The sequence below is a fragment of the Cervus elaphus genome, chromosome 16 (genome assembly GCF_910594005.1).
Source record: "Cervus elaphus chromosome 16, mCerEla1.1, whole genome shotgun sequence".
Lineage (NCBI taxonomy): Eukaryota > Metazoa > Chordata > Mammalia > Artiodactyla > Cervidae > Cervus > Cervus elaphus.
This window is the reverse complement of record NC_057830.1, coordinates 8,763,151-8,970,435: the sequence shown is the minus strand read 5'-3', so window position 1 is coordinate 8,970,435 and position 207,285 is coordinate 8,763,151. Positions and strand designations below refer to the sequence as shown.

At 49.6% G+C, this 207,285-nt stretch overlaps 3 protein-coding genes across 8 annotated transcripts; 1 reads left to right on the top strand and 2 right to left on the bottom strand.

The window, feature by feature from the left end:
• The first annotated feature begins 11,171 nt into the window (after positions 1-11,171).
• Positions 11,172-14,717, top strand: ORM1 (orosomucoid 1). The gene is made up of 6 exons (XM_043870633.1): positions 11,172-11,469; positions 11,856-11,998; positions 12,237-12,307; positions 13,063-13,170; positions 13,314-13,417; positions 14,547-14,717. The coding sequence occupies exons 1-6, from the start codon at positions 11,353-11,355 to the stop codon at positions 14,610-14,612; spliced, it is 609 nt and encodes a 202-aa protein (XP_043726568.1). The 5' UTR covers positions 11,172-11,352; the 3' UTR covers positions 14,613-14,717.
• Positions 14,718-16,846: 2,129 nt separating this feature from the next.
• AKNA (AT-hook transcription factor) lies at positions 16,847-74,195 on the bottom strand. Of its 5 annotated transcripts, none has more exons than XM_043870595.1 (22): positions 74,158-74,195; positions 57,522-57,907; positions 53,248-54,290; positions 51,203-51,277; positions 45,144-45,300; positions 44,261-44,418; positions 41,661-41,720; positions 38,948-39,075; positions 38,282-38,489; positions 36,448-36,593; positions 36,169-36,357; positions 35,101-35,347; positions 33,879-33,985; positions 33,073-33,284; positions 30,957-31,119; positions 27,647-27,823; positions 26,882-26,997; positions 26,100-26,246; positions 23,724-23,819; positions 21,992-22,108; positions 21,537-21,729; positions 16,847-18,017 (listed from the first exon to the last, which is right to left on the bottom strand). In XM_043870595.1, exons 2-22 carry the CDS (start codon positions 57,793-57,795, stop codon positions 17,756-17,758), a joined length of 4,275 nt encoding a protein of 1,424 aa, XP_043726530.1. In that variant the 5' UTR covers positions 57,796-57,907; positions 74,158-74,195; the 3' UTR covers positions 16,847-17,755. The 5 variants fall into 5 exon arrangements, with proteins under 5 accessions (XP_043726530.1, XP_043726529.1, XP_043726528.1 ...); XM_043870594.1 differs by lacking the exon at positions 74,158-74,195 and adding an exon at positions 73,599-73,684; XM_043870593.1 differs by lacking the exon at positions 74,158-74,195 and adding an exon at positions 73,468-73,566.
• A 4,811-nt stretch (positions 74,196-79,006) lies between these two features.
• Positions 79,007-168,036, bottom strand: WHRN (whirlin). Of its 2 annotated transcripts, XM_043870617.1 has the most exons (13): positions 166,540-168,036; positions 140,652-140,870; positions 133,043-133,168; positions 103,277-103,479; positions 102,126-102,162; positions 100,792-101,004; positions 99,571-99,780; positions 96,043-96,075; positions 84,599-84,670; positions 82,779-83,316; positions 80,768-80,949; positions 80,131-80,253; positions 79,013-79,883 (listed from the first exon to the last, which is right to left on the bottom strand). In XM_043870617.1, the coding sequence occupies exons 1-13, from the start codon at positions 167,155-167,157 to the stop codon at positions 79,701-79,703; spliced, it is 2,757 nt and encodes a 918-aa protein (XP_043726552.1). In that variant the 5' UTR covers positions 167,158-168,036; the 3' UTR covers positions 79,013-79,700. The 2 variants fall into 2 exon arrangements, with proteins under 2 accessions (XP_043726554.1, XP_043726552.1); XM_043870619.1 differs by lacking the exon at positions 96,043-96,075 and having other exon boundaries at positions 79,007-79,883.
• Between the last annotated feature and the right edge of the window lie 39,249 nt (positions 168,037-207,285).

The window sequence follows — 207,285 nt, the reverse complement described above, 5'->3', positions numbered from 1 at the left end:
GTCCCATCAGGACTTCCCAGGTGGCTCTAGTGGTGAAGAATCCTCCTGCCAATGCAGGAGACACAAGAGATAAGGGTTCAACCCCTGGGTCAGGAAGATCCCTTGGAGTTGTAAATGGCAAACTGTTCCAGTATTCTTTCTGGGAAAATTCTATGAACAGAGGAGCTTGCCGGGCTATAGTCCATGGGGTCCCAAAGAGTCGGACCTGACTAAGCAACTGAGCACACACACACACACATGCACACATACACACGTCCCATTCAGTATTTGGCATATACTTTTATCTGCCAGACCTGAAATCCATATCTCCTGACTCGGTTCAGAGTACTTTAGCTTGTTCCTCCTTTCCTGGGATGTTGAAGGAATCAGAACATTTCTGCCCTTCTCATTTACAAGAAAGAACAAATCATGAGAAGCTGAGCTCATATCCAGGATTTTATGTTTTAAAGACTAGCTGTAAGGCTCTAGGTCATCAGTCCACAGCTGGGTCTTCTCTACCCTCCCCATCCTGGCATCTACCCCAGACTACGGGCCCCTGGAGCCACTGTCCTGCGGTGACTCTAAGACTTCCATCCATGGAGCCCAGGGTTTGTGGTCTGGAAGGGCTTGGAGATTTTCACATCCTAGATACATTCTCCTGTTTGACAAAGAGGTACCCCCTAGTTCAGTTAAATTGACATAAAATGAATCATCACAAGCTAAGGCTAAGAGAGAATGAATAGAGGTTAGTCAGACAGGGAAAGGCATTGGGAAGAGAGGGAACAGTTAAGGCCTGGAAGTAAAGAAGCACTGCATATCTGGGGAGTAGCAAGGAGTCCCAGGTGGCACTAGTAGTAAAGAACCTGCTTGCCCATGCAGGAGACGTAAAAGACACAGGTTCAATCCCAGGGTCGGGAAGATCCCTTGGAGGAGTGCTTGGCAACCCACTCCAGTATTCTTGCCTGGAGAATCCCGTGAACAGAGGATTCTGAAAGGCTACAGTCCATAGGGTCCCAGAGAATCAGACACGACCGAAGCAACTTAGCACGCTTGCATACAAGTAGTTCAAAGTGGTACCAGAGGGTCAGGGGAAGCCTGGGATATTGGGTTAGGAATAGGACAAGCCACAGGTTTGTAGAGGAGAGCAGGGTTTACACTGGCCAGATGGAGTCTGTGCTGTGATGGGGCACTCGAGCGGAGCTGTCCAGGGGCAACTGACCAAACTGAGAGGACAGGACAGAGGTATGCAACCCAGTCTGTGTTCCGGAGAGTCATCAGCTGTGAAGACGTGAAAGGTGAGAGAGGCAGGAAGAAGGGCCAGAGGGAAAAGAGAAGAGGAGGTATGCTAAAGCTGCGCCGCTCAGCACCCTCGGCACAGGCTCCCTTCCAAGGAGGCCTCTGTGACCTGACCGGGGAAGCCACTGAAATGGGGCCAGCTTGTTCCCAGCAAGGGCAGGTAGAGAGTGTCAGGGACAGAAGACAGCTCTTCCCGACACAGCTAAGGTGGACATCCCCAGGGGAAAGCCCAGGCCTGTGTTCATTCTGTCCCCCGCAAATCAAGCCCTAGCCAAGGACAGCCATATTTCACAATGGCCAGCAGCCTGGTGCTGGGTAAGTGAGAGAGGGACGGGGGAGAAGGGGGGAGGCCGGCAGGTGGATTCCAGTCTCAGCTTCCGACTGTCACGTGGCCCTGGGCAAGTCATTCTCTCTGGGTCTCCACTTTTCCCCAGCAAAATGGGGGTGACATGTCTTTCTCTGGTTGCCAACGACAGACCAGGTGATTGTTCTATTAATACAATAGTTGGATGAACCAAATGGAATGGAATGATATTCAATTTTTTTTTAATCTCTAAAATCCACAGTTTTCATGTGGTTCAATCCCTAATAACACCCTTCAAAATAACAGTGGTTACACTTTCTTGCAAACTTTGTGTGAACCAGGAGGCATGTGGAATGTGACCCATGTTCATCTCATACACAGTCTCAGAGACACATGTTATTGCCCTGGCTCTTCGGATGAGGGAACTAAAGTCCAAAGAGGTTACATAAGTTACACAAGATCACGAAACAGGATCTGGACTTAAGCAAATATTTTGGGGGTATTTCCTCAGTCCAGACACAAAGTTCTTAATGCAGACTGTTTGCTCTGCTGGGGTATTCTTGTGTCCGCTCATGCAGAAGATCACGTATGAGTTGTCAGACAGAGAGCTCAGCCCTGGCTCATATAAAATGGCCAGAAATACGTACAAAGTGGTTTTCTTAGGAAGTGAATCATTTCAGACTGGTGCCTTTCCCTGGTTATCGAAACCTCACCTTTTCACCATGTCACCTTAACCCTCTGTGTGTATGTTAATCACTAGCTCGTGTCCGACTCTTTGCGACCCCATGGACTGTAGCCCTCCAGGCTCCTCTGTCCATGGAAATTTTCAGGCAAGAATACTGGAGTGAGTTGCCAGTTTCTTCTCCAGGGCATCTTCCTGACCCAGGTCACTGGTTTTCTCATATATCTAATGTGGGGTGGGGAGATATTTCCTGAATCTAAAGAGACATATTTTTGCATGTTGGTATCTTGAGAAGTGGGATGTAACTTGCTATCAACTGAAGTGTTTATGTAATGCAGGAGTCTGTCTTTCCTTCCTCACCACCCCACTTCTCATTAAACAGATGGTGATGATTATTATAATAGGAGAACCCTTAGAAGCCGGTTTGTTTCATCTAACATTTAGTTCATCTAAATGTGAACAGATTGAATGCGCATAACAACCCAATGAGTAGAATTTATTACTATTATCCCCACTTTACAGCTAGGGAAATTGAGACAAGAGAAGTTAGATAACTTGCCCAAGGTCACACAGTTAGCAAGTGGTAAAACTAGGACATCTGGTCCCATAACTTCATGGCAAATAGAAGGGGAAAAGTTGGAAGCAGTGACAGATTTCCTCTTCCTGGGCTCTGAAATCACTGTGGTTGGTGACTGCAGCTGTGAAATTAGAAGATGGTTGCTTCTTGTCAGGAAAGCTATGACAAACCTAGACAGTGTGTTAAAAAGCAAAGACATCACTTTGCCAACAAAGGTCCGTATAGTCAAGGCTATGGTCTTTTCAGTAGTCATGTATGGATGTGAGAGTTGGACAATAAAGAAAGCTGAGCTCAGAAGAATTGATGCTTTCAAACTGTGGTGCTGGAGAAGGCTCTTGAGAATCCCTTGGACAGCAAGATCAAACCAGTCAATTCAGGGAAATCAACCCCAAATACTCTTTGGAAGGATTGATGCTGAAGCTGAAGCTCCAGTAGTTTGGCCACCTGATGTGAACAACTGACTCACTGGAAAAGACCCTGAAGCTGGGAAAGATTGAAGGCAGAAGGAGAAGTGGGCGACAGAGGATGAAATGGTTGGATGACATCACCGATTCAGTGGACATGAACTTGGCAAACTCCGGGAGATGGTGAGGGCTGGGAAAGCCTGGCAGCCTGCAGTCCATGGGGTTGCAAAGAGTCGGACATGACTTAGCAATTGAACAACAGCAAAACCAGGACAACTCCTTTACCAGCACCCTACACTGCCCTGATTGCTTTTCTGTCTCTTTCCTGCCAAACTTCTCTTGACATTGTGCCAGGGACAGATGGAAGGGCAGGCTGGGGAGGGCTGCTTAAGACCTCAGTTCATGGAGGTTCCAAACCATCCTTGAAATGTATTAATAAAAAGGTGGAGAAAATTGTGCTATGTGAAGATGAGTGCTGGGTGTGCTTGGAGAAACTACTTGCATGGCCTCTTGGGAGGAGAGTGAGACATACCCCTGCCTGCCACAAGGGGCAGCCTGGGGGTGAGACTGGTGAGGACCACTCACTCCTTCCCAAGGGAGGCACTCCACTTACTCCCTTCCAGGGAAACTTTCATTTCTCTCTCCTCTGCTCGCATACTTATGGCCACAAAGTGTGTGGGTTTTCTCCCACACCAAGCAATTCTCTGACTTTCCAGACACCAACTGCGTGTACGCTCAGTCGCTCAGTTGTATCCGATTCTTTGCAACCCCATGGACTGTAGCCCTCCAGGCTCCTCTGTTCATGGGATTCTCCAGGCAAGAATACTGCAGTGGGTTGCCATTTCCTCCTCCAGGAGATCTTCCTGACCCGGGGATTGAACCCGTGTCCCCTGTGCTTCCTGCACTGGCAGGTGGATTCTTCACCACCGTACACTTGGGAAGCCCAAGACACCAGCTGGGTATCTTACAATTCAGTTCAGTTCTGATACTGTTATAGAACCAAACTTGGGTCTACTTGCCATATACACAGCAAAGCCAATCTACTGGCACTGGGTTGTGGTGAAGCAAAGTCCAGCATTTATTGCAGGCACCAAGCGAGAGGAGTGGGCAACTCATGCTCAAAAGACTAGAACTCCCCAATGGCGTTCAGCAAGGGTTTTAAAAGAAAGTGTTAGGGGAGAGGGTCTTAGGAGGCATGATCAGTTCGTGGAACTTCTTCTGATTTGGTGGTGGTGGGGTAACAGGGAGATGTGTCAGAAATCTTGACCATCAACCTTCTGGTTTCAACTAGTCTAGGATCTACATGCTTGTGGTCAGCATGTTGTCCCCATCCTCCACCTGGGTACAGGTCTTAGTTTCTGCAGAACAACTCAAAGGTAAGCATCAAATTGCTATCTACATCCCTTCCGGAGGGACTGGGAGTCCTGTGTCTATACTGTCCTACTTATTGACTGCTTAAGCCTGCTCTTTGGAACTCGAGGAAAGGCTTAGAAAGGTGCAAAGACCCTGCAGAGTCTTGCTCAGTTTCAATCTCCCCTTTTCTTTGATACCCCTCAATCCTGAGGGAAAGAGGGGTTGAACAAGAAAGGAAATAAAAGTTTGGATAGAGAGATTCGTCATAAACTCAGTAAGGACACTTGGATTTAGGGGAACTCGGTTTCAACACTAATCAGGGTGAACATCAGATCCTGCAGGTTAAGGTCTCAGACCCACAAGACTATCCCCATTGCAATGGCAGTCACAAGTCCAGGTTGTCCCCTGTGCTTCCAACCCACCAGCTATAAGTCACAGACTCCCATAACCCCTTCTTTGGGTTTGACCATCTATTAGAACAGCTCACAGAATTCAATAGATCATTTACTTACTAGATTACCAGTTTAGTATAAAAGGATACAATTCAGGAATAGTCAGGTAGCAGTGATGCCCAGGGCAAGATATGTGGGAAACAGCACAGGGCTTCCATGACTTCTTCAGACTGGCCACCTACCCAGCACCTCCACATGTCCTAACTCCATCATTTAGGAGTTCCCTGAAAGCACCCTTACCTGGGCATGGTTGATTAAATCATCCTTCGTCATTAGTGACTAAGTCAATCTCCAGCACCGGTTCTCTTCCCAGAGATGAGGGGGTGGAGCTGAAAATTTCAACCCTCTAATCACAAAGTCAGTCCATTCTGAGGGTATCCAGGAGCCCGCAGCCAAAGGACATCTCATTAGTCTACAAAAGGACAAGTATCACTTTGGAGATCCCAGGAGTTTTATGACCTGTGTTACCAGAAATGGAGGTAGAGATCAAGCATATGTTTCTTATGACAGTCAGTCCCCTACATATGAATGAGGTCTCTTCAGAGAGTGCCTTTGTAAGTCTGGTATATTCGTAAGTCCAACAAAGTGAGCCTAGGTACTCAGCTGCATAGTACGGTACTGTAATAAGTTTATATTACTTTTCACACAAATAATACATAAAAAAACAAACACATAAAGTAAAGAAAACATTTTTAATCTTACAGCACAGTACCTTGAAAAGTAACTAATACAGTACAGCAGCTGGCATACAGGGGCTGGCGTCACATGAACAGCCAAGAGCCAGTGACTGGAGGGGTGAGAAGAGGTGAAGATGGTAGAGCTGAAGGATCTTAGGAGATGGAGGGCAAGCTGCAATTTCATGCCCGATGCTGATGGAACACGCGTTCACAACTTGCAGGTTTGTATGTAGGGCACTTACTGTATATCACAGCCGCTATCTATGGTTTTGCTTCAGGAGGCATGCAGGTCAGGCTGGAGCTGAATTGCTCTGGACAAAAGAAAGACCGAGAACGAGTCCAGCTGTTTACTGGCCCTCCCTGTTCACCCTTTGCCCACACGGGGGGCAACCGTAGCATTTCTGTGCATGAACAAATGAAGGCCCGCAGACCACTGTTCTAGATAACTAAACATCATTCACCAAAAGTTTTTAAATAAAACTGACTGTTTAACATTCTGGAAATTTAACCACTGGATTAAGACTTGTTCAAAAGTTTGTGAAGCTATAAATCATTCACCATGCTAGCATTCAACCTCGAATTGCTGATGCCAAGAATCAGATCCATGCCTAATGGGTGTTACGTCTACCTATACACGAATTTAAGAGGAACATGAATGATGTCACCTTGCAAAACATTTCTTGGCTACCACATGCAACTGCTGCAAATACTGCCTATTTCTAATTCAGGAGGGCCTCTCCAACCACAGGTTGCAAAAAAAAAAAAAAATGGCTTCTCATTACTATTGGGAAGCAAGGGCTAATGTGGTAAGAAAGTATGGCCTTTATGTAGAGAGGGAGGAATGAGAAAGTTAATTAATCTGTTTTTTTCTGTAGTCAGATCAAAGCTCCTACACCCCACACACAGTGAGGTCAAATGGAGACATCAGAGTCTGGAGCAGAGAAAGCTAATTGAGGAGGTGCCAACACGGAAAATGGAGACTTAGACCAGTCTCAAGTCCATCTGGTTAGCTGGCCGGGACACAAAGTTTTTAAAGGCAGGAAGGGTGAAAAGAAGAGAGGTGTAGGATGTGTGATCAGCTCGTCAATCTTCTGATTGGTTGGTGGGGAGATAACAGGGGGTTGTTTCAGAAATTTCCATCATCTTTCTGGTTCCAACTAGTCTGGGGTCTACGTGCTCGTGGTCAGGATGTCATCCCCATCCTCCACCTGGGTACAGGTCTTAGTTTCTGCAAAACAACTCAAAGATAAACATCAAATTGTTATCTACATCCCTTCCGGAGGGAGTGGGAGTCCGGTGTCCGTGTTGTCCTAATCATTAACTGCTTGAGCCTGCTCTTTGGAACTCAGAGAAGGCCTAGGAGACATAAGCCTTCCTACCACACCCCCTTTTTTCTTCCTATCAACCAGAAATGGAGGGGTTTTTATTTCACCTGGGAGGGCCTTGCAGGATCCTGCTAGGTTTCCCTACCTCAAAGTCCACTCAAATCTTCCCTGGACTCTGAAGTGAGTCTGCAGTGATGGAGGCATCAGCCTTCATCACTCTGACCCCATCACATGCTCCAACCACACAGACCGTCCTAATCCTACTGCTATCTCCCATGTCAGCAGTAGCATCACCTTCAGAACCTCAGGATGTTTGGGAAGAGCACCTGGTGTTTCAAGGATAGAGTACAAGATGGGAAGACTTGTTCCCCTGGGCTCTGAACATAGCTGGCTGTGACAAAAAGCACTTAGGGTTATGGGTTACCCTGCGCCAGTGCCAGGCAGCAGATCCCAAGGGACAGAGGTGCTTGTGTGTTGGTGCGTGAACTCGGGTGTGAGTGTGTGCCCATGTGTGTGTGATATGTGGGGGCCTGGAAAGATCTGGGTTCCAGGTGAGAACGTCATTGGCCCAGGTCTAATGGTAGCAGGTGTCCCCACACGGGGCTCAGCATGTCCTTACACAGTGTCTTGAAACTGCCCACTCCCATCATCTCACACCTGGACCACTGCACCTGCCCAGCTGCTCTGCCAACTCCATTCTTGTCCTCCCGGCCCCCTGTTCTTCTCACTGCAGACAGTGGGCTCTCTCTAAAGGGCAAGTCTGATATTACGCCTCCATACACACCTCACTTAAAATCTTTCCCTTTCTCCCCAGTACCCTCAGAGGACACTGCACACTCCTCAGCCTGCTTTCCACGCGCTGCAGCTTGGGTTCCCACCGAGAGCCCCACCCCCAGCATCAGCCTCCATCCCTCTGACCCCGTCACATGCTGCAGTCACGCAGACTGTCTTGATCGTTCTTTTATCGCCTTCTCCCTTACCAGCACTGTTCCCTCTTGAAGAGCTCCACTCGTGTTTGCAAGACTCCAGTTAGAGCAATGCAAGGTCAAGACACTAACTGAGCTGATAAAAAAAGAAAAAGAAGGGAAGCTCTAGTTCTGACAAGGATGTGGAGGGAGAGACTCGTTTCTGCATTGCCATATCGGGACAGCATCAAAGGTTGTTAGTGCGTTTTGATTTGTGATGTTTTTGCTTTCTCTCTTTTGGGGGAGAAGTTTTTTTTTTTTTTTAATCAACTTAATTGAGGTATACTAGGCATACAATAAGGGCTTCCCCAGTGGCTCAGGGCTAAAAGAAACCCCCTGCAATGCAGGAGTCACAGGAGACTCGGGTTCGATCCCTGGGTGGGGAAGATCTCCTGGAGGAGGGCATGGCAACCCACTTCAGCATTCTTGCCTCGAGAATCTCCTAGACAGAGGAACCTGGTGGGCTATGTCCATGGGGTCGCAAAGAATTGAACACAACTGAAATGACTTAGCATGCACAGCATACAATAAAATTCACACGTTTTCAGTTTTCAGTTTCCAGCTCAAAGAGTTTCACAAATGTACATATCAATACGTGAGTAACCACCACCAGAATGAAAATATAGAACATGGTCATCTACTTCAAAAAGTTCTCTCGTGTCCCTGGGCAAATTGTCAAGGCAACCACTGATCTGATTTCTACCATTATAATTAGTTTTGGCTGTTCTCAAACTTCATATAAGTGGAATCACAGAGTCTGTGTGCTGGGTTTTTTTTTTTTTTTTAATGTTTATTTATTTATTTGACTGCACCAAGTGTGAGTTGCGGCAGCTGGGATCTTAATTACAGCATGTGGGATTTTGCGTGGCATATGAACTCTTCGTTGAGGCATGTAGGATCTAGTTTCCTGACCAGGGTGGAATCCAGGCCCCCTCGTCAGGAGCATGGAGTCTCAGCAACGGGAGCACCAGGGAAGTCCAGTCCCTGAGCTGTCCAATCTAGCTCCTTTCTTTTTGGGGGGGGGCGGGGTGGGCTGCACTGGGTCTGCACTGCTGTTCACGGGCTTTCTCTAGTTGCAGTGAGCAGGGCTCCTCTTCCCTGTGGTGTGTGAGCTCCTCACTCTTGCAGAGCACCAGCTCTAGAGCGTGAGCTCGGTAGTTGTGTCACATGGGCTCACTTGTCCCGCTGCTTGTAGGATCTTCCTGGACCGGGGATTGAACCTATGTTCCCTGAATTGGCAGGTGGACTCCCAACCACTGGACCATCAGGGAAGCCTGAGTCTGGTTTCTTTTGTTCAGCTTGTTTTTGAAATTCATTTCCGTTGTTAAATATAGCCGTAGTTCATTCTTTTTTTGTTGCTAAGTATTATTCCATTGTATAAAAATACCACAGTTTGTTTTTCCATTTTCCTTTTGACAGATACCTGAATTGTTTGTAGCTTGGGGGCTACTTATTTTTATTTATAGGGGGGAGCTTTTAAATATCATTAAAATCTTGTATTGTTAAAGACATATGCTTTTCTTTCTCTTGAAAGGAATTTGGATGGTCTCTGACGTATCTTCAGAGGAAAAATTACAATCTAAGATGCTATAGGCAACTGCATCTCAATAAAGTTGGAAGAAAAAAAAAGCAGAATAAAATGCTCTAGGTATAAAGAGGGGACATGTTTAGGGAAGTTAGAATCCAGGAAGTGAATGAAAGGTTATTCATCCATTCAAATTACAACTGCTGGCTACACCGACACAGGAAAAATTATTCAAATGTATGCAATGAATAAGAATACAAAATGGTAAGCCTATCATAATAATATTTTTGGAATCTATTTATACAAATAAAGATTTGATTCCATCACATAGAAATGCAAATGAGCAGTGGAATTATTTATTCCCTGGTTTATACTGAGTGTCTGTCCCTTGCTGGGCACTATTCCAGGACTGAGAACATATTGGGGAAAATAGAGGCAAGCTCGCTGCTCAACCAGCAAGGGGTGGAGAAAACACAGAGACCATTTCCTATTCTAGATGTTGAGAGGTGCTTTAAGTTGTATCAGCTAGGCCAAAATATTCATTCATCTCCTGTAACATCTTATGGAAAAACTCGAGTGAACTTTTTGGCCAGCCCAATACATTTGCTTCCCTGGTGGCTCAGACGGTAAAGAATCTGCCTGCAGTGCAGGAGACCTGGGCTTGATCTGTAGGCTGGGAAGATCCCCAGGAGAAGGGAATGGCTACCCACTCCAGTATTCTGGCCTGGAAAATTCCATGGACTGCATAGTCCATGGGGTCACAAAAAGTCGGATACGACTGAGCGACTTTCTCTCACTCACTCAATACTGGAAATAGACATTCAACTTAGATATCCCTTTCTTTTGGAAATGTCCCTGCCTCCAGGATTGAGTTGGGTCCCCTCTGGATTTTTGTTGTTTCAGGTTTCCCCACACACATTTGGGATTGATCCCATGTTTGCCCACACATCCTACCCCTAAAACCCTCCCCCACTCATTCCCATATACACCACACTCGCCTGGAAACTCTCTGAGTTGCCTTCAGCACTTGATTTACAGTTGGGTCCTTTAAGAGAGTTGGACTATAAAGAAAGCTGAGCACCGAAGAACTGATGCTTTTGAAATGTGGTGTTGGAGAAGACTCTTGAGAGTCCCTTGGACTGCAAGGAGATCCAACCTGTCCATCCTAAAGGAAATCAGTCCTGAATATTCACTGGAAGGACTGATGCTGAAACTGAAACTCCAATTCTTTGGCCACCTGATGCGAAGAACTGACTCATTGGAAAAGACCCTGATGCTGGGAAACATTGAAGGCAGGAGGAGAAGGGGACAACAGAGGATGAGATGGTTGGATGGCATCACCGACTCCGTTGTCATGAGTTTGAGTAAACTCCGGGAACTGGTGATGAACAGGGAGGCCTGGCATGCTGCAGTCCATGGGGTCGCAGAGTCGGATACGACTGAGTGACTGAACTGACTGACTGACCTTTAAGTCTTGGCACTTAATAGAATAGGAATTGAATGAAAACAGGAGACTTTGTTTACAGGCCCCTGGATCATTATCTAAACACATTAACTAGTGCCACTCAGGTCCAAACCTTTGGACCCTGGTAACTCCTCCAGGTTAGGGACCCAAATTAGATCCAGGCTTGTAAGCTTTACCTACAGCTGGCTTTGCAGGACGGATGGAAGGATTTGTGCAAGACATTTCACAACAGTTTGCCAGATTGTGTCACAGCTGGGTCCTAGGGACCCGCCCACAACTCCTTTATAAAAGTCACTGACGTCTTCCAACCACCAGCTTGCTTGGCTGCAGGTGTCTCCTGGTCTCAGCATGGCGCTGCTTTGGGCCCTCACTGTCCTGAGCCTCCTTCCCCTGCTGGATGCCCAGAGCCCCGAGTGTGCCAACCTGATGACTGTGGCCCCCATTACCAATGCCACCCTGGACTGGGTAAGTGCCTGACTCCCTGAGCACCGTGGGCAGCTGCTTCCCTCCCTGGGCTTTCTTTTGCCCACCTGATACCCTCCTTTTCTCTCTTGGGGTCTGGGCTGAAATTCCAACCGGCCTCCAGAGGCATTTCTCTGCCTCCAAATTCAGATGTCTCCTTGCAAGGTCCCCCAGCAGAGAACAATTCTGTCCTAGGCGGGGAGGGGCTGCCCAGGGGTTGGGGGGCATTTGGGGAGACACCTCGTTCCCTGAGTGAGCTCTTGTATGATCGCTCCTCATCTGGGGCCCCAGTCTCCTTGTTTGCAAAAGCAGAGCAGAGATCTGCTAAGTCTTATCCCAGCTGACTGTCAAGGATTTGGCTGCATCATCAATTCCTGGCTTCTCCCCAGCTCACTGGCAAGTGGTTTTATATCGGCTCCGCTTTCCGAAACCCTGAGTACAATGAGTCGGCTAGAATGATCCAGGCGGCTTTCTTTTACTTTGAGCCCAGGCATGCGGAGGACAAGCTGATCGTCAGAGACTACCAGACCATGTGAGGGCCCACACTGCCAGCCCTAGCTTCTGGCTTTCACTCCCAGCTGCAGAAAAACCTTGGGCGAGTCCAACTTTCCTCCTGGCCTCAGCCTCAGCCTCCCCATGGATGGAATTGCAGGGGGCAGGGGATGGGACACTGACTCTAATCGTCATCTGACTCATTGACTGCGATGGGTGATCGTGCACTTCTCTTTGACCGTCTTACTGTTTTTCTCCCTGCTTCTGTCTGGCTGTAGTGCGGACAAGTGCATCTACAACCGCAGCACCATAAACATCTATCGTCAGAATGGGACCATGTCTAAAATTGGTGAGAGCCAGCCTTCAGGTGGAGGGCTGTTGTGTGGAGTGGGGAGATGGTGGGTTGTCCAGCCTCAAGGAGGGGGCCCGGAGGACTTCTTATATCTCTGTGGTCCTAGTACCTACACACAGCAAATGATCAGTAATAACTGCCAGCATTTTCAAGTTCTTGCTGTGTGCCAGGCACTGTTTGAAGAGCTTTACAGTTAATCCCCTTCATACTCATTAACAACCGCAGGAGGACATCATAGTGTTCAGATGGGGAAACAGAGAAATAGAGATGTCAAGGCATTTCCCCGAGGTCACACAGCTTATAATTAGAACTAGGATCTAAACCCCAGGCTGGTTCCAGTCCTACGTCTCAGTCAATTACTCCATATCTTCTGCGAGCTAAAGGTGGGAGCCTGTAAGGGGCAGGCAGTGACTTCACCCATGTCCCACTAACACTGCAGAGGGCACCCAGTAGGAGCCGATGGAATTGAACAGATGTCACTTTGCAGCCCGGAGGCTGCTGTCTGAGTTTGGTTTCCTCATCTGTAAGACGGGGAGATAAAGGCCTTGACAACCACGGTCCATGTGAGGCTCCTAAGATTGTACACATGGAGGGCACTCGGTGCGGAGCCTGGCACACGGCAGGAGCGAGGGACCAGCGGCCCCTGGCCTTCCCGGATCGGCTGTGTGGCCTTGGGCACATCCCCGTTCCTCGCCCATGAGACGGGAACCATTGTGGTTTCCCGTGGTCTCACCAGAGGCTTTCTTTTTCAGAGTCGGACAGAGAACACTTTGCTGACCTGCTGCTCAACAAGCACCTCAGGACCTTCATGCTTGCTGCCTCCTGGAATGGCACAAAGAATGTGGGGGTGTCTTTCTATGGTAGATGTCCCAAACCCCCACTCCTCCCAAGCCTCACCCCAGGACCACCACTCCCTGGGCTAGATCCCCAGAACCCCAGCCCTCCCTGGCCTCCCACTTAGGCCTCCCAGCATCCCCACCTGGCCCCTTGTTCCCTCTTGTAGCTGACAAACCGGAGGTGACCCAGGAGCAGAAGAAAGAGTTCTTAGATGTCATCAAGTGCATAGGCATCCAGGAATCAGAAATCACATACAGTGACGAGAAGAAGGTGAGTGCAAGGAGGATGGGGTAGTGCTCACCCTGAGGGTGGTCCCCCCTTGGGCAGCCTCAGAGGCCTAGAGAGGCAGTCAAGTCTGCCCAGCGAGACAGGACATCCTGTTCAAGCACCGGCTTCCCTGCAGGACCCCCAGGGGATGGATGAGTGTCCAGGAGGGAAAAGTCACTGGGAAATCAGGGAGGATGCCTGGAGCACGTGGGGGCACTGGAAAACCTAGCAGGAGGGGAAGAGCAGAGCCAAGTTGCAGCAAATGGAAAAGAGACACATACAGGAAATGATCATTTACAGCTGCTGCCTGCCACACCCCAGCCCTCTAATGCCCGTGTGACGGGCAATAGGTCTTATGGTTTTGGAGTCACCCAAACTGCAAGTCCAGGACCACTGTCCTGATTTTTGCTATGACTGAGGATTTTCTGTATCCTCTTAATGCTTTCCTTTAAATCTGTGTTAAATGAAAGGCTTTCCTTGGTCTTGTCCTGTGCAATATCTGAAGTCACAGAGCTGATAAGCTGGCTACCCTTTTTTGATATACGTGAAATACTTTCATGATTGTTAAAATGAAAACATCTCCATCTGCCTGCCACTGAAAGTCATTTCCCATGACCACCTGTGGCACAAATCACCCCCCCCCCCATTTTCAGGAACTTCGGAAAAGAGCTTATGAACACAGGCCCCGGAGTTGGTCCCGCGGCCAGCAGCCTACCTCCCCCATCTGCTGGCTGGGGGACAGGCCCCAGGCCATCCTGAACCTCCCTCTCATCATCTGCAAAAAGGTGTGAGGAATCCAGGAGATCAACAGAAGGGCAGACAGGGAATACGTGCTTAGACATGCCAGTTGTTGAGGGTGTGAGCCTCCGTTTCAGTGGTGAATGAGCTGAGACGCAGAGAGAAAATGACCTGCCCAAGGTCACCCAGCGGGAGCCCTGCCTGGGCTGGTGCCACAGTCCAGAGCTCATTCCCCTCCGAAGACCCAGAGTCTCTTTCTGGCCAGCCCCTCCCCTCACCCCCGCTCCGTGCCCACTGCCAGGCCTGGCGCATCGGTTTCCTGGGCTCAGTCGGCCCTGCCTTCTGCCCAGCCCAGCCCAGCCTTCCCTGACCACACACTGTCTTCTCCCACCAGGATGTGTGTGGGCCGCTGGAGAAGCAGCACCAGGAGGAAAGGAAGAAGGAGACAGAAGCGTCCTAGTATTGGGTCAGGATCTGGGGGGCTACGAGGGCCCACCCTCAGCCCCCTGCTCACCCTTTGTACCTCAGTTCCCTCAGCTGCATCAGTAAAGTTTGTTTTGGTGCAGTCAGATTGTCCTTTGCGCGTTCATTCATCCATTCATTCATGTGCCCGCCTGAGTCAACTGAGGTCAGCCCTGGCTGATCAACTGCCCTGAGCTGATCCCTGGTTGGAGAGCCCTTGCTGTAATCCCCAGCACATGTGCCAGAACGGACAGCCATATGCGTTGAGCGCCAAGGGACCCCCGCACGGGGGAGGTTCCTTCTGGTGGGGAGTCTGGGAAGGCTACCCGGAAGGGGCACCTGAACCCCTCTAGAGAGATGAGAGCTTGATAGCACCTGCTGTTCCCACTGAAGCCAAAGATCTGTTTAAGGAATATCGAGGCAGAGGGCCGTGAGCAGGAGGTCAGGTAGACAGAGGATGGTGAAGACTCAGGAGTGCGGCGCCAGGCACCAGGGTCCTTACTTTATTAATGGATGTCACCCTGGCCATCTGGGGAGGTGAGTGGGAGGGGCAAGGCAGGGGGCAGGGAGACCAGCTCGGAGTCTCCCGTGAGCATCCTGGAAGAGGCAGGTGCCTGGGCCAGGGCAGGGGCCGGATGCAGGAGGCTCAGAGGACTCAGGGCCAGGCCAGAGGGGCTGTGTGTCTCCTTGAGGTGGCCCCTGAGTGCCCGCCTATCACGCAGGAGGAAGAAAGGACACCTGGGGTAAGGAGGGTCTCTCAAATCCAGACAACTGGGTATGTGATTGGAGCGCTCGCTGTGGAGCCATGTCCAAGGCAGACCCACTTAGAGGTGCATAGAGGACTTAGAGTCTGAAGCCAGGAGTTCAGCAAGGAAGGCGGGTGTCTGGGACTTCCCTGGTGGTCCAGCGGCTAAGACTCCATGCTCCCAATGCAGGGGGCCTGGGCTCCAGCCCTAGTCAGGGAACTATCCCACATGCAGCAACAAAGATCCCACGTGTAGCAACTAAGGCCCCGGTGCAGCCAAATAAATAAATAGACAAACATTAAAAAAATAAAAAAAGAAGGCTGTTCTCCTTCCAGACCCAAGGCTTCTGTGATATGTGGTCACGTGAGAGAAGCGGCACGATGCAGGTGGCAGAGAAGTTGCACTGAATAATTCAAGTATTCTGTGTGCACAGGTCCTAAGCCATCTGGAGTGAGAGGACCATAACCCTGGCTCCTGAAACCCCGTCCTGTGGCTCACCCACTTGCATCCTCCAAAGAGCCACACCCCCAAGACTCCAGCCGCCTTTGTCCAAAGCTGCAGCCATGCTGTGCTGGGGCACTGAGGCTGGAGACACTGCCCTGGGTCCCTACCTTGGGCTCCCCGTTCCCATCCACTTCCCACGAGGGTGTGGGCCTGGAGGCTCAGAACCTACAAGAAATCCTTCATCTCAGCAAGATGCCATTGTCAACTCTCCTGAGAAGGATCAGCTGAAAAATGAAATCGAAATGGGTTCTGGAGAAGCAAGTGAGATGAGAGGTGGGGAAGACTGAAGAAAAGGCCAAGGGAAGAGGAAGCGGGAGTCAGGGAGAAAATGTCATGGAGGTTTAGGGAGAGTAAAACAGTCACAAAGAACATGGACTTTGGAGTCAGACCATCACAAGTTCCGGTAGACGGAACCTCGGTCTCCTCATCAGTAAAATGGGGGGCACACTTAGCTCAAGGATTGGCATCTAGGAGATGCTCAGTCAATAGCAGGTGTTGTTTGGTGTCAAAAGGAGCATTGGAAAGAGAGTCCAAGCTCGCGCTCGTCAAGACACCAATTTGCTCACAATGTCTCACAAAAGAGGCTTGGCCAGATGGCCTCTCCTCGCAGACCCCCTCCAGTGGAAAGTTTCATGGTTCTGAGTGGGTAAAGTTGCAGAAGGAAGGCAGGCGGGTAGAGCCTGGAAATGCGCACCCAACCTGTCCTACGGGGGCAGGGCTCCGCTCAGCACCGAACCTTTTGCGCCCTAACGTGACCTTAGAAACCACAATTGGATGACATACACCACAGATGTGGGTGGGTTTGGGAATGTTTGGGGTGTTCTTTGACCTCCATTTCTTAAGATTACCATTTAGGGACTTCCATGATGGGCCAGTGTTAGAACTCCGTGCTGCCACTGCAGGGGGCACGGGTTCAGTCCCCGGTCAGGGAACTAAGATCCCACATGCCACGTGGCATGGCCAAAAAATAAAAACAAAACAATTTTAAAGATCAATATTCACTCTTCTTTATTTGCTCTCATAACGAAAATATATTTTTTTTTTAATGCCCCACATATACAAATATCAGTGATGCACACACATTTCAGAAAAGCTGAGGTCTGAGCTGCTACAGGGTCGGGGAGCAGAAGGCCTGGCCTCAGGGGCACACACCAGGAGCTGGCAGGAAGCTGGCCACTGGCCCAATGCCACAGGGGTCCGAGGGGAGAGCCAGGGGTCTTGGCATGAGGTACTGAGGGGGGACCGTGGTGGACGGTTTTCTGGGGCCCCCTATGGGGTGTCTCCATTGCAGCAAGCCCGTGGGAAAGGCCTCTTGACCATGGGGAAGCTGGGCGCTTCTAAGATATTCCAGTGGCCTCAAAGTACCCCATGGACCGACCACTAGTCACCAGCAGGAAGGTCCACGGCCACATCCTTCCCAGAGACAGCTACTCTGGAGTGGCTGGTCACAGGTGGGGGACAAATTTTCACCAGGGACCCTGGCCCTGTCCCCTCTTATCTGGCCTCCTAAGAAGGATTGAAGGCCAGAAAAAATGCCTCAGTTAAAAAAAAAAAACAACCTGTCCATCGTATATAAAATACATATTATTAGCTGGAGATGGACCCGTGCAAGCCAGGGGCCTCCCAGAGATGCGTCTGGGCAGAGGGTGGCCTCAGTCCAAGCCTCAACCTCCTTCAAGGCTAGGAAGTGACTCCTCTGAGTCACCCGCTGACACTCCTTTCGTTTTGAAACACGGAGGCTGAGAAGGCCGGGCCCGGGGCGCAGGGAGCCTTCCTCGTGAGGGTCTGCGGGGCCTCTGGGAGTGGCTCAGCGCCCTCTGGCCTGGGCCGGGGGGGCGACAGGGGACCGCCAGGCCCCTGCCCGCCGCGTGTCCCTGAGCCTCGAGCGCAGTCAGAAGAGGCAGGAGCCCCGCAGGCCGCGGGCCTGGCGCAGCTCGGCCGACAGCGAGCGGCTCATGTGCTGGGTGGTGGAGCGGACGCTCTCGGCAGCTTCGACCGCCCGACTCAGGGCCTTGTTGAGCTCCTCCAGGTCCTTCAGGTCCAGCTGGACAGAGTGCCGGGGCCCCCGGGCCGGCCGGGAGTGGGCAGCGGGGGGCCACTCAGCGGCTGCTCGGACAGAGGGGGCTGAGGTAGGTGCCGGTGGCGCGTAGTACCTGCGGGGAGAGATGGGTGAGTTCCCCGACCACGGAGACGCCTTGGGGCGTCTCAGGTCCGGCTCGGTCCTTGGTGGCTACATTCTGAGTCTCAGCCTCTTCACCTCCAAAATGGGAAAAATACCCCCCGCCAAGGGATGTGTTGGAGGGATGAAGCCAGAACAGTGCTCGAACGCGGTCACCTATCCATCTATCCATTCATTGAACAAATACGTATTGACCTTATACTAAGTACCAACTGGTGTGCTGCGGCCTGGGGTTACCATAGTGAATAAACAACACTGCCTGCTGCCTTCCTGGAGCTTCGAGTCTGGAAGACTGGTCTCAGGGAGACTGGGACCACCCCAGGTTCTGGAGCAAGACTCCTTCACCATCTAATTCCTATTTGTCAGGTGTGGAGTGATGGAGAAGCATGATGATAATAATTAGGATTCTGCAGGAGTGCGATGGTCTGTCTCCTCTCAACCCAGAGCAGGGGGTGGAAGTGCGTCCTTCCCAGCCTGGTCCTGCAAGAATGTGGGGTGTTGTTTAAAAGTCCTGGGGAAAATGGGCAGAGGAGCCACGAGATGAAGCACAGATTTCTCCAAGAAGTGACTCCTGCATTCATCCAAAGATGCCCAGGTTTAGGGTTCAAGGAGACTAGTGCTGGGCAAGAAGCAGTGGCACCTGTGATGTGGAATACAGTGTCTAGAGAGGGACAAAGTGAAAGATGGGGACAAAGAAGCGTTTTGCATAAATGGAGCAGGAATGGGTTTAAGAAGACTTGGCTGGAGACATTCGCTGGTGTTTTGCTTGGGATGCGGTAAACTCCGGTCTTACTCCTGATCCTTCTTTCTAATTTGCATTATTGCACAGTGTGACAAAAGGACTATGCTAGGATCTGAACAGATGTCTCTCCAAACAAGATAAACAGATGGCCAACAAGCACAGGAAAAGATGCTCAGTATCATCAGCCATCAGGGAAATGCAAATCAAAACTACATGAGATGCCACTTCACACACTCCCCACCCACTGGGTTGGCTAAAAACAAAGACAGATAGCAGTGAGTTTTGTGGGAGGCGGTGGGAGACGGGAACCCTCAATACACTGCTGGTGGGAATGTGAAACGGCGCCGCTAGCTTGGAAGGCAGTTTGACTGCTGCTCAAGCAGTTAAACCCAAGGCCTAGCCCAGGGCTGGAATCTTCATCCTTGGTCCCCGCAGGCCAGGCTCTGACATAAGTGCTTTGCTAGCACTATCTCGTTCATTTCGTAGGTACTTTTATGCTTATTGTACAGATGAGTGAAGTGAAGCTCAGAGAAGCTAAGGGATGCAGAAGACTGCCCCAAACCCTGATCATTCCTCTTGGCCACCCGCACAACCATGAACAAGCTACTTCACTTTCAAGGGCTCCACTTCCCCCAGAAAACAGCCACACTGAGCTACCTCCCAGGGTAGAGCCAATAGGAAAACTCAGGCCAAAAGCTTTGTATGTCTGCCGCTCTGTAAATAACAGCTACTGAGGATTCTCCCAGAATCAGGGGGCTGGGGCAGTATGTGATTTAAACCCACAGCTAATTAGCTCCCAGTAGATCCTGATACATATCATCTGAACCGAATGAATGAATGGGTTTCTTGAACCCAGTTCTCTCCTTTAAGGACAGAGGAGCTGGTGTAACTCCTGGATTCCCACACACCCCTGCCTTCTGATAATTTGATGACCAGATTGACCTGAAAGTTACCCTGAATTCCCCATAGGGCAGATGCTACAAAACAGAACAAACAACAACCAGAAAACCTCACTAAACTGAAACATTTGCTAGAAACTAAAAAGCTGGACTAGAAAGAAAACCATAACCTCTAGTTCAGCGGTTATAAGGCAGCTGGCCAGCAGGTGACAGCACAGGCCCACTTAGCTTTCTAAGGCTTTCATGGCTGCAACCACTGAGCATATTCAGTCCTGCTTGACTGGCCGGTGGAGAAACATAGCCATCAGTCCCAATTTCAGTAGTATTAGCAGCACTATGGTTACTGGCTGCCCTGACCCACTTATTTTACAGCAAAGGAAACTGGTATAGAACTGCTGACAACACTCTGGAGAAGACAAATCTCCTAATTCCAGGGTCTGGGCTTCTTTTTTCCTGCACAAGCCTGTCTTGTTGAAAGTACCTCCCTCATTTTTCTTCTTACTGACAGCAATATTGAACGGTAGCAGCATCCGTGGCGACGACACAGCTGCGGTTTATTCAGCAAAGCGCACGTGCCAGCAGGCACTACACACCCTGCAAACATCTCATGGGGTTCTTGCCCCCTTGCCTCATCTAATCCTCATACAAACTGTATGTGACCGAGACTCTGACCCCATTTAACAGAGGGGGAAACTGAGGCTCAGAGAGGAAGTAGCTTTACCAAGGCCATAGCACTAATAAACGGCAGACAGGATTCCAGCGCCGCTCTGATTCTAAAACCTAAGCCTGGAAATAGCTTTACACAAGGCCACAGATAATAAATGGTAGACAGGATTCCAGCGCCGCTCTGATTCTAAAACCTAAGCCTTTTCCACCTCGACGCCTGTGTCTTTCCTCTTAACTGATGTTACCTCCAAATGTAACATGCAAACAGTGATTGCTCATCCTAACATGGACCAGACTGGTATGCCTCTGAACTGTCAAGACCAATGGGAACAGGGAAAGTCTGAGAAACTGTCTCAGCCAGGAGGAGCCTGGGAGATGTGACAACCAAATGTATGTGGTACCTTGGGGCGGGGGATCCTGGAACAGAAAAAGGACTTCAGGAATAAACTAAAGAGGCCTAAATAAACTGTGGACTATATTTAATAACCATGTATTAATAACGGCTCACTAACTGCACATGGACCATATCAAGGTGTGCGTGTGTGTTAGCTGCCCTGTTGTACCTGACTCTTTGCAACCCCATGGACTGTAGCCCACCAGGCTCCTCTGTCCGTGGAATTTTCCAGGCAAGAATCCTGGAGTGGGTTACCATTTCCTTCTCCAGGGAGTCTTCCTGACCCAGGGATTGATCCAAGTCTCTTGCATCTCCTGCACTGGCAGGCAGATTCTTTATCATTGTGCTCCCTGGGAAGGTTACCACATCAAGGTGAGATGTTAGTATCAGAGGAAACGGTGTTTGGGCTGTATATGAGAACTCTCTGTCTTATCTGTTCCTTTTCTCTATAAATCTAAAACTGTTCTAAAAAGAAAGTCTAATTTTTTTTTTTTTAAGTGAGGGCATTAGTTGCTTGCCGAGAAGACCCACAGGGAAATGGGAGATGATTAGGGTTCTAAGTCCCCATGAGGGCAAGGCCCTCTGCCAGGCTCCTTCACTGTTGGGTCCCCAGGGTCAAGCAGTCTCCCTGGTACCCAAGGAGCATTCCAGGTTTGTTGAGTGACTATACCAGTGTTGGGGGAGAAACACAGGAGTACTCAGTGCTGAGTTCTCAGCTACCCAGCTCAGGGCTGAATGCTAACTATTAAGCAATTCAGACAGGCAAAGAGGGCTGGAAGGGAAGGTTCTTACACAGTGGCTGATGGATAAGGCAGGACGGGAATCGAGGAGATGTAGGCAAAGGCAGGAGGGGCTGGTGCCGAGGGCGCGGCAGCCAGATACCACAGTCCAGGGGGCGGCCGGGACGGCGACCCTGTCCGCTTGCTCCTCTGCTTGGGGCTGGACGTTGAAGGTGCGTTTCTCATGGTGGCGGCCTTTTCTGGAGCTGTCAGGGAGGGACCGCAGAGACACAGTCTCACAACCTGGGAAGATCTGGCAGAGAACAGAGGGCCCCCCAGCCCCGCCCGCCCCACTGGAGCTAGACGGGGGGCTGGCCACGCAGGGAGTGCCTCGCTTTGGGAAGCCAGCTCTCATCCAGTTTGCTCCACCCCAGACTGGGCGAGCTGCCACCCCAGATAAACCCCCTCCCAGGGCCCCAAACCCAAATCCAGGGGAGCAGGGGGGAAGAGACGGAGCGTCGGTCCTACCAGAGGTGGCTGAGTCTGGGCCATCCCCCTCAGAGGGGGACCCAACTCGACTACACAGGGGACATCGCAAGGTCTCACTGCGAGACGGTCCCAGGGGGTCCCTGGTGACAGCATCACCTGGAAGAGGAGGCAGGGAGGTCAGGAGAGGATGGTGTCTAAGTCATCAGCCCCCGCCACAGGCCTCCCAAGGCACTGAGCTCCCCTCAGGGACGACTGCAGAGGAGACAAGCCGCCTCCAGGGGGTGACAACGTTGATGGTAACCAGGACAGTGAGAGGCATCTCATGAGCTGGGCCCGCTGCTCAGGGCCTTCACGCATTAACTGATCGAATCCAACAAGCCACTGGACTAGCTATTATGATCACCTCCCCATCTTACAGATGGAGAAACTAAGGCTCCAATAGGTTGAATAATCTGCTGTCTCGGAGCTAGGAAGCAGCACCTGTATCTGTGGCCGTTCTCCACAGTGACACAGGCCCATTCTCCAGGAGGGACTGGTCCGCAAAGGCCCCTGGGCACCAGGCGGGTCAGTGGAAGCCTAAGTGAGCAGGAGTGTGGGCACCCTGGCTCTCTTCCAGTGCAAATCCTCAACACCCCATCTGGGAGAATTCCAGGGTCCACCTGCCTCTCCTTCAGGCCTCAGCTCCGCATCACTCCCTCTGGGAAGCCCTCCCGCCCCCTGGGCTGAGTTATGGGCTCTCCAGCCCCACCCTGTGCTCTCCCATCCTCGTTCTGACCCTTCAGTTTTGTCTGCTAAGCTGAATTTGTCAGGGACAAGGCCCAGAGCCCAGTAAAAGAGGATAAGGGCTGAATAATGAATGAGTGAGCAGGCCTGCTGGGACTCTAGCAAAGGCACAGAAATATAGTGGTGAAGAGCCAGGGCTTTAGAGTCACAAACATCAGGGTTCATGGTAACCATGACGGTGAGAGGCATCTCATGAACCAGGCCCTCTGCTCAGAGTCTTCATTTATTAATTGATTGAATGCAACAAGCCACTGAACTAGCTGGCTTTACCACTTGTGAGATGTGTGTGCTTCGGCAAGTCACTTGACCTCTCTGAGCCTCAGTTTCACGGGTATGGTAATAAAATGGACAAAACCTACTTCATGGGGTTGTGAGGATAATGCTTGTAAAACCCTTAGCATGTTGCTAAGTAAGGTCTTCATAAATGACAGCGCTATCATTATCATCATCACTGCTTGAAAGGGCCTCAGAGACCATCTCCAGACCTTTTTCATTATAGATGTGGAGTCCAAGGCTCAGAGTAGTTAAGGAACTTGTCTGATGTCACACAGCACGTCAGTGGCAGAAGCGGGACTAGAACTTGGGGTCCACATTCTCAGGCCACTGCTCTCCCCACTACTCACCCCAGAAACCCTTGGGTTTGGGGGAGGGGGTGAGGAGGGTGGAAGGTAGACAGAGGGGAGATAAGGTAATCATCGCTGCCAGCCTGCCTACTGCTCACACCCCTCCCCGCATCAGGAACTTCTGAAATCATGTTCATGGTTTCTCCACGTCAAGGTGAAGGAGAGTGGCTTCAGGCAAAGCACCTGGAGAAACAGGTGTGAGAAGTCCAGAAGCTGAGAAGTCCAGAAAAGTCCTGCTGTCTTCTGTACGTTGACCCAGCACTGAGCTCAGGGCAGTCTATGTCCGGCCCAACTGCACCCCTGCCCCCCAACCAAGAAGCTGAAGCTTTATGGCCCTGGCTGCTTCCCCAGGTACCACCGCCTACCCGGATCCTCTGTCCTAGGGGGTCGGCAGTGGGGACAGCAGACCGGGGCACTGCTTCTTGGGACAGCCTTGGGGGTCAGAACACAGTACTCCTGGCCTGGGGAAGAAAGCAGAACAGCATCAGCTGTGCGTGGATGCAGAACGGGGGATGATTTAGAATACAAATCTCTCTCCTCTTCCTCCAGATGGTTTAACAATCTCCCTCTCATTTTCTCATGCACACACAACATGTGCGTAAATATGTAGATACATAAGTGTGCATGTACATATACACATACAGATAAAACACATTTATCTGTCCGTGTATTGTAAGCTCTTTCCAGACTCCTGTTTCATCTCAGATCCTATTTGGAACCAACTGCCTAGTTCTTGACATACGGGAAAAAAAATCAACAAACCCAAGCTCAGTCAGGACTGGAAAGCAGGCAGGAAGACAGGATAAGCAATGACAAAGCATGATGGTACTCCCCAGACCCCAGCTTGCTGGTTAGGATTAGAATGGCTGGGGCTTGGAGTCAGTGGTGTTTCTTCTGTGCTTCATGTGGCTGGGAAACGGGGAGAGTCATGCTGGGGGTTTCACAGGCTTCTTGGGAGGATTGAGTGGGGCTGTATCCGTGTATTCTGCCCTGCACTCAGCAGATGTCAGGAGCTCAACGTTATCAAAAAATCGGACAGACTCTTGGATCTGCACTCAGTCCCACTATTCCCTGCCTTATCCATCTGAGTCTCACATAAGACCTTTGGGATGATGCCTGATTCATAATTTTTTTCTCTGTCCTCTGCCGTACAGGGTCTCCACTTTATACTCCGTGTGTGTTGCACTGAGGCCCCTGGACATGCTGTTGTTTTCACTTCTAAGCCTCAGTGTCTATTTGCTCCATTGGGAGATGTGTATCTCATTTCTTGCTTTGTCTGCATCGCTCAGCCTTCTGGATCTGAGGTTAACCGCCCTCCTTCCCAGCGATGTATGGGTGAGCGCCAAGTCTGTAATTTACTCACTGTAATTTACATGCTTACTGTAATTGCTTATTTGTTACTGTCTTCTCTGCTGTGCAGTCAGATTCATGAAAGTAGGAACCGTATCCATATTTCATATTTGACATGTGGGCGTGCTCTGTCATGTCCGACTCTTTGTGACCCTAGGGCTTGTAGCCCCTCAGGCTCCTCTGTCCATGGGATTTTTCAGGCAAGAACACTGGAAGGGATTGCCATTTCCTACTTCAGGGGAATAGGTCCCATCACTTCATGGCAAATAGATGGCGAAACAGTAGAAACAGTGACAGGTTTTGGGAGGCTCCAAAATCACTGCAGATGGGGACTGCAGCCATGAAATTAAAAGACACTTGCTCCTTGGAAGGAAAGTTATGACCAACCTAGACAGCATATTAAAAAGCAGAGACATTACTTTGCCAACAAAGGTCTGTCTAGTCAAAGCTGTGGTTTTTCCAGTAGTCATGTACGGATGTGAGAGTTGGACTACAACGAAAGCTGAGCGCCGAAGAATTGATGCTTTTGAACTGTGGTGTTGGAAAAGACTCTTAAGAGTCCCTTGGACAGCAAGGAGATCCAACCAGTCCATCCTAAAAGAAATCAGTCCTGAATGTTCATTGGAAGGACTGATGCTGAAGCTGAAACTCCAATACTTTGGCCACCTGATGCGAAGAACTGACTCATTTGAAAAGATCCTGATGCTGGGAAAGATTGAAAGTGGGAGGAGAAGGGGATGACAGAGGATGAGATGGCTGGATGGCATCACCAACTCAATGGACGTGAGTTTGAGCGAGCTCCGGGAGATGGTGATGGACAGGGAGGCCTGGCGTGCTGCAGTCCATGGGGTTGCAAAGAGTCGGACAGGACTGAGCAACTGAAGTAACTGAACTGAACTCCAGGGGATCTTCCCAACCCAGGGATCAAACCCACATCTCCCATGTCTCCTGAATTGGCAGGCAGAATTGACCACCTGGGAAGCTAGGTTATATTTAACGTAATGCACTTTGAAATCCTGCTATGCGTCACCACAAGCAATGCGCTGATGCCTCCTGGGGAATCACAAGCTTAATGGAAGGCAGGAGGAAGTGATTCTGTGTTCACTGTTACCCAGGTCCTGCAAGCATCAGGCTCTTCCGAAGCCACTTCATGACTGACCAGCCGAGTGGACTTTCTCTGAACCCAGCATAGGCCCCGACAAAGCGGAGGTCTGAGAAACTGTTTGCTGACTGAATCAATGGACAAACACACCCAGATTCACAGAGACAATGCTCCCTGATGTTTTTGTACCACAAAACTCATAGAAAATGACAATATTTCAATGGCCCACTGGCTAAATGGAAGCGACCGCCTGGGGACCGTGCACCTCCAGCGCCCCCTCCTGGCTCACCTGTGTATTGGCCTCGGAAGGTGACCCTGCCGGGCCGTCCGGTGCTACTCACTCCTTTTGTTCCATCCCGAGCGGCCTGCGGACTGTTCTCGGTGGTCCTGCCCCTCTCAGAGAACAGCCTGGGGGAGGCCGGCTCAGATTCGGAACCTGGGATGGAAAGAGGGGCATCAGAGGGGGAGGGGATGGGGGACACGTAGCTAAGGGATGGGGCAGATCACGAGTCCAGGCTCTGGGATTTTAAGCCTACAGCCCCCCTTCCCCCGGCCCCTTAGTAATCACAGCTGACACATCTGGGCCCCTGACCCTGTGCCAAGCGCGTTGCGAGCTCCCTGTCATGCGCCCTCGCAGCAGTCCCCGGAGTGGACATTGTGATCACTGCATTGCTAGCTGCCCCCTTAGCTGCACAGGGCAGGTAAACAGCCTGCTCAAGGCCACACAGCTGGGAAGACGGGAGCTGGGGCCACTGATGTCAGAGCCGTGTTCCTCCAGGCAAGTCCCCCATGCTTTCGGGCTTCGGCGTCCTGATCTGCAGAAGGTGGATGAGGGTGCGACCCACCCTGCAGTGAAGATGAAGCAAGATGACACGGACGCTCACAGCCCTTACAGAAGCTGCGGCTGCCACTGGAGGCACGTGGTATTTCAGAGCGCTAGGACTGCCTAACAAAGACACCCGAAAACCTTCTCTGAGTGTCCTCGAGGGCTGCTGCTGTGGTCCCTGACCCCTGAGCCAACACGCCCAGACGGTGGCCTCCAAAAATCAGTCCTGGCAGGTGGGCACTTACTCAGGGACAATCGAGGCTCCTCCCGAGGCACCGAGGAGGACCTGGCTCGCCGTCTTCCCGTAGGGACAGCTTGCTCTGCACCCCCAGGCTCACCAGACAACCTCTCCGTGGATCTGCTAGCAAAAGAGAGAGAGCCAGGATGTTAGTGGATGCGGTTTTATGCAGCCTTTAAAGATGATCAGTGAGAAGGCCAACCCAGAGAAATGCTTGTAACACAGGAAAGAGGAGAACATGAAAGTCGAAACCAAAGACTCTGGAGTCAGACCCACAGAAGGTGGCTCTGAGCCTCTCCGAACCTCGGTTTCCTCATGTGTCAAATGGGGATACAGGCGTGATTACTTCAAAGTGTTGGAAGAAGTGATGAGACAGTGTCCTTTGAAAACCTTAGCCTAGCGCCCTCCGATAGGACCACTCAGAAGTTAGAAGTTAGAGATGATTTTATAAGTCATCATAGGTGATCAGCTGCGGAGTGAGTGGGTGAGAGGGTGAGTGTCCTGAAAATGTTCTAGCTCTTCACTTGGGTGACGAGTTCGGGGATATTCACTGTATCATGCTTTATTAGTAACACATGTGTTCAATCTATTCTTTTATGCATCAAATATGACATGGCTAAAAAAAATCTAAGCGTGAATGAATGAGTGAGTAAGTGAGAGAGGGGGATGACTGTGCCCAAGTCCACATGTCAGGGGACAGCCAGAGACCAGCTAACTCTGCCTTCTGCAGCTCCCACCAAGGCACAGGGGCAGGAACGTGGGGGTCACCTACCTGCCGTAATGGGAGCTCCAAGCGGCTGAAGAATCCCCTGACCGCTCCCGGGTCCGGGTGGGCCGGTCGCAGCTGGACGCTGAGCGCATGGGGTGGCCCTGGGGGTGCTGGTGGAGGCTGTCCTCCAGCCTCAGACGGAGCCGAGAGACCTCATCCTGTAGCTCCCGGATGGCCTGGCTGGGGTCGGGGTGGAGACAGGAACGAAGAACAGGTGCAAAATGAACAGAGCTGCACCCGCCCCCCCGGGCGCTGGGGCTCTGTCCCGTTCCAGCAAACGCAGCCTAACTCTGCTCTCAGTGGAATCTTGAACTCTCGTGTGTGTCCGCTTTTCTTGCTGCATATCTTAACACCTCTCTGAGTTCATGTCCCTGCACGTTTGGTAAGCAAAGCAGAACTTTCTTTGAGGTTTACCCAACCTAGCATGCAGGGCCTCTGAGTAGCTATTCTGAAATGCCAATGACAAATTTTCAAGATTGAGATGAGGAGGCAGAGTAGAGAGAGTCATTCAGTTGTGTCCGGCTCTTTGTGACCCCACGGACTGCAGCATGCCAGGCCTCCCTGTCCTTCACCATCTCGGAGCTTGCTCAAACTCCTATCCATTGAGTCAGTGATGCCATCCAACCATCTCATCCTCTGATGAGTAGAGAGGGCATTGGCTAAAGTTGCACTTTAAAATTTCAATTCTGGGACTTCCCTGGCAGTCCAGAGGTTAAGATTCCACACTCCCAATGTGGGGGGCAGAGGTTCAGTCCCTGGGCAGGGGCCTAAGATCCCACAGGCCACATAGTGAGGCCTCAGCAAAACAAAAACTTTCAATTTGGATCTGCCTCAGGCCCTGGACTGCCGTCCCCTTCCTCTACGTCTGTCTCTAGAAACCCTGACTGTCTCTCCAGGCCTGCTTCCTTCCCGCCCTTGCTTAGCACCTCCCCTACAGGGTTCCCCTAAACCTTTCCTAAGTTGCTCAAGCCCATCACTCTGCTCCAGGCAGAAAATGCTTATCTGTCTGTCTCCTGACCCAGATGGCGAGCGCCTGGGAGCCAAGGAGCAGACCTCCCCATCTCACAACACCTGAAAGCCTCACACCTAGTTAGATGCTCAGGGACTGTCACTGATCTGGCCTCCAGACTCCAAGAGGGAGCGGAGTAAAGATGTGCGTGTGGAGAGGGGACAAGGAGACACACGTTGTACCCATCACCAACTGGATACGAGCAGACGGTCATCTCAGGGAAGCCCCCAAACACAGCCCAACCTGTGATTGGTAAGGAACCTCATGAGCCCCTAGCATCTCAGGAGTAAATCTTAGTTGTGTTTCTCCTTGATGGGTCCCTGAATCTCTAGGGTCTTGTTTTGAGGGCATCACTGGCACTGAGGCAGCCAATCCCATCCAGACACCCCTGCACACAAACCCCCTACGCCCGGGGCTTTAGAGCCTGGGTTGGGCATGGCGTTCCTCTGGGCTGATACAGGTTCTCTGTCTGCCGTTTGGACCAGCTTCTGGGGTGAGGGCTCCCCTCAGGGTTAGTTCTTGCCTGGTGGTCCCTGGACTCGCGAGGGGGTGGCTCCTGGCGCCACCTGCAGCAGACATCGGCTCTCAGATGGGTGTGCCCAGAGGGAGCGGAGACCTCTCTCTGCCTATGCCCTGGTGCTCTGGGCGTCCAAGGGCAGTTGGTTCCCTTGGCAATCCCCAGGGAAACGCTTGTTGGGGTTTCCAAGGCAAACCATGAGGGTGGCGGCTGCAGGAGAGTGAGAACTCTGGCCACCCGTTAACCCCTGAAAGACAGGATCGCGGTCCCGCAATGGATGCAAGACCAGGATGGCCCTGGTTCCCTGTCCAGGTCAGAGGCCGCTGGACGAGGGCCTGGAATTTGGAATGCACCCTTGGGAGTCGCTTGCCCCTTCCAGCTTGTTTCCATCACGATCTTGGCCTTCCTGACCTAATCTTTCAGTGACTGAGTGCAGCTGGCACCTAAAAGTCAACTTTCCCTGCAATTTCACTCCCCCTCCTAGCTTCCCCATCTCTGCATCGGTATCCAACTGGTTGACCAGCCAGAAATCTGAGTCATTCTAAACCTTTCTTTTTCCCCGAGCACCCTGAAAGTTAACCAACTCCCAAATTCTGTTGGCCCAATGCCTAATTACCCCTTTTCAAATACACTCCCTGCCCTCGCTGATGGCCCCAAAACCTCTCTCCGGGGTGTAGCAACTTTCTCAGCAGTCCCTGGCCTCCACACCCACCATCACGGGGGCCAGAGAATTCTTTCTACAATGTAAATCCAACCCTGCAGCTTCCTTACTTAAAGCCTCCCTCATTATCCTTAGATGAGACTTCCCACATTCATAAATATTCAGTGAGCACCTCCTCTGAGCAAAGACCTCATACAAACTTCTCACCAGCTGTGTCAGAGGTTCTCTAGCTCTCCCCCAGGTCTCCCCATCTTCCTCTCTGCTTTTATTGTTTAACAGCCCACCTTATACTTGAGGATCTGGCTATAATAAACATTAGGTTCCCTCTAGGCCTTTGCACATGCTGTTCCCTATGCTATTCCCTTCCAGCTCTCTGCCTTCTGGTCTCAGTTGAGATGCCACTTCCTCCGGGAAGCCCTCCCTGAAGCTTCTGACTGGGCTACATGCCCCTTCTCTGTGCTCCCACAGTCTTTCAGGCCTGTGCTATCACTGTACTTATCACCCTGGGGGTGCAACCTTGTTCCTTGGTCCATCTTACAGGATGGTGAGCTTTACGAGGTCAAGGACTGTCTTGTCCACTCTTGTATTCCCAGGGGCTGGCATACTGTAGTCAATAAGCCTCTCACTGACTCAATGGACGTGAGTTTGAGCAAACTCTGGGAGACAGTGGAGGCCAGGGAAGCCTGGCGTGCTGCAGTCCATGGGGTCGCAAAGATTCCGACACGACTTAATGACTGAACAACAACAATAGAAAAACTGCACTTGAATTAAAAAGAAAAAATTGAAAAAACATTATCTTTTTGGTTCATATAAAGAACACATAAACACACCCCCGGTAAGTGTAGACCCGTTTTGGAAGGGAAATGCTGGGAGGCAGGGAGAGGGGTCCTAGCACCAGCAAAGGTGAACTTCTAGGCTTTTTCTCTAGCCATTTCCTACGGGCTAGAGAAGTGTCCTCAGGGTCTACACCAAGGAGGACCCACAGGATCAACTGGGAGGCAGGATGCCTGGGTCCCAGCACAGCCACCACTGGATGGAGACCCTAGAGAGCCCCTGCCTCCCTCGGGCATCACCCTCCCGTCTCTCTGATGCACTTGAATCCTCAGCGCCCAAGCATCCGACTTACTCGCGCCCTGTCCTGGTGAGGAGGAAGGTGGAGGTGATCTCTGCGGGTCCACGGGGTGGAGTGGCAGCCACAGGGGCAGGGGTGGGAGGTGGGCTGATTGTCGCGCCGGGGAGGATCTGTTCAGAAATCCGCTTTCGCCGCTTAAACTCTGAGCCCGGGACCGCTAGGGAGGCGGAAGGAGACCAAAGTGAGTTTACTCAGAGAGGACCCTTGAAGTGTGAACTTGTGTGGGTGGAAGCATGGTGGGCGTGGAGAGATGGGCCCGGCTGAGGTCACAGATGAAGCTCCTGTGGAGGCCAGTGACCCTCAAAACAGGAAGATGTGGTTTTCACTGGGAGCTTGAGGTGCAAAGCTGCAGAGCCCTTATGCCTAGATTCCCCCGACCATCCATCATTTTTGCATCAGATCCGAGTCTCCGGGGCTCTCTTCCTGCAAAGAGCTCCCTTCTCCTCCACATGGGCCCTCAGACTCTGCACATCACCAGGTTGCCCTGGGACCAGCCTCAGAGCCTCCACCTCCCTCTGAAATTAGTCACAGTTTGCCAACAAAGGTCTGTCTAGTCAAGGCTATGGTTTTTCCAGTGGTCATGTATGGATGTGAGAATTGGACTGTGAAGAAAGCTGAGCACCGAAAAATTGATGCTTTTGAACTGTGGTGTTGGAGAAGACTCTTGAGAGTCCCTTGGACTGCAAGGAGATCAAACCAGTCCATCCTAAAGGAGATCAGTCCTGGGTGTTCATTGGAAGGACTGATGCTGAAGCTGAAACTCCAATACTTTGGCCACCTTATGTGAAGAGTTGACTCACTGGAAAAGACCCTGATGCTGGGAGGGATTGGGGGCAGGAGGAGAAGGGGACGACAGAGGATGGGATGGGTGGATGGCATCACCGACTCGAATGGACCTGAGTTTGAGTAAACTCCAGGAGTTGGTGATGGACAGGGAGGCCTGGCGTGCTGCAGTCCATGGGGTCGCAAAGAGTCGGACACGACTGAGCGACTGAACTGAACTGAGCTTGCCGGCTTGCATGTTTCTCAGAGCATTCAAAACTTTAGCCTCTCAACGGGGTGGGTGACCAGAGTTCCAAACCACTCATCCGGCATGTACATTAAAAACAATGTGCCCTGGGAAGACTATGCAACAATATAAAAAAGAATAGACTATTGATTTATGATGAATAATCTATGTGAATCTCCAGAAAAGTATGCTGAGTGAAAAATAAGCTGATCCTGAAAGGTTATATATTATACGATTCCATTTCTATGACATTCTGAAATGCCAAAATTACAGAGATGGAGAACAGATTAGTGGTTACCAGGCGTTAAGGCGGGGTTGGATATGTTTATAAAAGGACAACAGAGATGGTGGAAATGTTCTGTGTCTTGACAGAGTCCATGTCAGAATCTGGTTGTGACATTGCTCTAAGGTTTTGCAAGATATTGTTGGGAAAAACTAGGGGAAGGGCTCGTAGGCTCTCAGGGTATTATTTCTTACAACCGCATGTGACTTAATTAAACTTTTAATTAAAGTTTAATTTTAAAAAATTAAATGGGAACCTCAAAAAGAGGCAAAGCTAATCTGAGAACAGTGGTTACCTTTGAGAAGGATGGGAATGTCTAGGAGGGGCTTGGAGGGGGCTGGGGTTCTGATCATGTGGAGTTTCTCTGTCTGTGGTCACCTTGGGAAAATTCATCAGTTTCTGTTCTTTCCTGTATATTTGTTTTATTTCAATAAAAAGGTCACATGCATTTTTTAAAAAGTAAACAAAGAAATCACAGATTTTACAGACACAGAAAGTGTTCATTACACAGCATTTTGTGGGGAAAAAAGGTTATAAAACATTCATGTGTAATATCCCATTTCCATTTTAAGTATTTGCAAATAAACACACACACAATGGCATAGAAAACAGCTCAAAGGTTCTAGACTAAAATGTCATCAATGATGGTTTTTAGCTAATTATTGTTTTTTGTTCCCTTTTCAAATTTTCCTATAATGAACTTGTATGTTATTTTGCATCCCAAAGGGTAACGCAGATTTTCTTATTGGTTTGATGTTCTTTATCCCGTGCGATCCAGCCACCCCTAGGTTCTGGCCAACCCAGATACATCCACTCACCTATCTCAGATGCCAGTGCCCGCTCCACGCAGAAGCTGGGCGTCCTCTGCTGGAGAGGACTGTCCTGGCCAGACGGGGGCCTCTGGGCTTGGCTCCTGGATCTGCTGGGCTCGGAGGTTCTTCTGGGGACTGGAAGACCCCTGGTCTGGCGGTGGGGGGCTGCATCTTGGGGTACAGGCAGAGTGAAGGACTGGGCTGACATCCCTGGGGTGCTGGGGGCCCATGGAGAGAGAGGCGCGTTGAGGTCGCACAGAATGAGGCCGCAGCCTCCGAGCCCCTCCACCTGCTAAACCATCCTATCGTTTGGGACTTGGCATCCCTGGCAGTATAGTATTTCTGAGGCTGCATCTCCATTACACACGCATTTTCTTTATAAACTGCAGAGCTGTATACTTGCCTACTCATATACACAAAGTCATAAAGCTCAACTTAGTTTTTAGATAATATATCCAGCAGTGAAGTTTGTAATCTTCCCTTCCCACGCAGCCCTGGGTAGCCCCAGGGACCTTCCTCCAGCTTTGGAGGTTGTCCCTCAACCTGGCGGCTCTGTCACGCCTCCCTCCCGGCACATCTTATTCATTCACCGTTTCATCACCCATTTGTTCAGCAAATTCCCAGTCTGTCGATATGTGGCGGAGTGACCCTGGGCAAGTCACTTTCCCTCTATCCATAACATGAAGGCAATAACCCGTCCTTGGTGGGGATGCAGTGTGGGGCTCTGAAAACGCCCAGGCCCTGTTCTGAGCTCACAGGCACTTTGACTCTAGGCTATCCCAGGTGGGTAACACTGATGGGGTCCCCATTACCTGATCTGGGAGAGCCGGTGCTCTGGGGTCTGAGTGAGGGGCGACACTCTGCTCGTTTCTGAGCCCACGAAGCCACTGTCTGTCTCTGGGGATGCCATCCAGGGCTCCTGAAAGAGACAGTGTCCCTTTAAATCTGAGGAATGTGTCCAAGGAACACTGGGAAACCCTTCCCCAGTGCTGGCCTGGGCCTCACATTCCAGAGGCTCACAGACAGGGAGGCTGGCCCAGTTCCCAACAGCCAGGCCCTGGGCGTGCGGGGTCCTGGGGTGCTCAGGGCCTGGCATGAGCCCTGGGCCAACAGCAGGGACTCCATGCCCTGAAAGGACCCTGAGCACGCCCCGTGTCCCTGAGGGGTGGGAGCCAGGGCCCTTGGAAGGGAGACTGTCACAGATTTCCTAAGCTGAGAAATAGAAAGGGTAGGAGGAGAAAGCAGTCCCACTGTGAGAATGGGATTCTCGCATCCACACGTCTTCCAGGGTGGGCCTGGAATGCCCTGTCCTAACTGATTGCAGAAATGCCCAGGTCCCATGAATTGGGAAAACCAAACTGATCAGCCACGCACACCTCTAACACACCGCGTCTAATGCAAGGTGCAAAGATCATCAACAGAGAGACACGGGTGTCTGCCCTCAATGAGTTCATGGTTGAGTGCGTATTCCTTACCATGGGCTCATTAGGACTATAGGGGTGTGTGTGTATGTGTGTGTGTACACATGCAAATGTATGTGTTTATTTATTTATTTTGGATTTGGACCATATGGTCTTTATTGAATTTGTTACAATATTGCTTCTCTTTTATTTATTTATTTTTTTACTACAAGGCATGTAGGATCTTAGCTCCACTACCAGGAATCGAACTTGTGCCCCCTGCATTGGAGGACAAAGTCTTAACCCCTGGGATATCCCCATATGTGCTTTTTTAGGGGAGGATCCATCCCATAAGTCATATGTCCACAGTGACTTGTGATTCCTGTCATAGTTTAAAAGGCGCTCTTCTCATGGCACGAACTACCTGGAGTCAAAGACACCACCCCCACCTCCAGCTGTGCTAAGCAGGCTCAGAAAGATACAGGCACTGAGCTACAGGTCTCAGAGGAGAAAGAGGAGGTCCGGGCAGAGGGGTGGGGGTGCGGGGAGCCACGGCAGAGGCGGGAGCAGTAGACACGCTGAGCAAAGGCCTGGAGGCAGGAGGCTCCAGGAGAGGCCCCACACCGACACGTACCTCCAGCGGGGGCCCGCCGGCCTGGCGCAGAGACTTTGGTGGGAGGCGCTCAGAGATGCCACTTCCCTCGAGGCTGGCCAGACTGCTCTGGTGGGATGTTGCGGACTTGGGGCCCCGAGGATCGGGGGGCCTGCTGGGGCGGGGAGGGGCGTCCTCGGCTTCGCCCAGACCCCGCAGGTGCCCATCTCTGGTCATGGATGCACCAACGTCTGCTGGCTTCACAGACGCCATCGGCTCCACGGTCTCCCTGGCAGGGGAAGGAGAGGCATGGTGCACCCGAGCCCTGGCATGGGCTGGGCAGCTCTGTCCTGGGAGCCATGCAACCCAGACACCAGCTCTGCATCCGCACCCTGGGCTGCCACCTCTGGCTGTGTGACCCTGGGCAAGGCACTGCCCCTCTCTGAACCTCACTTACCTCAACTGTAAAATGAGGATGCTGGCAAAACCCACCCCATACACTGGGGCAGAAACCATGTGGAAATAGAGGTGCCAGAGTACCCTTCCCTAGGCTCCTGGAATTTGCCTTCCCTCTTTCCTATTCCAGCCATTTCCATCAACTTCCATCTACTCAAAAAGACCATGTCACTATCATAAACAGAAGACTGGTATTTTGTGTTACAGACAGAAGTGAACTTTGCAAATAAATACAAGAAACATGAAAACAGTATTATCATAGTCAAGATAAATCCTGTTGCCTAGTAAAGGCTCTTGGCCTGAGGCCTGCTGGCTTTCTTTCTCGTTCTCTCTTTTTAAAGGAAGATCAAGAGAGGCCCTGAAGACTTTATAGCCCTGAGACTTTCTCCTTGTTGTACATGGAATCTCTGAGACTGAGACTAAGAGTGATGCTATTTAATGCTGCATCTCTCCTACCAGAGATCTCATCCCACACCTTCCCAAATCATTTCAAGCGCTATCAATGGTGTACATTTCATGGTTTGTAGAGACACTGAGCTACAGGTCAGGAAAGCTGTTTCTAAACTGTAAAGGGCTGTCTAGCTCCTAGGACAGTTACTACCCCTGTGGTTTCTGAGCTGGTGTGGGACCGGCGGGGAAGGTTCAGTGACCTACTCGAGGAGAACCCCGTGACTTCTCTCAGCCTGCACCGGGGGCTGCCTGGTGGGGAGCCTCGAGGCCACTGCTTTTGCTGGAGCTGGAGCCAGCCTGTCAAAACCCAGGGTGTGGTCCTGGCCCTCCGTCTCCTCATCCTCCTCCTCCTCCATCCTCAGGGCTTCTGGAAGGGACTTCACACTGAGGTACCTGCAGAAAAACACAGAGGAGCGTGACTTCAACCCACAAGGCCAGCAAGATCCATCAATCGCCCTGGCCTCGGGCCTGGTGGGCACTCACCGCTCCAGCAGGCCGTGGAAATCTTGCTCCACCCGTAGCTCCTTGTGCCTGAGCGGGGCCGGGAGGCCCAGTGGCCCGTCCTCTGCCTCATTGTTGGGAGCGCTCAGATCCGAGTTCACATGGGGGCCAGTGCTGGTGGCGTCAGGCTGGAGAAAGGAGGAGGGGCGGAGAGTCAGCAGATACCTAAGACCGCTCTTTAAGGACCTACCTTATGCCAGGCTCACGCTGGGTGCTGAAGAGCAAGAAAGAGGTTAGATTCACTGGCCTATTACCCTTTTCCTGTGTGTAAAAGTAGGGACTGGGTCATTGATCTTCAGTACCAGCTGCCATGAATGTGCTATGTGCCAGGCACTGTACAGATATCACTTGAAACAATCCCACCAGTATACAGGCTATTACAGCCCATTTTACAGACAGGTAACCGAGGCTCAAATGATTTGCCGAAAATCATACGGCAGCAAGGGGTGGTGCCAGGACTTGAACCCAGATTTTCATTCCAATATGAACACGCAGCTGCTCAAAACACCTTCACTGTGGGAGCAGGGGAGTCCCTCAAGATAATGCACTAGAGATGGCCATCTCCCACAGGGCTGTGACGTGGCCTGGAGACAATTCTACAAAGCCCCCTTCCATGTATAGTTCTTATCTAGTGTAGCAGTCTCTGTGAATAGTCCCCAGATCCACCCGGGTCTCCAAGCCAGAAGCCTGGAGGTCATCATTCGCTCCTTTCCTCTCAGCATCACTCCAGCCCCAGTCCAACGCCCCTTCTAAGCCTCTCTCAAGTCCAGGCATGTCTCTGCATCTGCCCCACTACCTCCCCAGCTCTGAAAGTGAAAGTCATGTCCAACTCTTTGTGATCCCATGGACTGTAGCCTGCCAGACTCCTCTGTGCATGGGGTTCTCCAGGCAAGAATACTGGAATGGGTGGCCATTCCTTTCTGCAGATTATCTTGCTGACCCAGGGATCAAATTTGTATCTCCTGCAGTGCAGACAGTCTCCTGCATTGCAGGCAGATTCTTTATCATTTGAGCCACCAGGATCCTGCAACCTGCAAATCCTCTTATTATCATCCCCTGCTGAAAAAACAACAGAGTTTAAAACCATCCCCCTGATGTGACCACATACCTAATTCCTGGGGCCCCTACCTGCCTCTCCAGCCACATCTCTTAGACAATGGAACCCTCACTGTCTATGCTCTAACCACAGGGCCTTTGCACAGGCTGTTTTTCCTGCCAGATTTTTTTTTTTCCTTTTCTGCACCTAGTAATTCCTACTCCTTTTCAGATTTCATTTAAACATGACTTCCTCAAGGAAAGTTTTTCTGATTCCTTAATGAACTCAGATATGTTAGCTTGTTATCTACTTGGTGTAGAACTCCATAATTCTCCTTCAGAGCACCGATCAAAATTAAAGTAACAAGTTTAACTCTACAGAAAATTCCATGAGGGTGAAAGTGTTCGTTGCTTAGTCCGACTCTCTGTGTCTGACCCTTTGCTATCCCATGGGCTGTAGCCTGCCAGGCTCCTCTGTCCGTGGAATTCTCTGGGCAAGAACACTGGGGTGGGTGGCCATTCCTTTCTCCGGAGGATCCTCCTGACCCAGGGATTGAACCCGGGTCTCCTGCATTGCAGGCAGACTCGTTATCATCTGAGCCACTAGGGAAGCCCATGTGGGTAGAGGCCACCTATTATTTTGGTTGTTTTCTACTGAATTCCCACCGTATGTCATGAGTTTCGGCATATGGTACAAACTTCTCAAATGTCATGAAGAAGTTAACTAATGGAGAAACCAATGAACGAAGGAACAGTCCAATACGGTTGGGCAAAGGGGTACCTCAGGGCCGAGGGTCTGGATGCCCGACATGCAGGTTTGTTCCAAAGGAGAGGGCAGGTCTGTTGGCTGGTGGGGGGAGGGCGTGGCTGGGGGGCTGTCTGAAGCCAAGTCTGACCCGACTCGCCCAGGCTGCTGCTCGTTGTGGTCCATGAGGTCCTTCAGCTCATCCAGGCGAATTCCCAGCTGGAATATCTCTGCCTCCAGCTCCCTGGAACAAGTAAACGTCAGCGGGTCTCAAAGGCTGTGCTTTAGAGCAGAGACCCCAGAAATGCCCATGGAGGGCCCACCTGACATCATCATTTAGAATAAAAATAAAAAAGATAAAAGTAGACTCCACAGGGAATAAGGAGGCTTAGTTCGAGTTCCCTTCTGCCACCAACTGGGTGTAGGACCTTGAGTAAATCCCTTCCCCCTCTGGCCTCAGTTTCCCCATTCTCCAGTGAGGGGCTTCCACTCTTATCTCCAAGGGTATTTCTCATGGCAGGGAGTCTAAAAGTACACAGATCTCAGCCTTCAAGTACCCCCCATCTGGACATGCTGCTAATTGGGGTGGGATTTCTCCCTGCTCCCCAAGTGTGTGAATTATAAGGATAAAGTGTGCCTCTCCGGGTGGGGACCTGGGGCCTGGCCCATCTGTCCTCCTGGGCCTCCCTCCCCAGCAGGTACCTGTTAGGATCAAATCTCCTGGGTGTCCCCTTGGAGCCAGCAGGCTGCTGGGACAGGTGCCACTCCCTGCAGGCCTTCAGGTACTCCTCCTCCAGGGCCGCGTGGGCAGCCTTTAGCTGCTGGAAGACCTGAAACCAGACGGGCCAGTAAGACTTGAATGCCCAGGCCCTGTGGGCTCCGTCCTTGCAGACACAGTGGATGAGCTGCTCGTGGGTGAGTGGGATGGCTATGGGACTCATCCTGGACTGCAGAGACCTCTGGGCTCCCGAGTGTCTGGAAGGCTGGGGTTGGTACCCTCTGGAACCTGTTTGCCCTGGTTGATCTCCCTGCCCTTAGACTGGTAGGACAGAGGCATGGCTTAGAGCCTTGGCGTGAGCCCCAGAGGGTGCCAGTCTTCCCTGGGTAGACCCATAAGAACCCTGATGTTCCATGATGGTTACAGTGTCAAATATACTATCGCTGTATCGCCATAAAGACCTACTTCTTGAGAGGCCTTAGTTCCTCATACTTGATTCTCAAAACTGTGCGTTTTGGAATATTAGTCACTCTTCTCCTGAATCTTTATTGGTTTCACCTGAATCCAATACATCCTGTTGGATAATACACCCAACAGATGTATTATCATCACCATCATACTATTGATAATGATAACTAACATTTACGGAGCACTGAGGCTTTGTCTCGGAGAAGGCAATGGCACCCCACTCCAGTACTCTTGCCTGGAAAATCCCGTGGATGGAAGAGCCTGGTAGGCTGCAGTCCGTGGGGTAGCTAAGAGTCGGACAAGACTAAGTGACTTCACTTACACTTTTCACTTTCACTTATTGGAGAAGGAAATGGCAACCCACTTCAGTGTTCTTGCCTGGAGAATCCCAGAGACGGGGGAGCCTGGTGGACTGACGTCTGTGGGGTCACACAGAGTCGGACACAATGGAAGTGACTTAGCAGCAGAGGCTTTGTCTAAGGGATGCTGCATTATTCATTTAATCTTCAACATAACCCTAACGAGAGGGGTAGTTTATCACCTTCATCTAAATGGGAAGAAACTGAGGCACAGAGAGGTTACTTAAGTTGGTGAAGGTCACACAGTGAGTGAGCAAGGTGTAGAGTTAGGATTTGAACCCAGACCCTCAAGCTCCAGAACTCATAGTCCCACCATTACACGAGGCTCCCACAGTAAATGTGATAGTAGTTAACTCTTTGCTAGAACTATGGGAGGTAGGATCATTATCCCTGACTTCTTACCATCCTCATCGCACTCATTCTATGCTGACAACAGAGGTTGGCCAGGGACAGCCTAGAGCCTCATCCCCAGCATAGCTTGATCTTCCAACTGCTCTCAACTTCCCTGGATATGGAGGAATTAGAAGGGGGGGGGGGGGGAGAATAATTTTGGTTTTCAAGGTCCTTGACTATCAACTCAATGAGATAATACAATCCATGTGACATATCTTGTAATTGGAGCATGTGTGCAGCATCTATATAACAACATGCATGCCTGTTGAGTCACTTCAGCCGTATCCAACTCTTTGCAACCCTATGGACTGTAACCTGCCGGTCTCCTCTGCCCGTGGGACTGCCCAGGCAAGAATGCTGGAGTGGGTTGCTATGCCCTCCTCTAGGGGATCTTCTCCACCCAGGGATGGACCCATGTCTCTTACGTCTCCTGCGTGGGCAGGTGGGTTCTTTACCACTAGTGTCCCCTGGGAAGTCCATATAACAACACAGTAACTACTAATATAATAAGAGCAAAAACGATCAAACCAGGTATGTTGCATTTGCCCCTCCCAGTCCTCCCTCGGCTCCTCTCCTCACCCTGCTCTATGCCTTGAGCATCAGCTGGGCTCCCGACCTGCTGGCTTCCCCTGGGGTCTTTCTAGGGGAGGCATCTATTGGGAGGGGAGAGACCTGGGAGAGAACAGCTTCAGGCAGGTGTGAGTCCCCGGGCTTCCCTGTCCATTGTCGGACCCCCTGAGGCTGCTGCCCACACCCCTCACCCCTGCTAACAGCCCCTTCGCTGATCCCTACACCTGCAACTTTGAGAGCTCCATCTGCACCTTCCTGGGACCCTTTCTGATGCAGCAGAAATCTAAATTTTATGTGTGACCATAGTTACCTAGAAATACTGGAGTCCAGAAGGAAATAAGCCAATAATGGTTAGATTAGGGGGTTTCTTCGCCTCCCCACCCCCAGTTTTCAAGCTTTAGCAATCACTTTTATAGTAAAGAAGATTTAAAAGGAAAAGGCCTTTTCCTGGTTGCTGACAGGCAGAATACTCGGTGGGAAGCTGGGCAGGGCAGTGGTTACGACCCTAGACTTGGGAATCAGACAGATCTCCGTCTGGGCGGTACCGCCTACTGGCTGTGTGGTGTTCAAGTCACCTCTCTGGGTTTCGGTTCATCCCAGTTATGTGGGATGATGACTGTAACTGCCTTGCCAGGTTTTTATGACAATAAAATGAATTAATGTACATCAAGGGCTTGCCACAGAGCCTGGCACAGCACCACCGCTGCATAGTAAGTGGCGACTATTGTGCTCTAGCGATCATTATCATGGAAAGCTAAGTGGGGGCTGTCTGTTCAAAAGGGAGACACTGTGTCTGGGATTCCCTGGTCTGTCTTGCAGCAAATGAGGCTTTGGAGACTGTGCAGTCATTGGAGACACAGAGCAGTCGCCCAGCAGCTCCGCGGGCATCTTCTGAAGTGGACAGTACCTTGAGTTGGTCCCGGGGTGTCAGCCGTCCTGCGTGTATCAGCTCTATAAAGGACTCCACCTGGGCATTGGAGGGGAAAGAAACACGCTCCGTGAATCCAGGCTCAGGTGAGTTCTGCCGACTCCCACACTTAGCCACAGTCACACTTTGGCATAGGGAGCTGAGTCCCGCCTCGGGACGTGGGTTTTTTGACAAGCACAGAGAAGCAGATGCCAGAAACAGGCTCCAGCACTGGCTCTGGCCATGACAGCCTTGGGAAAAATCTAAGCAGAGCTTCCAGGATTTGATTTTATTTCACTCATGTGCATGAAACCTATGAGGCAGGATATTAGCTGCATCCTGGTGGGGATGGGGCGACAGGAAACAATCCGGATGGAATAGTATGCAGCCATCCAGAGGAGGAAGGCTTGTGTGTGTGTTCTTACATATAAATGCCTCCATGATCCACTTTTCAGCATCAAATCAAGGTACAGGGCAGTATGTGTGGTATGCTACCATCTGTTATAAAATATAGAGAGAAGAAAAAAGGAAAAATGCAAATACAATTGCTTATATATTATAACCTATCTCTAGAAGAGTGAAAGAAACTAAAATATTAACTGCTTCTGGGGAGGAGAACTGGATGGTGTGGGGGGACAGGGAGAGGAGGAAGGTTTGCTACTATATGTATTCTCTGAACTTTGAACAAAGTGAATTCATTGCCTACTCACAAATACACAAATTTGGGATATTAAAAAAAACCCAGGTACAATATAGTGTATATACTTATGTGACCATTTCTATAAACACATGTGTGTTCATTAAACCTTTGGTACAAAGCAGAAGGGCAAGAGTGGGAAAGAAAATTTCACTGAATGTATTCTTTGCCCTGTGTGATGGTCTTTACCATGAGTATCTATTACAGTTACAAAAAAAATTTTAATTAGGGGAAAAAAGGCAAAGACAATTTGTAGATTTCTAGGATTTCTAGGAAAGCTCTAGATCAGTGCCAAAATATACAACTTTTCCTAATATAATTACATTATATTATATAACTTATATAACATATAAAACTGAAACATAATGCAAGCTATATACGTAATTTAAAATGTTCCAGTAACCATACTAAAGATGTGAAAAGACATAGGTGAATTAATTTTAATGAGATATTTTATAAACCTAAAATATTATTTTGACATGTAATCGAGTGTAAAAAAAGTATTGAGATGCTTTACAGCACACAGGACAAGGAGAAATGTCTCTCCAGTTACAGGACCCAGAATGGCGGTGATAAAGAGGAATAAAGTTCATGTTGCTACAACATGGGTGAGCCTTGAAAAGACGGTGCTAAGTGAAAGAAGCCAGACACAAAAGGACAAATAGTACACGAATCCTTTATATGAAATGTCCAAAACAGGCAAACTCAAAGAGACAGAAGGGAAGCCCAGATGGTGCTCCTGGTAAAGAAACTGTCTGCCAATTCAGGAGATGCTGGAGACAAAGGTTCGATCCCTGAGAGGAGACGATCCCCTGGAGAAGGGCATGGCAACCCACTCCAGGGTTCTTGCCTGGAGAATCCCATGGAGGGAAGAGCCTGGCAAGCCAGAAAAGAGTCAGACACGACTGAAGCGACTTAGCACTCATTCAAAGAGACAGAAAGTAGATGAGCAGCTGACTGGGGCTGGGGGGAAGGGGAACAGGAAGTGACTGCTTAATGGATATGGAGTTTCTTAGTGGGTGATGAAGATGTTCTAAAATCGATCGTGTTGATGGCAGCACAACTATGAAATGCTAAAAGTCATGAAGCATTAACTTTAAATGACTGAACTGCATGTTATGTGAATTATATTTCAGTAAAGTTGTTACCAGGAAAGAAAGAAAGAAAAGAGAATGGTAGTGTTTCTTTGAAAGAATTTGTTTTATGGACATGGTGATATAACTGTTGCATTTCCCCTTTTGCATTGACTGCTAGGAAGTTCAAAGCCAAACGTGAATCTGATAAAGTGTTCAGGGTCTTTGTTTATTCATGTCTCCCTAAGTTCATTTTATTTTTTTTCCTACACGTACTTCCCCTTTACCCCAGTTTTCTCACTTCTGTTTTCAGAATGTGGTTATAATGCGTGTATTTTCTAAGCCGCTTTAAAGTACTTTTGGAAATAGGCCAAGCATATAGTTATAAACAATAACAAATTCATAGTTATTTCGATGAAAATGAAAAGGCCTTTTGAGAAGTAACTGAGAACTGATTCCATAATGAAAGGAACTAGAGAAGTCGGGTGATCCAAAGAGGAAAAGGGAGAGTAAAGGTTCCATAACCCTTCCAGAATCCTGAAAAGGCTGAAAGTCTCCTCCAGGAGTGAACCAGGAGATACTTTCAAGCACAGTTAGAGAGAGTTTGATGAGACACAGTGCCAAAAAGGGAGTTATTAAACCTAGCACTGGGTAACAAGGAGGCCAGAGCTTCACGGCCTCTAAAACCAGCAGGAAAGTCCCAACTTAACTCTTGCAGGGGCGTGATGAGTGAGCCTGGCACACAGACAGCCCCTCACCCGAGCGGGTGGAGGCTCTGCTTTCTCCGAGTGAAGTTTGTCTCCCATGGGCAAAGCTGGGGTTCCACTCACCCTGGTCAGGAACCAGCTGGCCTGAGAAGCCAGCTCCCGGGCCCGCTCCGCTGAGGGCTGGTCCTGGGCAATGCCCCCTGCGTCCTCCTGAAGCCACCCTAGGGTGGGCATACTGGGGGGTGAGGAAGGGCTCAGGTCTCCTCCAGCTGATGGCGACCCTGGAATACACAGTCACTACACGTTGGGGCCAAGAACAGTCCTTCCTGGGGCTGAGAGACTGGTGGTCAACTTCAAAACCACCACCTCCATCCTCCAGCAACAGCTCAGCCTTCTCACAATCTCCCCATCTTTCTGCCACCCCAGGAAGTGACCTGGGCAATGTTGTCCCCATTTATAGGCAAGGACAAGGTGCAAATTTGCCCTGGATCACACAGCTAGGGCCAAGCCAGACCTCTGGGCTCCCAGTCAATAGTGTGGGCTTCAACTCAGAAAGATGGAGATTCAAATCCCAACCCTCCTCTGGAGGGGTGTGACCTTCTACATGTCGTCACCTCTCCAAGCCTTGGTCGCCTTAACTGCCAGTGCGGTACCACCAGCGGGGGCCTCACCAGGCTGATGTGATTAACTGAGACGGTGCCTGGCAAGGCTTGGTGCAGGGTCTAGCCCGATATGGGCTCTGCTGTGATGATATGCTTTGTCATACAAATTGTCCAGGACCATCCAGCTGCTAAGTAGAGAGAGCGAGGGCTTCACCCATGCTGCTCTGGTTCAAAGCAGACTTTTCCACATCTCCGTCCGACCTCTTCAAGTCACAGGGCCCAGAGCGGGGCCTCACCTCCCTCCCTCCCCAGCCAGAAGCTAATGCCACCCTGGGGTGGACCACGCGTCCCCAGAGCAGCCACGACAGAGGAGCCTCCAGACGCATCTCGTCTCCCAGACTCACCTGGAGCCTCAGAGGCCTGCGGGCCCTCGGCGGGGCCCACATACCGCTTCACAGAGTGGGGCTGTGGGATGGTGAAGGACAAGACCTTGGTCCCCTGGGGCATCGTCCCCACGTGGATGCTGTGGCTGGGCCGGGGCGGGTCCGAGTAGAGGTTCACCTGTCGGCGAGGGGAGGCCCAGTCAGGGGCGGGGCAAACCCACCCAGGAGGCCTCACCTTCATTCCTGCCGCCACTCAGGTGCTCAGCAAAGGTGGATAATAAATGTAAATCAATAAACATAAATAAATAAAAATGGACAATAAATACTGCCTTTCAGTGGAACCTATGGGTGGGGGCCAAACACAGGCCAAGGGCTTGTACACCCTTTCCTTCTCTCTCTGTGGCAGTCCTGAGAGGTGGGGGAACCACAGGCCTATTTTACAAAAGAGGGAACTGAGACTCAGAGAGGCTGAGTTACTTATTCAACACCTCCAACTGAAAAATCCCTGGGCTGGGATTATAACCCTGCTCTGACCCCAAAGTCTATGGCTTTCCATATTAATAACCTTATTAATTTTTGTTATGATTTATAATCTAATCTAATCATATTGCAATCAATATAGCATTTAACAGAGAGCAAGTATAATCATTTTACAATAATATAATCATTATTATTTTTATTAATAAAATCATTTCTAAGAATTACCATTGCATTGATAATAAAGGCAATTAATAGCTGTTTCAATGAATGCATAAACCAACAAGTGAAGGAGTTGTTTCTCAGTTGTAGCAGATCTCCATCATTTGAGGGTGGATTTCCTACGGTAATCGTCCAGCATGTGGGAGAGAGGTAGTCAGGCAGATGGCCAAGGAAGACCATCTGAGGTTAAAGACCTGAGTGCCAAATAGTGGTTTAAAGCAGGGGCTGGCAAACTATGGTTTGTTTTAACGAACACGGTTTTAGTGAACACAGCCACACTCGCTCGCTTATGTATTGTCTGTGGTTGCTTTCATGCTATAATGGCAGAAATGAATCGTTACCACAGAGAATGTATGGCCCACAGAGATGAAAATAATCACTATCTGGCCCTCTAAACAGGAAGTCCGCTGATCCCTGGCTTTGTTGTATGAGCTCTATAGTGCCTGGGTTCACGTCGAGGCTCTGCTACTGGCTTTGAGTCCTAGAAGGGCTGACTGTCTGTGCCCAAAGTGAGTGCTCAATGGACAGTAGCCATCACCCTCATATTTGTCATCATTGGTGGTATAACTGTTACCATGACCACCATCACCATCACTATCACCATCATCACCTCCACTGTTATTTACGTGGCCCTCATGGAGGCAGGTCCCTAAGAAAGGTACTCTCCTGTGATGCCTCAGTGCCCCCTGGTCCTCGACGTCAGGCAGCTTATCTTTCTGCCCTCTGCTCCCCTAAGGTCAGGAGTGGACAGTTCAGGGCTCCTAGGCCTATAGACAGGCAGCCTCTCGTTGTTTAAGCTGCTCTTCACGTCCTGGCCGTGGCAGAGAAATCTCCTCCAAAGTGAGGGACAATGGCCCAGCCGTGGCTTGGCCCCTGCTGCCTCCCCCTCTTCCAGGCCCAGCCCCTCTGAGAACAAAGCTGGATTTTAATAATCCCCTTGGCCATCTGCTCAGGCCCGCCTGGGGGGACTTGCCCTCCAGCACCCCACTCCTCCCAAGGTGACCCAAATCTGGGGAAGGCCTGGCCCTCCTGCATGCTCCCCCTTGCCCTACCGTGCCCATCCCCTAGGCTCAGGCCTGGCCCCCGCCCCACAAAGGCCCAGCCTGGGGGAGCAACAGGAACAAGCAGTTCTCAGCACCTGTTTCCGCAGAGGGACCAACGGCCTGTGTGGGGACCCGGGGAAGCGGGAGCTGGGGGTGAGTGTGGGCAATCGCTGAGCTGCTCAGGCCTGCCCCTCCCAACCTGTCTCCTGACAGGGGCAGGACCTAACCCAGGGCCCGCAGTTTAAACCAGGGCATCCCATGGTGCTCCCTGAGGCTGGAATGGCTCCCTGGAGGGTGTTAAGCGTGAAGGGTGATCAGCAAGGGTGGGAAGCAGTGGGTTAAATAACCGGACTATTCTCAGCACAGCTGGGTTTCTCACAGTCTTTAAAATGCTAATGGGGTTTATGAAAGGGGCGGGGAGTGGAGAGAATAGGAAATGTTTCCTCAGCCGCTCAGAACACACAAACCTCCCCAGCCCCTCTCCCCAGTCCTCTCCTCCCCCTCCCCCTCCCCCAGCCCCATCCTTGCAGCCCCACCCCCACCTCCATCAGGGGGCTTGCAGAACACACACTTCAGGAGAGATGGTTTTGTATCACGCCCCCTGATTCTCTCTGGGGTATCTGGTCTCAACCCCTCCAGACCCTCCTACAGCTGAGATGGGGGACAGCAGCTGGAGGGAGGTGGCCACAGGGCAGCGAATTCAGGGCACCCCTATAAATTCTGACCCGAAGCTGGTCCCCGGGCAGTGACTCCTGACCAGCCCTAGCTCCCTGCCCCCACCCCGGACCAGATCCAGCGGTGCCCCCAGGCCAGGTCCTGGGACCCCCTGGTCAGCCTCCGCAGTGGCAGAAATCAGGATCATCTACTTTGGCTCTGTTAAACCTAAAAAATAAATACATAAATAAACTCCTAAGCCTAAAAAGACAGTCAACTAGGAGCGGGCTTTGCAGCCAGACCATTGGGCTCAAACCGCAGCTTTGGCACCTGCTTGTCGAGTGATCTTGGGTGTATCCCTTAACCTCTGTGCCTCAGTTTCTCCAGCGGTAGATGACTTAGGACGGTGGTCAGTAAGCATCACTTATTACTATTGTTGTTACACTGTAACATCCTCATTCTGCCTTGTCTCTGTGCCTCTGCCACATCTTGCCAGGGCCTGAACTGCGCTCACCCGGGCACGGCAAAAAACAGTGCCCACTCTGGAATCAGGCAGAGTTTAATCCCCCACTTTTAATCTCTAACCAGCTGTGGAAAGGTTGTGCAAACCGCTCCATCTGGCTGAGCCTCAGTTTCCTCTTGTGAAGAGGATCAAACGAGGTGACCCTGGCAGTGTGCTTGGCCTGAGGCCTGGCAGCTTTTTACTGCTCAGCAAATGCCAGTCTCCTTCCCCCGGTCCCCACCTGTCGCTGCTCCTCTATTGCGGTGCCTGGCCTGCATCTCCAGGGTCACATCCCTGGCCTGGGGTCCACACCTCCCCCTGGGGGCTGTGAGCAGAGTGAGTGGCTCAGCTGGCTGCTGGGACGGTCACTCTAGCCAGCTCAACCTCAGTTCAGTTCAGTTCAGTCACTCAGTCATGTCCGACTCCTTGCGACCCCATGGACCGCAGCACATCAGGCCTCCCTGTCCATCACCAACTCCCGGGGTTTACTCAAACTCATGTCCATTGAGTTGGTGACGCCATCCAACCATCTCGTCCTCTGTCGTCCCCTTCTCCTCCTGCCTTCAGTCTTTCCCAGCATCAGGGTCTTTTCAAATGAGTCAGTTCGTCGCATCAGGTGGCCAAAGTATTAGAGTTTCATCTTCAGCATCAGTTCTTCCAATGAATATTCAGGACTGATTTTCTTTAGGGTGGACTTGTTGGATCTCCTTGCAGTCCAAGGGACTCTCAGCAGCTCAGCCGCAGCTCAGCCTGCGGGGGCAGTAACACTTTTGCCTCTGTGAGCTGGCCTCCCTGGTGAGGGCTCTGAGCAGGAAGCCATCCTGGGGTTTCCCGAGCCTGGACAGAGCTCTGGACACAGTGAGAGGCCTGGCTGGAAACTCAGCTCCCCAAGCTCTGCAGACCCCGTGAGGCCCCTCCCCACTCAGGCTCCACGTCCTTCTCAGCACGCTGGGATGTGAGTCCCGCCTGTACTGCTCCCCAGGGCTGGGAGAGGATTGTTCTGCTTCCAGAAGAGTCAAGCTGACCTGTGCTCACCTTTCTCTTGAGGAGAATTCTCAGGCCAAAGAATCACTTTTTCTAGAAAGCAAAAGCAGGTGAGCTAATGCTGCACCATTCCTGGCCTCTTCTACCTTCCCTCTTCACACACTGGGGTCTGGGATACCAGCCAGGCTGGCATGCCCACATGGTGAGTCCCCGCTGGGTCGGGGGAAATGTCCAGGAGATGCACATGGCTGTGATCCCATTGAGTCCCCCTGCTCATGCCTACTCTGTGCCTGGCACACATGGACACCCAATGAACACCTTCATTTTAATACTATTAATATTCTCTAATTCTTAGATAAGTACTTCCAACACCCAGACTCATTCCCTTTAAAGAGTAAAGGAGGAAGGTAGGAAAGGAGAGAGGGAGAAGATATTCCCAGCCTCTGTTCTTGACCTTGACCTTTGGCAACCTCTGCCCTTTTTGGGGTCCTGATTCTCCAATCTATGAGACAGGGGACCTGATGACCAGATCCTTTCCCCTTGGACCTTCTAGGAGCCTATGACAATGTGGTTTCCCCAGAAGGGATGTCTCATCAAGCCCCCTCAACGGTCCTCCAGCTCCCTCTTCTGCCCCTGAATCTGACTCAGAGAGCTGAAAGAAGCCTTAAGACATGGGGGGTGGGAGGGGGCAGCCCAGTGGCTCCCAGGAGGCCTGTCGTTGTTCAGTCCCTAAATTGTGTCCAACCCTTTGCAACCCCATGGACTGCAGCACGCTAGGCTCCCCCTGTCCTCTATCTTCCAGAGTTTGCTCAAATTCATGTCCATTGAATCAGTGATGCTATCTAACCATCTCATCCCCTGTCACCCCCTTCTCCTTTTGCCTTCAATCTTTCTCAGCATCAGGGTCTTTTCCAATGAGTCAGCTCTTTGCCTCAGGTGGCCAAAATATTGGAACTTCAGCTTCATCATCAGTCCTTCCAATGCATATTCAGGATTGATTTCCTTTAGGATTGACCAGTTTGATCTCCGTGCAGTCCAAGGGACTCTCAAGAGTTTCCTCCAACACCACAGGTCAAAAGCATCAATTCTTCAGCGCTCAGCTTTCTTTATAGTCCAACTCTCACATCCACACATGACCACTGGAAAAACCATAGCTTTGACTATATGAGCCTTTGTGGGCAAAATGATGTCTCTGCTTTTGAATACGCTGTCTAGTTCGGTCACAGCTTTCCTTCCGAGGAGGAAGCATGTTTAACCCCCTTTTACAGGTGTGCCTAAAGAGGCCAGGATAGAAAGGATCTGCCTGTGTCAGGAGGATGTGGGGACGCAGGGGAAGTCTTGCTCCTAGAACAGGGCCCCTCTGCTTTCTCAACGTGGCGGCCTTGGCAACAGGTCATGGAAGAAGAGCTGTCAGATGGTGGAAAGCAGCTCCCAGGCAGGGAGAGGGGTCTCGGAGCAGGATGGGGGCAGCCTGGGTGGGGGCCCTGAGAGAGCAGGCAAGTGAGAGGGAGGGTCTGCATCTCTGCACCCCAGCTCCCACCCCTCCTCCACTGCTGCCTGATGAGGCAAGAGGCCCGTAGGCGGAAGCAGGAAGCCAGGAGGGACTGTGACAAGTCCCACTTCCTGCCTCACCCCAGAAAAGGGGAAGGTCCCAAGTGCAGCATTCACAGCCTCCCCTAGACGGGGTGAGGACTGGGCAGGATCGGGGTGGGGGGGCAGATTTCCCTCTCCACACTCCCCTGTCCCACGCTAGACATTCAGAATGGGGGGAGAGGCCGTGGGTGAGAAGACAGGGGAGGAGAAAGGCCAAGGGGAGTATCAGCCCCAGAGGTTGAGCAGAAATTCTGCACTACTCCCTTGGGGCTCAGACAGTCCAAGTAACTTCCTTAAGGTCACAGAGCTTGTCAGTAATGGAGACAGGAGTTGCAGCCAGGTGGTCTTACTCCAGAGTTAATCTAGAAGGAGAGCCTCTGGTGAAATTCCTGGGCACCCCAGATTCTAGGATTCGAGGACTCAGAGCTCATCAATAGCCTGGATAGGGCAGGTTGCCGCCCCAGAGTCACAGAGTGACCCCACGGTAGAACAAGGCAGGACCGCGTCCTCTAGCCTCAGGGTGTCTGGAGGCAGGAGGCCGTGGCTATGGAAAAGCGTCATCTCGGGGGGCCGGGCCCAGCCCTCCACCCTACCCGGCCCAGTACCTTGGCCCCGAGGCGCAGCTGGTCGATGGTGTTCTCGGCCTCGGCGTACTTGGTGAGGAGCTTGTGGTAGTCCTCCTGCGGGAAGCGGGGCAACGAGGTCACACACCAGGCCTCTGACTGTGAGACTCCCCCCACCCCGGGAACCCACTCCCCAAAGGGGGCCTCTGGGTGCCTCGGAGGGAAAGGGCTCAGTAGTGGCAGTTCAGCAGCCCCCTGCAATACAGACCCCACGGCCAAATTCTGGACGGTCGAAGGCCGCAGGACCACTCACCCACCAACCTGTCTATAGCCCTGACAGCGGTGATGGCCTCAGGGCCAGCTCACTGCGATGCATAATCCCGGTCACAGAGAATCTCAGCTGCTTGGCTATCTATCTGAACTCCCTGCCTGCATGTGTCTTCCCATGGCTCTACTCCCAGGAGTTAAGTAATATGTGCTTAGTAAGTATTTTTGAATGGCTGAGTGAATGAACCATCTAAGCGTCCATTGGTAGGAAAATAGAAGACTTGAAAATCACAGTTGCATTTACTCAGAGTTACTACTCGCCATAAACAAAACTGAAGTGCTTCTTAAAACAAGTCATTACAGAGGAAAAGCAAAAAACAAGTGTCACTGGTTGCCTTTGAAGGTGGCCAGGGAACTGATGCATTGTTCTGAAAACTAGTCAGTAGAAGGACAGAATCCAGCATTTCTCTTGTCTTTTCCATGTGAATGAGACCTTGGTAACCAAATAGTTGATGAAGGAAAGTTTTATTTTATAGAAGATTTCCAGCAAAAAAAAAAAATGCAGGATACTACCACTCTGTCACCCTCAGTGAAAGCCTGGATCAAGGTAACGACCATCAGTAGTCATCGGCATCATGAATGAGACCAGCAGGCAGTTAACGCCCCTGAAGGCACCATCTATGATGGGCTCTTGCCAAAAATCCCTACCCACATGGAACTATGATCGGGGGGAATAAGCAAATGACTACAACCTGGAAACACCTCTAGTTCTAACTGGGCAAAACACAGGACAAAGAGGGTCAAGGAGACACATGAAAAGAGATCAGAGGGTGTATCATAAAACCCCAGAATGTGGGAGACTCTACAGGACAGAACTGGTTCCTTTAACAGATAAATTACACAGAAAAAAGAGATTTGGCAGAAAATGCAAAGAAGGGACTTCCCTGGCAGCCCAGTGGTTATGACTTTTTGTCTTCAAATGCAGGGGATTTGGGTTTGATCGCTAGCTAGGAAGTTAAGATCCCACATACCTCTCAGCCAAAAAAAACCCAATAAAGACTTTCAAAATGGTCCACATCAAAAAAAAAAAAAAGTAAAAAAGGCAGAAAGTGATGGTGAGAGACTTGAGGGCACAACAACCAATACCTATCTGAGCCGTGTTTGGATCCTGATTCAAACAAATTGAAATAAACAAGCCATTCATGAGACAAAGGGGGAGATCTGAATACTGACTGGACATTGGTTATTATTAAGGAATGGGCCTTAAGTTTTAGGTAGGCCGACGATTATCTTTAAGAGAGATTCCTTATTGTTGGACACACACACTAAAATATTTGAGGGTAAAATCATCTGATGCCTGAAATTTGCTTCAAAATACCCCAGGAGTAGCAGGTGAGAGGAGGAAGAGGTGAGGCCACTGATGAAAAAGATAGATATGGTTGTGTGATCGGGCTACGGGGGTTCATCATTGCTATTTTCTCTCTTGTATGTTTCGAATTTTTCTTTGCAGGACTTGAAAACAAACACAGCCTATCTTTATAACATGAGTGCAATCACCGCTTTTTTTTTGAACTTGGGAGTATCTTGAGAGTATCTTCATCACTGGTGAGGAGGCTAGAGGACGCGGTCCTGCCTTGTTCTACCGTGGGGTCACTCTGTGACTCTGGGCTTGGGAGTATCTTCATCACTGCGGGTACAACACTCCCATCGCGAGCAGGGGGCTCCTGGACGGGCCCCCCAGGTCCCCCAGGCCCCCCCATCCTATCCAGCCTCCAACCTACACCAGCAGGCACCTCGGGGTGGACGTGAGTCAGGCTTACCTGGAGCTGATGGACAAGCTTGGTGGCTTGCTCAGGTGTCTGAAATTCTTGGGGCACGCTGGTTATGGGGTGGGTAGGAGGTGGGTTCTTTCCGGGGCAGACATCTCCGCTGCTCAGCAGCACCTCCCGCACAATCTCGGCAGGAGACTTGAAGATCAGTGGCTTGGCAGGGCCTTCAGGCAGCCTGCTGTGGCTCCGGGCCTTGGGGGGCCGGTAGCTCTCATCTTTGGGGAACTTCACCCGGGGTCCCACCTTGGAGAAATCAGGGAGTGGGTAGTTCAGCCGCCCCCGGCCGTACTTGGGGGCATCAGAAGATGAGTGGCCAGCCAGAGTGGCTCCCAGTCTGGGGGGTGGCCTCTCTTGCCGAGCTGGCCTAGGTGAGGGATTGAGAGGGCTGATGGAGCCGGTGAATCGGGAAGGGAGAGGCTTAGGTGATATCCGTGTCTGCTTCCAGGACTGGTCCCCGGGCTGTCTCCTCCATCGATCTGCAGGACACTGGAGGCTCTGGGTGGGTGGTGCTGAGGATCCCTGGAATTCTGTGGGTGTTGCCAGAGCAACGCTTCCTTCAGTTCTATCATTTGGGTTGAGGAGGTGGTGCCTGGGGCTCTGGGCTGAAGTTTCTGCCAGGGCAGCGGGCTGGGGGACATCAGTCTCTCCTTCCCAGGTAGAATCCAGGTTGTCACTGGGGTGGTTGAGGCTCACAGTCCCACTGCTCCAGGACCTGGGCGAACTGAAGTCAACAGTTGGGTTGACCTCAGAATGTTCTGGAAGTTTGTCTCCACTGGCTTGTTTGCTAGAAGCCACCCAGCCTGCGGATTGACCCCAGTCCAGAGCGGTGGGGCTGGTGTTCCCATGGCCCCCTGAGCTGAGATAGGTCTCATACCCCAACCTCGGGGAGCTCTCTCCAGCTTCCTGGACCTCAGGACCTTGCAGAGCCTCACTGGGCTCCTCTCTGGCCATGTCCATTTGAGGATTCTGCTGGGGGAGCCAACTAAGAGGCAAGTTGGAACTTTCTGGGCTGTCCTCATCCTCTTCTTCAGACTCTGGAAAGACACACCATGGCTTTGTTTACACTAGACCTGGACTCATTGAGTCCCACTAGGTCATCTCAACCCCTGGGCTTTCATTTTCTTAATATGGGATGACAGCAAGAAGCCCAGTAAATTCCCCCATATGGCCAAATACTTACCTAATACCTCTCCTGCTGGTCTCAAAGTTCCTCCAACCTCAATCCTCAAACCTGGTTGTCGCCCTAGTGTTTCTGGTCTCAGCAAATGAAAACATCACCCCATCCAACTGCACAAGGCAGAAACCTGCAGGGTATCTTTGCTATTTCCCTACCCCTAAACCCCACAATCCAACCTGTCACCTGCTCCTGTCCTGATTACCTTCTAGGGTGCTCTCAAACTCACCTACTGCCCTAAAGTCTAGAACCACCAGCTTTGCCCAAGCTGATATCCTCTCTTGCCTGGACCACTGTAGCAGCCACCTAATCATCTCATCCTCCATCTGAAAATTCACCAGTATCTTCCTGTTGTTCCCAGGACAGAGCTGAGCCTTTAACGTGGGCCAAAGGTCGCTGTCTCCATTCCCCCATTAGCTCTCTTGCTCCAGCTCTTTCCACGATCCCCCTCAGTCTTTCCCTGGTCTAGCCATGCCACATCCTCTCCTGCCACAGGGCCTCTGTACATGCTGACCCCTCTGGTAGGGTCCTCTCTCCCTCTGTTTGCCTTAACTCCTATTTATCCATCACACATTAGCTCAACCTTGACCTCATCAAGGCAGTCTTCTCTAACCTTCCTAACTTAGGTCAAACTCTCCCTTTTATAGGCTTTCACATGACTGTGTACCTCTACTTTGAAATACTTCTTACAGTGGAAGCTTTCTATTTATTTATATGATTGTTTCATTAATATTTTCTTCCCCCACTATACTGTAAACTCCATGAGGACAAAGATACCCTCTGCTTTTATTTACTATTGTATTCGCAGAGGAAGTGCTCAATATTGGTTGACAGAATAGAAAGAAGGAAAGAAGGAAGGATAAAAGAAGGAGGGATAAAAGACAATAATGCATGCCAAACTCCCCAAAAATGGATAGTTGTTGAAATTATTATACAGTAGGTGCTCAGGAAATATTCATTCATCCATCCTACTCACCCACCCTCCCACGCATCCATTTGTCATCCATTCATCCATTGATCCAACCATCCATCCTTCCAATCATCCATCCTTCCACCTATCCACCCACTCACTCATCCATTTACCCACTCATCTACCTATCCATCCATCCATTCACATATTCACTACCCACTCACCTATCAACCACTCACCCAATGATCCATCTATTTATCCACCTATCTGCCTATCCACCCACCACCCATTCATCTCTCCATCCATCCATCCATCCATCTATCCATCTATGCATCATTCATGAAGTCAGTGTTTATTGAGCACTTACTCTCTCCTAGACCCCATGTCAGCCTCTGGCACAGATCCAGAGTTTCAGGAGATACAGTCTGGGTACCACCAATCACAGACTCTCTGCTCTGGCAGATGCCCCTTTGCCATAATCCTTATGTCACTCTTTGCTCCCCATGCTCCTTCCTCTAGCCTGGGCACTTCTCTATCTTTCCACTCCTTAAAATCTCCTTTAGCAAGCCTCTCTTGTTTACTGCAGCACCCTTGAGAGAGGTTAAGTAACTTGCCCATGCAGTGGCTCAGAGCAGTTCTGGACTTAGAAGCAAGGTCCCAGCTATGAAGGCAAGTTAATCTCTGCTGATGGGGAACGTGCGGTGGGATGAAGAGGTCGGACTTTGGAACCAGGCAGCTGTGGGTTCATTCCTGGCTTTTCTGACCCCTCACAGGGCGCCATGAACAAGAAGTTGACCGCCGTGGCGATCTTTACCTGGAGGCTAATTAATCTCTCCTACTGGCAGAAGGTGGTGAGTAAAGAAGGAGGCACGGTTTGCGCCCTGCCCAGCCCTGTGCCTGGGACACAGTAAGGATACGGGACATGGCAGCAGCTGTTACATCACAGCAGGGGGTCACCACGCGACCTCAGGAAGAGATCCCACTTGCCGTTCCCTGAGGACAGCTCAGAAATGGCTCCTGAGTGGGTAGCTGTGGGCAAACCCCACTTTACACAGACCTGGCCTGAGGAACCTGGGGTCACTGCACAATCTGCTATCAGCCTGATGGCCTCTCTGACATCCATGAGGGCCTACCTGATTGCAGAATCCTAAGACAGGGGTGTCTCATTCATATTCAAGCGCAGTAGGCACAACGTAATCAAGCTCAATGGTATTATTACTCCCATTTCACAGATGGGGAAAATCAAGCTTCAGAGAGGAGAAAGGACTTGCTGAGCCAAGCTAGGAATTTAGTCTCAGTTGTTCTTGATGCAAAGAGAATGGTTATTTTAGAAAACAAGGGAAGCCACCATTCTCATTGCTAACTGGGATTTTTAAAAATTGTAAAAATGGGCATAACCCCTGAACCAGGCAATTAAAATTGTCAAGGTTATTATCAAATCAGGTGTGCAAAGATAGAATAATGACATACCTCTGCATTATTTGTAATAGCAAAAAACTAGAAACTACCCATTGCTCAGCAGTAAGAGGATTCGCTCAACAAACTACAGAATAACCACACCATGGAATTCCTAAGCAGACATTAAAAATGATTTGTGGAAGAATATTTGATAAGCTGGGAAAGTGTTCACGTCCGTTAAGTTACAAAAAAGAAAGATACAATATAGCTTGTAGAATGTTCCATATTCATATACATATATATATATTCACACATATGAAAAAGAGCAGCTATCTGGATGATGAGTAATTTTCCATCTTTTTCTCTTTTTGTTTGAATTTTCTGATTTTTCTGCAATGGGAAATAGTGTTTATATTATTTAAATCTTTAAAAACTTTTAAATTATAGGCTTCATAAGTGGATAACCAACAACGTCCTACTATATAGCACAGGGAACTCTACTCAAAGTTATGTGGCAGCTGGATGGGAGGGATGTCTGGGGGACAAAGTATACATGTATATGAATGACCGAGTCCCTTTGCTATCCACCTGAAGATATCACAACATTTTTAATCAGCTATACTTCAGTATAAAATTAAAAGCTAAAAAAAAATTTTAAGCATAGACTTCATAGATTTTAATTTAAAAAATTTCTGAAACTCCACACTCACTTCCCGCCTCCCTCCCGCCAAAAGGTGGGATGTTCGGGGTACCACTGGGGCGTTGTAGGGGAGTCAGCCTCACCCGCTTCTGCAGACTCTCCAGATTCGGGATCCTGGCACCCGGCAGGCTGTGAGTCTGGGCCCCACTTCAGTGGCTGCAGGCACTGCTGGGCCCGGCGGAAGTCCTCCAGGAGCTCGGGGCTGGTGGCAGTGGGAAAGGGCCCCTCGTCTTCTGAGCTGCGTGTGCCCCTCCCATCAGCATCCTTTCCATTTTCAGCCCAGGCCCAGCGCCGCCGCTGGGGCCCCTTCCCCAGGCCCAGCTCGACCCACTGGACCTCTGTTCCAGAGCTGGCCATTGGGCCTGGCCTGCGTTTCACCTGGGCCCCTTCATCTTCAGGAGGTGGAGCTGCCCCTATGGGCACCAAAGTCCCCACTGCCCGTCTCAGCACCAGCCATCCTGCTTGTGGCCTGTCGGGGACACAATCAAAGGGAGACCATGAGTCCTTAAACCCCCTCCTGTCTTCAGGAGCAGGAATCAGCAGCAGGAACTTTGCAATCAGAAGCCCTGGTTCAGTCCTGGCCTCCAGCCTTTTGAAGCTGCGTGACCTTGGCCCGATCATTCCACCTTGGATCCCTTCATCAGTAAAACTGGGGTAATAATTCTTCTTTCCCTAAAGAGTTTTGTAAAATGACCTGAGATCCAGGATAAAGAGCCCAGATTTCGGCAAACGGCAGGGTTCCCTGTGTGCTGTGACCATGTGCCAGGGTCCCCACGTGGGATCTGGGGCACAGGCCCTGCTCACGTGAGAACTGAGGGCCTGGAGGTAGCAGACAAGCAACCGGCAACTACAAATCCAAGTGAGAGTGATGGGGAAGCCCAGGAGGGATCCCAGGGGTCCAGAGCTGGCCCAGGAGGTCAAGATGCGTCCCATGTAGAGAGCATGTCCTCTGGGAAACTTCCCGAGCGCCCTCGGGTACGAATCAAGACTGGGAGTGAGGGAATGGTGAAAAGAGCATTCCGGTACCCCAGATAATGGAAAACAGGGACTCAGATGAATACAGGTACACACACTTTCCTAGCAGCACCGTTTGCAAGTGCCAAAAGGTATAAACAACCCAGACGACCATCCATGGATGAATGGACAACCAAGTTGTGGCCCATCCACATGGAGGAATATCGTCCAGCCAGAAAAGGAATGAAGTGCTCACATACGCTATAGGGATGAACCTCCAAAACAGGAGGCTAAGTGAAAGAAGCCCAGCACAAAAGGCCACATACTGTATGATTCTGTCTATATGGAATATGCACAATAGGTGAATCCACAGAGATAGGAGGCTAGCGCTCTTAGCTGGGGCAGCGGGGAGTGACTGCTGAGCAGACATAGGTGTCCTTTTGGGGTGATGAAATGGTTTGGAACTAGATAGCAGTGGCTCCACAACTTTATAAATATACTAAATGTTGCTGAGTTGTTCACTGGAAAGTGGTTAGATTCATGTTGCAAATTTCACCTAAAGTGGAAAAAAAAAAAAAGGGCATTCCAGGCAGGGGACCATCAAGTACAAAGGCCTGGAGGCAGGAGGGGGCACATGGACGTGATTTCTTGATGGCTGAGCTATTTCGGGCAGGGGCGAGGGCTCTGAGAACAGACAGTATGGGCATGAGACGTGATGATCAGACCCCGGTGGGGGGGGGGGGCTCTTGGGTCCTGTTCAGGAGTTTGCAGCATATCTCTGATTTGGGAGAGCACCCAGAGGTGTAGTTAGAAGTTTCACTCCAGCTGCTTGGGGAGAATGAACCAGAAGGGAGAGCCTGGCTACTGAGGGAGCCGTGGCAAGGGAAGGATGGCTGGAGAAGAGCTCCTCACTGCCTGCCTTCTCTCGTCTCCTCTTTTCCCTCTTCCCTTCTTCCCTCCCATCTCCTCTCCTCTCCTGCTATGGCCAACACCCCCCAAACACTCCCTCTGAGTCCTGGAAACACAAAGCTGACAGAGCAGTGGCATGGTCCCAACCAAGGAGCTCCTGCAAAGGACCCACTCTGCAGATGGGGAAACTGAGGCCCAGAGCATGGAGGGGCCTTGCCTGAAGCCTTGCACAGGTCAGGACAAGGCTGTCATGAGAGGTCACCTTGCAGCTTGGGTCCAGGCTCTTCCCTCTGTACCCTGGGGACAGTGAGAATAACTCCAGGCCTCTCAGGACAGACTTATCTGTGTTTGTCCCTGCAGCCTATTGAGCGATCAGGTCCTGGTCAGAGCGTTGGTTTTTACTGTTGAGAAAAGCCAGCAGGCAAAGATTTCTAGACAGAGTCCCCCAGGGATCAGCGCAGCCCGAGAAAGGCTGCCGCCTACTCAAGGGCTGGCGTAGGAACGGGGAATAACACTGCTCCCTCTCTGGTCTCAGGGTCCTCACCCTCTTCCCCTGACCCAGCTGTCTTCCCTCCTCCTCGAGTGTCCCCCAGATCACCCTGGAAGCCTCTGCGTGATCCCCACCACACAGGCTGGACCCTCTGTGTGCCGGCCCAGACGAGACGCTTTACTGCCTGTTCTCGATCTGTTCTCACCCCCGAACAGGGAAGGAGGTCAAAAGAAAACTAGTTTTCAAATGAGAAAACTAGACCTCAGCATGGAATAGTGACGTGGCCGAGACCACCCAACTGGTTAGTGACAGCAAGATTTGCAACTGTCACTTGCAGACACAGCGGGGGAAAGAGCGGGTGGATGGATTCAGAGAGTATCACTGAAGCAGGTATATTATTACATATAAACGAGACAGCTAGTGGGAAGTTGCTGTAACACAGGGAGCCCCACCTGTGCCCTGTGACACCCGAGAGGAGTGGGATGGAGCTGGGGGGTGGGAAGGAAGTTCAAGAAGGAGGGGACGTGTGTCTACTCATGGCTGACTCATGTTGTCATATGGCAGAAACCAACACAATATTGTAAAGCAGTTATCCTCCAATTAAAGTTTTTTTTTTTTTTTTTAAATTTGTAACAATCGACTTTGGCCCAGTGAGGGGCCAATTTTTTTTTAAATCACACACTCACCATTAAAAATATATTTGCTCATATACCTAAGACATATGTATTTCTTATAACATTATCCACATGAATTCTCACACCAACGCATGTTAAAATATATATATATATATATATATAAACTGAATTTTTTAAAGATCCCATAAAAAACAAACATTTGAAAAGGAGGTTCTAATCCTTGCTCCTTCTACCCTCTTGGTGGGCCTGTACCCCTCTTGGAAATTCCTGATAACTTGCACGCTCATACAAGAGGCTGATTCACTTTGCTGCATAGCAGAAACGAACACAACAATGTACAGCAATTATACTCCAATTAAAAATAAAAGACAAAAAAATAAAATAAAATAAAAATAAAAGACAAAAAAATAAGCAATTTACTTGTTTTGCCTAATAGTAATAAAAACTCAAGGGGAAAAAAATCCTCTAAGAATGCAGAGCCCTAGGTTGACCCAAAGAGAGCTGGATTCCAGGGCCTGGGACAGGGCCCAGGAATCTTCATTTTAAACAGCTCTTCGGGTAAGGCCCATTCTTTGCCCTGACTAGAATTCTTGCCTGGAGAATCCCAGGGACAGAGGAGCCTGGTGGGCTGCCGTCTATGGGGTCGCACAGAGCCGGACACGACTGAAGTGACTTAGCAGCAGCCGCAGCAGGCCTTCCGGACCCTGCTACTATGGCAGGTGTAGGAGGTGCTAAAAACCGTTGTTTTTCTCTTTTTGAAACTTCTGCCAAGGAAGGGGGTGGGGAGGCATGTGGGGTTTTTCGATGCTTTAAATGGCTTTTTTCTAGCCATGCCACAGAGCAGCCCGCCCAATCACAGAGGCCTCGGGTGCACAAAGAGGAACATCCTGTCTCCTGGGATGACTCAGTCATGGCAGAAATCTCACTGTGACCGGGGGTAGCCGCCTGTCAGAGGCAGCTGCGGTCACTGGCTGGACTTTTGCACATGTTCCCCAGGCCCCCAAACCTGTGAGCCTTTCGTGAGCAACAGCCCTGCCTTTCGCACAAGCCACAGGCTCCAGGACCGGTCGGTCAGCCAGTTAACACACACACACACACGAGTGTCCATCACATGCAGACTTCACGCTGGGCCAGGACAGTCGTTCACTAGGCAACCGAGAAAGAGAAGCAGGCAGGGGTCCAGAGACAAGCTTCTGGGCTTCGTGCAGCTCCTCCACCTTGAACAGCTGGGCTTAGGTTTTCTCACCAAGATGGAGAAAATGCCACCTGCCTTTCCACCATGGGAGGCGGCACCCTATGAGGGTGGTCTGGGAGGCTGGGGCTAGGATAAGAGAACTTTGAGTTTCCTGGTTGACTTGTTAGCTTCTGAAGACCACGGACTCAGAACTCTCAACCCCCTCCTCCTCCCTGAGGTCCTACTTCAGAATAACGAAGATATTAACATAGATTGAGTGCCCAGTGGGTGCAAATTAACTTGGAAAAAAAAAAAAACCTGGGACTTCCCTGGCCATACAGTGACTGGGATTTCACCTTCTAGGGTTCGGGTTAGAACCCTGATTAGGGAGCTAAGATCCCGTGTGACTCAAGGCCAAAAAACCAAAACATAAAACAGAAGCAATATTGTAACAAATTCAATAAAGACTAAAAATGGTCCACATCAAAAAAAAAAAAAGTTAAAAAAGAAAACCAAGCCTGTGATCTACTGTGTGCCAAGCGCTACACAATACATGAGGAACACAGACGTGAGTAAAAGCGTTCCAAAGTTTCAGATGGGGGGCACAGAAGGGTTATTGTTGCAGGAAGCCTGAAGCTGGGCCTGAGAGACAAAGGATTTGGAGGAAGAAGATTGAGGAAGGGCATTATAGGCAGAGGGAATGTACAGACAAAGGTGCAGAGGTCTGAAAGGGTGAAGAGAAGTTGCCTGAGGGCTACGGCAGGGGCCCCTGACTGAGGGCCAAAGGCAGGGAGGTCCTAGTCAGCCTCCTGAGGGCCCAGGGCAGCTTCCGAGGGGCGGTGCGGTTGGGAGGCTGAGCGCGGGAGAGCCCCAGGAGCATTCAGTCTCCTCAAGAGCTGGGCTGTCCTTGGGGGGCCCTGCCAGCCCTGGGGGAGCTAGCCCCAGAAGGCAGCCACTCCCCGTGTCTTTGCTGCACCTCCTCCCAGCCGCTCAGACAGTAAAGCGTCTTGTCTACTATGCGGGAGACCCAGGTTCGATCCCTGGCTCGGGAAGATCCCCTGGAGAAGGAAATGGCAACCCACTTTAGTACTCTTGCCTGGAAAAATCCCATGGATGGAGGAGCCTGGTGGGCTACAGTCCATGGGGTTGCAAAGAGTCAGACACCACTGAGCGACTTCACTTTCCTTTCCTACCCTTCTCCACACCACCTCTCGCCTGGCCCTGCTGAGGGTCTGTGAGCCCCTGATGGTGTCTATCCACTTCCCGAGGGGCTCAGTCACCCCCACGGGGCGTCTCTGTCCCCTTAGTCCAAAAGTGAAGACCCTTCCCTTCACGGCTCCGGCCCCAGGGTCTGCTCTGCCAACTTCAGCCGCACAGCCCACCTCTGCGCCCCCCGCTGCCCTCCAAAGCCCTGTACTGACCAGCCAGGGCTCTCCGAGGCAGCCCCCAGCCCCCACCCAGTCCCTGACATCTCCCAGATGTAGAAGCTGAGCTGGAGAGAGAGGTGGCCGGCTTTCACAAGACCTCGCGGCCCGGAAGTGCGGCCAGGGATCGAAACCCAGGGCTTGCGACTCCGAAACCAAGTCCGTCGGACTCGGTGGGGCAGTGAGAGGGAGGGGAAGGAAGCCCCCTCCGCCCTTCACCCAGCGGCTGGGCCTCTCCAAAAAGGTAGGGCTTTTGAGCTCACAGCCCCGTACTCAACTGCCCCCCCGTGACTAGCCGGCAGGGCACAGACAAGCTGTTATCAAGAGGGGGTCCCGCCAGCTGCGTAGAAACGAGTTCCCTGAGTTCACCAGCCCACGTTACACGCCGGATGTGCCCCCTGCCCGTCGGCGGCAGTAAAGGGCGAGGAGAAAGAGGAGAGATGCCCCCTCGCTGCTGTGGACTCTCGTTCCACCAGTCTGAAGGGCTGGGTCTGGGTCTGGGGGCCCCTCCCTGGCTTCTCTCCCTGTCTTTGCACAGCAGAAGGGCCACTCTCTAGTGGGGACCTCCCCCCAGCTGCCTCCGGGCTGCTCCCCATCCCTGCGTCATGTCCGAAGCCCCTTAGCAGCCCGTGGGACGGACTCGCCATGTGCAGAGGAGTTCTTGGGACCAGCGCTTGCCCAAGTTCACCAAGATCAGAATCAGAGCTCAGGCTGGGATCCAGCATTCGGAGGCTTGAGGAAATGCCCCCCAAATCCACCCCTGCCCCCAGGGGGGCTGGGCTCCCCGAAGCCGCAGAGAACGAATACGGCTGCTACAGCTGCCACTTCCTGGCTGGGCTGGTCCAGATGCCTGGACTGTCCCAGAGAGCCTGTGACTGGCCCGTCCAGGGGGAAGGCGGCTCCTCCGATCCCCCCACCCCACCCCGCCCTCCTCCACTCCCTCACCTCTCTCAGGCTCCACCACCATCCTGCTGGCCCAGGCTCAGGGGACCTGCATGTGAGGTCTTTGTTCCAAACCTGGGGAGCCCCCTGTCTCCACGGCGCCCTGGCCCGCCTCCAGGCCGCTCTGCCAGCCCCAGCCGCGGCTCACAGACAAGCATCGCTCCCCACCTCTCCCCGCCCCTGCTGTGGCTGAGGCCGCCTTGCCTCGGCAGGAAGCGCCCAGCCTGATTTCCTACAAGTGTTTCTCAGAAGGAGGGGGTTTGTCTGTGTGCAGAGTAAGAGGGAAGAGAGGGAGCTTAACCCCTTGCAGGCCCTCTGCGGGTTGGCACCGCTCAGGAAAGGACTTGAAGAAACTTCCAATGTCAGAGCTTGGGACCATCTCCACCAGAGTACAGACTGGGGACAAAAAGGCCCAGAGAAGGTCAGAGACTTGGCCAAGGTCACACAGCATGCTGAGCCTGGAAGGAGGCCTCCAGGAGCCTCAGCCCTCTAAGAGCTTTCTGCACAGCCCTTGCTCTCCAGATCATGACCTTGTTCAAAGCGCTCTCACTAGGGCACAATGCCCATCTGTACAATGGGAGAGCCTAGGCTGGGACTGGATGGAAATGGGAGCCAGATGCTTGCTCGGCACCCTTCCAGACCTTCGCAGCCTGTGGGATGAACTCATCATGTGCAGATAAGGACGTCCCAGGCACCAGCATTTGCCCAAGTTCACTGAGATCAAAATCAGAGATCAGGTTGGGATCCAGCTAGGATACTCTGGCCTGTCTGCCGATATGTGATCCAATACCTCAGGGAGGCTGCAATGATTCCTGCCATCCCACCCACTGTCCTCATCCCAAGCTGGGCCTGTAATTAAGAGGGGTATTTTCCAGGCATCATGGAGGTAGAGAACTGGCTGATTGCTGGTCGAACTGAATTTCACTGGCAGGGCACAAGACAGGCCAAGCCCTGGCTCCACTAGACACAGACAGTAAACAAACATGGAGAGACAGAGAGGGTGACATGAGATGAAGATCCATATCCCAGGCTGCTTTCAGTACCACTGATGCCTGGGTTCACCCAGAGTAACAGCACCAGTCTTTGGGCATCCGTGATTTTAATGTGTCCCAGGTGACTGGAATGTGTGGCCCTGGTAGCCAATCTGTGGGTCAGAGGGTCATGTGTTGGGGCAAAGAGCTTGGGGGTGGCCAGGAGGGTCTTTGTGAGAAGGTGACATTCAAACAGGGGACCAGAAGGAAAAGATGGGCAGGGGTAAACCACAAGAAGGGCTGAAGGTAGAGTATTTTGGAAGGGCGAGTGCAGAGAGCAAGGTGGGAACCAGCCTGTGGCTCCCAGCCCTGGCCCTGCCCAGGATCCACGGATTCTGATTCAGGAAACAGAAAGAAAAAGGAGACAATGTGGCCTCTGTATTGTCCAAAAATCCCTCCGATTAGTGCTGGTGAGCAGCCAGGTTTGGAACCTACCCGTGTAGGACAGAAAAATGCATTTTACAGACAGTTCGGACCTGGCTTCAAATCCAGGTCCCACCTTTCTTGAGAACTCTGTGACCTTTGAGCCTTCACCTGTCCAAGCCTCAGTTTCTTCATTTATAGAACAGGGATAAGAAGAACAGCCGCTCCGCAGGACTGCTGCCAAGATCCAATGAGGTAACATTTGCAAAGTGCAGAGCCCTGGGGCTTGGAACAGGCACAAGAGAAGGAATGAATGAATTCTCCCAAGGTCAGTTTGTATCCGGCAAAGCTAGAACTGGGTGCCCTCATCCCAGTAATCACCCCATCCCCTCCCCTGCCTTTTTCTCACATCTGGGGGGCGGGGTCTACCGCAGCCTCAGCCAAAGGTGGAACGGAGCCAAACCCTAATAAGGCTCCTCCCTGCCAGTTCTGGTGACCATGTGGGCCATTGTGTGAGAGGCGGGCTCCCCTGACACCCCGTCACTCACTCACTCTCCCTCCCTGGCCATTAATTCAGGCAGCACTGCCATCAAGACGCCAGGTGGCTGCTGCTGCCAGGCATGCCCTGCGGCCCCTAGATAACCCCCAACCCCCAACTTAGAAGCAGCCGCTGAACCCCAAGGGAGACAGCCCCTATGGGCTCTGTCCCATCTCCCTGACACCCCGGGCTTACCAACCCTTCTCCCTGCCTTTGCTTGTGTGGTGCCCTCTGCCAGCACACCATCTCCAACCACAGGCTGAATCCTACTTAACCAAACTGAGCTCATTCATTATATGGTTACCCTGGCACCACCCTGGGCTTCCCTGGCGACTCAGATGGTAGAGAATCTGCATGCAATGTGGGAGACCTGGGTTTGATCCCTGGGTCGAGAAGATCCCCAGGAGAAGGGAATAGCAACGAACACTCAGTTTTCGAACCCACCCTTCTGTACGCAGCATGGCCTCCATCTTTGACTCAAGTGTGCAAGCCAGAACCGACCATCATGCTAGACACTTCCCTCTCCCTTACACCCCGTAACCAATCCATCATCAAGTCCTAGTGACTTTATTTCCTAAATCTCACTGGAATCCATCCCATCTCTGCATCCCTACGTGGCCTCTTGCAACAGCCTCTCCTGGAAAGCCCATGGATCTCTCCAGGCCCTTCCGAACCACTGTACCAAGAGCTCCTTGCAAAATGGACATGTCCAAACACAGCCCTTCTCTGCTTAAAACATTGTACTAAGCTGCCCACTGTTCTGAGAACGAAGGTGAAACTCCACAGCTAGGCTGCCACTCCGGCCTCTTCGTCCTCTGCATGCTTGGGGACATGGGGAGCTCCTGGGTGTCCCTGGGACACACGTATGGTGCTCCCCATCTTCACTCAACCCCACTTCCTCTCCCTGGTGACCTGCAGTCAGCCTGCAGCTCCCAGAACCATGTGCCTTCTTTGGGGACTTGCCATTTGGAGTGAGACGTTGGGTCTGCTTCCCAGGTGGCGCGAGCGGTAAAGAATCTGCCTGCCAGTGCAGGAGACACAAGAGACATGGGGTCGGGAAGATCCTCTGGAGGAGGAAGTGGCAACCCACTCCAGTATTCTTGCCTGGAAAATCCCACAGACAGACGAGCCTGGCAGGCAAGTCTGTAGGGTCGCAGAGAGTCGGACGTGACTGAGCACTGTCTGCCCGACACCTGGGGGCTCTGTGAAGGGCACCACTACATCCCAGCGCCCAGCACAGCCCCTGACCCACAGGAGCAGCACAGCGAACGCCTGCTGGAGGACCTTCTGAATCCAGCCTGACGTCCCAGCCTTGTCTGTGGCCCTCACAGCCACCACCCAGTGATGCTGACATGACAGCCCCAAAGTACAGGTAGGTAAACAGAGGCCCCAAGAGCCACAACAACTTGCCCACAGTCACCAAGCTGGTGAGTGCCGCTGGACATTCAGACACGCAGAGACCCAAGTCTTAACAACCATGCTTGGGGCTCACACTGTGTATACTGTGGGGATCACTAATAATCCAGGCACCAGAAAATCAGGAGGGGAGTTTGTAACCAGCGAATTGCAACTCACTAAGAAGGCAATGGCACCCCACTCCAGTACTCTTGCCTGGAAAATCCCATGGACGGAGGAGCCTGGTAGGCTGCAGTCCATGGGGTCACGAAGAGTCGGACATGGCTGAGAGACTTCACTTTCACGTTTCACTTTTATGCATTGGAGAAGGAAATGGCAACCCACTCCAGTGTCCTTGCCTGGAGAATCCCAGGGATGGGGTCGCACAGAGTCGGACACGACTGAAGTGACTTAGCAAGTCAATGTTCTGACTTTATAAGGAGGCTCTGGTTCCTCACAAAGCCTTTTGGTTTTCTAAAGTGCTTTTCTCATCCTTCATAGCATTAGATGCTTGAGAAACATCTTGGGAAATGGGCAGGACGAGGATATGATTCCATCGCATGCATCAGGAAAACAAAGGCCCAGAGATGGGTCAGAAACAAAGGCGCAAACACAAACCTTTGGCCCCTACTACCAGGGCTTGAGTTCCTTCATCAGAAAAGCATGCTTGGAGAACTGTGTCTGCACGAGCCAGCTCTCACCACAGGAGCCCAGCTAGCCCTGGCCATTTGTTCCCTCAGCCCCTGGGTCACAATGCTCCAATGTCCTGATGGCTATTTCTCACCCACACTCCCTACTCCCCGCCTCCACAATCATTTAAGCCCCACCTAAATGCCTGGCACGTTAATCAGACTGGAAAGTGAATCTCTTTCTTCAAGCCTTCCGGTGCCTCCCAGGACACAGCATAGGACACGGCCCAGGATCCAGACGGGCGTTGCTGGCTGACGTGATGAGCCCTGGACAGTAGCCTCTTTACATGATGTCCTGAGGCCCATGGGGTACGGGGGACCACCAGACTTCTCAGGCATCCTGAAGGAAACTGTGGCTGTTATTTCATCCTCAGTCCCTTCTTGAGCTTTCCCCTTCCCTGGGGAAGAAATGAAAACCCACCCTGAGGTCACCCACTCCTTCCTGCCCAGGTTGCTGAATTTGCCCCCATCGTTAAAATCCACAGGGGTGAGGAGGCAGGAGAGACTTTCAGGAGTGGACCCGGAACTGATGGAAGCATGGCTTGGGAAGTGGAGACCCAGTTTCAGCCTGAGTGATGCTGGACAAAAGCTTTTCCCTCTCTTAGCTCTGGATCCTCAAGGCTTAATGGGATTCTCTCTGAGGTTATCAGAGTGACCTTCTATCATGAAATATCCTGGGTTCTTTGATCCCACTTGCCCACACAGGCAGAAACACTAAGCTGATGGGAGGCTGTGAGGAGCGGGGTTCAGGGCACATGGGTTTTGTGAATAATCAGAGGCCTCCAGGGTCTCTCTTGGAAGTTGTGTGGCCTTAGACAAGTCACTTAACTTCTCTGAACTCCAGATTCCTTATCTATAAAATGGAGCTTTCCAGGATCTTTGGTCAATTAGACTACACACCCTAAAGCCATGGCCAATGCCTAACTGGCAGAGAACTCATGAATAAATGACTTTGGACATATCTATGAAATGGCTTTATGGCCTGCTTCTTGCAGGACCGAGTTTAACTTTCCTGGCTCTCCTAATATTAGCCACAGATCAAGCTCTGAGTCCTTTACACAAAAGGCAGTAGCCAGCCCTTCTAACTAAGTGGAGAGAAATGCTGCTAACTCCCAGGGATTCTTCTCCCTGTGGCCCCCAAACCTGGTCTGGGGATCACTGACCCAGCTAGAACCTGTGTCCTCACCCTGAATCATTAAGGAGGAGAAGAAAGGTCTTCCTCAGCCAACTAAAACACAGGTTATAAAGGAGAGTGTGCTCATATTGAGGAAAACACTCATGCTCACACACACACACATACATACTCAAATTTATCTTCCATGGAAAGAGCTCAACAACAAAAAAATGTGCATGTGCTGGGAACACATTGTTAACAGCAAAATTTTATTGTGCACCTATTACATAAAGGTCCTTCCATGGATTAGAAACTCATTATTTAATCCTCATACCAATCCAAGGAGGCAGGAATTATTACGCCCATGTCCCAGGAGAGGAAGCTGGGTTTGAATCAAATTGTCTGAAACCAGACAGTACAATCTAAATCACTTTGCAACTGAATCTTACAGTGGGTGGAAAGGTGGGAAACAATCTCAGTATCCACTAATGGGGGATCATTAAAAAGATTAATGATGGTTTTTCCACTCAAAGGAGTATTATGCAGCAATGAACAGTTACGTTGTAGAAGAATATAAAGCAATGCAAAGAAACTGTCATATGTTAAGTGAACAAGCCAATTAGAAAATAATAAATATCTAATTTGAGCCCATTAAAGAAAAACACAGTAAAATATGGAGGAAGTGTAGGGAAGGAAGGAAAGAGGAAAAGAAAGAGAGAGTGCCTCCAAAATGTTTACAATAATTATTACCAGGTAGAAAACGAAGGCAAATTCACTCTTTTTCCTTATGTGTATTTTCTAAAAATAACAGCTATTTTAAAAGTAAGAGTAAAATGAACGTTCACTATTTGGCATAAAAAACAAAGCAAAACACAAGCCCTGCGGCACAGCCGTGCAGTCTTTATTCTGATGCGACCTCGGTCCACCCTGCTCAGTTCCTGCCTGTGAAAGCTGGCAAGAGCGGCTGGGCTCTTCGAGGGCCTTCACAGCTCCGACATTCTGTGATATTCGGTACCCCCATCCCACACCGCCTCTCTTCCTCTTTTTAGACTCTGACCCTGTGCTTTTTCACAGGGCTTACTCATGAATAAATAATACATAGCCATTATGAAACATGGAGGATTATGTGACGATCACAAAAAGGAAAGGAAGCAATCCCAGCCTTAGCCTCAGTCTAAACATCTCGGGACATGGCATGTGTTGCCTCGTTGGAACTTCCTAATCAGGCATTTAACAGACAAGAAAAGACCCAGAGAGGTTATACAGTTTGCCCAAAGTCACACAGCACAATAGGAGCAGAGGGCTCTGAACCCACAAGTAAAGTGTTACCCTCCAAATGAACCCCTGATTTGAGGGCAGAGGTGCTGAACGTAGCCTCCTGACCCCTGAGGTCCCTCCTTGTCCTTGGTCCTTGGCTATGGTCCCAAGACTCTAAGAAGACTCGCAGCTAGGCATCCAAGTCTGGCTTCGATCACTGGCCCCTCCCCGACAAGAGGCTCAGCTTGGAGAGGAGGATGGGAGGAATGCTGGTGACGATCTAGGGAGGGGGCGCAGGACCACCTCTGGGGGCAGGCAGTCTCTCCCTACGGTCTAGCTGGAGTTTGGCCAACACTCAGCAAGGAAGATCAGACTAAGATGGGACTGCAGGCTGGAATAGAGGAGGGACCAAGAAATTAAAAATGTCAGAGTGTGCGGGCAGAGAGGCCTGGGTCCAGATCTGGTGGTTTCCAAACATATATTCTATAGCCTCATCTACAGATGGAGGGTAACATTGTCCTCAGGGCCTTGCTTATAAGGAAGCAAGGCTGGGGAAGTGGAGACCCAGTTTCACTTAAAAAGTTACAGGATAGTGTTTGCCAGGCTTAGCACACACGCTCAGAAAACCAGGGGCCCTGTTAAAAGGGTGAGATGAATGGAGAGAGTAGCATGGAAGCATATACACATGTAAAATAAATAGCTAATGGAAATCTGCTCTAAGACTCAGGAAACTCAAAACGTAACAACCTAGAGGGGTGGGAAACGGTGGGAGGTGGGAGGAAGGCTCAGGAAGGAGGGGCCATATGTATCCCTATGGCTAATTCATGCAGATGTACGGCAGAAATCAAACCAATATTGTAAAGCAATCATCAATCAATTAAAAATAAGTAAATATAATAATAGTAATAAAAAAGAAAACCAGGGACCTGGTTAGCTTTCTTCTGGCTCCCCTGGTCAACCAGAGCCTCTTCCCAGCTGCCCTGCCCCCAGCTCATCCCCCAATCCTTTCAGCACATGCTGCTGGATAAATCTTCTTAGAGCATCATTCTGACCAAGCCTTCCCTGCTTAGAGGCCACCGGTGGCCGCTGTCACTTTCAGGTTAAAGGTAGACATTTTGGCCTGGAATCCAGGCTTGTAACAACCTGTTCCCAAGTCAGAGGGCTGTTGTACTGCACCACTCACATCACAGACTAGCAGCCTCATCCCATGAAAGTTACTTTCCAAAATTCTCCACTTCAGGGGAACAGTAGTGGGGAGCAGGCCTTGGCTAACTTTGGCAATCATGCAAAGGCCAGTCTTTCATTATGCAATACACTTCACACGCAGCTCTCTTATTTAAAAACAGCGGGGCGGGGGGGTGGGGTGGGGGGGCGCACGGAATTCCCTGGCAGTCCAGTGACCAGGACTCCATGCTTCCACCACAGGGGGCCTGGGTTTGATTCCCGGTCAGGGAACTGAGATCCTGCATGCCCCATGGCTCAGTCAAGAAAGAAAGAAGGAAGGAGAGAAAGAAAGGAAAAGAAAAAGCCCTGAACTGTGGCAATTACTGATTTCTATAATATAAATGCCCTTATTATGGTCAATTTCAGGCTACCAATGCAACATCACTGAACACAGCAGTGGGAAGAGGTACATACAATCAGCTCTCACCAGACGACACACCCCTGCAACATCCCAGAATAACAGCAGACTGACTCCAAAGAAGAGCTGTGTGACCTCAGGCGAGTGACTTAACCTGTCTGAATCTCAAACTTCTCATTTGTAAAATGCAAAACAATAGCACTCATCTTATGGCAACAACGTGAACACTAGCTGATCAACAATATACAGGCTCAGGGACGGCGACTGGGGACAAGATGCACAAAAATCCTGCCTTCCCAGACTTTACCTGATGCAGTAAAACCGTTGGCACAGTAGCTGGAAGATAGCATTCTGTATTATCAACGGTCTTATTGTTGTTATGCCTTCCTTTCTGCGGACCTCAGTGTCCCCATCGCCAAACTTAGAATGTAGCCTGAACAAAACTTTCTATGATGCCACTTGAGCCTTAAAATGGCATTACCATTCCCATTTTATAGAGGGGGAAACTAAGGCACTCAGAACTGAAGCCAGGCTGAGGATTCGATCCAAGGTTTCTAATCTCCACTCTTCAGATCTGTCCCACCTCCCGGACTGAGGAAACACAAAAAGGCCTGGAATTCAGCTGGTGACTCAGCCGGATGCTGAAAAAAAAAAAAAATACTCTTTCTTTCCTACTTCATGGGGGTACATTGAAATGTCCTTGGTGTGCACCAGTTTCCAAAATATTCTCTCAGCACGCCAGCCACAGTGCAGGGACAATTCCCAGTCTCTCTGGAAACCCTGGCACTTCTGGTGGACTCTGTGAGCTGATGGGAGCTGATGAAACCCCCTTGCAAGAAACAACCCAAATCACATGTTTCAAATGCAAACCACTGGACTTTGGGTCTTTGCCTAAATGCCTCACATGGGCATCTTCTCCCTCTTTCTGAAGAACGGAGACCACCCCTGAGAATAAATAATCCTCCAAAGACCACGGGGTCCATCCCCTATTGGTAAGTAAGCCAGACTTAGGGCCCCTCAAATGGATAGGTAGCAATTCTGTTTCTTGAAAAAACGAAACCAACAGCCAAAAAAATAAAACCCACCAACTCCAAAGGAGGTGCCTGGAAATGGCTCTTTGGAAGTCCCTCTATGTGTCTAACCCCAGTCCTTCATGCTTCACTTTCAGTCATTTCTTCTCCTTGTGTTCTAGAGGACAGGAACAATGTCTCTTTTCACCGCAACCTATCTCAGCTTCTCTTCTTAGCTCCAAAATAGCCCAGTCTTATTATCAGCACTGTTCCTTTCCAATTTTCTTAACTTTGAAGCAGACACTTTCCAAATGTAGGTAATGATCCGTGCCAACATGTCATTTCTTTCAAGGAAAGCCAGGGAAAGGAGCAGGGAAGAGTCTTGTCCAAGGTGGCGCAGTAAGAAGGCTCCGGCTCTGCTTGGGCCAGACCCATCACACAGGGAAGAAGCTAGCTGTGCGTCCTCCCCGCTGCGCGCCCTTGGGCAAGTCTCAGCTCCTCTTTGGGCCTCAGTGTCCCTACCTTCGTAACAAGAGAGGCTGGCCTTATGCCTGCAGTCCGCTGCAGATCCCACCACTGTCACGGTGGCCCACCCTCACGCTGGGCCTTGCTCTACCTCCCTACCCCTGCCAAAAAGAGGAAAAGAAACTTGCGTTAGTTGTCCCGGGAGGGCACGCGGCTCGGGGTTGTCAGGCTGCGCAGGTTGTTGCCGGGTGAGCGAATATCACACAAATCCCAGGGCAGAGAAGTCCCACCTCCCGAGTAACCACAGCTACCCGGGCCACACCTCCAACCCAAACACAGCCATAAACCCAGCCAAGGTCCACCCCCAGATTCCCTGGGGACCCCTCCCCTCCCTGGGACCAGCCCTAGCTGAAGAGAGAGGCAGAGAAAAAGCCAACGCCCCCATTGCGCGGAGGTGGAAACTGAGGTCAGAGGGTGGAACCTGTTCAAACCCCGAGGCCGGCGGGGTTTGGACTCGAATCCCATAGCCCATCCAGAGCTCCCTCCCATTCCCGGAGCGGCGATCGGTCTCCTTCCCGAGAGCAGGGATTTCCACGTGGGAGAGGCCGAAAGCTGCGCGGTCCCTGTAGATCGGAGCCCACCGACGCTGTCCACTGTTCCTCCCCATTCCCCCGATGGAGAAACTGAGACCCGGCAAGGGGCCAGGACCCGCCCTAGACCCACCGCGAGCCCCTCCCCGGGTCTCACCTGCCGGCTGCCGCGGCGCGCGGGTTGTTTCCTGGACTTGAGCGGCAAACAAAGGCCTCCAATCCGGGCGCGGGGCGGAGCGGCGATGTTTTGCATAATCTCGAGACCGGCCTATGACGGCCCGGGCTCGGCCCCGGGAGGCGGGGTCTCTGAAAGTTCCACCAATCGCTGAGAGGTGGCAGCCTATGTCCCGCCCCAAGTGGTTTGGACGTAAACTCCAGGCTCCAGGACTGAAAATCTCAAATCTGGGAGATTGCGTGTTCTTCTGAAACCCGCCCAGCCGCAGATGGGAGACTGAGGCGCCTGGAGTTAAGACGTTTGTGAAGGGTTTCACAGAGCCACAGTGAGGAGGAATCCATCAACTTTGATGGCGGAAACGAATAATAAACACGACAGTAACGATAATAAACTTTTCTAGAGCCCTTATGTGTCAGGCACGGTTGTAAACTCTTCCTGTGTCCGATCCTTTCCTATAAGGTAAGTAGGTATTATCACTACCCCTCAAGTGTATTCTACTCGAAAGCATCTTTTAGACAAGCCGGCAAACGCAGGCCTGGGCAGAGATGGGAACTTGCCTAAGGTCCTGCAGTGAGAACGAGACAGAAGTAATCCATTGTTCAGTGAGAGTGCCCCGGGAAGGATGACAGTGTAAGGTGTCAAACTGGCCTAGGTTCTCGCCCCAGTTCTGCCGCTCGCTGCCACTGAACTTCAGGTAAACGGGATTCTTAACTCTCACCTCACACGGTTGCTGAAGGGAGTAAATGAATAAACATCGCACCAGGCTTATAAGAAATAAATCAGTGACACTAGTTTAAAGGGCTCCTCGACCAATCCTATTTCACAGGGGGAAGGGCTTGTAACAGGCCCTGAGACAGGAAGCGATCTGCCCAAGGTCTGGTATCCAGCTGTGTGACAGCCCAGTTCTCTTTCCTTTTGGTGGAAAGCTCCTCCCATTCCCCAGGTTCTGTGACCCCCCTACACGCTTATCTAATGGTAATTGTAGTAACAGCTTCTATGCACTGAAGGTTTACTCTGTGCCAGGAGCAAACCTTTTAGCTACTCCTTACAATAGCTCACAAGTTAGGTTAGTATTATACTCCCGATTTAAAGATGAAAAAATTACAATGCTAATTATATGTGTAATATAAAAGAAAGAACTTATTTACAAAATAGAAATAGACTCATGGACACTGAAAACAAACTTAGGTTACCAAAGGGGAAAGCAGGAGAGAGATAAATTAGGAGTTTGGGGTTAGCAGATACACACTGCGTGCTGAATTGCTTCAGTTGTGTCTGATTCTTTGAGGCCCCATGGACTATAGCCTGCCAGGCTCCTCTGTCCATGGGATTTTCCAGGCAAGGATACTGGAGTGGGTTGCTGTACCCTCCTCCAGGGGATCTTCCCAACCCAGGGATCCGACTTGCGTCTCTTACGTCTCCTGCATTGGCAGGTGTATTCTTTACCTTTAGTGCCACCTGGGGAGCCCAACAGATAAATAGATAAACAACAAGGACCTGCTAAACTATATTCAAGATCTTGTAATAACCTATAGTGGAAAGAATCTGAAAAAGGGTGTGTGTGTGTGTGTGTGTTTGTACTTACATAACTGAAGCACTTTGCTGTATACCTGAAACTGACACAACATTCAATTTAAAAATAAACAAATATGGTGATGGGAAAAAAAAGAAATATGAGGCTCAGAGAAGTTAAGTGATCTGCCCAAGCTCACACAGCCAGGAAGGGCGGAAATAGAAGCTGAGTCCAAATGTCAGACTCTGAGGTCTGGACTGTCTGACGTGCGCCTTGTTCTCTGTCCTCATGACCCTCACAGTGGGCGGCTCCATCCCTCAGCCTGCTTTCTCCCAAGCAGAGAGGGCGCCAAGTGATTCGAAGGCCAGCTTGGCACTTGCTTGGGCAGGCCCAGTCTCAAACTTCCTGCCTTCTCCTTCATCTAGCAGCAGATCCTGAAATTGTCTAGCTGTACCTTCCCTCTTCCTCCTTCCCCCAGCTCTGACATTATGCATAAAGACATTAGGGCCATAGACATATATGTGGCCAGGTGGACCTCTGGCCCCCCACCCTCCCAATGTCCAAGCTGCCTTAGCCCACTGTTTTGGGTCCCTTCAAAGGCAACAGGACATCTGCTTATTATCTTGGAGCTTCACATGGTGAACCTCAGGTAGCCGTGGGTCCAAATTTGTCCGCTACCACTCACTAGCTATGCAACTTTGAGCAGTAACTTGGCCTTTCTAAGCCCACTTACAGAGGTATATTTGTAAGCTTAAAATTCCACTGGGAGGGGAACCCTCACAGCCAATGGCCTACAGTCCCGGAGTCAGACCCAGGAATTTCAGAACCAACAGTTCCAGAAACTTTTTCTTGTTCTTTTTCAGAGAACAAATTTGGGACAGCAGGCAGCAGTTGCCAGGAGTTCCCAGACCCCTGGGGTTGGACTGAGTGGGGAGATGGCTACTTCAAGATACAAGAGGTCATGACCTGTCCTGGAGTTCGTAGAGCAGGCCAATAACTGGCCTGAAATTCATACCGCAAGTAGATAACAGACAAAAACCTCTGGATTCAGAATATTTCCACAAGGACTTGGGCCTTGAAAAGATGTGGTTTATAAGGTCAGAGGGCTCCTCCTTCACCATCATTCTGACTGCAATCATCTCCTTGGGGCAGACTCAGCCTGGTACTCTGAGCCCACACACAGCATCCCAGGCTCCATCAGAAGCGAGCAGCAGTATCCCCATTGTATTTATTTCCTGTGGCTGTTGTAACAAATTACCACCAGTTCATGGTTTAAGACAACACCAGGTCTTCCCTGGAGATCTAGTGGTTGCAATTCCACGCTTCCACTGCAAGGGGTGTGGGTTTGATCAGTGAAATGAGATCCTGCATGCAATGCAGCTTGCCCCCAAAAAATAAAATAAAAAGCTAAAACGACACTAACTTGTTCTTCCAAAGAGAGGTCATAAGTCCAAAATTAGTCTCACCTTACTAAAGTCAGGGTGTCGGCAGGGCAGGTTTCTTCAGCAGGCTCTCAGGGAGAATCCATTTCTTTGCCTTTTTTCAGTTTCTAAACGGCCACCTGTATTCCTGGGCTCATGGTCCCTTCCTCCATCTTCAAACTTCATCACTGCAACCTCTGCTTCCAGCATCACAACACCTTTCCTCTCCTATGTCAAATCTCCCTCTGCCCCTCTCTTACAAGGACCCTTCTGATTACATGGGGCCCACCCAGACGATCGAGGATAACCTCTCCATTTAAATGCCCTAAATAAGCACATCTCTCTTTGCCACAGAAAGTAACGTTCACATGTAACAGGAATCTCTGGGAGCCGTTACTCAGCCTACCACACCCATTTTCTAGACTAGGAACTCCGGTTCAGAAAGGTGAAATCACCTACCCGAGACCACACAGGATGTGGAATTTGATGCCAGGAGATCTGGGGCCTGACAAAGCCCTTCTTGCAAGGGTACCAGGACTGGAGAGGGGCATACAGAGTCCCACGGGAAGGGCTGGGGTTTGGGGGAATACTGGCGGCTTCAGAGGTCAAGTGGAAGCCAGGGCTCTGGCCTCAGGTGATCTCCTTAAGCTGGGGAGGGGACACGAGCAGCTAAGAGCAAGATCTGATAAAAGTCTGTGGAATCAACTGCCCCCAACCCATTTCTGGCAGATCCGTGGACACGGCTGGACAAAGCAGGACTTTTCAAACTCTTCTTTCTGCAGAGAAAGCCTGGGGATGGAGGAAGTGGGCACCAGGGCTGGTAGTATGGCCCCTCCCCTCTGCCCCCTTCACGGGTTTTTGCTTCTAATACCCACTGCCTTTGGCTCCTGCACCAGCTTCGTGCACACAGGTAGGAAGCAACTGGGAAGTCACCGCCTCTTCCCTGTCCCCAGACCCTGTCAGTCTAAAGACTGACAACTTGAAGGCCCTGTCCCCTTGCCCTGAGCGGAGACAACTCTAAGTGGAACTTACACTCCAGTGTCCCCCGTGGGATCAGGCTGCAGCTGTCCTCCCAGGACTCCACCTGAAATCACATCCTGCTTGCGTTCCTCACCTTCGCTCCTGATTCACCCGCTGCTTTCCCAGCCTCCCTGCACACTGCTTCGGTGAATCACCTGCACACACATCCTCGTCTCAGAGCCAGTTTCTGGGATCCACCCTAAGATAGACCACCTCTGTATGTGTGCATGTGTTTACGATTTTATTTATTTAGGTATTTTTGGTTGCACTGGGTCTTTACTGCTGCGCAGGCTTTTCTGTAGTTTCAGCCAGCGGTGGCTGCTCTTCGTGGCGGTCTCTCTTATTGTGGAGCGTGGGCTTTAGGCTGCAAGGGCTCAGTGGTTGCGGGTCCTGGGTTCTAGAGCTCAAGCTCAATAGTTGTGGCTCACATGCTTAGTTGCTCTGAGGCACATGGCAACTTCCTGGACCAGGGATCGAACCCTTAGTCTCCTGCATTGGTGGGCAGATTCTTTACCACTGAGCCACCAGGGAAGCCTCCTCTCTGTGTTTTAAAACATTCATGCCCATTGTGCATTCTGTCTCATAACATACCTGTGTATTTTAAATACTCTAATATAAGTTTCAGGGGTACAGCTTTATTAAAACCTATATATACCTGTGCATTTTTATCTACAGATGTTATCTATAACCTTCAGGGAAGGTGTTCCAAGACGTGGGTGTCACTCCAGTGCCCCTGCAACACCCTTTGTGTGACCCAAGTGGAGCCGTGGGAGGCCAGGGAAGATGTGATGTCCTGGGTGCCTCCGTCTGTCCTACCCACCCCTCTCTCCACATCAAGCCCAGCCATACAGACAGGCCACATAGCACGCTGGATCCTAATCCTGTTCAGATCTCTTTATTGAAAAATTAAAGTCATAAGCTCTGTATATAAATACGTTGACGTCTCTGGTCACCTGCAAGGCCTCTGGGATAGGCTGGGGGGTGCTGTGGGAAGCTGGGGTCTTGCGATCCCCAGCGGTGTGGGATGGAAATAAATAATAAATATCATGGGGGGTGAGGAGCTAGGAGGAACATGGGTGTGAATGGGGGTGCTCGATGCTTATTTGTGGCACTGAAGGTCCCGCAAGATGCCCCCCAGGTTGGGGGCCGTGTCCACGAATTCTGTGACTTCATTCCAGACAAAGACTCCGGCATCTGGGGATAGGCCAAGTCCTAGCTGGCCAGGGAGCACTCAGCTCAAGAGTTACAGGCCCTGGGAGGCTTCAGGTGAAGACACAGGTGCTCCGCCCTTCCCCTTTCGTTCTCCCCTATCCTGAGGTTTCACGCTTGTATTGAGCACCTACTGTATACCAGGCATTGCCTCAGACCCTGACTTGACCTTCTGTTTGCCTCGCCCAGCTCTCTTCTCCCGGTTCTGGTCCAATGGGCCAGTGCAGAGTGGAGGGGGGGGATGTCTTCCTGTTTCCCTGGCCATGCAGCTCCAGCCCCCGAAGGAGCTCAATAGTGCCAGCAGGGAGGAGGGACCAGGGCCGGGGGCTGGGCAGCGGTGGGAGGCCCTCGGGCCTCGGCCCCTAGAGCAGCACGTTGAACTCGGTGACCAGAAAGTCGATGTAGTCTCGCTCCTTGGTCTTGAAGGCCTCCGCGATGATGCGCGCGGCCTCCCGGTGCTCCTTGCCCCGAAGCGTCAGCCCGTTCACTTCCAGGATCACGTGCCCCACCTTGAGCTGCCCGCAGTTGTGGGCTGAGCCGCCTCGCTGCAGGAGTGAGACGCAGGGCATGGGCACCGGGGACACCCCAGGGCCGGCCTTGACTGCCCACCACTGCCACCCGGGGAGCCACGATCTGTGTGTCCACGGCCCTGATGAGGAAAACCGAGGCTCGGGGAGAGCCAAGGTGCTATGAGCCTGGGGCTGCCTGTGGGCATGGCAGACCCCTGGAGATGCTGAGAGAGGGACCCTCAGGGGTAGGGAGCGATGATCAAGCAGATCCCTGGGGGTGTACCTGAATCGTGACGATCCTAGGCAGGGGCTGGCGGGTGTTGGCACCACCCTCGATGGCGATGCCCAGGGTGGCCGCACTTTTCTTCACGCGGATGAGGGTGGACGTGGGCTCCAAGAGCCCGGGCTGCGGGTATGAGGAAGGAAATTAGTGGCAGGCCTTCTTGGTGGGTGGGCCTGGCCCGGGGGCTGGCCTGGCCACGACAGGCCCTTGGGTCAGCAGGGTGCAGACTCCAGCCCTTTGCGGGGAGCCTGCCGTGTGTTAGCGCTGAGCACTTGGTGCTCCCAGCTTGTCTAATTCTGAGGCTGGGGAGGTTAAGCAGCTGTCCCAAGGCTGCTGGAGGTGGCATCAGGACTTGAATCCGGCCTGAATGCCTTATACCCCCCTACGCTGGAAGGGAGCTCAATGACCCATGAGAACAACCTTCAGCACCTGGCATGTCTGTCTCAGTGGCAAAGGGACGGCCTTCAGACTCTGAACACGGAGGTCTCTCCGGACACCCGCATCCGCCCAGTGACGGGGGAGCTCAGTACCTCCCTGTGGTCACTTGTCAAGCTGAACCCTGGTCAGGACTTCCTGTTGTTCACCCCCAGCCAGACTTCCCCCCGCCTGCCTTCTGCACACCCCCCATCTCACTTACAGGTTTGGTGGCCCCCTCGGGGGTCCTCTCATTCCGAGGCGTCTCCTTGCTACTCCTGCTCTTGGTGGACGCAGTCTGTCTGCCTCGGCCTGGGGCGCTGGCCTCTGCCTCGCCGGCGTCCACGCCGCTGTCCTCGCTCAGCGTCTGCCCGCTGTCTGAGAGCTGGGAGAGCGTGGAGGCGGCTGGGGGTGGGAACAGGAGAAGAGGGGGTGTGTAGAGCTGGGGTCAGTAAGGGCTTCCTGCAGGAGCTGAGGGGCAGGCTAGAAGGCTGGGTGGGGGAGTCCCTGGGCAGAGACTCCCTGCCACCCGCCACCTGCTTAGACCTGCCCTTCCAACTGGGTCTGGCCCCAAGACTGCCACTTCTAGGATGTCTGCCTTGACAGCCTCTGGCAAGATGGTATTTAAAAAACAGGTCAAGAGGCAAATCCAGCCCACAGATATGGGTTTGTTTGTTTGTTTTAACTCTTAGTGTTGTCAATATTTAATGATGGACCAACACATTCAAATTAGATTTCACATAAAAATGGAATTCTAAGCTTCTTGGGAAAAGAAAGGAAGGTCTGAAGAAAAAAAAAAAAAGGAAGGTCTGCCATGTCTGGTCTGTGCCCTTGCTGACTCCACCTGGCCTGAACTAAGGGGTGAGCACATGCCCTCTGGTGCAACAGTCAAACCCAAGCCACTCCACTAGGTATGTAACAGCTTGGCCCCTGAGTTTGAGACACTCTGGAGTCTGGCAGGTGGGGTCTGAATCCCCTCTGACCAGCTGTGCAATCCTGGGTGAGCTACACAGCCTCTCTGAACCCCCATGTTCTGGCTCCAACCCAGGGGCAACGATGCCTATCCCATGGACTATCATAAATACTAACAAACACGACGTATGGGGTGAACAGGCTTATGCTAGCCTGCCTGGCTCCACAAGTACTGTGTCTCAGCCTCTTTCGTCTGTAAAATGGGGGTGATAACAGTGCCGGCATCACAGAGCTGTTGAGAGAACTGGGTGAGTTACTGACACAGGGAAGTTCCCAAGAGCAGTGTTCTTGGCTCACGGAGAGTGCTAGACACCCGTCAGCTTTATTATCATGTGCGTCCGGCCCAGAGCCGTCTCTCTGACAGCTCGGGTTTCCCTCACCACATCCTGCCTTAGCAGCCTTTCCTCAGGGAGCTACTGAATGCGGGGACCCCGCCTTCTGCATCCCAGCCCATCCCCTACTTGCAGACCACAGGCACCAGTAAACTTCCCACCCACCCTCCTTGGCCACGGCGGTCCGACGTGTCACCTTAGCCACGAGATGGCAGCAGAATCCCACAAAACGAACCTACCTCACGACCAGGAGGGAGGGGACGCAGGCCTCGCGGTGGGCTCAGCTTACAGGGTGGTAACCAGCTCTGCCTTCCCGCCACCTCCCTGGTTGGACAGCCTCTGAAAACCTCAGGGCTACAGCCCCGGGCTGGCCTCCCAGGTGTCTGGAAGGTGGACCCTGCGCTCTGACCCTGCAGCCCCAAGTCAGGAGACCTCCAGGGGTCCAGAGGTGGCAATTTCAATGTCCACTTGTCCCTAGGCATCAGCTCTGGGGGACAGAGATCACAAAAGCCACCCCTGCCCTGAACAGGCTCAGTCTTCTTGGGGAGACTGGTAGGTGGGTGCAGGGTGACCAGCTCTGGGGGTCCTAGAGGAGAAATCCCACCCTCACAGCCAGCTGGCAGAACTGCTGCTGTTACCTCCGGCCCCCAGGGGACGGCCCAGCAGCCCGTCCACAGTCAGCCAGCCAGCGACAGCTGGGACTCACATCCCAGCCTCTGCCTCCAAAGCCCCTCGGGGCGGGCTCGGGAGCCCGTTCCCCAGCTCCCCTGACCCTCAGTGGGGAAGGACTGGGTTCAAAGGCCTCCCACTGGGTGAGTACCTGGTCCCACCTGAGCTGTGTCAATGGGCAGATCAATCCCCCAGTGGGGCACCCCTAAGGGGATGCAGCAGCCCCCCGGAGCCCAGCCCAGCGGGGCCTGCGGTACTCACTGCGTGTCTGGGGCAGCGCCCTCACTTCATTCACGTCCGGCTCGCTGTCCGGGCGGTGCACCTCCACCAGGACAAAATGCTGGTTCGTGCCCGCCTGGTCCGGGCGGCCGGAGGGGCAGGGTGGGGGAAGGCCACCGCCGGCCAGCGTGGCCTCTGCGGGGGAGCTTTTCAGGTGCGGGGGTGACTGGACCCGCGGGAAGGGGCCGATGGGGTGCTGGTTGACCAGGGCCAGGTGGGTGTCCAGCGGCCTCTTGGAGCCCGGGTTGGCCAGGGAGATGGAGGCATAGAGGGGGGAGGAGGGTGAGTCCTGTGCTGCGGGGGCCTCCGGCACAGGAGCAGTGCCTGCTGGCGGACTGCAGTTCCGCGGAGCCGAGAAGACGATGCCCGAGTGGGAAGATGCGGAGGAAGGCGGCTGGAGGTCCTCTCTGCCCGGCTTCCTCGGCTGGATGAGGAGGTGGTCGTGGCCTTGGGTGAGAGGGGGCGGGGGAGGCGGTGGCTTGTAGCTAGGCAGCCCCTTGGAGGTGAACTTGACATCATCCTGCCAGAAGACCCAACAGGAGTAGAAGGAGTCAGAGCCCATTGCGGCCGTTAGAGGCGAGACCCGTGAGCCCTGGTGCACCGGGCCCCGGCTGGAATTCCGTCCTTGCTCTATCAGCTCCTGGCCACGCTGCTCTGAATAATGCAACACCCGAGTGGAAAACTTCTCCTAGCATCTGAGCAGCTGATAAGCATCAGGATCCCGGCGGGTGTCTCTGGGGATGGCATCGTTACCTTCGGGAACTGAACTTCTTGGCGTCAGCCAGGGCTTGTCACGGGGAACGGGACTTAATTAGAGGTGGGATGCAGAGATGAAAACAGAAAAGCTTTTCTGTTTTCTTTGGCTTTTCTCTTTAGGGGATTATCATGGCTCCTGGAGCCTGGAGGTGTGACAGGCTCCTGGAGCCTGGGGGTGTGACAGGAGGTGTGACAGGACTGATGGGAGAGGATGGGTAGAAGGTGGACAGAGGTAGGCCAGGGTGCTGGGTGGTCCCGGGCAGGGCACAGCACTTCTCTGAGTGCACCTCGGGGCCATGGAGGAAACGACCTACTCAGCAGAGCCGTGGGGAGGTGAGGAGTAGCGCGTGTGTTGCACTAGCAAGGGGCCTGAGATCCAGCAGGTGCTTGGTGAGCAGCAGATTGTGTCGTCACTGTGCCCCCTCCCTATGCCAGCATGCAACATTGGCATGGCTCTGATGGCCAGGCAGGCACTGTCCCCAACGCTTTACTTAGATTAACTGATTTGCCCCTTGTCACAGGCTTATGGGGTGGTACACTATTATTACACCCCATTTTACAGATGGGAAAACCGAGGCACAGAGAAGTTGAGAAACTTGCCCAAAGTCACACAGTCAGCGGCACAGGGTGGGATTTGGACCCGGGCAGTCTGGCTTCAGAGCCCAGGCCATTTGAAAGCCACGTGGGTTGGATCACAAAGCGAGACTGCCCGGACTGCTGCTGAGTGCGCATGGGCGTGAGGTCACGTTTCTCCCCCTCTCCCAGCGCAGTCATCGGGCCTCCTGGAGGAGCTCTCGTCACACACTTCATGCTTCAGTCCTTGCTATGATAACGTTCAGATAACGTATCAAAAGGAACACCAACTCAGCAAACAGTCAAGCAGCCTGACCGCCCTGCCTCAAAGCCCTGGATCTAGCTGAGAGCTCTTCGCTGAGGGCCTCAGTCCCCTCCTGGTGGTCTCACCAGGGAGCCAGCCCCCAGGGGCCTCAGGCAGACCCAGAAGGGGCAAAACACAATCAAAGGGTCTTTCCAGAGAGGTGTCTCACCAGAGAAACGTCTGAGAGGGTGTTCACATTGCCCTGGACGGCCTCCCCGGTCTCTTCCAGGTCCAGAGTGTTCTAGAGCAGAGAAGGAAGCCTCGTGAGCAAACACACATTGAGAGGGGAAGACCACTTTGCTCTCTAGGACACAGAACTCTGCCGGCCCTAAGACAGCTTTGTGGGGCTTCCATGTTTCCTCATGTGCCCCACTCCGTGGGAACTTACATGGTAAAACGAATGTTGATTTTCCTGCCATGCATTTTGAAATCAATTTCAAGGAGTTCAATTTCTTGGAGACTTTCCAGGCCTCCCCGGAACTACGTGGAAAGGTTGCGCGGTGGGCTCTGGCCTTGACTGGCAACCCCTGAAGCTCGGCCCATGCTCAACAGGCTCGGCTCCTCAACCCGAGGGTTCTGTCTCCATGATTCCTGACAGAACCCCCAGGGAGGTGTGAAAATGGCAAATGAGGGGCGGATGGGGAAGATCTCTAGCTCTCTTTTTTTAATTAGTTACCGTTCATTCTGGCTGCACGGGGTCTTAGCTGTCGCTTGCGGGATCTTTCATTGTTGTGCCCAGACTTCTTTCTAGTTGCTCCCTGGCAGGCATGTGACATTTTAGTTTCCTGAACAGGGATTGAACCTGTGTTGCCTACACCAGAAGGCAGATTCTTAACCACTGGACCACCAGGGAAGTCCCTCTCTCTCTTTTTTAATTTTAAGAGTTTTAATGATATATCCTAGGGGACGGGGAAAGGGTTATGGTTTCAGTGGCGCTTGTTTTGCAAAGATGCTCATTTCTTCCTTCTTTTCCTAACTTACCAGATGCCTAAAGCTTCCTCAAGTGATACTGAGCTGCCGTGAGGCCATGGCTAGATACCCCACACCAGGAGGTTGAGCAGAGCTCTTCTTTAAACTCCTGAGGGGGCTCCTGAGGGCTCTGCAGTCACTTCTATCCACCCCACAGGGCCCAGGATGGCAACAGGCTTCCCTGACCACCACCCAGCTCAAGTCTCAAGTTCAGGGATTAATACTGAGCAGTCTCAGTGCTCCTGACTGAGGGCCTGGGGACTCAGAGGAAGTAACACACCTCCCCTGCCTTCAGTAGCTCAGAGACAGTGTGCACACTCAGCGGCTCAGTCGTGTACAACTCTTTGTGACCCCCGGGACTGTAACTCGCCAGGCTCCTCTGCCCGTGGAATTTTCCAGGCAAGAAGACTGGAGTGGGTTGCTGTGTCCTACTCCAGGGGATCTTCCCAATTCAGGGATCAAACTCGAGTCTCTTGTATCTCCCGCATTGGCAGGCAGATTCTTTACCGTTGCCCCACCTGGGAAGCCCTAGAGACAGTGGGGTCGACACAAATAAGCCAGGAGGAGGCTGCACGGGGTGAGGAAGCACAGTTATATAATGCAGCTAAGGAAGAGTCATCCAGGAAGTCTTCCTGGAGGAGGGAGCACGGGTTAAAGCTGGGCAAAGGAAAGAATGATGGGTGTTTCAGAGGGAGGGGTGTGCATAAAGCTGGGAGGATAGAGGATGCTTGAGAATCTTCAGCAGTTCTACAGCAGTCAAGAGCTGCTTAGACCTAAGCCTGGGGACAGTGGGTTGCCATGGAGATGTAGTCAGGTCTGCCTTCTAAGAGGATCCCCTTTGCTCACTTCCCTTCGAGTCACACTGGAGCTGTGCCGGCATGTCAGGGCTTTTATACTGGCTCTTCCTTCTGTCTGGAACATTCTTCCCCAGAACTATCCACAAAGTGAGCCCTGTCTGTTCACCTCCTTCAAGACCTTACTCAAATATCACCTCCTCAAAAAGATCTACTCTGACAACCCCAACTAAAACCACAACCTTCACCCCTGCCCTGCTTTATTTTTCTCCTTTGCACAGATCACTGTTCCTACCCAGCAGCCAGGATGTAATCTTGAAGTCAGATGATGTCTCACGCCAGCTCATAACCCTCCAGGCTCTTTCCATCTTAAGTGGAGGAAATTCCAAACTCTGCATTCACTGGGCACAATGAATTCTGGGCCCTTTCTTGCTGCTCTTGCTGCAGGATGGGACGGTTCCTGCCTCAGGGCCTTTGCACTCACTGCTCTGCCTGCGTATAGCACTCCTGGCTCATTTCCTCATTTTAGACTTTGGTGAGGCTTTCTTTGACCAGACCTGTTACAAACAGCACCCCCTCCACCCCCGACACCTCTGTGTAACCCTTGACCCTGCTTCATTTTTCTGTGTAAGATTTATCACCACCTGGTGGGGTACTACTAATTTGCTCATTGTGACTCTTCCTACTAGGATAACTCCTCAAAGGCAGGACTTGTGACCACCTGGGCCCTACTGTATCTGCAGTATTCAGGACAGTGACTGCTTGGTAACTATTTACTGAGCAAATTAATTAATCCATGAATGAATCGATGGGTGAATGAATTAATCAATAACTCTTGCTGTCATGGGGAGGAGGCCTGAGTAGACAGAGAATTGAGCCAGGCTGCTACAGTAGGTCACGGAGAGCAGTGATGATGGTTTGAATGAAGGTGAAGGCATGATGAGAGTGAAGGTGTGGGGGGATGGGAGGAGCCCCCTGACTCCATACCCCCAGAGCAGAGGCTGCCAGGTCACTCCGTACCAATCCCCGTCTCAAATAAGCCTCCTGAAGCCTTGAGTATTCTGGGCAGGCACCATGGGAACCCACCAGCCAACAAGATGCTCTGTCCTCCCAGCCATGAGCCTTTCTCACCAGGGCGCCTCATCTGGTCTTGTGACGCCTCTGGGGCAGTGTCAGGCCAGGTCAACTGCTTTTTACCAGCAAAGCTGAGGCTTGTGCAAACATCCTGACATCTCCTGCGCTCCCCACCCTGATCTCTCACACACCGCTCCACAGGAAGATGTTCCTGACGGCCTTGGTGATACGAGGACGGGGGGACCCTTGGGGAGAGGAAGGCGGCTCCTTCCCACCTTGATCAGAGGCGCCAGTTCTGGTTTCTCTGAGATCACTCCCAACTCTGCCACTCAACCCACTGGACTGCTCTGTGCCTCAGTTTCCTCATCTGTAAAATGGGGAAATAGCAGTCCCTCCCTCAAGGAGCTGATGCATTAACACCCGAAAAATACTCAAACAGAGCCCGGCACAGTATGTGAAGGGAGGCAACTGTCACACCGGGAACCTGGGATCTTATAAATCTGCCCCGGGAACTGAATGGCTGTCCAACATGCCCTGGCCTAGGTGAACACGTCGATGGAAAGAAACAGTGGTCCTCCGATACACCCCCTTCCCCCAGACTGTCGTGTGTCCAGTGCTCCCAGGAGTCAATCGCCTGGGCAACAACAAGCTGTCTAGGGTGAAGGTGAATGGCAAGGCAGGTTACACGCAATGACTTCCCAAGACAGGGCAGTCACTGCCCTGGCCTCAGCAGGAGGCCCCAAGGAGGTCAGAGACACTGCCCAGGTCTCTGACAGGGCAGAGGGGCCTCCGTTACCTGAAATGTAGCTAGCTACTGCCACCTGCCCCCAAAACTCAGCCTGCAGACACCTTGGGGGCTTAGATGACAGTCCACGGTTGGACCAAAGATATGGGATTCTGTCCTGTTCTGGTATCAGGAGCTTTGAACATGCATTTAGTTGATCAACCAAGCATTTAACAGGCAGCCTTGACTTATGAGGAAAGTTCATGGGGATAAAAGATGAGCAGGTCACCGTGTTCCCAACACCTACCAGAGGGCCATGCACACAGGAGCTGTCCACAAACTCTTATCTGGAATCACTGATGGAAGCTGGTGTTGTGATAGGGCCAAAGGGAGGGGGCAAGGAAAGACCCAGAGTCTCATAACACAAGCACATCTTTGCCCAGCACCACAGGAGGGTGTGACTTCCTCTTACAAAGGGCATGGGAGGACTCCAAACTGTGGAGGGCCTTGCTGCATGCTAGACCCCTGCTGGGCATTTTATTTACATGGTCTCACTGATTATCCTTATGATCCTCTAAGGTAGGCACTCTGATTGTCCTGGCTCACAACTTTTACACTTAAGCTCAGAGACAGCAGTGACTTATCCAAGGCAACAGAACTATTCTACAGCAGATTAGGTTTCTAACCCACATTGGGGTGACCCCAGAGCCCATGCAACCTTACCAGAACCCCAGAATTGGATGCTATAGGAACCAAGGGCCTCCAGGAGGAGGACCCTCTCTGAAACAAGAGAGAACACAGCCATGGCTGGCCGCTGACCTCAGTCACTCCCTGCTATTAATGGCATCCTGGAGCCAAACGGAAGGCAGGGATGGACGGGTGGGAGGGTGAGTGTGGAGTAGGGACAGACGTCCAGCCTGGGAGAAAGGCCTGAAGTGGAGCAAATGGCAGACGGCTTGGAGCCCAGCCCTGCCAGACTCCATCTGCCGAATCCAGACGCTCAGGAGCTCCGAGTCCCCGAGCCATGTTCCTTGTGCGTCTGAAATAGCTGCAGACAGCAGGCTAAGAACTCGGGGGATGCGTCAGCAGCAACGCTTCCGGGACAGGCTTCGAGAAGAGGATCAAGGTCAGAGCTCACGTAGGAGCCGGAGCGTCTTGGCCTCCTTCCCATCCCCCTCTCAGCCCCAGCTGCTGGCGGGGGCGGGAGGGGGGGCTCCTCCTGCACCCACAGAGGCCAGAGACTAGCTGAGGGTTTAGATCTGGCAGTTCAATTAATCCTGCCAGGTGGGACCCTTTTTCATCAGTTCTACAGCTGAGGTGACTGAGGCTCAGAGATGGAAGGCCACTTGCCCAAGGCCACACAGCAAGGACAGAGCAGAAAGCTGAACCCTATTCAAGGTCTGAGTCTGTCATCCAGATGACTTCCCACAAGAGCCAGGATGCCCTCAGGACCTGCGGCAGTGGCTCCCTCATCCCCTTCCTCCTAAAATTTGTGGTGGTTCAGGAAATCCTGTCCCTTTCAGAGAGAACTCTTTTATCTTTCTTTTTTGGTCTGAGTTGGCCCAATCAGGGTTCTAGATATCCCAGGGTCTGGTTTGGGGGTACTGTGGGGCAAAAATGGAATGAAATCATAAGGGGCCATCACCCGAGCTGGCCTCTGCCAGATGGACTCATGGTTCTGGAAACGGAGACCCAAAAGGCCTTGGGTGGCCCCGGCACCACCCCAGCAGAAGGAGGCTCTCTGCTCCCCGCCCCCCGCCCTTCTCTTTCCCCTCCCCCCTCAGCCCATTTTCCGGGCTACCCCCCTCTCATTACAAGGGGTGGGCTCTTACATAAAGGTGCTATTTTCAGCTCTTTGTTCTTCTGGCTTCTTTACTCTGAAGTCTGGACAACAGGCACCCCACACCTCTGCCCCCCAAGCCCTGCCAAATGCACCGGAGGCCCAAGGCAGAGAGTACCCTCCTCTCTACTGAGGCAGGGAGTCACAGAGGCTTCTGGAAGGTTGCAGTGGGGGGCTGCTGAGCGGAAGAGGGCCGTGGGAGAGAGACTAGAGAAGGGGAAGTGAGCATCGGAGGGGACAAGAGAAGGGAGGAGACCGGGAAGAAAAAACCAAGAAGAGGAAGACAAGGGGAGGAAGAGGAGGAAAAGCCAGAGGCGGTGGCCCGGCCGGAGCTGGAGAAGAGGAGCTTGTCAGCCCAGCCACGGTGTGGGCAGTGGGGGGGCAGGAGAGTCCTGGCGTTCTTGGGGGGCGGGGGGGGGGGCTGCTGCCCAGAGTGATGGGGACAGGTCTGGGGATCCAAAAGGATCGAGGGGTGGACGCCGGGGCACTGGCCGTGCTGGTGGAGACTGATCAATCGAGCAGCCCCCAGCCTCTCGGAGCACAGGCTTGGGTAGAAGTCTGGATGCCGGACGGGAGGGCAGAAGGCAGGACAGGCAGAGGAACGATCCCCGCACTCACAGAGGGCTGGGAGCCCGCGCTCACCGACCAGGCTGAGGCCGTGGAACCGGCACGGGGTCTTTGAGCAGCGGGCCCACTCCTGCTACCGTGTTCAGCCACCGAAGCACAGAAGCAGAAGGGCCCCAGGGCAGCCAGTGCACAAAGTCTGCTGAGAAGAGGAGGTCCCTCATCCCTGCAGAGCCCATGCTTCCTTCTCCCCCTTTCCACCTCCCTCCCAGCGCTCTTAGGAAAAGGACGTCATCCAGCGGACAGAGGGCGTGAGCCAGAATCTCCAGGTCAGGGCCAGAAGAGTGCTCAGGACAGGCATTGGAAAGCAGGGCTTCAGGAAGGAGTCAGAGGCCGGCGAACTTGGCTGGGGGAAAACCCTGCATCCTTTATTTTCATTAACCTCTAACTGAAATGTAGCATCTCCTTCCATTATGAGTGGAGGCAACACAGCCTTGTGGAATCAGCAACGCCCGGACACTGTCACAGCTCTTTCGTATCACATTGCAGATGCCGCAAAGTCCCATTTATGCTCATCACGGCCTCATAATGAGAGCTGTTACCGACCTGCCATCAGACCTTGTTATGGGGCGTGCTAAGAAAAAAGCACACCTTTCAATATTTCTTCCCATCTTTGAAAACAGCATTTTATGATGTTTCCTTTGTCATTCTACATGTATTCTTTTTAAACATTTAAAACTGTTACTCTGAGAAAGGTCCCCAGGGCTTTGCCAGCCTGCCAGAGGGGTCCATGGCACAGAAAAGGTGAACCACCACCCACCAGTCCTAAATCAGTGTTTAGTCTAGCACTCCTAGGTGGTAGCTGGGAAAACAATCAGCTCCGAGGGGAGCAGGGACTGGCCATGTTTCAGCAGGCTCTGACCTCCATGGACTTGGTTCTATTTTCTGGAAGCAGCTCCCAGCACCCCTAGTCCCCACACACAGGGGAGGATGCTCCTCAATGCACCGGCTTGGAGGAGGGGTCCTTATTTCAGACACAGCTGAGGCAAAGCTGCACCCACTCTGAGGGTTACTAACACCCTCTGGTGAATCCATGGTTCTGGGGAGGTAAGGGGCATTGCTGAGGCCTCTCAGAAGGGAATGGGATGTTCTACTCAAGGGAAAAGACTAATTCCAGCCTCACCGTGTCCCTGTCTGTGCCCGGGGCAGCTTCCTTGGATAGGGGCTACAGACAGCGTACCTGTGTGAATGAAAACATTGCTGCCATAGCAGTAAACAGAGGATGCTGCGGCCATCAAGCCATCACATTAGAGCTGTGAGCCCTGAGGGAACTCAGCATGAGAAAATACAGGATACTGGCCCCAGATAGCTGAGGTGCATATCAAAGGAATGATTTCAGTGAGCCCAGACTCTTGCATCTTCTCATGTACAGAAAAGCATCAAATTCCTTGAAATACCTGGTTTTCTTTAACGAACAGTAATCTCTTGAGGGTCTGACTACCTGATTTTTGTTGCAAAAACTCCTATATATCCTGGCTTCTCTAGCCCTTGCCTCTTTGGAGCAGCCACTTGAGTTTTCTGAGATGCTATGACCTCAGTTCTGTCCACCAAATAAAACACAACTCTCAACTTCTAGGCTGTGAATATTTTTAAAGTTGATATCATACAAATAAGGAGCAACAGAGTGACTGGGCTCCATCGATGGGCTCCCTCCTGCTCCCCCACTAGGGTGGGGCCTGCCTAGCAGAGGAGCTAACCCAACCAGGCTGGGCCAGAGGCCGATGCAGTAGGTGGGATGTCAGCCTCTCACCACTTGCTCCCTCTTTCTGGGAAGAGGTGCTTTGACAGTCAGGGGTCTCTGCAGCAGGAGGCACCCGAAACAGACCGGAGCTTGCCCATCCTCCTCTGGCCCCGGATGAGCAGGAAGGCATGGAGGCCAAGGGGAAGAGGCTGGCGCTACCGGGTGCTGACAGCCACACCCACACCCCCTTCTGGCCTGATTGCAGGGAAGACGGCAATGGCCTTAAGAGGCAGCAACCCCACCCCAAGCATCTTTTGACAAGACTGGAGAGCCCCTTTCTAGACACATGAGGGGCCTGGAGGGCAAATCCAGGAGGAAAAGGGCTCTGGTTAAGGCCCTCAGCAGGGCAAGTTACACTGCACCCCGACCTCAATGACATCTACCCGGTGGGCACAACGTTGGCCTTGGCCTCTCAACCCCTTTTCCTCTGCAGTCCTCTGCAGTGCCCTTTGCCAGCCTTAATTTCCTTCCTTCTTTTCTTTCGCTGAGCTGGGTCTTAGTTGAGGCATGTGGGATCTTGACTTGCAGTATGCAAACTCTTAGTTGCAGCAATGCGGCATCTAGTTCCCTGACCAGGAGTCAAACCCACGACTGCTGCATTGGGAGCTTGAAGTCTTAGCCCCTGGACCACTAGGGAAGTCCCTGCTGGCCTTTAGAGTATCAACAGAACCGACTCCCAAGTATTCCATACCAGTAAGCTCACCCTGGATCTCACTTGATCTCCACAGCAACCCACAGATGGCTGTTCTTATTAGCCCATTGTACAGATGCAGAAACTGAGGCTTCAAAAGCTTAAGTCACTTGCCCAAGGTGACACGGCTACCAGTTGGGAGAGTCAACCCTGGCTTGTGAGATTCCAGAGCCTATGCATTTAAACCCCTCTGCCTCAGGCCTGCCTGCACCAGATGAGGAATTCAAGAAATGTCAGGCAGCCCTTTCTTCTTTTACAAAGCTCTCCTGGCCGACATCTTTATGGGAGGGTGATGATTCTGTCTGGAGGCGGCAGAAAACTCCCAGGGCTGACTCTCTATTAGACAAATGGAAACTAAACACAATTTGTTGAAGCGGGAGGCTGCATCTGATTTCCTCTGATCGATTGTGTCTGGTTTGAGGGAAAACGGCTGCAGAATGAGCCATGTTGAACCTGGGATGGATAACCCGTGCAGCACGACCCAGGGACTCTGGGCTACATGGGAACTGGCTCCAACCGGGGCATCCGTTTGGGGCATCTGGGCCACAAGCGCCAGCGGCCTGCCACCCTGCCCGTCTGAGCACCAGAGCAGAGGACAGTTTCCTATGACGGAGGAGGTAACTGTTCAGCAGGCTGGAAAGGGAGATGATCCTGAGTCACCAGGGAATGAGGTTTCATTCCAGTTTCTGCTTCACATTTCCTTGGCCTCCACCTTGTCCCAGGCCCTGGGCTGGCACTTGGGGCACAGACAGGAGAAAGCTGAGGTCCCTGCCGGTGGACCCCACCAGCTCTCTTTGTGTGCCGAAGAAAACACTCAGGAAGAGTTTAAAGCAACAGGGTGGGCATTTTAATGGAGACGTGAAAAACACGTGTGCTCCCCGGGGGAAAGAATTTTTGTACGTGAGTAAGAAATGTTTTGAGTTGATGTCCATCTAGATTGTGGGGGTTGTTTCTCAGCATTTCTGCAGCAAAAGCTCACTCATACATGGTGGTGTTGTGGACTTAGGGCCAGGCACTTAGCAGGGAATAAGTGAGGATCATTTCGACCCCTTAGGAAGAGGTTCCTTAGGAGGAATGATGCAACCCTTGTTCAGAAACAGAAAAGTAGTGGGAACACAGGGCGGCCATTCCCTGCTGTGCTTCCCCTGGAATATTTTCTAGAATCTCTCGACAGAGAGGACTCTCAGGGTTGGAGGAGGCTTGGGAGCCTGCCTGGGTTATACAGATGGGAAGACAGGCCGGTGGTGGGTGAGGGGCTTTCCCGAGGGCGCCGGCATGGTGCATGGTAGGGACAGGGCAGAGGAAGGGGTGTGGGCTCCTGACTTCCAGGATGGGTCTAGTGCCCTGCATTCCCACACAGAGGGGCTTCCAGGTGTCTGTCCTGTGGCTCCGCATGCAGGCAGCGTGGGGCGTCTAGCCTGAGACCTGCTCTGTGTGTGTGGAGGGAGGGGGTTCCCAAGAGACACTGAGGCCAGGGTTGACCAGGCAGCAGGAAGAGCTGACCCCTGCAGAGCCTGTTATCATGTGTCTTAGCAGCTCGGGCTGCACAACCTCCCCAGAAGCTGCCTGGGAATGAACCTGTTTTTGGTTCAAACCCACACTCGTCCACTCTCAACCACCAGCGGCATCCAGATACAACTAAGGCAGACCAATCAGATCGTGTTGGCCCCTGTTCCGACTTGCCAACAGCTCCCATCTCACTCAGACACAAGCTCCAAGTCCGCAGCACTAACCCGCCACTGCCCTTCCCCTCACTGCTCCAGCCTCGCGGCTTCCCGGACTTTGCTCAGACACTCCAGGCACCACCTCAAAGCCTTTGCACCTGCTGTTCCCTCTACTGGAAATGCTCTTTCCCCAGCTGCGGGCTGGACCAGCTTCCTTACCTCTTCCAGGTCCTACTCGGGTGTCACTTCCTGACCATGGCCCTTTCCTGTTTCCTATTTTCTCCTTAGCACTTTTCACCACTTAACATACTGTGTACTTCAGTTCTTTATCTGGTTTAGTCTATCACTCCTGCTCTATCTAAATCCCGTAATGGAAAGGATTTCTCTGTTGATCACCAGTGTCTTCCCAGCACCTGAAACTGTACACAGCGTGTAGCAATCACTCAATCGAAATTTGCTAACAGAACAAAAGGAAGATAAGGAGCAAGAGAGTAGAAATAGATAGATGGATGGATAGATTGATAGATAGATGATGCTTAACAAGGATCTGGTTGAGCTCCTTCAGGGAAGAGTCACAACCAGAGTGCAGTGTTAACAGCACCAGCTCGGAGGTAAGCAGGCTGGGTTGGAATCCAGACTCCACCATCCGCTAGCTGAGCAATCTCGAGCAAGTCACGTCTCCCCGAGCCTCAGTTTTCTTCTCTGTAAAATGGAAATCATGGTAGTACTCGCCACATCTAGTTACCGAGAGGATCAAAGAAGATACACTTGGAAAGCATTATCACCGTGCCACGGAGACTCTTGACATATGCCTACTACCAATATTATTAAGAAAGGCCCAAATTACTAATATGGACCAGGCTCTATGCAGAGCATTAGGGAATCAATGGTGACTCCAGACACAATTGTGCCCTCAAGCACCCCATGGTCAAGGGGGGTAACTGACCAGGCTGGTACATATTATTAAATTATAATGACACAGGAGCCATAATAGCAGGAAGCCCAGGGGGCTGAAGGGTCCAGAGACTCAAAGTCACCCTCCTTGAGAAGATCAGGGAAGTCTGCTTGGAAGAGGAGGCATGTGAGCTAAGGGCTGAAGCACACACAAGAGACAGCCACGCCGTATGAAGTGGAAAGAACATTCCAGACAGACAGACTGTGTGGCACAGGCAAAGGCCAAGAGGTCTCTTGACAGTTCCACAGCAGAGAACGGTCACCCTCATCTTATAAAACTGAGCTCAGAGAGGCAAAACCATTTCCTGAGGTCACACAGCAAGGAACTGGCAGAGCTGGGGTTTGAACTGAGGGCATTCTCACTGCAGAGCCTGGAAAGCCTGATGGACCGGCAAACAGGAGAGACAGCACCAAGAAGAACCTGGTCTCCCCGCGGGGCTGGGTGTAGGCGCACAGGGGTGAGGGGAAGGGTCACGGCCCCCTGCTTCCACCCCAGCTAAAGGAGTCCCACAGCCCCACTCGGCGAGAAGGACGGTACCTCCATCAGGTCTATGAGCCACAGCAGTCGCTCCTGGGGAGGAAGGGTGGGCAAAAGGCAAAAAGAAAAATACATCAAATAAACATAAGGGATGGAGCGGGCACAGCAAACCCCCTTCCCAAACACACACACACACACACACACACAAAGGCAAAACAAACAAAAATCCCCCGAGCTCCTTTTCTCTTCACGGGGACTGCTTTGGGCAGGAATAAAGGAGGGATGAGGAAGACCCCACAGGGACAGTCAGCATGGCTTCATTCTAACTGCTTCCTAGAAGGAAACCAAGAAAGGATACTGTCCTTGAGAAGGGCTGTCAGGAAATGGTCATGCCCCCTGGGGGCAACCCTGGGAGTCTCCAGCAGTTGAAGCTAGGATCGTTATTCCCACTTGGCAGATGGGAAAACTGAGGCCAAGCAAAGGGAAGTGACTTGCCCAGGGTCACATCTGCAGCTGAAAGGCAGAGCCTGGAGGAGTATCTTGTTTGGAAGCCTCCATCAGGGAAGACCTGGATTCCAGGGAAGCCCAGGCCCTGTGTTAGCAGAGAACCTCAGCGCCTATGAACAGGCGCCCAGGGCCGTGCGTGTGGAAGGTGCCCAGCGCGGGCTGACATTTGGAGGGGCAGTGGCAGAACGTCAGCCCTGTGCTTTCCAGAAGACCTCAAGTGCCTGCCAGGCCCCGGATACAGGGTGGTTACCCCAGCCAGGCTGGGAAACCTGGGGAAGAACAGAGGTTTCCTCTGCCTTCGGGGTGTGGGCAGCGAGTCTGGGAGGTTACTCGTCCTTTACCCTTCCGACAAGCTGGGGAAAGGAGCATTGCTGCCCCAGTGCAGGGAGGGAGCGCCAGGCGCTGCGGAGGGGGTGCCCTTCCACACCGCCTCTCCTGCCTCACGTCGCTCTTAGCACCCACCTCCCAGAGCTCGCCCTGACCTTGGTCAGTCCTGACCTGACGCACCTGTGCTTCCAGGGGGTCTCAGACTCATCAGTCAGTTCAGTCACTCAGTCGTGTCCGACTCTTTGCGACCCCATGGACTGCGGCACGCCAGGCCTCCCTGTCCATCACGGACTCCCGGAGTCTACTCAGACTCATAGTTATTCACATTTCAGAAGCTGGGAGGCCCTTTCCATCTGTCCTACAAACTCCCTGCTCAAATCATCCTGTAGCCTTTCTGAGCTGTGCCTTTCCCAGGGCGTTCCAATCCGGAGGGCCGGGTCCACTGCCACAGCGGGGCCTCAGATGGCCGGGGACAGTGCCTTCCCGGTACAGGAGAGACCCAGGCGCTGAGCTGGGGCTGGAACCCTTGCCCTGAGTCCTTCCTGGGGTTACACCTCCAAGTCCTGCAGCCTGGCCTGCCCTTGGGGCCTCGGGCTGCTATGGCCAGAGTCACCAAGGACCTCAGGTCATTCTACCCACGGGGAAACCAAAGCCCAGAGAAGCCGGGCTTAAACCTAAACTAAACCTTAAACCTAAACCTAAACTCCTTACCTCCCAGGCTAGAGGTACCTCCCATCCCACCCACTGGATCGCTCATCCCCGATTCTACAGTGATCATTCCAGAATTACAGTATGCAACCCCGCAAGTTTTAGAGCGGTGTTTTGTGGCTCCTGAAGCCCCACGTGGACATACTTAAGCCAATCTCAGTGGAGCTGGACACAGAGAGAAATGAACCTTCGGGCCAGGGCTCCGCAGCCTGAAGCCAGTTCGTCACCCGTGTGTGCCACATCAGAGCCAAACACGCAGCCCCAGGTGGGGGACAGACCTCCTGGATGAGGTCTGCAGCCTCATCCAGAGCCTGGAGGAATGGGCGACAGCTTCCTAGCCACCCCAGGAAGGATGAGGACTCGGGGGATGAAGGTGACTCGGGATGGTAGGGACAGGAGGTAGAGGAACAAAAGTTTCCCCAGAAGCTCAGATCCCCAGAGCTTAAAAAAAAAAAAAAAGCCACATTGGGAGCTTGAAGGAGTCTTTTGGGCCTAGAAAAGAGAACAACAGTCTCAAAGGCCCCTTGCTGAATCATCTAACTTCGGAGAAAACAGAGCATAACTTTAGTTCCATCCTGATGCTCCAGGCCAGTTGCATCTATCTGGGACTTATCACCCCCTGTCCGGAAACCTACCACCCCCTACACCCGCCCAGAAGACTTATCACCCCCTGCCCAACTACAAGTGTCATCTCAACAAAAGAATACTCAAAATATCCCGCCTGATTGACGTTTCCCTTATCGCTTCCACAAACCTCCCTATAAGTATGAAGCCTCCCTGATCCCTTTCGGCGCTCAGCCTGGTCATTAGGCCGACTGTCGCCCCTCCTTGCCTGAATAAAGGTAACCTACTTCTGTTGAGGTCGTCTTTCCTTTTCTGCCTCGCCGGAACTGTACCTTACAGAGCTGAAGCCCACAAAGCGGGCCTGCTGCTGGGCTGTCCCCTGGTGGCTGAGCACACCTGTGCCCGCTGACCACCTGTGTCTGCAGGTGGACATCATCGCATCCTCTGACCTCCTCCTCCTCCAACAGGACAACCAACACTGTCCAATAGAGATTCCACCCGTGAGAGCTCCCAGTTCAGTGTCTGGGAGTAACAGTGGTTAAAGAATTCATCTTCCTCCTCCCCTTCCACAGGAGAGAGGTGCTGAATGACCAGCCGGCAGGAAAGCAGAGGACGGAGCCGAGTCGGCTCTCCTGACCTCCAGCTCCGCCTTTTCCCACTGCATCAGTCTTAGTAACTGGCTGTGTCCTGCGATGGATAATGAAGCACTTCCTCTGCCCTTTCCTCCCCAAGGCCTCCCAGGGTTCACCTGCCTCCGAGCATCCTGGGGGCAAAGCCCCACCCTGAGGCAGTCCAGATGCCTTTCTGGGGGCTGGTGAGTCTGGGAGAAAGTCAGACTGGGCTCTAGGGCTCCAGAGAATCAGGAGGCGGTGTCTCAGGGAAGATCCCAGTCACCACGACCACTACCATGATGAGATCACCAGCGTGATGTCTCATGGGATCCTCCCACTACTGGTTCTGTTTGTCTCGTTAAGAAAAAGGGTTAGTCGCTCAGTCGTGTCCGACTCTTTTTGACCCCATGGACTGTAGCCCAGCAGGCTACTCTGTCCAGGGAACTCTCCAGGCAAGAATACTGGAGTGGGTTGCCATTCCCTTCTCCAGGGGGTTGAATCTGGGTCTCCTGCATCGAAGGGAGATTCTTTACCATCTGAGCTACCAAGGAAGCCCATTTGTCTCATTACCTGCGTTTTTTGGCCTTTCTTCCCCAGCCCACCCGCTGCAGCCCATCCCACAGCCTGTGAGCCCCTGAGGCAGGTCAATCCGTCTTGTTCCATTGTGTCTGAGAGCCCATGCCTGGCACACAGGAGGCACCCAGCAATCAGGAGGTTTTCACAGGTGAAGAAACCGAGACTCTGAAAGGCAAGGCCCTGAGCTGGCCAGGAGTCGAGTCCCAGCAGAGACTCCCAGGGCTGGATTTGAACCCAGGTGGGTCTTAACTCCCTTGCTGGCTGTGAGGTCAGGCACGGGGCAGGGGCTGCTCACCCTGGCCGAGCTGACGGTGGTGGAGGTGCCGTGGCTGCCTATGGACGAGCCCGTTTCGCTGTAGGAGACCGTGGAGTAGGTGTCCCCGCCTGCAGGACCCGGGGGCTGCCGCGCCTTCATGGACTCGATCTCCCGTCTCAGCACCAGGTGGTCGAAGCGGTCCAGGTCTTGGGGGGAGATGGTGCCTCTCACCTCGGAGAGGAGCGAGAACTGGAGGCCGGGACAAGCCGGGGACTCAGCAGGGAGCTCCACCGGCAGGCGGGACAGCCCTCTGCCGCCCCAAATGCAGGCGTGCGTGCTAAGTCGCTTTAGTCATGTCCGACTCAATGAACTGTGGCCCACCAGGCTCCTCTGTCCATGGGATTCTCCAGGCATGAACACTGGAGTGGGTTGCCACGCCCTCCTCCAAAGGAGCTTCTCAACCCAGGGATCGAACCCACATTTCTTGGGTCTCCTACATTGGCAGGTGGGTTCTTTACCACCAGCACCGCCTGGGAAACCCCTGCTACCCCAAACAACCTTCATGCAAACTTGGCCACTGCCCTCCCCTCCTTAACCCTCTGTGGCTCCCCACTGTCCTAGGACAAATTCCAAACACCTAGATGCCAGGACCAGCATCACTGACCCCTTCTCCCTGCTCACTTCTTCCCTAACATCTCACCCTTCACATCCGGCTCCAAGTCCCTAAACAGAAAGCCCTTGGCTGTCCCTTCCCCCTCCTTCTCTCCAAACTGACTTCCCTCTGTTAGGTCTTCCCAAAGGTAACCACTCCCAGTGGATTTAATCACTTCTTCCTTGGTGCAGCTTTTGAACCTCAAACAGGCTTTTCCACTAGAGCAGCGTTCTCAAAGAGGGTAGCACGGTTTGGTCACTTGGGGGCTTGTGAAACATGTGGAGTTAGCCAGCCTGGGGTGTGGCCCGGGGAATTGCTTTTTAAGAGCTATCCAGACAATTCTAAATGCACACCCAGCATAAAAAGCTGCTACATTGGGACCCCGAGTACAAGGAACGTGGACTATTCCCTTGAGAGTCTGAGGGGTTCGGGGGTAGGGGTGGGGGCTGTCTCGGTCACCAGTCCCTGCCCAGGCTTCAGTTGGGTCTGACTCTTTGTGGGTTCTCAGTAAAGGAGTGGGGTTCAGAGGCAGGCAGGGAAGGATGCAGAACCCCGGGGAGCTGAAGCCAGGCCCCTCCAGCCCCGCCTTGCCCGAGGAGGCGGGTCACCTTGGCATGGGTGTTGAGCAGCTCGAACAGGGCCATGACTAGGGCCTCCACGGACACGCTGCCGCCACGGTACTCCTCCAGGTAGTAGGCCAGGGTGGCACGCTCCTGCTCGGTCAGCAGGTGCCGCGCCTGCTCCTCCAGCAGCCCCCGCGTCTGGTTCCCCAGGCTGCTCAGGGTCACCTGGGAGCCGGCTGGCCCCTTGTAAAACCCCAGCTGAAAGACAGGGAGACAGAGGCCCCGGGGGTGCGGGTCTGCTCTGGAAGCCAAGCCAGCTACCACCCTGCAGACGGGTGGGGTGGGTCCCTCTGAGGTCTCCGCCCATGGGTAAAGCCGCAGGTGTCCCCGGACGTTCTCAGGGCACTGGGTCTCCTGCAGCTGCAAAGTGCTTTTCTGGCTCACGTGGCACTTTCACACGTGTTGTCTGATCAGAGCCCCGTGACCATTCAGGGTCAAGCAGTATTATTACGGTTCCCATTTTACTGGTTGGGTTGCCGTCTCTCCTCTCTGAGTACATTGGGGATTATAGTAATGTTATTTCTGAAACGTGGCTCAGACCTGCACACACCCCACACCTCCCAGCATGGCCTCCACCACCATCAACCGTGTCCAAGAGGCCACCCGGTCTCCCTGCTTGTCCCCGCTGCCTCTCCCTGTCGCCTACAGAGCTGCTGAATTGACCTCATGAAAGCATAGATCTCATGTTGCCGCCCTGGTGAAGCCCTTCAATGGCACCCCATCATTTCAGCTTAGCAGACAAACCTCTTCCACGGCTCACTAAGTCCTGTGGGATCTGATGATCCCACCCACAAGCCACGCGTGGCGCCCGCCCCAGGACCCTGGCACGGGCTGTGCCTTCTGACTGCATCCTCCCCTCCAGCTCCTGCCCAGACTCTGATCTCACTAACCTTCACTTCATGTTCAACTTACAGCCCAGATGCTGAGTTGCCACCTTACAGAGCCTTCACCCTCTCCCTCTGCCCTCCCCGCACCTAAACATCTGCCATTCTCTCTCCTAAGACCTGGCACCTTTCTTGGAAGGCACCGAACATCTTTGATGATGAGATACGCGTGCAGGTTTGCTTTGCTTTGATGTGTGTCTCCTTTATTGGGTGTAACCCCCCCCCCCCAGGGTGGGGACCTGACTTGTGCTGTTCATGCCGCTAACTCCGGGGTCCAGGGTGGTGCCTGGAACCTGGCGGCCTGGAACCTTCCCACGTGTGTGGGAAGGAGGCTACGCAGGCAGTCGGCGGGCTGCCCACCCTGCTGGGCCCAGAGCTCCCCAGTCGGGAACCAGTGAAGAAGCCAAAGATACCCGCAGACAGAGAGCAGCCTACCTTGTTGGTCCCTTCTGCTGTAAGATCCCCGGGAAACCTACGAAGAAAGAGAAGCACGTTCAGCCTGATGTCTGAGCAGTTGATGTCAGGCACAGGCCAGGGAATGGCTGCTTTGCAGCGAGAGGAAGGAAGTTTTGGGAGAACCATGGGCTGCGCTCACTGGGGCCACTCCAGGGAATATCAGGCCCGGGACAGATGGGCAGTTTCTGAATTCCTGCCCAACCATGTGGATGGCATTTCTAAAACCAGGCAAGGTGGTCTGCTGAGCTGTTTCATGCCCTATAGGGCCAAGTCAGGTAACATGCAGAGAAGGGACTAAATAATAACTGCCATGTGGGTCAGGCCAGTCTAGGGAGCGGGAGGACAGGGTCAACTGGAGATGTTAAGAAACAACTTGCAGGTACAGCTGTCTTCCAGTCTGTTTTCATTAAAAAAAAAAAAAGTGGTCTCAAGCTTCCAGAATCCCTGATTTTCAAGAAGCAGCCAGAAATCCAGGCGTCCTGCCCCACCCCCCTCCATGGGAAACCTGATGTCTTTTTAAATGTTGGTAACTAATTTTTTAAAATTACTGTACTGGGAAGGTGAAAGGAAGAGAGGAAGGAGGGGATGAAAAAAGGGAGAAATAGATGCTCTGGGTGTGTTCGGCTTGGGGGCCACCAGCTGGTTTGAGACTTCAAATGGAAATCCAAAGGTGACACATTATTAGCAGCTATGCAGCCACCTGGCAACTATATCTCACGTTATGACTCCCAAGACCCTTTCATGCAAGTCACTCATGGGATCCTCTTTCACACATCTGGAATGGGGGCTGCAGTTAGGAGTCCCACTTTTCAGACAAAGCAACTAAGGGCCAAAAAGGAAGTTATGAGATTTGCTAAACGGCAAGTACAGAGTGAGAGGACTGGATGCTGCGGCTCAGCTTTCCAAGGAAAACTGAGGCCAGAAGAGCAAAGGGGATGTGCCCATGGTCAGGCCCCGCACACGGGAGGGACCCTGGGGTGGGACTTCAGGCTCTGGGAACCAGGGCAGTCTTCACAGATCGGGGCACAGAGCATGGTGCAGGGATGGAAGGGGCTGTTACTGGCTTTCAGGAACGGCCCTGGGGTCCCTGGGGGTCCTGGGGCTCAGATGAGAGAGCAGCTCGGCCGCACCCTGAGCAGCTGGCGGCAGCGTCCCCGATCCGGGAACTGGCGATCCACTTGGTCTCGTCCACGGTGGTGCGGGCGTGGGGCAGCCGCCCGACGTCCTTCACGGTCAGGATGAGATGCTGGGATGACTTGAGCAGCCTGACCGCCTCGTCGTGCAGGATGTTGAGAAAGCTCCGCCCATTCACCTCCAGAATCTGGTCCCCGACCTGCCAAGACCACCACACAACACAGTCACCTGGGCTGTCTGCAGGACACCGACTCATGTCAGGGGCTCTTCAGAGTCCAGATCCCAATTTTCCTCCTGGGTAGCGGAGGTCACTGAGGCTCAGAGAGGTTATGTGGGTGCTTGACGGTCACATAGCAAATCAATGGCAGAACCAACCATCCAATCCGGATCCTCAGCCCATGACCCTGTCACTAGAAAGGGCCACCTCCCTCAACCAAACAAGGGCTTTGAGGGGTGGGTCTGTGAAGTTCCCGAGGGTCTCCTTATCTAGAAAACAAAAGCCATTTCAGAGGCCTGGATGCAGGTGAAATTGGGGGAAAGATGAAATGTGAAGGCACTGTTCCATTAATTTTCCTGTTATACTTCTACATCATTAAGTTTGTTACCTTAAGCATGTATTCTTACATTGCCTTAGTGTAAACATCACTATCAATAAATGAGAAAACTAGCCTACTGATAAAGGAATAATATGTTGCTTGGATTTTCAGGACAAGAAGGTGATTTTACTTGGTAATGGAAGAACGTATTTTTTAATGAAAGGGTGAAAAAATAGAAGAAGAAAAAACTAGCCTTCCAATAAACATAAATATGTCACAAGACCAGAAGGGGCTGCCCAGGAAGCTGCTGCAGGGTCAGCTGGGGTACTTTTAAACTCAGAGGGTTTGGTGCTTTTTCTACATTCATTGATGGGTGACCAGAGGGGGCTGCCCAGGGTCACAGCCCACTGTGGTCTTGAAGGGCAGCCCTGTAACACCAATTATCTCTGGCCCCTCTTCCTTCTTCCCGGCATCCGTGTATGCTGATGGCACATGATCACCCCTAGGGGTGTTTTCCAGTGCTTTTTAAAGCAGGATTTGGAAAAGGTGAGCCAAACACGGATTTGGAAGAAAAAGAGAGGAAAAGAAGATGTGGTGATGAGCCTGAGAACCAAAACCCTGGTCCCCAGTTTCCTGTCTTTTCTTTAACCTCTCACCTGCAACCAGAGAGTTTCCAGAATAGAAAGTGGTTATAAATTCAGTCTTTCTGTCTCCCCTCTGCTCCAGTGTTGATGTGTTCAGAGAAGGCCCATGGCATCTTCGCCCCCACGACCCCATCCAACATTTCCCGCACACCTCCTGTGTGCCAGGCTCTGCGCTGGGACATGGAGCCAAGAAAGACAGAGTGCTTCCCGCTCCCAGGCTGCTCAGCGGGCTCCACCTCAGGCTATGAGTGAGTTTTCCCTCCAGCCTCTCCACACCTTTTCTCCAAGGCCCAGCACACAGTGGGAATTCAATAAAAATTAATCCAATGAATGAAGAGTCAGACACCAGTCCTTCCCCCAGTCCTAGCCCCAGGGCCATTTCTGCTGCAGCTCGGGGGGCCCAACACATGACACCAGCCTGGAGCCCCAAATTTCAAGCCACTTCTGACCAGATGCTGACTGTCTGCCAAGCACCTTGTTTGTCCCTTTAGTTTTCCCTATTTAATATCCTCCGCTTTCTGCCAAGTAAGGATCGTTTGCTCCGCATCTGACCAGAGAAAAGATGGAGACTCAGAGAGGTTAAGTAAACAGTTTGTGGTTACAGAGGCTAGTGAAGAGGACAGCAGGAGTGTAAACCCAAGTCAGGCTCCAAGGTCCTAACGCTGTCTGCTACTGGGCTGCTGTCTGGTTTCAAATACAGTGTGCTCAAAGCCCCCATCCTGCTGTTCCTCCCTAGCCCTGCCTGTAGCAACCAGCTCTGAGAATCCACCCTCATCATCAACTCTGCCTTTGTCCCCCCGATGCCGGAGACCCGGGTTTGATCTCTGGGATGGGAAGATCCTCAATGGCAACCCCCGCCAGTATTCTTGCCTGGAGAATTCCATGGACTGAGAACACTGGCAAGCTACAGTTCATGGGATTGCAAAGAGACGGACATGACTGAGCAACTAACTCTCTCTCTCTCTCTCTCTCTCTCCAGGAAGTCTCACCTTCCTCCCCCTCCATCGGCTCCCTAACCTGCGTCCCCACCTGCTCACTCCTGGGGTCCTGGGCTGGCGTTCTCCTCCCTGCATTAACTTCTAAAATGGCCCCTGGCCTGGCCCCAGGTTAACATTTCCTTAGTGTTTTGCTTTTGTGATATTCCTCCCAGCTTAAAAACCTGTTCAGTTCAGTTCAGTCACTCAGTTGTGTCCGACTCTTTTCGACCCCAATAACCGCAGCACGCCAGGCCTCCCTGTCCATCACCAACTCCCGGAGTCCACCCAAACCCATGTCCATCAAGTCGGTGATGCCATCCAACCATCTCATCCTCTGTCGTCCCATTCTCCTCCTGCCCTCAATCTTTCCCAGCATCAGGGTCTTTTCCAATGAGTTAGCTCTTCACATCAGGTGGCCAAAGTATTGGAGTTTCAGCTTCAACATCAGTCCTTTCAGTGAACACCCAGGACTGATCTCCTTTAGGATGGACTGGTTGGATCTCCTTGCAGTCCAAGGGACTCTCAAGAGTCTTCTCCAACACCAAACAGTTCAAAAGCATCAATTAAAAACCTGAATGACCCCTATAACCCTGCAGGCAACATAACCCTAAGGTCAAAGGTTTCAAAGACCATCAGACTTGGGTAGACACTCTGGCTTTGCTACTTCCATGCCACATGAACTCGAGCAAATCCCCCAATAAACTTTGTTTTTAATTGATTAAAAGAACACATTCATTTTATTAAGGTATTTTTCTGTTACTATAGGAGAGAAAAAAAAAAAAGCTTTCAAATAGTGGCCTGGTTTCAAAATTCATTGTTTTGGGTTTTATTTCATGCTATTTCAGTCCTGCTTGTTGGGAATAAATCTATAGTAAAACCTCAGAAGATCTATTACCTCCCATGAAGGCAGAAAAAAAAAAGTAAAACTGTAGGTCAGGTTCGAGAGGAGTCTGGGTTACATCAGCTTATTATTAGAGGCCTATTTAAATTTTTCTCAGGAAATTACTTCCCAAATTACATGTAGGAGCACATTTTCCACTGTTGTTAAGAACCGGGGGCAAAAATCCATTAAACTTTTGTCCCTTAGTTTTCTTGCATATAAAAAGGGAATCCTAGCCCAGGATTGCCCTCCAAATTTCTATAGTCATCAGCATCATCGGTCATCAGCATTGCTTTTCAATGCCACCAGCAATATCCACAATTTTCTCTCTTTCCATATCTTTGAGCTCCCCAGTTGAAAAATCCCTCGGAACTTGTGTGTGCTAAGTCACTTCAGTCGTGTCCGACTCTTTGCAACCCCACGGACTGTAGCCCACCAGGCTCCTCTGTCTATGGACTTCTCCAGGCAAGAATGCTGCAGTGGGTTGCCATTTCCTACTCCAGGGGATCTTCCCGGCCCAGGGATTGAACCCGCGCCTCTTACACTTTCTGTTGGCAGGTTCTTTACCACAGCGCCGCCTGGGAAGCTTAGGTAGCCTCAGTTGGTCTCCTCGCAAAGAGCTTAAGGGAAGACCCGATGTCTGATTTGAGGCTTGGCACACAGTAAGAGCTCAATAAGTGCTTATTCACAGGAGGTGTGGATTTTGCCCCTTCCCACTGTGCCTCTCTCCCAGCTGGTGTTCCCCGATGCTGAGAAGCAAGGCTGTATTAAAGAAGCCCTTCCCAGGCAGGCACTAGGGCCTGACTGAGAGCGGAGTGCGATGCCAGCCCGCTCCCGCGCGCTGTCCTGGGTCCTCACGCTTTCCCTGAGTAGCGGCTGTACCTCTCCCCTCTGCCCCCAGCTCTGAGCTGCTGGAGTCAGGCTGTCCTCTTCATCTGCTGAAGTGCGCTGTTTGCTTAAGTATCCCTCTCAATAGCTCTGGCTTTTGTTAAGCTAAGGGAATCAATTTTAATCTTTCCCACACACTTTATTTCATCTCAGCAGTTTAATTAAAGGAAGTAACATCTGAGAGACCAGATAAGTGTGAGCATCCTTTGTGAGCAAGCTCCTCCCTACAGGTCTAGGCCGGGTGGGGGGCGGGGGCAAACAACTCAATTCCACAAACAGCTACCTGGCCCTTTATGGTGAGGAATGTCCCAGATATTGCATGGGACTTATGTACACTAAATCAAGTATTCGTTGTTTAATCGGAACTCAGATTTACATAGTGGCATGTGTTTTGATTAGCTAAATCTGGCAACGCTGGGTTGGGGGTATCAGTCTCCTCTGGAGGCAATGCTTCTTGGTGGGGGCGGAGGTGAGCTGATTTAGTGCTATGGTTTCCAAACTTCAGTTACCTTCCCTAGCCCTGAGCCGGGCACCTGTCATTTGTTTAGTCCTGTGAATCACTTGTGGACAGTTACGGCAGCTTCCTTGTAAGAATAAACATCCAGCAAATCAATCTATAGATTCAATGCAATCCCTATCAAGCTACCAACGGTATTTTTCACAGAACTAGAACAAATAATTTCACAATTTGTATGGAAATACAAAAAACCTCGAATAGCCAAAGTGATCTTGAGAAAGAAGAATGGAACTGGAGGAATCAACCTGCCTGACTTCAGACTATACTACAAAGCCACAGTCATCAAGACAGTATGGTACTGGCACAAAGACAGAAATATAGATCAATGGAACAGAATAGAAAGCCCAGAGATAAATCCACGAACTTATGGACACCTTATCTTTGACAAAGGAGGCAAGGATATACAATGGAAAAAAGACAACCTCTTTAACAAGTGGTGCTGGGAAAGCTGGTCAACCACTTGTAAAAGAATGAAACTAGAACACTTTCTAACACCATACACAAAAATAAACTCAAAATGGATTAAAGATCTATATGTAAGACCAGAAACTATAAAACTCCTAGAGGAGAACATAGGCAAAACACTCTCTGACATAAACCACAGCAAGATCCTCTATGACCCACCTCCCAGAATATTGGAAATAAAAGCAAAACTAAACAAATGGGACCTAATGAAACTTAAAAGCTTTTGCACAACAAAGGAAACTATAAGTAAGGTGAAAAGACAGCCCTCAGATTGGGAGAAAATAATAGCAAATGAAGAAACAGACAAAGGATTAATCTCAAAAATATACAAGCAACTCCTGCAGCTCAATTCCAGAAAAATAAATGACCCAATCAAAAAATGGGCCAAAGAACTAAACAGACATTTCTCCAAAGAAGACATACAGATGGCTAACAAACACATGAAAAGATGCTCAACATCACTCATTATCAGAGAAATGCAAATCAAAACCACAACGAGGTACCATTACACGCCAGTCAGGATGGCTGCTATCCAAAAGTCTACAAGCAATAAATGCTGGAGAGGGTGTGGAGAAAAGGGAACCCTCTTACACTGTTGGTGGGAATGCAAACTAGTACAGCCGCTATGGAGAACAGTGTGGAGATTTCTTAAAAAACTGGAAATAGAACTGCCATATGACCCAGCAATCCCACTTCTGGGCATATACACTGAGGAAACCAGATCTGAAAGAGACACGTGCACCCCAGTGTTCATTGCAGCACTGTTTATAATAGCCAGGACATGGAAGCATCCTAGATGCCCATCAGCAGATGAATGGATAAGAAAGCTGTGGTACATATACACCATGGAATATTACTCAGCCGTTAAAAAGAATTCATTTGAACCAGTTCTAATGAGATGGATCAAACTGGAGCCCATTATACAGAGTGAAGTAAGCCAGAAAGATAAAGAACATTACAGCATACTAACACATATATATGGAATTTAGAAAGATGATAACGATAACCCTATATGCAAAACAGAAAAAGAGACACAGAAGTACAGAACAGACTTTTGAACTCTGTGGGAGAAGGTGAGGGTGGGATGTTGCGAAAGAACAGCATGTATATTATCTATGGTGAAACGGGTCACCAGCCCAGGTGGGATGCATGAGACAAGTGCTCGGGCCTGGTGCACTGGGAAGACCCAGAGGAATCGGGTGGGGAGGGAATCGGGATGGGGAATACGTGTAGACCTATTGCTGATTCATGTCAATGTATGACAAAACCCACTGAAAAAAAAAAAAAAACACATCCGGCAAATCGAAGGTCTGCTGTGCTAAGCACATGCCTGTTGAATAAATCCCTACCCAGTCTGTGCGTCAGCGTGGGGATCGTGTGCGATCCACCGGGGAACGGACGTGACGCAGGAGTCACTCTCGGGAAACCCCGACTTAATGGGGGTACTTGAGCTCGTCTTTTCCATCTCTTTCCTCTCCTCTCCTATCTTTCTTCTTCCTCAGTGAGTGAAAGTCACTCAGTCGTGTCTGACTCTTTGCAACCCCATAGAATAGTCCATGGAATTCTCCAGGCCAGAATACTGGAGTGGGGTGCCTTGCCCTCTTCCAGGGGATATTCCCAACCTAGGGATCCAGCCCCAGGTCTCCAACATTGCAGGCAGATTCTTTACCGTCTGAGTCACCAAACCAAAGCTCTAGATGGGGCTGTCTCCAGACAGCCCTTCGCAACACCTGGGTTGTGCCGGGCATCCGTTTCTGTGTCCAGCTCTCTCTCGTTCCTTCTACTTGTTGGAAAGCTTCCCAAGGCCTGCGAGCCCTGTCAGAAGAGGCATCTGCATGTTCAATGCCATTTAAAGTTCACCAGCCACTTTCAAATAAATCCAGCGTCTCCCCTGTTGATCCCAGCAGCCCCAGGCCAGCAGGCTCTGGAGTCTTGTCCCTGCGGTGCAGCCGAAAGATATCCATCGTCCTGAAGGCAGGCGGCCAGGACACAGTGGCTGTGTAGCCCTGCACAGCTCAAGGACGCTCCAAATCTGTCTCCTGCTCTGTACAAGGCACACGAGACTGCTCGCAATCCCCAGGTCATTGAGGAGCAAGTGGGGCCCCTTGACACAGGGCCTAACATGAGAGAGGCTTTCGAGAGCTTTTCATTCACTTTCTTTCCAAACGGCAGGGACAGGTCGACATGTCAGCCGGCTCAAGGTCACCGTCCCATGTGAACAATGAGCCAGCCTTTGAGCCCAACCTCTCTTGTATTCTCCCTCTACCCCGAGGCACTTTAATCCCCACGCAGTGTCTGGCACACAGATGTTTATGGGGAAGGGATGGCAGAGACCCCTCCTCCCTATTCTCTCAGGCTTATTTTCCATTCACTTCCGGTTTTCCTTTGGTTTGTGTGATGTGAAGTACAGGTGGAGTGTTTAAAGGTCTTCACCTAGCGCTTCCCCTAAAGCCCACCCTTCCAGCCAACCCCCACCCCCAACAAAAAACCCAGCTAAGAGTTCTATGTGTTTAGTCATCGGAATGTCCCTCTCCTTCCCACGAAAGCCAGCTCTGAGTTAGACAGCCGGGGGCTGGGGGGGGCGGTGGAGGGGTGCGGCGGTAATCAAGGCCAAAGGTAAAGACAGGCAATAACTGTCGGGCCTTCCAGGGTCCCCTCCAGATGGGGAGACTGCCGGGACAGGCAGCACAGGGACCTGTCCAGGGGACAGAATGAGGCAACAGCCAAGCCCAGACCCTGAGGCTGATTAACCGAGGAAACCCCACCCACCCAGAGCTGTCAGGACACGACCGTGAGAGAAGGGAGAGCGTGATCGAGTGTCTAATATTGCTCAGCTTGCAGACGGGCGCCGATGGGGAGGACGTGGAAGGATAAACGAATAAAGGAGGCTTTATTTTATTTGTCACCACGGGCATCCTATTCATCACCAGTGACGGAGGAGCGGAGGGCGGACCGCGGGAGTGCCCTTCATTTTAAGGCAGAGCAAAGACTCCTCCATCATCCACAGCCCATCGAGTGACAGGCTCGGGTTCAGGACGCTCTGTGGAGAGCGGGAAGGGACTTTGACAAGGACAGGACACTGATTTTCCCTGAACTTGGCCAGCCAACCACCGGGAAGCAGGAATTCATTTCCCCTGGGTCTCAGGCTCTTGGAGCAGCGGAAAGTGCTCAAGTCAGGCTTGGGAGTGAGCCAGCCTTGGTAAACGGTTCCCTGTTACTCCCTAAGAGACTGGGGCGGGGGGGGGGGGGGGGGGGGGGGAAATAATGTTACATCTCCAAGCCTTTCTTCCCTCAAAACAAGAATAAGACCACCACTCACTAGAGTGTTACATCGTTTAAATGAGATGCCATCTGCTGTGTGGTTATTGAACACAGACTCAGGAATCTTGTTCTCTGGGTCTAATTTCAGCTGCCACTTCCTAGCTATGTGACCTTGAGTGATTTCCCTACCCTCTCCGTGACTCAGTTACCTTCTCTGGAAAACAGGCTAAGCATCAGTGCCTACCTCACTGTCTGAGGATTAAAAATGAGTTAATGCACTCTCCATTGTAGCCCCAGCACCTAAAATAGCACTTGGCATATGCAAGGTGCCCAGTGAATATTCATGGAATGAACCACTACAAGGCAGGTAACACAGTATCCAGGATGCAGTAGGTGCTCAATAAATGTTAGCTGCATTTTTAAAAACCATGTTTACCCTTAAGGGACCCCTTGGTCACTCACCAACCAAATCTTGTGATTCTGCCTCCTGGGAGTCTCTTAAAGCCACACCACCTGCCTTTCCACCTGCCTCCTCCCTGGCCCTGCCCTCCATTTCAGCACTCACACGTACTGACCACACCCATGAGGCACATACGTATATCCCCATCTTACAGGTGAAGAGACTGAGGTCAGGAAATGAAGTGAGAAGAGTTGGAATTCGGCTGACGTTCTGCCAGCCGGCCAAGCCTCTGGTCTGACTGGTACTGGCACCTCCTTGAAGAAAAGACAGACTACCCATCCACCTCTGATATGATCTTCAACCCCGGGGCATCCTGCCACGCACACAGCTACGCTGTTCCTGCTTGGTGAAGGGAGCAAATGAGCCCAAAGAACCCAGGGCAGGATGACGGCAGCAGGGCCAAGCTTCCACATCAGAGAGAGTCGGGGGAGAAATCTGCCCACAACTCGACCACCGTGCTGAGCTGGGTGGGCGGGAATCTTCCCTCTCCAGACACTCACAGAGGTGGAACCCTCGCTGGGCCAGGACCCGAAAGGAAGCTGACTTCAGGCCCTTCTTCCCCACCGTCCCAAGATTTTATTGAAATGGATTTTGCAGCTTCCAACGAGGACTCTGCTGATTGTACCATCACCGCAGTGAAAATTCAAATTCCACTGGAGAGTTTTATTGCAATTATGAATCTTTAATGGTCTTCCATATCAGGTATGAAACTTTAATGGGCTTGTTTTCTTTTTTTTTTTTTTTGGTACAAGTGAGCAATGCAGTTTTAATGAGACAACAGTAGTTTTTTCCAACAGTTCAGAAGTCGGTAAACCTTGTCTGTATTTAATAAAAGAGATCAAGGTAAACGCTCAGAAGGTTCCTGGAGGAACCACGCTGGGGGTAAGAGCTGGGTTTGGATGCGCTCAGCACACACGCTCTCTGGTTCAGGGTTAGGGTTAGGGCTCTCACAAGGCAGATCTCACTCAGAGACGCCACGGACGGAATTGGCAGATGGCGCACCCTCACCTTTTGGTGGTTCCGCCTTCTCACCCTGGTGTATTCGTTGTCAGTCCCTGCTTATCATTTTCAGGACATGAAATGAAATGTAAAATGTGCTGTGTTCAGTCGTGTCCCGCTCTTGGCGACCCCATGGTCTGTAGCCTGCCATGGGATTTTCCAACCCTTGCATATCCCGCATCGGCAGTGGATTCTTTACCACTATGTCACCCGGGCTTCCCTTTCAGGACACGAGCAGTCCTCAGAGAAGGCCTGCTCTAGCCCCCAGGTCATCAGTGGAAAAACTGAGGCCCAGAGAGAGGAAAGGACATGCCCAAGGTCACACTCTGAGTCCATGTCAGAGCAAGGGCAGAGAAGTCACTCCTGAGTCCTTCTCACAGGAGAGTCTGGTTTCCAAATAAACACATCAGAGCAATGGCAAAGGTCAAACTCAGGAGAAAGAACAGCTACCGAAACCCCCTGAGCACCTCGCTTAGGCCAGCTACCTCGTACGATTTGACTCTACACTTGGAAAGCACCACTCGAGTCATGGATGGGTATAGCCTGCTCTGAACCAGGGCCATGAAACCCAGAGTAATGAAGTCACTTGCCCAAGGACACCCATCAGGATTTGAATCCAGAGCAGGATTTGAACCCAGCCCAGTGCTAGGCTGAGCCCCAGACTTGTATTTGCCTATGCAACGTTTCAACTCAGATGACGCAAAGGCACTGGGAACCAGCACCGCCCAAAAGAACTTTCTGCAACAGCAGCCCCACAGTCCTCATCACGGTTGAGCCCACGGTGGGCTGTGAGCATTGGGCTCCGGACCAGAGTACTGCATTCCCCTTGCATGGCACGCGGGAGGCACCCTTCCAAGGCCTGACAGCATCCGTGAACTTGTGAATAAACAATCAAATAAATGGACAAGCAAATAAACAAACAGGCAAGCTAGCCCCCTTGCCCCTTCCAGTTTCTGCAGACGGGCGGGAGACATTTTCCATTTATGTAAAGGTCTAGTTTGACAAGGCCAGGCTATGTAGGGGGGCTGGGTACCAGCTCTGTGCACTGCGGCAGGGAAAGAAATGTCCAATTTTTTCAATCACAGGGAAGGCGAAGAAGTAAAAACACAAAGCCGCAATTTACTTTTGGCTGGAGTTTCACTCTGGGAAATAGTGCACATCTATCCAGCCCTTCATTTTGGAAGAGTGAAAACTGGGAAGAGGAAAGATGTTATGAGTCTGAGGCTTCCTGGTAAGTCAGGGTAAAGCTGGCCTGGGCTAGCTCTCCCATCTGCTTTGGGCTGCCCACAGACCTGTAAGAATCAGTGAGTTCTCAAGTTCAAGAACACAGCCTTCACACACACACTTCATCTCCAATCAGGAGATGAAATCCCATTTAAAATGGTGACAGAAGAGAGAAAATATTTAGGAAGAAACTTAACAGGAAATGTGCAACACATATGTGAAGAAAACAGTACACTCAAAACGACTCAACAAATAGGAAAAAAAAAGATGCCCTGTTGTTGGAAAGGATTCAGCATCATTAAGATGTCAATTCTCTCTCATTTGAAAGTTTAACATTATCCCCATAAAAACACCAACCAGCTTTTGTTAGATAAGCTGACACAAAGGTTCCTGTGGAAAAATAAAACTGCACAGAGAGGAACCCTCAATGTATATTGCTAAGTGGAGGAAGCCAATCTGAAAAGACTACATGTTATATGATTCCAACTACATGACATTCGGGAGAAGGTGAAACTATGGAGACAGTAAAAAGGCCAGTGGTTGCCAGGGGTTCGGCGAAGCAGGGAGGGATGAGCAGGCCGAACGCAGAGGATGAGACTATCCCATGTGATACTGTAATGGTGGGTACACTGCATTACACAGTTGTCCAAACTCACAGAACATACAATACCACGGTGAAGCCTAATATAAACTATGGATTTTAGTTAATAATTATGCGGCTTATCAATGCAATAAATGCAATTTATGAACACTAATGAAAAATGTCAATAATAACAGGAAATTGTATGTGGAAAGGGTGAAGGGAGAAGGGATATAGGAGAACTCTATATTTTCTGCTTGATTTTTTATTAACCTAAAATCACTCTAAAAATAAATCTATTGACTTCTTAATAATAGTTTTTAATTAAAATCAAACTGCAAGAATAGTTGTGAAAACCCTGAGATCGAACTGTTGCAGGGCGAAGCACTAGATACTAAATCCTGCTCTAAAGCCTTTATATGAATGATGGGGGACCGGCCCATCAGAAAACAGATGGACATACAGAGGAACAGGCTGGAAATAAGCCCAAGGACACAAAGAAATGCAGTATAGGACAGAGAAGCCATCACAAATCACTGTGGTAAAGATGTGCCTTTTAATACACAGCGTTAGGATAACTACGTAGCCATTTGGAAAGACCTAAGATTGAATCCATATCATATACAGCACACAAGAATAAATCAGATCCACACTCAGTTCAGGGCCAACATGTTGATCAGAGATTTAAAAAGAAAAAATGTATTTGCAAGTATTCGAAGAAAGAATGGATAAAGTAACTGCTCTATATCTAAAAAAGTTTTTCTAAGGAGAACTCAGATTCAATAGAAGAAAGAGTTGGTAACCAAACTAAATGATAATCAAAAACTTGGACATAGGGGGAAAAATACTCTATAAGCAGTGTTGAAAGAAAATGACAGTCAAGTAGAAAACATTTGTAATGTTTATCACCAATAAAGGGCTAGCAAGTCCTGATATATAAAGAATTCTTAAGTTTATGGGAAAAATCCAAAATCTTGACAACAGAAGGATAATAAAAGACACAACCACAAAACCATTTTTATGTTATAAAAAGACATAAAATGGCCCATAAACCTACTAAAAGATGTTCAGTTTCACTCATAATAAGAAAATTGCAAATTAAGTTACATCAAGATACACTTTCTCACCTATCAGACTGGAAACAATCAAAAAACTGGACAGCACCTCTCAGTCATGCTTGGACGTGTCTGGTGGGAATTCAGGGTGGAGCAACACGTATGTCCACTTCTACAGTGAACGTGATTTTGCAATATTGAGCAAACTATATCTGTATTTACCTGTTGACACAGAAATCTCACCTCTAGAAATTTACCCTGAAGATACACTTCCCAAAGTGACAGAATACATGGGCATAGTCACTCATTGCATCATTGTTTGCAGCTATAAAATACCGAAAGCAGTCTAAGTGCTCAGAGGACAGCGGCTGAATTAAAGTACAGCAAAGTCAGAAATGGAGTACTACACAGCTGTATAAAAAATGACGAAGATTTCTGTGATTTCCAGGATACTAAAATTTTATAAACTAAATGAAAAAGAATATCTATTGCACACTACCTGCTATATAAGAAAGGCAAAAGAATGTATACATGTCCTTGCTTATTCTTACAAAACGAAACAGAAATATGTCGGAAACTAGCTCATTTAGTTGTCTTGCAAGGAGTGGCAGGGTGGGGCGGTGGTGGGTAGAAGGGATGTGAGGGAGAAGTAATACTCTGAATATGCTTTTTTGGTAAAGTTTTGATGATTTTGTTACTCAAAAAGTAAAATTAAATCAATAAAGATGCCAGTATCTTTGGCCCAAATCCTTCTCATAGAGCCATCTTTCTGGTTCTTTCTTATATTAGGGCGTCTTGTGATTACACTGGGCCCCCTCTGGATAATCTAGAAATCTCCCCATGTCAAAGTCAGCTGATTAGCAACCTTCATTCCATCTGTAATTTTAACTCCCCTTTGTTATAGAACCTAACATATTCGCAGATTCTGGGGAATAGGATGTAGACCTCTTTGGAACTCACCATCCTGCCTACCATATGTTGTTCAGTCGCTCAGGCATGTCTGAGTCTTTGCAACCCCATGGACTGTAGCATACCAGGCTTCCCTGTCCTTCACCATCTCGCGGAGCTTGCTCAAACTCAAGTCCGTTGAGTCGGTCATACCATCCAACCATCTCTTCCTCTGTCACCCGCTTCTCCTCCTGCCTTCAATCTTTCTCAGCATCAGGGTCTTTTCTAATGAGTTGGCTCTTTGCCTCAGGTGCCCAAAGTACTGGAGCTTCAGCGTTAGCATCAGTTCTTCCAATGAATATTCAGAACTGATTTCTTTTAGGATTGATTGGTTTGATCTCCTTGCAGTCCAAGGGACTCCCAAGAGTCTTCTCCAACACCACAGTTCAAAAGCATCAGTTCTTCAGTACTCAGCCTTCTTTATAGTCCAACACTCACATCCATACATGACCACTGGAAAAACCATAGATTGGACTATAGACAGCTTCGTTTTCAGCATAAGGTCCTATTTTGGACCTTTGCCTACCACATGGGTAGGCACTCATGCCCAAAGCCTGGTGGCACTCGTGGCTATCCAGAAAGAACCACAGCATATTACCTGCAAGCATAACACTCGGGAAGGACAGACACCACAACTATTGCTTGAGTTTTCCCCTTAGGGTAGATCTTCCTATGTTTTCTACAGTAGACATGCTTTACTTTCAAATTCAGGTTTTTAAATGATATCTTAAAATTGCCCATCTAACGTGTCTTCCAATGTGTTAAAGAGACTGGGAAGAAGTATGCCAAAATGTTCACAGGAGCTGCCTCTGCATGGTGAATTCCAAGCAATTTTAATTTCAAGCTCTTTAGGAATGTTCTGTGCTCTCTGGATTGCATGTGAAGACTATATTGTTGAGGCTAAAGAAAAAAATATTCCAAAAAGAAATGTAAAGATTTGCTGGGAGACATGATATAACGCTAACATCTCCCTCGACATTTGGCAGCTTGGGGAAGAACAGGCCTGGACCCTTGGCAGATCTGCTGTACCCCCCTGGAGAAGAATCTTTTCTATACCAGCCAGTCCAATCTTTGTCTCCTGGTAATTTGGGATAAGTCATTCCTGTCCCCCACTGGGCTCAGCAGCTTGCTGGCCCTGATGGGCTGAGAGATGATTTAAGCTCTTCTGGAGGGATTCTTGGAAGTTTTTCTCAATCGATGCTCCTTTTAAAACATCATTTCAACTGGAAACAACTAAATGCCTGACTTCAAGGGAATGGTTAGGTAAATTATAATTCAGCCAGAAGATGGAGTATTATCATGCAGCTATTACAAACTGCACTCCTGAGAAGTTTTTAATTACATGGAAAAACACAAGTGAAAATGTGGATGCAAAACAGTATATATTGTATAATATCAATCATGTAAAAGTGTATGGAGGAAGGGATAAAAGAAGCTACATCAAGGTGCTAACAGATGGAGACGACCCGCACGTGTATCAACTCACAAATGGACAAACAAAGCATGGTATAGCCACACAGCAGAATATTTCACTATAAAAAGGAATTTACTGATACATGCTACAACATTATGCCAAGTGAAAGGAGCCAGACCCCAAGGCCACATATTCTACGATCCACTTATATGAAATGCCCCAAATAGGCAAATCTCATGTCCATTGAGTCAGTGATGCCATCCAACCATCTCATCTTCTGTTGTCCTCTTTTCCTCCTGAGGCTGGGTCATAGAAAGAATACAGCTCTACCTGGCTCTCTCTGAGACCCACGACTTCAGAATCCCTTTCTAAGCCGCCATGCTTAGAAGAAGCCTGAATTAGCTCTGTGAGAAGATGGCCCTAGCCAGGGGCCAATGTCAACCTCCAGACACGAGACAAGACGAGCCTCCCAGAGGCTCCAGCTGCAGCCTAAAGGGTCATGGAGCTAAGACCAGCCATCCTGCTTTGCCCCGTCCACTTCTTGACTTGGTGGACCCACAGCAAGGCAGAGTGGAATCCAGGGCTATTGCATATGTCTCGGTTTGGGAGTTGTTATGCAGCCATAATAATGGTATTAATAGCACTTGTGGAATCATTATCTGCACTTGACAAGGTCCCTGACCATTCGTATGCACGGTCAAGTGCCTGAAGCACCGCCCAGCCGTGTTTACTGACCTCTCTCAAAATGTGTGCGCCCTATCCCACAGCAGGGAAATGCAGCGGAAACACCCACTGATCACTGTTTCCCCTGCAAAATGGGAGAATAGGCTGACCTTAGATCCGGCAACCCATGCACATCCTGGATTGTCCTTCAGCTGCTAAGTCATGATGTCTGACTCTTTGTGACCCCATGGACTGCAGCCCACCAGGCTCCTCTGTCCATGGGATTTTCCAGGCAAGAATACTGGAGTGGGTTGCCATTTCCTTCTCCAGGTGATCTGCCCAACCCAGGGAGCGAATCTGCATCTCCTCCATTGGCAGGCAGATTCTTTACCACTGAGCCACCGGGGAAGCCCACACATCCTTGATACGCAGGCACTGAACTTGGCACGCCCACAGGTGGAGCCAGAGGGCAACTGATGACCCCCCTGCGCTGGTCAGAGGCCACCCAGCATCTCAGGCTCTTCCCCCGGCCACTCGGGATGAAGGATGAGAAGGAAAGCCAGCCCCTGCTGACCGTCTCTCTCCCGTGGACAGCATGGTTCACAGGGCCGTGGGAGCCTGAATGAATGCTGTCACTTTTCCTGTGACCGGGGCAAATGACAGCTGGGCTCCTGCTCCAAGCGGCCTCCCTGTAGAAACTAAGTGTTACTCTTTTTGGCCGTAGCCTGCCTGGCAGCAATTACTACCCTGGCAGGGGCCCCTTTAAAAGTCAGGAGGTAGGACTAAGCAACTTGAACACTTGCAATTTACTGAACCTCCACTCAGGGGCCAGTTCACAAACCCAGCTAAGAGAACACCTATGGAAGGACTGAGAATGTGGTCCAGCTGGCAGGGGTTAGGGCAAGTTGAGGGTGGGGGGAATGGGGAGAGGCTTAAACCAGACCCTGCCTGTGCTGGGATTCTCAGGAAAGAAACCATCTTCCGGCTCCTCGGAAAGGTGCTCATCATCAGGGCAGGTTCATCAGCTACCGGAGAGTTTCAGATGCCATCAGGGAACAGTCTCGCCCACCAGCACACACGCTCGTGTGGATACTGACGATCACTCACACAACCAGAGCCATCGTTTGGGGAGGGCTTTTCCTGTGCTGGGTACTGGACTTTACGACGCTAGCTCATTGCATCCTGACAATATAGGGCCTAGGACACAGGTGGTGGAGGTACAGGTGTCATTATTTTTTTAAAATTGCTTTTAGAGAACCTGGAATCTATGGAAAGCACAACTCCTCTCCCACAGTCCTTGGAAGGGCAGCAAGATGCCAGTTCGTAAGTTCAGGGCTCATGGACTCCTGGGCAGGAGAGAGAGGTGGCCACTCCACCCCAGGGAGGGGCAGCCCCCAGGGACACAGAAAGCCCTGCTCCAGACAGGGGCTCTGGAGAGGAGGCACGGCCAGTCTTCTAAGGGGGAGCTCGGCAGTGATGTGAAAGTGTGACCCACCTTCTGCTGAAATTGCGGGGGGCTGGCAAGACCTCCAGCATCCAGGGGCGCTCGGCCACGATTCCTCGCAAGCAGGCTCCGTGCGGGGCCAGGGCTGCCAGGTCAGCGAGGAGCTGAGGGAACAGCCTGAGCTTATTCCATCCTGGAGGGGCAACACCAGACGGACCCTTCCCCAGGGGGACAGGCCCCACAGTGGAAACGCCACAGATGGGCGTTAGATCTGAGAGCCAGGCCTGTGACCTTGGCTGGCCCCTTCTGGACATATGACCTTGGGCAAGTCACTCCCACTTTCTGATTCTCATTTTCTCATCCATCAACAGAATCAATGCTATTTACATTAAACAGTCTTATACTGAACCCAGACAGACCGTTTTGTTTTTTTTCAAGCCAGCACATTTTGAATACTTTTATCTGTATTAAGTGTTTTTCTATAGAGATTCTCTGGCTACATCTTCACAAGTTCCGAAAGGTACTCTTTTCCCAGTTTTACAGATGGGGAAACTGAGTCCAGGGAGACGCAGCTGGCAATTCTGACTCCAAAATGTGTGCATTTAACCACCAGGTGCCACTGCCTGCCAGTGACTCCAGGGCCTGGCACAGCGGGTACGAGAAGCGGTAGCCATCATCATTAGCTTTCTCCAAATAATGCTCTCCTGCCAGAGTACAGCTCCAGTCATAAATTCTTATTTAAGTCATCTGAAAAGTTGAGCTGGGCCAGTGCTCTCACATGGAGATGGCGCACGTCCAATCATCCGGGCCCCAGGTCCCCCTTCCGCCCACAGCAGATGCTACTGGGAGAGCCTTAGCTAAGTCCTCTCTCCGGCACAGCCCACCGGCTAACACACAAGCACAAGCGCTTTTGCAACCACACTAAACTAGTGGCGCTGGCACACACAGTGGAGATTATCTGCTGCCCTCGGGAGTGGAAAAAGCCCTGAATGCGGAGGCACAGAAATATGGACAAAGCCTTTCTCAACATACAATTTTAAAAACCACGTTACCAATTGGAGACATTCATCCAGTTGGCAGCCAAGGTGAATATGTGACCTTGGAGAGCTCTGCATTTGAATTGCCGAGTCTCCGCCAGCCAAGAACACACTTTGGGGCAAGCTGTTTAAACTCACTGAGCCTTAGTCTCTTCATCCAGAAAATGAGGATGATGACAATCAGTACCTCTGCATGGGACTGCGATGAGGATAGAACGAGATGATTCTTGCCGCCCCACCCCGCCCCAGCCCCCAGACAGGACTGGGCTGGGACTGGTCAGTGACTACTAGGGCTTTTGTGCTGTTTCTATTATGTAGATTTTAGGAATATCACTGGGAGTGTGTGGACATGAGCGCACACACCACATATACAGAGAAATAACCCAAAGTTATGGGGTTTCCCTGGAGGCTCAGTTGGTAAAGAATCCGCCTGCAATGCAGGAGACCTAGGTTCAATCCCTGGGTTGGGAAGATCCCCTGGAGGATGGCATGGCAACCCACTCAAGTATTCTTGCCTGGAAAATCCAATGGACAGAGGAGCCTGGCAGACAGCAGTCCATGGGGTTGCAGAGTCAAATACAACTGAGCAACTAAACATACTAATGACATACCTCCAGGGGGCAGTAAGCTCAAGCTGCCCAGTTGTGAGAACCATTTTGCAAAGGGATGAACTTCTAAGTCTTGTAAGAGCCGCTGGAGCTGGCCAGAGTAGGAGCTGTGAGGGGAGGAAGCGATGAGAACTGGATTTCTGTGACTAAGCTCCAGAGCCACCTGAGTTTTCAACCCCAGCGTCTCCACCTACCAGCTGTGTGACCTTGGGCATATTGCTTAAACTCTCTGGGTCTTGGTTGCCCATCTCTAAAATGAGGATGATTCTGCTCCCTCCTCACAGAGTTGCTGGGAGAATGAAATGACTCAGAGCAGGAGCAGCCTTCACTGAGCACTCTGGTTGACACATAGGGAGCACTCCCCGGATGCTCATGATTCCTATGAGTATTGCTGTCAATCAGAAATAGTAGATGACTCCTCTGCCCTAACTTATTTCCCTCTATTATTATTTTCCCCTATCATTATCATTACTACCCTCACACTGCCATACCTTCTGCCATTTCCACCACACTTTCACTTAAACATATTCTGAACGGCCAGGAGAATCCTCCAGGCTCCAAACTCAAAAGCAGAGTGTGCAGAAACCCCCAGCAGGTGTCACAACTGTGCTGACGGTAGAGAACCCGAGCAGAAGCAGGGAAGACGGCGGGCCCGGCTGCCAAGGATCGTCAGTCTGTTTGTTTTCTCCATCACATAAGCTCAGGGGTTTAGAATCTTGTGGCTAACGGGGGAGGCCTTAGAGCCTTAGAGCCAAGCCGCTCCCTTGCTGTGTGATCTTGAGCAAGTGATGACCTCTCTGAGCCTCAGTCGGCTCATCTTCAATGAATGGTCCAGCGTCTATGTCAAGAATTGTTCAGGGATTCATTAAGATGGAACATAAAAAAAGCACTTAGCAGGGTGCCAGCCTGCAATGATCACTCAGCGGATGCTCGTTGTCACCATTTCTGTCACCGATGCTCAGCCAGCTCATCACCTGGGGCCCCAGGAGTCTTCACTGCCCTCTGTAGCCCACTCCCACCCTCCCCATTCAACACGAGTTCCACGCAGAGCACACGGGGGACCCAGATCCAGGCTCTGCATCGCACACACCTCGTTCTGGCCTCCAGATCACCAGTTACCTGATGCCCACCTGAATGCCCACAGCACTCTGACCACAAGAAAGACTCTGAGGGCCCTGGGGTGCCTGGGGAGGGACACGGCTGCCCACCCTCCCTGCCACTCAGCCAGCAAGTCTCTCTCTAAACCCCGCTCAAGGTGAGAAAATGAGCACGCTCAGGAGACATTCTGTCACTTCTCCTTTGTTTCGTCTCTCTCTAGCTGGCAGCAGGAGAATACTATAGATATTAAATCGCAGTCGTAAAAAATGATCACAAGATGGCTAAGACACTTTTTTTTTTTTTTGGCTACATTTTGTGCTTCAACTTTTGAGGAGGGCCTTCTATGACACTCTGAAGTGGCAACAACTCAGTCCAAATCTTATTAATCAGAGATGAAAGGTTTTGAACTGAGAAAGGAAACACTTTTCTAAAAAGCCGATGGTTGGATCATCAAAGGAACAGAATGAATGAGGGCCCCCAAGTCACTGTATGCACAACAGGTCAGTGAGAAAGGGGTCTGGAAGGACGTGCCGACTGCTGACAGCTGACACATCCCGGGCTGGACAGGGGCAGGGCAGGGAGGACGGTCACTGCAAACCCGAGTCTGCCTGTGCATGATTGGACTTCTCCTCAACCAGCAAGTGTTACATTTACAATTAGAAAAAACTTAAGATTTTTTTCTTAATACTCATTTTACTTGGCTAACTTGGTATCTGCCAGGATTCTCCACTGGGAACTTAACAATTTTCCCCTTTATTATTACAGAATATATGGATAGAGGTACTTTGAAATTATGCAAAACATCCTGTTTCTGCTATTTAGCATCCTTTGGTGCACCTTGCCTACAGCAATGTAATATGATGCTCTAACTGTGATTTTCTCTTCCTTTATTCCTTCTGTGCTTTTTCATGGCAATGTTTCTTTAAGCAAGAGTTGTCCCTTCTCCCCCATTGATTTATGTATCCTATTCTCTATGTAATTACGTTAGTATGGATCCCTGGAGATTTACCTCTCCTTTGGCCATGGGTGCTCTTTCAGGCTGACTGTACGCATATGATAGGCTGATTGATTGATTCGGTAGTACATCTTTATTTTCCAGTCCTAAAAGATGCCCCAGGGTCCTCTGCCCTAGACCTGGAATCAATGATTCCTACAAAGAGCCCTGGTTCCTTTCACTTGGAGGATCGTATTTAGAAACTAAGATCTCAGTACTAGTTGTACCCATTTTCATTGGGTACAACCCCCATCAGTGGATTGAGTAAGGAATTATACGTACACGTACTAGCTCATGCATACATACACAGCCGTACTGATCTCTGCATCTATTTATCTGTGTATGTACATACACAGATTTTTTCTTTTTTGTGAATGAGTCCACATTGATATCTCTGATGAGTCCAGCACCACAAGGTTTATCCTATTCACCACCTTTTCCTTCCCTGTGACTTTCTTTGAGAGTAAGAACCTGGCTCTCATTATCTAAAATGGACTTATTTTTTCAGCCTGTACAAATGAAGTCGTTTCAGAATTCCTAATTCATTCCCCTTTGAGGCAAAGAAATCTGCCAACTGGAATACGGTGTCTGAGGGCAGTTCTTCTTGTCTGCCTTATAGTATCAGTCCAAACAACGTTTCTCAAAATCACTTAGGTCAGCCTCCTCCTTCTCCACTCCCTTTCAGCGGGGCTCCAGGAATCATTTGTAATACAGTTAGATTCCTCTGTCTTCATTTGTCTCAGTCTGCAGCACTCCCTCTATCCCCCAACAACCAGGTTGAGTTTTTTAAAATTTTATATATAGCAACATTCACTCTGTACAGTTCTATGGGCTTTGACAAGTGCACAGATTCATGTGTCCATCACTACACGCAACCAATTTTCCATACAAAACCATTTCCCAGGTTTTCTGCCCATTTTGAGAGTTCTTTATACATTCTCAATGCAAGTCCTTTGTCAGAAATGTAATTAGAAAATACTGACTTCTCCAAGTCTGTGGTGTGTCTGTTCATTCTCTGAAAAGTGTGTCTTTCGCAGAGCAACGTTTTTAACTTTCATAAAGCCCATTTTGTCAGCTTTTTTCTTTTATGGGCCACGCTTTTGGCGTCACATCTAAAAACTCTTTGCCTAATGCGAGGTCACACAGATTTTCTCCTACGTGTTCCTGTAGCAGCAGGGCAGTGTTTATCTTACCTTTAGGGCTATTGATGTATTTTGAGTTCATTTTCACAGAAGGTGTGAGGTTGAGGTTGAAGCTGAGGCTCATTTGTTGGCATGTAAATGTCCAACTGTTCCAGCACCATGTTGAAAGAACTGTCCTTCCTTTCTCCATTGAGTCACCTTTTCACTTTTGCCAATCACCAGTTAAGTATGTAGAGAAGGGTTTATTTCTGAACGCTTTACTCCACTCCACTCATCTACATGTCTGTCCTTCCACTAATACTGCACCATCTTGTTTATTGTAGATTTACAGTAAGTCTTGAAATCGGGGAGTAAGTCCTCTAACAGTGCTCTTCGGTTTCAGGATTATTTTAGCTCCTCTAGTTTCTCTGCCTTTCCATCACAAAATTTACAGTCAGTGTGTAAATATTTATAAAAATTCCTGCTGGGATTGCAATTGGGGTTGTGTTGAATCAAGATCAAACTTAGGAGACCTGGCATCTTAATAATATTGAGTCTTTGTATCCATGAACACAGTATATATTCATTTATTTAGGTCTTTTTCGGAGTTTTCAGCATACAAATAACTGCACATATTTTATTACTTATTTCTACCCTAAACTGTGTTTTTTTTAAATTGATGCTGAATTTCAATTGTTCATTGCTAGCATATAGAAATGCAGGTGACTTGTGTATGCTAACTTTGTGTCCCTCCATCCTGCTAAACTCATTATTTCTCGGAGTTATTTTGTAGATTCTTTGGAATTTTCTATGCAGATGAGTAGTCTCTATAAATAGAGTTTTATTTCTTCTTTTCAGATATGTATGCCTTTTCCTTCTTTCTATAGACTTCTTGCACTGACTACAACTTCTAGTATGATACTTAATAGGAGTGGTAAGGGAAGATACTTTTGCCTTATTTCAACCTTAGAAGAAACTGTATAGTTTTCACCATTAAATACATTATCTATTGCTTTGTGAAGATGCTCTTCATCAGGTTAAGGAAGTTTCTTTTGACTCCTAATTTAATTAGCGTTTTTAAAAATCATAAATGGATATTGTGCTGTGCTTAGACACTCAGTTGTGTCCGACTTTTTGTGATCTCATGGACAGTAGCCCGCCAGGCTCCTCTGTCCATGGGGATTCTCCAGGCAAGAATACTGGAGTGGGTTGCCATGCCCTCCTCCAGGGGCATGGTGAATATTGAATATTGTTAAATGCCTTTTCTGATTATATGGTTTTTCTCAGTAACACTAATTTTCAAATGTCGAACTAGCCTTGTGTTCCTTGGATAAAACTCATTTGGTCATGGTATATATATTTTTAATAGATTGTTGGGGTTGTTAATTTCGTTGGGGGTTTTCACATCTAAGTTCATGAAGAATAGTGATCTGTAATTTTCTTTTCCTGAAATGTGTTTGTTCTTGCTGTTATATAATACTGGTTTCATAAAATGAGTTGGGAAGTATTCCCTCACTTTTTATTTTCAGAGAGAGATTGTGTAATAGTTCTTCCTTAACTATTTTTAAGAGATCATTAGCGAAAGTATCTGGGCTTGTTTTCTTTTTTTTCTTTTTTTTGGATAGTTTTTAACTACAAATTCAGTTTCTTTGACACACATATAGAATTTTCAGGTTATCTATTTTCCTTTCTTGAGTGTTAGTGGTTTGTATCTTTCAAGAAATTGGTTCATTCTTCTAAGTTGTAGAATTTACAGGCAGAGAGTTGCTTGTAACACACCCTTATTATCTAAGGTTTTTTTCTTACTGTTAGAAATATTAAGAGGTAATTTTTGTCATCTTCATTAGGGCTGCTATAAAATCAGTCATAATCACAAATAAAAATGCTTTAAAAATATCTTTACTAAACAAGTATTATGTAGCAGCCACACCCCTTTCCCCACTGAGAATACACAGACTGCATCCTTGGAGAGGATGTCAGCCTCATTGTCTCCCAGCAGGACTGTTTCAGGGACTCATGGAGACAGAGTCGGCAGGCAAAGTTGAGCTGCCTGATGATGAAGAGGCTCTGTCTAGGGCTCTGTGCTGGGGATTCGGACACCTGGACCTACTTCTCCACGATCCTCAGCCAGTCCTTCCCCTCCCTCTGGTCTTCAGTCTCCCCAGGTGGGAAATGGGAAGCTGGGAGGCTGAGATCTATGCATACAGATGTGTTCCTGCCACCACCTGCCCTCCATCAGCGAAGAGCTGAAGGTGGTCCTGAATGTCGATCGGCACCTTTGATGAGCAGACCTCACTGCGGGCCATGGCGCTATTTAGCTTTTTCATCCTGAGGGCGTGTGTCTCTAAGGGAGAGGGTCTGACTGCTCAGGGCCATCCCAGGCAGTTACAAAAACCACTAACGCCTCTCAGCAGGATTCATTCCTCAACAAAAATCCAGCTCTGTGCTGTGTTCAGACCAGGATGCGCACGAAGCAGTGGTCAAGACTGGAGCTTTGGAGTCAAAAAGACCTGGCCTGGGGTCTTCAGCTGTAGCCACCCTCTCCTTCATTCAAGACAGCCACTGTGTGCCAGGCATTGTCTGGACAGTGTGTGAAGAACACCCAGTCTCTGCTCCACGCTGCTGGGATCTCAGAGGAGAGACAGCCATCAACGTCTGTGTGCTCAGTCGTTCAGTCCTGTCTGACTCTGTGTGACCCCGTGGACTATAGCCCGCCAGCCTCCTCTGTCTATGGAATTTTCCAAGCAAGAACACTGGAGTGGGTTGCCATTTCCTCCTCCAGGGGATCTTCCTGACCCCAGGCTTGAACCTGAGTCTCCTGTATTGGCAGGCTTCTTCACCCATGAGCCACCTGGGAAATCATTATAAATAAGCCCAAATTACGATGGGATTATAAGTTCCTATCTCACAGAGCTGCAGTGAGGGTCAGGGCTGACATGTGGAGATCACCAGCTCCTGGGTGAGTGCTCCATGAAGGATGCCATCCCAGGCTCAGGCCAGAAAGGACCAATTAGGAGAATAGACCCTGGTAAAAGCCATCCACAGAGAGGTCAGCCCAACCCAGTTGACACACAGCACACACGACAGACCTGCAAATAGTGGTTCATCCCTATAGTCACTGAGACTCCAAATCAGCAGCAGACACTCCATGGCCAGCCCCAAGGCCAGAAGCTGCACAGTGGTGACCCCAAGAGTGGGGCGTTCATGGGAACAGAGTTCCTGCCCCCCAAAAACCCCAGCCAGGATGGAAGCCTGGCTCCCGTTGGCAGAAACCAAATGGGTCTTCCACCCTGGGGTGACCTCAAGGGTGAAGGCCATGGCGCCTGGCAGGATCAGGGACAAGCACCCTGGCCTTCGGAAGCTCAGTGATTCATAAGAAGACTAAATGGCCTTTGTTTCCTCCTTCTGCATTCTTTTGATATTTGACCAATCCAGGGTCCTAGGGAGGTGGTGGAGCAAAATCCATGGCCTTTGGAGGGCCGGAAGGGCTAGGGCTGGATCCCTGTGTGAGCACAAGCGAGGCACCACGCCTCTCTGAGCCTCAGTGACGCATCTGTGAAGTGCCCACTTATTAAATGCCATCTATTAATGCCCACCAAAGGGCTACTGGGAGGATTAAATAAGCGTGTATCTAAAGCATTTAGCACATGCCTGGTTCATGATAACTGGTTAATAAACAGCAACAGCTACCATTATTATTATTATTAAATGCCAGTCAACTCTGGCTGTCCTTAAAGGAACAAACAAGGTTTTATGGTCCCTTCTCTGGTGGGGTTTGCTGGGGGCAGGTGTAAAGGCATAAGAGAAGCCTAAAGGCAAATGCTGAGGCAGGAGTCACCCCTGCCGGGAGGGCGGGACAGTTCTAAGCCCCAGGCCGCCGCCCCCTGGGCGAACGCTGGCGAGGGCAGGGCCTCCTCCTCTGAGCTCTCCTCCCAGCTGTGTTTGCTGGACTCGCAGGGCCCCTCAGGAGCTAAGGGAGCAGCCGGAAGCCAGGAGCAAGGTGCACTATCGCCCCAGGGAGGCTCTGCACAGTGGCACGGAGCCCTATTTGCAAATAAAGTTTGTTCTTGGCTCCACCACCCACACAGCCAAGCCCCTTTATTCCATTTCAATATGCTTAATTACATGGAAAGTGCACTGGCAATAAACAGAATTAATCAGTCCTGGATGCCTGAGTGAGTGTAGGCAGGTGTTAGCATATGCGAGGGCCCTGGGAGGGGAAAGTCCAATAGTGGCAGGGAATATACTGATAAAATGTTTTACTACAGTGGGGATGGAAGATGGAAGGGCCTTTACTGAAGGGAGGCATTTCAGGAGCAAATAAAGCTTCTGATTGCCTGCAACTGAGAAGCAGACGAAAGTAACTGAGAAGCAGACGAAAGTAACTGAAAAACTACGGAATGTTTTTCTTCTGCCTTGTTTCAAAATGGAAATCACTTTACTGTTGCTGTTTCCATGATTATAAAAGTAGCATTTGCTCCATTCAGACACTGTGTAAGGATGTAAAGAATAAAATGAAAATCATCCATAATCTTATCACCTCAGGATAAGACATTTGGTATTGACATCTCGGTACGTGTTGCTGTAGATGGTTCTCTGGATATATTTTTGCACACATATACAATATGCATGAGATCCTGCTAGACACATGGTTTGGCAGCCTGTTTTCCATCTAATAACACACCACGGACATCCTTCCACAGTAATAACTGAGGATCTTGAGCATCATCTTTTTACGGCTGCACAGTCTTGGGTGCATTATATGACCTGTGTGATCTGGCTACTTGCCTCCTCAGCATGGTCTAGCATCTTCTCCCCACCTGTCTTTCTGCATTCATCCACCAGTCTTCCTTTGCATCCTAGAACACTTCTTTCCACTTCAGGGACTCAGCGTTTGCTGTCCTTGCTGCCCAAAATTCTCCTTCCCTCCTTCACATAATTCATTTTCTCCTTTCAAATTTCCACTGAAATGTTTCTTTCTCTAGGAAGTCTTCCTGGATATCTACCCCCCAGACACTCAAGAGTGCCATGTGCTTCACCATCTTGGTATTTATCACATCTTGGTATTTACTGCAATTAAATACACAGTCGTGAAACTTATTCCCCCTCCCCCTTGTCTTCCCACTAGAAAATAAGCTCTCGGAGGGCAGGGACTGTGTCTGTCTTGCTCAGCTCAGAAACCACAGGGCAAGTACGGTGTCTGGCATGCAGGAGTCCCCAGTGTATGTGTGCTGATCACATGGAAGGAAGCGAAGGAGGGGCAGCCAGGGGTACCCACTTCCTGCATTAATGCCTACTTCTTTCCTTCCTGCCAAAGAATCTGCCAGCAGGTCCCCTACTTTGGCATCTCTCTGTGGGCACAGGAGCCTACAGGTGAAGGAGAATAGATCACGGTCCTGTGCCTGGAGAGCCGCTGGTGCTCTCCGGCCAGAGAAAGTCCCAGAGATCGGCCTGCCCAACTGTTCAACTGCCCATGGCCCAAGCTGGGAAGCCAAGGCCAAGAGATGGTGACTGCAACCACGAAACTAAAAGATGCTTGCTCCTTGGAACAAAAGCTATGACAAACCTAGAAGGCATATTCAAAAGCAGAGACATCACTTTGCTGACAAAGGTTTGTCTAGTCAAAGCTATGGTAGTCATGAGAGAGTTGGACCATAAAGAAGGCCGAGTGTTGAAGAATCGATGCTTTTGAACTGTGGTGCTACAGAAGACTCTTGAGAGTTCTTTGAATTGCAAGGAGATCAAACCAGTCCATCCTAAAGGAAATCAGTCCTGAATATTCATTGGAAGGACTTATGCTGAAGCTGAAGCTCCAATACTTTGGCCACCTGATGTGAAGAGCCAACTCCTTGAAAAAGACACTGATGCTGGGAAAGACTGAGGGCAGGAGGAGAAGGGGAAGACAGAGGATGAGATGGTTGGATGGCATCACTGAGTCAGTGGACATGAGTTTGAGCAAGCTCCAGTTGATGATGGACAGGGAAGCCTGGCGTGCTGCAGTCCATGGGGTCACAAAGAGTCAGACACGACTGAGCGACTGAACAACAACAAATAATTTCTTTATGATGTTGTGTTAGTTTCTGTTGTACAACAACATGAATCCACTATATGCATACATGTATCCTTCCCTCTTGAACCTCCTTCCCACCCACCTGCTTCCCACCCCTCTAGGTCATCACAAAGCACCAAGCTGAGTTTCCTACACTATACAGCAGCTTCCCACTAGCCACCTATTTTACACATCAGTTCAATTTAATCTTCTCCAACACATAGTTCAAAAGCATCAATTCTTCGGTGCTCAGCTTTCTTTATAGTCCAACTCTCACATCCATACATGACTACTGGAAAAACCATAGCTTTGACTAGACAGACCTTTGTTGGCAAAGTAATGTCTCTGCTTTTTAGGTATGGTAGCATATATCTGTCAATGCTGCTCTAAATCCATTCATGGGGCTACACCTTTATAACCTAATCACCTTCCAAAGACTTCACCTCCTAGTGTCAGCACTTTGGGAGTTAGAGTTTCAAGGGATGAATTTGGGAGGAACACATTCAGTCCATAACACAGACACACAATAATTTTAACCTTTATCATTAATGTCATTGAGTGAATGCCTCATTTTTTTCTGAGAAAGAGATGCTGTACATTATCATTATCTAGGAAAGGGAAGGGAAAAAGTGAGGTGGAGGCATTCTCCAAGGTCACAAGGCTACGACAACAAAAGCAGCAAAGCTGGGATCCGGACTCCAGACCCAGAGCTTGTCTCATCATGTGTTTCCTAAGAGAATCCCCTGAGCCACGTCAGGCGGAGGGGGCAGGGGCAGTCTTCTGACCACCACTCTGATCTGCCCTGACCCTTCTTCTCATCCACATGGAGAACCAGCTCCTCCGGGTCAGTAGAGCACTCAGGCCCTTTGTGACGAAGACACAGTCTCATCTCCTGCCTTCTTCCCCAGCCTCACACGTGGCTGGTCATCCATCCGGTCACACATGGTCAAACCACGTGGCTCCTTCAATCAGAAAGCCCCTTCACTCACAGCTTCTCGTCCACTGGACTTGGCTCAAATGCCACCTGCACCCAGGGTCACTGCAGAGGTGCCACAGCACCTCTGGCCACAGGATTTAGCCACAGCATGCCGCTATTTATCTAAGGGGTCTGTGTCTGGGGTCCAGTGTAACACAGTCTCTGCCTTACCCACTGACCCCCTCCAAAGCCCTGGGGCAGTTCCTGGCCCTCCTCAGCACAGGATACAGTGTAGCGGTTAAGTCCATGGACTTTGGAGCTAAGGCTGCTGGGCTCAAACCCTGCTCTGCACGCCATCGGCTGCATGACCTTGGACAAGTCTGTTTAACTTCTACAGCCTCAGTTTCCCCAACTGGACAAGGTGGGTAAGAACATCCACCCCACAGGGCAGGATAAGGTTCAGGGAGATGACATGTGTGACATCAAGGACGAATGCCAGGCACTCAGCTGGCCCTCTTCAAAATGAGAGCTAATTGCTGGTTGCCCTGGATCAAATGCCAGGCCTGAAGCTGCCCGATGCAGCCCCGTCCCAGCCCACAGCCGCCTCTCCCCTTCCCTCTCCAGGTGCCACAATAAGCTCCGAAGTCAGGGCCATCGCCAGCCATCAGCGATGTTTGCAAAACAGCGGCCTGGAAGAGCTCAGGCTGGCCGGCTGCCCGCAGCGTGTGGGAGGCTGCCTGTGGGAGGATCGCTAGGAGAACTCGGGGCATGGGGGTAGGAGGGGGTGAGGCGTCCTGAGCTGTGAGCTGTGAAGGAGAGTCATGGAGCCAGGGACAGGTCCTTCAGGCGGGGTGCTGACCGCTCTGCTGGACGTCCCATTGCAATCAGCTGCCCAGAGTTCCACACGCAGGAACCTTCCCTCCCGCTCTCCCTGACCTGCAGCCCGGCGCCCCATCCCTCTCCCTGGAGTCAGGGGTCTCTCACCTTGAGCCCGCTGCTTTCTGCTTCGGAGCCTGGGTCCACGCCGGTGACGTAAATGCCCAGGCCGTACTCCGCTCCCCCGCGGATGGTGAGGCCCAGGGACCGGCCGTCCCCCAGCAGCAGGTTCACCTGCAGGAGGGAGAGGAGACCGCGTCGGGGGCCTGGAGGGCAGCGGGCACTTCGGGGGGCAGCAGCCTGCAGAGCCCCCTCCCGTATCTGAAGGGCTTGGAAGGTGCCCTGGAACATTCCGGTTTCTGCCCAGCTCTGCCCCGACTCACTGAGTGACGCGGGGAAGTCCCTCCCCTTCCTGGGTCACAGGTACACGTGCAGTAAAGGGACGACCCTGAGCAAATGACCTCTCGGGACCCCCTGGTATTGGCACCCCAGGTTTCCTCACACCATGGGGCCCACGGACTCTCTCGGCCCCCACTGGCCGCCCTTGACTCACACCCTTCAGTCAAGGACTGCGTGACAGGCCCAAGGCCTCCACCCAGCTCCCCCACCCCCTGTCCTCTGATCCGAGGATCCAGGCTGAGCCCAGGGTCGGAGCCCACCCCTGCCACCCCTGGGGGCCCCCGCCTCCCAGGGGCCTGGTCTCCTGCCTCCCTGGGGGTATCCTGCTCTGCCATCCATGGTGTCACTTCAGCAGCCCTTCATTTCACAAACACGGGGACAGCCCACCCAGGGCAGACCCAGCGCCAGGCCAGGGACGTGGAGATGACCCAGACACGGGTCTGCCCCCAAGGGTGCCAAGTCCTGAGGGGCAGAGAGATCACAGAGCTGTGCGGTCAGAGCCGGACGGGGTGACCTGGGGGCTATGTGGGTGCAGAGAAGGAGCAATGGCCCTGCCTGCAGATGGGGGTGGGGTGGATGGAGGGGAGCTTCCTGGAGAAGTGACATCCTTCACGGAGAGCCGGGGAAGGAACGCATGGTGGCCAAAGCAGGGAGCGCTGGGGGTGGTGGGGGAGGCCGAGGTGGGTGTGGCAAGAGGCTGGTGAAGAAGCGTCAGTATCCATGAAGGAGCCTGCAGGGACACGCAGGTTAGGTGTGCTTGGGACTGGAGGGGAACTTAACAAAAAGAAGTGGCCAAACAGTTGAAAGTGCCAGTTGCTCAGTCATGTCTGACTCTTTGCAACCCCATGGACTGTAGCCTGCCAGGCTCTGCTGTCCATGGGATGCTCCAGGCAGGAATCCTGGAGTGGGTTGCTATTCCCTTCTCCAGGGGATCTTGCTGACCCAGGGATCGAACCCAGGTCTCCCGCACTGCAGGCAGATTCTTTACTGTCTGAGCCACCAGGGAAGCAGAACAGCTGAAAACCTATCCCCCAAAATGACAGAAAACACCCCGACACAAGTTAAGACCCAGCGGCATGTAAGGGAGCCAAAGAGAGCACCGTGTGACTGCCTGAAGGAGAGGGAGGGGCGGAGGTCGCGGCAGGCAGCTCGGAGGGCAAATGTCACGGAGTCAGTGAGGGAAGCCATTCAACTTGCTATCTCTTTCCAAAAAGCCATTCATCTGACCGTTATCAAGGGCTCTGCACCAGCCCATCAGGCATCCCTTACATCTATTATCTCACTTCATTCTTCAATCTACCCCTCTGGAGATCAGAGGGGAAGTAACTTGCCCAGGGTCATATAGCCGGTCCCCTACTGGTCGGGGGCGGGGGAGGAGCTGGAGAAGACAGACTCAAGTCCAAACTGACCACGAGGATTGTGGGGGGAGAGAGCAGAAAGGATCCCAGGAGCACATAGGTGGCTGTGCTCCCCCTTTGAATACTAAAGCTGAAAACTAACCCCACGGCTTGCCGGTCACTTCCCCACAAATCCTTTACATGGGAATAAAACGGAGTCTCCATCACAGGACTATAATAACAGACCTATCCACAGCAGGGTATCAGCTTCGATCACCTGCTGGCGACCTCACCAGCACTTGGCAGGAAACAAGAGCTCATCTATGGCAAAGGGCACTAAGCTGTGAGAGGCAGCCTGGCGCAGTGAACAGAAGACCGTGCCGGCAAATAATAAGATAAAAACAATAACCCATTAAACCAATTGGTTGCTAAACGTGCTGCGTCTTTCCTCAATCCCTACTCAACACTTCACATGCCTTACCTCCTTTAGTTCTCTTTCCCCTTCTGTGGTTTCTCTTACTATCCCCAGTTCCCAGATAAGGAAACTGAGGCTGGAGAGGTGAAACGGCCTGGCCAAGATGAAAGAGCTGGCAGCTGTCAGAGCCCAGCCGTTTTATCAGCTCACTGCACTGCCTCCCAGAGGACTGAGTTCACATCCTGGTTCTGCCCTTTACTCCTGGGCAACTCTGGGGCAAGGCCCATTGCTTTTCTGATCTTCAGTTTCTCCATCAGTGAAATGAGAACCACACAGTCTACTGCCAACCTTCTTCCAGTCCTCCCTTAGAGCCCCAAGGAAGCAATGTGAACAGCCCCAGGAGATGGCATCCATAAATATTTGGGGGCAAAAAAAGATATGAAAGGTGCCTAGCACGTGGGTAGTGATGGATAACTGATGGTTGTTGCTGCCGTGAATTACTGTGTTCCAGCCCCATGTGGCTCCTGTGATCACCCCCAAATCACGGCTAGGGAAGCTTAAGTGACTCACCCAAGGTCACACAGTCAGGGAGTTCTGAAACCAGGGGTGATACTGTGATTTATACTAAGAAATATATATTTTTTGTCTTTGTCCTCCTTCCTGGCAATAAGCTCCGGAAACTTTGTAGAATCCTAAGTGATAAGACCACTAGGAGCATCTTTTGTTCTAGTAAGGCGGCTCTGACTGGGCACCTGGAAGGCGTCTGCTCACCAGAAAGACCCAGCGATGATCAGAAGCTTGGAACTTTCAACACCACCCCCATCTGCTTCAGTTACCTGCTGGAACCTCCACCTTCCCCACTCTCCAGAGATGGAAGAAGGGGCTGGAAATGGGAGTTAATAACTGGTCATGCCTATATGATGAAGGCTCCATAAAAATCTCAATTGTATGGGGTTCAGAGAGCTTCCGGCTCTTGGAGAAGGCAATGGCACCCCACTCCAGTACTCTTGCCTGGAAAATCCCATGGACAGAGGAGCCTGGTAGGCTGCAGTCCATGGGATCGCTAAGAGTCAGACACGACTGAGCGACTTCACTTTCACTTTTCACTTTCATGAATTGGAGAAGGAAATGGCAACCCACTCCAGTGTTCTTGCCTGGAGAATCCCAGGAACTGGGGAGCCTGGTGGGCTGCCGTCTATGGGGTTGCACAGAGTCGGACACATCTGAAGCAACTTAGCAGCAGCAGCAGCAGAGAGCTTCCAGCTAAGTGACAGGTGGAAGTATGGGGACTGTGGTACATCCGGAGGGGGCGTGGAAGCTCTGAACCCCTCCCACATACCCTGTCCTATGCATCCCTTCCGTCTGGATGTTCATCTTTATCCTTTATCATGTCCTTTATGATAAACTGGTAAACAGTGAGTAAACTATCCACAGGAGTTCCATGAATCATTTTAGCAAATTAATCAAAGCTGCGATAGGGTCATGGAAACCTCTGAGTTATGCCAATTGGTCAGAAGCACAGGTGACAAAATAAACTTGCAGCTGGCATCTGGAGTGGGGCACTGGGGGGCTGTGCCATCGGACTGAGTCTTTAACCTGTGCGGCTGGACACTGTCTCCAGGAGGAGCGTGTCAGAATTGAGTTAAATTAAAAGACACCCAGCTGGTGTTCCAGAGAATCACTTGGTGGAAAAAACCTGCACACATCTGGTGCCAGAGCACAGTGAGTGTGACGGTAGAGGAGAACTGTAGGTTTTCCTTGTACGGACTTCAGACCCAGTCCTCCTCACCTTCCATACCCAGCTGATTCCCAGCATGAGCCAAAGGGGCAGGGCCCACCTTGTCCATGCAGTTGCTGAAGGCATGAGCTCGGGGGAGGCAACAGCCGCTGCTGCAGAGGATCTGCCTGCTCCGCCCAGACTGGGGCCGTGGCTCTGGGAAACCACGGAGACTTGCCCACTTGCTCATGGGCCAGTGACCCTGGTGGGGGGTGGGCGGTAGGGGACCTTTGAATCCTGCGTTTTAAAATAGTCATTCATGCAATAAGTATGTACCAAGCATGTACACTGTGCCAGGCACTGTGAGTACACCAAAGCTCAGAACCAGTGGTGGGGAGAGGAGGCCCTACCATTGCCTCCATTTTATAGAAGAGGAAGTTAAGGCCCAGAGAGGTTGTGTAACTTATCCAAGGTCACACAGCTGGTAAGTGGTGGGGTCAGGATCTGAAGTCAGGCAGTCTGGATCTAGTATCTTATTCTTCCTATCATGCTGACATGATCCCATCTAACCCCCACAACAGGTCTGTCCTACTTTTTTTAATACAGAGACTACATCTGCACTATAGAGACTGGGGGTCAGCACAGAATGGGAAGCTGGAATGATGAACAACTCTGCACCCTCTTCATTTCTGAGCATGTGACCGTGACTTGAGAATAGACAGGCCTGATTCTCGGAGGAGTTACGTGTGTTCTTCCCTTCTGTTCCTTCCTGCAGCCTCTGGGGTGGTTCTCACACTTCAGTGTAGAGAAGATCCTTACTAGCAAGGGCTGCAAAATCAGAACTAGCTTCAGTGGACAGTTGAGGGGCTTTCAAGGATAATATCACTACTGGTGGTTTTTACATCACTATTGCCCTGAGAACTATTTGCCTAGAAGGTGTGTCCCCACTAGGGTTGAGATTAGGGTTTTTGAAGTTTGGCATGGGAAGTCCAGAGTCTGTGGTGGCTATTTGGAATAGTGGATGAGACCAGGCCACTGGAGAGAAGAGAATCGGGCCAGGGAGCCAAAAGTGAGGGCTCGGGAGACATTTCCCCAGGTCCGTCCTCAGTGGGAAATCAGGGGCTCCATACTGTATCAGCGGGAGGAGGAATGGGGCAATGGAGAGGCTTTCCTGGTGTGGGTCAGGGCATTTCCTGCCTCCTGAGTTATACGTGTCCCCCCTGGAGCCTGACTGTCTCAGCTTCTGCCTTCTGCATACATGTGTTTGTGCATGCTCAGTCACTGCAGTCATGTTCGACTCTTTGCAACCCTGTGGACTATAGTCTGCCAGGCTCCTCTTCTCCCAAGAATACTGGAGTAGGTTGCCATTTCCTCCTCCAGGGGATCTTCCTGACCCGGGGATCCTCCTGACCCAGGGATCAAACCCACGAAGCTTGCATCTCCTGCACTGGCCATTAGTGCCACCTGGGAAGCCCTTCTGCCTTCTACATCCCTATATAAGTTACTCCAAGACTCCCACGGGGCACCTTACATCCTCCCAACCTTCCCACCCACTTAGCTCCAGTGCCACGGTCCTTTGCTCTAAGCCTTGAAGGTGCCACATTTATTCCCACCTCAGGGCCTTTGCACATGCTGTCCTAGCCGCCTGGCATTTTCAGCACTCTGATACACGGCAGCTCCATCTTCCTCTCGGTCTCAGCTCAGAGGTCACCTCCTCCGAGAGACCCTCCCAGCCCACCTCATCTGAAGCAGGGGCTCCCTCCCCATCACTCTCCATCACGCTTCCTGATTTTATTTCCTTCCATCAAACCTCACTGTCTTATTTATCTTGTTCAAATATGCCCATTTCTGGACTATCGTCTCATTCCTCCTATGACCTCCAAACTCACCAGTAGCTTCCCCAGAGGGGGCTTCATGTCTCCTGTCCATTTCTGCATTCCCACCTCCCATAACAGCACCAGGTATACCAGAGGTGCTCGCTAAGCATGGGCTGACTCACTCAGTGGATCCTGGTTGCCGCGGCACCTGAGTCTTGGATTTTGCACCTCCAAAATGTTGATAACGACACCTACCCCATAGAGCAACCACAAGGATTCCGGAAGATGCTGTGAGCACAAACTAGCACACGGCGAGCTCCTGATCATAATTACTACTCTATGTTCATGCCCTCCAGAGGGAAGGCTTGAGAAAAAAATACAAGTTCTCTGCCCAGCCCTGGAAGGCTGGCCTTGAAAATGACTCAATGCCACAGGCTGTGCCGCTTTCTCGAGATGGCCAGAGAACAACAGCGCCTGGAGGGGAGGTGGGCATGAGCCCCTTTCTGCAGCCAACCAGCCCTGGCCCCCTTGAAGAGGCCCACGCAGGCGCTGGTGGTTCACACTAGCTGGCTACCCCGCTGCCTCTCTGCCGGCTCCAGCATACTGATATTTGAGCAAAGAACACAAAACACATTAAATAAATGTTATGGTCTTATCGACAGGAAAGGAGAGCTAAGAGTCTCCGGAGGGAAGGCGCTTGGCTCAGAGCCCCAAGCTGTGTCAGGGTCTTAAAACCTCAGAGAGCTGCTTACAGGAAGGACTTTTTTGGTCCCAGGAGCAATGAAAGGGCGCAATGCAAACAGCACCCAGAGTGAGCCTTAAAATATCAGGGGGATCATCTCTCAGTCCTTTCTCCATTTTATTAAAGAAACAGTCACGGTCTTGGGGAAGGAAGGTTCTGTAGGGGGCATCTCTTGAGGCCCCCACCCTCTTCTTCAGGTTACAGCATCCCACGGTGCTTTGGGCTACAACCCCGCCCCCACCAGCCACAGCACTGGTGTTTCTGTCAATCAAAGGTCCCTGCCAGCCAACCAGGTGCTCCCTCCCCATACACGAATCTCGAGGGAAAGGATGCAGAGAACGGAAACTGTGGGGACCCCTTTCTTCCTGGGGGCTGTGTCCTGAGTGCCTCAGCTTCAGTTCTGGGCCTGCCCACACACTGCCAGTCAATTCTGACTTTGTGGAAGCTGACCAGGACCAGTTTCCGTTCCTTACAACCCGAAACCCACACTGCAAAAGGTGCCCCGTGAGGTTTGCAGTCCTGGCAGCTGCATGTGGCCATGCGCCTGGATCTGGGCCACTGAGGAGTTAAATCATTGCGAGTGTAAATCATCTGAGCGTCCTCTCTTCCTCTGTCCACTCTCGGGGCTACATGTAGACTAGGCTTCAACCACGGGGAGCAACACCACAGAGGACGGCAGAGGGAGAACGGAGCTGCCCCCCCAAGCCTAGAGGGTCCCCTCTACTCTGCCATGGAGAACTGATGCTTTCGAACTGTGTTGCAGGACTCTTGAGCGTCCCTTGGACTGCAGGGAGATCAAACCAGTCAACCCTAAAGGAAATCAACCCGGAATATACATTGGAAGGACTGATGCTGAAGCTGAAACTCCAATACTTTGGCCACCTGATGCAAACAGCTGACTCATTAGAAAAGCCCCTGATGCTGGGGAAGATTGAAGGCAGGAGGAGAAGGGCGCAACAGAGGATGAGATGGTGGATGGCATCGCTGACTCAATGGACATGAATTTGAGCAAACTCCGGGAGATATTGAAGGACAGGGGAAACCTGGCGTGATGCAGTCCATGGAGTCACAAAGAGCTGGACACGACTGAGCAACTGAACAATAACAACGAGGGAATTGACGGAGATGAAGACCAGGAGCCCCTACAGAACCAAGGCCTTTCTTCCAGGCTCTAACCCTGTTCTGGGTTTGGCAAGGAGAATGGCATCTCAGTGGCCAGCTCCCCCATCCCGCCTCCCACCAGCCCTCCATCTCCAGGAGGCCCTGCGAGGCCAAGGCCAGGAGGCTCACCTTTTTCTCATCCCCGCCTTGCAGGAGGTGTAGGGTGCTCCTCCGGTCACCCTCATGCTGCCGCAGGGCGCTGCCGTGGGGCTGGGGCAGGCCTGAGGGCGGCGAGATGCTGCGGCCCTGGGGGTCCACCCAGGTGTAGATGTGGTTGGTGACGTAGCCGCCGGGGATGCGCCCCGCTGAGTACACGGATAGCACCAGCTTCTTGGAGCCCTTGAGAGCCTAGAGAGAGAGAGAGAGAGATGTAAGCAGGAAAGGGGATGGTGAGAGATTATCCAGAGCTTGCTTCCTCTTGGGGCCCTGCACACAGAGGAGGCAGCCATCCCCCATGTCTCTTCCCTTCACCAGCCCTCAGTTTTGTCCCATGGAAATGAGGGCATCTGTCCCACCCCACCCCACCCCTCACCTTGAAGTGGTCCAAACACAGGAAATAGGACCTCTCAGCATATCTCTGCTGAAGAGTTAATGGAGCAGGCCTACAACTGCATCCTTATGAAGACCGGCTGGGCTGACCTCTGGGAACGTGGAATCTGCATGTTCCCACCATTCCTGACTTGATATGGGAGGCTCACTGTGCCGGGATTATTTGTACAAACGACGTAGAGGTCTGGAATGTGGGCACAGGCAGAGAGGCCTACATGACCAGCCCCCTGGTGTGAGTCTCTAAAGTGCGTCCCTGGAAGACATTTCACACGTGGTCACAACTCAGTCCTGGCAGAATCAAGCCCACCCTGTGTGACCGCACGGGGAGAGGACTCAGGAGCGTGTGCCTGGATCCCTGCGGTCTCAGCCCTGTGTGCTGTTCTCCACGCTCACTGTGCGGGGTACCCTTTTGCTGCAACAAAGCTTAGCCACGAGCACAACCATATGCTGAGCCCACGAGCCCTTACGGAAACTGGGGAAGATCTCGACGACCCCCATAGAAAGTTAAGAGATAAAAATACTAATAATAATGGCCATCACTTTATGGCAAATAGAAGGGGAAAAAATGGAAACAGTGGCATATTTTATTTTCTTGGGCTTCAAAATCACTGTGGATGGTAACTGCTGCCATGAAATTAAAAGACACTTGCTCTTTGGAAGAAAAGCTATGACAAACCTAGACAGAATCTTCAAAAGCAGAGACATCACTTTGCTGACAAAGGTGCATATAGTCAGAGTTATGGTTTTTCCAGTAGTCATGTATGGATGAGAGAGTTGGACCATAAAGAAGGCTGAGTGCCGACGAATTGATGCTTTCAAACTGTGCTACTGGAGAAGACTCTTGAGAGTCTCTTGGCCAGCAAGGAGATCCAAGCAATCAATCCTAAAGGAAATCAACTTTGAAGATTCATTGGAAGGACTGATGCTGAAGCTGAAGCTCCAATACTTTGGCCACCTGATGTGAAGAGCTGACTCACTAGAAAAGACCCTGATGCTGGGAAAGATTGAGGGCAGGAGAAGGGGTAGATAGAGAATGAGATGGTTGGATGGCATCTCCAACTCAGTGGACATGAGTTTGAGCAAGCTCTGGGAGATAGTGAATGACGGGGAAGCCTGGCGTGCTGCAGTCCATGGGGTTTCAAAGAGTCGCGCATGACTTAGTGATTGAGCAACAGCAATAATGGTAGCTTAACAATGATAAAAAGGCCTGTATGTATGAGACACTCTGCTGCGTACCTGATGTGCTTTATCTCCTGAAATCCTTATGGAATCCAATCTTGCTGAGGAGGGATTCCACGACTTAGTTGAAGAAAATGAGGGGAAATGACCTGCCCACACAGCTAGTAAGGGGTTCCTTTCACAAAGCAACTAATGCTGAGTGTAGATACCACCTTGACTTGACACTTTCTAGTCCGGGGACGGAAGGACTAGGGGAGAAGTAAACCCAAACTCTGCCCCCTGGGAGCAGCCATACTGCTTTCCCATGATGCACCTGTACTGACACGAAGCCCTTTATTCTGGGAGACGGTCATTCAGCACTGGGATTAACAAGCAAACACACCCCAGAACCCGGGATTTCGTATCAATGATAGTACCTACACATGGGTAAGTCCATGCTGCCGTTAAAATCACATTTACAATCATTACAAAGCATTTTAATGTGATAGATTTTACAATCATTACAAAGCATTTTAATGTGATAGATTTTACAACCATTACAAAGCATTTTAATGTGATAGATTTTAATGTTAAGTGGGGTCAGAGGATATAAATCCTGTCTCACAGCGTGATCTCAGTTATGTTAAGAGAAAAAATACACAGGGGGAAAAAATTGAAACCGAGGAGTAATGTGCCAAGATGCCAGCAGTCCTTCTCTCTGGGTGGCAGGATTATGGGTGGTTATTATTTTGTTCTTCCTGTTTTTCTATATTTTCCAAATGTTCCAGAAGGAAGGTATAGTGCTTTCAATATCAGAAAATAGCAATATGCATAAAACGGAGGGGCCACTTAACTCTCTGAACCTGCAGAGCACTGTGTTCTGCTGACCCCCGGTCCTCTCCACGGACGAAAGGGGTCAAGGGCGGGGCTTTCAGAGACAGTGGAAAGCCCTGTTGGGTAGAGTTTCTGGACAAGGACACTGGACCACAGGCCTGGACACCCTGACACCTGAACGTCCTCCAGAGGAGGAAGGTCGGGCTGGGAGGGCCCCTCGACCCCACAGTTAAATGCCAGTCCCCGGGCAAAGGGATAACAAGCAGATGGCAGCTCTCCAAAATTCTGCTTGTAAAAAAGATTTCTGAGAAGATGAGCAAAGAAAGATTTACAGTGTTCTTTTCCCATTCCCCGGGACTCCCTTGACAGCACAATTGGGAAAATAAAACCTCTGTGAAGTTTAAGATGCAGGATGGAGGAAGCCGGAGACCAAGCGTGCTTCTGCTGCAATTTAGCACACAGCATCGCGGAAGCCCACTGTGGCCTCTGAAGGGTCTTCCTGACCCCTCTGCCCCACCCCTGGCTCCCTCCTCCATGAAGGCGCTGCTGCAGCTCTGATGCTGCTTCGATGGGCTTGCCTCTTCTCTGCTTCCTCCCCGGGACAGATGGTGAGTCTGAGCCCTCACTCATTCCACAAGGGCTGACCGAGAGCCTACTGTGTGCGGACTGGAGAGAGCAATGTGAGCGTATCTTCAGGGCACCTGCGGCCTGGAGGGAGACAAGGCTTCGCTGGGCCCAGAGTGCGTGCCTGCCCATGAAGCCGCTTCGGTCGTGTCTGATTCTTTGTGACCCTGTGAACTGTAGCCCCCCAGGCTCCCCTGTCCATGGGACTCTCCAGGCAAGAATACTGGAGTGGGTTGCCATGCCTTCCTCCAAGGGATCTTCCTGACCACAGGGATCGAACTCACATCTCCTGCAACTCCCGTGTTGCAGCCAGATTCTCTACCCGCTGAGCCACTGAGGAAGGCCAGGCCCAGAGTAGGTCCTCATAAAAGCCTGCTTGCCATGACTGGGTGAGAAAGCAGATTTTTGGCCTCCAAAGGAACCATAACATGCACAGGCATCACCCTGCAGCCACCTTCCTCGTCAGATCTGGAAGACTGCGCTGGAATTTGGAACAGGGGAAGGCAAGTGGAAAGAACGGGACCCTGTGGATTTGGGCAGAACTGGATTTAAGTCACCTCTGTCACCTGTGAGTCCGGGGTCACTGAGTTTGGCTGCTCTGCTTTCAAAGCAGCACATACTGGGGGCGAGGCGGTGGGGGGGCGCGGACAATGCCCACCCCTCAGAATCCTGTGGGGAACATGGAGCACGTAGGGGGTGGGCTTCTGCACACAGTGGGGCGTCAGCATGTGGCGGAGCCCACTCCCCTCTCCTAGTAGTGGCTCCACATTGAGAAGGCAAACCAGGTGTAGAAAAGCATTATCCAGGGAGCTGGGGGAAAAAGAAGAAGAAGGTGTCTGAGAGAATGAAAATCAACGCACAGTGCATGATTTGTATTCTGTATCGCTGGCAATAGTGGCATTTTCTTGGTCAGTTCTATAAATAGGCAAGCAGCAACCTTGAGAATGGAGAGGAGGTTAATGCCTTTGATGAGAAGACGAGGGAAGGCTGGCGCCGGAGAGGGCCTGGCAGGTCACCGAGTCTCCCAGGCACTGCCGGTCCCCAGCACGCTGCAGAAGGGGACCCTGGCAACCCGAGATGGGAAGGGACGCAGAAGGCGCAGCCCAGACACGAAACCAGCCCTGGGCAAGCGGCTTCCCCTGTGCACCTCGGTCTCCCCATCCCCAGCCTGCGGGACCAGAAAATCTCAAGGCCACTCAAGTTTAGACCATCCCAGAACCTCTGATATTGGCTCTTTAGGGGTAAATGTGGGCTTTCACTGGGTCTTGGAGAGCTTGAATATAATCATCCAATGCTGCCTTATTTTTCTGGCAAAACTGCAGAAAAACAGGATTCCTGAGACAGCACTTTCCACACCTAAACAGGCTCGGGGAACACGGTCCTGGTGCCGTGCCATTAGAATGCAGTGAGGGGGGCTCCATCCACGGCGCTTTGACTAGACTGTGTGTGTCATGCAGGGAAGGTGGGGAGGAGGGGAGGGTCTAGGAGTTCAGTTGCTGTTTTTTCCTGGCTGTCTTATCTCCTTTCTTCTTTTTTTTTTAAACAAAAACAACCATTTGCTTATTTTTAACAGGTGTCCCTGGCAGGAGGAGAAGGGAACAACAGAGGATGAGATGGTTGGATGGCATCACTGATTTGATGGACATGAGTCTGAGCAAACTTCGGGAGTTGGTGAAGGACAGGGAAGCCTGGCATGCTGCAGTCCGTGGGGTGGCAAAGAGTTGGACACAACTGAGCAAATGAACTGACTGAATGGAAGGATTAATTCCTAAAGAGAGCTGGCTGGCGCTTTCTCGCCCTGAAAGCCCTTCCACCTGCCTACCTCACTCACTCACCACTGCCACCTTGATCCCTGAGGCTCAGGCCATCTGGAGGATAATGTGGTTCTCGTTCCCGGTTAGGTGCCCAGGCCATTCATCTCACAGAACTGGGGGCTTCTCTCACTGGCATGCCGCAGTAGCAAGCAGCCTTACACAGCAAGGCAAACTAGAAAGGACTCTGGTTGGGAAACAGACACTCAGGCATATCTCCATTGTGTTCTGCTGGGTGGTCGAGGGCTATGCCTTCCTCTTGCTGGCCTTGGTTTTGCCAACTGGCAATAAGCAGGTTCCTAGGTGGCGCTAGTGGTAACCAAACCACTGCCAATGCAGGAGCCATAGAGACGCGGGTTTCATCCCTGGGTCAGGAAGATCCCCTGGAGGAGGGCATGGCAACCCACTCCAGTATTCTTGCCTAGAGAATCCCCATGGACAGAGGAGCCGGGCAGGCTACAGTCCATGCAGTCGCAAAGTGTCAGACATGACTGAAGCAACTTAGCAGCAGCAATGAGCAGATGGGAATCCCCGGTTGCTAAGGTCCTGCCCCAAGTTAAACTTCAATGTCCTCTGGTTCATTGCTGTATTTAGGAGAAACGAAATTGCTACCAGGTTGGTCCTTGAACTAGATCTTGAACCTCGGGGCTTGAAGGTTCCATGTCAGTTGGGAGGGACCAAAAGGGTTTAAGAAAACACCAGAAGGGCAGATGGGGCATCTCAGGTGGGGCAGGTGTGGCACCCAACTCAGGACCTTCACAGCAGCAGAGGGACCTTCCCAGGGGCCCGACGGCTGGGGAGACAGCCTCCAATGGGACTGCGACCATGTGTCTCTGTTCTTCACAGGCTGCTGCCTATGTGTGGCAGACCACATCCAAAAGCTACCTTAAAGCAGTGTACCAGTGCCTGCTGGTGACTGTCGACCACACCCCTCTCCTGCTGCAGCAACCTGCAGAATCAGCCAGTCTCCTGAATCAAGTGCTTATAAGCTGTGCCACTTCACACAAGTTACCCACCCTCTCTGTTCATCTGCTTCCCTCCTGGAAAATGAAGATCTCTTTTCTCCACTCATTAGGTACAAGAAGCCTATTAGCACAGTGCCTCATACTTAAGAATTCAATGAGCTAAGGCTAAACAAATCCCATGAGATCGGGGGAAAGTCCACTGCAAGCAAGAGCCATCATCAGAGCCCCTTGCTTCCCTGCTTGCTATCACATGTTTACTGGTGAAACTCCACCAGGGGATTTGCCAGCATGCCACCAGGTCACATCACAGAGGAATCTCGATCTGCCCGGGCAGATGGCACGGCTGAGATACTACCCATCACCAGATGATGACGCAGGCAGCGTGCTATGATTGCGGGAATGTAAATTATATGTGGATGTCTTCAAACTTAATAACTGGCTAGTTGGATTAATGCTCTCAGGAGGCAAATTTACTTCACTCAGCTCTTCAGGGCTGACCCTAACACCCCAAAATCACAGACCAGGTGACAGAATTCTCTGCTCAGCAGAAGAAGGAGAAATAGACTGGAGATGGTCACAGGATGAAGGGACTGGGGGGTGGGGAGGAGTTGTGTTAACACAGCAGGTGCACACATGCTCCCATGTTTAAAAACACGCACCAGAGAGCAAGCACAAGGTCACAAGACCATCAGATTACTGTCTGGAGAGGCAGGTATGAAAGAAGCGTTCCGGAAAAGTCTTGAGTGAGGACACAATGGTGAGTCATCCAGCTTATTTCAGGGCAAGGTCTTCTCTTCTGGGGAACAGATCACTCAGAACAGAAACTCAGGAGGGAGGGCTGGTCTAAGACCCAGGTTAGTGACGGGGAAGAGAGGGAAGGATCGTGCTGGCCTGCTCTTCCTGATTCCACCTTGCCTAGCTGGATTTGGGGTTCAGAGTCTCTGGGCCCCCATCCTGGCTCTGCTGTTGACTTTCTGTGTGACACAGAGCAAATAACTTAACCTCTGTGCACCTGTTTCTGCATTCAAAATGCCACCGTTTTAAGGATGATCAAGATAATATAAACTACCTAGATAGTACATAGAGCAGCATAGCAGTAAAGAATCTGCCTGGTAATTCAGGAGACAAGGGTTCGATCCCTGGGTCGGGAAGATCCCCTGGGGGAGGAATTGGCAACCCACTCCAGTATTCCTGTCTGAGAAATCCCCCGGACAGAGGAGCCTGGCAGGCTATATAGTCCATGGGGTTGCCAAGAGTGGGACAGTACTGAGCGACTGAGGAACAACAATATAGTACGTGGCACAGAATAGGTGCTAAAGGCGTGTGAATTCCTTTCCTGGGTCTGCCAGCTCCTTCTCTAAACAGAAGCCCTAGAAAACCTCTAAAACTCTCATCTGCATGGACGCAAATACCTGAGCAACTCTAGCCTCTCCCTCCCAACTTTCCTCCTCTTCAGAAACATCCTCTCTTTGGATCGATACTTCCTCATATCAGCCGTGCCTTTGACACTCAGCCCCTTTCTCACCACCTCCAGGAAGCCTTCCTAGACAGTGACTGACTTCCCTTTTCCGAGAGCAGCCGGCACACTTGTATGTTTTTGTTGCCATCTATACTATAGCTTCTGTATCACCTTCATACATTCTGTCTCTAAGACTTCAAGACAAGCTCCTTGAGGCACACTGCCTATTCTGTTTTCTTTATACCCTCTTCCTGCTCCTTCTCCTCCACTCACTACCCATTCATTCATTTCACTCATTTGCTCATTCATTCAAGATATCCACTGGGCTTTCAAGAGGCTAGGCAGCCCAAGGAATTTGTCAAAAAGAGGCCACAGAAAGAGCAGTGCGCTGGCCTGGGGCCCAGGTGCCCTGGATCACCATCCCACGCTTGTTCACACTCACGTGAGCATCCATGTCTCAGACACACGTGGAATTCAGGGAAGCAGAAGGGGTAGTGGTTTAGAGCCACAGCTCTGAAACAAGACTTCAAGGATTCCGTTCCTGGCTCTGCCACTCACCAACGGCAACCCCAGGCAAGTTACTTAGCCAGCCTGTGTCCCAGTTTTCCCAGGCACGAGATGGGATAATAGTAGTATTATCTCACAGGGCAGTGGTGAGGATTAAATTAGTTAACATGCATGAAGTGTTTAGTGTCTGGCAGATAGGTAAGAGGTACAGAAGGGCTAGGTGTTGTTATTACTACGGAGAACCCAGAGCAGAAGTCTCAACCCACCGTCCATGGCAACCACCGCTACACTCTGGTGTCTGTCCTCGGTTTGTACATTTTACAAACACATGGATGCTCGCATACAAAACTACTGCTGCCTGAGGTTTGCACAGGTTGACTCATGCTTAACATTTCATTGACATCTTTTTTTTCAGCTAAAAAAAACATATTTTGAGGATCTTTCCTTAAAAAGATCATCTCTTCCCAGAATACATGGCATTCCCTGGTGGAGATGCACCACGACTGAATTCCAGCTCCCCTATTGCTGGAAAATTTGTGTTGCATCTCAGTTTTTGCCAGCATGAACAATGATGCAATAACATATTTATATTTGCATCCAATTTTCTACACCAAAGAAAAGTGGAATCCCAGAGACTGTTTTTTCATATGCAACGCTGTCCCCCTCTGTGTAGTTCCTCTAACGACCTGCGGGGGGCAGCACTATGACAGCGGAGTCTGTAAAAGGCCCGAATTCCCCCCATCTTTGGGCACTGCGGATGGGCCTGAGTGAGGGCTTTCCAGCCATCTCTTCCCGAAGCAGAGCTCACTCTGGTGCAGGGGTCCAGCCTCCTACATGCCTTCTTCCACAGGATCCAGAAATGCCCTAGTGTATGCAAGTCTTTGCTCTATCTTCCAGTTCCTTCTAGAGACGAAAGCATTGTATTGCAAAACATCAAAATGAAAAGGTGGTTTAGGGGGAAGACCCCTCAAGAGTTTCAGAGTAATAGACGTACTCACTAGAACACTGTTCCCAGACAGAGGACCACGTCGTCCTAGCTACGAGACTTCAGACAAGTTCCTTACGCCCTCCAGGCTGCACCGTTCTCACCTGTTATGTTGTTGCTGTCTAGTCCCTAAGTCCTGTCCGACTCTTTTGTGACCCCACGTACTGTAGCCGGGCTCCTCTGTCCATGGGATTTTCCAGGCAAGACTACTAGATTGGGTTGCCATTTCCTTCTCCAGGGCACCTTCCTGACCCAGGGTTCGAACACACATCTCCTGCACGCATCTCTGGCCTGGCAGGCAAGTTCCTTCACTGCTGAGCCACCAGGAAAGCCCTCTCACTTGTTAAGTGGGGCTATGCGTGCCCACCATCACGGAGTTGAGTGGACAAAGGACAGACAAGATCACGTCCACAAGGGATCTGGCGCTGGGCATGGTACATAGCAAGTGCCCAGTAGATGAGGGTTAATGTTATTGATTGCAGCAAAATTACAGTGATGACTATGCGTTTTATTCTTCCCACTGCACCTATGAAGAAAGACTGTCTGGGTGGTCAGGCATCTTATGCAAGGTCATAAAGAGGAAGAGGCGCAAGGCTTGAACTTGAATCTTGGATTCTTCAAACTCATGCATCTCTTACCAGTAGTTCAAGAGGGTTCAGATAGGGACTTCCCTGGTGGTCCAGTGGTTAAGACTATGGGCTCCCAGTGCAGGGGCCCAGGTTCGATCCCTGGTCAGGCAAGTAGATCCCACATTCCACAACTAAAAGATTCTGCGTGCTGCAATTAAGACCCAGCACAGCCAGATAATTTTTTTTTTTTTTAAAGTAAGTTCAGATAACACAAGGCCAACCCCACGTCAAAGCCTCACAATATGGACAAGGAGAGGGCCTGAAAAGGGGGCTTGGACTTGACAGGCTGTAAGTAAATGAGACACCTAGGCCGCTTGAACCCTGAGCTGGTCCCAGGTGCAGCCACAGGCACGGAAAAGACCCTCCTCGCTCAGCCCCACTTGCAGGGAGGGCGGAAACTGGTGTGTGGACGCTGTCTCTGTGGCATATTTTAATGTCATGAGAAAGTAAAGCCCTAATTAACACTCTGTCTTCAGAGCGCCTTCCTCTGCACCACGTTTTACCTGTGTTAATTATCACCTCTTACAAGGACCACTAACTGCAACAGCTTTCCAGCCTCCTCTCCCAGCCTCCAAGATTAGTCTCTGCAGGGCAATCTGGACATCCTTTTAAAACGAGGTGGACCCTGTCCCTGCCCTGCCCCAAGCCCTCCCAGTGCCCTCCAGCCTACACGGTCAACCCTGCGGCCCGGCCAGCCTCCTCTCCTGCCCTCCTGGCCTTTTTATAGCATCAAGTGCTCCAGGAGACTTACATGTGCTGCTGCCCGCCCCGAATGTCCATATCTCAACGTGCATGCACGCGCCGTCCCTTTAGTCATGCCTGACTCTTTGCGACCCTATGGACTGTAGCCCCCCAGACTCTTCTGACCATGGGATTCTCCAGGCAAGAATACTGGAGTGGGTTGCCATGCCCTCCTCCAGGGGATCTTCCTGACCCAGGGATTGAACTTGTGTCTCCTGCATCTCCTGCACTGCAGGCAGATTCTTTTTTTTTTTTGCAGGTAGATTCTTTACTGCTGAGCCACTGGAGAAGCCTTACCTCAACATACTCAACTTACATATAAGTGATTATTTTATCAACATCTTTCACGACAGAGAGGACAGGAAATTCTGGTTTGGTCACAGATGTGACCAAATGTATCAGTGACCAGAGGTATCAGTAAATATGTAAATCAGTAAATATGAAAGATAGGAGACTGTGGGTGATCCCACGTAAAATGAGAGACACTGAAAAATACAACTATAATTGCTTTCCTCCTGAAATTGACCTGCTTCCTCGTGAAACTGAGTACCAATGAGGAATTTTACCTCTGCTGAGGTACCAATGAGTTTTCTATAGAATCTAAAAGAATGTATTAATTTCTCTTTTTGCCTTGGTTACTAGGAAGTTCAGAATTCCATTTGAATATGTACTATCACTCCTATAAAGGTACCACTTCGCACATGCCTATGGGTGTGAACATACACACACACAATACACTTTCCAATATTGTTTCTGATCTCTCTGCCTCTTTCACGATATGCTTTTTAGGTTAACTCACTCAATTATTTTTGAAATAGGAAGTAATATTAATTACAAATACATTAACAAATAAGTAAATGGGATATGTGGCTTCCCAGGTGACTCAGCAGTAAAGAGCCCTCCTGCCAATGCAGGAGATGCAGGTTCGATCCCTGGGTCAGGAAGATCCCCTGGAGAAGGGGATGGAACCCACTCCAGTATTCTTGCCTGGAAAATCCCCTGGACAGAGGAGCATGGCGGACTACAGTCCATGGAGTCTCAAAGAGTCAGACATGATTGAGTGCACACACACACACACACAGATGGGATACAAAGAGTTAAAAGGTGTCAACCATTTCTTTGCTCACTTCTACTTCTTGCATCCCAAATCTCACTCCTGGAAATTCACCTTCTATTACTCTCTCATGAAGATAATAAATTCTCTCAATTTTAAAAAATAAACAAACAGGGAGTCTGGAAGAGAACGGATGCATGTATATGTATGGCTGAGTTCCTTCGCTGTTCACTTGAAACTATCACAACATTGTTAACTGGCTATACCACAATACAAAGTAAAAAGTTTAAAGTAAATAAAGAGGATGTTCAATCACACCAATCACATAGGAGGTGCTCAATAAAACAACTGCCAAGCGGATGAATGAATGCTAAAGGCCATCTCGACGATTAGATCTCCTCCACATGCATTTGGAAGCAGAGATACTTTTCACAGACACTTGGGCAGTAACTGGGCCTTCTCATCCTACCTCTCTATGTTCCTCCACTTCTCAGAAATCCTTTGCTGCTGCTGACTTTGGTCTAAGAATGCACGTCATTTACAAACAGAAGTCCAAACACCGTCCGTCTAAATTCTTGTGGAGTGTTGACATCAATCGGGTGGCAGTGTGGTAAGAATTCACTCTGCATCCAAGAAGGGCAGCCTCATTGTCATGTACCTGACGTCTGCATACCCACTGGACGCTAGATTGAGACCAAGACGAGCCCTGACATGGCCCATCTGTTCTGGCTCTCTGAGGCCACTTCACCACCTTGAGCTGCTGCATGCAGGGAAAAATCAACTGAACTGCAAGCAACTGTGTAAACCCAACCAAACCACCTCCCAGAAACGCAGCTCCACATAAAGGTCAGGAGGCACCATGACCACATACGTAGGAAGCAAAAATGAAAGGGGGAAGGTAATTAAACCATTGGGAAAATGTGAATGCGTAGAGATACAGGCCAGGGGAGGTGGTAGAGACGTGATGAGTAGTTGACATCTTCTTTCCCCCTTTTCAGTTTTCTTAATGATGTTTAGATTTGCCTTGGAACCTGAGTAGATTTTCCAAAATCAACTGTGCATCCCCCTCCTTCTCTTTTCTTTATGAGTTTGACCTTCTCCAAAGGCTCCAGTGTGAAGACACAGAAGCAAATCTTTGCTCCAGTGCTGAGAATGCCAGGATCCCAAAGGCTGGAACGGGCACCTGACATTTCAAAGCCCCTGCTCTCCAGCGTCTTTGCGCCTAAATGTCTGAGTGAGCTAAGGCTGGGCGAAAAGGAAAAACGCGGAGGATCAAAGGGAGGGGAAAAAGTGCTGTCCTTGGGGATAATGACATGAGAAATTTACAAGATAGTGACAGAGTGATCCTCCCTTTGCAAAACAACTCACAAGATGAGGACAGAGCTGATTTCAGAAAGATATTGATTCCTTTTTAATTCAATTCTTCAATTATCCACTAAGCCTGGCTTTTAGTCTCTTATAATTTAAGTAAATTGCTTTACAAATGTTCTCTTAAATTTTGTCTATTTATTCTTTTCTTTTTTCCTTTAAGGAGGAACTAATAACATTCTAGGAGTCATAGATATAATCATGAGATGCACCTCGATGGGTTTGCAATGGACTGTTTGTTGTCCAGAATCAATGTCCATAGCACATCCATCCATCAGGAAAATCAGTTTCTATCAATATCATTTTCTCAGTGCACGAGTGGATACACAGATGGGAAGTGATAAAGAATCCTCCTGCCAGTGCCGGGGATGCAGGTTCGATCCCTGGGTCTGGAATATTCCCCTGGAGGAGGAAATGGCAAGCTACTCCAATATTCTTGCCTGGGAAATCCCACAGACGAGGAGCCTGGCGGACTACAGTCCATGGGGTCACAAAGAGTCCAACAAGACTCAGCAACTAAACCAACAGCAATTATCTATGTACGTATGTGTTTAATATATGATATATTCCATACATCATTTATATGTACATGTGTGTGCTCAGTGGCTCAGCCACATTTGACTCTTTGTAACGCCACAGACTGGAGCCCACCAGGCTCCTCTGTCCACGAAATTTTTCAGGCAAGAATACTGGAGTGGGTTGCCATTTCCTTCCCGAGAGGATCTTCCCGACCCAAGGACGGAACCCACATCCCTGCATTGGCAGGCAGATTCTTTACCACTGAACCACTTTGGAAACCCTTATATATGTATTTACAGCTATACAAACACTAAATATGCAAAGGGGTTCAACTTCACTATTTAAGTAACATAAATTAGAGTAGGATACATTTTGTCTGTCAAATTGGCAAAAATGGAAAAGGAATATGATATCCAGTGTTGGCAAGGTTGGGGAAAAATGAGGCATCTCATACACTGCTAATGTTGGAGGAGGGACTGTGAAAAAAACAGACTCTTCCCCAAGAGCACTTTGGCAACAGTTCCCAAGCCTGAAAAATCTGCCTACCCCCGGAGCCAACGCCACCTCTAGAAAGGCAGTCCAAAGAATTATTAGAGATGTGCTTCAGTATTAATGTACAGAGGTGTTTAAAGCAGAAATAAAGATAATGGTTTTAAAAAAACAGTCCAACAAGAAGAAATTATTTAAATAAATCATGTACCTCTTTGCTGTGATACATTATGCAAGCATTAAAAATCATTTTCAAGAAACATTTATTAAGGTGGGAAAGCAGTTGTGATACATAGTCTTGGTGAAAGAGGCAGGCTTCATGACTATGTTCTAGTCAAGAATGGCAGTTTTCTAGGAGGTTCCCAGGGCAAATTTACAGGCACAGACACACAGGGGACTGAAGAGACACGGATCAATCGTCCACAGTGATAGTTTAAGGGGGGATTATCAAGATTTCAGGTTTCTTCCTTTGTGTTTTTCTGGGTTTCTACGTTTTCTAAACGGAACCTTATCTCTCTTAGGTCACCAAAATACACACACTTGTGCACACACATACACATTGTTATTTTAAAAGCTCAGACAGACTCCTCTGCTCCTCATGTTTCCTATGAGCTAAAGAAAATGGCCTTTGATTCGCCCAGTCTGCGATGGGGCTGACGGCCACCAGCCTTTTACGAAAGGCCCGGCAGACTCTGTCCTCATCCTGCCCAGAGGGCAGACGGCAAGACAGACTCAAGCCTCCACCGTTCAGTGAGATGATTTCATAAGTTACGGGTTTATCCTAATGGGGGTGGGGGCGGAGTTGAGGTCACAGTTATCTATTTAAGGAATTTCCACAGACAATGCATAAAATAAAATCCTGACAAAGGCCAGGGCATAGTGAGAGAGATAAGAGAGGGGACAAGGAAAGAGTCAGGGAGGCCGGGCCACCTCTGTACCTGACGTCCAGTCAATGACATGCACAGAGATCTCCAGGGAAGGAGTAGGCCGGCCTCAGCCTGGGTTGTCTGGCTCCTTGCAGCTTTTCTTGCCAAGTGGAAAAAATTGGGGGAAAGACGTACGTTTACTGACCCAGCTCTGACCAGCACCGTGGCTCATACGTCCCACTTCTCAGTTATTAATAGAAGCTGTCGAGGGCAGTGGCGATGCTTTGGAGGCAGAAAGACCTGGGTTCAAATCTTAGGCCTGTCACCTCCCATCTGTATGCAGGCGGCCGATCACTTCCTATTCCAGATGCTGTTTCCTCTCCCTGGGGGCTGTGTGAAAAGTCAGTGTGCGAAGCCCCAGCAGAGTTCCTGGATCCACACAGAAGACCCTCCATGTGGCCCTAAGCATTACTGTGCTCCTTCCTGCAAGCTCGTAAGCATCTTGTGTTACATATTTTATACCAAGTAGAACATCATTTGGCAGGAAAACAGACCCCAACACAGTGGGTAATCATTCAATGTTCGAATGAATCGATATGCACAGTGCTTCAACACATTACCGGTAAGGCCATCAATATGGAGGAAATTGAACAGTGTAGGAACACAGCAGCTTAGTAACTTGTCTGCCATTTGACTCTTCTTTCCATCACAATTTTATGGAAGAGGAATTTGAAAATCAGAAAGGTTAAGAAGTTTGTTCAAGACCCCACAGGTGCCAAGTGGCAGAGTTGAGCTTGGAACCCGGAATGTCTGCCTCCAGAACCCAGATTCAAGCACAGTAGGATGCTCCCTCTCCCTGGTGTTGGGGTGATGGCCACAGTCCCTCAAGTCGACAAAACCTGGCTTTAAATCCTGGCTCTGCCACTTTCCATCTTGGTGACAACAGGCAAGTGACAAATTCTTGGCAGTTTTGCAAAATGAAGCAACAAACGTGGTACCTATAAATAAGGCTGTCGCGATGTTTAATGAATTTTATACATACAAAGGTTATTATTGTCCTCAGAGCAGCACTAGGAAACACACACTCTGTGTAATGACCAGAGAAAAGGAAGCCACTACCCGGAGGAGGCGGGGGGAGAAGAGAAGGTTTCCCACAGGTGGAGGTCTGCTAGCGGGCAGCACTGGGGCCATGGGGCCATGGGTGGAGAGAAACGAAGCCTTGCTGCTTGTCTGACCAAGCGTGAACTACACTTCGGCACAGCTGGGGAAAAGAACCGTCTGTGGGTAAAAAAGGATCGGATCATGAGCAGTCCGAACGTCAGGGTCAGGAGCTCACCCTCTGCCCCACAGGTTCCCAGCTCCACTGTGAGGCGCTAGGCAGAGCACCGTGGGAGCAGACCCAAGTTTCTAAAGTTCCACTCTGCCTCCAGGACGCTGAATGGGCTGGCGGGTAGATGAGCAAGATGGGAGACAGACAGGCAGACAGCAGGGAGGCCTCTGCAGTTTGGCAGTGGTGAAAGGGGTTGGGGGGAGTGGTCTGAGACCTGCTGGAGAGAGGTCAGGCCGGAAGAGTCTAACTCGCCACGGGCGGGTGCAATCCCGGACAGGGATCATGGAGAAGCTTTTGACCTGTGGTGTTGGAGAAGACTCTTGAGACTGCAAGGAGATCAGATCAGTCCATCCTAAAGGAAATCAAGCCTGAATATTCACTGGAAGGACTGATGCTGAAGCTGAAGCTCCAATGCTTTGGCCACCTGATGCGAACAGCCGACTCACTGGAAAAGACCCTCAGGCTGGGAAAGATTGAAGGCAGGAGGAGGAGGAGATGACAGAGGATGAAGTGGTTGGATGGCATCACCGACTTGGTGGACATGAGTTCAACCTCCTGGAGATGGTAAAGGACAGGGAAGCCTGGTGTGCTACAGGCCTTGGGGTCGCAAAGAGTCTGACATGACTGAACAACAACAGAGGTGCCATCAGAGGGTCAGAGATAAGCCAGGGCTTCCAGGGCAAATAAAAGTTGTTCTCAATACTACAGAAGAGCTGAAAAAAATAAACAAAAATGAATACACCAAAAGGAGGAACAGATCCTGTTCAGAGATGACACAGGTAGAAGATGGGTGAAGAGACAGACATTTGGGGGGAAAGAGGAAGGAATTTGTGGGTTACCTGAACATTCTGACATGCCCAGTTGACTTAATAATCTCAGGATTTGGAGGAACTCTTGGAAGGGGGAGAGGTTTCAGGAGAGCTGGGGGAAAAATCTGGGAGAGGGCTGGGGAACCCAAGAAGAAAGAGGAAGGAGGCAGAAAAGAGAAGAAGAAAAGGATAATGATGATGCTGGGTCCAGACACACCAAAGGACCCCACACCCTCTATACAGGGCCAGGAGGACAGAAATGGAAGAAGGAAAACCCATCCCCAGCTACTTCTGAGCAAAGTTTCTGATAGCTGGATCACTTTTCTATTCTCTTCTTAATCAGAAACCTCTTAGTGAAGCCTAGAACACCATTTCAGAAGTGGTTCAAATAAATTGCAGAGTTGTTTTTTTTTTTTAAGAGTGGATGCCCATGTTGTCAAGTTACCACTTTCACCTGTATTAACTGCTGAAATGGGTTCTGCAAACAGCTCTCTCCTCTACCTCCTCATCAGGGCCCCTGGGGGGCCCATCAAGGGAGGATGCTGGGGAACAAGGCTGGGGACACAGCTGACCGGGGGACAAGGCTGGGCTGTCACACACTGGCCTCTGGGCCACGCGTCTATCCTACCTCCCCACATTTTTAAGGGAGGTCGAGACATACAATTCCACTCAACCCCTGGGCCTGATTACTGCTGCAAAATGAAAACGCAGATGCTGACATCCAGATAGGAGCAATTACATTTTTAAAGAAACTGTCTATGTGGGAATATTGATTACATTCAGTAAATGACTCTGCAATTCAAACAGTTACGATGGAACACGAGAGCCTCAAGTTCCAATATTTTCTTCCAAATGCATTTTTGCTTTTTTTTTTTTTAAACAGGCACAACAAAAAACTTTCAAAGCCAAGCAAATTCAGTCGATAACATTTTTCACTTCATTTCTTGCAGTGGGACCTCCATGGCCTTATTTCTCAAACTTTTGATGTGCAACAGCGTCAGTAACCCGTTTGTGAGGGCGGTGAGCCGGGATCACCCGTGGCGGAGTCTGAGTCACAGAGAGGCAAAGGGAGTTAGCTGCCCAAGGTCACAGCCAAGTACACTCTCAGATGAACCCAAGTCCATCTCCAAAAGCTACCTCTTGGGTACAGACCTTCTTTCTCTTGATTTTCCAATATATCAGCTGACCTAGCACATCTGGAATTGTGCTCTGAAATAGTTAAAGATGGGGACAGGATGGATCCACGTCTCTGATCAAATCTTTATGTGACTAAATGGGGGTGGGGAGGGGATGAGGGGTGGAATCCAAAAGAAAGACAGGCTTTCCAAACTTCAGAGTGGTTAAGAATTGCCTAGGGTGCTTGCTGGGCTTCCCTGGTGGCTGAGTGGTAAAGAATCTGCCTGCTAAGGCAGAAGATGTGGGTTCAATCAGTGGCCCAGGAAGCTCCCCTGGAGAAGGAAATGGCAACTCACTTCAGTATACTTGCTCGGAGAATTCCATGGACAGAGGAGCCTGGTGGAGTCTATGGGGTCGCAAAACGGTCAGACATGAATTAGCAACTAAACAAGGGGGGCCTGTTAATTTGTGAATCACCTCTTCTAAGGCCCCAACTCCTGGATGTTTGAAAACACCTTTGATGTCACTGTACTCTCTTCTTCCCTGTAGCCTGCATCTTTAAAGTCCTGTAAAGAGGACATCTTGGGACCTGTTTATGGGAGGCTGATGTATTTGCTTTGCATTCAAAGTTGAGAGAATGCTGATATTATGAAAACTCAGGTAGAGAGGAAAAATAACTATGAAACTGGCTGCCAGCTGAAGCAAAGCCACAGCCAGTTTAGCAGCAGGAACACAAATTCTCAAAGGGGGAAGGAGGCAAAGGGGCTGGGACTGGAAAAGAAGAAGAAGGGGAAAAAAAAGAAATTATGCATTCTCAGATAAAGCAGCTTTGAAACACACATGTGATTAACAGAAACTTGCCCTTCACCTAAAATGTTGAGGTTTCTTGAAACCCGCCAGAACGGTGTTTCTTTTTTTTTTTTTTTTTTAATAACAAAAATACAGAAGATACAGAAGATATATCTCACCCAAAATTGGTTCATTGATTGCTTCAGAATGCATAAGTGCTTCTATTTTGGAAGCTCACACAGTCAGGCTGTGGAAATAACCCACTTTTGGGAATGTGATTTTAAAATTAAGAGCAAAGTGAAAAATAAAATAACTGAAGGGGTCTCATAGGGTAGACTTGGGGGGTAGAGAATGGGAAAAGCTATTGCCCACCAAGTCAGACTACACTTTTTTTGACTTTTCACTGAAACAGTTTCCTACTTAGCAATGTTTTCACACTTGTTCAGTCATTTGATCCCTACAGCCCTGGGAAGGAGGCAGGTGGGAGATTGCTGTTGTTTAGTGGCTAAGGTGTGGTCAACTCTTTTGCGGTAGCTATGCCCATTTCACAGTTCCAAAGCTGAGGTCAGAGAGTCACATGATCTGCCTGCAGCCACACAGCCGGCTTCCTGGTACCCGACACACCAGAGTCGATGGCTTTCCTTGAGTTTTCTATCCAGCACCCACTACACTGCAACCCCCAGACTTTCTTAAGCTATTACACTTAGGAACCTAGGCATCCTGAACTTTCCAGCACGGCATTAGTAGTAAGAGCATTCCATTCATTCGGCAAATATTTATTTATGTATTAAAACACCTACTGTGCGCCAGGCACCATGGAGGTATTGGGGTATATGAGTGAGCAATGCAGATCAAATTTCGGTTCTCACAGAGCTCACTCACAGTGGGGAAGGCAGATGATAAACAGTAAAATGTCCTTCTAGTAGTGACACATGTTCTGAAGGAAATTAAAGTAGGTTATAAGGATGGATGCAGGGTGGGGGGTGGGTGTGGGAGCGGGCGATGCCTTTGAGAGCGTGGCAGGGACGCAGAGGCAAGCCAACGTCTCTGCTCTTAAAGCAGTTGGTGTCCTGTGTCCATGAGTAGTTCCAAGTCTCCCTCATGACTCCCTGAGGGCATAGGCTGTATATATTCATCTCTGATTTCCAAGCACCAGCCAGTGGCCTGGGTGCAGTAAGTGCCGTTCAGAGCGCCTGTGGACAAAAGACTGTGCCTGAAGACAGGAGGACTAAAATACACTACTTTCTCTGGATGTGTGAGCATCAGACTCCCCACTTAGTCAAATGAAGCCTTTGAAAGACCCCTGAATGTCAGGCACAAAATGTGCCTTTTTTTTTCAAAATTTTTATTTTATTTTATTATTTTTTATTTATTTTAGTTGGAGGTGCCTTTTGCCTGCCTTCCAGCAGGGGGCTGGCACTGCTTTCTAGGAGGATGGTTGTTTAACCCTAGGGCTGAGTTCCGGGCTGGGGAGGTAAGGCAAAAGGGCCACTTAAGTCCTGATCCCCTTGGTGACTCCCGGCTAGTCAATTTTACCTCCTTGAACACCAGCCCCCTGACTTCCCTGCCTCCCCTGGGAAGAAGAAAGCATGAGGCAAACAGTATAGGCACACACTAAGCCTCTTCTCTTCCCAACAGTGTTGCGGTGATGCAAGGTTAAAATACAAGTGCACCGGCCCCACGGGGCTGCCTCCTGCAGTGACGCCAGGAGTGCACGGGAACGGAATGCAGAGTCTGTTTCCTGCTCTTTGCATCCTTTCCATCCGCCCTGCTGGAAAAGTAAAATGGCAACGTCTGCAGCCCAGGAATCTTGCAAAGGTGGCTCCCACCCTGGAGGGGGTGGGGGGGCGCAATTAGAAGTCCATGTGAGCCCTACCTTAACATCAGATTCTTGCTTGGGGGTTTTTAAAGAAACAGAAAGAAAAAGAATTGGCTTTGAGAGATCTGTATTGCAGCCTCCAGCTACCTCTAGCCATGAAATGCCATTCTTCTCATCAGATCCTCTGGTCTGGAGTCCCTAAACGGTGGAGACCAGACGCTGTCCTTCCAGGTCATCAAAGAACCTTGCGGGAAAGCCAGTTGAAGCCTAATCCCCATGGATGACTGCTTCAGTGCAAAGCCCTTTGGAGGACGGCGGGGGGATTACAACTCGGAGAAGCATGTGTGCGGTGAGCACAAGCAGACAGGCAGGCGAGGGGCTGCGTGCGCTTGACAGGTGCATACAGGCTGGAGGCAGGCGGAGGGGGGAGGCAACAGCACGGACAGAATCCAATTGGTCGAGGGTTAAAGGATCATACTTATCTTTGCAGCTCCATCCACATGACGAATCTGTGGCAGGTAACAAACATCGCCCGTTGGTCGGGAGGGGGTGGGGTGACAGAGAAACGAGAAGCTAGCGCTGGAGTGATTCCTATATCTCTTTCCTGTCCAGCTTAAAGTCAGGAGGCAGGAATCGTCTACTATAAAAATAACAATTATGAAAAAAAAAAAAAGGTGCTCTCTTCTACCCTGCAAAATGCTTCTTTGATTTGAGCAGTAAATAACCAGTTGAAAGGCACCATCATTTTCTAAAACCTTCAGGATCTACTTGAGCCAAATAAACACACAAGGTTAAATTAAAGAAATGGACTCTCTGAAGGTACTGCATCACACTCTGGATTCAGCAAGCAAACATCTATTCAATAAAGGTTTTATTAATAGTGAGCTTTCAACCTGTCATGGCTGGCAGGACTCAGAGGACCCAAGAATGAATGCAGGGCCAGAGGAAAGTCTGTGTGTCCCCATGAACACATTAGCCAGGGTTTTCCAAACTGGAAGACAGGAACGAGAGAGGGAAGGAGGAGCTGAGTTTCAGACACCAAGTTGGAAGCGGTAATAATTTGTCATGGCTTCAGCTAACCGTGTATAATGTGAAAATGACAAATGTGTCGTTTAGAATGTGCCGGACCAAATACAATAACATATTATCATGGGCAGATTCTCCCTGGATTATTATGCGAAGGAAGGGAGGGTGTGATAACTCTAATTAAATGAAAGGGCCAGCCCCTGTTTCAAACTTCTGGAACATTTCGAATTCTATTATGTTCCTTGGATGTACCCAGCGGTGGTGGGGGGTTGGAAATTCAGAGACTGTAATGAAGCTGTTTTGATTTTTATCGAGATGAAACACAGGCATTTATACACACATCCCAGTAACACGGAGATACCCCTCCCTTTCTGCTACCCCATGAATCAGGGACTCAGAAGGCAAGCCAAGCGGGTGAGTGAATTTGATTTCGAATACTCCCAGGGTGGTGCTGTGAGCGCGACAGTCCTACTGTCGCTTTCTATGTACGCTGGAAAGTCACACGGGCTGGTGTTCTTGGGCTGAGGGGAGCAGTCAAGTTCCTATCAGTACAGTGTGTAAGCCACCAGTTTTTTGATTTCGTAGCAGGCTACCCAAGAGTGCCAAGGTTCTTATCTCCCAGTCCTCAGCCAACTTCCTTTACTCTGCCTTCAATGAAAGCAACTCCAAAAGAACAAAAAAAACCCCACCGAATTAGACTTCTAAATGCCTTCTGGGTAGTACATATGAAGCAAATCACAGACTGTCTGAGCTGGAAGGGACCGTGGGCAGCCCCGGGCTCATCCGCCCAGGACCCAGAGAGGGTCGGTGACTGGCCCAAAATCACACAGCAAATGTGCAGCAGAGTCCAACACAGCATCCGTGGTCTGGGGACTTCTTGGCCAATTTATCAAGCATTTTTGGCTGAAAACCTTGGAAAGGTCTTCTTTTTTGTTAGTATTGGCTTGGCTCCTGTTCGTTCAAGATAGACTTTTCAAAAACCCAACGTTTCAACATAATTGCAAATAGTAGATGGCTTGCCTTATCCACGCCTGTCACTGCTGATTTAGCAAATAGGCTTCAAGAGAGGGCCGGGAGCTTCAGCAGACAGAGGATAAAGTCCTCCCTAAATTTGCTGTAACGATGGATACTTGATTTGTCAGACAGAGAAGTGGAAGAACCTTTGTATATTCAATCTCTTCCGTTGACTGAGAGGAGGTGACCCTCTCTGATTCATGAACTATTAAGTAAGCTGATTTCTAAAATTTAATTTTCTTTTGACACACACACACACATACATACACGCGCACGCGATCTCTCCTTTGAGAAGCTCAGAGGATCTTTTCCCCCTTTCTACCTGCAGAAGAAGAATAAAGATTTTAAGACTGAAGCCATATCGCCTCAATAGCCAAGTGTCTATTGGCAGGTGAACCGAGAAGGTAAAGGTGGCATATATTTACATACAATGGAATATTATTCAGCCACTAAAATAGGAAATCTTGCCATTTGTGATGACACAGATGAACCTGGAGGCATTATACTAAGTAAAATAAGCCAGACACAGAAAATGTTGTATGATTCCAATTATGAATGAAATATAAAAACGTTGAGCTCACGAAAGCAGAGAGGAAGATGGTGGTTACCAGGGTCTAGGGTTGGTGGAAAAGGGGAGATATTGGTAGAAACTTCCAGTTATGGGTAGCTTCTGGGGATCTAATGCACAGCAAGGTGACCATATTTATTAATAATAATTCTAAATTGTATTCTTAAAATTTTCTAAGTGTTTACATCTTAAGTATTCTTACCTCAGAAATAAAATAACATGTGAAGTGATGGATATGTGAATTAGCTTAACTGTGGTCATCATTTTGCGATATAAAGGTGGTCAACTATCCCATATCCCATTGTATACCTTAAATAACCCACTCCAGTATTTTTGCCTGGAGAATCCCATGGACAGAGGAGCCGGGCAGCTACAGTCCATAGGGTTGCAAAGAGTCAGATATGACTGAAGCAACTTAGCATGCAACAACACACCTTAAATACATACAATTTTAACTTGCCAGTTAGTTACAGTTCAGTAAAACTGTGGGAGGAAGCAAAAAATAAATAAATACAGTTGAAGAGGAAAAAGGAAAACATGTCTCCTACTAAAGGCAACGTGGTATCCAGGAACAACAGGAAAAGGACAGAAGCAGAAACACTGATGCCATTTGAATAAAACCTGAAGTTAAAAATCCCTGCACCATAGCTTTTAAAGAGGGGCTGGCAGTGCAGAAATCCTGGTTAAGGCAGTTTGTACCTAGTGGAGAAGCTGGGGCTTCTTTGGGCTTTCAGTTAAGGGGACTTGGCACCCTGAATTTTGTGGAAATGTGTCAATAGCTGCATGTGTTCTAAACTGTCCCTGAAACCCCCACCCATCCTGCATGCCTAGGGCTCCTGAGGCCTCTGAGATGAGGTTCCGCCTCCTCCGTTTTAAATTCCACCCGTGGAAAGTCCGTCCCCCTTTCGCCCCTGGAGTTAAGGTGACACAAAGCTGCTCATTTGCCTGTTGCTTCTGAAGGGTCCAAAGGGGCGTGTTCCAGGCAGGTTACACGTCTGGCGTTGGCCAGGAGGAAGCGGGTCACCCGAGAGGATGGTGTTCCCCCAGCCTGTGCAGGAAAAGTGACAGGAACAAGGAACTGCCTGGCTCCCACTGGCTCCCACCTGTCCAAGGGCTGTTCTGCTCCAATCAACCCCTCCCTATGGCAAGGAGAGTTCTGGAGCTTCAAAAGCTGTGCCCAGTGAGTTTAGGTCTGACTCTGGCGGCAACAGGAATAAACACACGAGCTAAGGCCTGGTGCCCGCGGGCAGCAGCACTTTGGTGTAGTGGTGGGAGGTTTGGGGGAAAGATGCAGAGCGCCATCGACAGATGGGGAGGGCAGAACGGAAACTCTGGAGCAGCTCCAGCCTCAGAGGCGTGGCTGAGTCTGGGGTGGGAACTGAAGGGGCACTTGGTGTTTTTAATGCCCAGGTTTCCTGAGGCCTTTCCCAAGTCTATCACCTCCTGACGATTAAGCTACCCGAATCCTTTTAAATTGCCACTCAAACTGAATCCACGTTTATAAATGACCATTTGGATCAAATATCTTTCAAGTATAAATTTGTCATCTGGGAACTCCAGACCTTTCAGGATCAAAGGCTAATGGACTATTTCTTTTTTTAAAATACGTGGAATGTCAGATAATGGGAAGAGATGAACTGTTGGGGGGCAGGGAGGAGACAGGAGGATGTTTGCCTGGAAACCCAGAGGGAGCTTTATCCTCCGCACCCCCAAACAGTGTGAACTCGTCAGCCTTTTTCTGGGAGCAGCAGAGAAGTTTCTAAAATCCTCCGGGGCCTCCCTGAGGGTCAGACAGGTCAGGAAGCAGAGAGAAGCCAAGGTCAGAGGATGGTCGTGTCCCAGGTGAACAGTCAGGAAATGAGCTCTAGAGGCACCTGATCACAGGTCATTCATTAAGCAGCCCAGGGACCTCTGCTGCCTGAGTGTCTCCCAGCAGCCTGTGGTCCCTCCGCTGGAGTCCAAAACACCTTCATGGAGGGGACCAGAGACCGGAGTGAGAGATGGGTGGTGAGAAGCTGGGTCACAAGCCTGCCCAATCCCCTGGGAAGCATTTTCCTTGCAGAAGCAAACTGTGTCACTGTTCCTTTTTCCCAAAACTCTTCACTTCTTGACACAAAGGTGGGGTATGTGTGTGTGTGTGTGTGTATGCACACAGGGCATGTGTCTGCAAAGCATCCCTGAATCCACACGTAAACCAAACACAGTCCCATCTCCTGCCTCAACAGAATTTCAATATCCCTGGGCATGAGATTAGCAAACGCATACATTCCTCTTAAAGAGCATGTTAAATGCCTAAGAGTTAGTTGTCATGAGGTTATTTTTCTCAATTAACAGACACAAAAAGCACAATTACTCTCAAGGGGCTGGGAGATTTATTCTTGACATTCAGGCAAACATCCCCTTTCCATCAAGGTTAGGGACACTTATGGTCCAAATGGAGAACGAGAGGTTCTGAGGGACCTGTCCCAGGATACACAGACTGGTCCATAAATATCAAGGTCAGGCCAGAGCTCTGTGGGTCACCAGCACAGCCTCCTTGGACCACTCTGGAGTTAACAAAACTTTCAGGAGCAAAAGCCTCCAGGATAATGAGAATAACAACAGCAGAAGGGGAGCTCGCCCACTGATTACTAACCATATGCCAAGCAGACACAGTATCTCTTTTAATGCTGGTAAGAATCCTTTTCCCACTTTGTGGGAATCATACCTTTGCAGGAGCGTTTGATAATGCCTGTCTCCCGCACACTAGCCTTTATGCCCCATGAAGGCAGGATCCATGTCTTTTCGCCCATCACTATGTCCCAAGTGCCTGGTATCTATTTGCTCAAAAAAAAATATTAGATGTTCGTGTTTTAAAGAAATACTTGTAAGAAAAACGGGGCCCAGAAAGGTCAAGCGATTTGACTAAGGACACACAGCATGGAGTTACTACTAATACGAAGTGCTTCGCCACTCTGCCCCGAAGTTCACCCCAAAGCAGAGCCCTACCTTGACGGCCTCAGCGTGGGTCACTCGGGCCAGGGATTTGTCGTTGACACGCAGAATCTGGTCCCCGACTCTCAGCCCCTCCTTCTCGGCCAGAGAGCCCGGCTCCACCAGCGACACATAGATGCCCACGCCATGCTCCGAGCCCCCGCGGATGCTGAAGCCCAAGCCCTCGTGGGCCTTGGCGCGCCGCAGGCTCACCAGACGCACCTCCCCGGGCCCCGCGCCGTCGGGGCCGCCCCAGGCGGGCTGCCTGGAGGGGGTGGTGGCGGGCAGGTAGAGGCCCTCCGCCGTGTACTGGTCGAAGAGCAGTTGGTCGGAGCGCGGGATGACCAGCCGCAGCATCGGCAGCAGGCGCCGCTTGACCGGGCTGTCCAGCAGCACGCGCAGGGTGCGCACCAGGTCGAAGACGTTGCGGCGCGCGTGGTAGGCGTTCAGGCAGTGCGTGAACTGCTCCCGCTCCGCCTCGCTCAGCAGCGCGGTCAGCGCCTGGTGCAGCTGGCGCACGTTGGCAGATAGCAGTCGCAGCCCCGCGCCCCCGCCGCCGCCCGCCCCGGCCGCCGAGCCCAGCGAGCCGGTGGAGGACGAGCCCACCGACAGGCCGTCCAGCGGCGCGTTCATCTCCCCGCCGAGGCCCGGGCGGAATCGGGGCGCGCGGTGGGACAGCCGCGGCACTCGCCGGCACTGGCGCGACAGCTGGATCCCGGGAGCGCGGAGATCACGGCTGGGAGTCTGGGTCTGGGAGCTGGGGGTGGGGGGTCGCCGGGGGGATGCCGAGACAGGGGCTGGATCCGGGAAGACCTGGAGAAGAAGGCTGGAGTCCAGGTTTGGAGGGCACGGAAACCGTGCCTTAATCCTGGGGAGGATCGCGGAGACCAATGCTAGATTCCCGGGCGCGCGAAGACAGAGGGGGTCGCGAAACTGGACTCGGCTGCGCGCAGAGACGGCGGCTGGAGTCCAGAGGACGCGGAGACAGCGGCTGGAGTCCCGGCAAGGCGGAGACGGCGGCGGGGTCCCCAGGGACAAGGAGTTGGCGGCTGGAGACCGGAGGTCGCGGAGACTGCGGCTGGAGTCCGAGGGGACGACGAGAGAACAGCTACATTCTGGAGGGCACAGAGACCCCGAGTGGCCGGAGCCGGCAGGAGGGGCGCAGCAAAGCTGATCGCCCCGTCACACCATACCCGGGGCTCCCCCAGCCGGGACGCCTGTTCCTCTCGGGCTGGGGGACCCCGGAGTCATAAATTGGGGTGGGCGGCGCTCTAGACCCTGAGTCTCCAGGATCGCAGCGGGTGGAGCCGCGCGGACGTCCGGCAGGGGGTGCGAGGCATGTCCAAGGCAGCCCCGGGATGCAAGCAGCCCGGGGACCCCTGCGCCCCTGGACCGCCCGCGCGCAGACGGAGCCGCGCGGCCGCGAGCCCGGACTTTGAGAACTGTTGAGCCGCCCGGGGCCGATCTTCCAGTGAGTTCCGACGCCGTCGCTGTCGCTGTCGCCAGCCCAGCCTAGGCCCCGCCCCTTGCCCCTCCCCCTCTGTAACCCCCCCGCACCCCCCCCCCCCCCTCGCGGGCTCTTCAGGAAATGACGTCCCGCCTCGCGCCTGGCGGTTGCCTGGAGACGGGGTGAAACAGTCCAGCCCCAGAGAAGAAAGGGGTGAAAGTGGGGGTTAGGGGTGGGAGGAGCTCCAGGGTTGATGAGAGTTACCCCCACTTCCCCAGCCGGTGGCCGAGAGGGAGGGGTGTTCCTCAAAAACTGTGCTCTTTCACGATCGAGGCATGTTCATCTGGATCGCTTTGGAGCAACTAGCCGGTCAGCTAACTCACAATTGTGGGGGAAAACAACCAACGTCTTGTCCCTAAAATATTAAATGCCTCAGGCTCAGTTTTCTACCTTAAAACCTTGCGGTCCCCTCTTGCACGCACTAACATTCAAGTTCATGTGTTTATACGGACTATTGTTGAGCACCTACTGTATGCAAGAGATCTGTCTCTTCAAGCATATTCGGTATCTGTGGGGTCCAACTCCAATGCAGGGCTAGATCAGACTGGACCCGTGCCCAATATTCTGTAGGTACCAAAAACATTTTCACAAATATAAAGTGGACACGACACACACATGGGCATATGAAATATAAAAGTTTAAAATATAAAATATTAAAGTTTTATACAAAATATTAGAAGTTCCAAATTAGGTGGGTGGATTGTATCAATGTCAAGATCAGAGTTATGATCTTGTCAACATTAAGAGAAACTAGGGGAAGAGTGCATGGGATGTCTGTGTATTATTCCTTACAACTGCATGTGAATCTACAATTATCGCAAACACTTTAAAAAATGTGTTTGAAGAGTGTTGGGGAAAAACTATTCTGTTCCTTTCCATCCCAAGACAAATGGGAAGATTCTCCAAGGCACCCTCTCCCCCAAATATAATCTAAGGGCACTCATTCTGTCCTGACTCTTGTGCTGAGTGCTGGAGACTCCAGTTAAAAAGATGAAATCTTTTACCTCCAGGAGGTTATAGTCTAGCAGGGGAGAAAGCCTACATAAATAAATAAAGTTAAAAATCAGAATGATAAGTTGTTGCAACCGCCGAGAGAGCCCAGGTTTAGGGGAAGAGAAAATGGCCAGGACTTTATCAGTCAAAGAGCTGACACCTGAATGAAGGGAATGGATTTTCTTTTCTGGACCACAGGGAACCATGGAGGGATTTTTCAGCCCTTGTAGGTTTAGTTCATTTCCGAAACCAAGGCTAGGAACTGAAGCTATATTCAGTTCAGTTCAGTTCAGTTGCTCAGTAGTGTCCAACACTTCGCAACCCCATGGACTGCAGCATGCCAGGTTTCCCTGTCCATCACCAACTCCCGGAGCTTACTCAAGCTCTTGTCCATCAAGCTGGTGATGTCATCCAACAATCTCATCCTCTGTTGTCCCCTTCTCCTCTCGCCTTCAGTCTTTCCCAGCATCAAGGTGTTTTCCAATGAGTCACTTAGCATCAGGTGTCCAAAGTATTGGAGTTTCAACATCAGTCCTTCCAATGAATATTCAGGACTGATTTCCTGTAGGATGGACTGGTTGGATCTCCTTGCAGTCCAAGGGACTCTCAAGAGTCTTCTCCAACACCACAGTTCAAAAGCATCAGTTCTTTGGCGTTCAGCTTTCTTTATACATTATCCCCCTCCAATTGCCAACTCTCGTCTTCATTTCCCTAAAACAGGCCTCGATAAATTAACGCCCAAAGAACATATTTGAAAGGGCATCTTTTTAGATTTATGCATTTATTTCGTGTTTGGCTGCGCTGGGTCTTTGTTGCTGCGTGCAGTCCTTCTTCGGCTGCGGAGAGCAGGGCTACTCTCCAGTGTGGTGCACAGTCTTCTCATTGCAGCGGTTTCTCTCGCTGCAGATCACAGGCTCTAGGCATGCGGGCTTCAGTAGTTTCTGCTCACTGGCTCTAGTGTTCTGACTCAGTAGTTGTGGCACACAGGCTTAGTTGCTCCTCGGCATGTGGGATCTTCCTGGACCAGGAATCGAACCCATGTCCCCTGCATTGGCAGGCAGATTCTTTACCACCAAGCCACCAGGGAAGCCGGAAAGGGTGTCTTAAACAGCCAGTTAAGCTACCTTGGACATCCATCTGACAGTTCCATTAGAGCAGTTCATAATGTGCATTCTTCTTTTCTCATTGAAGCCTTTGATGTAACTAGCCAAAGATATTTTTTAAAAAAATCAATCTCGCTCACCCCTAAAATATATTAATGGCAAACCTCAAAATGCCACCAAGCAGGGCTTAATTGTATGCAGTTCAGGTTTTCTGCAAATGTATTTCATGCTAGGCTTTCACTTAGTTTGTGTTCTAATTATAATTACTGTGATTGGCTTGATAAATGCATCCCAGGAGCTAAGATCCCCATTCCCAACGTTTTATTTCTGTGCAAAGGATATTTGCAAGAAGGTGTTTTGCTTTAGGCAGCAGAAACTACGGTTGCACACACGTTTGAGTAGGAAAAGCAACACCTTCTTCTGCAAACATCAGAAACCCATCTGGGATGCTGGGCTATTGCTTAATGTCATAGAGGCTGATTTGGGGGGGCAGACAAGTGCAAGGACATGGAAAAAGAACTCACTGGGGCTTCTTCCATCCATCTTGCAAAACCTCCTTCGTATCAGCTTGCACTGTGTACTCTCAGATACAAGGCAGTGTGTAACTGTGCTCAAACCTCAAGAATCCTATTTCATGTCTGAAGATGTGCTTGTGGTTCGGAAATAAGCTCTTGGAAACCCAAGCTGCCTGGGCTTCTGAGGGCTGCCCAGCCTCCGACCTTGAAGACCTGGAAGGAAATCCTGAGTACTTGAGCAGACCTGGCCTTGGTTGCATACTGCCCTCTTCAGAAGGAAAATAAAATTTTCCGGTGTCCGCTGCAGGCTTCCTTTGACTGTCTTCACCAAAGCCACTTTTTGTATAGTCCACTGTCATTCCCCAGCTCTGGCAAATCACTGCGCTTCCCCTGCGGACGTTCCTGGAAACTCGGACACACTGGTGAGGTTGAACTGGCAGAGGGAAGACGATGGAATTGTATTCAGCTGAGAAGTGGTTTGTGCGGAACTGAATTTTTGGCTGTTTATTTCTCATGTGTTTGTTTTAACCAAGAGAAACACATCAAATTGCACGCTAAATATCGGGCAGAAAACCATGATTTCAACTTCAGAATGTCCTTTACTAGTTGAGTGACCCATGGCAAATGGCTTCCCTGTTCAACTGTAAAATGAAGTTTCTAAACCTTCCCTGTCTTTCCCGAGGGCAGCTGTAAATACCGCGTCCTGTGCGGTAAGTGAAAACATGACCCAGTGCATAGGGAGGCCTGACATTGTCAGTTTCTCCTCTTTTCGATGGCAATTTTTAGAATTCTTTTTCTACTTTATAGTCATTTGGAGCTTCCCACCCCCCCCTCCCTCTTATCTACTGAAACATATCCTTACAAGTCAGTAGAGATTAATTTCATTTGAGATGCATTTCCTACAGGACATATAGAAAAATAGAGCAAATGTTTATTGAGTGCCAGACACTGTTTTAAACACTTGTAAACATTTTAACTCACTCAATCTCCAAATTATTCTGTAAAAAAAAAAAAAAAATGATACCACCATCATCCTTGTAAAACACACAGAAAACTGAGACGTAGGGACATAGCTATCCCCAAGGTTACAGAGGTAGCGAATGAAAGAGTTGGGACTTGAACCCAGGCTATTTGACTCTAGGGTTCTTAATCACTGGGCCATGCAGCCTGTCAACTGTCCGGTTCAAAGATGCTAAAAGGCCCCCAGTGGGAATGGCATAAAGACCACATCTTCTTGAAAGCGGGGCTGGGAATGTCAGAAGTTAAAAATAAGGCACATACTAATGATTCTTGGTTGGTAAGCTGACATTTTGTGGTGGAGAGAATAAGTGGGGGGTTGATAAAAAGATATCCTTGAGAGGACTTCCCTGGTGGCGCAGCAGATGAGAAGCCACCTGCCAATGCAGGGCACGTGGGTTCAGTCTCTGCTTCGGGAGGATTCCGCGTGCCTTGGAGCAACTAAACCTGTGTGCCTCAACTACAGAGCCCGCACTCTAAAGCCAGTGCTCTGCAACAGGAGAAGCTATGAAACGAGAAGTCTGGACACCGTGATGCAAAGTAACCCCTGCTCGCCTGCCACATCTAAAGAAAGCCCATGCAAAGCAACGAAAACCCAATGCAGCCTAAATAAATAAATAAATATTTTTTTTTAAAGTATCAGAGAGATGGAGATGGAGAGGTTTGGGGGACCCCCGGGGTTCTCAGCCTGGACACAGGAGGAGGATGTTCAAAGCCATTCAGTGTAGGATGTCATAAGGAGTCTCTCCCAGCTCTGGGATCCATAAAAAAAGGAGAGTAACAACCCAAGTTATGACTTCTGCTCCAAGACCACAGCCTGTCTCTTCCTTGCAGTGGGGATGGAATCAGCAGAGAAAAGGGGCACGTTCATCTCTGCGACTGGTAGATAATACAGACCATGTTGGTGGAAGTGCCAGGAGATAAGAGAGAGGTGAGAAAAAGAGAAAGAACAATAGCATCAGGAAAAGAAGAGAGATAGAAGTCTTTATCTTAACCTGGGTATAATCTCCAAAGTCTGTCTCATGGTAACAGAGAATCATGTGATGTTTGTGCTGGAAAGGCATTAGAGCACAGAGCTGATCTCCAGGTTCAAAGCCCATCTCTGATATTTGTTACCTGTGACCTTGGGCAAGGTGCCCTTTCCTGTAAAATGGGGTCAGTGACACTGCCATCAGAGTTACAATGAGTATCGATGGAATGCAGGTATGCAAAGTACTTATCACCCTGCCTGGCATGTGACAGATACTCCCACAAGGCTTGGCATGCATCTTGGTTAAAGCTCTTCCCGCACAGGAGGCTCTCAGCTAAAGGACAAGCACGTGATAGGGGCTCCGTCATCACTGTTGAATGCATCCTTAGTTCTCTCCCTCTCCCGCCATTGGTTACAGACAGGACAACCAAGGTCAGAGAAGGTCACTGTCTTGTCCACAGTCCCAGTGGCAGCTAGAGCCGTCTGCCCCAGGCATTCTCATTTGTAACTAAAAGGAAAATTTACTGAGTGCTTCAGCTAAGCCCTTTACAGGCATCACTTCTTTCAATCCTCATGACGACTCTGTGAAACACATAATATTATTGTCCCCACTTAACAGATGAGGAAAACTGAGTGTCTGGGCTATGAAGTGTTTCCCCAAGGTCTGGGCAGTTAGCCACCCACCATGCTAGCCCACTACCTACTCTCACTGTACCTCTTATTAAGACAGATATTGAGACTCACTCCTCTGGCACAGCTTTGGAGAAACAGTGAACTGTGATGGCAATAATAAATGGCAGGGAGCTGATGTGTCGGCTGGAAAGAGGCAGAACAGTGGAAGTGACCTTATCAGGAGTGCTGTGTGTAATCCGATTGCTATGAGGTCTGGAAGAGCTTCTTTAATCAGAGGATTATATATTGGTTAACACAGGGACGCTCACTCCAAACATCAGCTTGGTTCAGACTGGAGGAGCCCCCAGCGAAAACATCCTTGCTATGCACACATCTCCTGTTAACTGGAACATCCAGTTCATGCCTTCACACTGTCCATTCACTCATTATTCAAACAACTGTTCTTAGCTCATCCTCTGTTCTGCCAGGGAACTGTTCTGGGGGATCCGGTAGGAACAAGATCACCATGGTTCCTGCCCTCCTGGAGCAGACAGTCGGGAGCTGTTGTGCATCAAATGTACTATTAGGTGGCTGGAGGGGGAGCGTGATGAGCCCTGGCGTGAGAGTCCCACACCAGACTCCCCTTCTGGCAGCCCCTTCTCTGTACCTGTGTTATAGCAAAGGATCAGTACTGCAGACAGACTTAGTTCAGTTATTCCTGCTTATGTAACCTTGGAGGAATCATGTCACCTCTAGGAGCCTCAGTTTCTTCATTTATTAAAAAATTAAGAAAGAGCTATAAGAATAGCTTAAAAAAAAGAAAAAAAGAATAGTTGGAAGGCTGGTGGAGATAATGCGTGTAAAGCAGGTAGCTTGGTGCCTGGGACCAGGGCAGTTTTGGGCTGCTGTAAGAATTGCTTTGAGAAAGTAACTCCTTAGCTTGCTTTATCTGTATTGATCTCCTAAAGTTTTTTGTTTTTTTGAAAGCTATGTGCTTTGAATTTCTGGTTAACTGCCTCAGTTCCTCACTGCTTCTCAAGGATACTTTTTGTTTCCTGTGTTTCTATTTTTAACTCCGCAGTCTTCTGGGAATTCTGAAACAGAACACTGTTCTTAGGATCCTCTGTGCTTTGTTGATCAAGTCCTTTCTCTCCTGCCTCAGTCTTTCCATCTGTACAATGAGGGGCTTGGAGGCAGGGATCAGCAGGCTTTTCTAGTTCTAAGAATTATATTTTTGTTTCTAGGGCAGAAGAAGAGAAGTGCAGGGGAAGACAAGGACGAGGGGGAGACTTGAAGAGTTTTCTGGAGGATCTGAGCAGATTTAGATTTAGAATTCTGTCTCCATGACTGACTGATGACTCTTCCTCTGACTGGTTTGAGGCTCATAATGTCACCTTGCCTCCAGGTTTCAAATAGCAGCTAATGGTCTTAGCTGCCTTTGAGCAAGTTCTGTGATTTTTGCCCTTGACTTTGACCATCTTCAGAGACACTCGACAGACATCGTTATTACATTTACAGGGCCCAGTGCACCCAACTGCTTGGCAAATTGCGTCAGAGAATCTGTAACTGTTACAGAAGAATCCTTGCTCTCTGCATTCTTCTTTGTTCTTTGGAAATTTGATATTCTTGACCTTCTGTGAAGGTAACAGTATATGGAATTCCAACATTCCAGAATTATAGTGATGTTTTTAAAATAAAGTGGATCCTTAAAGATCATACTTATTCATTCATTCAGCAAACATATATCAGGTACCTAGTATGTGCCAAGCACTGTGTGGAGCTGAAAGAGCTGAACTCTAATCCTTGCTTTCATGGCTCCCATCTAGTTGGGAATAATACATAAAGAATAATACTGGCCATGTGTTATAATAGAGTGTATTAGTTATTATCTATTGCTATGTAACAAATTATAACAAACTTGGGAGCTTAAACGATACACGTTTATTATCTCACACTTTCCACGGATCAGGAGTCTGGTGTAGCTGGTTCCTCTGCTCAGCATCTCAAAAGACTGCAACCAAGGTATCGTCAGGGCTGTGTTCTCATTCGAAGGCTTGATTAGGGAAGGATCCACTTCCTAACTCACTCAGCTGATGACAGAGTTTATCTTGTGACCATGCAACTGAAAAGGCCCCACCTTTGTGCTAACTGTTGGCTGCGACTGCTCTCTGATTCTAGACGTCAGTCACAGTTCCCTCGCCGTGTGGCCCACTAGGGCAGCTGACATCTGCAAAGCTAGCAGAGAAATATCTCTCTCTCTAGTCCACTAAGACTAGCACAGAGTGTAGACTAAAATCAAGGCTTTCACAGCGTCAGGTCATCTTAGGACTGCCATACCATTATCTTTGTCATAAAAGGTAACCTAATCAAGGGAACGATTCACTATCACTTTCGCCATATATTATTGGTTAGAAGCCAGCCACTGATTCTGAGCATAGTGATGGGGTAAGGAATGTAAGAGGATGTGACTCACTCTGGGAGTCACCTTAGGAGGTGTCTGTCACAAAGAAAATGGACAAAGTGTAGCAAGTGTCCAGAGGAGGAAGCCCCGATTCTTCCAGGTGAAATCAAGAAGGCTTCCTGAAAGAGGGGAGATGTGACAGGCAACACCGGGAGAATGAGTGAGGGGTCACCAGCTGGGCTTGCTGAGAAGGACACTCTAAGAAGGAACAGCATGAACAAAGACACGGAGGCAGGAAAGAGTGCAGACTCTTCAGGAAACGACAAGGAAGTTCTGTATAGATGGGTTCAGCGAGCGTGTGGCCAGAGATTTGGCTGGAGACAGGGTGGGCAGAGGCGAATCATGACAAGGCCAAGTTTGGCGATTTTGACAATATCCTAAAAGCAATAGAGAGCCATCAATTTGCAGGGGCAGATTCTGAATCTTCCTAGAGGAGCATCCCGTACCTTCTCCAACAGAGCTCGAAGATTTATAGCAGCGCTTGTATTTCATAAAGAATTCTCAGCGAAGGTGGCACTCTTTCAAGAGTATAACAGACAGTGCAGCTGGCTAAAAATACGTCTGCGCCTCCACGGCGCACCAAGCCATCGACTGTTTACCTTGGAAGGGACCTTCAAAATTCATGCAGGCTACTGACTGCCTTGTCTCCTCATCTGAAAATTTGATGCAGCAGTGGGTGGCAGGTAGCAAAGTTGGACTGGGCTGGATTCAAATCCCGGTTCTGCTGAGAAGACCTTGAGCAAGTGACTAACCTCTCTGGTCTGTTTCCTCGTCCATTCAGTGCAGATAGTAAAGAACGCAATGAGGATTCAATGTAATCATATTTGTCAGCCACTCATCTGGCATATGGCACGTGCATTAGTTTGCTGGGGCTGCCATAACAGGCTGAGCGGCTTAAACAACAGAACTTTCTTTTCTTACAATTCTAGAGGTTAGACGTCTGAAATCAAGGTGTCAGCAGCTTTGCTTCTTCTGTGGTTTCCTTCTGTGGCTTGTAGATGGCTATTTCCTCCCTGTATCTTCACATTGTCTTCCCTCTGTGTCTATCGGCATGTCTCTATCCAAATTTCCTCTTCTTGTTGTTCAGTTGCGAAGCCATGTCAGATTCTTTGCGACTCCATGGACTGCAGCATGCCAGGCTTCCCCGTCCTTCGCTATCTCCCAGAGTTTGCTCAAATTCGCGTCCACTGAGTTGGTATGCTATCTAACCGTTTCATCCTCTGCCACCCACTTCTCCTTTTGCCTTCAATCTTTATCAGCATCAATGTCTTTTCCAGCGAGTCAGCTCTTGGCATCAGGTGGCCAAAGTATTGGAGCTTCAGCTTTAGCATCAGTCCTTCCAATGAATATTCAACGTTGATTTCCTTTTCTTGTAAGGACACAAATCATATTAGATTCAGGATTACCCTAAAGATCTTCTCTTAACTTACTCACTTCTTCAATGACCTTGTCTCCAAATATAATCATGTTCTGAAGTTATGTCACCTCCTGGGGTTAGGACATCAATGTATGAATGTGGGGGTACACATTTCAGCGCATAAGAGTATACTCTCAACTCATGTTAGCTACTTCTTCCTCTACCTCTGACTGGTGAAAACCCTTATCTTCCAATTTCAGGCATGATTTCTCAGCCTCTCCTAACTATTCCATGAAAATTAGTTTGTCTAATCAATAATCTTTCAGAAGGACATGTGTTCATGCCTCACTCTGTAAATAACAGTAACAGCCAGACAGTCCGTGATGCTATCCCACCACCACTGAGATATGCCTGACGAATCAGTTGAATAACCTTTCTTTAATTTAACTCGATGGCAGTCATTTTCTGGAACACACCATTACAAGAGAGCAGTATGATCTCCAGGGCTTTTTGATGCCTAATTAAAAGGCAGTGTAGCAAGAAGGAGATTGCAGTTACATCTCAGAATCACTTTGTCCTGATTTGGGAGTTGGAGGGAAGGAGTTTTTTACTGAATTGTAAGGAGGTTGGGCAGGGTGGCCTAGGGAGACTGTGGTGGGGGGTGGCTCTGCTGGTTTTGTGGAGAAGGCTCTGTGCTATTGTTTTTGCTTGTCAGAGTAAGTCAAGGTCATTCCTCATTCCTTACAGGTGATGGGCCTGGAAGACCTTCCCATGGGCTGAGATGGTCATTGGCTAAAAAATTTCAGGAGAGCTGATCCATTTTTAATACTAACTCATTCAGCAGTACCTCCTTATGGAGCATTTACTAGGTACTACTGATGGTGGACATAATAAAAAACACAGCTGATAACTTGTGAAAGTTGCTCAGTCATGTCTGACTCTTTGTGACCCCATGGACTATACAGTCCATGGAATTCTCCAGGTCAGAATACTGGAGTGGGTAGCCTTTCCCTTCTCCAGGGGATCTTCCCAACCCAGGGATCGAACCCAGGTATTCCGCATTGCAGGCAGATTCTTTACCAGCTGAGCCACCAGGGAAGCCAAATAATTTATAAATACCTCTAAACTATGGGCTCTTAACCTCAGGCTGGTGCTTCAGCGCATCTGTGAAATCCTTGGAACTGTACACGTATTTTTCCACGTGTGTGTATTAATGTTTTGTTTCTCTAAATTCTGCGGTCCATGACCCCCAAAGATTAAGACCTCCCCATTCTAAATAATGGGCTTACTGGTTGGCTCAGTGGTAAAGAATCTGCCAGCCAATGCAGGAGACAGAGACTCAAGTTCGATCCTTGGGTCGGAAACATCCCCTGGAGTAGGAAATGGCAACTCACTCCAGTATTCTTGCCTAGAGAATTCCATGGACAGAGGAGCCTGGTGGGCTACACAGACCATGGAGTCACAAAGAGTCAGACACAGCTGAGCACACACGCATGCATACATGCTTTCCAAATAATACTTCCTTCTCTGTAGAGCTTACTCTGTATCAGGGACATTATGCTGCTTTCTTCATTTAAAGCTCAAGTCAGCTCTCCCATCTTTATGCATTATCCCTGTTTAATAGACAAGAAAACTGAGGCCAGGAATCTAAATCTTCAAGAGGCAGAGCCTGGATTTTGTCCATCCACGCAACAAATACTAAGTACCATGCACTATTCTAAGAAGAGGGGATGTAGTGAAAAATAAAACAGAAAAAGTCTTTGTTCTCCTAAAATTTGCATAGTAGGGAGATTTGAATAATCTATTGAGATTACAACTACTGGATTGAAACTTGCTGTTATACTATTTTACTTGTAAAATTTATATGATGTCATGTAACAGTTATCAATTGCCACGATAATATTGCATAACAACCAACCACAAAGTTTCAGCAGCAAACAATAAAAAATACTTATGGAGGGTAGGCTGAGCAGTTCTTCTGATCTGAGCCTGCTCGGCTGCTTTTGGCTAGGCTCGCATATGCATCTCTGGCCAGCTGGCAAATCAGCTAGAGTCTGGCTGGCTGTGCTGACCTCAGCCAGGATGCCTCTTCTCTGCACCGTGTGGACTGCTGATCCTCCAGTCAGCTAACTTGACCTGACTCTTATGTTGGAGATGGCAATCCAAGAGAGAGAGAGAACAGAACCACATTTCCACCACATTCTGTTGGCAAAGCAAGTCACAAGGCCTGTCTTTGTTGCAAGGGGCGCGGATCCAGAGATGGGAACAGTTGGGGCTATTTTGGCAACTCATCTATACATAACAAGCTGCAGTGGGTTGAATGGTGTCCTCCCATCCACAAATTCATGTGTACCCAGAACTTCAGAATACGACCTTATTTGGAATAAGGGTCTTTGCCAGTGTAAGAATCCGCCTGCCAAAGCAGGAGACACAAAAGACGCAAGTTCCAGCCCTGGGTCAGGAAGATCTCCTGGAGAAGGAGATGGCAACCTGCTCCAATACTCTTGCCTGGAAAATCCCACGGACAGAAGTGCATGGTGGGCTACAGTCCATAGGGCTGCAGAGTCAGTCACAACTGAGCAACTAACACACAATTAAGTTAAAGATTCCGAGATGAGATCAACCTGAAGGTGAGCCCTAAATCCAATGACTGGTGTCCTGATAAGAGAGAAAAGAGGGAGGCTTGACACACAGGAACATGAAAGAAGACCCCATGCAGACTAAAGCAGAGGCTGAAGGTCAGCTGCCAGCAGCCAAGAATACCGCGGGTTGCCAGCAGCCACCAGAGCTGGGAGACGGGATGGAATGGATCCCCTCTCAGAGCACGTAGAAGGAGCCCACTCAGTCAATGGCTTGACTGGGGGCTTCCGGCCTCCAAACCGGGAAAGAATACATTTATGTCCTTTTAAGCCACTCGTCCATCATCACTGTGGTCGTCTGTTACAGCAGGCCTAGGGAACAGACACATGTGGTTAGTGACAATTATTTAAAGTTGCTGTGTTTCAAGTGTTACAATATTTCACTCTCCCCATTTTAGGGCTGGGTCTCCAATGTTGAAAGAGTATGATGACTTTCTCAGGGTCCTTCCCTCAGACGGGTGGCGGAGGGACTCAAATTCAGGCAGCCTGGTTGGGCGGGCTTCTCACACACCCACAGGAATCTCCCAGGTACCTGTCACAATGCAGATCTCAGATGGAGATCTGAGATGGGACCCAGGGTTCTTCACGGGCTCCTGGGTGATTCCAGTGCTGTGGAGCCTGGACCCTCACCCGGGTCTTCACCTGGACCCTTTGCAAAGATGTAGTGGTGGACAGGTCCCAAGCACTGAAGATCCAGATTCAGGATTCCCATCTTGAGTCCTAGCTTCCCCATCACTTCGCTGTGCAACCAGGGGCAAGTGACTGAATCACTTCGCATTTCACAGTGGGAGTAAACTAAGGATGATCATTCCCACCTCCCTCAGCTTAAACAAGATGAGGGGACAATGAAGAATGAGCAGTGGAAACTCATGGAAGGTTTTCAGGGATAACTTCCCTTTTTTGGGGGTCTTGATCTCAGGTTCATAGATACAATATGGCTCCACGACTAAGAGCAAAACATAGGCTGTAGAGTCAGACTGACCTTGGATTAAACCCAGAATCAGTGACCTCTGAGAGCCTCAGTTTCTGGGCCTATAAAATGGACATAAACTTCGTACCTGTCTTCCTTGCATGGTGTCTTCAAGAATTCAGTCATATAATAAGTATAATATGCTAAGCACCGTGCCCCTCACATGGCTGCTGCTGCTGATGCTAAGTCGCTTCAGTCGTGTCCGACTCTGTGTGACCCCATAGACGGCAGCCCACCAGGCTCCCCCATCCCTGGGCTTCTCCAGGCAAGAACACTGGAGTGGGTTGCCATTTCCTTCTCCAATGCACCTCACATTGCTAGTCTTCATTAAATGTCATATAAACATAATAATTAATTTAATTTAGCAATATTATTATTGCTAAATCAAAGTGAGATGATGAACTTGCAACCTCTCTATAAACCATCAAGACAACAAACAAAGGTTAAGATATGGTCTCAGGGTTTGTGAGGTTCATTCAAATTTGCCCTTTGAGGGCTCCGCAATGAGCTGAGAGGCCAGGTCCTGGAAAGAACACTGATTCCCTGTTTCCCTGACCTCTGCTGAAGGAGGGGAGGTAGTTACACTGCAGTGAGGTGGGTGCTCAGAGAGAAGGAGCTGAGCCTGGCACAGAAGGGTCTGATCCAGCGGAGGGGCTGGAGGTCAGGGAAGGCTTCCTACAGAGACAGTGCCTGATCTGAGTCTTACGGGGGAAGGGAGTGGAAGAGAGTTGGGTGGAGAGGATACTCTGGAATTGAAGCCTTACTTCTTCATGCGTCTTAAGGAATGTGTGGGGATTTTTCCCATAGAAGGTGGAAAAATGCAGAAACCCCATTCAACCAATAAATGTCAGAGAAGATGTTCCACCTCATTTGTGAGCAGGGAATTGCAGAGTAAAACAACAATAAGACATTATTTCACACCTATCAGATTGGCAAAAATCAACATATCTGACATTACTGAGTATTGGCAAGAGGATGGTACAAAAGGTACCACCTGCAGGGCTGGTGGGAGTGTAAATTGGCACAACTACTGTGGAAAACTACTTGGCAATCTCTAATAGACTTGAAGACACGCCCAAGCTCTAACTCAGCAGCTCTGCAGCTTGATAGACTCTCTGAAGAAACTCTCAAACTTTTGTATCAAAAGTGTGTCAGTTAGTTTCTGCTGCATAACAAAGTACCCTTAGACAGCAATCATTTACTTAGCTCATACTTCTGTGGGTCAGCTGGGCAGTTCTTCTGGTCTGGTTCAGCTTAACTGATCTCTGCTGGGCTCTGTCATTAGCAGGGTTGGCAGCAGGAAGAACTAGGGTGGCTTCACTCACATACCTGCTGGCTGTTGGCTGGGGTAAAGGATTGACTGGGCAACAAGACTCTTGTCTTCCAGCTCCATGCGTGATTAACACCCTTGCCTGGTACAGGAGTGTCCTCAAGAAATGGGAGCTGTCATCACACTTGCCTAGAGGATACACTGATAAACTAATTTGGGGAAAGTCAGCCTTAGAGGTTTTATTCTTTCCCTTTCTTACTTTAGCAACAGCTTCATTAAAGTATTATTCATGTACCACACAACTTACCCATTTAAACAATTCAATAGTTTTGACTATATTCTCAGAATTGTGAAAGCATCACCATAATCAAGTTTAGAACATATTCAGTCACCCTAAAAAGAAACTCCATACCCTTTGGCCCCCAGACCCTCCAGTCCACTATTCCCCCTGATCCCTAGGCAACCACCAATCTACTTTCTCTAGATATTTGCTTGTTCTAGACATTTCATATAAACAGCATCAAACAACAGGTAGCACTTTGTGACTGGCGTCTTTCACTTAGCACAAAGTTTTCAGGGCTCCTCCATGTGAAAGCATATAGTAGTACTACATTCCTTTTTAAAAGTTTTGTTTAAAACTTTTTATTTTACGGTGAGGTATAGTCGATTAACAATGTTGTGATAACCTCAGGAGGGCAGCAAAGTGACTCAGCCATGTATATACTTGTATCCATTCTCCCCCAAACACCCCTCCTATCCAGGCTACCATATAACATTGAGCAGAGTTCCCTGTGCTCCATTATACAGTGGGTCCTTGTTGGCGATTCATTTTATATATTTATTTTATTTTTAATTAGAGGATAATTGCTTTACAATGTTGTGTTGGTTTCTGCCATATAACAACGTGAGTCAGCCGTAAGTATCCATCTGTCCCCTCTCTCTTGAAACTCCCTTCCACCCCCACCCCATCCCACCGCTCTAGGTCATCACAGAGCACTGGGCAAGTTCCCATTGTAAAGACAGACTATGTTTTGTTTATCCATGCATCCATTGAGGTACATTTGCATGTTTCTACCTTTTGGCTACTATGAATGCTGCTGTTTGGAACGTTCATGTACAGGTTTTTGTGTGAACACACATTTTCATTTCTCTTAGGAGTAGAGCTCCTGGGTCATACGGAAACTCCGTGTTTAACCATTTGAATAACTACTAGGTTTTTTCCCCCCAGAGTGACTGCAGTAAGCCTTAGAGAGGTTCATATCTCTCGAGAGTCAGTCCTTTGGGTTCTTCTAAGCTAACCTCTGTTGGTGTAACTTTTAGTTCCTTTTTGCTATTCTTGTTTGTTTGGTTTCCCTGCTGGCTTTTTACAAACCGGGATTCAGGTGTGATGTGACTTCAGGCCCAGTCAAGCTGACAGTGTTTGGGCAGCTCTGACGTGCCTCGTACAGGTCTCTGAGGCCCCGGCAGGATTTACAGTCAGAGGTCCCCTCACCCATGTGCTTTCACTGACTTCCTGAGGAATCTCTCTGTTCCCAGTTCTGTTTCATTCTTGTTCCCTCTTCTATAGAGCCTTCCACACCCGACTCCTCCGCCAGGCCACCGAAAGGGCGTGGAGGCCATCGAATCAACCCTCACTTCTTGCTAGGGACAGAGGCAGGGTGAGGGGAAGAGGGAAGTTATGATTGAAAAACAAGTTGATAGCAGAATGGAAATCGACACCCAAGGGTGTTTTTTTCTTTCTTTCTTTCTTTTTCTCTTAGTACTGATGTAACCCATGCTTATTATGTAAAAATGAGAAAATAGATAAAGAACAATAAAAACACATTTTTTAAAAAGATCACCCATAATTTCACCACCTACAGAAAACTAGTGTCAACATTTTAGTTTATAACTCTTATTCATGATTCATTAATTTATTCAGTAAATGTTTATTGGTTATCTACTAATTGCCAAGGGCTTCCCAGGTGGCACTAGTGATAAAAAACCCTCCTGCCAAGGAAGGACATGTAAGAGATGTGGGTTCAACCCCTGGGTTGGAACGATCCCCTGGAGAAGGAAGGGGTAAGCCAGTGCAGTATTCTCGCCCGGAGAATCCTGTGGACAGAGGAACCTGGCAGGCTACAGTCCATAGAGTGGCACAGAGTCGGTCACGACTACCGTGACTTAGCACACATACACACTAACTGCCAAGCACCTTACTAAACCCTGGAGACATTTTTCTTTGCACATGTATATTTGTAAATATATACATCTTTCCCTACAAAAACCAGTATCATCCTATATATGTACTTTATCACTGAATTTCTCTAGCATTCCTACAATATGTTATAAGTCCTGTTCTGGGGCAATATATTATATTATATTATATTATATTATATTAATGAATGCATAGAATGTGCTATGATTTATTTAAGCAATCCCTTATTTTGTACATATAGATTATTTTATAACTTCCCCTATTATCAATGTAGCTCTAATAATCTTTTTATTTTCTTAGTTGTCCAGATAAATTTGTAGAAATATACCTGCTGGATCAAAAGGTATATATATATATATTTTAAGGCTGTTAAATTGATACACTTTACCAATTAATTCATCAAAAAAAAACTGTCCAAGCACAGTCTCCCATCAGCAGTGCATAAGAGTGCCTATTATCCACCCCTCAGGAACATTCTACTAAACCCTGGGGAACTTACTCTTCTCCAGGGTGAAAAGTAAAAAGTGGTTTTCTTAGTTTCCTAGGGTTGTTCTTTCCACAAACCACATGACTGAAAATACCAGAAACTTATTGTCTTACGGTTCTGGAGGCTAATGTCCAAAATCAAGGTGTTGGCAGCACCATGCTCCTTCTGAAAACTGCAGGGGAATCCTTCCTCCTTTTCCTAGCTTCAGCTGGTTTGCTGGTAATCTTTGGTGTTCCTTGACTTGTACTGTCTAACTCCAGTCTCTGCCCTCCTCATCACGGGGCTTTCTCCCTCTGTCTCTGTCTTCACATGGCCATCTTATTATAAGGATACCCATCATATTGGATTAGGAACCTCCCTGCTCCACTGTGACCTCAACTTAACTGCCTACAACAGCAAAGACCTTATTTCCAAATAAGATCACATTCTGAATACTAGAATGTGTATTCAGGGTTAGGACTTACACACTAGAATATGTAAGGGGTTAGGACCTTCTGATTTTTCATTTTACACAATTTCTTTTTTTTAATTGAAGTATAGTTAATTAACAATGCTCCATTAGTTTCAAGTGTACAGTAAAGGGATTCGATTAAACAGACACACACATACGTGTACACACATATAAATGACTCTTTCAGATTCTTTTCTAAGATATTCAGTATAGTTCGCTGTGCTATGCAATAGGTCCCTGTTGGTTACCTATTTTACATATAGTAGTGTGTGTATATTAATCCTAATTTATCTCCTAATTTATCTCTCCTCCATCACATACAAAATTATGTGTTGGGTTGCTGTTTTTTAATTACTGGTAAAACTGAAATTTTTTTTCATATGTACCTTAGGTCGTTTCTCTACAAAGATGTTTGTCTTTTTCTTATCTATAAAACTATTTTTATAGAACTATAAAACTATTTTATTTATACAATAAAAATATTAATACGTAAATCACAGGTTTTTCTTTTTTACCCAATCTGAAACACAGAAAGATCTGTCCAGACTTCGGAGGATTTGTAAAGCAGCTAGAGGATGTGTCTTGCTCTGGGTGCAGCTCTCTCTACCCACCATCATGGCGTGACAATCCTCTGGACATAGTTCCAGCTGGAAGACAATGAGACTTTATGGCTTCTGTATTAATCAAGATAAGTTGGATTGTGCCCCATCCAAAAAACTGACCTCAGGAAACTTGTTGGGTCACAGCACAAACGTGTGTGTGTATTTCTTGCTCAGACTATACGTCCACTACTGAAGCCTGCGTGCCTAGGGCCCTTGCTCCACAATGAGAGAAGCCACCACAATGAAAAATTTGTGCCCTGCAACGAAGAGCAGCCACTGCTCACTGCAATTCAAGAAAGCCCATGCAAAGCAACGAAGACCCAGTGCAGCCATAAATAAATAATTTTTTTAAGGGAACTGTTTCCATGTAAAGTCACATTCTGAGGTTCTAGGTAGACATGGATTTAGGGGGAGTCTGTTTGACACATGTGTGTGCTGTGGGAGCAGGTCTCTGGGACATACTCCAAGTGCAAAATCCCTTTGTGGGCTCCGTGATTTCTTTTTGAAACACTTCAGAGCACCCTGGCCTCATACCTCACCTACAGTGAGGTCCCGTGGTGACAGGGGACAAATGTCTTTCCTGCAGGTGGGATTGTACCAAACCTCAAATGCAAATACTGTAAGATAATTAAGAACAAATCTCATTGTCTTTACAGCATGCAAATCCATGGATGTCTGCGCAATTGACTGTTCAGTTCTGTTGCTTGGTAGAGTCGAACTCTGCATGACCCTATGAACTGCAGAACCCCAGGCCTCCCTGTCCATCACTAACTCCCAGAGTTTACTCAGACTCATGTCCATCAAGTTGGTGATGCCATCCAACCATCTCATCCTCTATCACCCTCTTCTCCTCTGTCTTCAAACTTTCCCAGCATCAGGGTCTTTTCCAATGAGTCAGTTCTTCGCATCAGGTGGCCAAAGTGTTGGAGTTTCAGCTTCAGCATCAGTTCTTCCAATGAATATTCAGGACTGATTTCCTTTAGGATGAACTGGTTGGATCTCCTTGCAGTTCAAGGGACTCTCAAGAGTCTCCTCCAACACCACAGTTCAAAAGCATCAATGCTTCGGCACTCAGCTTTCTTTATAGTCCAACTCTTGCATGCATACATGACTACTGGGAAAAGCATAGCTTTGACTAGATGGACCTTTGTCAGCAAAGTAATGTCTGCAAAGCCAATTGTTTTTAAAATTCCTCTTAATTTTCCATGTGTTGTGGATTCTCCTTAAAGCGGCAGTCTTGGGAAGCTTTGAGGAACAAGGCGGTTGGGGCCGGTCAGTTGAGCACTTGGGTAGCTGCTCTGTTGCCCAGGCTACGCCCAGAGGGAGCATGGTTATTTGCAGACAGTGGGCACAGAACTATGTAGTCCCACCAGACTGTAAGCTCTCAAAAGGTAGAGGACAGGTCTTAATCCTTTCTGTGTTCACAAGATAGTTTCCAACAGGAGGCACTTACTCAGTTGACGTCGATCAGATCTCCCATAAACAGACCTTGAGATGAAGATTTGTGGGCACGTGGGTAGTTCTGGAAGAACTGCCAGGAGAACCCCATAAAAGAGTAGGGGAAGGAGATAGGAAAGAGGAGGAAGGCCAGCAAGCAGGCTGCAGGGCTGGGGGAGCCGAGTGAGGCTCCCAGGGTGCAAAACGCATGGAGGTTTGTGCATGAACCTGGGAATAAATGTCCCCGGAAATTTTGCACCCTATTGCCTTACTTGCCTCACCCTAGTCCCAGGCCTCTGGGCACAAATGCAATTTCAGACAAAATCCCTCACAGGGCAGCTTCAGCCTGATCCTTTGGGGGACCCTAGAGTGGAAATTGCACCTCATTTTCCCTAATTAGAGGTTTCCCTTGTGGCTCAGCTGGTAAAGAATCCGCCTGCAATGTGGGAGATCTGGATTTGATCCCTGGGTTGGGAAGATCCCCTGGAGAAGGGGAAGGCTACCCACTCCAGTATTCTGACCTGGAGAATTCCATGGACTCTATAGTGGACACGACTATATGGACACGACTGAGCAGCTTTCACTTTCACTTTTCCTGATTAAAGGCCAGCAGTCTGGGACTTTCTGATTACCAATGACTCCACAGTCATTGGTAAAGTCACCGTGGGGATTTCCAGGATGTAAATTCCCCAAAAGAGCCACAGATGTTTGCTGTTGGAAGAGAACGCACAGCTAAGGAGAAGGAATGGGCACAGAAACAGTAAGAAGGGATCTGGGCAGGTAATTAACCATATGGCTTGCCTCTGTTTGTTGAATGAATGAATGAATGAAAGAAGGAGATCATTTATGAGTGAATCAACACTTGAACAAATGAATGAATCCCCTATAAGTTGAGAATGCTCTTAAAAATCCTGTCCTTCAACCACCTCTGAGCTCCTACCTGACTCAGCCTATGGACTGCATGGAGCTAGGGTCTGTTTAAAGCTGAGGGGCAAGCATGGGGGTGGGGATGTAACATTCTTACAGCAAAGACCAGGACATTTCCCATCACTGGTGGAAGCACAGAGGGCCCGGTGACATGATCCAAATGCTGTGGATATAACAGCCCCAAAGAGAGCGGGTTAGGGTGTCCTTCCTTTCCCTGGGAGATTCCCCTGAGGGAGAGGAGGAGAACAAGGAACGTAGTCACTGGCTGATTAGTGTCCCGGATGCTGGCCCCTTGTTCTCCCAATTTCTCCATCCTGCTCATTACTAGGCCTCCCCAAAGCAGCCCAGCATATTGTACAACTGTTTAAATCCTATCAAATCTCCCTGATGACTCTCATTCTTAAATATTTATTCATCTGATGGCTCAGAATAATTGCCTGAGTCCCCAGCCTCTGAGACTGGCAGTGCAAAGTGGCAGATATTTCCCATCTTTACCTGGCTATCCTGCTGCCAGGGGAACAGTGGTGGCACCAACAGCTCTGGGGCAACATGAGACACTCGAGACGTCTGCCCGGCACAGCCCCTTCACTCTAGAACCCCTTTTCCTATCCACACGCTCACTTTTTGTCAGGGACATCCTCACTGTTCTAGTGAACCAAGCTTAAGACTGAGGGTCATCTATCAATTCACTCAAACAGTTATTCAGTACCTAGTTTGGACCAAGCCCTGATCCTGCCTTTTAGCTATATGATAGGTGATCTATACATGAGTGTCTGTACAGTGCTAAGCATAGAAAAAGCTTTAACCAAATGCTTGTTACATAGAAAAATTGATAGATGATGGATAGCTGGATGGACGGGTGGGTAGATGGATGGATGCATGGAAGGGTTGAACGGTAGGACCTCTTTGCTATGTCTCTTCAATATCCTGTACCCATTCCTTGTGATTAGATGGGGCTGAACTTGACCACTCACACTCTCCAACATGGCCACGTGTCCCAGGCCAAACTAATCAGACTATTCCAAACTTCCAGCTACAGAAATTGGTTTTAGGCAAGCACATGTAACAGGAGCCACATCGGAGTTTTTCTTGGGACTTTTCAGCTGGGGTGAGCAGTAGACAATCTCTTTCCTGGATTGCTAAGCTGCTCAGGTGTTTACTTAGGGCTGCTGGAGCCTCTTTTACTTGCTATAAGGAGAGGACTTGACTAAAGGAGGGGAAGATGAGAGGTGGGAGAGGTGAAAAGGAAAGGAGAGAGAGAGGAGGAAGAAGACAGACACTTGGGGACATACTTTAAGCCCCCAGTGTGGGAAGCCAGTTGAATTCTTGGACTTTCCAGGTACATGAGCCAATGGATTCCTTTTCTCTGGCTGAAGACAGCTTGAGTTGTGTTTCTTTTACTTGTAACCAAGAGACTCTTGCCAGTGCAGTGAGGAAGTGAATAAATGAATGAATGCTTGGTTGAACGAATGAATGAGCTCCTTAAATATCCAACTAGACAATGTTATTTTTCTCCCTTGAGAGCTAGACCTGAAAATGTAGAGATTTAATTAGGTGTTCCTGGTTTCCATGGGGCCTATTTGATTGCTTCTATTATGCCTGGTGTTGATGCTAACTCTCAAAATGTAAATGAAAAGTAAAAAGGAGAAAACATCCCACTAAAATTAACAAAGTTCTGGGGTGGACATTCAGCTCTGGCCTCAGATCCCAAACCCTAGAAATTATTATAAAAGGAGGAAAGTAAAAGTGTTAGTTGCTCAATCATGCCTGACTCTTTGCAACTCTATGGACTATAGCCTGCCAGGCTCCTCTGTCCATGGAATTCTCCAGGCAAGAGTACTGGAGTGGGTAGCCATTCCCTTCTCCAAGAGATCTTCCCAACCCAGGGATTGAACCCAGGTCTCCTGCATTGCAGGCAGATTCTTTCCCATCTGAGCCACCAGGGAAGCCCATAAAAAGAGGACTGAAACGAAAACCAAAAATATTAAAAATTCCTCCCAAATCTTCTTCCCCATCCTCCCACCTCCGTTCAAAGCAAAGAAGTGGGAACAGGTGGGCGGGCAGATCTGCCCAGACATACAATTTGTTCCTCCTTCCCTGCCCCCATCTTCCGGAACTTTGTCTCCATCCAGAACTTTTCAAGGGCTCCTCAATGACTGACAACAAGCACAGCCTGAGGGCTCATGGAAGGCTTTCCAGCGTGAGAGGATGACTGAGCTTCATCTCGGGGGCTGGGAATGATCCAGGTCCAGAAAGGTGGCAAGAGCTTCATAGAAATGGAAACAGCACAAGTCAAGTCACCGAACGGTAAGTAAGCGGGGGCGAGAGTGGCCAGAGATGAAACTGGAGGAGCAGCAGAGGCCAACTCACAAAATCCCTCGTAAATTCAGAATTTGCATGTTTCCATAACCAAATGTAATTTTTAGAATTTGGTGTTTCTCTAATTCTCTTACATGGAATATCTATAATAGGAGCTCCTGGGAGCTTCTGGGGTTCTTTTATATAATACTGGTCCCAGGGCCCCACTGCAGATCTGCTTAGGAGAGAGTCCATCAGGGTGAAGTCCCCAATGTGAATTTGTGTCAAGCATACCACTGGTTTGGACACTCAGTGAGGTTTACAAACTGCTTCTGTAATTGATGGGAGAGTCTATCAGTTAAGACTGAATCTGACTTCAGTAACAGAAACCGAGATTCAATTACTTAACCTAATAGAGATTTATCTTCCTTGCGTAGAAATGGAAGTCTGGAGCTTGACGGTCCTAGGTTACCACTGCTGCTCCAGGAAGTCACCAAGAAAAACAGACTTTTTGCAGCTTCCTGCTTCACCAAACTGATTTATAGCATTCATCCACCTGGTGTCAAGATGATTCCTCCTTCTCCAGTCATCAATCTGTGTGTCAGACAAAAATAGGGAAGAGAAAAAGGTGACATGTGCCACTTGAAGCCATCCCTTTTTAATCAGGAAAACCATGGCTTCTCTAGAAACCCCACTCCACAGACTTCTGCTTACATCTCTTGGACCAGAGCATGCCAGAACCTGCTTGTAGCTGGATGTCAATCATCCTCTCTGTGGAGCAGAGATTGAGTTGACAATGGACAGGCAGAAGCAGGGTGCTCAGGATGGAGGTAGAGCAGGGGGCGGGGGGGATGGGGAGTGGTGCTGGTGCAGCCCATCAGATGAAAGATGACAGTGATCTACACGGGGTCATGGCTGTGGGTGAATTCAGGAAACAGCAGATAAAACTGACGAGACTTGATTGTACAAGATCAGAATGAGGGGATGGGCGGGATGGCAGATGATACAAGGTAAAGGAAAGGAGGAAAAGGAAATACCAAGGCTGTCAATGAGGTTTTTGGCTTCAATCCCTGAGACGATGATGCCATTTATAAAGGAGTTTGCAGCCACAGAGAGGGGAATATTTAGTCTGAGACAAACTGCATTGTCCAGAAATGCAAAATCTTAGCATCTTGGGTGGGAGTTCAAACTCCTGGGGTTTATGTGATTGTCAAGGAACACAGGCTAAGAAAAGCAGTGAAGGACGACTTCCCTGGTGGCTCAGTGGATGAGAATCTGCCTGCCTATGCAGGGGACACAGGTTCGATCCCTGGCCTGGGAAGATTCCACGTGCCGCAGGGCAACTAGGCCCGAGTGCCTAGAGCCGGTGCTCCACAGCCATGAGAAACCACACAGTGAGAAGCCTGAAAACTGGAACAAAGAGTAGCCTCCATTCGCTGCAAGGAAAGCCCATGTGTAGCAACAAAGACCCAGTGCAGCCAAAAACAAAAGAAATAAAATTATTTTTAAAATATTTTAAAATGATTTGAGTTTGTTTTTCTTTTTTTTTTTTAACCCTTGGGCCAATGGGGAGCAGAAATATTTGAGTTTTTTGAAAGCTTGGCCCAACAGGGAGCAGAGGTAGAATGCAACAGCTTCCACCCTCCACCAGGTCCAGGGAGCCACCAAGCAGCTGCTACTGCCTATGGGGAGCCATCTAAGATCCTTTCCTCTGGACTGAAAAAAAACACACAATGAATAGTAATCGCTAACGCTGAGTGCTGACTTGGAGTGATGTGCTAAGTACGTTACTTATCTCATCCTGTTTAATTCACACAACGGCTCTCTCTCCATTTTAAAAAACAGGAAACAAATGAGGAATAAAATGGCTCAGGTAATCAAATGACTTGCCCAAAGACACACGGTCAGTCAAGGTCAAAACACATCTGACTTTAAAGTTCTAAATCTTAACCACCATGCAATCCAACTTTTTAGCATTAAGTATTTTCTACAATGAGTTTCAATAATTTTTGTCCTTGTTTTATATTCCTATTGAACTACAGACATCTGAGACTATGAGGTTATCTTAAACCTTTTCTTTCTAACTGTTGAGTAAAGGAATATTGGTTCCCAGTGATGGCCCAAGTTTAAGTGCAGACCTGCTCCCTGAACATCATGGATTATTTTGTACCCCATCAACCCTAAAACAGCCCTCAGGACCAAACTTAGTCCTTTTTTACAGATAATTGTGAAAATTCTGTTTGTGGTTATCTTGCTTTCAGAAATGAAAACAGGGAAAATGACTTTTTATTAATGAACTGCAGGTACCATTAGGCAATACCAGTATACTAGTGGTCACTGTTGATTTGAGCATAAGAATTTTAGTTCTTAACGACAAAATGACTTTTCTTAAACCATATAAAGCAGGACAAGGGCTCCTGGTTCTTAAGAAGTTGTGTGGGGCATTATAAGCCCTTGAGGCATAAGTATCTGTACCACTAGGGCAGGGTGAGACAGTGGGGAGCAGACTTTATTTCTGATGACTGAACCAGGGGGGAAGAGTCTTACAGGAAGACTGAAATGAAGACTGTCTGAGGCTGCCATAGAATACGTCCTACTTGTTCAGGTGACACATTTGTGTCTTGCCTCAAAACTGGCTTTCCTCAGGCCTCCTGAAGGATGTAGGCAGATGTCTGGTCCATAAAGATTATAAATATTGCATTTGACAGCACCCACATAACACTGATGGAAGATGTCTGAAGGCCAGGAACTGGAAATTAAGGAGATTGAGGAGCTGAGCCACTCTTTCCTTCATTCCCACTGCATATCCCAAATAGGTTTCTCTCTTTTTTTTCCTTTGTTTTAAATATTTGTTTAGCCGTGCTGGGTCTTAGTTGTGCCATGTGGGATCTTCCATCTTCATTGCAGAAGGTGGGATATAATTCCCTGACCAGGGATCGAACCCAGGACCCCTGCATTAGGAGCACAGAGTCTCAGCCACTGGACCACCAGGGAAGTCCTTCTCTCCTTTTTAAAAGAGCCGAGTTCTCCATCTCATCTGCCCATACGACTTGCCTGGGAAGGATTGGAATAAGCTCTTTCTTTCCTGCCCTCAATTCCTCTAGCTAACTCAGAGACTGACCTCCAGACTCATATGAATTAAACTCTGGTTTGCTCTTCTGAATACCCTTGTTACATTAATTTAGGGGGCATAATAAATCTGGAGTGAAATATGTTTGCTGCAAATGCTAATTTGCTCGATGAGAATATCAATTAGATCTCTGAGGCACAGAAATGATGGCTGTTAAAGATCTCAAAGGTCATTCTTAGCCTGCTCCAAAGTAGGAGGCTCAGTAGCTATCTGCTGCAGAGGTCTGAGATAGAGCAGTAAAGGTACAAATATTTAATACCTCGGAAGAGTCAGGGGCTGTGTTTGGAATTGAAAATTCAGGAGGTTTACAGATCCCAGAAACCCATCCATAGGTAATAATAACAATAATAATAACAACTGCAATAACAATTAAAACAAAAATGATAACTTCCACTTATTGAGCAATTACCGGGTGTTAGATTCAAGTATTAAAGCATTTAATTGTTGCAACAGTTCTGTGACATTGCCACTATTTTTATTTGCATTTTATAGGTAAGGAAATGAAGCCTTAGAGAGTTTTAAAAACTTTCCTGGCTTCTGTTTCTGGCCAAACTGGAGAAACAGGTATCAGATGTACTTTCCTCCATGAATAACTGAAAAACCAAACAACATTCTCAATAAAGGGGCTTCCTTGGTGGCTCAGACGGTAAAGAGTCCACCACCTGCAGTGCAGGAGACTCTGGATTGATTCCTGGGTCAGGAAGATTCCCTGGAGAAGGGAATGGCTTTCCACTCCAATGCTCTTGCCTGGAGAATTCCATGGACAGAGGAGTCTGGCAGGCTATAGTCCATGGGCTCGCAGAGTTAGACACGACTGAGCAACTAATACTTTCAATTTCAACAAAGGACAGTAATCCCTGAGAGATAGGAAATGAATGAAGAGTCTTACCCACGCTCCAGCTTTCTATCTGGAGAAAGTTTCCAGTCTACAGTGCCGATAGGAGAATTGGGTCAAGCCCAGCAGGCTCCTTGAGTTGAGGATACAGACCTGGGAGTTTGAGAAAGTCAAGGTGGCTTACGTTTGTAGGGCAGAGTACAGAGAGAAGAGAGTTGAACCAAGAGAGAGCTCTGGCTGTCAGCACAGGGTCACTCACAAGTATTCCATTTACTGACATGTGCCTATGTGTGCGGAAATCACCAAGACTGGGGAAAGAGTGACCTGAAAGAACCAAAGGGAATACTGCTGAGCGTTCACACAGCATGGGGAACAGCCAGAGCGGAAAACTCCCATAATACATGAAGCATCAGTAAGAAGACTAAAAAGGGGATTGCCTTATTAGTAAAGAAAATTAACACTAGACTAAACATTTCTCTGGTCATGCTTAATAAAATATAGAATAAAGCCATGAAAGGATGAAACTGCTGCCAAGTAACTGAACCACATCTCAGAAAAACAGCTCAAAATATATTTTAGAAATAAGTAACTGTGACCTGGCCAGATAAAATGATAAGTAGATGGGCTAAATGTGTACAAAGTTTAAAAGTTATGCATTCTTTCATTTCTGATTTCAAGTGTGATAAATTAAAATGGTCACGATTCAAATTTGCTTGTTTAATAAAACAATGTCCAGTACACAACATGGTAAAATTTATAATGTCTGGCTTTCAATAGAAAGTGACTAGGTGGGCTACCCAGGGGGAGGTAGTGGTAAATAACCTATCTACAAATGCAGGAGTCCTAAGAGATGGGAGTTTGATCCCTGGGTCGGGAGGATCCTCTGGAGGAGAGCATGGCAACCCACTCCAGCATTCTTGCCTAGAGAATCCCATGGACAGAGGAGCCTGGTGGGCTACAGTCCATAGGGTCTCAAAGAGTCAGACGCGACTGAAGTGACTTAACACGCACACATGCAAAAGCAGTAAAAGAGGGAGAAAAATCAATTAAACCTGACCCAGAAACAACATAGATGATAGAATTAGGAGATAAAGACATTGAAACAGTCATTATAACTTCATTCCATATGTTCTAGAAGCCAGAGGAAAGATTAGACATATTAAGTAGGGATAAAGAAGATACTTAAAAAAAAAAAACAAAAATACCCAACTTGAAGTTCTAGAGATGAAAACAACGATATCAAAGATAAAAATACATCAGTTGATGCATGGCATGTCACTGATCAGAGAAGATTAGTGAACTTGATAGTGAACTTGAAGAAAATTAGTGAACTTAAAGATTAGCAATAGAAACTATCCAAAAGTAAGCAGAGGAAATGCAAATCAATCTATTATGACAGAAAGCAGATCAGTGGTTTTCTGGGAAGGAGCGCAACTGGGAGGGTGGGGAGGGCAGGAGGAAACGTCCAGAGGTGGAGGATATGTTCATTATCTAAGTGGTGGTGATGGTTTCATATGTGTTCACACGTGTTGAACCTTGTAAAATTGCATGCTTGGAACATACGCAGTTTCTTTTATGTCTATCATGCCTCCATAAATCTGTTTTACAAAACAGGTTTACAAAGGCCGTGCAGCTAATAAATTGCAGTCTGGCTCGAGATGCTAAACACTTCAACACTACTTTATACCTCAAGGTAGATAATATTATTCCCATTTTATAGATGAAAGAGTAAGACTCAGAAATGATATGACTTCTCCAGGGTCACACATCTGGAAACAGACAGAGCTAGAAGTTAGACCCCTGTCTGTTTCAGTCCAAATCAAGTGCTGTCTGTGTCCCATCCTTTCTGTTTCTGGTGTTCGACGTCTGTAGACACCGAACACATAGCCTCTGTTCTCCGCTGAGACTCCAGGTCACCTCCTCCTCACTCTATACCTCTTCCTCCAGATACAAAGCCCCTCCATTGACTCCTAGTCCTCACCCGTGGATCGTTACTCAGCTGCTTACTTTCTCCACCTGGAAACATGGGAACAAATCAATTTGTAAATACCTAGAAGAGAACAGACTCTGAGTAATTGCCAATGCATCTTTGTGAAAGCAAGAGCTTGCTGGGCACTTGGAAAGCAGCCCCTGCCTGTTTTAAAGACACAGGCGCTCTGAATAGAGACAAATAGACCAGCGTGTATGCAGCACTTAACATCAAGGGAATCTTTTCTCCTCTCTCGTGTCTTTACAACACCTCAGTAAGCTCTGTTTTCTCACTCCCCCCTTCTTTTTTTTTTTAAATGAGGCAACGGATGGTGAAATTGCTTACAAGGCATAGAAAAACATAAGTAGCTAAGCTTGCCCTGAAATTCATCCTTGTTATGGGAGGGAGTTTGCTTTAAATCCTAGATCTTATTTAGGTCAGGGCAGAATGAACATCCGACCACTTTTTTCAGTGTAAGCATGCAACTTATATAGTCAGCGTTAAAAACAAAAAGAAACAAAACAGAAAAAGGAAAACCTCTAACTACCTGGTTCCTGAAGTGTGTATGTGTGCACGCACCCTGTCGTGTCCAGCTCTTCATGACCCATGGACTGTAGCCTGCCAGGCTCCTCTGTCCATGGGATTTTTCCAGGCAAGAATACTGGAGTGCAGTGCTATTTCCTTCTCAAGGGGATCTTCCTGATCCAAGGACCAAACCCGTGTCTCTTGTGTCTCCTGCATTGGCAGGCAGATTCTTTACCTGCCCACTCACCGGAGAAGCTCCTGGAGTGGGAGAGAGCTTCCTATTCCAAGTGGGGGTTTCCAACAGATGGCTCCTATCAAGAATTATGCTAAGGAGACCCCTGCATAGAGTGGGTCCAGTCTTGAAAACTTCTGAGGTTCCTTCCTTAGCAGGTGGTCTCTGAATAACAAGGGTGCTAAGCTCACACTTAAAACACTAGTACTAAAAAAAAAAAACAACAAAAAACTAGTACTGTTTATATATGAGATTGGGGGTTAAAGAAAAAGGTCTGCCTGTCTTCCGCCCTCTTCTCTGTTCCTAATTAGCATTTCTCAACCACCAGACTGTCTCTGCATGTATAATGCAAAGCTTTAATCATTACATTGAAAATATTTGTAATAACTGAGAAAAGATACCATTGCATATTGTCTGTTGGATGTAATGTTGAGTGGTTTCGAGAGGCAGGGCAGAGCAGGGCAACACTCACCCCTCCAAGGATACATCTTATGTACATCTGAATTTTATGAACTACAAATGTTGTAATGTAAAATGTGTGATTAAACTTTCATTCTGTGGGCAAAATTGGAAATAATACAAATTCCCCTAAATTGGAAAAAAAAAAAAAAAACAAAGTTCAGCATGTTAAGAATGATTTTCAAACTGGAAAGAGGTTGGGATGATATACCCTGGGTCTATGCTATTGATTCATGGCTGTATCTCTTTGGCAGGTAAAGATTCTGACCACTTCCCTTGATCAGGATCTGTCTGGAATCAGGTATTACTTTCAGGAACTATGTTCCTTGCGTTGTCCTGTTAAAAAGTAAGAAGCAACATCAAGCCTGCTCTGACGTGGTAGTGTACATTTTCTGGAACATGAGGGAACTTGGTCTCCAGGGCAGCTTGGGCCAATGGAAAGATAATGCTAACTGCATACATAATTTTAACTTTTCTAGTGGCCACATTAAAAGATGTTAAGACAAACAGATGAAATTAATTTTAATGATACAGTTTATTTAACCCAATATATCCAGATTGTTATCTTAACATGGAATCAATAGAAAAAATTAATTTTGACATATTTTACATTCTCTCTTTCATACTAAATTTTCAAATCATGTGAGTATTTCACAATGACAGTGCATCTCAATTCAGAACGACCACATTTCAGATGCTCAGTAGTCACGTGTGACCAATGACTACTGTATTGGGCTAGAATATGTGAGGGGTGGGGTCAGAGGGCTAAAGAAATTTACTTGGTGAGAGGACTAGTTGCAGGTATGGTTCCTTTCAGAATACAGTATGGTACCTGCCTCCCTTAATGATGCTTTAAAATGTTCTCTGACTCTGGCTGCCATGGTACCATGATTACTGTTCCTTTTATCTTGCGTGTGTGCGTGCTAAGTCACTTCAGTCGTGTCCTACTTTGTGATTTCGAGTGCCATGGACCATAGCACTCCAGGCTTCTCTCTCCATGGGGATTCTCCAGGCAAGAATACTGGAGTGGGTTGCCATGCCCTCCTCCAGGGGATCTTCCCAATGCAGGGATCAAACGGCATCTCTTATGGCTCCTGCATTGGCAGGGGGGTTCTTTAACACTAGTAGCACCTGGGAAGCACCCCCACCACTGCTTTATTTTAGTATGTCTTATAATCCTGCCAAGTGACCTGCCCCAAACTCCAGTTTTCAAAGGAATCTTCTCACTCAAGAAGACTGAGAACCACTGCATATAATATTGGACAAACCACAAGTCAATTAACTACTTTTTACAATAAACTCCCCATCTGTAGAATGATGGTAGACAAGAATACAAGAGAATAAAATGAGGCAGCTGATGGGAATGTGTAACTTAATTTTTTTTATGAATGGTTAAAGCTATGCTCCTTGGCCATATTGCTGTGTTCATGTCTGTGTATAATTTTATATTTCACCCCACCTTCAAAGCAGGTATTTGAACTTAAAGCAAGCAAAACCAAATCTAAACAAACAAACAAAAACCAAATGATGTGCATGTGTTTGTTGAACCTCTAACAAACCAAATTCAATTTCTAAAAAAATGTTTGAGGACTTCCCTGGTGGATAAGAATCTGCCTGCCAATGCAGGGGACATGGGTTCAGTCCCTGATTTGGAAAGATCCCACATGCTACGGAGCAACTAAGCCAGGTGCCACAGTTACTGAACCAGTGCTTAGAGCCTGTGAGCTGCAACTACCGAGCTGATGAGCCACAGCGACTGAAGCCTGCATGCTCAGAGCCTTGCTCCCCAACAAGGGAAGCCACTGCAACGAGAAGCCACGACCAGAGAAAAGTCTGTGTGCAGCATCAAAGACTCAGTGCCATCAAAGATAAACAGAAATTTTAAAAATACATATTTTTTAAAAAGTTTGAGAATTGAACCAATCTCCCCCAAACAATAACAACAATGAAACACACAAGACCTAGTGAGTCATTTCTAAGTGGTCTGACGCACTTTTGGTCTTTCCTGTTGCTGCCCAACGCATGTCATAGAGCCGGGTCCAGGGTTCCTATCACAGGGCTGCTCTAAGGCCCGAGACACCAATACATGTGGCTCTGGGGAAGGCACAGAGGCATCATCAAAATTATCATTCCTTTCTTACAATGCGATGCAAATGCAATGAGGCTTGTGTGCTGATTTTATAGAATGTGTAAAAAAAAAAAAAAAAGGGATCATTTCAGAGGAACTTCCATGCTGCCAGGACAGGGCACTCTGTTCCAAGTCAATTATTCCAACATGTCTGGGTACTCTGATTGAGTACTCACTGAAAGGAAATTGCGCTGAGTGAGAATCCATTCAGGAGCCCGTTCCACTCTGCCCTGCTCAGAATCAGATTATTTTCCTTCCATTTGAATGATAGGTTGTTATTATGTACCCAAGAAAAGATTTGAGGCTACTGAATGTGGGTATTGTACAATATTTCACTCAATGCAGTTTAATGCAGAACGACCAGAAAAAATATGTTTAGTCTTCTTTGCTTAAACAACCTGTGGCACGTCCTAAGAGTGCTAAGTTGTAAAGAACTCATCTACCATGCTCCAGTGGAAAATCAATGGGTTTTGGAGTGGGGCATACCTGGTACATATTGCTATTTTCCTCCTTACACTGTATTTTAGTTTTTCCGTAAGTAAACTGGCTACCCATCAAGAGATAAAATGAGGTCATAGAAGTAACTTCTTGGCACACAGAAGGTGCTCAATAAATACTTTCCTTTCCAGTTGCCAAGCCCAGAATTCCCCTCCCAAACTGATCTTTCAAGTAGTTGTTGGATGTCTTTCAACAAGAACAGCAGGTGATGAATTTGTGGACCCTGTATAAATCATGATCAGTTTTATTACAGCAACTCACTAAAGACTTCCCACTGGCTAGTAACCAATAATCAAACCACTGCCAAACTAGAGGATTTTTCTGCTCTTGTCCCTAAATTAGTGGTTAGACACTATCAGCTCCATGACTGTAGTATTGGTCTATTCTTAGAGGAAGAGTAATAAATCAAAAAGTCATGAGAAACTAATGGGAGCTCTATGTGAAGATGTGTGTGTATTACTGTTTAATTCCTTGGAATGAAAATTCTAGAAGTGGAACAGTTGATTAATAGAGCCTGCACATTTAGAAGACTTTTAGAACATATTGTCAAAATACGAGCTCAGGAGGGACTTCGCTGGTTGTCCAGTGGTTAAGACTTCTCCTCCCAAAGCAGGGGATATGGGTTTGATCCCTGGGCAAGAAGCTAAGACCCCACATGGCTCCAGGCCAAAAAACTAAAACATAAAACAGAAGCAATATTGTAACAAATTTAATAAAGACTTTATCAACCCACTGTAATATTCTAGCCTGGAAGATTCCATGGACCGAGGAACCTGGCAGGCTACAGTCCATGGGGTTGCAAAGAGTCAGACTTGACTGAACACATGGCAGATGAAAAAAAAATGAGCTTGGGAATATTCTACCGGCAGTGGAAGAGAATCTTCCTTTTCTTTCAACCTCATTAAAACCAAATACTGCCATTTTTCACATTTACCCATATGAAACATGAAATGGTATAATGCTAATGTGTAAGGCTTTATTGGACTTTTCTTTCCAAATGTTTATTGGCCATTTGTGTTTATGTTCATGTTTTTAGCCTCATGCTCTTTGGAGGTTAACTTTTCCTCATTGGTTCATAAAAGATCTTTGTAATATAGATATATTAACTATTTATCATATATAAAACAACTGTTTTTCCCTAGTGTGTTATTTGACTTTTAAGATTTATTATTCTACTTTTCAAAATTGTCTACAAAATAATGAGCAAGCCATTTATCCATCCAATAAACATTTTCTGTGCCAGGCATTGGTGTTAGAAGAGAAAAAAAGCTCAAATCTCTGCCCTCTAAAAGATCATAGTCTAGAGGGGGACAGATATTTTTGTTTAAGTGCCATCAGCCCATGGCACTTAATGGTTGCTATGGCCAAGAGAAGCACTAGGGTCCACAGGAGCAGAGTAAGGGCATTCTAACCCAGCTGGGAGAGGAGGAAGGGAATGAGGGAGGGCTTCATGGAGGTGGTGACATTAGAGCCTAGACTCAATTAGACACAGCAAAGAGAACATTCCAGGAAGAGGAAGGAGCACAGACAAAGGACCCAAGGCATTGAAGAGGCTTGATCTTTTCAGAGATTTCAAGTGCTTCAGAGTGACTAAAGTACATGATATGATGGGATAAGGGAATGCTCATTTATGGAGACAGATTTGACAGCGATGAAGGTGGACAAGTATGGAAAAGCCAGATTGTGAAGTTCCCTGGACATCAGGATGAGGAGCTTAAATGTGATTCCAAGGAACATGGGTTGCCACTGAAGGGTTCTGGGCTGGGAAGGGACCAGGTCAGAGTTATGCATAAATGTTAAGGCACAGACTAGAAGCAAAAATCCAGTTAGCTGGGGAAACAAACCAAGTCAAGAAGGAAACTTAATTTCTAATGGGGCGGGCAATTCTTCCATTTCCTCTGGGATAAGCTAAAGTTGGACCCTGTTTACATACATAAGCCTTTCCTGGAAAGATCAGCTGCTTTTGCTAATAGCCTGGAATCAGAATCAAGAGACACAGGAGGAAAACTCCTAAGCCAGGGAAGTTGCAGTCCTAGTTCCTGGGATTGCTCATACTGTGGAAGCAAGACGGAGGGGTGAGGAGGAGGCGGAAGTTCATATTTCTGTTGGTTTCCATTCACCAGGCTCTTTCCAAGCACTGTCTGTATACCAAGCCATGGAGGAGAGTAAGTTATGGTCCCTGAAGGCAGGAATAGAGACACGGACATAGAGAAGGGACATGTGGACACAGGGTGGGAAAGGGCAGGTGGGACGAGCTGGGAGAGTAGCCCTGACATGTATACACCATCATGTGTAAATCAGCAGCTCGCAGGAAGCTGCCATACATCACAGGAGCTCAGCTTCGTGCTCTGTGACGACCGAGATGGGTGGGATGTGGGGGCAGGAAGGGAGGTCAAGAGGGAAGGGATATATGTATACATACAGCTGATTCACTTTGTTTATGGCAGGAACTAACACAACATCGTAAAGCAAAGATACTCCAATGATAAAATAAAAAATAAAGTTATGGTCCCTGTGTATAGTCCAGGGATAAGAAAAGCACATGGGAGAAGATCAAAGTTGCCCTAAGCTTCCCACCAGGTAATAAAAGCTATACAATTAGAGTCTAAGCCACCTGATGTGAAGAACTGACTCATTTGAAAAGACCCTGATGCTGGGAAAGATTGAAGGCGGGAAGAGAAGGGGATGACATGATGAGATCGTTGGATGGCATCACCGACTCAGTGGACATGAGTTTGAGTAAACTCTGGGAGTTGGTGATGGACAGGGAGGCCTGGCATACTGCAGTCCATGGGGTCATAAAGAGTCAGACACGACTGAGTGACTGAACTGAACTGAACTGAACTGAGAGTCAAAGAATTAGGGAAAGCATCAAGGGGCTTCTGGAGGCTGGCCATAAATGCCTTGGCTACATTTCATTGTAAGAGAGATGGGAGAGATAATTAAACATTTCAGACAGATGATGTTCCTTTTCAGGTTGAAAGAAGCATTCCAAAGTCAGAAAGAGAGTGGAGCCCGTCGGGCAGTGGGACGTCACTGACGATTTTGCCTAGGGAGCCTTAGAGAGGTGGTTTAGGAGGATGACTCTGGAAGCACGTGTGGGTACAATGGGAGACAAGAGGCTGGGTAAGAGGCCGCTGTGACATTCAGGCTGGTCTGCGCGGCGGTGGTGGGCACGGAGAATGGGAGAAACTGCAGGACACTATAGAGGCTGAGGGACCTGAGGGACTCAGGTACAGGCGACCTGAGGCTCTCTTACAGAGTCAGTTTAAGGAAATAGACAATTGCTCCTGGAATCCAAGGCCAGATTTTTGAGTCTTCGAACCAGGAGACATCTGAACTGCCAGAGCCCTTGGAGGTCATTGTGATAGACTGTATGTGGCTGCAAGTTCTTTGACATTCCTTCTATGGCAAGGTGGAAACTTTGTCTCCTCTGTTTAGATCTGAGTGGGCTCTGTGACTGCTTGACCAATAATAGCAGAGGGTGGAAGTTGCCTTGTGCCAATTTTTAGACTCAGACCTTGAGACCCTGGCAGTTTCCACTTCCCATCTGTTGGAATACATGCTCTTTGAACAGAGCTACCATACTGTGAGGAAGCACAAGCAGCCCTGTGCAAAAGCCTACATGAAGACATATCATTTTTTTTCTCTTCTTTTCTTTTTTAAAAAAGTATCTATATGAGATGACAGATGTTATAATAATCTTATTGCAGTAATCATTTCATGACATCTATGTCATTTTTGTTAAGTCTCTAAGTCATGTCTGACTCTGAGATCCCATGGACTGTAGCCCCCCTCCCCCCGCCCCGGTTCCTCTGTCCATGGCAAGAATACTGGAGTGGGTTGCCATTTCCTTCTCTATAGGACATCTATATGCTCTACCATTATTCTCTACACCTTAAATTTATACAAGGCTATATGTCAGTTATACGTCAATAAAACTGGGGGAAAAAAGGATCAAGCCTCTTGCTGGCAGCCCCAGATGAGTTCCCAGCTGATGGTGAGCACCAGCTTGCCCATCAGGTGAGTGAAATATCTTGGAAGTGGATCATCCCATCTCAGTTATGCTTCCCCAGCTGACATTGCCTGGAGCAGAGATAAGCCGTATTTGACAAGTCTCCTAAATTGCAGATTCACAGGCAAAATAACTGCTTCCTGTGGTTTTAGGCTGCTCCAGTTCTGAGTGACCTGTCACACAGCAATAGATAAAGGGAATAATCATCTACTAGGGGAGCAGCAAACACTGGCTACACAATCAAATGTGTAGCCATCATATGTTTTAAAAAAAATTTTTTATTATGGTAAAAGTCACATAATATAAGACACACTGCTTTAACCGTAATTAACTGTACAGTTCAGTGGTACAAAGTACATTCACATTGTCCTGCAACTCTCACAATCATCCATCTCCTGAATTCTTCACCTTCCTAAACTGAAACTCGGTCCCCATTAAATACTAACTCCTCATCCCCCACACTCCCCGACCCCAGCCCCTGGCATCCACCAATGTAGTTTCTGACTCTACGAATTTGACTATTCTCGCTACCTTGTAGTATCACTTGTTTTTGTAAATAAAATGTTACTGAAACACAGCAATGCCCATTTGGTTCACAGATTATCTGTCTGCTTTCATGCTGCCGCTGCAGAGCTGAGTAATTGTGACAGAGACCCATGGCTCTAGAAGCCCAAAGTATTTACTATCTGGCCCTCAATGGACAAAGTTTGCAGACCCCTCATCTAGTATATTAGAAAGAGGCCCAAAGAGAAGAAGGCATTGCTCAAAGTTAACATACAAGTTAGGGACAGAAATCAAGACAAAAACTCAGGATTCTCTAATCCCACTTCTGTGCTAGTTACATCATTCCACTCAGATTTATTAAGCACCTACTATATAGGAGGCTTTAAGCTGCTAGTGTCCAGATGATAAGGATCACAGCTGCACCCTCAAAGCATATGAGCAGGTAAAGAAATAACTACCTGGAAAAACCTATGGTAGGAGTACATAGGCAGAGCAAGCACTTTTCATTCCTGCTGTGGGGACAGGACTGAATTGATTTAGCATGCTCGTGGTGACTAGAAAGAGCTCCTGGGTTCCTCCCCAGCAGCTGGTCCCCTTTCTTCCAACAGCAGCACCCTAATTTTCCCTTAAAATGCCATTGTCGTCCTGTCAGTTCGCATGGTTGGGGGTGGCTAACCTTGCCTTTTGCCTCCAGGCCTGGCCACTGTGCTTGCTCTGCTCTGGGAATCCAGATGACACCCCTGCCGATGAAATTCTACCCTCAGACTTCGGCTGCTTCTTTCAGACAAAGAGGAATTCTTTCCCTGCAGTGGCTAAGCTGGTGGCCTGGAGCCACTGGGGACCATGTCTGCCACCACAATGGGAAGATCTGGCCAGGACTGAAGCCCCCATAGACGAAAGCAGAACCAGAAGCTCAAGAAAGGTTCCTTATGACACTGAATCAGATATAACTCTGGGTTCTTCCATAGATGGCAGTAAGTTTCCTTTTTTCTTAAACCATATAGAATCTGTCATCGTAACTAAACAATTCCAGCCACTATCGGTTTTTTCCCCAAGCAACCACCACCTGGCACACGTCTGAATGCTTCCCTTCCCCACCCCATCTCAGCCATCGGCTATCTGCATCCCCATCTTCCATCTAGGAATGCAAATTTCAGAAACCAGGGGTGCCAAGGGCACAGCGGAGAGGAGCGGGGCTAAGTGTGATAATGAATTCCCCCGCACTCTGGGAGCCATTTGGTGGTTATTCAAAAACCCATTCAGTGTTTTTCTCCAGTGATGATAAGTACACTGCTCTTGGTATTGTGTCTGTCACCAGCTGAATGATAGTGATATTTCCACTTAGGATCATTGTAGACTCGTGGCTCTGAAAATGATGTTTCTTAGAGGTGACTGGCAGCGCAACAGATGTGTGTGAGCAGAATGCCCCCAGCCCCACCCAGCCAAGCAGCTAGCTGCTGGAGATTCGCTGCCCTCAGATTCACTGAGGTCTGGACCCTATTATTTTCAGAGATTCCTGACTTCAGAAGGCTTTTTCTTTCCCTTTGAAATGGGGGCTGCCTCCTGAAATTGGTATCTCCCGTGTGGGCAGTAGGGTAGCTAGGAAGGAAGTAGTTAGCAGTGCAATGGGGGACTTCCCTGGTAGCCCAGTGGCTAAAACTCCACGGTCTCAATGCAGAGGGCCCAGGTTTAATCCCTGGTCAGGGAACTAAGATCCCCCATGCCACAGCTAAGAATTTGCATGCCTGAACAAAGACGGAAGATCCCACATGCTGCAGCTAAGATCTGGTAGAGCCAATAAATAAAGAAATCCAGTATTCGTGCCCGAAAAATACCATGGACTGAAGAGCCTGATGGACTACAGTCCAAATGGTCTCAAAGAGTCCAACACAACTGAGCAACTAAGCACACACACACACGCACATGCACATGCATGCACACGCGCGTGCGCACACACACACACACATACAAAATATTAAGCAACATGATGGGTTGGCTCAGACCCTGGATCTCCAACACCTGCTGCTTCAGGATTTCCTGGGGAGCTTTCTGAAAGTGCCAGTTCCAGTCCCCTTTCCCTGCAAGATTCTGAGTCAGTAGGTCTGGGAGCTATCCTGATATTTACCAGGGTGTCTGATTCTAAAGGGCAGCCTTAATGCAGAATCATAGGTATGTGATGTCCAGAGGCCAGCGTCCCTCTGTTTCCTCGTTGGGGGGGCCTCTTCTTCCAGGCTTTAAGATCCCTCGTGGGAACCCTTCCAGAGGAACCTTTGTGAGATCAGATGCTGTTGGGAGCAGTAGTAGAGACCATTGTTGTGGTGCAATCCTGTAACTTCCAAATGAAAACCAGAGAGGCTAATTGAATTTCCCAAGATCACACAGCAAGTCTACGGATTAACCAGGGTACACACCAGGGAGGCTGAACATAGAAAGCTCTCCTGGGCCTGGTTTTGCACACTCTACTATGGATGGAGTGCTATCCCCTGATTGGGCTGCCCAGGTGTTTCAGAGGTTACAGAATCCACCTGCCAATGCAGGAGACACAGGAGATGCGGGTTCGATCCCTGGGTCTGGAAGATCCCCTGGAGGAAGAAATGGCAACCCACTCCAGTATTCTTGCCAGGATAATCCCATGGACAGAGGAACCTGGCGG

Coding starts and splice junctions, on each gene's coding strand:
- ORM1 (XM_043870633.1), top strand. CDS start 11,353: ATGGCGCTGCTTTGGGCCCTCACTGTCCTGAGCCTCCTTCCCCTGCTG. Junction 11,470..11,855: donor CCAATGCCACCCTGGACTGG/GTAAGTGCCTGA, acceptor GCTTCTCCCCAG/CTCACTGGCAAGTGGTTTTA. Junction 13,418..14,546: donor CATACAGTGACGAGAAGAAG/GTGAGTGCAAGG, acceptor TTCTCCCACCAG/GATGTGTGTGGGCCGCTGGA.
- WHRN (XM_043870617.1), bottom strand. CDS start 167,157: ATGAACGCGCCGCTGGACGGCCTGTCGGTGGGCTCGTCCTCCACCGGC. Junction 140,871..166,539: donor CCCACGCTGAGGCCGTCAAG/GTAGGGCTCTGC, acceptor CTCTCTCTCTAG/GCTCTCAAGGGCTCCAAGAA. Junction 79,884..80,130: donor CTAGGATCGTCACGATTCAG/GTACACCCCCAG, acceptor TCACTCCTGCAG/CGAGGCGGCTCAGCCCACAA.
- AKNA (XM_043870595.1), bottom strand. CDS start 57,795: ATGGCCAGCTCTGGAACAGAGGTCCAGTGGGTCGAGCTGGGCCTGGGG. Junction 36,594..38,281: donor TCCAGACCCTCGGCCCTGAG/GTACCCCTTTGC, acceptor TCCTTTCTCCAG/CCTGACGCCACCAGCACTGG. Junction 18,018..21,536: donor CCTTATCCATCAGCCACTGT/GTAAGAACCTTC, acceptor CTCTCCCCGCAG/GTACTACGCGCCACCGGCAC.